A 239495-nucleotide genomic window follows, 5' to 3' on the forward strand; every position below is an offset into this window, starting at 1 on the left:
AACCATTCCTTGACCCCTTGAAACACTGAATTTAATACTCAGGGGTGTTGAAGGTGTTTCCATGAAGAGAGAAATGATCCTCATCATTCCTGGAAGCGTCCAGGAGCACCCTGGGGTGCTGGGACGTGTCCCTGTCCATGAGTGAAATTATTTTTAAGGTCCCTTCCCACCCAAACCATTCCTTGACTTCATTAAATGCTGAATTTAATATTCAAAGGTGCTGAGGGTGTTTCCATGAAGAGAGGAATGATCTTCCCCATCTCTGGAAGTGTCCAGGAGCACCCTGGGGTGCTGGGACATGTCCCTGCCCATGGAGGAGACGAATTTTAAGGTCCCTTCCCACCCAACCATTCCTTGACTCCATGAAACGTTAAATTGAATATTCAGGAGTGCTGAGGGTGTTTCCATGTGCCCAAACCTGGCCCGGGGCTCCCTGAGCTGCTCCTGCAGTGTTTCCTCTCCCTCCTCCTCCCCAGTTTTTCCCGGCTCTCGGGGCTGGGAGCAGCAATGCTGCAATAACTCATCTCCCTCCCTGTTTTTGGGAGGTTTCCCCCTGTCCCAGGGGTTTCTTGGCATTCTCTGAAGGAATCCCAGAACCACAAACGGCTCAAGGCGAGGGGAACGCGGGGGTTTGACCCTCCCTGCCCTGATTCAGGAGCTGCTCTGCTCTGTTGTGAAATTTAAGAGCACCTTAAGTCTCTTTTTCCTGTTGGAGACAAATAAAAGGCACTAAATGCGAGTTGGGGTGGAAGCCAGAGCTGCTGAAGACGCCAAACCAAAACAAACAAAGGCAAACATGAAAGGCTCGTTTGGGGCTCGGGGTCTGTTCTCAGTTGAAGGATTATTGTTGGTTTTTATGGAAAGGTCATCCTGGAGGCTGGAGGCGTTACTTGAGCAAGGTGGAGCTGGTTAAAATTTCAGGGTTGTCTGCCAAAAAAACCTCCCAAAACCCACAAAACCCCACCAAAACCCACCAATAAGAACAGTAATAATAATAATAACAACGACAAGAATGATGATGACAACAACGACAAGAAGAAGAAGAAGAAGCAGAAGAAGCTGTTGTTGTGTGGAGAGGAATGTGGTGGCAGCAGGAAAGTTTGGGGAATAATTCATGTGCTGGAGATGATGCTGCAGGTTGGGGATGCCCCCGTGCTCTGCTGATGCCCTTTTGGGCTCCCTAAAAACAGAGGCCAGACCAAATGAAGGGAATAAAAATCAGTTTATTTATATTTATTGGAGGGCCTTGAGGTACATTTTGGGCAGACAAATTCCCCCAGAAATGGACAATGGGTCATGGGTATTCACACTTTTATAAGTTTGGTCCATTTGAATATTGGGGTTAATTTTTCAATCACAGCTTCAGGTAATGAATTAATTTACCCCAAGTTTGCTGCCCCCAACTCACTTTTATTTAAATTTCTCAGGGCCTGAGGCAGTGAGATGTCCTTGACTCCTAGGCCTGGAGAGGAATTGTTGGGTCAAAATGGGAGAACAGCAGCTCACACTGTGTGTGGCGTTTGGAGTTACACACTAAAAAACTGCAGTCAGGGGAAGGGGGATCTCTTTCCCTTTTAGGGTCTTTAGTGCAAATCCCCCTGGGCCCCATCCCGGCAGGATTACAAATACGTGGAAAATATAAAAGCTCCAATCCAGAGGCATCACTGCCGGTGTTTGGCAGCTCTGCTGTGGCTGGGGACGGGCTGGGAATGCAGTGGGGATGGCTTTGGGGGCAGAAAGGGAGAATTTAAACCCCTCAGCACCTGCAGCAGCCGATCAGCCAGACTCCTCCTGAGCCATCATCCTCCCACTGCCCAAATTTTGGCTCTGGAACCCCATGAAATGCTCTGGGGTGACCTCACCAGGCCTGAGCTCATTCTCCAGGACCGAGGTGTGAATATCCCAATTTGCTGCAGAGCCTCGGCGTGCACAAACCACCAGGGGATTCACATTTTCCCCCTGCAGCCTTTGGGATGTGATTGGGATCAGCTGCAGTTGTGGATGTCTCATTCCCCCTCCAGTGGCTCCTCCAGAGCCCCAAGAACATCGTTCAGGCAGTTGTTGGTGTCCAGGAATTACAGGCACAAAACGGATCAGACCCTTTGAAGCCTGACTGAAAACTTGACTTAAGCCCCCGGAAATAATAAAAGGAAAGTAAAGAACTCAGTAAAGCTGCAGAAAAGGATTAAGAGAAGGGGAAAAGCCAACAGGGACAAGCAATTCCAGCTCTGTGTGATGGGCTGATACAGTGCTGGTGCTATCACTGCAGTCAGGGGCTGCTCCCAGCTCTGCACACAAACCTTTATTTCCCTTTTTATATCTGCAGACATTCTCTTGTATTTTTTTTTTTCTCTATACTGGCAGTATTTAAGAAGAGACTGAAGTTTAAAAGCATTTTTTTTTTGGCCTATTTCCAGGAACTATTTTGTGTGTAATAAAGAGGCTGAAAATGCTCTGCTGCCTCTGAAGTCTTGGTCAAGAGGCTCTCAAAACCAACAGAAATCTGGCTTTGGGTTGGGTCTACAACAAATTTCTTTTGTTTAGTGGAAGAAAACCATTGGAGAGCACCTTGGCTGGTGTTCCCATGTCCCTTTGGAAGAGGGTTTGTCCAGGGCACAAACCTTGGCTGTCCTTGCCCAAATCTGAGCCCTTTCCAAGGGTTATAAATTCCTTCTGCCAGAACCCTCCCTGGTGAGTCTGCTGAGTGTGATCAGCAAACAATTCCGATGAGTGTGGTTCTTGTTAAAACTCCCTCGGAGCAGCAGGACACGCAGAGAAATTAATGCAGAGCAATTTCTCCCTCATTTCTGAGACTCATTGGTGCTAATGCAGACTAATGGCCTTGGTTTTAATTGTTTCTTTGGGCAGGTTGGCTGTTTTCTGTCGGTTTGTGTGGGAAGTGGCCACACGGAGCTGCTCAGAGCTGGGAAAACATCCAGGGGGGCGAAAATGGGGAAAATCCAGCAGTTTTCCCACTGTTAATAGCTCTGTTTTCATAAGCTTGGTTGCCACACAATTCCCAGCTCCTGGGACAAGCCCTGAGCTGTTTGTTCGATGTTTATCTGGTTGTGAGTCAGACAAACCCCCGTGTCACCCCCCAGGGGACAGAACTCCAGCCCAGGACCATCCCAGGAGGGGCAGGGGGGTCCCACTGACCTGAGCAGCATTTCTGGAACTACCACAGCTCGGTGCTGCTGCTGGAATAGGATTCAGCTCCTGCTTTTTCCTTCAAATTCCTGACCTGAACAGACCCCTTGGGTCTCCTGAAGGTGTTTGTTCAGCCCCAGAACAAACGAGGCCGAGCACAAGCCCCCATGGACACATTAACTCTGAAAACAAAACCTCCCCGGGCGCTCCTGGGCACGCTGAGTGTCCTTCAGTTGTGTTTCAGCCCTTTGGATTTATGGGCTCACGTTTCCTGAAGGGCTCAGGGAGGTTTTGTGTGGCTGCAGTAACAGAGAGCCCTGACCACGAGCAGTGATCCAGGCACCAAAGCCGGTCCCAGGTGCCCCATCCCAAAGCCAGCCCCTCACTGCAGGGGTTTGCTCTGCTTTTCAGCACAGAAATAATGAGAGGCGGACAATAAAGATTGATATTTTCCTTCCACAGGTGATTTCTGATGTGGGAATAATTTGTTTCCTTAAAAAAAAAGAGTTGGAGTGGAGAACTTGGGGGATAAAATGGACCACAAGGTGTGAGCAAAACTCCTGGGGACATCCAGGTCCAGCTCCTGCCAAACTCCCCAAGTGCTCCTTCAGTTCTGGGGGGTTCTGTTCTTTCCTCACTGTCTCCAGTGCCCAATTAAACACAGATTGCTGTGCTTGGAGGGCACTGACAAGGAGGGGAAGTGTTTTAAGATGAATTACAGCTCAAGATCTGATAAAAACACAGAATTTCTGTGTGCTGGCCCCTCGCTGTGGCCCTGGCAGGGTTAAGGGCACCTCTCCTCTTGCAGTGGCTCCATTCCCTGCCTGGCAAATCTGCCTTTGCTGAGAACCCCCAGACTAAACCAGAGCCACCAGGAAGAAAAATGGAAAAGGCTTAAAATATAACAGCCCCTGGGATATTTTGGTAAATGGTCATGATGTAAAATTGCACAGGGATGGATCGAGGAAGGGATAGACAGTTATAAAGTTAAAGAAATGATGTCTCTGGCATTAATCCTGTATTAATGACACCTTGTAGATCTTCACTGGCTCCCGTGTGAGGAGCTCAGGCTGACACACGGACATTTATTAATTTATTAATTAGGGCTGGTTTTACACCGGGACAGGCCGGGGATGGGGATGGAGGAGAAGCTCTGGGCCCATCATCAGTCACAGTCAGGGGTGGAGGAGACCAGGCTGAGCATTCCCAGCCTGTGGTGATGCTGAGCAGGAGGAATAAACCCTCCCCAAAGGTGAAAACAGCCATTTTTGGGCCAAGTCAGATTTATTTTGCCCTGAGCTGGAGTCAGTGAGGCTCAGGGTGAGGGAACAAATAAACGCCACAAAGAAAAGCCCAGCCTGGAACCCACACGGGTGTAACCCTGATGGTGAATTAATTACAGCCTGATGAGCTCCATAAATACACCATGCTCTGATCATCTATCTGAAACATCTCATCTGGACTATAATTAGTGGATAAGAGACTTTAATCTTTCCTTTCTTCGTGTTTGTTTGTACCTGTTTACGGGTTTAATTAAAACTAAAGCAGTTTAAAATAAATGATCAGAAAGGAGGAGTGAGGAAGAGGGGGGAGGAAGAGGGAGAGCAGAGAGAGGTGGGGATGGGAGGAAGGCTCTGCCCAAAGCCTGGCTGTGTTTCCCTTGGCTTGGAGGAGCCATCAGGTAAAATTAATTTTTAACAACACAAACTGTGCAGCCTCATCTCTGTATCAGGACTGGGTCCTCTCTGGGTCAACAGGAAAGGTTTAAACTGAGATTTCTGAGCAGAAGAGGCTGGACATGAATCTGAGCTGCTGCACAAGCCAGAAACAAAGACATTTTTGTGATGCAACAGCTGATGTGCTACAAGGTCTGCACCCAGACTGACACAGTGCCCACAGCTGAGCATCTGGGGGAAATTAATAAATGAGAAATAAATGATACTGGGGAAAATGCTGCAGGTGGACCAGACTGTAACCTGCTCCTGGAATTCCTAGGGAATTCCTACAGGTGAGGTTTCCCTGGGATTAAACATTGGAAACCTCTGAGCGCTCCCTTCATTCCTTTGTCCCTGGAGGGTGTGATTTGATAAAACAATTAATTAATGCCCTGCCTGAACGGGACAGCTCTGCAGGGCAGGGGAAGGCTGGAGCAGCAGCTTGAGTTTTAAAATAAACCAGAAAAAAAAAAAAAAGAAATCGTAAAGGAATATCCTTTGAAATAATTAACCAGATTCTGTCCTCCTCTGCACTAACGACTCTGAGCTCAGTTCCCCACTGGCTCCTGATGCCTTCCCTGCCAAACTGGGGCAGTGCTCAGCCAAGTGCCAAACTTCAGGATTAAAATGCAGCAGGAGGAAAGTGAAATATTGGTTTCCCTCCTCACATCCAGCCCCAATCTGCCTTTGAAGAAAGTGAGCTGCATAAAAAATGGATGAAAAGGTTCCTTGGGAAATTGCAGCGTTTGCCTACAGCCGAGGCTGAGGTTTGGGGACAGATTGACAGAAGTTATTTGGGTGCTTGGAGGGCTTGGCCAGTCCCTGTGTGAACCTGGGGGAGCTCCAGGTGCCCACACAGTGAAGGTAAAACAGTGTCTGATGTTCCAGACTTTGCTGTTGCCTCGGAATGAGGCTGGAATTCTGTTTTTCCATGTCACTGAGTGTGCCTGTGCTGCAGGGGCAGATGGAGACTGTGGGCTCCTGCAGGGCTCTGGGTGCCGTGGGGGCTGTGGGGGCTCTGGGGGCTGTGCCCATAGGGCTGTGGGTGCTGTGGGGGCTCTGGGGGGTCTGAGGGCTCTGGGTGCTGTGGGTGCCGTGGGGGCTGTGGGTGCTGTGCCCATAGGGCCGTGGGGGCTGTGGGTGCTGTGGGGGCTGTGGGTGCTCTGGGGGCTGTGGGGGGCTCTGGGCTGGGTGAGCTCCTGCTGCTCCCGGGGGGCTCAGGCTCAGGCACACCCACAGCATTCACATTCCCAGGCACCTTTTTCGGCTCCCAAATCCCTCCTGCCAGGAGCTCTCACCTGCACAGCAGAGGTTTCTCTCTCTGAGCCCAAACCGGAGATTATTTGTGGGTTCTTCTCTCTGTTTCTTTGTAAACACTGGTTGGGCTTTATTCCTGCAGGCTGGTGTCCCCTGGGATTTGGGATTTTCTGCACAAGGATCATCCCAGTTTAAACACAGAGGAGTGGGATGAGAGGGGGAGAGCAGGAGGGTGTAGCCCTGGTTTCATGCCTGAGGTGTTTTGGTTTTCTGAAATTATTTTCCCAGTGAATTTTCTGTAAACAGGAGAAATATTTTTGTAACTGTAATTTTGTTATTCATTCCTTTCCCCAGGAGGGACTTCTTGCTGTCCCTCTGCTCTGCCCAATGGGAGTGAAGAGGTTTGTCTTTGTGTCACCAATCAGATTGGTCCGTGTGAAATGGGATAAAAGGGAGACACATCCCAAAAATAAAGGAGTCATTTTCAGTCTTCTGAAACTTGGAGTCTGTGTCGTTGTGGTGTAAAACAGGGGAGAGGTGGATTTTCCTATACAAAGAGATTTTCCTACTCCCTCAGCCCTGCAGGGCCCTGAGCACCTGTGGCACAGCCAGAGGAGCTGTGCAGAGCCCTTGGTGCCAGGAGAAAACTGGAACTGGGATTTGGGGTGGGATTTGGGGCTGGGTAGGGCTCAGGCAGCTCCACAGCCCCAGCCCCACTCCCAGCCAGCTGCTCTCCTGGATGGCCACTCCAAAATCTCCATCCCCTGCAGTCCCCGGGCTGTGGGCACCAGCAGGAGCTGCCCCAGTTTGCCCAAGGCACTGGGAGGAGCAGAGCAGCTCCTGTGGGTGCTGGGAGTGCTCAGCTCTGCCAGCCCAGCTTCCCTCCCGTGCTGGTGGTGTTTGAACAGCTCTTCTTTCCCAAAAATTTGCCAGCTGGAGCCTCTCTGGCAGGCTGGAGGGTCTGGGATGTGGGACAGCAGGGCTGGGAGCAGCACCCTGCTCCAAACTGGGCTGGGCTGGGCTGGGCTGGGCTGGGCTGGACTGGACTGGACTGGGCTGGGCTGGGCTGGACAGGGCTGGACTGGACTGGACTGGGCTGGGCTGGCAACCAGACCTGGAGCATCCAGAGCCCCCGATGGAACCCTGAGCACACACAGAGCCTTTGCAGGTGGCTTTTTCAAAGGATGGAGCCTCTTCTGTGCTGTGTACTCCTGTAGGGCTCGTGGAGAAATTGTGTCTGTCAGAGAGGGGAACACAGGATCACTCACCCCCTGAGCTTTAAAGGGGATTCAGTTATCTGTCCTCCTCTGACCTCAACATCTGAGGCAGCAGAGAAAGCCTCCATGTGGGAATAAAACTGCATCATCCTTCCTCCTGCAGGCTCCTCTGCCTTGCCCTTTTTATTGTCTGAGATCTTGTTCAAATCCTGCCTCTTTCACATATGATCAGCTTCTGCTTTGCTGGAGTCGGGCAGAAGTGAAAACAAACAGAGCTCTGTTTGTTCCCAGCTGTGTCTGCTGACTCCTGCACACTCCTCTGCCTCTCCCTGCAGAGCTCAGCCCTTCCCTCTGCCCAAGGAGTGCCCAGGTGATGCCGTGGGGCTGCCCCAAAGGGAGAACCCTTCATCCTCATCCTCCTCCTCTGTGGGGCTGGTGTTGAGCAGGGGCACGATGTGGCCACACCTCGGCAGAGGCAGAGTCTGTGCAGGGTTTGGAGGGTTCACATTTCTGTGTGAAACATCACGAAATAATGATATTTTACAAAAATTCAGGGGGAAAAAAGAAAAATCTTGTTTTCTTCTGTCTGTACCTGGAATCCATGGGGCAAAATCTCGGTGTGACCTACAGAATTACAGGTGTAATTACAGGTCATAAACCAGATCAGGAGCTGCTCTGGCCTGGACTGGATTAGATTAATTCCTATTAGTTAATTAATTAATTTGATGTGACAATTTCCTATTAATTAATTAATTAGATGACCGTTCCTATTAATGAGGAATTGTTTGTACCATAATAGTTCCTATTAACAAGGAATTGTTTGCAGCCACGCTCCCCTCACACACCTCCCGAAGTCAGCTGTAAGTTTTTTTGCTTAGTTTTGCATAACTGGAGGAACATCAGCAGTGCTGGGGCAGGCAGGGAGCTCTGCTCCATGCTCAGGCTGCTCGTGAAGTGATTGATCTTGTTCAGGTGTTGGCACCCAGCTCCCCTTCCCTGGCAGCAGCCCTCGCTGTTTTCCAGGCTGTTTTCCACGCTAGAGAGATGGAGCTGAAATGAGTTTTTTCTGAGTTTGGACGTCTCTAAGAACCACACCACCACTGCTGGCTCAGCAGTTTGTTTCAGGCTTGGGTTTAAACCTCTCCTGGCTTGTCTGGGGCCAGAGGAGGGCACTGGGATTGTCATTCCCACCTGGGCAAGGTGCTCATCCTGAGACCCGTGGGAACAGGATTGGAGCAGGAATGGGAGAGGAGTGGGAGCACGAATGGGAGCAGGAATGGGAGAAGAGTGGGAGCAGGAGAGGGAACAGGAATGGGAGAAGAGTGGGAGCAGGAGAGGGAACAGGAATGGGAACAGGAATGGGAGAAGAGTGGGAGCAGAGTGGGAGAGGAATGGGGTTGGCAGGCCCTGGACCTGGGGATTGATGTGGTCAAACCTTCAGCTCTGGGCTGTGCCCCTTTGGGGCTGAGATCCCTGAGGAGAATTGGGCTCCTTGCCGTGGGACCTGCAGGATTCTCCTGGGTTAGAGCAGAATCAGGGCTGCAGAGATTCTACAATTCCAACAACTCCAGTCTTCTGTTTATGACAGATTTAGTGGATAAAAGGTGGCAGGTGACAATCCCCAAGACTTTGGGGTGTGTGTTTCTAACACAAGGATCACAATGCTCTCACCCATCCCTGCCTGGCCCTGCTGACTCCTCATCCAGCTGCTCCATGTCCAGGAGATGGAATCAATGCCTGGATTTCAACGCTGGAGTCATTCCCCACAGAAATCCCCTGCTCAGTCAATTAGCAGGACTGAATTTCATATTACTTAAAATCTATTCTCCTGGAAGGCAGGAGATTCCAGCATCTCCATCTATATTTGCTGGGATTATTGCTCAAAGGTGGCTTAGCTGCTAAGCCACTGCTGCAAAAGCTCCATTAAGTTCTTTCCTTGTTGTACATGGGAGCTGGAAGGATTTCAGGGCAGCAGGTCGGCTGCGGAAACCCGACACCCAATTCTTCCAGCAATTAAACTTTGCAAAGTAAACTCTGTGGATTTCATTAAGGAAATGGAGCCATCAGCACTGGGAATACCGTTTATGAATATTCCCTTGTAATGGCCAAGCGAGCACGCTGACAGGATGAGTTATTAGACATATTTACAAACAGCTGTTAAAAAGCCAACGTGCAGGTCCCAGCTGTATTTTTTCCCCTTTTTTTTATGCAGGGTTTATAGCAGTTATCCTCTGAAAAGCCAGCTTGATTGGCTTTCCTGCGAGGAGAGGTAAGCTTGATTAATTTATTCCTCCTCCCCAGGCCTGCAGCTACGGGGAGGGAGCAGCCTGTCTGTCCGTCTGTCTGTCTGTGCAGCTCAGTCAGGAGTAAACCCAAGGGCAGCCAAGCAGCTCCCAGCCTACACGTGTTTAATTACAGGCACTGTGTTCTTCTGATGCAGGGATCAATAAGTTTGAGTCTTTTCCTCAATCAGGCTGATTTTCCACGGAATTCTTTTATTTTGCTGCGTGAAATGAGAGGTCGTTGGTGGGAGCTGGACACCAGGGTGAGGGTTTGGGTCCTGGTGACTCCAGGGGAGAGGCTTTGGGTCCTGGTGACACGAGAGGACAGACTTTGGGTCCTGGTGACACCAGGAGAAGGGTTTGGACACCAGGGTTTGGGTCCTGGTGACACCGGGGTGAGGGTTTGGGGGCCTGGTGACACCAGGGGACAGACTTTGGGTCCTGGTGACACAAGGGGTGAGGGTTTGGGGGCTGGTGACATGGGGAAGGGTCTGGCAGAGTTCACTGGCTGATCCTCCAGGTTTTTAGGGACAGGTGGCAGAGAAGGATCAAACCCAAGGTGTTGCCCCTCGAGGAGTTGTGAATTCTATTCCTGAACACCTTGGAAGTTACAGGGTCTCTCTGAGCTAAACCCGTGAAATGAATCAAGTCTTTTTTTCAGGGAAGATGTTCAAGTTAATTAAGAAATGGAAGTGTGTGGCCATAAAGAAGTTAGATTTGCTGTAGCACTCATACATAACCCTCCTGTTTTCCAGGGAGACCCAGTGGAAGGACACATTCCCTCTGTGAGGTGCTTAGGTTGATGAGAAACCCATTTGTAAGGAAAATTGACTCTAGGAAGAGTTGAGAGTGAGCGGCTGCTTGTTCTGAAGCCCCTGCCAAGTGATTGATTCAGTCCGGGGCTTCATCAGATCATTGCTTCCAATAATATAATTTCGCTTATTTATTTTATGGAGGATCGATATGATAAATATTGCAGCTCGGTGGGAGTGCCAGGGAGATGATTCCTGGGGTCTCTGCAGCCTCTCCGTGTGCCCCGTGAAGCAGAAAAGCAATTCAGTCACACCAAAGGCTACAGATGAGCCTGGATGTTCCTTCCCTGCAATAAATGCAAATGATTTGAATTCATTTCGCTGCTAAGAGGAGAAGAGAGAGAGAGAGGGGGGGGGGAAAATAAAAATTAAAGCTAAAGATGTTGCAGATCAAGGAATTCAACTTTAAGCAGACGCGGAATTAACATAAAGGAAAACAAAGCAATAAAGAGAGGGGGAAAATAGATTTTGCTAAAATAATCTGGTTTTAATGAATAGGCCGTGATTTATTTCTGAAGTACCTCTCTGTGGTGGTGGTTTTCTCCCTCTGTGTTTTTTTTTTTAGAGCATGTACAATGGCATTCTGGCCCTGCTGCAATCAGTCTGCTTCGAACAGCTTGTAGATATTTGGCTGTGCACTGGCCCATGAGAGCAAATCGTCCTCCCTCACCGTCAAAGACTTTCTTTCCCAGTTCCTTTGTGAGGTGACAAACGGTTCCCCTTCCTTTTGTTCTCCAGCGTCGTTGAGCAAATTCAGCCTCTGTGGCTCTGCTTTGTGATTTTTGTTGGGGTTTGTTCCTGATTTGTGCTCCTTCGTCTGCCGGGGCTGGGGACCCTCCTGCTCCCACCGAGCAGCTCCTGGGGAAGGATCCAGCCCTGGGGATGGAACCAGCCCTGGAGATGATGCATCCCAGCCCTGGGAATGATAGATCCCACCCCGGGGAATGGATCCCAATCCTGGGGGTGATCCCAGCCCTGGGGATGGATCCCAACCCTGGGGGTAGAACCAGCCTTGGAGATGATGGAACCAGCCCTGGGGAAGGATCCCAGCCCTGGGGATGATGGAACCAGCCCTTGGGATGATGGAAGCAGCCCTGGGGATGATGGATCCAGCCCTTGGGATGATGGAACCAGCCCAGGGCTGCAGGAGATCCCAGCTGGGATCTTTCCCCTCGGGGGAATCCTGGCAAAGCCCCTCTGGCAGGAAGGGAAATCCCTCCTGCTCACAGCCAGTGCTGGAACACCTGAACGGGCACCGGGAGCTCTCAGGTTTGGTGTCCAGCAGCAAGAGGAAATAAAAGATAAAATAATCTTCAAATGAGATCCTTGAATTTAGGGATTTAGCCTGCCCAGGCCACTTCTTGTTTAAATTTAGTTTGGGTGAATTCTAGGCTGGGGAGTTGTGCAAAGGAGAGGAGGAGAGGGAAGGGTCTCATCCCCCTGGAAAACCCTCTGGTGCCTCCTCCAGGGCTGTGAGGGCTCCTGGAGCAGCCAAACCCCGGACACGGGCTCTGCTGGCCTGGGAATTGCCTCATCTGACAGAGAAATGGGCTCTGAGGCTTGGGTTTGGACTGACCATGAGTGACTTGGGATGATTCAAGCCCTGCAACCCCACAGGAATTGGAGCCTGAGGATGCTGCAGCACGGAGGAATTCAGATGCTGATCAGATCTGCCAGATTTGGGTTCCCCCTGCCCTTTCTCCTTCTCCCTGAGCTGAACCCCTGGCCCAAGGAACACCAGAAATCATGGAAGAGAAAAATGCCAGCGTTCCTGATTGGAAACAGCCTCCTCCTTTTGTCTGGGCTGGGTATATTTAACTGGTCCAGTTCAGCTGCCAGAACACATTTGCCAAGGAAAACTTCCCCATTTAAACCTTCTACTCATCTAAATCAGGAGACAGGAGCTGGAAGTAGGTGCTGGCAGAGCCATGGAGGGATTGGAGCTGGCAGAAATCATCCCCTGGGTTTCCTTTTTCTGTGCTCCAGTCCTTCCCTGTCAGTGTGAAAAACCCTGAGCTGCTTTTCCTGCACAGCCTGGGGAGCACACGGGGCTGGCTCTGGTGTCTGTCACGGCCTGAGAATGGCACAGGGGCTGGGACAGGAGTTTTGGTCTTTTTTAATTCCTCAGGGTGTGTTTTTGTCTTTCTTAACCCCCCAGGACTCCACCCCAGAGCCCAGGCACCAAGAGCACGCTGCCCCCCGGGCTGGCACCAGGGAGGTGCCACCTCCACCACCCTCAGTGGCTTTTGGGAGGGAAAACAGAGATTTTGGGCCTTCCTTTGTCAGAGGGAAACCTGTTAGAAGCAGAGCAGTTTGCCAAGTCCCAGCAGCTCAGTGGAGACACCTGTGACACCTCTGGAGGCGTCACCAAAGGAAACCCAAGGTTTGACCCTGGTTTTGGTGGGAGCTGCAGTGGAGCTCCCTGGTTTGGGATTTGTCCCCAGCAGGAGCTGGGACCCCACTCTGGGGTGGGCTCATCCTCCTGCCCCACACCTGGGCACTCGGGAGCAGCACCTGAAAGGCCCCTGCAGACCCCACAGAGGGCAGCTGGTGGCATCTGCAGGGCTGGCAGCTCCTTAATGAGGGGAATGCAAATGGGCTCGAGGTGCCAGGGAGAGGAAAAGCAGCTCATGAAAGGGAGCACAGACAAGAACGGGGAAATTATTCACATAGCCCTAAAGTTTACTTCTAAGAGGTCTTTTTTTCTTTTTCTTTTTTTTTTTCTTTTTCAATTTCATATATTTGCCTTGATCATTTGAGAGAAAAGATCCGTCCACAGACAGATCTCCAAAGAGATTATGAATTTTTTTTTCAGCGTTGCTGTTGCTTTAATCCGTGGTCTCTTTAGACAGGGAATGTCTAATTGGTGCACTGGTGAAATCAAATGTTTAAATAGATTGAATGGCAGACTTTTTCCCTCTGTTGTGACATTAATCCCCCAATATTCCTGGGCCCCTTGCTGGGTATTGAGGCAAAGAAAGGAGCCAGAGGAGGTCCCTGTCTGTACATCTGTGAGGTGAAAACTCCCTGGATACTCTCCCCACACATGATCCAATACATCAATTAAAGCCAGGACCTTGCTGCAATCAGCACTCACACACATCATGAAATAAACCTCTCCATATGATCCACGTGAAATATAAATCTCTCCATATGATCCATGTGAAATAAGCCTCTCCACGTGATCCACATGAAATAAATCTCTCCCATATGATCCACATGAAATAAATCATTCCATATGATCCACATGAAATATGAATCTCTCCATATGATCCACATGGCATAAATCTCTCCATGTGATCCACGTGAAATAAACCTCTCTATGTGATCCACATGAAATATAAACCTCTCCATATGATCCATATTTCTGCAGCCCAGGGCAGCCCGAGCAGAGGAGCTGTGGTGGGGTCAGGCAGGGGAGCAGAGCCCCAGGCAGTGCCGGGGCTCCAGCAGAACTCCCTGCAGGGGAGGAACTCAGGTTTCCTCACTCGGATGCTCTGGGCACTGAGAGAGCTGCAAGGAGGTGCTGGAGGAGCAGGTGAGATGGAAATTCAGGGGGAAATGAAAGGGTTGGTGCTCTTGAAGTTTTCTCCTTTTGTTGTTTTTGTCCTTTAACAGCCTCTGTTCTTTGTGATTGTGACAAAACTGATCAGAGTGTTTAAAATGGGCTCGTGTCTGTTCTGCTTTGCTCTGACACTGCCTGAGTTACCTGAGGAGAAGGAGTTTTATAAACTTCTGGGTTTGTGTTTGGCTGTGAACATCCCCCTCCCTCTCCTGCCAGAACTCCTGAGAATCCTGGACAGAGTCTGGAGCAATCAGCAGGCTGCGGGCTCCCCGTTCCTCCATCACTCACAAAACGCTTTGCAGAATTTGCAGCAGCAGATTAACACTGCCAGACCCACAAATCAAAGGATTTCCAGTCCCACCTATTATGCAGGCTGAGGGAAAAAAAAATCTCCATCTCCTCAGACAAGAAGGGAAAAAAAAAAAAAAGAAAAGAAAAAAAAAAATGAAGTTGGGGTTTAAAATCATTTAGGTTTGCATTTCATTCTGTTTGGCATTGTCAGTGATACATGGTGCCTACAGAAGAATTAGAAAGATTATTGTGGAATAGAAGGCAGAGCCACAGCGTGTTTGACAACATGCTCTGTATTTTACCTTCATTAGGACAGGGAGCTTGAAATACTCATTTCTTTATGATGCAGGAACTAAAGATTTCCAATGAAGGCAGAGCGGGGAGCGAGCAGGGGAGATTTATTGCTAAAGAGGCTTCTTAATCACAGCAAGCACCTGAACTAAATTGTGGAGATGCTTCTGCCCCGAGACACCCCTCGGGGAGCTGGGGAAGGGGCAGCCCTGCAGTGGAATTCAGCCAGGCCTGAGGGAATCTGATGCAGAAATTTTGGGAAGCCCCAGTCAGAGCCCTGGTGAAGCCCCCTGGGATGTCCCCCCCATCCAGAGGGGACAGCTGTGTCACCTCTGGCCCTGCTGCATTTGGGATCTTGGTGTGAGTCCTGCCATGGCTTTAGGGTGCCAAAAGCAGCCCCATGAACAGCCTGGGGTGGGGATGGTGGGAGTTGGGACCGTGGGGATCAGCAGCACCTCAGAATAACTGGAGATGATGTGCCCAGGCCTGGAGCTCTGAGCTCTGCACACTGAACAAACCCAGCTGGGGAAATCTTTGCAGGCTGCCCCCAGCCCTGCGGGTTGGGCTGTAGCTGTGTCATTAGTGAGTAATTAATGACAGGGACAAACCAGCGCCGCGGGAACCCACCGGCTGTAACTGCTTCAGCCACTGAAGAGCAGCAAGAGGGAGAGGCAACAGGCACAGCTGGGGCTGGGGACAGCTCAGGAGTCACCCCCGGGCAGGGAATGTCCCCTCCTGGCTGGGGAATGTGTCCCTGAGCCATGGCCCAGCTGGGGAACTGCAAAGGGAGGATCCAACTCCCCGATTTTCCTTTAGCTGGTCACTGTGCACTGCAGAGCAGCACTCGGCCCTCAGGATGGGCTGTGAATTCTCACTGGGACAGGGCAGAGCAGCTCACACTGAGGGCTGTGTGGACACTCCTGTGAATTCTCACTGGGATAGGACAGGGGAGCTCACATTGGAGCTGTGTGGACACTCCTATGAATTCTCACTGGGACAGGGCAGGGCAGCTCACACTGAGGGCTGTGTGAACACTCCTGTGAATTCTCACTGGGACAGGGCAGGGCAGCTCACACTGAGGGCTGTGTGGACACTCCTGTGAATTCTCACTGGGACAGGGCAGGGCAGCTCACACTGAGGGCTGTGTGGACACTCCTGTGAATTCTCACTGGGACAGGGCAGGGCAGCTCACACTGAGGGCTGTGTGGACACTCCTGTGAATTCTCACTGGGATAGGACAGGGGAGTTCACGTTGGAGGCTGTGTGGACACTCCTTCATTAGGGGCCAGTAATTGACTCTGGGGGCTTTAATTCCTCATCCCCTTGATCCCAGCCCTGGGCTGGAGGGGCAGCCTGAGCCTGAGCATCCCTGGGAGGCTCCAGCAAAGCCTGGCCTGGCCTCAGGCACTGCTCCAGCAGCTGGAGAGGCTCTGCTGGGGGCCAGGGCAGCACAGCTGGATGGGGCAGCACAGCTGGATGGGGCAGCACAGCTGGGACAGGGAATGTTTCCAAAATCCATGGATGGACACCCAGTGCCATGGCCTGGTCCTGGGGAAGGCTCAGCTCCCTGCTCTCAGCACCTGTGCTCACTCTGTTGGGAGGCCCTGGGCTCTTTGGGGACACTTTGTGGACACATTGGGGACACTTTGGGGACACTGTGGAACTCAGCTGTGTCTCAGAGGGGCACCAGAGGCCACAGGGGGCTCAGCCTCGCCAGGTGACCTTTCCTTGGCCACTTTGCTTGGCTTGGGGCAGAGATGGGAACCTGCAGGGGGAAACACAAGGATGCAGCAGAATATTTATTTAAAGTTATATATTAGCTATTAATATTTAAAATATTTATTTTAATATTTTAAATATTTATTTATTCATTTATTTAAAAAGAGGTGGGAGTGGTGTGGAGAGCTTTGATCAGGCTGAGGAGCCAAAGGAAGCAGAGGAAAGGTGACCCCTCACTCCTGGCACAGGCCAGCCTGGCCAATGTTTTCATGTTGTGTTTGATTTTTTAACACTGCTAAATGTTACTGATTTTTTTTTTTCCCGGGGTTATTTTTGTGCTCTGCTCTGTATGATCCCCTTTCTTTCAGCTCCTGGCTGTGGGAAGATGATTAAAAATGGCACATTGTCTGCACCTGGAATTCCTGACACAACCCCGGCACAGGCAATTGTGTTTCTGACAGTAACAAGACACTCTGGAACTCGGGATTCGGGGACTTTCTGTTCTCCTGCCCTTGCACTTAATGAAACCAGAGTTTGTTTTAGAGAGAAAAAACCAGAGTTAATTTCAGCTCAGTTCAAACCAGGGGATCCAGAGGCAGAGCCAGAGCTCAGAGTTATGGGAAAATCTGAGGAGAGGAAGGGATAAGGAGCACTCGGAAAAGAAAAATCCTTTTTATTTCCCAAGAAGACATTATGAACAGGAGAGAGAGAGAGAGAAAAAAAAAAAATCCACTTGACAAGGTTCTTCTAAAGAGGAAGAATAGTGTAAAGTGCTGGTTAAATTCCCATTGATCCTTCACTCAGCTCTCCATATACATGTGGGTTTGACTATTTGATACTTCCTTTCACTGTCATAAGTAATAACTGAGGGGAAACAATCATTTCTAAATAACTGCCTATGATTCTTCTATTGTAGTGATTAGCGCGGAATAATTATTATCTGCGCGGTGTTTCTGCCGGGCTGGGGGGCGGCGGGAGCTGTCAGCGCAGCCGGGCGGCGCCTATAGACGGCGCCTATAGATGGTGCTCTTGGCCTCGCGCAGCTCCTCCAGCCCAAACCGCCGCCTGGACGCGCTCCCTGTCCGAAACCCTCACCGAATGGTGGGGGAAAATGCTCTTTTCCCTCCCTGATGTGTTTTTTTCTGGGAAGCGATGACTCGGTTTTATCGCCCTGGGAACGGCAAAGGTGGAGCGAGCGCTGGTTTGGGGTGTTGGCGGCGAGGGGAGTGCCCGAGGCGGTGTCTGCATCCCGTTATCCGGCATTTTCGGGGATGGGGAGCCCTGGCTGAGGGCAGGGTTGAGAGGCCACGGGTCAGGCAGGTTCGTGACCCCCAAGGTGTTTCCCCACCCCAAAGGGGTTATCAAAGATACAGACAAAGAGAAATCGTGATCCACGGGCTGCAAACAGAGCCTGAGCTCTGGCTGGGGCTCGGCTTCCCCAGCTGCTTTGACACACCCTGGCACCTGCAGCCCCTGGGAAAAGGCGTTCCTTGGGCAGAACACGGGGATAAGAAGTGCAGTCCAGGGGTTCGGGGATGGTTTATAGCCCGTCTCCCCTGCCTGCCCAGCCCTGTCGAGCCCCTGGCTTCTCCTCCCAAGCTCTGTGTGCCTGTGCTGTGCCCCTGTGCCAAGGGAGTGGCCACGGCACCCAGGGGACCCTGCGGGCAGGTCCAAGTGCCTGCTCTGCCCCCACATTTGGGAACAGCAGAGGGGGTGTCAGACCTGCACCAGGACCTGCTCTCCTGGCTGATAAATTCCTGTCTCTGCGTGCTGGTACCACGAGGGTGTGGGAATACTGGTGTGCAGGGGTTGTGTGGAGCTCTGTGGACACAGGACTGTGCCTGTGTGTCCAGCTCTGGACATCTGTCACCATCTGTCACCATCTGAATTCGGGGCAGGCGCCTCCTTCTGCCACAGCTCCAGACCTTGATCCCAGCACTGGGGCCTGTCACTTCCCAGGAGAAGGTGAAGGCAGATAACACAGAAGGAGAACTCTGGATACTGCCAGTGGTCCTCAGGGTGGCCTTGGCAGGGCCAGGAGTTGGGTTTGGCTGTTCCTGGGGGCTCCCTCCCAGCCCAGGACACCCTGAGTGCCCCAGCAGCTGGCTCAGCACAGATCTCACTCACATTTACAGCACAGAAAAGCCTCCTCAGCCTGAGCCCTGCAGTGAATGCCCCTGCTCTGTGCCACTCCCCAGGGCTGGCACAGCCCGTGGCTCAGGTGCCCCTGCAGGGGCTGTGCTCCCCAGCCCAGCACGGCTGTAACCATCAGCTGGAAACTGCCTCTGCCTCCAGGAGCACGACTGAGCATCAATAAATGATAACCAGGAGGCAGGATGCAGACACGGGCCTGCAGAGGGGAGAGGAAGGGTTGTTGGCACACCCTGCCCTGCCCTGCCCTGAGGGCCTGCGCCGGGAGGAGCTGCATTAGTGGGATGTGCATTTATCCAGAGATGGGTCTGCAGCGGGATTTGGTTCCGTTTGCGGGAATGAGCAGCACAGGAACTGCACTGGGAACAGAACGGGAGAGGGAAAAGCCTGCTCAGGAGCCAATGCTGCCATCCACTGAGTGCCTCCTGCTGCCTCTGCTGGGCTGAGCAGCTGCAGCTCGGGATCTCCCCAGGCTGCCAAAGTCCTCCTCAGCTCTGGAGCTGCAGTGAGGTCGAGAGGACTCTTTCTGTGGGAGTGGGGATAAAGTGCAGGGAGCTCTGCCCCTGCTCCCCCGAGGGCCCTGCAGGGGCTGCTGGAGAGGATGAGGACGGTGCTGGGGTGGGAGACAACACCCACAAACCAACCTGTGCCTCTCTCCCTGGGGAGGGGCAGCGCAGGGCTGGTTATAACCCCAGGGCACCTGGATCTGCTCAGTGGGGTGCAAAGACCTTCCCTGAGGGAATCCCGTGAGGGGCTCCTGAATCCTCTGCAGGGGGCAAACAGCAAAACCATCAATGGTGGTTTTTTCCACCCAAAGCTGCTCTTGCAGGGTCTGGCTAACGTGCACCAGGCAGGGAAGATGCAGCAAGGCCACTTCTGTGGCCATGGTGACAGCAGTGAGGGTGACACGGGCTGGGCTGGAGGGGAACTGAGAGGGGAGACTGGCTTGGTTTTGTCACTCAGGTTTGTTGGGGAGGGGCCCCAGGATGATGGTTCTGATTTTCTCCTGTGACTGTTCCAATGTGTAATAGAAAAATGGTTAAAAAATTCCCCGTGACAAGATCTGGCAAACAGCAATCCATCACGGTATTGATCCCCTACACCAGTTGCGCTCCTCAGAATCATTCCCAGGCCCCTGCCTGGGTCAGGGTCAGCTGGACCCTGGTGGTGCTCTTGGCTTTCAGGAGCAGAATGTCCTGCTGTGCCACCAGGAGTGGCTTTTCCTCCCTGACTCCAGGTGTTCCCAAACCCTTGTGGGCTCCTGTGGGTGACCAGTGAGGTGTGGGCTGTTGGAAGATGCTCCTCCCTTTGGGCACCCTGCAGCTTCCAGGGGTTTCTCCCCGTGCTCAGGAGGCAGCAGGACAGGCCAGGTCGTGGCTCTGAGGTTGAACCACTCAGCCCCAAGGAGGGTTCTCAGCAGTGGGGGGTCACAGGGCACCCTCCCCGCTGCCCATGGCCACTGTGGTTGGGTCCCGGCAGATTTTGGCAGGAGCTGTTGGGGTCAGTGGCTCCAGGGGCCTTGCAGCACCAGCCCAGCTCCAGCTCTGCCGGAGGTGACCCGGCCTCGGCAGAAAACCAGACCCCCAGCCCCTTCCAGAGATGGGGAAAGGGAGGAATGGAGGGCTCGGGTGTCACTCTCACCGCCAGAACCGGAGCCGGGGGGTGCTCAGGGGGGCCGAGCTGGGGGGGACAGACCCCGACAGCCCCCCCAGGGCGGGACAGCTGCGGGGGCAGCTGCGAGGCTCTCCCGGGGACAGCTGTGCGGGGCCGGGCCGCTCAGCCCCCTGGCCGAGGCTGCCCCGGGGCGCTGCGGGGGCTTTGTACCCCCGGCCCGGCTCCGCCGCGCCCTGCGGGGACAGGGGGGCGCAGGTGAGGTGGGCACGGGGGTGCGCCGGCGGCGCTCGGGCTGCGGAAGGGTTAACGCGGAGCGGGGGCGGCGCGGGGGCGGGCGGGGAGCGGCGCGGGGAGCGCGCCCGGGCGCGGGGCCGGCGCGGAGCGGGGAGCGCGCCCGGGGCTGGCGGCGGGCGGATGCCGGGGCGGGCGCAGCGCAGCCCAGCCGCGCTCGCCGCACTCGGGCAGCGCCTGCGGAGGCGATGAGAGGCCGGCGGGGCTGAGCCGAGCCGAGCCGAGCCGCGCCGGGAGGAGGCGGAGGGGCTGCGGGCAGCGGCGGCCGCCCGGCCCCGGATTTCCATGGTGCCGGGGGCCGGCGGCGTCCCCCCGCCCTGAGCCGGCAGGCGGGCGGCAGCGCAGCGCGGCGGAGCGGAGAGGGCCGGTGAGTGGCCGCGGATGGCGAGGGGCTGCTCCCGCCGGGCTGAGGGGGGTCCCCGGGGTGGAGGGGGGGCTGCGCCGGGCATCTCCCGCCGGAGGATGCGGGAGGAGGCTCGGCAGCGCTGTCGCCGCGCCGCCCGGAGATGCCCGAGCCGGCGGCACCGGGGGCTGCAGAGCCCGGGGTGGTGCCCCCCGAGCCGCGCGGAGATGCCGGGGCTGCGTGGGGAAGGGATGGAGGATCCCCTCCGAGTGGCCGGCTCCAGGGAATCCAGCTCCCGCTGCCTCCCCGGGCTCTCCGCGCTCCCGTTACACACCGCTGTTCCCTCGCTCGCTCTGCGGCCGCTCGGCACCGCTCGGGCACGGGCTGGAGCCAACGCAGCGGGAGAAACTCAGCGCCATAAAAAGTTCCTGTCAGCGAGGAGGCGCTTTTGGGAAATCACCCCCGAACCTTGGGGGAAAAGAGATAAAATCCCCACTGAAACTTTCCTAAATCCCTTTCGGAAGGTGATGAGGGGAGAGATGCCGGATGCACTTGTGCTCCCCGGAGGGAAATCGCGACTCCCGGGGGATGCTCCCGCTTTCCGCGGCCCCGGGGCCGTGGGAGGGGTCGGTGACAGCCGGGGCCGCCCTGTCCGGGCTGTCCCCGCCGCCGGTGACCTCCGTTTAACCCGGCACGGTCCGGCATCCCCGGCTTTGTCTCCGCTCGCGCTACGGCCAATACCCGCTCCTTCCTGGAGGTGAAGTGAGTGATGTTCGATTAATCTGTGTTCTGAGGGGTATCAGAAAGTCAATAGGTTAATTTTAAGCGAGGTGAATAGTAAGCGGCAGAGGGGAGGAAAAGACAAATCCCCTGTGCGGGTGTGAGCGGCGGCTGAGGCTCGAGGTGAGCAGGGAACGTGAAGTTCCCCGAGTGCCATGATGTGAAACCGCAGCTCCTCAAAGGCTGCTCCGGCTCTTTGCTGGGCACTTGATGCTTCACTGGTGGTTCAAGGTGCTTGTCAGAGCTGGGCTGAGCTGGGGCCGTGGTCTGTCCCTCGTGCCCTGGACGGCTTCATTGATAACGGTGACTGAAGAGGAGTGAGATGACCTACTTACAGCTGAGGGACAGATGCCTGGCAAGAATCTGTGCCATCCTCGGAGCAGATGTTTGGCTTTTTACCTTTAACACAGAGGTGTTAGATCCTTTAGAACTCAATGGGGCTTTTTTTTTTTTTTTTTTTTTTTTGGTCTTTATTGCTGTCCTTTTGCCATTTGTTGTCACTCTGAGGACCCTCAAAGCTCCAGTGTGGAGCTCGGGGTGGTGCAGGGGAGCAGATAAGGCGGCTTTGATTTGAGGCGCTCGGTGCGAGCAGAGAGGGACGTGACCCGACGGTGTCACTTGTGAAATGCCTTATCAGGCAAGGCAGCCATCCCTCCCTCCCAACTCTCCCAACCACATCCCCGGCGCTTGTTGCGAGGAGATAAAGCAACCCAATTTACTCCTCATTGTCTTTATGGGGTTGTTTGATGTAATTAATGGTGGAGTTTCCCCCCCACCCGGTTCAGAACAAGTTGGTGGCGGTGGAAGCAGGTAACAGATGCTGCGTAAGATCTGCACATAATCCACCAAAATGATGGGAGCAGCTCTTCCCCTTGTTCTTCGCATTAACCCCGAGCCTCCCCTCTTCCCGGCAGAAGGGAGCTCCAGCTGGATGCCAGAGGGAAGCTGCAGACTCAGGCTGGCTGCGGGAACCTGGAGAAGGAAGAGGTGACTGCTCCTGCCCCCTGCTCTTTAACTCTCCTCGGCAAATTGCATTAGGATGTGACAAATTGGCTGGCAAAGCAGCTAAATGGAGATGACATTTGGAGCGGTGTGCCGGGCAGACCCCGCGGAGTCTCGGGGAAATGTGTGATTTGCAGGCACTTCCCGACATCTCCCATTTAGGTCCCGCCACGAGCCTTTCCAGAACTTACTTCGGGAACTCCTGTTGCAGCTAAATGTGGGAGTCTGGAGCCTGCCTGGGAAAGGTTGCCCGAAAGCTAGGGCAGATGTAGGTGCAGACTGTCTCATGCCGTGGGCAGCTGAGATGAGGAGCTGAACCGGGAGAGAAAGCAGAGCCGAGATTTAGAAATTGCGTGAGTGGTGAGGAGCTGAAGGTGGGAAGCTGGGCTGGCAGCTGGTGCCAACGTGACGATGTGCTGGGGGAGCAGAGGAACCTTTGTTCACTGGGGGATCATCCTGAGGGAGCAGAGGAACCTTTGTTCACTGGGGGATCATCCTGGAGGAGCAGAGGCACCGAGGGATGCTCTCCTGGGGGAGCAGAAGCACCTTTGTTCACTAAGGGATGATCTCCTGGGGGAGCAAGGGGGCTTTGCTCATTGAGGGATGATCTCCTGATGGAGCAGGGGTACCTTTGTTCACTGAGGGATGATCCTGGTGGAGCAGAAGCACCTTTTCTCACTAAAGGATGCTCTCCTAGGGGAGCAGGGGCACTGAGGGATGATCTCCTGATGGAGCAGAAGTACCTTTGTTCACCAAGGGATGCTCTCCTGGGGAAGCAGGGGTACCTTTGCTCACTGAGGGATGATCCTGGTGGAGCAGAAGCACCTTTGCTCACTAAAGGATGCTCTCCTGGTGGAGCAGGGGCACTGAGGGATGATCTCCTGGTGGAGCAGAAGCACCTTTATTCACGGAGGGATGATCCTGGTGGAGCAGTGGTACCTTTATTCACCAAGAGATGATCTCCTGTTGGAGCAGGGATACCTTTGCTCACTAACAATGCTCTCCTGGTGGAGCAGGGGCACCAAGGGATGCTCTCCTGGTGGAGCAGGGTCATCTTTATTCACCGAGGGATGATCCTGGTGGAGCAGGGGCACCTTTGTTCACTGAGGGATGATCCTGGGGGAGCAGGGGCCCCTTTGCTGACCGAGGCCGGTTTGTGGCCCGTGGAGAAGGGGCTGCACCACGTCCCGACAGGAGCACACCTCACACCTGCCCCTCTCCTCCCGCCTGTCCCCGCGCCCCCGCGGCCGCTCCAGCACGGCGGTGATCAAGCCGTTTTAATTGGCCCCTCTGCAGCCGGGGCGATAAATATGTAATGTTGGGGAGTGCCCCGCTGCTCCTCACGGCGCCGGGCTGTCATTCCTGACAGGGCACTGCGTGCTCCCCTCTCTCCTCAGCCCCACGCCCAGGCTCTGCTCCCTCTCACTTCCACCCTGTGAAAACCCCACTCCTCCATCTGCCTCTGGCATCCCTAAAAAATAGAGGGGAAAAAGAAAAAAACAACAAACCCTGGAAAATGATGAACCTGAGCATGCAGTGCTCCTGAGACAGGCCCCTTCACATTTCTAAACACTCTTGATTATTCAGCTAATCTTTATTTCATGGGCCTGTTACAAGAAACACAAACGGGGGAGAAAGTAGAAGGCGGTGACACATTTAAAATACACAAGAAAAGTGCTGGCAGGAATATAATCGTTCTTCTTCCAGCGATATGAAATATTTATGGGCCTAAGTTGTGGCAAGATTCTCTGCCTCCCCTCCCACCTAACTCTGAAATGTTTTTTATTTCCCGGTACAACAGGAACTGGGGGCACTGGTGGTGCTGGCCTGGCTGTCTGCAGGGCAGGGGCACCCAGTGGCCGGGCACAGCGTCCGTCTGTCCGTCCCCGTGGCAGGGAAAGGGAGAGAAGGGAGCTGGCCAAGCCGCCCGGCTCCAACGGGAGCGGAGCTGTTACAGTCTGTTAACCCGAAATAATCCAGCAGCGTCCCTTCGGCGGGCTGTGAAAAGCCCCCTTTGAGGTGCCCGTGTTGTGCTCCCCCAGGGCATCCCGCTATTAATTCATTAGATCTGAGGGGTTTTTTCTCTCGTCCCCCCCTCTTTTCTCTTCCCCACCCCCCCTCCCTGGCAATTCAAACAGTGATGAATAGACAAAAATCCCTCAAGGGAAACATTTTTTCACTTAGTTACAAAGATTTCATGGCTAATTAGAGTAAATGTGGTTTTTAGAGTGTTAATCTCTTAACCAGCTTGGCTGGGAGGCCACCGCCACAACAGCCGAGGGGAGGGCAGGGGGGACCCGGGGGGAAAAGGTGCTCCCGACTCCTCCCGGGGGTTCCATCTGAAAGGAGATGAAGTGTCGGTGGCACCCGGAGCATCCCTGGCCACCTCCTCATCTGGGTGTCCCCTCCTCATCTGGGTGCCACCTCCTCCGCTGGGTGTCACCTCCTCAGCCGGTGTCCCCTCCCCAGCCGGTGTCCCCTCCCCAGCCGGTGTCACTCCCCAGCCGGGTGTCCCCTCCTCAGCCGGTGTCACTCCCCAGCCGGGTGTCCCCTCCTCAGCCGGTGTCCCCTCCTCAGCCGGGTGTCCCCTCCTCAGCCGGTGTCACTCCCCAGCCGGGTGTCCCCTCCCCAGCCGGGTGTCCCCTCCCCAGCCGGTGTCCCCTCCCCAGCCGGGTGTCCCCTCCCCAGCCGGGTGTCCCCTCCCCAGCCGGTGTCACTCCCCTCCCCGGGTAGGGCGAGGGCACAGCGGGGCTGGCGCGGGGCCGGCAGCTCTTTGTGCGCCCGGGGGAGCCGCGCATGGAAATGAAGCGGCGACAAGAAGTGGAATCGAGGGCAGCGCGCTGTCCTTGGGGCTCAGAGCCGCTGTCTGCAGAGAAAATAGATAAATGTATTTACTGCTGGCGGGGACGGGGAGCTGTGGCACAGGGTGGCCCTGCCACCTCCAGCTCACCGAGGGCCCGGTGACACCCCTGGGCCAGGGGGCCTCTCACTGCCGAAGGTGTTTTGCTGATGGGTCACCTCCTTTTGCGGGTTTATCCTCATGTCTGTGCAGTGATTCTCTTTTCTCCGTCTCTCCCCACCTGCGCTCCTCCCCGGCACCCACATTCAGCCTGGTTTTGGTGTTACCTCCCAGGGGAAATGGCAAATGGGGCTGAGGAGCTGCCGAGCCTGCCCAGGGCCCAGCCCGGGCCCCACGGCCAGCGAGGGGCTGGAAATTGGGGGTGGGATGTGGCCTTGAAATTCCTCCTCATCCCACTAGAGGGGATCCTCTGGATCCGGCTGAAAACCCGACACAAACCCGGCAAAGGAGCGAAGCCGCGCCGAGCCGCAGCCTCTGCCTGGTGGCGATGGGGGACGGGGCACAGGGGCTGGGAATCTGCCCGGAGCTCTGCTGGAGGGGACACAGGAGGATTTCGGTGCTGTTCAGACACTCCCGGGTGTCCGGGCTGGCCGTGGCCGGGTGTCCTCGCTCCGTGTCCGTGTCCGTGGCTCCGCAGGGTCCGAGCGGAGCGGCCCGGCCGGGGCGAGGCGGCTCCAGGGGCATTTCCCGAGGCTGATCCAGCAGCATTTCCCGAGGAAGCGCAGCTTTCCCAGCGAGTGTAACAAGTGTCACTGCTGGGTCTGATGTGCTGCGTGCTCCCTGCTGGGCTGCAGCGGGAATCCTCATCCCGCCGTGCGGCTCGGAGGGGCCGGGCACCGGGAAACTGCCGGTGCTGGGAAAGGGGAACCCTCCCCTCCCTATCAGAGAGAGCCCATCTCGTGTTTCTCCCCGTAATCGCAGCTCCTGTTTGGCTGAAATCGACCTGCCAGGGGGAAATGGGGGGAGTGAAAAGCGAGATAAATGTATCCTACTATGAAAATTTAATCCTGCTTTGCCTGGGCTAAAATCGCATTCAGAGCTGGAGATAAAATGCATCAGAGTCACATTATAAAGAAATCCAGATGATCTCTGAAGGCACGGGGAGAGTGAGGCTGGGAGGGCCCTGCTGGGGCTCTGCTGTGCCCGGCTGGAGCCACTGCTGCCCCTCCCTGCCCCTGACTCTGTGCCAGGGGCACACTCAGCTCCGTCTCCCCGCCTGCTGAAGGAGAAGGTTCTTCCGAGAGTTTCCCCTGCAGAGGTTCTGCCACCCAGCTGGTCCTGTGCTCACTCTGCACCGTGCTCAGTGCCACCTGAGTTCCTAAATCTCAGTGAGCAGGGGCGGCCCCACTGTGCCATGGGCTCCTGAAGCCCAGGAGAGGCTCTGCAGAGCTCCTGCCTGTCCAGCCATTCCCAGGTGGAGCCTGGGATGGAGCCCATCCCCAGCCCCGTGTGGGGTTGGAGGGTCCTGTCCCAGCCAGGCCCTGGCTCTGCAGAGCTCCGTGCTGTGACAGCAGCTTCCCAGGCAGGAACGTCCCTCACAGCCCTTTTCCTGCTCCAGCACCGTTTCCCCACTTCATAAAAGTGAAAGGTGACGTCTGAGTAAATATTGCCCTGACCTCTCACCTCTCCTCCTCCTCCTCCCGCTGCTGCTGCTGCTGCCTCCCCAGGGCTGGGCCAGCAGCTCCCACCTGCCCTGGGCTGCATGAGGATCTGCAGTGGGGGTGTCTGGGGAAGTCCTTGGGATGCACAGACACATCTAATCCCATTTTCTTACTGAAGGGCAGTGGATGGAGAGTGGCAGTGCTGGGAGAGGCCATTCCTGGTGTGTCCCAGCACAGGCTGGAGCCAACAGCTCATTTCCCGTGCAGCTCCTGGTGCCACAGCCCAGCCAGGTCCTGGGGGGAGCACAGGCATGTGCTGCTCTATGTGGGAACCCACACCAGGAATAATCTGTGTGAATAATGAGTGGGGGCACAGGTAGGGAGAGCTGAGTGTGGGCCCGGCCTCTGCCCCTCTGTGTGACCTGGAGGGGCTGGCAGGGCTCTCCCAGGGCTGCACCAGAAGCTCCCACCTGCCCTGGGCTCCACACCGGCTTGGGATCAGACCAGCTGTGTGGGGAAGCCCTTGGGGTGCTCAGGCACATCTAATCCCATTTTCTTGCTGAAGGGCAGTGGATGGAGAGGACCGTGCTGGGAGAGGCCGTTCCTGGTGCACAGGCTGGAGCCAACAGCTCATTTCCCCGGCATCTCCTGTGTGGCTCTGACAGCACTGACACCCCAGCGGTTTAACCCCCGCAGTGCCGGGCTCTGGAGCCCCATTTCCCTGTCTGGGGCAGGCACAGGCAAACAGGAAAGCTGCGGGGGCAGCGCCGGCTCCTGACGCGCGCCGGGGAGGAAGCGCGGCCAGAGCGGCAGCTCCAGCACTCCCTGACTCAGCGTGGAAGAAGTTCCTCCTGTCATTTCCAGGCTCGGGCAGCCTGGGAACAGATTCCTGCCAGGGAGATTGATGTGCAGCTCTTCCTGGGGCTGTCACCGGGCGGGAGCCGGCGGCGATCCCTCGTGTGCGCTGCTCCTGCCGGAGGGCACCGGGCGTCCCGCAAGAGGAGGCCACAAACCTGGAGGTGTTTTCCAGGTGTTCCTGAACCTCCCCGTTCACCTGGGAATGAGCTTCCGAAAAGTGAGTGTGTGCTCCGAGCTTTGGAGGGTGATACTCAAAAGGGGCAGCGCTTGAGGCTTTGAGCTGTTTGGATTTGCGTGGCGAGGTCTGGGCTCTCGGGGTTTGCCTTGGCAGGGTTTTCCTGCCAGCCTAAAGTGGCGATTTCCCCCTCGGAACAGGAGGCTGAGATTCTGGGAATTGGCAGCTGGGAAAGCTGTGGTGAATGCGTGTTGGTGGCAGGGTTAAACCCCCAGGTGAGGGCACTGAAATCAGCATTTTCCCACTTTTTGGGGAACATTTACACGGCAGAGCCCCAGGGCTGGGTGCTTGCCCAGGTAGCCAAATTGAGGGGTTCACGTGTGGCCAGCTCGTGTGAAGAGCTTTGTTCCCCACGGCTGGGCAGATTTATTGGTGTCAGAGCAGAGGAACGGGGAGTTGGCTGCGGAACAGGGATGTTACAGTTCAACTCCATAAAACACGCCGGCTGTCTCCTCTACTCTGTCATTTGCCAAGTCCCCAAAAAGTCGCAGTGACAGGAGCAGAGGATGGAGCTCTGCCCTCATGATCATATTTCCTGTCTTTGCTGGCTTATGTCACAGCCTGGAATGTTATTTGAAGAAAAAAAAAAATAGCCTGCGAATTTCCTTTTGATTTTTAATGGAAGTGTGAAGAGGTGGGGAGGAAAAGGGAGCGTGCCTGGAGGTTTCCTAACTGCCTCGATTATTCTTATGGATAAAATATGGCATTTCACAGGTTTGAAATCTGCCCTGAGGTTAAAACATGGAACTGTGGAATGGTTTGGGTTGGAAAGGACCTTAAAGGTCCCTTCCTTGAAGTTGTCCAAGGCCAGGCTGGATGGGGCTTGGAGTAACCTGGGACAGTGGAAGATGTCCCTGCCATGGTAGGGGGTGGAACTGGATGAGATTCCAGGTCCCTTCCAGCCCACAGCATTCTGTAATTCCACGATGAACCCAGAGTAAGCAAACTGAGAGCAAGAGCTCTTCAAAGTCCACCTTGGAATGAGAAACACTTTTGTGTTTGCCTTAAACCTTCCAAAACTCCTGACTTTTGCTGTCTGCCCCTCTGGATTTCCAAATGAGTTTAATGTCACAGGCATCATCCATTGTGAGACTGGAGCTGGGAGGCCCAGATGGAAAAACATCCCCAGGGATGGGCTCGGCTGGGAGATGCTGTGGCTGAAGAAGGAGCACTGCAGGTTCTTTGTGCCCCCAGTTGTGAAGTTTCCTTGCAGTTCTCAAGGAGTTAATTCCAGCAGCAGCGAGGACAAGCCCTCTCTCCTGGAGTGTTTGGCTCCCCTGGCAGCTGAGGAGCCTCCTGGAGCAGGAATTGTGTTCAAAGCCTGCTCAGTGGTGACAGGTCCAGACTGTCTTTAAAGATCTCATAGCAACCGAGGGGCTCGGGCCAAGCTCGCCGAGCTCAGGGCGAGAGAGAGGCAGCAGCCCCTCGCTTGTCCCCGGGGCCATAATGAGGTGCTGCGACAAGAGCTTGTGTAACTCTGCTTTTCAGGGCAGCAATTGTGTGACAGGGACAAGTCCTGGGTGACAGGGACAAGTCGGTCCCGGCGGTTCCACCAGATGAATTCCCCCGGAGCCGAGGTGGCCGCGGCTTGTGCCGGGCTCGGCTCAGCGGTGCCAGAACAAACTCCCGGAGAGAAACAAAGGCTGAGGCTCTTGTGAGGACTTCCAGGGGTGTTGTATAACTTGGTTTAAGACAAAAACAACAACAAAAAAAGATAAGAGTTAGCCCAGCCCGGGGTCACTGGGAGGTTTGGCCTCAGGAGGGACAGGTTGGGTGGAACTGCAGGGACTTTGCAGAGGGGGTTTTCACCTCCGAGTGGGAATTTGGGATGTGTTGGATTTTAACCATTCACTGCCTCGCAGACCTGTACCAATGAGCTCTGTGTCAGTCCATTGAAATGAGATTTAATTGCCTTTTAATAAAGGAATGGTCTCCCCAGGGGTGAGTCCTGCTGGCACAGGGCTTTGGGCAGCTCACGTGCCCCAGCAGAATCTGCTCTCACACCCTCTGAGCTGCAAAGATCTATTGGAAACCAAACAATTTTGGCTTAATTTCCTTCTCCTCCCAAGATTTAAAAAAAAAGCATTATTTTTATCTCAAACTGCAAATTTTAACATGAGGAGAAGCAGAATATTGGCTCATTCATTCATCCCTGTGAATTCCTGCTTCATTCTCTGCAAATTCCCATTATAAACATGACACTTGGGCAGATTATCTGCTTTAGCCATCGTGTTACTGAAGGGGATATCATATTAATTTCCTTGTCTTTGAGTTTGTTCTCATCTATGTGGGATCATTTGCTTAGAAGTCTTGTGATCCTTAATGTAACTGTTGGTCTTTGCTTCTGGCTTCACGAATGACAAAGGGAGCCGCACTCAAGTGCTCCTGGATTTTCCAAAATCACCAGTTTTCCTCAGATTTGGGAGGTTCTTTTTTGGCCAGGCACCTTGACTGGGTTGTGTTGGTGAAAGCTCCACAGGTTTTGGGAGAGAGAGCTTCAATTATTGAGTTTTGGCTTTGCCCCCTGCAATCCTTGAGCTTTGTAGGGATGATTTGGGGACCTGGAGGAGCAGTTTGTGGTTGCAAAGGGGAGATTTATAAAATTGAACCAGCTGAGAGTGGTGCACTGGCTCTCATGAGTCTTTCTGTTGTGTTTTTGGAGGAAACTCTTCTGTGATGTGTCCTTGGGTTTGCCAAAGGAGCCCTGCCACACACTCAGCTGTAGCTTCTCTCCCTGTGGGATCTCTCTGTATTTTATGGAATCCAGGAGATTCTGTGGTCAATTCTTGACCCACCTTGGTGATGTGTCCACTCAGGGGTGATAGGGTGGCTTTGATCCCCGTGCTGCTCCACCCAGAGCAGTGCCCTGGGGATTTGGGGACAGCCTGTGGCCAGGGTGGGACACATCCCTGGGGCAGAGCTGAACCCAAGGGTGCTGTGGGCTCTCGGGGCAGGCAGGCTGGGCTGCATCCCTGTGAAATATGGCCTCACACGTCCTTGAAGGATTTATTGTTTTCCGGGCACGGCTGGAGCCCGTCCCACAGGCTGGATGTGGGAAGGAAGTGACTCAGTTGCTCTCCAGACAAGTGCAGCTTTGAAACCCAGGGAGGCAGGAGGCAGCTGAGAGGCTCCGGCTCGCTCCCGGTGGAATTCCCGGTGTGGCTCTCGCTCCTGGTGGGCTCTGGCTGGGCTGGGCAGGGGCTGAGAGGGAAAAGGTCGGGCTGGGCAGTGGCTACGGAGCCTCAGGACCCTGTGGGGTGAGGATGTCACAGCAGAGCAGGTGACAAGGGAAGGTGGGACCCGCAGGGGCAGGCAGAGGCTGTGCGTGCCGTGCCAAGGCTGGAGCAGCTGGAGCAGCCCATGGCCAATCGATTGCCACGCCAGGGGCACAGCGAGGGACACAGCCTGAGCAGCAGCAGCTTCCAGGGGGTTTTATGGAATATTTTCCACCCCCACAGACAGAACCAGGGTGACCCTTTCTGGGTGAGGAGTGGGGGTGCTGCAGCTCCTCTCCTGTCACCCTCATTGTCCCCACAGGGCCGGTGTTTGTGCCCTGCTCTCAGCTACTCAGAATTCCTGATTTTCCTCAGGCTTTTGGGATATCTCATCCATCAAAGTGTCCAGCCCCTCTTTAGCCTCAGACCTTCTGGCTGATGTCAGATGGGGACGTCAGCAGCTGCTTTCTCCATCTTATTATCAGCTTGGTTGGAGAGAGAGAAGTTTTTAAATGACAGAGATCCTTAGCAAAGAAACGAGAGTTAGTGTTAAAAATAAAGAAAACAAGACAGCTCGTTTCATCTAAACAGAAGGGTTATTAAACAGGCTTGAATTAATCAGAGATCTGCCAGAGCTCTGAAATTGAAAAGCAGGGCAGAGGAGCAGGGAGCACACGAGTGTGAAGGAGCCACTTTCTCAAGCAGACATTGATGTCCCAACGCTCTGGGAAGGGGAGATGATGTTCAGCTGCTGGTGGCACAGAGGGGAGAAGGCTCCAGGCTTTGGGGTCCTTGCCTGGACCTCAGGACATGAGGCTGGGGGCAGGTGGGAGCCCCCAGACCCCGACTGGCAGCTCGTGGTGGGACCCAGACCCTGACTTGGCCAGGCACCATCCCCGTCGGGGTCACTGCTCTGCTGGCTGGAGCAGGCTGGGCAGGGATGGAGCTCTTTTACCCTTCCCAGGGTTCAAGTACCTTGAAACTCCGTCAAAAGCAGAATCAAGCACCCGAGAGATGCCCTTGGAAGGGCAGACAGCCCTGGCAAAGAGGCTTTGGGGGATAAAGGTGTTTCCTTGGTGGTGGCTGCAGCTCCCAGCCCACCCTCCTCAGACAGGCCTGACAGGGGCTGGCTAATGGCCCTTGAAGGGCTCCTCAGTGCTGTGTGACCCCTGCCCTGCATCGTGTATCTGCTTTGCTTTTCCTGATTGTTTAAAGGGCTTCTGCAGTTGTGTTCTGCCCTCCCAAATCCCCTGATCCCACAGTGGCACCTCGATGATAATTCCTGCCGTGTTTGTGGTGGGAATGCTGGGGCTGTGAGGGGCAGCTGGAGGGTGGAGGGGAGCAGGGGGCTGGTGCTGGCCATGGAGTGGGAATGAAGCTGTCCCTGTGAGTGTCCCTGCAGTGCCCACCCTGCTGGGGGCTGAGGAATGAACACCCTGTGCAGTTCCTGCAGTGCCCACCCTGCTGGGAGCTGAGGAATAAACACCTTCTGTGTGTTCCTGCCCTGCCCACCCTGCTGGGGACCATGGAATGAACACCCTGTGCCTGTCCTTGCCCTGCCCACCCTGCTGGGGGCTGTGGCACCGCTGTCCCCGCAGGGATGGGCAGCAGGACGGCCTGGGGGTGCCCAGGCTTGCCTTGGTGCTGATCCCAGGAGATCAGCCCGTTCTGGAGTGGCAGGGACCACCCCCACCACCACCCCCAGTAACCCCCAAACACACCCAGGGGCGCTCACAGGCAGCTCCGTGCTCCCCACACGACACCCAGCGCTGCCCAGCTGGGGGTTCAGCATCCCAGAGCCTGATGTGAAGAAATGCACCATTTCCCGGTTTACTTAGGTAACAGCGCTGTGGCTACTGTGCAAACACCTCCGGCTGCCGGAGGGAGCGGGGGGATAACGAGCCCCGCCCGCTGCGAGGGGCTGGCACAGCCAAAGGAGCTCTGTTGCAGGATTTCTGTTTAATGGAGTGGCTGGGGACCCATTTAATTTGGAGCTGGGGCTCTTCACTTGCCTGTGGTGTGCTTGGAGTGAGGCCAGGAGAAGCTGCTGCTTATTTTTCTCCCGCAGTTCGGTGGCCGCGCTGTGATCCTCCCTCGTGCCGCTCTGTAATATTCTCTTGTAATAAACTGCAGCTGGATGTCACCTGGGGACACGGGGCTGGGCTGAGCACGGGGAGATAAAACTCCCTGCCTTGCCACCGGGACCTTTTGCTTAGCCTTGGGCAAATCATTTCATCGTTTAATCTGCTTGCACCTAAGGTCAGCAGCCATTAAATTCCATTTTGTTGGGAATAAAGTCCATGAATAATCAAACGATGCTCAGGTGGAGAGGTGGATTCAGCTCAGTCCACCAGGACTCAGGTAGGAAACCAGAAAAAGCACTTTCTGAGGCACATAAACCTGACCTAGATTGCCTGGAGGGGTTGTGGATTCTGTTTCTGGGGGTCCTTGAGGACTATTTAGAGGAACACGGCTGGGATGATGGCTATAACAGCTGGGCCGTGCAGCAGGGGGCTGCGTCAGGCACTCACAACTCTCTCTCCAACTCTCTCAACGTTATCCAAAGCCAGTGACCTGTTTACACAGGTCTGGCTGAACCTGAGCCTCCCCGAAACTTGACTGAACCAGCTATGAAACTTCAGAAGTGTTAAATTTCCCCTCGGTGTCAGACTTCAAGGCAGCCTGGAAAGCCAGGGTCTGTTCTGCTCCAGCACGTCAGGTTGTCACCAGCCTCAAACCCGTCCTCGGGGACTGCCTGGGGAATAAAGTCCTCCTTCCCCGGCTCCCCTCTCCCAGCAAGGTAATTTATGAGCTATTTCACAGCAGCGCTCTCCAGGCTCAATCGCTGCCAGCTGCGGTTTCTCAGCGAGCAGGTGTCAAGTGTCAGCGCGGGGAGAGGCGGAGGTGTCTCATTTCTGCCACCGAGGTGTCCGCGCTCCGGGATGGATTTCCCTGCCAGCCCTGGGGGCTGCTGGGTTAAGTGACTCCAGCTGTAAGGCACAGCTGGGTGACAGCCACAGCTGCGGTGCTGCTTTGGCTCTCCCAGGGGATGGGGGGATTGAGAGCACAACTTGTCCAGGCCTGTCCAGCAAATCTGGGACGACGCCAGGGGTGGCATCAGATGTGGCCTGTCCTTGTCCTCCAAACTGCAGCTCCAAATGTGGGGCTTAGGGCAGGGCCCTCGCAGGATTTTTCTGCTTCTCTGGAGCTGTGTGTGCACAGCAGGGAGGTGGAGGGGAGAGCTTTGCACAGTGTGTGCTGTATAAACAAATATCTGGGCTCCGGACAAATTTTGTGCATAATTCCTGCGATGGTGTTTGTTATCAGGGAAATGCCTTTTGGTGGCTGGGTTCTGTTCTTCCCCTCCTCTTCCTTGTCCCAGGCCTGGAGGAAGCAATAATCACAATGCTGTGTTTTGCCCTCTTAACTCTTTCTCAGAAGGCTGCGAGCCTGTGAAATGCCATCCCTGGGAATGAGCAGCCCCGGGGAAAGGGGACACAGCTCCTGGCACGGGTCCTGCCCGTGGCTGCCAGCACAGAGCAGGGACAGGGCGAGCCAGGAAGGTGGATTTTGGTCCAAAACCCAAAGGGTTCAGGTTGTGTTTTGTGTTATTTGTCATCCCCGTGAGGAAACCTCTGGAAAAACCTCGGAGCCGACTCCAGGCTCCTCACTGGTGATTTACAGCTTGTCCTTATTGTTGTTGGAGTCAAAACACTAAACAGAAAAGGCCAAGAAGAGGTGGCAGGAGCCGTCCTCATGGCTCTGTGTTACAGAATTCCAGTTATTCACACCAAGCTGCCAGAACCTTCCCCTGGGGTCAGGCTCTGGGGCGGTGTCTGCCTGGTGGGCACTGCTGGGGTCTGCAGGGAGGAGGGCCAGAGCTCCCAGCTCCAGGACAGCCAGGGAAATCCTCTGCTTGGGCATGGATGTGCTGAGCCTTCTCTTCCCTGACAGCAAGGACGGGGTGGTGTGAGTGGGCAGGGAGGTTTCTGCTGGGCAAGGGGGGAATTGGTGGCCTGGGGCTCCTCTGGCTGTGCTGGCCTGGCCAAAGAGGCACCACAGAGCACTCAGACCTCTGATCCACGCTGGAAACATCCCAGGGCTTGGAAAAGCTTCCATCAGACAGTTTGGTTTGGACTTTTTTGTCTAATTAAACTCAAACTCTATTAATTATTGTAAGGTCTTCCTCCATAGCTGACAAATGTGTCCTGAATGTCACTCCTTCGAGGGGATCAGTCACTGCAGCAGCTCCAGTGTTTGGAAAGTTTTCACAGGGAAATTCCCGAGGTGCTGCGGGAGGGAGGAGGCTCCAGCATCTGTGTTCCCACTTGCTGCCAAAAAATGGCCAAACTCGGGGCTTTTCCCCTCATTCCCGTGGGTTATGGAGCCAATGGAAGGGGAAGGGCTCAGCCTGAGGTCGCTCCAGAGGGTTTGTTCTGCCTTTGGGTTTATCATGTGCAGCCTGTCCTCCTGGTGACCCTTTGGGCACTGCTGGGGGTGTGACAGCCTGGTGACCCTTTGGGCTGGGGGGATGTCACAGCCTGGTGACCCTTTGAGCAGGGCTGGGGTGGTGACACAGCCTGGTGGCCATTTGGGCAGTGCTGGGGGGGTGACACAGCCTGATGGCCCTTTGGGCAGTGCTGGGGGGGTGTGACATTCTGGTGACCCTTTGGGCAGTGTTCGGAGGGGATGTCACAGCCTGGTGACCCTTTGGGCAGTGTTCGGAGGGGATGTCACAGCCTGGTGGCCCTTTGGGCAGTGCTGGAGGGTGTCACAGCCTGGTGACCCTTTGGGCCTTGCTGTGGGTGGTGGTGACAGCCTGATGGCTCTTTGGGCACTGCTCGGGGGGTGTCACAGCCTGGTGATCATTTGGACTGGAGAGGTGTCACAGCCTGGTGGCCCTTTAGGCAGTGCTGGGGGTGTGACAGCCTGGTGACCCTTTGGGCTGGAGAGATGTGACATTCTGGTGGTCCTTTAGGCAGTGCTGGGGGCTGTCCCCTGTCCCTGCTCCCAGCCATGAATCTTCTGGGGCTGCAAAGAGCAAAAAAAGGCAGAACCCACCCCCAGCTTTGAGAGCAGCCCCTGAGCCCCTCCTCCCCAGCTCTGTCATTCACAGGATCTGTTCAGCCCCCACAGAGCCAGCCTGGGATTTATGGCCCAATCTGCTCCCCCCTGCCTGGGGACCCTGGTGGCCTCTGGGCGGGGGGAAACACAGGGACAGAAAAAAGGACAGGGAAAAGCTTGTGGGGCTGGGAGGGTGGAGGTGAGGATCAGGGGATGATGAGGAGTCAGTGCAGGTCCTGGGGTCAGGGAAGGCACTGGGGATGCTTTGCTGTGTCCTGGAGCTGCCAGGGCACATCCAGAGGGGGTGAACATCCCAGGAAACAGGAGCTGAGGGAGCGGAGGGGATGGGTGAGGGCCCAGCAGTGCTGAGTGTAAATCACTGCTCACCAGACCAACCCCAGCCCCAAAGAAAAGCCCCCGTCACCACCAGGCAAACACAGCTGCCTCACTGGTGACATCAGAATTGTGCCTTTGAGCTGTCATTTGCCACAGGAGATTCTCTTGTTTTGGCTTTAATCTTCTTCTTTTTTTTTGTTTTTGTTTTTGTTTTTGTTTTTGTTTGCTTGTTTTGTTTTGTTTTGTTTTGTTTTGGGGGGGGGGTTTCTGGATCTGTTTTTGGTTTTTTTTTTTCCTTGTGTGGTTTTTTTTTTGTTGGGTTTTTTGGTTTTTGTTTTTTTTTTTTTTTGGTCTGCACAAAATGCCACTAATGACAAACTGTGGTGCCCGTGAGTGAGTGACAGCTGAAATGAGAGAAATGACTAATGGTGCCTCCTGAAGCCCTGTCGCATGGAGATTAAATGAGCCCTTTTCTCTTCCCCCCTCAATGAGAATCATGGGCATTTGAATAATAATATTATAGTCTCCATTAGGATGACAGTGGGGGAAAAAATCGGCTCAGACCTGTGATTATTCCTTCAATCTAATAATTATTTAAATACCAGATAACTCCTTTCAGCCTAATTGAGGCCTTTCAGCTGCTTGGGTTTATATTGTGTGCCTGAATTTACTCTTGCTTTCACCTTGCGTTACTAATAGCTGCAGATTGCTTCTGAGGCTGTATTTTAAAACTCTCTTCAGGAAAAAAAGAAAAAAAAAAAAAGAGGGAAAATTAATGATCAAATGGTATTAAGGATCAGAGTTAAAACCATCCATTCTGCTGGTGTTTAACTCCCCAGGTGTTTGGCCTCCTCCACAGTGATGGTTGGAGGTGGGAGGGACCTTAAAGCTCATCCAGTGCCACCCCTGCCGTGGGGAGGGACAATTTCCACCATCCCAGGTTGCTCCAAACCCCATCCAACCTGGGCTTGGGCACTCCAGGGATGTGGCAGCCACAGCTGGCAACCTCTGCCAACATCTCCCCACTGCCTGAGCCAAGAATTCCTCCCCAAAATCCCAGCTGGCCCTCACAGGGCTGTGTGGTGTCTCATTGCTGAGCTCTGCTCAACTCTGCACCCTCACTGGCGCTGTTCTGCACCACAACAACACAGACTCTGGACTTCAGAAGGCTGAAAATTACTCCTTTATTTTTGGGATGTGTCTTTTGTACTATTTTATACATGTCCCTTTTATACTATCTTACACAGACCAATTTGATTGGCGAAACAAAGACAAACTTTTATAATCACATTGGTCAGACCAGAGGGACATCAAGAAGAAGTCCCTCCTAGAAAAAGGAATGAATAACAAAGTTAGAGTTACAAAAACATTCTTCCTGTTTATAGAAAATTCCCTGGGAAAAGAATTTCAGAAAACCAAAACACCTCAGGCACAGAACCAGGGCTACACCTCACCTTGTCCCTGGGGACAGACAGGAGCACCCCGGGGGTGACACGGACCCAGGGATGGCTGGGGAGGGTGGCAGCTCATGGCCATGGTCTGTCGTGTTCAGATGATGTTTGAAAGGCAGATTCTCCTTCCTGCATGATCTCTCTCACCGCTGGCAGTGGCTGTTCATAAATGCTCTGCAAAGCCCTTGCTGTGAGGCTCAGCAGAGAGGCTGGGCACAGCTGATGGCTCTGCTGCACAGCAGCCCCACATTGAGCTGGGTTTGGGCTGGCCTTTTTTCTGAAAAAGATGTAAAACTGCTGTGCTCCCTGTGCAGAGCTGCTGCTCTCCCACACAGCCAGGTGCGTGCAGAGCTCAGTTATTTAAATGTGTTCATTTCTCACCTGCACTGTCCTGGTCTCACCCTGCAATGGAACAACTTTTTAGGAACTGGAAGGTGCTGAGCAGGAAAATGGTGTGTGCAGAGCTTTGCAGCAGGGCCTCCCTGTTCTCTGGGGGATCTCTCCCTTTTGGGACTCCCCTTGAAGCAGAGCCTGTAGAGGACCATGTCCCAGGGCTTGGGGCACTGTGGGTTCCAGGCAAAGCTGCTCTGACACCCCTGAGCCCCGTGGTCAGGTGTCAGTGCCCACCATGTGTCATCAGCATGGAAAGGACCCTCCCAGACCCCAGGGAACCCTTTGATCCGTGCCATTTGGAGAGGTTCTGGGTCAGGGAATGCTGTTGGGGCATTCACTCGGGAATGGCATTGGGATATTCACTCAGGAATGGTCTTGGGATGTTCACTCAGAAATGGTGTTGGGATGTTCACTCGGGAATGGCGTTGGGGTGTTCACTCGGGAAAGGTGTTGGGGTGTTCACTCAGGGATGGCATTGGGGTGTTCACTCGGGAATGGCGTTGGGGTGTTCACTCAGGGATGGCATTGGGGTGTTCACTCGGGAATGGCGTTGGGATATTCATTCAGGAATGGTGCTGGAATGTTCACTCAGGGATGGCGTTGGGGTGTTCACTTGGGAATGGTGTTGGAGTGTTCACTCAGAAATGTGGTGAGAAGAGCTGGGGAGTCTCCTGGTGCTGCTGTGGATGTGGGAAGGCAGCAGGAGCAGCTGTTCTGTGCCACAACTGTCCCCAAAACACCGAGAGGGCGGCAGGGTCCGTGCCCTCCCTGGGACAGACAAACTGCCACAGCCAAAGGTGGGAACACCGAGCCTGGCAGCGAGAGGGGAGCAGCTGGGGAAACATCTCCCTGAGCAGAATGAGAAAGCCATTACCGCTGCCTCTCTCCTGTCGTGTCTCCTGTCAGTGACACGGAGATGGCAGCGCGGGGACAGAGCTCCTTTGTCACCTCTCGGGAGCAGCCGTCTCCGGATCCCGGCGGGAACAAGCCTAAAGAGCGGCGGCTCGCTGACATCGCCAGCTCAGGGCGCCTCGGCAGGGCTGGGAATTGGTTTAAATCAAAATAAAACCAAAGTAGGAGCAGCAGCCCTCAGATGGGGGGTGAGGGAACGGCCTCCTGCCGGGGTGGGGGGATCAGAGCTGCAGGGGCAGGGTTCCATGGGCTGTGTGGATGGGTGCAGAGTGTGGCTCAGCCTCAGCCCAGGGCTGGGGTGACCCCGAGGTGAGGGAGGATGTCTCTGAAGTGGTTCCTCTGCCTGCCCAGTCTGGAGCACATAAGGAGTGCAGAATTTGGGATAAAGGAGAACTTCGTGGTGGTTTTCTGCTTCCTTGCACTCAAGCACCTCTGTGGCCAGGTCGAGCAGGCTGCTCTGGGCTGGTGGTGTCTCCCCTGCTGGCAGGGTCTGGTGGCTGATCTAACCATGCGCTCCCACCATGGTGGCAGCTGATTTTTGTCAGGAAATACCTTGTGAAGGAGTTCCTGCCTAAAAAGCACCTGCTTGAGAGGCACTTCTGGCTCCGGGGAGGTCTGAGGGGAGGTGGCAGCACCTCCAGTGTGTTTGTGCTCAATGAACTTGCCTGCACGAGGCTTCTTCCTCAGGTTCCCAAATTAAACCAGAGAGGGTTTAAAGGTAAAGAACAGCTCTTATTTCTTCTGCTGCTTGCAGCAACACACCCTGCAGGAGACATCCTTTCAGCCAACATTGCAGATGGGTGGTTGGGGCTGTGAGCAGCAGGCTTTGTCTTGGGCTGGAGCTGATTCTCCCCTCCCTGGCTGAGCAGAGCATGGTCTAGACAGCCAAACCCCACCACAAATTAAGATGCAGGGGCTGAAACAAGTGGCAAAGCATCAAGCCTGAACTGTCCTCCAGTAAGTTGTGGACTTGCTTAATTCTCGTTGTGCTCAGAGACACCCTCCCTTTATCTCAAGGACTGTGTAATTAGAAAGCCTCCTTTGAATTTTATCCGCAGGGCACACAGGATCTAATCCTTTGCTCTGGGTGGTTCTTCTCTCCACAGAACCATGTGAGGGACGTTGCCGGGGCTCAGGACGTGCACGGGGGACACGGAGTTTGCCTTTCCCAGGATGGATCAGAGGAGGAGCTGGCCTCGGGCACTGGACTCTGATGGCCGGTCAGTGGCTCTGCTCTGCCTCCTCCTGGCATCGCTCTCCCGGGACGTGTCCAGCAACGCCTCCTTCAACACTTTCCACTCGGAGAACCGGGACTGGACGTTCAACCACCTGACGGTGCACCGGGGCACGGGCGCCGTCTACGTGGGGGCCATCAACAGGGTGTACAAGCTCTCGGGGAACCTGACCATCCTGGTGGCCCACAAAACCGGTCCCGAGGAGGACAACAAGTCCTGCTACCCTCCCCTCATCGTGCAGCCCTGCAGCGAGGTCCTCACGCTCACCAACAACGTCAACAAGCTGCTCATCATCGACTACTCCGAGAACCGGCTGCTGGCGTGCGGCAGCCTCTACCAGGGGGTCTGCAAGCTGCTGCGCCTCGACGACCTCTTCATCCTGGTGGAGCCCTCACACAAGAAGGAGCATTACCTGTCCAGCGTCAACAAGACGGGCACCATGTACGGGGTGATCGTGCGCTCCGAGGGCGAGGACGGGAAGCTCTTCATCGGCACGGCGGTGGATGGGAAGCAGGATTATTTCCCCACCCTGTCCAGCCGGAAGCTGCCCCGGGACCCGGAGTCGTCGGCGATGTTGGATTACGAGCTCCACAGTGACTTTGTCTCGTCCCTCATCAAGATCCCCTCGGACACGCTGGCCCTGGTCTCGCACTTCGACATCTTTTACATCTACGGCTTCGCCAGCGGTAACTTTGTCTATTTCCTGACGGTGCAGCCGGAGACCCCCGAGGGCGTCTCCATCAACTCCGCCAGCGACCTCTTCTACACCTCCCGCATCGTCCGCCTGTGCAAGGACGACCCCAAGTTCCACTCGTACGTGTCGCTGCCCTTCGGCTGCGTCAGGGGGGACACGGAGTACCGCCTGCTGCAGGCTGCCTACCTGTCCAAGCCAGGGGAGGTGCTGGCCAGGGCCCTCAACATCACAGCGCAGGAGGACGTGCTCTTTGCCATCTTCTCCAAGGGGCAGAAGCAGTACCACCACCCCCCTGATGACTCGGCGCTCTGCGCCTTCCCCATCCGCACCATCAACACCCACATCAAGGAGCGCCTGCAGTCCTGCTACCAGGGCGAGGGCAACCTGGAGCTCAACTGGCTGCTGGGGAAGGATGTGCAGTGCACCAAAGCGGTGAGGATGGGCTGGGTGTTGGCTGTGGGAGCCCTCGAGAGCTGGGGTCTGTTGCTGTTACAGACACGAAAGAACCATGCACTCACCGTCAGGTTGAAGTGAGGAAAAGAAGGGGCAGTTTATTATGATTTAGGGTTTAAATAGGATTAGAAATTCGGTCAAGGATTGGTAGATGAGAGGAACACCTCTCTGACCCCAATGGTCAATTCAGAAGTCCATCACCGAGATATATGAAAAACAATCTACATTGTTTTGAGAGACTCCAGTTAAAGAATGTAAACAATCATCAGAAGGCTAAAGAATCAGGGTGACAGGGGTTGGTCCCTGACCCAATGGAACACAAGTGTGCAGAGTAGGATCAGTCCACCTGTGCCTCAGTTTCCCTAAATTCAGAGCACTCTTCCGCTTTAATCCATGCTCTCATCCTACAGTGTGATGGCAATGAGGGGAGGGGTGGTGTTAAGGCACAATGAAGGTGTGCAGCTCTCCGGGAGTCTTTGTCACTCCTGGCCCAGGGCTCTGGAAGCTGCAGGACCCCTGGGGAAGGTGGCTGGAGCTGGCAGGGGGTGGCACGTTGGTGGCCCCCACCCTTGCTGCCAGCACTGCCAGTTCCCTCCACACCACCCCGAGTGTGGGGGGCTGCCCTGGGCTCTGTGTCACTCACAGCTGCCCCAAACCTTGTCTTTCCAGCCAGTCCCCATCGACGACAACTTCTGTGGGCTGGACATCAACCAGCCCCTGGGGGGCTCGGTGCCCGTGGACGGGGTGACGCTCTTCACCTCCAGCCGCGACCGCATGACCTCCGTGGCCTCCTACGTCTACAACGGCTACAGCGTGGTCTTCGTGGGCACCAAGACGGGCAAGGTGAAGAAGGTAAGCCTAGTCCATGGCTGTGGAGAGCTGGGTTTTGGGTTCTGGGTTCTGGGTTTTTGAGCTGGGTTTTGTCTCTCTCAGGATGCTCTGATGCGTCACCGCCGCTGTGTCTCGCGAGTGTTTCCCAGGGAGAAACTGGGAGTGAAGCAGGAATGGAAATGGCAGAGTTTGGGTCACAGGCTGGGGCTGGAGAGGCAGAGTTCAGCTCTCAATGTTGTTAGTGTGGATTGTTTTGGAGTGTGTTTGTTCCAAGTTTTGGGAAAGGCGAAGTTGAAGCTGCTGCAGGATGGTCCTGGAAAAGGATCCAAAGGAGCTCAGATGGAAATCTTGTGATAGTTTTGCTTCCCAGCAGTCCTGCTGCAACTGGTGCAGAAGACTGTGAGTTACAAAGCCTTTGGAGCTGCTGGCGCTGGCAGGATTTTGGTCATGGGGAGATAGGAATAGGTTAATGTGGCTGCTTTTGGAACCAGGCCCCAGGGCAGAGTCCTGCTGCTTCCCTCGGCCCCTTCCCTCCTGCTGGATGATTGATCAGCCCTGGAACATTCCTTGTCCTCTTCACCACAAACACTGAGGAGGGGGTTGGTAGGGCTCAGGTGGGAGTCACAGAGTGTTTTGGGTTGGAAGAGACATGGGCAAGGACACCTTCCACCAGCCCAGGCTGGTCCAAGCCCTGTCCAACCTTCAATGACTTTTGGGCCTTTGAAGTCCAGCTGGGATTTCCCCACTTCAGAATCACAAAATCACAGAATATTCTGAGTTGGAAGGGAACTCTCCGAGGAGTCCTGCATTTAAAATAAGTGTGGAAGTGGCCTTGGGGTGTAAACAGGGGAGTGTGAGAGCCCTTGCTGGCCTTTAGAGCTGGAGCTGCAGCTGGAAGCCAGCTCAGCAGTGGGGCTGATCCAGCTCCAGCAAAAGCAGCTCTGGCAAGCTGAGACCCTTCCAATTAACCTCAGCTCTAAATGACAGCATTAGGTGAGCATGTTAAATGCAGCCCCTGCTCCTTCATGCCGGGGAAAGAGTTAACAAATGTAATCAACAGCAGGCTGTTAATTTTTTGAGTCCTTAAGCAGCAGGGAATTTCTTCCTCATCTATCCAGGAAGATACAAGGACAGGCAGATACTACACTTGAATGTCTGCATCATTTTAATTACATCAGTTCATTAATATTCATTCAGCACTTTACAAGTGCTGAGTAGTAGTAAATTAGGTGCCTCCCTGGTGCCTCTCGAGTGTCAGTGGGGCAATTTTGAACGTGGGGGAGAGAAAGAGCTTGTAAAGCAGAGCCCTTCACTTCCCTGCTTCCCGTGCGGTGGCACAGGGGAGAGCCGGTTTTTTTTAGCTAAATGGAAGGAAGAGGAGCCCTGAGCACATCCCAAACCCTGTGCCAGGCTCGGAGCTGGGGATGCAGCCTGGTGCTGGCTGTGAGCAGGGATTGGGGATGGGGAGGCTCCTCATGCAGAGGCAGCACCAGCCCAGAGCCTGTGCCTGCACACGAGGTGTTTTCGGGCTTGTTCCGAGGATGATGAAGGATTACAGAAGCAGCAGTCCCTCCAGCAGGGTTCAATTCCTGGTGCTAGTCTGCACTGAACACTTTTTTGATGCAAAGTTAATCTATTCGTGCTCCGCTGTCCGGAGGGAGGGCTGTGGAATCCTTCACCTGCAATCCTTCATCTGCTGGATGAAAATTGGCCCATCTCTGAAGCAAATTCATTCCAGACATTCACTGCAGTCGGGTTTTCGTGGCATCTGCCCTTATTTAACAGCAGAGCTGCCTGCAGCTGATGGGCTCCATCCCCCTGTAATTAACTGGAAACAATCACGGCCCGTCCTCCCCTGTGCGGGGCCGGGGATGTTGCTGTTCTCTCTCTCACACAGCTCTGTCTGCACCGTTAGCAGATTTTCCCTCGTTTGACACGTGTGATTCTCTATCCCTGGCCTGAGGGAGCCCAGGTGAGGCGTAGGAAGCAGCTCTGCACGGAGCTGAGGGGCTCTGGCTGCAGAGGAGGCGACACCCGGGGGAAGTTAACAGGTTGTCTCCGATTTCGTGCCTGTTCCAAGGTAACCAGACACGTCTCCGAGCCAGCGAGTGCTCAGGATGCTCAGGACTCTCTCCTTACCTCTCCTTCCCCGTCTGTGAAACGATGGTGGAACTGTTCAGCACCTCTGGAAGTGCCAGGGATTTGTGGAGACACCTTTTCCACCTGATCTCCTCCTCCGTCTCAGATCTACCCACACAATTAATGTCTGAAAGCTTTGTCACACCTATTCCCTCGCCCACAGCTGTTCATTTCCTTTGGAAACAAGCTGCTGGCTCCGTCTGGGCTTTCAGGGAAGGCATTTTTGTGTAGCTGGAGGAAAGTCAGGGAGATGATTCCGAAATCTTTCAAATTCTCACCGTGCTTCCCCAGTGAGGATTCCTTACTGGAAACACTGGCTTCTCTCACTAGTGTCCTTTAGCTCTTCACCCCGCTGCTCCTGCCACATTCCCAGCTCCTGCTGCTTCTGCTCCCCAGGAATTGTCTCCAAGTGGGTGAAAAGCAAAAGCTGCTGATGCTGCGGCCCCTTGGCTCCAGCACAGGTGCGTGGGATGAAATTCTCCCTCCTGCTCTCCTTCCAAAGCACCTCAGCCTCCTGGCTGGGGGAAGGAGGGGAAAGGGTGGTTATGTTGGAGACGTAACCACTCAGCACCGTGGATTCCTCCAATAAAACCATTTTTCCATCAAGCAAAACGAGGAGGGACATTAATGCAACAGTTAACAGCAACTAAGTGCTGGGGGGAGATGTGTCAGCTTGCTTGTTCTGTTTATGGGCTCCATACAATTCTATCAATATTGATGTGTGATGCCTTTGATTTTGACACTAATCATTGCCATGAATTAAATTTGCAGCCATATAATTAGAACTGCTATTAATAGGGCCTCAAGCTAAGCACTGCTGTGCTTAGTTGTCTTTTTCCTGATGGAAAACGGCATCCACGGAACTCAGCTAATGTGGTGTGCCTGGGAGGTGCTGGGGCTGATGTGGAAATTGCACTTGCTGTGCTTAGAGGGGCTCCTCTGGAAGGCAGATTCATGGGAAGGGGCTGAGTGGCTCAGAGGTTTCCCAGGAATTCCACCAGAGTTGCCCTTAAACTTCCCAGTGTTTTGCTGCTCTTGGGATGCACAGCCTCAGTGGGAGAGAGGAGGATTGCAGGGAGGAAAGAGGAACCCTCAGCGTGCAGGGCTGTTATTGTCAGGTTCCCATTCCATCTCCCCTTCCTCCAATCCTCCCCTTCATTCCCCTGCCCGGGCAGAGCTGTGTCAGCCCCGTGTCCCTGTGCACGCCTGGTTCCATCCCATCAGCCCCAGCTCAGTGCCTGCCATGGCAGCAAGGCTCACCACTAAAAATCAATCTTGTATTTCATCCCGAGAGGTCTGTTTCTTATTAGGTCTAATAAATCAGTGAAGTGCCCTTCATTCAGCTTGTCAATGCAGGACATTGTTTGTGATCAAGAATAAATAAATGTCTCTGCTCTGTCTGCCAGTCGCCATTTAGGTATTATTTTTCCATCATGCTGTTTATGCTGGCTGCAGGAAAAATGCAGCTCCTGCAGCCTTGCCTGCCTTCCCACGGGCTGGGAATGCTCCTGGGTGGTAGAGGTGAGGGAAAAGCTGGAACAGTGACGTTGTACCTGGGTTTCACCCAGCACTGAGTTGCTCAGTGGTGATGAAGTTTTAATTTGTGTGCTTGGAGATGTGGAGGTGATGCAGTGCTGCAGGCCCAGGTGTGGCTATTTCAGGTGCCCTGAGGTGAAGGATAAAGTGTGTGAATGAAATCACCCCCAATTCTCCTGGCAAATGGGTGTCACACGTTGTCCTGGCTGTGACACTCTGTCCCCAGGGCAGCTGCACTGGATGTGGCTCGAATCCATCCCGGGCTGTGAGGTCACCCCAAAGAGCTGCTCAGGATCTGTCTGCAGGAGCCCACAGAGAAACACACAGTGCTGGGACTCTGCTCATGATGGGAAACACTCTCCTGTCACCTGCTGAATCCCTGAACTCTGTCCTTGCTCCCCTTTTCCAAGGGACAGCCACGAATGATTGGATGGCGCCACCGGAGGAGCGGAGAACTTTTAAGTGTGTTGTTACGTCTTGGGACGTGAGAGTTTTATTCAGCTTGGCTGATTTAATTTGTTCCATTAGTGGGAATAAAGGAGGTCTTTCACAATGAAATATATATGTCCGGACCCGTCCTTAGATGACTTCATTCCGTGGATGGTTATCTCATCCCGCTGATTTATCCCTCGTTCTGGCCCCCGCACGCTCATCCCGCCACACTTCAGGAAAAACTCGGTTGCATCAGCGTGTGGAGAAGCCAAGAGGACAGCAGGCTGTTATTGAGCAGATGAGAATCATCCATTTGCAGGCGCCTTCCAAAGGATTTGCCTGGTTTTAGCTGTAGGGTGGGAGGTCAGGGGCTCTGGCGGCTCCGTGCTCCATCCATCACCCTCAGAGAGCAGATCCCACATCCCAGCAGAGGTGTGAGAGGGCAGATGGTTCTTGTTTGGCTGAAGAAGCTGTTGAATTGAAAGGTCTGAGGAAAAAAAACCCTGATTTTTGCCCTAGGATGTGAAATAAGAGGGTGTTTAGTGCTGTACTTGCTGCGGTGGTTGGAGGAGCTGGGATTTGTTTTCTCCCTAAACAAGGATTTCCCAGCCTCAGAAAGTAATTCCCCTTTGCTTCCACCTGTGCTGCCAAACCACAGAAACGGGTCCCCAAAATGCCCCATGGTCCCTCACATTTATTATTTTTCATAGCCAGAAGTTGGAATCTTATTAATTGGAATTTGTGCAAGGGAATAGGGAAAGTGTTGGAAGCCAGAGGAGAGCACTGGGCTGTGTTTGGGGCTGGAGATGGGGCAGAGCTGCCAAGTCCCTCCAGACTGTGGGTCTGAGCACCCCTTAAAGGCATGAAATTGGCCTCCCTTCTCCCAGCATCCCTTCCCTGCCTCTCTTATCTGGTGCCTGCCAGAGCAAGTCACATCAGAAAAAAGCCAGAAGTTGGCAGATATTTTTATAGCTGCTGGAGAGAGAAGGGGCAGGTGTTCAGGAAATGCTGGGGATGTGAAATGGAGCCAGGTGAGCTTGGAGGCTGCTTTAATCTCATTTCTTGGCTCAGGAGATGGGGATGACTCTGGGTTTTACTCAGGTTCGGGCACCTTGAAAAATCAACTGGAAATTTTGGAGGGCAGCGACTGCATTTGGTTCAGTTCTAAATCAAGCGGGGTTAGTGGAGGCTGCGAGTGCTGAGCAGCCTTATCCATGGGACCCATCCTGCCTGGAACACATCCTGCCCCTGAAATCATGGAATGGCTTGGAAGGGACCTTCCGAGGCCATTTAGTCCTGCAGTGAGCAGGGACAACTTCACCCAGACCAGGCTGCTCAGTGCCCCATTCAAAAACGGTTTTTATCTTGAAGATATTTCAGAGATAATTCATCCCCACACCTTCTCCCAGAGGTATTATCTCCCTTTTGAGCATCAAGTGAGGCAGAATAACTTCTGTTCTATTCCTCCTCCGTTTCACGACGTTTTCATCAAGTTCAACAATGAGTTTCTATTTGAAATGATCTTGGTGAAAAATATCACAGAATTCCAAACTCTTTTGTGAAGTGCTGTTAGTTTTGCCTGCCTGTCCCTGCTTTCCTTGGAGCGTGAGGCTGGAGGAGCTGCAGTTCTGGATGCTGCTGGGTTTGGAGGCAGGGCAGAGTCAGACTCCTGCCTTTCCACTCGCCAGTCAAGGAGTTCATGCTTTCTTTACTATAAACATATTTTTCTGCAGGCTTTTAAAACCCTCAGAGGTCAAAATAACACAGGTTTTGGTCCATTTGTAGAGATCTTAAATCCCTGGGTGGCAACAAATACTGTGAGAAGCCTTGGCTGTGTTGCTTCTCTAAATGCCTCCTCGAGGCAGAAAAAAACAAATGTGGAAACCACAAATGAGACGGGGGAATGTGCAGGGAGAGTCCTGGGCCCTGCCACGGCCCCTGAGCTGCGGCTGCTGCAAAAAGGTTGGGATTTGGGGACAGTGGGGGTGAGATGCCAGGGAAGAGCCGCGGTTTGAGGTGGGGCCGGCTGGGAGGTTCCCCTGGGTGTGTGTGATGCTGCCCCCAACATCTCTAACATCTCTGCCATCCCCTCCATCCCTGGTGGAGTTCACAGCCCGTGGTTGCCGCGGGTGCCTCTCGCAGCCGGCAGTGAGCAGGGCTGTAAAACCCTGCGGGCTTTGGGGTGGCGGCTCCATCCTCGGAGCATCTGCCCGGTATTTACGGCCGTGCCGGGCGAGGCTCCGCAGCAGCCCCAGCCCATTAGTCCCGTTATGATGCGTGGGCCCCACGCCTCCCCCGGCCTCTTACAGCCTCTTCCCATTCCTGCCGAGCTGCTGGGAGAGGCAGAGCCCTGCCTTTCCTTTGGGGAGTTCCCTGCAGGCAGCCCAGCCTGGAAATCAGAGAGGGAGATGGAGCCCTGCTGCTGTGAGGAGCTCCCGGGGATTCTGCAGCACCCCAGGGGATTTTACACCAGGATTCTCTGGAGCTGTGGAAGAGCTGCGGGGTTTTCCTGGCTGTGACCTGGGCAAAAAAACCCAACCCAAAACCCAACAAAACCGTGAGCCTGAACCTGCTTACACTGCTGGGTGTGAGCCCATTGCCATGGGCTTTGCTCCTGAGCTGAGGGAGAGGCTCCCAGTCACTCCCAGTTCACACTGGGGAGCCTGCTGGGAGCAGGGGATGGTGGTGGAGGAACAGAGGCTTTAGGATTGTGTTCCTTGGACAGGGATGCAGGAGGGGGAGCACAGGCAGCAGCAGGAGAGGCTGCAATAATTAGCAAGAGGCTTTGTCAGCAGTTGTCCCCCCAGCCCTGTCTCGGTGCCCTGCCCCTCTCCTGTTGTTCCTCACTCGGTTACACGGCCCTGCATCAAACAGATCCGTGTACATGACAGTGATGTGCATTTAAAATGAATGTACACATCATACGGCCTCGCTCCTATACAGCACGGGAAGGGTTTTTGGTTTTTGTTTTTTGTGGTTAGCTGCTAAATTATTTATTGTGTGCAGGGCTTTAATCTCATAAACTTGCCTGCAGGCCTTAAGCGAGCCAGCCTGAGCATCCTGGAGAGGGGAGACAGCAGCACTGGGGCTGGGGAGCTGGAGGTGGGAATTGTTTCTCCTGCCTCCTCGCTCCCTCTGCCCCTGGAAGTTCATTAGGAGCAGCAGCACCCATGAGTTGGTCATTGCCACCAACTTAGAGCCTGATTGGCATTTGCCGCTTGGAGAGGATGCTGCTCACAGGCCCCAGGAATGAACAAGAGTCCCTTGAGCTGTTGGGAGTGAAGGACAAGGAGGAAAAGGGTGAGGGAGAGGTGCTGGGGTAAATCAAAGTGCTCCATATCAGCAGCGCTGTAGCTCCAGCCGGGAGATGGAGCAGATTTTAGCTGGCAAATGTGGGGTTTGTCCTCTCCAGCCCTCCCCGAGGCAGAGTTTGGCTCCTAAATGAGGTGTTTGCCCTCTCCAACCCTCCCGAGGCAGAGTTTGGCTCCTAAATGTGAGGTTTGTCCTGGCCAGCCCTCCCCAAGGCAAAGTTTGACTCCTAAATGTGGGGTTTGCCATCTCCAGCCCTCCTGGGGCAGCGTTTGACTCCTAAATGAGGGGTTTGTCCTTTCCAGTCCCCTCGAGAGGGAGAGCAGAGCATCCCCTGCTTTTTCCCACTTTCCCTTTTGGCTCTGATGCTCCTCAAGCTCCTCATTCTCAGAGTTCCTACCATGAGCACAAAAGAGTACCCTGGCCTTGCTTAAACCAGTGAATAACAGCTGGAATGAACCCAGAGTCCCTCTCCAGCCTTCTCCTTTCTTCTGCCTCTCAGAGCAATTGCAGGTCTGGAGTATATTTGGGCTAAATCGTCCTGCAGAGCTCTGAAGCCAAAGGCCAGCAGGCTGTGACCCTCTCTGCTTTTCTTCTTTGTGCAGAGCCTTTCACACCAGCAACTCGGTCTCTTCACTGAGAGAGAAATAAATAATTAGAATATCTGGAAGGCCCAGGTGTAGTGGAAGGGAGAGTGAGGGAGTTTCAAAGGCACAGAGGCTGCTGCCTGCCCCTGTGTTCCCACCAGGAAAAGGGAAAACTGCCCTTGCTGACTGCACAGGCAACTCAGCTCAGGGTCTGTGATCCAAAGTGCAAAGAAAACAAGATAAACACTGACCTTCACCACTGGCAATCAACTGATGGACATGTTTGAATATTGCATATTTTGGAGCAAATCACGTCCCATCGCACGGGGCACATTCTTTATGATTTGCCCTTGGTTTTGGGGGGGTTTGGCTGTGACAGTGTGGGGCTGGGATGAGGCTGATTCCAGCAGCCCCAGAGTGGGGACTGCAGCAGGAACAGGACAAACAGCACCCAACAACACCACGTTTGGGGTGAGAAAGGCAGCTCAGTGTTTGCCTGAGAAAACAAACAAGTTTCATGTTTTTCAAGTGTGCCGTGCCCAGCCTGGCTTGTTCAGAGCCCTGTGATCAGAGACACCAGGCAGCCCAGGTCCAGCAGGAGCTCTGGGATTCCTTGAGGAGCATTAAAAAGCAGCCAGTGCCTTCTGGAAACTGTTGATAAAGCTCTCTTTTTTAGCATCATTTTTTGCTTCTCTAGCACAAATGTACTATTTCTTGTTTGGATGCATTGCTTTCTTCATTCACTTTTATTAGTAGGGACATTTACATGAAAACAGCTTTTTTTCTCCTTTTTTTGCTCTCACAGCACTTTTCCCAATTGCAGCTGCACTCACTGCGTGGAGGGAGATCTCCACTTTTCCTGGGAATGGGGAATGGGGTTGCCAGGCTCAGGGGTGGGCATGGGGAGTGTCCCTCCTCTCCAGGTGGGGCAGCTGCCGTGTCCCTGTGCTCCAGAGGGGATGTTCCAGTGTAGCCCTGGTTTTGTGCCTGAGGTGTATTGGTTTTCTAAAATTCTTTTCCCAGGGAATTTTCTGTAAACAAGATAAGTGTTTTTGTAAACAATATGTTTTCATTTGTACCTATTTTTTCATATTTGAATCTATGTTTTGATTCCTTTCCCCAGGAGGGACTTCTTGCTGTCCCTCTGCTCTGACCAATGGGAGTGAAGAGGTTTGTCTTTGTGTCACCAATCCAATTGGTCTGTGTGAAATAGTATAAAAGGGAGACACATCCCAAAAACAGAGGAGTCATTTTTAGCCTTCTGAAGTCAGTCTGTGTTGTTGTGGGGTAAAACAGCATCATTCCAGCTCATCCCTGGCTCTCTGCTCCCTTTACCCACCCTGTGAGTTCTTTGGGGTGCTGGCTGCATTCCTTCCCTCCTGAGCACAGGAATTATTTGTACCTCTCACTGTGAAACCCTGGAGCAGGCAGGAATGAATCCTCCCAGGGTTTCCCAAAGTACCCAGGCCTGGCTGTGGAGCAGATTGGGAGAGGAGAGCTAATGGATGTGTCTGGCAGATAGAGAGTGCAGTGATAATGTAAATCAAAGGAAAAACCCCAAAGGCTGCTGTTTAGGGCAGAGTGATGACATCAGCACTGTGGGATGATGGATTTATTCACTTTTCCCTGCTTGGGAAGAGGCAACAAGAGCCAAACTCCCTCCCCTGAAGGGGCACCTGGAGAGGAACCTGCAGGACCCTCCCTGCCTTGCTGGGCTCTGCAGATGGAACCTGGGAACTCCAGATGTGTGAAGCACATCTTTAATTTCCTCTCGCTCCATTTCTGCTGGAGCTTTGCTCTGGGCTTGGCATTCCACTGGGTTTTGGTTTTTTGTTTTGTTTTGGGTTTGTTTTTTTTTTTTTGCTGGCATCTTGAGAAGCTTGGGATAAACCCAAACAAAAAAAAGGAAAAATCTTCAGGAGAGAGGAGCTGTAGCTGTGGGGTGGGGGGCACCCTGCTCTGTCCCCACAAGTCCTCCCTGCACTCCCTGGCCCAGCTCAACCCCCCCCACCCCTGGCACGAGGTCTGGAGCTGCTGATTCCTGGAAGCAAACACTTGGAGAGGTGAAATTCCTCCTCTGTGTGCTCCCCTCACCCCTGAGCCTGCTCCACTTCTTCCCCCTGACCCCTGAATTTCAAACCCGACCTTTGGTATCACAGGGGAGGAGGGGAGGCAGAGGGGCAGGGAAAGGGCAGGGGGAGGTGGGGGAGGCAAAGATGTCATCCAAAGGATGCCTGGGATGCTGTGGGATGCTGTGGGATGCTGTGGAAAGTTGTAGGATGTTGTAAAATGTTGTGGGGGGATGTAGGATGTTTCTAGGATGCTCTGAGATGTCGTGGGAGGTGTAGGATGTTGTAGAATGCTGTAGGATGCTGTGGGATGCTGTGGGATGTTGTAGAATGCTGTGGGATGTTGTGGGATGCTGTGGGATGTTGTGGGATGCTGTGGGATGCTGTGGGATGTTGTGGGATGCTGTAGGATGCTGTAGAATGCTGTGGGATGCTGTAGGATGCTGTAGAATGCTGTGGGATGCTGTGGGATGTTGTAGAATGCTGTAGAATGCTGCAGGATGCTGTGGGATGCTGTAGGATGCTGTAGAATGCTGTGGGATGCTGTAGGATGCAGTGGGATGCTGTATGATGTTGTGGGATGCTGTATGATGTTGTGGGATGCTGTGGGATGTTGTGGAATGCTGTGGGATGTTGTGGAATGCTGTGGGATGTTGTGGGATGCTGTGGGATGTTGTGGGATGCTGTAGGATGCTGTAGAATGCTGTGGGATGCTGTAGGATGCTGTAGAATGCTGTGGGATGCTGTAGGATGCTGTGGGATGCTGTAGGATGCTGTGGGATGCTGTATGATGTTGTAGGACTGTCCTCTTGGGATCTTCATCCTCTGAGTCCCTGCTTCAGCCCAGCCCTTCAGCCCAGCCTGTGCCTGGGCTGAGTTCATGCCCTCTGCCCCCTGACCTGCTGCCTGGGGGGGATTTAGGGCCGAGGATAAGAATCCCTGCAGTGTCATGCAGAGACTGAGTGGCTCCATCCATCTCTGTCCCCCCCAGCCCCGGGGAAGGTCCTTTGTGGCTACTGGAGTTCTGCACCTTGTCACGGCCCTGCTGAGTCCTGGGGAGTGCAGGGGGAAATGGCCCCTGGGTAACAGAACCAACGGGATTCCAACAGAAGCTGTTTATTGTTCACATTTCGTGGCAGATATAGATTCTATAGGTCTGCTGTCCATCTGGGGCATCTCTGGGTTGGCTGAGCTGCTTCTCCCTGAGGCAGGCACATCCTTCAGGACATCCAGCTGCTCAATGTCCATCCTCACCTTGTGCTTCCCCTGTCCAGGGTTTACAGTTTTTGCAGACAGTTTCTCAGGCTCTTTTCTTATTTTTAATCCTGTTGTTTTCTCAGTAACCTTGGTGAATTCCTGAGAGCTCTAACAACAGAACTGCAGGTGGTTTGATAATATTACTCATGACCACTTTGGCTGGTGCACCAGAATGGCCTGTGTTAGACTGAGACATTGCTACAGATGTGGAGGCTGGGAGTGCTCAGCTCCCCCTGGCAGGTAGAGGCTCATTCAATGGGCAGTTCCCTCACCCATTCCCCCTCCCTGGCCTGGAGCAGGTGTCGGGGCCCCCCCGGCCCCACAAAGGCTCTGTGTGAATGAGGCTGCAGTAAATGTCTGCAGCTCCCAGATTTATTTCTTCATTAGGGATTTAAATCCACACTGTTGGATAGGATGGTGCTGTGAGGGGAGGCTGCTGACCTTTCCCTTTGTGCAATGAACGTGGGGGCTGCCAAGGGCTGTGCCCAGCCCTGACCCCTCCCAAAAAACACAGAGCCGGCCTGGTTTGGGCAGGGGGAGCAGGAATGGGGTGGGGAGGGGGCTGGGGGTGCTTTGTGGGGGGGGGGTCTGTGGGAGGGAATCCCAGCATAGGGGTGAGCAGGAGTGAGGGGCTGCAGGGCTGGGAGGGGTGCAGGGTGGGCACATCCACACTGGGATGGCCCCAAATCCCCCTGGTTTGGGGCGGGGTTGGGCTGGGCTCACAGTGCCATGGTGATGGCAGACAGCTCCTGGGCCACCCCACCCCACCCCAGTGGGTTTGTCACTGCAGGGTGGGTCCCACAGGCCCCTTCCTCACCTTCCCCTTCCCCTCCAGCCAGGCTGGCCCAGCAGCTGTGTGCAGCACTTTTAGGAGTTGCAGTCAATGCTCTCAGACTGTGCAGTCATGGACCCAGACGGCTCCGGGAAGAGCTGAGGAACTAAAATTAGCAGGAGTGCCCCAGGCAGAGGCCACCTGGGGCTTTGTTTCGTTTCACTCTTAACTTTCATCTCTTTTATTTATAATTTGTGGCTGATTGATTTTTACTCCTTTTTTAAGCTCTTTTTTTTTTCCCCCCTCCTTTGAAAACGAGGAGCTTTGCTGGCTCATGATGTGCAATCCCTGCACTCCCAAGGGTGGCACTGCCTCTCCTGCCCCAGTTCTGCTTCCCCTCCTGAGCAGCAGCAGAGGTGGTGGGCGAGCCCCGGGTCTGCTCCCTTCCTTGGCTGCTGTTTGTGCTCAGCCCTGCTCCACCCCAGCCTGTAGCAGGTCTCACACCTCTGGGAACTGGAGGGTTCACATGATGATCTCACACTGGTTTTTAGAAGCTGTGGCTGCCCCTGGATCCCTGGCAGTGTCCCAGGCCAGGCTGGACAGGGCTGGGAGCAGCCTGGGGCAGTGGGAGGTGTCCCTGCCATGGCAGGGCTGGCACTGGATGAGCTTTAAAGTCCCTTCCAGCCCAAACCATTCCGGGATTCTCTGCCCTGCCCTTCCCGTGACACCTCCGTGCTGTTCCCGGGCTGCCTTTGGGGTTTGCAGTTTGGGTTTTTTCTCCTCAGGCCATTCCCAGCGTCCATCTCCCGGGGAATGCTCCCTCGCAGGGCAGCAGCCTGGATTCCCTGGCTCACTCTGCTCCTGGCTCTGCTCAGCCCAGCTCTGTGCCAGCTCTGGTGGCAGCAATGTGCCCGAGGTTGTCTGGAAAATCAACTCCTTGAGCTCCGGTCAGGGGGGCGAGTCTGGGTGAGCTCCAGCGGGGAGAAACCGGGGAGGATTTCAAAGGCTGAGCAGCCCCTCCCCAGCCCTGCCAAAGCACCTCCAGCCTCTCCATTAAACAGTTTATTCTTCTAATGAGGGTTGTTTTCAGCAGCCTGACCCACCCTGGTTTTCTTTGGTGTGACCTGACCCCTGTCCAGAGAATCCCCTGAATTCTCTTTGCGGCTTCCCGGGGCTTCTCCTGGCCCCGGCTCCCGGTGCCGCGGGTCGGGGATAAATTCACAAACACGTTCGGGGTGATGCTCAGGGCTCGCTCGCCACCAGAGCATCCCGGAGCGTGCCTTGAAATCGGAAACCCGGCGGAGGAGGAGCTGGGGCTGGAGCGGGGACGGTGTCGGTGTCAATCAGCCTCATCCAGAGCTCAGGGTAACGCGGATTTCAGCCCTCGGCCTTGGTCACTGCGGATCAGGGTTTCTTTTCGCCCCTGGGAATGGCTCAGCCAAGGAAATATTCATGTGAAACCGGCGTGTGCCTTAAAAGCCCAGAAAATGCAGCGCCTTCCCCTGAACCATTGTTCTTTCCTGCCGCGTCTCTTGGCTAAATTAAGACTTTCTTAGAAACGCACAGGTTAGAAGTTGAAAAGCTGAAGGTTTCATTCATAATTCACATATCAATGAGGCTCTGCTCCCTCCCGGGGAGAGGTGCCTGCAGTGAATGCAGATCGGGGAGCCCAGCACCTCGGGGCTCCCTTTTCCAGAGGCACAGCAGGATCCTCCCGGGGTGTATCAGGGTGTCTTTTTTGGGGTGCAGCCACAGCCTTTCTATATCCCAGTCAGCCTCTCCATAGAGAAACTGCTGGAGAAGGATTCAGGCAGCAATTCCAGCTCCCACATCCACACAGGTCACAAGGCTGGCTCAGCAGAGGGGCAGAGGGCTCCCAGCCCCAGAGCAATTCCAGCAAGGGTTTATTCCGTGTGCTGAAGGAGAATCCGGAGCCAGAGAGAGGGACCATGTGGTGTTTCTCAGTTATTCAGGGCCTGAGGTGGGACAGGGGGCAGGGCAGGGGGCAAGTGACCACAGGGAAGAGAGAACAGGACACCAGGCCCCAAAGCCAATGGGGAAACAGGGGAGACCATGGGGTGGGTGATGGACTTGCCAAACCCAGAGAGAAGATTGCACAGTGTCTGCAAGGAGCCATGGGGTGAAGCTTTTTGTACACCTGGGAGGGGGATCTTTAATTTTCACTTTTACAGGGCAAGGCACTTGGAAATTCCTTTAATGGCACAAGGGGCTCCACACCGAGGCTGTGCTGGGGAAAGCCAGAGCTCTCCCTCTGGGGTCACTGGGAGCCAGAGCTCTCCCTCTGGGGTCACTGGGAGCCAGAGCTCTCCCTCTGGGGTCACTGGGAGCCAGAGCTCTCCCTCTGGGGTCACTGGGAGCCAGAGCTCTCCCTTTGGGGGTCACTGGGAGCCAGAGCTCCCCCTTTGGGGGTCACTGGGAGCCAGAGCTCTCCCTCTGGGGTCACTGGGAGCCAGAGCTCTCCCTCTGGGGTCACTGGGAGCCAGAGCTCCCCCTTTGGGGGTCACTGGGAGCCAGAGCTCTCCCTCTGGGGTCACTGGGAGCCAGAGCTCCCCCTTTGGGGGTCACTGGGAGCCAGAGCTCTCCCTTTGAGGTCTCTGCTCTGAACCTGACCCGGCTCAGCTCTAGCCAGGAGTTGTTACCATCTGATGGCTGCTCAAATGAGTCACCGGCTCCTGGTCCTGTTCCCAACGAGGATTCATGTCCCAAAAACCTGCTGTCACTTCCCATGGCCTGGGGCAGGTGAGGGCAGCCCCGGCTGGGCCTGGATCAAACCACACCGATCAAACCTGCCCATCACAGCACCCCCGGCTGCTCCAGGGCAGGGAAAGCCTCCCCCTGGGCCCCCCTGGGAGGGTGAGGAGGCTCCAAGGGCTGGGCTGGGCTGTGACAGCACAGCTGGGGATGCTCTGTGCTCTGCTGGTGCCTCCAGGCTGGGACAGCAATGGCTTCAGCCTGGAAAAGGGCAGGTTTAAATGGGATATTGGGATAAATCCTTCCCTGGGAGGGTGGGCAGGCCCTGGCACAGGGTGCCCAGAGCAGCTGTGGCTGCCCCTGGATCCCTGGCAGTGTCCCAGGCCAGGCTGGACGTTGGAGCACCCTGGGACAGTGGAAGGTGTCCCTGGGCATGGAATGAGATGAGGTTTGAGGTCCCTCCAGCACAGGCCGTTCTCTGGCGGGGTGAACAAACCCTGCACACAGCACTGGTGTGTCTGTGCCCCTCTGGCAGCTCCAGCCTGGTGCTCTCCCTGTTTTGAGGAGGAGGAGGAGCTGGGAGCGGGTCCTGCACAGGCAGCAGGGAGGACCTGCCCTCCCCTGCCCGGGCTGCTCCTTCCCATGGCTGCCCTGGCACCCTGCCCTCCCTCCCCTCACCCAGATGGTCTCTGCATCTCCTTGTCAGGCATCCAGGAGGATTTTTCCCCTGTGCTCTTCCCATCCTCTCCAGCAGCCTCCTCCTGGCCTGGCTGCAGCCTCTCAGCCTTAATCCCCTCTTTGTGCCGCGGGGGCACCTCTGCAGCTCTTGGCTGCCACAGGAGCTCCAGCCACGGCTGCTCTGCTGCTTTTTGGGTGAAGATGCCCCCTCATCCTCCCCCTTTTCCTCCAGCCTCCCCCTTCCCCTCGTCTAATACTGACAGTTTTGAGAGGGATTAAAGAGAGAAGTGCAGGAGCCTGGCGATTTGGCTCGAAAGTCGCCCCTTTTGAGAATCTTTTGCCTTTATTATCCAGCAGATAAATCTGCTTTCAGCTGCCTGGCTGTGCTGGGAGTGGGAATAGCAGGGAGCACCCCCCGTGCTAATCCCCCTCCCCAGGTGTGCTGCCACTGCCATCCCAGCCAGGACCACCAGGACCGTGCTGGAGACGGGCTGGGGGCCAGTGCTGTCTGCCTTTGGCTCCCTGGTTGTTATTCTTCAACACAAATTAAATTGGAGATATTAATCTCCAGAAGGAGAGACTTTTGGTTTTTTTTTCCCCTCCTAAACTTTTCCAGGGGATCAGTTGGCAGCAGCCTCTCGGTGGCAGCGGGGCCAGGAGGGCTCTTGGCAGCAGCTCAGCAGAGGGGATTGGATTGCAGGGACACAAATCCCTCCACTCTGGGAGCCTGGCTCCATTCTGCCATGTGGCATCTGGCCCTGGAATGCTGCCTGTCCCCTGCCCCACTGCAGGTGACACTGCTGCCTGTCCCCTGCCCCACTGCAGGTGACACTGGTGCTGTCCCCTGTCCCCTGCCCCACTGCAGGTGACACTGGTGCTGTCCCCTGCCCCACTGCAGGTGACACTGGTGGCACTGTTGGTGGCCCGGCTGCTCCATGCAGGAAATCTCCAAGGATCCTTCAGGTGTCTTTGGGCTGGATTTGGTGCTTTTTTATTTTTAAACTTCTTAAAATTTGTATTAAAAATCTGCTAAGAGATGAACGGATGATGCTGTTGTACACTACAACAACACAGACTTTGACTTCCGAAGGCTGAAAATTACTCTTTGATTTTTGGGATGTGTTTTTAAATTTATTTTTTTACACAGACTGATTTGATTGTTGACAAGAAGACAAACTTCTTTAATTATATTGGTTAAACTAGAGGGACATCAAGAAGAAGTCCCTCCGAGGGAAAAGAATGAAAACAAAGTGCAGTTACAAAAATACTTCTTTTGTTTACAGAAAATTTCATGGAAAAAGACTTCTGGAAAACTAAAACACCTCAGGTACAAACCAGGGCTACAAACAGAGGCAGCTGCTGTCAGTTCTGAGCCCCCTTCAGCTGAGAGCTGCACCTGGGGTGGGCGTGGATGTGTCTCTGAAAGGACCTGGCAGCTTTGAGAGGAAGGTTTGGGCAGGTTTGGGGTGTGGGCACAGGTCGGAGCTTCCCCTCTCTGTGGGATCCCTGTTTGGGGGTGTTTGCTGAGCTGTCTCCTGTGAGTTTTGCCATAAGTGTGGCTGTCAGACCCCAGGCACTGCGACACTGTGGGTTTTCCACTGGAGTTGCATTGATGGCTGATCTTTCCTCCCCAAAATCCCCGAGGGGCTCACCCTCACCTCCTTTCCCCTTCCCATCTCTGCTTGTCCAAAGCTGCTCTAACATTTAAATCTCCCCACAGGACCCCAGCATTACCCCACTCAGGATGTAAAGGTGCTCAGGATGTAAAGAAAGTGATTTACAAAGTGGCCCTGCTGTAAAAGCTGTGCCAGCACTGTGTGCCTTTGCCTTTCCACATCCCTTTCCCCTCCAGCCTGGCTGTCCCCAGCTCTGTGCCCTGGGGCACTGCCAGAGTGGCACTGCCTGGGGGACACTGCCTGGCCTTGATGGTGACACAGCCTGGCCCCACTGGTGACACTGCCTGGCCTCGCCAATGGCACAGCCAAGGTGGCACTGCCAGGGGACACAGCCTGGTCTTGGTGGTGACACTGCCAGGGGGACACTGCATGGCCTCCTTGGTGACACAACCTGGCTTCATGGTGGCCCTGCCTGTCTCCACTGGGTGACACAGCCTGTCCCCAGTGGTGGCCCTGGCTGGCCCTGCAGCCCCAGTGCCAGCTGGGGCAGGGGGATCAGAGCCCAGCCCGGCTGCCCTGGCAGATGCTGGGGTGGCTGAGCTGGTGGCTTGAGTGCTCTGAACCCTCACAGCCATTCCTTCAGATTTTTCCAGAGGTCAGGTTGATAATGAAGGGATTAATTTAATTCCCCCACCCCTCCTGCAGCTGGTGTGGGCCTGCTCATCTGCTGGTGTTTTTATTGGTGTGATTCGGGGCTTGGAGCCCAGGAAATCCTCGGGCTGGGGCTGTCCCCATGGCCTGGGAGCTGTGGGGTGCAGCCCCTGACGCTGCCCCTGGGCTGGACTGGAATAAAGCACCCAATAATGGAAAAACCCAACGATGACTGAAAATGTTTTGACTTTGGTGGAGTGGCCCAATGCAAAAATCACCTTCCACCAGTCCCAGTGCAAGGCTCCAGCCCAACCCCATGACTGGGGGGCTCTGGGGGGTCTGTGGGTGATGCCCCAGGAACAGCACAACTTCTCCTGCAGGTCCATGGGTCTGTCCCTTCCCCAGGGAGGGAGGGAGGGCACGTTCCAGGCTTTGCTGGGGACAGGGACGTGTGTCCTGTGAGGCACAGAAGCACATTAGTATTGCTGGCTGCAGCTCTCCTGCCTCCAGCAGCTCTTGGCGGTGGGTGGCTGCAGTTTGGTGGTTTTTTTTCCCTCAATTCTATCCCAAACCTGTTTCAGATTAAAAACAAACGCTGTTGCATATCAGTTTGTCAGTCACTCTGGGCCTAATCTCCCAAAATAATCTTTTGCCAGCCCTCCTCCTCCCCCAGGATGGGCAATAATTGTTTCAAGACATGTCAGCCTTTGTTTAAAGCGAGGTTTGTGCTTTCCTGAGGCTCACGTTCTTGGGAGGGAAAGGAAAGAGGTGCTGAGCAAGGATTGACTGCAGGGAGAGGTGGGTGGGGAGAGAGGAGAGGGGGATTTGGCAGCCCTGAGGTGCTGGGGACAGTTTTCCTGCTGGAGTGGGACATCAGGGGTGGTGAATCTGGGCAGGCTCAGGGGAGCTCCAAACCCCTGCAGTGCCCTGGGGAGAGGAGAGGGACCTGTTTTCCCTTGCTCCTGTCTGAACAGCAAAATCCATTTCCCATCAGTGCTGGAAAATAATCCTTCCCACTGATTTTCACAAATTTTGTGTCAATATTAGCCCAGGTCAGTTCTCTGCAGGTAGATCTGGGTGTCAGTGCCCAGGAGTGCTCATCACTCCCCTGCCCTTGGCTCCTCTGCTCTGTGACTGTGCAGGGTCCACCCTCAGGGTCTGTGCTCACAGGATCTGTCCCACTCTGCTCTCCTGAGCCCTGGGAGCAGCTGGAAATGCCTTTTGGGAATGAATTTCCCCCAGAAAAACGTGGCTTTTTATGTGAGCACCGCTACGGTGAAGGAGGTTTTTAGAGGAGATCAGATGCCAAAACTTTAAAGGAGTTTTAATCCAACTCTAAGAAGTAAATTTTAGAAAAGCAGAGCTTGCTAGCTTTGCAGCCTCTGTGTTTTCAGGAGGGTTTCTCTCCCAAAGCAGCCTTCCCCAGCTGTGTGAGCTCCCCTGTGTGTCCCTGGCGGTGCAGGCACACGTGGGCCCCACGTGCCAGGCAGATAAATATTGCAAAAGTGCTCTGGGAGGTGCCAGACACCCCAGGGCTGTGCTGTTCTTACCTGGCTGTGCTGCTCCTGCTGGCTTTGCTGACGAGAGGGAGACTGGCAGGGCTGGGAATTGGCCACCATTCCCAGCAGGAATTGGTTTGTGGGCTCTCCCTGGCAGCCCGAGCATCTGGGACACGTCGGTTCACAAATGTGGTAACAGCTTATCAGGGAATTGTGGTTTGGATTACAGCAAAATCCCAGAATGAGCAAATCCCTGCTTAATCTGGAGGGCTCTGCCAGCCTGCCTGGGGTTTCTGAAAGGAAAATGGAGCTGCCAGAAGTTTCTTGTGACCTCTGGGAACTTTCTCCCGGCTCACACCCCGTAAGGATAACAAAGTAAAAATATTTCATTGGTCCCTCTCTCCTTATTTTGGGGCCTCCCTGCACTTGGATTTTCCATTTCTTGCTTCTCCTGCTGGTGCTGCTCAGTGCTGGGGGCTTTGTGCTGCTGGGTAGGGACGAGGTCTGAAACATGAAATTCAGGGGTGGGTTCAGCTCCACATCCAACCCACAGATCTGAGAGTCTGGGGTAAGAACTGGGGCGTCCAGGGGGGTCAGCCAGAGGCAGGAATTTCAGCTCCATTTTAAACGAAGGGCCTGGGAGCGTTGGAGCTCTAATGCTCTGCTGGAATTGCCAACTGGACTGTTAAATAGCTGTGGTTTGGGCTGCGAGGAGCAGGTATTTTTAATGCATGGCCTGGCTGTGCTGGGCTTTAGCTGCTGTTCAGCGGCGCTGGGAGAGAAGCAGAACAAGTTTCACCTCCTGTCCCTCCCCCACGAGGTGTCCCTCAGCCCGGCTGCTCCACGTGGAGCAGGTCAGTGGGATGTGGAACAGGCAGGTTGATGCTGCTGATGATGATGGTGGGAGCAGGGAGGCATCACCGGGTGAGAAGCAGAGACTTCTCTCTGCATTCCCAGCCTTTGGGCATTCCCTGGGAGCCCAGCCCTGCTCTGCTGAGGGCTCTGTGAGCTCACAGAGTGACCACCCCAGCTCTGGTGGCACCGTTTGAACACAAAACCCCACAGGGCACCTTCAGACAGGTCCCAGCACCTTTTAAACCACGGGACCTGCAGGAAGCTGCCAACTGGAATGGTCCAAACAAATTATTTCCTTTGCCCAGCCTCTGCTGAAGCTCTTTGTGGGCCTGAGCTAAGGTGGAATATCCTCAAAGAGGAGCAGGCAGACACTCCCATCCCACCCTACCCCACCCCATCCCATCCCATCCCATCCCATCCCATCCCACCTTCCCAGGTTGTGCTGGCTGCTCTCCTCTGCATTATTCAGAGCCGTGGTGGAGGATGTGATTTGCATTCCTTACGGCACCGTGGGATCTCTGAATCCCCTTTGGGGGGAAGATTACACGAGATTGCAGCGAGGCTGGCAGGGAAATTGCTCCAAATTGCACCAATCACGGCAGGGACGTGGCTGTGCACACACAGAGCGGCCCCGGGGAAAGGAGTGGGAGAGGGAGGGACAGAGAAGGGGCTGGGTGACCCAGGGACACGCCAGGTGATGGTGTTTGACTCTGTTTTACACCACAACAACACAGATTCCGAGATTCAGAAGGCTGAAAATGACTCCTTTATTTTTGGGATGTGTCTCCCTTTTATACTATTTCACACAGACCAATTGGATTGGTGACACAAAGACAAACCTCTTCACTCCCATTGGTCAGAGCAGAGGGACATCAAGAAGTCCCTCCTAGGAAAAAGAATGAATAACAAAGTTCCAGTTACAAAAACATTTCTCCTGTTTACAGAAAATTCACTGGGAAAAGAATTTCAGAAAACCAAAACACCTCAGGCACGGAACCAGAGTTACAGATGTTCATCCTGATTTGAGCAGGAGGTGGTGGAAGGGGAGGCCAGGCAGCACCTTTTCCTGGGAGAAGGAGTGGGAGAGGAAGGTGGAGCAGGCACAGGTGGGATTTGGCTCTGGAAATCTTGAAGGGAAATCTGTGGGATCAGTCAGGGCTGTGCTGTGAGCAGCCTCCCCTCACATCCCAGTCAGCAGGAGCAAACAGGAGCTGCACGGGGCCCAGGACACACATGTTGGGGTTTAATTCTATCCCAGCAGCCAGGCCTGCTCCAGCCACTCCCGGGGGTGACACCAGGGGCAACACAGTTAATTTAAAAACACTTTGATAGATTTATTAAACAGAGGCTGGATCCTCTCTGTGCCAGCAGTGTGGGAAGCTGCAGGTGTGTTCCCATCCCTGCATCCATGGGGACCTTGTGCCACCACCGTGTCCCTGTGTTGTCCTCCTGCCCAGAGCCCCCTGGGGCTGTCCCTGCACCCCCAGCTCTTTGCTGGGGCTGTCCCTGCACCCTCAGTGCTCCACAACCTCTTGGAAGAGACATCAGGGCCTGGACAGTCCCACTTTCCTTTTAAAATGCAGTTTTACTGGAGCAGAAAGAGCACCTGTGCCAGCTCCTCTTTCTCACCTCCTTTTGCCTCTTTCTGCTCAAGCTTTTTGCTGGGATATCAGCAGGGACCTGGGCATTATTTATTGATTGTGCAGTAATACAGAGCAAATCCCTCCACCACTGTGCTGCTGTTCCCTGCCCACAGCCCCCAGGAGCAGGCACTGGGAGGGAAATGAGGGTGAGGTAAACCTTATCTCCATTTTACAGCCAGACAGGAGGACACAGGGATGTGCCCGAGGCTGCACAAAGATTCTGGAGCTGGGTTAGGAGGTCAGAGCCCCCAGCTCCTCTCCTGTTGCAGGGGAAAGGCTGCCATGGTCCCCTCCCCAGCCCTGTGTCCTTGACTCGTGGCCAAAGGTCTTTAAGTGAACCCACCCCAAAGCCAAACCTGCAGCCAAACCTCTGTCACAGCAGCAGCTTCTCCCAGCCTGGGCTGGCCTGGGGCCAGAGCTCCTGGGCAAAGCCTTTGTGTCCTTTGTGTCCCGGAGCAGAGCCCTGTGCAGCCCCCTGTGCTCCTCTGGCACCGCAGCTGCTGCTGCAGGGACAACTCTGCAGATTCCCACACCCTGCTGCCTTCTCCAGAAACTTTCCTGGCCGTCTCCACTGCGGGAATCCAGATGGGTGTTTTACATCCTTCACACAATCTGCTCGGCGTGGAAGGGCTGGCAAACCTCTGCTCACATCAGGCAGGGCTGGGAAGCTTTGGGGGGTTTGGGTGACTGCTGGATGCTGCAGGGAGCTTTACCCTGAAGCTGCAGGCCAAGCTGTGAGTCAGGCCTGGTGTCACATAACAGCAGTGAGTGGTTTCAGAGCTCTGGTAACACAAACCCAGTGCAGCTGTTTTAATCTTGGGGCAGGATCAACATCTGGGCTCCCCGTCCCTGCAAGTGCTCAGGGCCAGGCTGGATGGGGCTCCGGGTAACCTGGGGCAGGGAAATGGTCCCCCAGCATGGCAGAGGGTTTGGGATGAGATGATCTTTAGGGTCCCCTCCAACCCAAACCATTCTGGGGTTGTGTGACGTGGCAAAGATGACTTTGGTGTAAGTGGAGGCTGCATTATCTGCCTTTTAAACAGACACTGGACGTGGAGAAGCTTTTGTGTGAATGGGAACTGCCCAGCCTGTGCTGGAGGCGCTGACCCCAGCTCTGCCCCCCAGATCTCTCCTCTAAAGGAGGAAAGGCAGATGAAGAGCCCCCGAGCAAGAGCCGGAGCTGAAATGCCGCGGTAACCACGGAGCCCTTGGATGCAGCCCTTGGATCAATTGTGAAGGCTTTGCCCCCTCGCTGTGTAAAACATCCAGAGCAAATGTAGAGTGACAGGAAAGGGGTCAGTGGTCTGGGTCACCACTGAGGTGCTGGAGGAGATAATCAGAGCCTTTTCCTTCCAGTTCAGCGGCTGCCAAAAACACCGGAGCCGCCTCACAAAAGTGCGGGGCGCAGCCAAGCGTGAGCACTGAGCGCGGGCGGCACGGGAGGAGCCGCTGTCCCCACCCCGCGGGCCCCCAGGAGCTCAGCCCCGCTCACTCCGCTCTGCCCCGCGGGGTGAGGGCGAGCCGGGCTCTGCCAGCCGGGCCGTGAAACGCCAGCGCTGCCCCGCCTCACCTGGGAGGTGACAAACCCCTCCTGGGATGCCTTTGGCAAGTGTTTTGTGGTCCCTCGAAGCAGCCAGGCTGGATTAGCAGTGCTGTTAATAGAACTTGAGAGCATCTCTGCTCCATTAGGGGGCCGGGCAAAGCCATAAAACGAGGCGATTTTAAAAGGCCAGACCCCACTAACCCTGTTCCAAGGGGGTTCTCTCCAAAGCTCTCCCAAGGAGCTTTGCAGTTTGCTGCTGTTCAGTTCAAATCTTCCTCCCTAAACAAGGCTTTGGTGCTGATTGCATCTCCAAAAAGGGTTCCCTGGCAGGGATATTTTGACAGAAATTGTGATAAAATATAACACAGCAGATACTGTCCCCCCCCCCCCCCCTGCAATTTGTAAGGAAATTTGGAACCTGAGGGGATTGATTCTGTATCATGTTACAGCACATAAGTATAGATCCTGCTTGCTGTTTCTTTGCACACATAATGAGCAAAGCTTCGAACAAATTTGCTTGTATCTGAAAAAAATTCCTGTGGCTGGGTTTGAGCTAATCGAGTTCTCGTCTCCAGCATCTTCCCCTCACTTTGTCCCCAGATGATCTCACAGTTATCCCGACTTTCTCAAAAGCACAAAATAAAACACTTTCTGTGAGAGCTGCAATTGCTTTTGACAACTCAATGTCTCTTTGGAATTTGGGAAACCACAAAAAAAACCCAAAAAACAAACCCTTCCCAGGCTCCTCAGTTCTGCTCCAGATCCCTTCCCCATCTCTTCCCTGTCATTTACACCCCGTGGAGTGGGTGGGAGTGGTGGGAGTGAAATGCTGGTTTGGGAGCTTGGAGGGAGGTGGGGTTTGGAGGCACGCAGGCAATTCAGCAGTGATGATCAATGGGATTTGGGCATTTTTGGGGATCTGTCTTTGCTGCTCGCCGGGCGTTTGTGCAAATGATCAACAGCTTGAGACAGAGATTTGTTCCCCTCTCCCTCTCCCTGTCAGCTTTTATTTGCCTTCTGTTGCCCTCCCGCACAATCCATAAGCCCTCCTCTTTTGCATGATTGTCTCAATTTGCATTTCCAGCAGATCCACTGACATTTGGCTGGACTCTGGGTGAAACACTCCTTGAAATTAGCCCGCACGTTGAGTTTGTTCTGGGGAGATAAGAAGGGAAGTGGCAGGGGGGCCTGGGGGGGGAATTACGCATGTGAAACTGCACTGGGAAAGGAGCACCAACAGTCAGACTCCAGGCCAGCAATGTTTCTCTGGGATTTGTTGGGGAAGCAGAATTTGTCACCGTGGGCAATGGACTCGTCTCCCTCACCCCACTGGCTCCCAATCCCAGCACAAGCCCCTCCGAGGAAGCCAAAGGATAAATTGTCTGCTCGCCTGCTCTGGAGCTGCTCTGTAGTGCTGGCACTGTGAGACTGAGGAGGAATTTTAATTTCATGCTGTGTAAGAAGAGTGCATGCAACAGTAGCAGCCGTATGGATTTTCATATGAATGGAGTACAGTATCCACGGCAGGGCAGCACTGTTGCCCCGCAGGTTTGCATTCTTCTCCTCCCTTTGCTGCTTTCACATTCCCCTCGCTGTCCACCCATCCTCACACTTGCTGAAATGGAAAGTATGTCCCTGCCAGATGGGTGCACAAAGTGACGAGCCTGTTCCTCGGTTAGATGGCAATTGGCTTCAGAGACCTTTTGTTGCTTTAATTTCTGTGCAATCCAAGTGCGGGTCTGTTTTGCTTGAGAGGGAACATTTTTTAGCCTGGTGCCTCTCTTGCTCAGCTTTGCGGGTGTCTAAGCACGGGCACTCTGCAGACAGTGGAGCCCATTAATGCTGCTCTGCCTCGAGATCTCTCTAAAATAACAGGACTTAAATCACTTGCTTGGAGGGGGAAGGCAGGTCCTGGGAATGATTGATCCCCAGGGATGGGTGGTGTGGGGCTTTTCTCCTTCCTGATGATCTCTCTAGTCCTCACCCAAGAGCTGAAATCCCCTCAGCAGCAAAGGATTTGGTTTGTAGAACGTGTCACGCTTTGTTCTGGGGGAGGTTTTGTTCTATTTGATTTTAAAAATTTTGCGTGTATTTGTTAGGGAAGGAGCCCGTAGTGATTTTTTTTTTTTCTTGAGGCTGCTGATCTAATACATTCTGCACAGCCATAAAATATGCTTTAGATAAACTTCTCCTCCTAACATCTGTGGGGAGCACGGCTCTGCTCGTTTCCATGCTAAACTGGTCGTTAATGCGCCGGCACATCCCGGCACGTCTGTCAAACCCAATCAGTTTTGCCAGGTAGGGCAGGTGGATAAATCTGTCTGCCTGCTCACGCTGCTCTTTCTGATATCCCTGCACGGCAGGAAAAGGCATGAATGGGGGAAATCCTTTTCCTGGCTGCTGGGGAGTATCGTTATGATTTGGGATGGCTCAAATAACAATCTGTAGAACTCTGGTTCTTTGGTTCTTATTGCAAAGATTTATTGAAAGACAGACTTTTAATACAGTGTCGGTACAATCAATGTGATTGGTCATTTAGAGCAATGCTTCTTGACCATTTTCTAACAAGTTAGAAAAACACCAGGTGTCAGGAGGAGGGTATCTACAAAGATTATTTTGGGTTCCTCCTTATGATTTCTCAGGCCAGATTGAGAGAACACTAAGTTCCCACAGGCTTTGAGCCACTGCCTGGAGCCTAAAATCCATATTTTGACCACTGTCAGTTCCCACAGGGGAGATGTGGGCATGCAATAGGAGACGAGTGGAGAAATTGTGGGATTGTCAGTGCAGAGTGAGCCTGGACTCTGAGCTGGGGAAACGTGGCTGGGGAAGGGGTTTGCAGCAATGCAAGTGATTTTCTGTCCCATCCCTGTCTGTCCCTTTGCCAGCAGCTGGCAGCAGGCTGAGCTGGAGCCCAGCAGTGCCGGATCTGGCTCTGTGCATTCCCTGCCAGCCGGGGGGAGAGACAGAGAAACCCAGTGGAGTGTCCAGATGGACCTTGGCTGGCCATCCCTCCCAGCCCTGGGCTGGGCACAGCCTCCTCTCCTCTGCCACAGGGAGGGAGGGGGTGTGCTGGATATTGGGAAAAATTTCTTCACTGGAAGAGTGGTCAGACATTGGAACAGCTCCCCAGGGGAGCGGGGGGGTGTTGCTAGATGGACACGAAAGAACCATACTCACCTGTCATGTTGAGAAGTCAAAAGAGAAAGTTTATTATGATCTGGGGTTTATATAAGATTTGGAATTTGTTCAGAGATTGGATGATGGGAGTAACACCTCTCTGACCCCAGTGATTAACTTAGAAGTCCATCAATTTGTCCTTCCCCCTGGAAAGGAATGCATATTTACAAAATATCAGTCTTTGGTTTTGTTACAAGTGTGAGAAAGCTGCAGTAGAAATGTGAAACAATCAGAAGGCTGAAAAATCGGGGCAACAGTGGGGTCACCCTGCCTGGGAGTGTTCACAAAAGGAGTAGAGGTGGCACTGTGCTGTGGCTTGGTGGGTGTGGTGGCACTGGTTGAAGGCTGAGCTTGATGATCTTGGGGGTCTTTTGCAGCCTGAGTGATTCTGTGTTCCACAGGAGAGGGGGGACAGCATGGCCCCGGCCCCAGACCAACCCTGGGGACAGATGTGTCCCAGCAGGGATGTGACACACAGGCAGTTGGGGTTAATGGTTCCCTCCATGGCTCGGATTGATACAGCTGGCAAACACATTAAAGAGTCCATATAGACCCATAATTAATAAAATACAGATTTTCATCCGAAATCCTTGCCTGAAATAGCTCCCTAATGGAGGGAGGGGTGGCTGTGGGGGGACAGCGTGAGTGTCTCCTGCCTGGGCACGTCCCTTCAGCCAGGGGACCACGGACTGAGCTCCACCAGTGCCCCCAGCACCCTCCAGACACCCAGTGAGCAGGAGCAGCCCAGCAGAGCCCTGGCAGAGCAGGGGACACCACCAGCTCTGAGCCCTAAGGAACAAGTGCCCATCTGGATAATTCCAGGAAAATCCCAGCAGCCTGCAGGATCAGACAATTCCCACCAAACCCATCTGAGGATGGTGAACTCACAGTCAGGTTCAACCCAATAATTCCATGGGCTGCTCCTGCTGAGTGTGGTGGGTTCCTCTGAGGGCTGGAGGTTCTCCCCCAGGGTAATTCCAGGAGAAGGGAGAGGTTTCCCCGGGGCACCTCTGAGAGATCCTCTCATGCCCTGGGAAGGGCCAGGTTTGCTGCCTCCCCTCAGCCCGGCTCAGAGAGGCTGTTAAGAAGCAGTTTCAAGTGCAGGCTAAGAGGGAAGCTAAAGTGACCGATAAAGTCTCTCTTCAGCACTCGTGGAGCCTTTGGGATCCTCTCATAAATCAAAGGCTGCAGGTAGACTCAGGTGCTGGAGCACAGAAGCACAAACAGCATTAATGAGGCCCAGGAACATCATCCCCGCGGCGGCAGAAGCAAAGGGGAGGGTGTTTCATCTCGCACAGCCTGTGACTCTAATGATGGTGCAAGTCCTTCAGAAAGAAAAAAAAGGGACAGTCTGGGGAAAAAGGACCTTCTGGGCTGGCTCCTTCCCAAAGATCCAGGAGCTGCTCATGTTGCCTGCCTGCTAATTGGAGTTGGCTGTAACTGATTTAGAAAGCGACGGCCTTAGGGAGCTGAGATTGTTGTTTGTGTTTGTCTGGGATTAAATACAGATGGAATTAAAACGAAGAGAGGGAAAAAAAAAAAAAACAACAACACGACAAACCCTCAGTTGGAGGAGGAAGCTTTGATGGAATAAATTCCTGCTGCTGGAAGGGAGCAGGAGCTGCTGTGGCTGCCGGGTCGGGCTCTCGGTGCCATTCCCATGGAGGCACCGGGGGAACAATGAAAGGATTGAGAGCCAGAAATAGAAAGCAAAAAGATGAGTGGACCCTGATGAAAGGAGCTGTATTAATAATGAAAACTGGAGGGTTTGAAGCTGCTTTGGAACAAACTTTCAAGGCACAGAACCTCTGGGGAGCGGGGCTTTGGTGGCTGCTGCAGCCCTTTGGTGAAGGCACAAACCACTCCAGATGCTCAGGGCAGGACCCAGCTCCCAGCCAGGCTCTGGAAGCACAAACTGCACCAAGAGACAGGGAAATACCTGCTGGGTTGGGCTGGCCAGGCCAGAGGCCTCCAGCACCAGGAAAATTGGAGTCTCGTAGTTTGAGGTCACGGCAAGATTTCTTCACAGCTGAGTGCAAACCATGACACAACCAATAAATCACGGCAGTGACAAAGCACGAGGGCTGGAATCATTAGCAGATTGCACTCTGTGGATGTGTGGATGTGCAGGGGGCTGTGCTGGCTCTGGAGCAATGGCAAGAGAAAGGCAGGAAGGAGCTCAGCTCCTCTGACATTGAACAGTGGCCTCGTGCACAGAGGCTGCTGGGGCTGCCAGACTCCCTCACTGGGAAAGTCTGTCCTGGAAGGGAACTTTCCATATCAGTTCTGAGCCTTGGCTCGGTTTATAGCTCTTGTTTTAAAAGCTTTAGGAACATTTGATACCTGGTCTGTTTTGAGTGAGAGCAACTCAAACAAGTCCCCTTGTGAGAACTTCTGGGGGCAGGGGGTGGAAAACGGGAGCCTCGGGCCCTGGTGGTGTCCCTCAGGTCACTCCAGAGCTGTCTGGAGGTGCCTGTGAGCAGCTCCCTCCCCTCCCAACACCTCCCTCTGCCCCTTTCAGCACCCCTGACACCTCTCCATGCCTGGCTGCAAATCTCCTGCCAGTGCTCATTAATGTGACTCCCGAGATTCCTGGGCCTGCCTGGAGACACTTCCACCATCCCCTGGGAAACAGGGGCTGAGAGCACCCCCAGCTCACTGGGCTGGGGCTCTGCTGGAGCTTTGGCACCTGAGAGCAGCAGCAGACGCCTCTGGGATGCTGCTGCACATCCCTGTGGGTGCCTCACACCCAGCTCCCAGCCTGACCAGTCTGGGAATTGTGCTCTGATGGATGTGAAATGGGCAAAAGAAGAAAAAAAAAAAGAAAAAGAGGGGGAAAAATAAAAAAGAGGAAAAAAAAAAAAAAGAGAGAGGAAAAAAAAAGAAAAAAAAGAAAAAGTAAAAAAAAAAAGGGGGGAGGAAAAAAAAAAAAAGGAGAAAAAAAAAAAATAGGAAAAAAGGCATCCAGCCTCTATGGAGCTGCCTGCAGCTCCTTTCATCACCTCACAGCTCCCCAAGGAGCCCTGGGATGCCTGGCTTTGGGCAGGCAGGGGAGATGGAGAGAGGAATTTGTGCTGGGTTTAAGGCAAAGACAGAGCAGCCAGCACAGGCTCACGTGTTGGGGCACTCGATCCTGGGGGTGTGGGCAGGAGGAATGTCCCCAAAGCTGCCTGGAAGCTGCAACAATTCCTGGGAGACAGCAAAATCCCATCAACTGACAGCCTCAGGGTGCAAATGGGACCTCCTGTCTGGAATGCAGCAGCCAGAGTGTCCCTGTCCCTGCCCAGAGAGGGAAGGGGAGAGCCTGGGGGGCTGGAAATGCAATTTGTGCCTGCAGCTTCCTGAGCCAGAGCCAGGAGGAGGGAGAGTGGAATCCCAACCTTGCCCTGGGGATCAGGGTCCCCAGAGCTGTGGGCTGGGCTCTGAGCAGCTCCTCTGCCGGGCACTGAGGGGCAGGGCTGGATTTTGGCTGGGAGTGCTGTATCCATGCAAAGGAAAGGATGGCAGAGCCCCAAAGTGTGCCAGATCCCTGCTGCTGATGCTGAAATCCATCTTGATGTGCTGCCATGCAGGCAGGAGGCTCTGGCCCAGCCTGGTGCTCCCCCAGTGCTGCCCATGGAGCACAGCCCGTGTCCACAGGCAGGAGCACGAGCAGCTGGGCCCGCTCTCCTCAGGGGCTCCTCTTTAAAAGCAGCTTTGAATTGATAATTTTTCACTCATTTATTTGCCTAAAGAATTCTCCCTGGCTTTGCCATAAAGGAGCAGCCTGCTCTGCTGGCTGCTGGCCTGTCCTGGGGCAGAGGGATGGGGAAGGGACAAAGAGCGGACAGAGGGCTGGGGAGGGGACAAAGAGGGGACAGAGGGCTGGGGAGGGACAGGGGGATGAGGAGGGGACAGGGGGATGAGGAAGGACAGAGGGATGGGGAGGGGACAGGGGGATGAGGAAGGACAGAGGGATGAGGAGGGGACAGAGGGATGGGTAGGGGACAGGGGGATGAGGAGGGGACAGGGGGATGAGGAGGGGACAGGGGGATGAGGAAGGACAGAGGGATGAGGAAGGACAGAGGGATGAATAGGGACAGGGGGATGGGGAGGGGACAGGGGAATGAGGAAGGACAGAGGGATCAGGAGGGACAGAGGGATGAATAGGGACAGGGGGATGGGGAGGGGACACAGGAGCAGGGCTGGGACCAGAGCCTGGAGCCCAAAGGGGGCACAGCCTGTGCCAGAACTGGGTAAGAGCTCCACAAACACCCAGGGCTCCCCTGACCTGCCCCAGCAGGGAATCCAGGGTTCTGTGGGATTCAGCCTGCGAGGCCAGGGCTGTGGGATGGTGCTGAGTTGCTCCTCACAAGGAGGGGGTGGTTCTGGGGCTCTGCAGCCTCCCAGGCACAAAACTCAGCCTCTACAGCAGCAGCAACCAAATCTGGCAAAACAGAGACCAAAACCTTTCTCTAAAAGCAGAAAAACCCTTTGTGACACTGCCTAGGACGAGGAATAAAACCCTCCTTGAAACACTCCAACAAATGCTCCTGCAATAATATCGCTTTCAGAGCTGTGTTTCGGCAGGCTGGTGTTAAGTCTGAGGATGAAGGTGTGACTGTGGAGAGCTGGAGGTGTCTGTAGTTTGTCACAGGTGAATTTTAGAAAGGAAACAGAAATATTTGACCGTGGTTCAGCAGCTCAGCTCCCCATTGCTGGGGATGGATGAAATGGTTAAGTGGAGGTGTTTTCTCTCTGTGCTTTCTTGGTTTCTCTGCCTCCCCGTTGGCACACACATCCACGTTCTCTGTTCCTCTCCCATCTGCTTCCCCTGCCCAAAATTCAAACATTTCACTCTTAAAATTTTGCCTTCATGTATATGAATGAAAGAGAAAAATATCTCTGCAAACCACGAGGGCTCTGTGCCTGGGATAAATTCTGATCTGCACCACAAAACTCTTTGTAGGTGTGGTCCCCTCCAGCTCTGCCGGGTTGTGGTGATGGTGCTGAGCATCCCTCCCGAGGAGACAGCTCCTCCATCAGGGTCTCTCTCAGTTGTGTCACCCTGATTTTTCAGTCTTCTGATTATTTCACATTTCTACTGGAGCTTCCTCATGCTTGTAACAGAAACAAAGACTGCTATTTGTAAATATGCATTCCTTTTCAGGGGGAAAGACAAATTCATGAACTTCTAAGTTGACCACTGGGGTCAAAAAAGCGTTACTCTCATCCCCCAGTCAATTCCAAACTCTATTTAAACCCCAAATCATAATAAACTTCCTCTTTCTCTTCTCACTTCTCAACTTGACAAGTGAGTGCAGTTCTTTCGTGTCCTCTAACACCAGCTGTGGCTCTCAGATGCTGAATTTCGGCAAAATCTCGGTGTGACCGGGTGTGGTGGGGGAACCACTCCACATCAGCACAGAGAGGGGGCTCTGGGTGAGCTGCCGGCCTGGTTTGGTGCCCAGCCCCTCGGGGATGTCACTGGAGCTCGGTGGAACAGCCCTTTGGGGGGAGATGAGGCCCCTGGCAGCGATGAGAGCACTTAGGGCTGTTTGGGGAAGAGCCCGTGGGGATGCACGGGGGGAGCTGTCCCAGTGTTGAGTTACCGAGCCACACACGCAGTGTTTGCCTAACCAGCCAGGCCTGAATTGCTGTTCAAACACTGCCTTGCTGCCTGACGTTGGCAATCAGGGAGCTAATTACACTGGATTAGGGTTTTTCTCTTAATTACATGAAAAATTTAGCGCGGCTGATGTTCCCGAGGCTGCGGGGGATTAAGGCGGAAGCCGCCTGTTTATCTACAGGTCAATTATGGAACCGGGAGCAGGAATGTGCTGGGGCTCTGTCCCTCCCAGCTCTGCACCAGCCTGAACCCCTCTCCTGCTGCTGCTTTTGGGTACCAGGAGGGATGAGCTGTGCTGGGGGGACCACAGCAGGGCCTGGGGCAGAGCTCTGTCCTGTGTGGGGGGTTTGGGGGGTTTGACAGCTCTGGGGGGCTCTGCTCCTCCTCCTCCTCCTCCTTCTCCTCCTCCTCAGGAGTGTTGCTCTGATTTTTCAGCCTTCTGATGTTTTCATTCTTGGACTGGAGAGTTCTCACGCATTGTAACAAAAACAAAGAGTGATGTTTGGTAAATACATTCCTTTCCAGGGGGAAGGACAAATTGATAGATTACTGGTTTGACCACTGGGGTCAGAGAGGTGTTCCTCTCATCCCCCAATCCTTGACCAAATCCCAAAAACTATAGAAGTTGAGATTCCCAAAATTAAGTTCCTTTTTCCTTTTCATCTCACGCCCTGATGGGTGAGTGTGCTTATTTTCGTGTCCTCTTGTGGCACAGGAGCTCCAGGCAGAACCTTTCAGCCCCAGGCCGGGCTCAGGCTGTGTCCTGCTGGACCGGGGCGTTCAGACTGTGTGTCCCAAACCCATTTCCAGCTCCACTCCTGCAGCCACAGCCCCTTTCCCCCTCCCTCCTCGCAGTCTGGGGGTGTCTGACACCTCTGGTGGGCTCTGTCTGGGTCACCCTGTCCCTGTGCCAGTGTCACCCGTGGCCACCAACACAGAGCTGTGGCATCAGTGAGGTGTCCCTGTGATTGTCACCAAGGACAGCACACACAGCACGGCCTTGGGAATGTCCCCTCTCCTTTTTGTGATGTGTTTTCCCTGTGAATGGGGTGAAGAGAGAAGTTCTGCGTCCTCTGCCAGGCCAGGACAGGGCTGTGGCTGCTCTGCAGGGAATTTCACAGCGCTTCAAGGGTTAAACCAAGTCCTGAGCCCTGACTGGTTGAGTCACAGAGCCCCAACCCTTGCAACCTCCTTTCCCAGCTGAATTTAAAATTAAACTCTGGATTTGGGATTTGAGGCCCAGCAAGCTGATCCTGCCCAACGCAGGGCAGGGCAGTGTGTGCTGGCAGAGTGTGAGCACCCAGCCCTCCCAGGGCAGGGACAGGGACAGGGACAGAGGGACAGGGACAGACGTGTCTCTGAGCCCAGCCCAGCAGACCCTGCTGCCTCCCAGGCCGTGCTGAGCAGCGTTCCATGTGTTGCATGCACAGATTATTCGGAGCCAGTTCATCTGCTTATCTGCTGATTAATTCTCAGATGCTGGAAAGGGAATGTGCCAAAGGCTTAGGGAGTTACAGTGCGGAGATGGAAGAGATTTTGCTTTTTATTTTTATTTTTATCCTTGATCTGCCCCAGAATAGCACTGGGGAAGCAGCTCAGAGGGGCAGGAGGAGCTTTCCTCACACACCAGGAGCCTGAGCTGCCTCAAACCTCTGCCTGATGGAGATTGGGGCATGAATGAGCAGAGAGGGAGAGACTCAGCCCCACGGATTTACACTGTAGAGCCTCCCATCAGGAGCCTTTAATGCTTCCAGGCCAGGGAATGCACCAGCAAATGTCCCTGGGCCCCAGCCAGCCCTGTTGGTCCTGCCTGGTGCCTTCCTGCAGGAGAAGCATTTGCTGCAGCTCCTGCGTGCCCAGAGATGATGCAGCAGCCCCAGACAGAGCCTGTCCTGCTCTGGGGGACACAGCCCAGCCAGGCTGGGGCAGGGCAGGGCTGGGGGGACCCTGGGGTGGTTCCAGCCTGCTGGGGCTCTCTGTCCTCACACGACCCCACCCAGCCCCACGGCAGTGGCAGGGACAGACTCAGTCCTTTGGCAGATTCTGCCCCAACCAAAAAATGTTCATTCCCACCTGCAGCTCTGAGTCCTGCTGGGGAGGAGTGACCTGGGGACAGCAGTGACCTGGGGACAGCAGTGACCTGAGGTGATAGCAGTGACCTGGGGGGACAACAGTGACATGAGGGTGCAGTGACTGGGGGACAGCAGTGACTTGGGGAACAGTGACCTGGGGACAGCAGTGATTGGGGGACAGCAGTGATCTGGGAGGACAGCAGTGACATGGGGGACAACAGTGACTTGGGGAACAGTGACCTGGGGGGACAGCAGTGACCTGGAGGAACACCAGTGGCCTGAGGGAGCAGCAGCAGAGACGTGGGACAGCCTCATTTCCCGGGCTCTGAGCTCAGCTCTGTGATTTTCTCCCATCCTCTGCCTCAGCAGGGTTAGAGCTGATCAGTAACACACGACTGGCTCTGCCTGCACAAGTGAAACCAAAAATATGCACGGCCCCCTTGTTCACCTGCCCGACCTAGAGGGGAGCTGAACCACCAGGCAGGATTTATCCACTGGTTCATAAACCCCAAAGAAAATAAAATTTAGATTCTCTTATTTCCTTCTGGGTTCTGGCCTTGGGCAGCTCGGAGCTTGGCTCGTGTTCCAGCATTCCCGGGAGGTGCTGGGCAGGAAATCGAAGCCATTTGAAACATATTACTTACATGATGTTTTCAGAAAGGAAAGAGAATAATATTTCCTGAGGAATTCTGTGGCTCCCACCTGATCAGCTGGAAGCCCTGGCTTTGGAGAAACAGGGAGTTTTGTGTGGCAATTTTTGACAGTCATTTAGTTTTTCCCTCCTTGGGGAGAATCGCGACTTGCTGGAGCTCGTTAAGAGCAAACTCCACATTAGACAATCTTGTCTAAGTGGCTTTTGATGCCATTTTACACGGCCACTCAAGGTCAACAAAGCAAACTGAGCAAGACCAATCCCTTCAGCTGTGAAATGCAGCTCTGGAGGAGGATGTTGGTGGGGAGGGTGAGCCTGACACGGAGCTGTGCAGGATCATTCAGCTGGAAGGGCACAGGTGAGGTGTGGACAGATAACACAGATAACAGCAGGGCTGTTCTGGGGGCTTCGGGCAAGAGCTGCAAATGGTTTGTGACAAGCAGAGACCTGGTACCTCCCTCACCCTGAATAGCACCAGAATGACACCAGAATGACACCAAAATAACCCCAGAATAACACCAGGATGACACCAGAATAACACACCAGAATAACCCCTGAATGACACCAGAATAACCCCAGAATAATGCACCAGAATAACACCAGAATGACACCAGGATAACCCCAGAATGACACCAGAATAACCCCAGAATGACACCAGCTCTAGCCTTGCTCCTATGTTTGCTGTCCATCACCCAGGCTCAGCACTCAGCCCTGTTTTCCTTCACTTGGGCTGTTTTTCACTCCCCAAACGCTGCTCACACTTCCCTCCATCCCTGATCATGCCCTGCAGGCAGAGTTGTGGATTTCTCTCCCTTTGGGCTCCTGCTCACACCGAGCCCAGCTGTGGGTCAGGGCAAAGGGGAGAACGAGGGCAGAGAGTGGGGAAAGGAGGGAATGGTGCAGAGTTTGTGGCACCCAGGGGGCTGGGGGACAGCCTGGGCTGTGCTCCCCCAGCTAACCCTGCACTGCATCCCTGCTCAGCGCTGCCAGGGCCATGGAGAACAGGCTGCTTTAGGGATAAAATCCCCTCTGTGCCTCTCCTGGAGCTGTCCCACTCTTTCCTCACTTGTGCTTTCATTTGCTGGAAGGGCAGGTGTCACCTGATGGACACGAAGGAAGGACACTCACACTTTCCAGTTGTGAGACGAGAAAGAAGAAGGTTTATTTTGGGTTTGGGGTTTAAATAGGGTTTGGACTTTGACCAGTGATTGGGGGACGAGGTTGACACCTCTCTGACCCCACTGGCCAAGCCAGAAGTCGATCAATTTGTCCTTCCCACAAGAAGGAATGTGTTATTTACAAAACATCATTCTTTGTTTTTATTACAAGCGTGAGCAAGCTCTAGTAGAAAATGCAAAACATCAGAAGGCTGAAAAAATGAGGGCAACAGGGCAGGAGCTGGGCTGGAGCTGCAGAGGGCAGGGGGAGGATGGCAGAGGATGAGGAGCAGCCTGCAGAGCCCGTGGCACAGCAACATCCACCTTGTTCCTGCCTCTGCGAGGCCAAAGCCTCGTCCCTTTGATGGTTTCCCTGCAGGATGTAAAGCCTGGAGCAGAGCAGGGCTGTCAGCAGTGATTCCCAGTGATTCCCAGTGCCCAGAGAGGCACCGAGACACCTCCTCAAAAATCAAACAGGAGGATGAAGGGAGAAGGGGATTGTTGAACAGAGGGAAAGGATGTCCCTGCTCACTGGGGACAGATTAGACAGGACAGGGTTTGTGCCCTGAGTTCTCCTCCTTCTGGGCAGAAAACCCTCTGAGTGTTCTCACCTTTGCAGGGTTGTGTTTGATGCTGCTGGAAGGTGCAAGGCCCTGAACCCCCAGCAATTGTCTCTTCAACAAGTGCTCCCAAAGCAAGCAGCCCTGCTCCTTCTCAGCATTCCCTGAGCCTTGGAGCCCCCCAGATTAACAGTCTTTACCTCCTGCTTCTGTTCTGAGCCCTCTCCTGCACTGCATTTCCTCAGTACTGCAGAAGAAAACCTTTTGGGCACCTCATACATCATTTCCTACATCTCACTGCTGTTTTTTAGCTGATTTAGGGCTGGTCTGTGCCTTGCAGGGGTTGGTTCCAGCACCAGGGTGTGCAGAGCCTTCCTGGGGCACAGCATGGGAAGGAGCTGTGGATGGGAGGGAGAGCTGGGCCTCCAGGAAAAGACAATGCTGCTGATTTAAAGCACCATCCAAAGCAATCCGAGCTCGCCAGCCCAAATTTCATTTTAATGAATCCATCCCCGGAAGAATACTACTTAATTAATTAGCAGCTCATTTGCATGAGGTGGCATGTTATTAAAGTTCTGCTGCTGCAAGTGGGGCTGTGACAAGGTGTGAGCTGACAGCTTTTCAAATAAAAAGTCTTTTCAAGGAGTGATCTCCCGAACTGGCAGCTTTGTTCTAAACGAGCCTCTCATGCAGCAATAAATTAAAGACATGGGGCTGCTGATTAGGCTCTGCATGGTGCCTGTGCCATCCTCTGCCTCATCCTGCACCACCAGCGCTGCATAAGGGCGGAGGGAGCAGGCTGGGAGAAGGAAATAAAGGCCTGCAGAAGGAAAAGACCTCTCCAGTCGCAATTTCTCTTAAGGGCTTGTGCTGTCAGGATGTCTGAGCTGCGGCTTCACCCCAGCAACTGGCTCCTTTCCCCTCCAGAACCCTGCAGGAAGGCAGCAAGGGATCCTTCTCCTGATCTCTGTCCTCGAGGGAATGGGAAGAGCTGTGCTCATGGAAGAAAAGTTCATGGAATCCCTTCTTCTGGCAGCTCCAACACTGTGGGTGCACCCCAGAGCTGCTCCTTGTCCTTGGGGGGGCAGCTGGGTGTCCTCAGGCAGGACACAGTGAACATGAGCTCACAGAGTTCTTTGGGCTGGAGGGACCTTAAAGCTCATCTTGTTCCATGGGCAGGGACATCTCCCACTGTCCCAGGCTGCTCCAAGCTCTGTCCAGCCTGGCCTTGGGATGGAACATCCAGAATTTATTTGGTGCAACAGCCTGTTGAGTGTGGTTTGAGCTTCAACAGAGTTAAACTGTTCTGGTTTTTAATTTGTTTTGTGTTTCCAAACCTTCCCTGGAGGCGAGCTCACTCTCAGAAACGCTCAGATGGAGTGTTCAGGTCTGTGTTTTAGCCCAGGCAGGTTGCAGCCACTTGTCACCGGCAGGAAAGCTTCCCTGGAGGAGCAGCCACCCACCCGTGGTGCTGGAGACGGGAGGTGCGAGTTAATTTGGGTTTGTTTGTTGGTTTGTTTGTTTGTTTGCTGCGTCACCAGCAGTGTGTGGGTGCTGCAGACACAGCCCCGCTCCCCCTGGAGCTGCTGCCAGCCTGGGGGGCTCTGGGTGCCCCCCAAAGAGCCCAGCACCTCCTCTGCCTCCTGCCTCCTCTGGGGAGCTGCAGCTGCCCGGGCTGAGCCTTTGAAGGCTGAGCCAACATCTCCCAAACAGAAAGGATGGGAAGCACGAGTGGGTGTGAAATAAATACCCAGAGACGTTCCTGACAGCAGGATTGGATTCACTGAGCTCTGAGATCCACCAGGAATGTGGGGCAGGGGGGATGAGCAGGGGCTGGAGCCAGTTCTGCTCCCCTCTGCCCATCCCTGTCCCAAGGAACCAGCCCAGGCATCCCAAGGCTGCTCAGCCAGCAGGGGCTGCAGGGAGGGAGGAATTGTCTGAGCTGAGGGCAGTTTAATGTAGCCCTGGTTCCATGCCTGAGGTGTTTTGGTTTCCTGAAATTCTTTTCCCAAAGAATTTTCTGTAAACAGGAGAAATGTTTTTGTAACTGTACCTTTGTTATTCATTCCTTTCCCCAGGAGGGACTTCTCCTTGATGTCCCTCTGCTCTGACCAATGGGAGTGAAGAGGTTTGTCTTTGTGTCACCAATCCAATTGGTCTGTGTGAAATAGTATAAAAGGGAGACACATCTCAAAAATAAAGGAGTCATTTTCAGCCTTCTGAAGTCAGTCTGTGTCACTGTGGTGTAAAACAGTGTCAGTTTAACCCATTGGGAAAGGCAGGCTCTGAGTGAGGGGAGACCTGTGGGACCCTCCTGGAGGGCAGGGGGAGCTGGGGCAGTGTTGGGATGGTATTTGGGATATCCCAAAGATGACACTTTGGGATGATCCCACCAAAGTGCCAGAGACCAGAAATCCAGACTTGGTGATGACTTTCTCCCCGGGGTTTTGTGAGGGCAGCCCCAGCAGTGATTAGTGAGAGTATTTAATGTTTAGTTGGACAGTGTAATTCGGGACAGGATGGATTTTCTCCTCCCTCAGGGAGCAGAGTTGGTCTCCAGGAGGTTCTCCTGACTGTGAGTCCCTGCAGGGAACCCATCCATCCAGGCTTGGGGGCAAAGACAAAGGTGGTGCCCACTGTGACAGATCCATCCCGGCCTAATTTGGGAGAAATGCATAAAGAAAATGTGACAGGAGAAAAGAGACTGGGAGATGAGGGAGCCTGCAGGTAATGAAGTTAATTGGATATGCTGATTTGAATTGAATGTGCATGTAAGGTTTGTCATTAACTTTCTCACGGCCACATCTATGATTTAAAGGAGATATTTAATGGGATTACCATTTCACTGGAATTCCAATGGGGAGACTTCCCTTGCAGTCCCATTCCTGGAGTTTCTGCCTGCAGGAGGGGCGTGCAGGGAAAAATTTTCTGTGGCTGGGCTTCTCCCACGGGTGGGGCCATGGTGAGGGGTCCTGCTGGGGGCTGACACACCTGCATTAACAAATTCTGACCCCAGATGTGGGGTGGGCTGGCTGAACGATCCCCAGAACCTCCCCACTCCTCTGGGTTTAGCAATGACCTGGAAATGGGTCCAAGGCAGGTGTCAGCAGCGAGTCTGGGAATATTTACTCCCACAATTTCACAGAGGGCCTGAGGGGCTCTTGGAAACTTTTGAGGTAATAATTTGCAGTTCCAGCTCTGGATTCTCCTCTCCTGGAGGTGTCAGAGGATGCAGGACCAGGAGTATCACGCAGGCCCAGATTTTCACTTTGTGGCCATCACAAAAATGAGCAAGTTCAGGCAGTGCTGCTGCTCCTGGCCCTGGGAATCCTCTCAGGAGCCTCCATTGCCTCCCTGGCTCTTTCCACATGGAAACCTGTTGCTGTAGGACACGAAAGAAAGACTCCAAGTATTTCAGAAGGCAAAGAGCATAGAAAAAGAAGGCTTCATTTTTTTAATTTTTACTACTTTTTATAAGGTGTTCCGATACAAACTTAACATAATTGATGAATAGGAACAACACTTCTCTAATCCTATTGGTTAAGTAGAGAAACAATAAAACACCACCTAAAAAAATTGTTTTAAAAAAAGATAGTTGTTCACCAAGATGGTTTTGGGAAAAAAAAAATCTTGAAAAACTTTTCCTTAATAAAAATTAGCATCTGCTAGCAGGCTAAAAGTCTCTCAGACTCAACATCAAGCCCACAGAAGCCCAAAGTGCTTTGGGCCCATCAGACTCCTGCAGATGTGGGGAGAAGCTGCAGCTCTGGAGAGTTAATGGTTGGCCTTGCTGCAGGATCCAGGGTGAGGAACCAGCCCCCTCATGGACTTACTCAGCTGTTTTCTCTGGCATCAGGAGCTCCATCCTGAGTCAGCCTGGTGGAAACACCCCTAATGAAAACAGACAGGTAATTTAATCATGGAAAGTTCCTACAAAGGGATTCGATGTCTCCTAATGGGAGCCTGCTGGGAGGGGACGCAGAGAGATCCCAGCCCTGGCTGGGCACAACACCTGGGGGGAACTTTCCTGCCAGAGGTGTGCTGGAGCCTCATGTCAGATTAGATCCCTGAGTGGCTCATCCCGGTGGCACAATGTGGAATTTCGCTAATCTCTGCCCGTAAAGCCCAGCTTAGCCTGCAGCTCATTGTGGGGGTATTAGAGAGCTCAGTGAGAGCCCGGCCCTGCAGCACCCAGCACCTCCTGCTCCTCCACGAGGGGCTGCCCGCGGCCCTGCCAGCTAGGGATGAGTTTGGATTTGCAGATTATGTCGTTAGGCACTTCTCAGGAGGGATTTGTAAACACCCAGCGGGAGGGAAGGGCTGGACGTGGCCCAGGCAGCTCCTGGGGTTCATGTGGCAGCCTGTGGTGTCCCCTCCTGGGCTCTGCTGTCCCTCTGACCCCGGGTTCCAGCTCGCTGAGGTGCCTCTCCCCACCCCTGTGCACCCCCCTGCTCCCCTCTGTGCCCCTCTGCTGAACCCTGCCCGTGCCCATCCCCTGAGAGGAAACAGGAGTGAGGGGACAGGACCAGACAGGACCAGACTGGACCAGCCCCATCCCACCGCTCCCCTCTCCCCCACTGCTGTGCCAGGACAAGCCCTGGATTTGGGATGAGCCCTGGATCTCAGATGAACCTGGGATTTGGGATGAGCCCTGAATTCAGAATGAATCCTGGATTTGGGATGAGCCCTGGATTTGGGATGAGTCCTGGGATGAGCCCTGAATCTGGGATGAGCCCTGGATTCGGGATGAGACCTGGATTCAGATTGAGTCCTGTATTTGGTTCAGGGTTCAGGATGAACCCTGGATTTGGGATGAGCTGGATGTGCAGGGTTGTTCCCAGGTTGTCCCAGGATGCTCCAGGGACAGCTCAGGCATTGTCTGGCCCCGGGAGGACACCCATACGTGAGGCAGAGGAATCATTTTCCTCTCCAAACGTCAACAAGCAGCTTCCTGCTGTGTGAGATGATCCCTCTCCTCTTCCTGGTCCACAGGAATCATCGCTCTTCTCTGACATCATCATTTGTTGCCATGGAAACCGAGCCCTGAGCAAGAGATGCAGTGGAGCATCCTGGTGTCAGTGGGTGCCCCTCAGCCCTGGGCTCTGGGCAGGGGGCTCTGGGGGGTTCTGGGGGGTTCTGGGGGCTCTGGGGGTTCCACACCCACCCAGGGAGGGTCAGGGGGCTCTGCTGTCCCCTTGCCCTGTGCCCTGAGCCACTCCCCGACTCCTGGAGAGCCCTGGGGCTGTTCTGGGGGCGGGGGGGGGCAGGAGGGTGCAGGCAGCCCCAGCCCCCCTGGCCATGTCCCCACGCTCCCATTCCCGGCACAGCTCCACGGCTGGAGGAGCCATCGGGCACTGGGCCCCATCTGCAACCCCGAGAGCTGCAATTCCCAGTTGGGATTGGGCTGCACCAGCCTTGTCCAGTGGTATCTCTCTTTATTAGCCCTGTCTGACCTCATTACTAGAAAGAAGCTCAATTTAACGAGCTGCCGGTGCCCTGAGGGAACTCTGGAAAACAGTTGTTTTTCACAAAGGCTGCTGATCCTTCATGTCCGGCGCTTCCATTCCAGTCTGCCCATTAATCAGACGTTTTCATGGTGCTGGATCCCTGACAGCCCCACGCTCCTGCCTTTGCTCCTCAGGAGATCTTTGTCCCTCTGTCCCCTGCTGCAGGCCGGTGGCTCCGTGGGTGACTCAGCTGGCAGCACCCACTGGGCTCACACTGCTGCGAATCTGCCTCTAATTCTCGGTATTTCAGGGGAACTGTGATGATCCTAATTCTCACAGGTGGAATTAAAGCAGGATTTGACCTTCTGCCTTTTTAGGGGGGATTTTGCTTTCTGAAAATTCAGGGTTTGGGCTGGCAGCTTAATCCTGCCAGAGGCTCCTGTGGGTGTTCAACAGACCCCTCACAACCCCACCTGGAGTTCTTTTATAGCACTGAAGGCTCAGGAGGAAAGGGAGAATGAAACTCCAGCAAATGAACGTGTCTGTGTGTACCCAACGTGTCTGTGCGTGGCTGGAGGCTCCGGGGCTCCATCCCAGGGGAGGATTTATCCGGAGGAGGGGCAGGGGAGCGTCTCTGCCCTTTGGGGTGTGGAGATCTCCTGGTGTTTCCAGCTGGGGTGGCTCATTCCTCGGCTAAATCATGGGATGCTTAGCAACCTGCTCTCTTACCTGCTGGGGACACGCACCAGAGAAAAGAGCCCTTTGTGTGCTCCACTCTGCCTCCTCCCGAGGTTTGGGCTCCGGGTTTTCCTGCCTTTGGCTCCATGACCGGCCGGGTAGGGAATGATGGGGCCGCACAAAGCGCTGGGGCAGCACAAAGGGCTGGGGTGAGGCCGGAGCACACACACGGAATCCCCGGGACAGGAGCTTCTCCCAGGGGCTCTTCCCTCTCCTGGATGGGCAGCAGGAGCATCCCGGCAATACCCGGCACATCCCAGCACATTCCGGGCACAGCCCGCCACATCCCCGGCACATCCCGGCAATTCCTGGCACATTCCTGGCACATCCCAGCACATCCCGGCACATCCCAGCACATCCCTGCCACATCCCAGCACATTCCCAGCAATTCCCGGCACACTCCCGGCACATCCCAGCACGTTCCTGGCAATTCCCGGCACATCCCTGGTACATCCCAGCGCATCCCAGCACATTCCCGGCTATTCCCGGCAATTCCCGGCTCCCCGGCCCGCAGCGCTGTCGCTGACAGCCCTTGGCTCTCCCCGCCCCGCACACGCCGCGTTTCCATCCAGGGCTCTCCAAATATGCAAATCCTGGTGGGAAAGACAATGTAAAGAGTTTGTTTATCCTCCTCCCTTCCCCTCGCGCAGCCCCCGAGGCCATCAATTATTAACTTTGGGAAGCGAAGGCGTTTCCTCAACAGCAGCGGCTGCTGGCAGGGCTGGGCTGTGTCACAGCCCGCGCGGGTTTTCCTGCGGGAGCACGGAGTTGTTTGGGAGGGATGGAGGGATGCTCGGAGCCCGAAGGGAACGGACCGTGTGGTGCTGTGTGTGTGTGTCAGAGCTCTGCTCGCTCAGCACAACGGGCTGGGCTGGCTTTGCCTGGCTGAATCCTGCGGGCAGGAAAGTGACAGCAGCATCTCAGCACTGGGGAGGGCACACCCCGGGTGCTGTGTCCAGCTCTGGGATCTCAGTTTAGGATGGACATTGAGTGCTGTGTCCAGTTTAGGGTGGACATTGAGTGCTGTGTCCAGTTTAGGGTGGACATTGAGTGCTGTGTCCAGCTCTGGCCCCTCAGTTTAGGAAGGACATTGAGACACTTGAGCACGTCCAGAGGAGGCCAGAGGCTGGTGAGGGGCTGGGAACACAAACCCTGTGAGGAACGACTGAGGGAGCTGGGGGTGTTTATCCTGGAGAAAAGGAGACTCAGGGGTGACCTCATCACTCTCTACAACTCCCTGAAGGGTGGCTGTGCTCAGGTGGGGTTGGTCTCTTTCTCCAGCAGCACTGACAGAACCAGAGGACACAGCCTCAGGCTGAGCCAAGGGAAATACAGGCTGGATATCTGGAAAAAGTTTTTTACAGAAAGGGTGATAAAGTGCTGGAATAGTCTCCCTGGGGAGATGGTGCAGTCACCATCCCTGGGTGTGGCACTCAGGGCCAGGGTTTAGTTGAGGTGTTGGGGCTGGGTTGGACTCGATGATCTTGAAGGTCTCTTCCAACCTACACATTCTGTGATTCTGTGATTCTGTGATCTCCAGGTTTTCAGCAGGGATGATGCTCCAGGAGGATTCTGTGGCAGGAAGAGGTGATGGAGATTGTCCAAGTGTCATTCTATAGGTGTCTAGAGAATTAAAAAAAAACACCTCTGCAGTATCTTGGCTTTGCTGTTGGCTGTAGAGTTTTGTGGTCTCCTTTCAGGCTTATTTTAGAGAGAATCTTAAAAGTTTACGATTTTCCTTCCCCCTGGATGGTCAATCATAGCTCATGGCGGTCTCTGTGCTCACTTTGCAACCACAAAACTCTCTCTTTTTTTCTCCTGGACTGGCAAAATCACAGGAACAGCAAAAGTTCTGGAGACAAAACCTTTGCTCCAGCCCCTCTTGCCACACACTGTCTCCAGCTCAGAGCTGAGATTTTTGAATTAATTCCTTTTCCCACCTTGCCCTCCTCCTCCCCTGGCCCCACCACCCCGGGAATGAGGGTGGAATTTGGCTGCTGTGGGCCCCCTCTGAGGCGTTGTTTTCTCCCTGCAGATCCGGGCGGACGGCCCTCCCCAGGGCGGGATCCAGTACGAGGTGGTGCCGGTGTTCAAGGACGGGAGCCCAGTGCTGCGGGACATGGCCTTCTCCATCGACCACAAGTACCTGTACGTGATGGCAGAGCGCCAGGTGAGTGTCCGCTCCATTCCCTCGGGAATGGTCAGCCCTGCAGTGCTGGGGGCAGGAGTTGGGAGCACCAGGAGGAGCTCGGGGTTTTCTGCCCCTGAGCAGAGATTGGCGTCAGTGCTTGAGGGAGAGTTGTACGTGTTTGCTTCTGGAAGTGATGGGAACTGAGCTGGTTTGGGGCTTTGAGCTGTTCCTGCCTCAGTCCTGAGCTACAGGGACTCCAGGGCTGCTGCTGGTGCAGGCTGAGGGTCTGCAAGGCTTTGTCTGGGGGGAGCCTTGAGCACAGAATCCCAGATCCCCTGAGGCTGGAGAATCCCTCCAGGACCATCGATTCCATCACTGAAAATCCCTCCAGGACCATCGATTCCATCCCATGCCCAATCCCCACCTCGTCCCCAGAGCCCCGAGTGCTACGTCCATCCTTCCCTGGGCACCTGCAGGGATGGGCAGCCCAAACCTCCCTGGGCAGCCCCTGCCGAGGCCTGGCCGCCCTTTCTGTGCACAAATTCCTCCTGAAACGGCTGAACTGATGGTGCCTTTATTTCTCTCTGTATTTCTTTGTTTGTTTAGTCATTTACCAGCAGGTTTGAAGGGGTTGCCAGCGAGTGCTGCTGCTGCACAGAGGGGGGACCAAGCCCCATTAAACCTCTGCCAGCTCTGCTCCTGCCCCGGGGTGCTGCCCACCCCCCAAAAAAAGCACAACCCAAGTGATTATGATGGGAATTGATGGCTGGCAGCCCACGGGAGGCAGAATGATGGCAATAATCTGGGCCCTTCTGTTCTTGTCTGAGGCACAGAACCCCACGGAGCCCCCAGCACTGAGATTTCCGGGCTCTCTGGCTCTGCTGAGCGTTTTCCTGCCTGTTCCTCACCACTGAGGGATTCAGGTTCACGGGGCTGGTGTCCTGTGGGTGCTGGGGATGGGAGAGGGGCTGCACCTGGAGGGTCTGGGTGCTGTTAAATTGTTCTGTGTGGGGTCACCCACAGCTTTCCACCTGTCCTCCCTCCCAGCTGCTCTGAGATGCTGCAGGGAGGTGTTGGTGTGGTCAGGGACGTTCTGATGGAGGCAGAGAGCAGCTCTCCCTGCACTGGGAGCTCCCAGCTCCTCCCAGAGCCAGCAGAAATGTTTTTTTCTGACCTACAGCAAGAAAAAAAATAAAAAAGAAATAAAAAGGGAAATCCTTTCCTTGGTTATAAAGTCATTTAAAAAGCAGGGAAGAAATGTTTTAGAAGAGGGCAAAGCCTTCTCCCTGCTAAAAGGCTGCAGTGAGTGAATCCCTGAGGCTGAGGAAGGCATTTTGTGCTTGTTAGAGCCACTCGGGGATAGACACTTGCATGAGCAGCCACAGATTTCAGATCCCATCGCAGCTTGGGCTGGGATTAGATGGCAATAATGAGGATCCGTGCAAAACTTTGAAATTGAATTATTTTATTCAGATGTTAATGCTTGGTCACTTTGTGCAGGAGCTGCCCGTGCTCCCACCAGGCAGGAAACGACCCAGTGTGGATCTCAAACAGTTGAGGAACTGTTTTCATTAGGAGCAAAGTCCAGGGGGAATGCCTCTAACTCATCTTTTATGAGGCAAGAGTGTCTTAATATTCATCAAAGCGCTAATTTGCTTAATTGTGAAACAAAAAGATGTGAAGAGAATTAGCAAATAATAGAATATTCCTGGAACATTAATTCCATTTTCAGCTCTGCCTTGGGGAGCCTCCAGGAGCTGGGGGCTGTTGCCTCTCCCTCCTTGCAGGATTTGCCACAGGATTTGCCTTTTGCCCTTGCAGCAACGTGTGCTCTGGGTCCCAAAATCCCACATGTGGATCTTGTCAGCTCCTGTGACCCCAGTGCCCCCATCCTGGCGATGTGATAGTTCAGCAAAGTGCAGCCAAGAATTTATTTTTTTCCCTGGGTTCTCTATGAAGGAGGCTGATGATTGAAAAGGGGTCAGCACCAGGAGGAGGAGGAGGAGAGAGGTCCAGCAGCTCTGTGGTGCTGAGGCTGGAAATGGTGGGAGGTGTCCTCAGAAGGACTGAGAATATACAGCAAAAAAAAAATATATATATACCAAAAAAAAAGGCCTCTGAAGGCTGGAAATTGAGAACAAACCGAAATTCTGCCACAGCAAAATGCCACAGACAGCAGCTGTTGCTAGCAGGGATGTGCTGCATGTTCACGTGGGGGAGGATTGTCCAGAGCAGGAGATTTGAATATCTGCTGAGACAGAAACAGGCCAGTGCCTGTGTCAAAACAGCTCCCCAGAAATGGGCTGGGGTTCTGTGGGGTTGGGCTGAGGACGGTGCTGCCCAGCAGAGCTGGTGGCACCTCCTGAGCTGCTCTGGGCTTGGGGACAGCGCTGGGATGGGATTGGGGTGCAGCTCTGGGGCTGTGCTGAGGGAACAGGGCTGTGGGGATAATTCCCACCAAGGCTGGAGCTGCTGGGCACAGAGCCCACCTCCCTTCTGTGCAGGCAGCAGCCAGGACCAGCTCTGTGCTGAGCTGCAGGGAAAAGAGACTCTCCCTGCTCAGATCTGGAGCTGTGGTTGTAGGCACAGCCCTTCCCTGCTCCCCTGGCTCCTGTCCCAGCCCTGTCTGTGCTTTGCTCCAGTTTTTTTCCCTCTCTTTTTTTTTTTTTTTTTTTTTTTTTTTTTTTTTTGAGCTCTCCCTGAGCCTTTCATGTCTGGCTGCCAACTCCTTCCAAAGCAGAATATTTGACATTTGATTTCACTCCCACAAAGCACAGAAGCAACAGTTGCACAGCCCAATCTGGGGGAGAGAGGAATAAAGAAACTTTGCTTCCAGGCGCTCCGAGCCCTTGAACCACTCACTTTAAGGGTGGTTGTTAGGAGCTCCTTCAGGTTCCCTTCCACAGCACCTCGTTTGAAACACTCAGAGGGGAAAAGAGAAGTGGTTCTGACCCTATTTAAGGCAGGAATTCATTTCTCAGTGTTGGTGGAGCAAAGCAAGCCCATTTCTGCACACAGGCTGAGCAAGGCTCGGGGAGAGCTGGATGGGGATGGGGATTATGGAGATTATGGAGATGACAGAGATGGAGTTTATGGAGAGAGGAAGTTTATGGAGCTGGAGTTTATGGAGATGGAGACGATGGATATGGAGATGGAGCTGGAGTTTATGGAGAAGGAGTTTATGGAGATGGAGATGATGGATATGGAGATGGAGTTTATGGCAATGATGGAGATGGAGATGGAGTTGATGGAGTTGATGCAGAAGGAGATGGGTGGCATTGCAGGACCTCTATGGGGTTCCAGGGTGGGAATAGCAGTGGGTCTGGAAGGTGCTGGCAGAGTTACTCTCCCCAAAATCCCAAGTTTTGCATCCTGTCCCCAAATCTGCCATGGGTTCTCTGGTGGGTCAGTGTTGGGGGATCAGCACGGCCACAGTGAAGGGACCACGGCTCTTCTCAGCCACTGCCCAGCGTGAGCTGGGTCATTTCTCACAGACAAAATCAATTAACAGTTTCTATCAGGAAAAAAAAAAAAAAAAAACCAAAACCCCACAAAAATTAAAACATTTTAGTGGAATTGGTCACGTTGCTGCTTCACTGCCCACGAGTGAGCTGTGGGAGTGCACCCACAGCAAACAGCAGGGGAAGGGTTAATGGCAATGCACAACAAATGTGGGGCCACCACAGGCCCCTGATTGAAAAGTTCCCACTTTGTCTCTGAGCCTGTCACAGAGCCCACAGCACCGAGCCCTGCACTGCAGAAAATCTGCTCTGCTTTCCTCCCCCCAGAGGGAAGGGCTGAGGCAGGGGCAGCGCTGATGATGCTGAGGAGAAGTGGCTCTGCAATCCAGTCCTGGAGCATTCACTGTCGGGGTGTCAGCTGGGATTGTTCCAAAGCCTGAAAGCTTCAATTCCATCAGTCCTGCAGGATCTGAGAGATTTGATGGCCCCGGGGCTGCAGGAGCCCTCTGTGCTCCCCAGGACAGGGCTGGGCTGGCTGGGGGGAACCAAGGCACAGCTCAGCCCGGCCCGGCCCAGCCCAGCCCGGCCCAGCTCAGCCCGGCCCAGCCCAGCTCGGCCCAGCCCAGCCCAGCACAACCCAGCCCAGCCCAGCCCGGCCCAGTGCAGCCCATCCCATCCCATCCCATCCCATCCCATCCCATCCCATCCCATCCCATCCCATCCCATCCCATCCCATCCCATCCCATCCCATCCCATCCATCCCATCCCATCCCATCCATCCCATCCCATCCCAGCCCAGCCCAGCCCGGCCCAGCCCAGCCCAGCCCAGGGTGGGCACACTGCAGCCCGAACATTATATAAGCATCAGCAAAACCAGGGCCAAAGATTTTCACAGCTCTCGACAGATGAACGAATTTGGCTATTTTTAAGCCAGAGGAGTGAGAGGAGCTCAATCAAACCCGGGGCAGGGAACTGCCGGCTCCAAAAGATTTCACCACCTAATCAAGGGCTGCAAACGTGGAATTTCAATCAGCAGGATGGAAATGCTCGCAGGAAATGCTGGCTGGGAGGAATATCCTTGTGTCAGTGGTGAGGAAAACATCCCAGGAGGGCCCTTCCCACCCTGGCACCAGGAGCTCCTGGCAGGTGAACTGAGGGGCACAGGAGCTGAGCAGGTTCTCTGCCCTCATTCCCTCTTCCCTGCCTGAAAACAACTGAGATATATATATTTCTTTCCCTTCCTTTTTCCCTCCCACTCTTTTCCCAGCTCACGACCCCTCCATTATTTGTAAAAGCCCCAGGTGAGGTGCTGAGGGGAAAAACAGCACCTCCCTCACCAGGCACCTGCCCCTGCCCAGGGTGCTGAAAATGCAAAATTCACCTTCCAGAAACATCCTCCACAATTCCTGCACCTTTCATTGGCCTGGGAGTGCTGCTGCTCGCAGCCCAGCCGGGGTCACCCCGTGGTTCATTCAGCCATCAATGGCTGGGGGAAATGATTTCCCTCTGATTTTATGGGAATGTAACACAGCAGCCTCCGGTGCTGCCTTGGGCAGGCTGAGCTGGAACAGAGACTGGGCAGAGCAAAGAGACTAAAGTAGAGATTTATTTAAAGGCCTTTAGGATACACCTTGGGCAGGACAAGAGCCTGGCCAGGGCTACACCCAAGGTGGACCTAAAATTGGCACAAAATGGACACAAAATGGACAAACAGTCACAAGGTCTTGCGTTTTTATAAGTTTTGGTCCATTTGCATCTTGGGGTTTAATTGTCCAATTCCAGCTCCAGGTGATGAGGTCCCATCCTTCTTGTTCCCCCCTTCAGCCACCCTTGTTTGTGCTTTTGGGCTGAAAGTTGTCCTTGGTGTGCAGCAGGAAAAGGGTTTGTTTTGTGTCCCTGCTCTGTGCAGAGCTGAGTGACACTGACTGTGAGCTCAGGGCTGCACCCCTGGGCAGCACAGAACCTGAAATACATGAAAGCCAACACTGAAGGCATCACCTGCTCTGGCTGGGAACCTCAGCATTCCCCAGGCAGAGATAAGAGCCCAGAATCACCCAGTGAACACCAGGTAACCCAGCAGAGCTCTGAGGGATCCTCTGCTGCTCCAGGGAGTGCTGGATGTGCCTGTCATGGAAGAGCCTTGGCTTTGGAGAGCACAGTTTTGTGTTCTTTGGTAGAATCAGAGAACCACAGACTGGTTTGGGATGGGAAGGACCCCAAAACTCATCTCATTCCACCCCAGGCTGCTCCAAGCCCCATCCAACCTGGCTTTGAACCCTCCAGGGATGGGGCAGCCACAGCTGCTCCTTTTTTATTCCCAGACCTGTTACTTTTCCACCGACTGAATCCCCCCCCCTCCCTCTGCACATCCATCACTGTGGCTTTAGGTAAAGAAATTGTCTTTTAGTCTGCTCTGGGAGCAGTGAAATATTTGCTTTGCAAGTGCCCCTGTGCCAGGAGCTGCAGCTCTCCGGGGATAATTTGTTGTGTATTCCCCTGTCCTGTGACCCCGGGAGGTTTCAGTCCTGTGAAAAGAGCTTTGCTTTGGGCTGAACTTTCTGGATGCTGAGGGAGGGAGAAGCAGACTGGAGCTGCCCAGATGATTTAGAAGAGGCTGGGATTGGAGTGAGGGCTGAGAGAAACAGGGGAGCCCATCAGTCCTGGAGCAGCAGAGCTGTAAATACTGATGGTGTCCTGAAAAGAACTGAGAAAACATGATAAAAAATGCAAGAGATGTGGATAAAAGGGTCTGGAGTCATCAAGAGGGAAAAAAAATGAACTGATTAAATTTTTAACTACATTATCTGCTAGTTGAACAGCCAGTTAGCTGGACATAATCTCAGCCAGCTCTGAACACTGGCACAGGGAAAAGGGCTCGGCTGAATCCCACCAGAGGTGTCCAAAATCCTGCCTCCCGTGGGCTCCTCCACCTGCTCATCCTGTGCCCATCGGCCGGGGCAGAGGGAGCTCGGGATGGGGACGGGATGCCCTGGAGGAAGGGCAGTGCCCGTGGGGCGTTTGCACAGCTCCTCTCCCACCCCATCTGCTCCTCCTCCCCAAATTTCCTGACTCCACTCCTCCCCTTTCCCCTTCCCTCCCCGCAGTCAATTAGGAATAATTAAGAAATCCCGCTAAAAAACTTGTCTGATCTCATTAACAATACCTCCCTGACGAGGAGGATGTGTTAATTAACATCAATTTGACCAAAAAAACCCAAACTCACAGCCCGGCCAGGTGGGCCAACCTGGCGGCCTCTCTGCCCTCCTGCTGCCGGCACATTTGTCAGCCCTGCAGAGCCCTGGCCCTGCTGGGGCTCCCGTGCTGGTGGCCAGGCTGCTCCCAGAGCCTCCCCACGGCCTGCCAGCTCTGTCCAGACACAAAATAAATGTGGGCAGCTCAGGGCAGGAGCCTTTGAGGTAAAGGAATCCTTGAGGGATGAACTTTCCGGGGAAAAGAAATGGTCCGGGGAAAAAAAACGGTGTGAGCTCGGGGTCAGTGGGTTTGTTTTTCCTGGATGAGTTATATCCCAGACATTGCTCGTGTGGTTGTTCCTTTCAAGTGCTGGCTGCCTTTGCCTGCAGTTTGTTTGTTTTGCTTTGGTTTTTTTGCTTTGTATTAGGGCTGTTTCTTCCCCTGCCAGTCGCAGCCACAGGGTTCCCATGTGTTTGCTTCGGCGTTCGCTTCCCTTTCCAAGTCCCCCTCTGCACAGAGCCATTGTTCCATTTCCAGGCCAGCCACCACAGCCCTGAGGTATTTCTAGAATTTCCCTTACGTGCACATTCCCAGGGACAGAGCCTCAGCTCCCCGGTGCTCTGGGGTTTAGGAAGGGACCTGTGATATCTTCAGGAGCTGGGGACAGGTCTGGTGTCCCTCCAGATTTGATGCCACCACTCCTCCATCCTGAAAGAGCTGAACTCATGGATCACAATTTTTTTGGGTTGGAAAGGACCTTAAAGCTCATCCACTTCCACCCCTTGCCATGGACAGCGATACCTTCCACCATCCCAGGCTGTCCAGAGCCTCATCCAGCTCTGTGGGTGATGCTGGGTTTGGAATGCTGCCGGATTTCCAGTCTGGATGGACAGACAGACAGACGCAGGTCTTCCTCACCAACAGTAAAAGGAGAGAGCTGCGTTCCCAGGAGGGAAAAGGGCTTCAAGGAGAGATTTGAAATCTCACACTCAGTGCTCACCTCTGAAATTTAAAAGCAAATTTGGATTCCTCTTCCCTTCTGTCCCCGTTCCTGATCTCCTGGAGTAGTTTGTCTCCCCAGCAGAGGAGTCTGGCGGGTGCTGAGGCGGCGAGGACGGGAATTGCTCACGTCGGGCTCCAGCAGAAAGGAAACATAACTCACAATATGCTGAAGGGAGCTCTGAAATGGCACAAATTATTCTATTTTATACTTTAATTAGTTTGAATTAGCAACGGGAATAGATGCATAAAATGATCCAGTGAAGGGTGAAATGGAAAAAGGGCTGCGGTGTGGAGTATCACTTTATTATTGTGGGCTTTGTGCAGACAACGTGCAGGAGCTTGTCCTGCTGGATCTTTTCCCTGTGAGGAAACTGCCTCATCCCTGGAGGTGCTGCCCCATCCCTGGAAGTCTCCCAGGCCAGGCTGGACAGGGTTTGGAGCACCCTGGGACAGTGGAAGGGGTTTAAGATCATTTCCCACCCAAACCATTCCTGGGTCTGTGACTCCGCCACGTCCAAGCTCTGTCCTGCAGAGCTGCCCTTGGGTCAGGCTTGGCCTGCTCTCCTCCAGAGCCTGGGACAATGTGGCACTTTTCTGGTGGCTGTGGGAGCAGCTGGGAGCGCCCCCAGCACTGACCCCTCCAGGCTTCCAGTTCCTGCTTGGCCTGAAGCTGAGGCTCAAAGGGGCAGAAGGATTTAAGAGAGTTCAAATCCACCCTGACTCTTAAATCCTGAGCATCTTTTGCCTTTTTCTCCTTTTCCCCGAAAGTTCTGAAAAATTCCCCCAGGTGAGGTGGAACTTGACTCAAGCTTCTGCAGGTTCCAGATAGCTTGGAAAGGATGGATGTGCCCCAGGGAAAGTGGCTGGAATGGTCTTGCAAGCTGGGACTAAATATAAAATTAAGGCTGGTTGTAAGGCAGAAAAAAATCCAAATTTTTGTGAGGTTTGCTCTTGCTCTCCCTCCTCCTCCTCTGGACAAATATTTCCCATTATAACTTTGCTGTGGCAAAAAAAGTTGGTATTTTTCAGAGTATGGATGTGGAGGGAGGTACATGGATTTCTCTGGGATGTTCCTGGAGGGCACATTCAGCATCTTAAATAGAAACCCTGAGGACTAAACCTGGTGCAGCTCCTGCCTTTCTGAACAAGAAACTCCCCAGCCTCGGGTGTCCCTCCACCCCCAGGGTCCCTCCAGCCCCATCCCTGGGCTGTTCCAGGGAGCCACTGCAGAACTGTGACATTTCTGGCTGATGCTGGGGAGGGGAAGGAGCTCCATCAATAATCCTGTATTTATTTGAGCAGCGAGCAGGAATGTGCCTGGCAGACTAAACACTGCCTGCCCCCCCTGCACCGGGGGCTGCCCCAGCCCTGCCCAGGCCCTGCTCGGGACTGGCCCTGCCCACAGTGCTGGGGGCCAGACAGAGAGGGGGAGCAGCAAATCCCGGCCTGCACATTTCTGTGTGGGTGTTAAAGAAATTATTTTTCTTGTAATCAAGCTTGGAGCGTGCTGCTCGCACAGGGGGATTGTTGTTTTCCCTCTTTACTCTCCCTCTGCCTTTTCTAGTGTTCCTCTGCAGCAAACCCCCCACCCAGCCTGTGAACATTTTTCTCTCCACTCCCAGATTTATCCTCTCTACGAGATGGAGCAGCAACATCACTTTTTAGATCAGGATTGAAGCGTAGAGATGCTGCCTGAGCTGTCCTGATTCACACAGGAAACCTGGGAAAGCCCAACCCCCTCAGTCCCACAGCCAAGGGCCATCCCTGCTGTCCAGGTCTGTGCTCCGACGAGGAGAGTGAGGGAACAGAGGGCACTGGGGGTGGTTTGCAGGGCCAGATTGTCCATAAAGACCCCATCAACCTGGCCATCACCTTCCCAACTGCAACAATTCCTGTGGACACCCAGGAGTGAACATTTAGAATGGAGAAACGTCCATGAAAATTTGATTCCCATCCCCAACATCCCCTTGGAAGCTGCAGTGACCACCCCAGTGCCTGTCCCCGAGGGGGAGGCTCCTGGCAGGGCACACAGGTGTGCTGGGCACCAGGGCTGGGTGCTGGGCAGCTCTGGGAGCTCCTTCCCTCCCTGCAGAGCAGCTGGAAGTGGCCGTAGCCAGGGGCGTTTTTGCAGCCTTGGCTGATCCGTCCTGGCAGCCCTGCAGGTGCACAGGAGTTTTCGTGTGAGCTGCTGCTGCTGCCAGGCGACACCTGGGGATATTTATAGACTCTGGGCTCTTCTTCTCCCCACCCTGGGAACTTCCTCGCTTTCCTCCAAACCTCCTTGAACTCTGGAAGGGCCAAACTTGTGGGTTTGATGGCAAAAATAAGCCAAGCTCAAGGCAAATTTTGCTGTTCCTGCCTTGGAGCTCCAATCTCACAGAGCATCCCCATGGCTCTGCCCCTTCCCCAGCACAGAGCAGCATCCCTCATTCCAGCTGCAAAATTTGGGGCTTAAAACTGCACCCAGGGCTCACCCAGCAGGTTTGCTCCTCTCAGGAGGCAGGAAAGGCTGTGTTTGGGAGGGGGATTGTCCCTGCAGTCGCTGCCTGCAGCCCAGAGGCTGCTCAGCTGCACAGGGGTTGGCACAGGTGCTCTGGACAGTGCTGGAAGCTGCACGGGAACTCTGCTTTATCTGGCCTTCAGATGGAGCAAAATCCTGCTCCAAATGTGCCTTGCTGAGGTCAGGGTGGCTGTGGAGGTCAGGGAGGAGGAGGAGGAAGATTTCAGAGAGCTGTTTCTCACATTGCAGTGAGTCTGGGATGGGTTTGGGGGTGTTTTAAGCCACAAGCACCCTGCTGAGGTGGTGCCACCAGCAGCAGTGACACATTGCCTCCTCCCCTCCTCCCTGGCTCCACTTCAGAGCGTGTCTCTCCAGTTCCTCTTGCAGCACATATTTATCTGCTCCCTGCCCTTCTGGCTGTTTGATCTGTGCTCGTGTTCCCTTTCAAACAGAGGCTGAGAGCAGAGCAGGAGCTGTGTGGGGGCTGCAGGACCTGCAGCTGGAGTGTCGAGGTGCCAATTATTTTAATTCAAATCATTGAATTAAAAGACCCTCTAGGAATCCCATTCCAGCAGTAGAGGACCAGGGAGGTTTGAATAGGGAAGGGGATAAAAAGGAGCCCCAGGCACTGAGGGTCTCTCAGCTGCTGAGGTGGGTGGAGGTGCTGGAGAAGTTGGGGCTGGCGGAGGGAGGAATGAGATGAGCTTTAAGGTCCCTTCCATACCAAACCATTCCAGGATTCCCTGACTATAACACTCTCAGAGGCAGGGATGTGCCTTTTGCTTTGTTGGTGACGACCCTTATTGACCCTGCTCGGTGCCGTGGCTTCCAGAGCCACATCAAAACCAAAGTGGCCAAAATCCCCAGGGATTTTGGCAGGATTTGGGCAGGGATTGGTTGGTTGGGCAGTCTCTGGAGCTGAGGGAGCTGTGGGGAGCAATTCCTCCCCAGTCTGCTGGATAAGGACAGCACTCAGCACTGGGGATCAGGCACCATGTTCCCTTTGCCTCCTGCAGTTGTTTTGGGCTTTTCCCCATCCCTTTAAGTGTCAGTGCCTTGGGTGCTATTAATACCTCACTAAGAACTGGATTTAAGTATTTTTATTTGTATTTTCTTTGTGGAGGAGCCAGGGGAAGGAGGGGGTTTAACAAACATCTCCTCCCTGTGTGGCTGGGCCTCGGTGTGAGCGAGCAGACAGCGCTGCCCACAAAAACAATTTGCTCAAAACCCATCCAAAAAAGAGCTGACCACACTTTTATTTGGAGAAGCTGTGCCAGAAACAGCATTCCCGTGCCTGCAGAGAGGAGAGGGCAGGCTCCAGTTAGTCAAAAACAAGCTGGATTTTTCCATTTTAGGTCTTTGCCGTGGTCCAGGCTGGTGGCCCGGGATCCAGCCCGGCCCTGGCACCTCGTCCAAGCAGGAGGCTGGAGGAAGTGTTGGATTTGTAGGAGAAATCTCCCTGAGAGGCAGCAGCAGGGGATTGGGGGCTGGGTTTAGGCTTTTTTGGGGGCATCCAGAACAGCCAGATCCCACCCAAAAAGGTTTGAGCCTTCAAACCCATGAAGAAGGAAGAATGTGAAAAAGAAAGACCCAGACAATGCCCCAACTCCTCCATATTGCTTCACATGTATCACTATATACTAAACCCCCAAATTCTCAGTCTCCGGAATTCCAGCAGCAGGGTTTGGTGTGGGTTTTGTGCTCCCTGTGGCAGCAGTGTCACAGCACTGAGGGATGAGGGACAGGAGGCTCCCCCTGAGCTCCCCTGTTATTGTCTCTGGGTGCAGAGCAGGACGTGTAGGCTCCAGGCTAGGGCTGTGTAAATCTCGTTAGAAAGCCATTCCCAGCTAATGAAACCCTGGGAGAGAGGGATTTGGCTTCCCAGCCCTCAGCCTTGCAGCAGAGGCTGGAATAAATCCATCTCTAGTTGTGTGTGGGCTGCTCTGCCCTCTCCCCCAGCACAGGGGAGTGTTGGACTGGGGGAGCAGCCCCAGGGCAGCCTTTGGTGCATCTGCACCTCAATCATTTCAGGTGAGAATTATCTTATCTTAAAAAAAAAAAAATTAAAAAGCCAAAACCAAAATAAAAACTGCCACACAAAGAAACCTCACCTGGCCTTTAATCCTCGTGCAGGAAGGGAGAGCAGCCATGTAAATTATTCTGCCTCCCCCTGCAGCCCGCTGGGCTCTGGGTATTAATTCCAGGGGCCAGAGCTGTTAAGGAAAGATGTTGAAAGGAGGGATCTGAGGGAAATGCTCCTCATCTGGGGCTGTTTGTGCAGGCTGGGGATGTGCCTGCCACAGCCACGGATCCCACTCGGGGTCATGTTTGTTTGGCTGCGCCTTTATTGCTCCAAGTGTGAATTTAGCAGCTCCTACCAGGTGAAATACGATTGTCTTTGTGCTCTACGGCCAGTTCTGAGCGCAGCTGCTGCAATATTTGGGTTTATTAACACAGAGACAAAGCAGAGACACAGCCCCGGGCTCCAGCTGCTGGATTTGTGCCCAGATTTGTCCCTTCTCTGCAGGTTTGGGGTGATTTGGACACCCGGGGCTGGCTGCCATCCCCATCCCTGCAGAGATCCATGATCCCTCCTGTCCCAGCCCATCCTTGTCCTGGGCCATCTTTCCCCTACAGGCACTGAGGCAGGAATTGCTCTGCTCTCTGCTTTTTCTTCATTTATCTGTTTTTTCCTTGCCCATCTTTCCTGTCTCACCTCTATTTATCTATATATATCCATATATCTATCTCCCTCTATATTTATCCAACAACTGAGATGCAAATCCAGCAATGCAGATGTGTCCAGGCCCAGCTGGGACAGCACAGGCTGCTGGAAATATTCCCACAATTTTGCCTTCCCTTTCCCCCTGCCTGTCCCAAAGAACACAGGGGTATCCTGTGTGTGTAACAAAGCCTCTGAAGGGTTGAACAATATTTCTTTTCTGCCTCTAACTAATCTTTTTTAATGCTTGACAGCCTCATGTTCTGTAATTGAATGCATTTTATTTAGAAAATAACATTTAGTGCCACTTTGGATTTCCAATTATTCTTCAATCGGACTTTGAGGGCCTGATGTCTTTGTCACTTGGATGTGTGCAGGGGATGGCAACATCAGAGCAGACAACAGTGAATTATTTCCACTACTGATTGCTGGGCTTGGGAGCAAAATATGCAGGGACATATTTAGTCTCAGCATAAATGTATGAAAATGAGTTAAAGCGTTGCACCAGCAGCAGCAGCTCTGTGCTGTGGTGGGGAAGAGCCAGCCTGGCTCACCCTGCAACAACCAGGGAATCCTTGGGAGGAAGAGAAGGGAGAAAAGCCTCAGAGGAATGGGAGCTGCAGTGACCCCAGCTGGATCTGTCTGTGGGGCTTTGAGGGCTCTGACACCTCCTGTGCAGGAGGAAAAGCCTCCCCAGTAAATCCATCACAAACCCCCAAATAACTGCTTTGCCAAAGGAGGGGCTGCCTGCTCCTCCTTGTGGGTGCCCGGAGAGTTCACAAGGGTGTGATCTGGGGCTGTCAGGGGGGTTTAGGTTGGATATTTAGGGAAAGGTTCTTCCCCCAGAGGGTGTTGGGCACTGCCCAGGCTCCCCAGGGAATGGGCACGGCCCCAAGGCTGCCAGAGCTCCAGGAATGTTTGGACAGTGCTCCCAGGGGTTCCCAGGGTGGGATTTTGGAGTGTCTGTTTGGGTTTGGAATTGGTCCTTGAGGGTCCCTTCAGCTCAGGGTTATTCCAGGATTCTCTGATCCTTTTCCTGCCTGTCCAAAGTGCTGATGAGGCTCCCCTTGCACTGCCTGCAGTGCCCAGTGGAATTCCACAGCCTGGGAATGGAGAGAGAGCAGCAGGATGCCCCTGTTGGTCTAAATCTGCTCTTGGAGCCTAAACCATCCCTTCAGGGCTCCTCTTGAGCCCTGAGACAAGTCTGGCACCTTATCATGGGGTGAGATGCCCAAGGTCACCATGGGCAGGGCCAGCCCAGCTCTGTCTTCCCCATGAGAAAGGCAAAATGCCTTCTCAGAGCAGTAAACTGGGAGAACCCAATGAGCTTTCCAGTCTCCAGTGCAAACAATGTGTTAAACTTCAGCCCAAACTGCTTTGGTGTGCACGGGTGGTGGGGCGGATCTCCTTGGAATGATCAGATCTTGTGTTCTGACAGCTCTTTGTGTGTTGACAGTTTTTTGTGCTCCCTGGGTTTGTTGTGGCCCTGCAGCTCAGCCGTGTTGTCTCCTGAGATGTTTCCCGTGGTCCTCACTGGGGTGTCCCTGTGTGGTGACAGACCCCGTGTCCCACACCCGCCATGGGACACTGGGCTCCTTCTGTGGGGAAAAGGGCTCGGAGCTCATTTTCCTTCAGAGCTCCAGAGTTTGGGACATGCTTAGGAGGGCTCCTTCCTCCTGCTGGCAGCCAGGTTCCTAAATTATTTTTGACAGCAGCATGTAATGATATACAAATGGGAAAGTGATGGAGTAGCAGAAAATTGACTGGCAAGGACAGCGTGATGGAGTTGGAGAGCAATCCCTGCTAAAAAGCCATGGAGAGCTGAGGGTTCTTGGAGCAAACACCAAGCAGGGCCCTCGCCAGGCTGTGGAAGCAGCAATGACACCACTCTGGGACCTTTAAAGCTACTCAGGGCACTCAAATGCTTTGGATTTTCAAGGCTCTATAAAATTACACGAACCGGCCATGCCTGGGATGTTCCTCCCAGGTTTCTGCCGTGCTTGAACAATGTGAAGGACCCTGAATGGTTCAGAAATGGGGAATTGAGGGCTGCTGGTGTTCCTGCCCCTTGTGCAACAGACCTTTTTGGCTGTGGAGAAGATTTGAGCAGGGTCTGGGATGGTTGTGCTGAATCTCCCCAGCATTGCCACAGAGCTCACTTGGAAAGGCAGCATCCCACAGGATGAGGGCTCTGAGGGATGAACCATGCAGCTCTGCCAGCCAGGGTTCATGGAAAGGACCTACAAGGATCATCCAGTCCAAATCCTGCACAGACACCCCAAAATCCCACCCTGGGCATCCCAAACCCTCCTGGAGCTCTGGCAGCCTCGGGGCCGTGCCCATTCCCTGGGGAGCCCGGGCAGTGCCCAGCACAGCTCACCCACTCTGGGATGTGGGATGCCGAGCTGGAAAAGCAGCCAAAAGAGGGAAATGGGCACTGAAGGAGCCAGAGGGGCTGGATGGCACCAGTGGGTGCCCATCCCCTCCTCTGGGCAGAGCTGCTGCTCAGTGTCCCCATCAGTCACACCCCGCGAGGCGCGGGGCACAGCCGAGGCCGCGCCATTGAAGCGATGCCTGCGTGTGCCAAGAAAACAAACAGAAAGGGCCAGTCAAAGCTTTTCAGTGTCACTGACACCCTCGGACGTGCCAGAGCTGGGAACAAAGGCGGCTTTGAGGCGCAGCACAGCCTGGGAGGCTGCTGGGAGCGGGCAGATGCGGGGCTGTGCCCACCCTGCCGCGCCGCCGCCACTCGGACACGTGGGGCCCTTGCGAGGTGGGTGGGCAGGGGAGGAAAGGGGGGGGGGAAATGATGCTGTAAGTTTTAGTTTTCATGTTTTTCAGACTCTTTTCACAGAATCTGAAAAGGTGTGTAGTACTGAGCCTCATATTAAGTGTTAGTCAGCTCTTTTCACAGGGTAGGTAGACAAAACAAATCCTTTTCCAGCTTGAGACTAAGGAAAACAGGAACAAGTTTCAGGCCCAAAAAAGCATAGACAGTGGAGGGCTGAGGGGAGAGAGCAAGGAGGATGGAACTTCATAACCTGAAGCTGTAATTGGACAATTAAACTTCAATATGTGAATGGGCCAAAACTCAGAAAATTGTGAGACCTTGTAACTGGCCATCCATTTTTGTGATGATTTTGTGCCCATTTTATGACCATTTTGGGTCCACCTTGGGTGTAGCCCTGGCCAGGCTCTTGTCCTGCCCAAGGTGTATCCTAGAGGCCTTTCAGTAAATCTCTACTTTGTTCTCTTAGCTCTGTCCAGTCTCTGTTCCAGCTCAGCCTCCCCAAGGCATCAGCAGGACGCAGCCAGGGCTTGCTCCTCAGCAAGGAGGGCAAACAAAACGTGACCTCCACGTCCCCCTGTGTGCAGGGCTGGCAGGTGACCAGGCACTCAGGGGGTTCTGTAGGGACAGCAGAACATTCCTGCTCCCTGCCAGGCACGAGGCAAAGGCAGCTCCAGCCCTGCCTCAGAGGTAACAGGAGATGGTGGCTCTGGGACACAGAGTGCTGCCAGGGGTTTGGGGCACACCTTGCCCTGTGTGACCTCCAGAAGTGCCAGGCTGGGCCCTTCAGCCCATCAGGGGAAGGGCAGCCTGAGGATGGACACGGGGCACTGCTCTGGCCACTGCCACCCCTGTGCTGTGCCCCTCTGTGCCCATAAACTGGGGATAATGTTTCCTTGCTGCTGGCAGCAGCTGTGCTCCCCTGAGCTGTGTACACACACGGTGCCTGTCCTGGCGGGGCTGCAGCTCCTCTTTAATCTCCAGAAAATCTCCAGGCACACCAGAAACTCTGGGAATGCACCACAGAACAGGGACAGCATGTGTTGGGGACAGGCAGGTGTCACCCGGGACTGTGGCTTGGGCTGCTTTGCTCCAGCAAAGAGGAAAGCAAGGGTTAAGCTCAGGGCCCCTCTGGAGAGAGGGAAATAACCCCAGGGACCCCGGGGTCCCTCGCTGTGCTCCAGCTGCCTCCCGTGCATGTGCTGCTCATTTTTCATACTGAAAACACAGCTGCCGCCAGCAGCTCCGTCCCAGCCCTGTTCCTGCCAGTTTTATGAGCAAAGAATGAAGAGGGGGAGCACATAAAGCACCGAGGTTCATTTGCCAATTGTCAGGCAGCCGGGGCAGCAGGGACACAGCCACCGCGGGCTATTTCATTAGCAGAGCTCTGTGTTCAGCCCCCACAAAGCTGCTCTCCTTTTCGGAGGAAGGGCCCTGCTGCTGCTCGTGTTTTTAGCGAGGTTTTGGCTCTGGTTAGCTGGGTGGGGTGGGAGGAGCTGCTCCCCTGGGATCTCTCCCGGGGTGAAGGCTCAGATCGATGCCATCAGCACAGGCTGGGGGCTGGCAGGGCCCGAGGCTGCCCCTCTTCCTTCAGCTGGGTAATTAATGAGGGGCTCTGGGAGAGGGGGAAGAGAGGTCACACGTGGAGTGGGACAATTAACCCCGTCCCTTGCCAGCCACCCTGCGGAGAAATGCCCTTGGAGCAGCTGCTCCAGCGCTGGCTTCCAGCAGGAAGGCAGCTGAAGCCAGGGAAGAGCCTCTTCCAGGGAGACTCGCCCCAGTGGGAGGTTTGCAGCTGAAAAACATCGTGCCAGGGACTGAGTTTGGTCCAGGAGTGATGGTTTCATGTCTGTCACGTGGCAGAAAGAGCCACCCTTGTGGGCCCCAGATGCTGTTTTACACCACAATGATACAGACGCCAAACTTCAGAAGGCTGAAATGACTCCTTTATTTTTGGGATGTGTCTCCCTTTTATACTATTTCACACAGACCAATTGGATTGGTGAAACAAAGCCAAACCTCTTCACTCCCATTGGTCAGAGCAGAGGGACAGCAAGGAGAAGTCCCTCCTAGGAAAAGGAATGAATAACAAAGTTACAGTTACAAAAACATCTCTCTTGTTTGCAGAAAATTTCCTGGGAAAAAAAATTTCAGGAAACCAAAACACCTCAGGCACAGAACCAGGGCTACAGGCCCCTGCCAGAGGCAGAGGACAGAGCAGGTCGTGGATCCACCAGCTCCTCTCCTGGTTTTTGCCATTCCCAATGGACAGATCCCTGCCAGTCTGTTTGATGCCATCCACTTTCAGCCTCCTGGAGCAATGGTTCCTCCTTGTTCCATCCTCACCGGGAGCTCAGGGCTGCCAGTTCCCGCAGGAGCTGGTTAATTTTGTCCTCTCCAATCCCCTCCAAGCCCAGAGCTTTTCCTGGAGCTGGTCTGTAGGTAGGCTCAGCAGCAGTCTGCAGGATCCCCCTCGCAGTCTGTTGGGTCTGTTGCTGTACTGACGCCAGTGATATTTATGGAAATGTATGCAGAAGTTCCTCGGGCTCTGATGGAACAGAAATAGTTTCATGGCATTATTTGCCCAAAAAGCCCCCGTTCTGAGGGCTGGATCCGGACAGTGAGAAGCCGATGTCAAAGCGACTGTTTACAGCAGGAGCTGATGTGGCTTGCAGGGACAAGTGCCTGGGCAGTGCAGCCCTGGGAGCATCAATGCAGCAGGGCCGGGGGTTGTGTGCAGGCTCTGAGCCTGGATCAGCCCTGCCTCCCGTCAGAGCAGCTCCACAGCCCCAGAGCTGCTCTTTGATTGCACATCTCCCATCCAGCCACACGGCAGCCCAAGGAAAAGCAGGTAAAGATCAAAGCCGAACCCTTTACCCGGCCTTGTCTGGCTACGGAAAACCATCGCAGCTCTTGTTTCCCAGCTCGGGAGGCCCGTGGTCGGTGCTCCGCTTTCCCAGGGGCAGCTCCAAGCCGCAGCAGCGGGGCTGGCCCCGGGAGCCGGGAGGGCTCCGAGCCATCACTTGTGGTGCCACCGCAAATGAAGTCATGTCCCCGGGGCCCGGGGTGTTGTGGGGAGGGTTTGGTGGGGGAAAACCGCCGTGACCCAGCGAAACCCCGATGGTGTGTTTAAAGTAAAGCCCAGGCTGGAGCTGTTTCCTCGCCCCCGGCCCCGGGCTGGGATCGCTCACCCTGCGGTCAGGGCTGCTCACCGCACTCCTTAGGAGAGGAATGCTGAGGGGCTGTTGTGTAAACCCACGGCTGTCTGAACAGGCTCCGTTTGCAGTGTAAATCTGCTGCAGGGAATGATTTAACCTTCGGCTATTTTCTTCTTCTTCTTCTTTTTTATTTTATTATTTCATTAAGTAAGATTTATACAGGTAGAGTATTGGAAAGGTCATCCATCCCCCCGAGCTGTGGGAAGAGCTCTGAGCATTCCTCCCTCTCCACTGGGTTGTTTTCCCCTGGTTTCAGGCTGGGAATGCACCGAGCCTGGGATTTGTTGCCTTCCTGGGAAGTGAATTTATCCCTGCCTGGCACCCAGAGCCCCCTCAGCCCTCCTGCTCTCCATTCCCACACTCAGTGCATCCTCCAGCATTTCACCCAGAGCACCCTGGAGCTGCTGTGTGCCCTTTCCCCAAGGGATTGCATCCCCACTGGGGGGAGCAGGGAGTTATTCCCCTCCTCTCCCTCAGGAAATACAAAATGTTGGATCTGCAGCAGGGACATGGGCTCTGGCTCAGGATCTCGGGATGCTTCACTGCTCCTGTGCCCCTGAAATGAGATATTTTATGTCTTTCTTGTTTACTGATATTATGATGAGGCTGAGTGAGGGGGTTTTTTGCAGATATTTAAGATCCTGTAGCAGCAAAACATGGGTGGTTTGGCAGCACAGCCCGGGTGCCTCCAGGGCTCTGTCCATGCCACAGCCCTGAGTGTCCCCAGCCACCCAGGACACTCCAGCCGGGCTTGGAGCTCCACAGGCTGAGGCAGCAGAGCTGGGAAAGGAGCTTTTGCAGCTTTTCTAGCAGCAACCTGTTCTCCAGGGCTTTTGTGAACCCTGAGAACAGATGGCTGGGCTGGAGGCTGAGATGCAAGGACAAGGGACTCGTGTTGACATTACCTTTACCAGAGTGCCTTTCATCATTAGCATGTAAATGCCAGCAAACACCCAGGAATTATCCATCTATGATCTCTTCATCAGAAGAGGCCTCTGATCAGGTTAATCTCACTTTCCCAGCGTGGAAAGGAGGATGCTGAGCAGCTGTACCCACCAGCGAGGGGAAGTGCAGAGAATTTCTGAGAGGGAAGGATGCTGCGAGCATCAGGTTTGAAGTGGCTCGTCAGTGATTGCTTTGCCTCTTTGCACGGCGCTGCCAGGGCTGAAACAGCAGCGCTGAGGGTGGGGATGGAGCCTGATGGGGCTGAGCCTGCGGGGCAGGAGCCCTGGAACACCTCGGGTGGGTGCTGAGCACAGCCCAGCTCTTCTGTGGGCAGGAGGGAGGGGAGGGAAGCTCCCAGCTCAGTGAATTTTCCATCCTCTTCGTGATCTCCTCTCCCTCTTGAGAAGCAGAAGCCAAAGCAAGCATGGGGGGAGGGTGGAGGAAATGTGTTTTAACAGTAAATACGGCCTTGTTATTTATCAATGCAGAGTAATTGAAGTAATTTCATGTCGGTTTTAAATGCAGCGCCCAGGGATCTAATCTATCTGTCTAATATTAATGGGGAATATTTGCTTGCCTCATTCATTCATTACTGTTTTCATTAAGACTCTAGTCCCATTTAGGAGTCTGTTTGTCATTTTAAACTCTTCTGTTTTATCTTAGCCTGCCACAATCCTTTTTAACAACTTAAGTGAATCCGTGAGTTGCAGGCTGGCAGCTTGGGGGAAGGGGCTCTGCTGTCTGGCGGAGCTTCTCCTGGGGAGACAGGAGAAACAGACGGCTGGAGGCACAGGCAGCAGCCTCGGAGCCTTCCTGGGATCCACACCCTGCAGATTCAGGGGTTTCATAGACCAGGGGGTCTGTGCTTCCCAGCAGGGACATCCCTGCCCGGACACGCTGCAGTGAGTCCAGCTTTGGGGGATCCAGCGTTCCCAAGCCAGTCCAGGGAGCTGCAGGGAGCAGGGGTGCTGTTGGTAAATGCTCAGGGTGTTCCCAGCTGGGTGCTCTGGTTCCTCACAAGGTGTGTCCCCCTCGAATATCGTTAAGGTTCAGGAGGGCTCATGTAACCACACGTAGAACTCTGATTTCTTCAGAGGGCTCAGAGCAAAGTTTATGGGAAGAGATTCTTTTATCCAGTGTTTGGGTACAATGAATAGGGTTGGTCCTTTAGGGCACCACCTTTTTGTGAACATCTCCACCAGTAAACAAGGTGGAAAACCACCAGGTGGAGGAGATCTACAAGATTGTTTGGGGTTCCTTCTTATGATTTCTCAGGGCAGACTGGGAGAGTTCTGTATTTGGCCTTCCCACAGATTTCAAATTTCTGCCTGGAGTCCAAGAATCCATGTTCTGACCACTGTCAGTTCCCACACTCTAAGGCATCCCCACCCTCAGGGTATCACAGAATCCTGGAATGGTTTGTCTTGGAAGGGAGCTTAAAATCCATCCAGTGCCACCCCTGCCACAGCAGGGACACCTCCCACTGTCCCAGGGTGCTCCAAACCCTGTCCAGCCTGGCCTTGGACATTACCAGGGATCCAGGGGCAGCCACAGCTGCTCTGGACACCCTGTGCCACGGCCTGCCCACCCTCCCAGAATGGCATCTCCTGCCACTGCCCAATGCCAGGGGCTCTGTCCCTGTCCCTGCTCTCCTCCTGGCCAAGCCCCCACACCCTGGAGCTGGGAGGAGCCCAGGGAGCAGCACCTGCAGGGCTGGGAGACAGCAGGGATGGGGGACAGCAGGGATGGGGGGACAGCAGAAATGGGGGACAGCAGGAATGGAGGACAGCAGGACAGGGGGACAGCAGGGATGGGGGACAGCAGGGATGGGGGACAGCAGGAAGGGGGGGACAGCAGGAAGGGGGGACAGCAGGGATGGGGGACAGCAGGGATGGGGGACAGCAGGGATGGGCATCCCTGAGCTGGAGGCATCCAAGCCTTAATGAGAGTCCTGGGGAAGGGGAGCATTGTGCTGTTAATGACTCTCTGGCAAAAAGCTCCAACTAAAACAATAATTTTAATAAGCACAGCCCAATTGTGAGCACTCCTTGAACACCTAATTACATCAGTTACCGCTCCAAAATTATTCCGAATCCTATTTTTGCTGTTTTCTCGCCAAACGGAGAGGGGACAAAGCACACAATTTATAATTATTCACCTTAATTAATTTTCTGAGCTTCTGATAAAACTTTTAGATGACTGCAGGGAGCACATCAGGAGTGGTGTGGTGGCCAGGCAAAGCACAGAACTCAGGGGCCATGAACTGAGGCGAGATGAAAGTTTGCTGTGTTGGATTGATCCCCACCTGAGCCCAGAAATTCTGGAAGGCTGCCCCCCTTTTATCCTGATTAATTAGCTCCCCTGAGGCCTGGGCTAATCAAAGGGCAGTGCTCATCAGCTGGTGGCCGTGGTGGCTTTGCCCAGCGGTGTCAGAAGACGGTGCCAACCCTCAGGAAGCCACTTGTGATGGCAGCAGTGATGTCCCCTGGCAGGAGCACAGGGATGAGCCCTTGGCTGCTCCAGGAACATCATCCCCCCAGAGCGAGCCCAGAGGGGGCTCCCACAGGAGCAGGGAGGCTGTGCCATCCTGAGCTGGTGAGGATCCTGCCTGGATCACCATCCTGACCTCCAGGAACTCATTTGACCCTTTTTGTGCACTCAAGAACAAAACCACAGCTTCCCTGAGATCTGGTGGTTTTCCAGGGATCCAGGAACGTGGATCCACCTCAGCAGAGTCCTGGGGGAAGACCTTTAGCACCCCATTCCTCATTACTGGCATGTGTACACCCTCACCACCCCTTTCTCTTGTCAGGGAGAGATTCTGTGGGTCAGTTCTGCCAGAAGCTGAGTGGTTTAGGGTTCTCCCAAAAGAGAAGGATCTGCTGAGGGTCCTGTCCTCCCCAGCTGCCATCCCTGTGTGGGGACACCGAGCTGTCACCAGCACCCCAGGGGCAGGAACAGCTCAGAGGAGCCAGGAGGGAATGAACAAGTGGCTGCACCTCATGATTGAATCTATGGATTTTGCTGCATTTGCCATTCCAGAAGCTCCTGCAAATCCCTCAGCCAGGTCTGTGTTCCAGATTTTATTTCAGTGCTGAAGATGAAAGAATTGCCTCCTGATTTGGAGTGCGCACGAGGTGTTTCCAGCTCAGGAGGCAGCGGGCACACGGAGATGGAGGCAGCCGTGCATCCCTGGCCCCACAATTCCCAGATGCAGATGGTCCATGAGGCAGGAGGCAGAGCTGGGGCTGCCAAGGCACTTTGGAGCCGTGGCTGTCACACAGAGCTGGCGCTGCTGTGCCAGTCTGAGCAGGGGGTGGATGCCAAGGTGGGATCCCAAACGTGGCTGAGCCTCCACCCACACCCAGAGCGGAGGGAGGGCGAGGGATGGGACACTCTGTGCCAGGCAGGGGACACTGTCCCTGTGCCACCTCCTGCACAGGCCCACCCTGCAGCCCTGGAGTGTCACTGTCACCTGCCGAGGGCAGAGCAGGAGCTGCCAGAGTGAACAGACCGAGCATCCTGTGAGCCCTCACGTGCTGGAGAGATGAAAACCCATTTCCCCTCCTGCAGGTTTGAACGGGCCTGTGCTGCTCCTGGGAGCGGGGCTGGGATCTCTGCCTGGCACTTTGTTATTCCAACAAACCCCGCTCAGATGTTCCATATTGATGTGATGATTAACTCGAGCCGTGGTAAACCACAGGAAGGCGTTTGTCTGCAGGAGCCCCTGTGCCAGAACATGAGGCTGCGCCGAGCCCTGCCGGGATGCTGGGCCGGATGGATGGAGGAAACTCTGGCTTGAGGACAATTCTCCTGCTTCAGCAAGCCTCACTTCGGGATATTTGCTATTTTCTCAGCCTTTCTTGCTTCCCAGAGGAGGCTGTCCTTGCTTTCATCACCTCCCTCAGGAGCCTGGCACGGTGCACGGAGGGGCTGAGGGAGCCAAGGAGATGGGAATGTTTGCAGAAGATCTGATCCCTCCCTCGGAGAGCGATCCAGTCCCCCGTGCTCCAACACAGCTTGTCCTCCTCAGATGTTAATGAGGTTCTTATAGCAGCAAAGCCAAACCCACTGCAAAGGTTGCCTGGATCAGAGTTGAAGGGGCTCTCTCCGCGTGCATCTGCAGCGCCGTAATTAAATAATCCCCTCGTAGCCATGGCAACGTTGTCTCCATGTCCTCTCCCACTCGCTGCTTCTCTGCCAGAACTTCCAGGCGTTGATTTGGTTCTGAGAGCCCTCCCTCCTGTGCTGGGGGCGTGGGGGAGCAGAGCTGCTCCTGCAGGAGCGGCTGGACCTGGCAGAACTGCCCCTCACCTGCCCCTCACCTGCTCTGTGGCACAGGGATGGATGCTGGGGCCATCCCCACCTTTGGGAGCTCCACAGCATCCTGAGGATGCTCCCCAGTTATTATGGTTAAACCTCCCTTTTCCCTCTCCTCTGTGTCCTGGCTCTGCCCCATGGATGCATTTCTTGCACCCCTCTCACTCCTGGTCCTTCCACACTTGTTGGCATCGCTCTGGGTGAGCGTGAGATCTCCACAAGGCAGGAACAGCAGATTCCAGGTAGGAATTTCCACAGCCCGAGGCAGAATCCACCCTTGTGCCTTGCTGGGCAAAGCCAGAGCGTTCCCATCCCTGCACTCCGGGGTTTTTCTCGGCAAAGGTACCCAGCAGGATGTTCCACCCGGAGCTCTGCACGGAGCCACAGGAGGAGGAGCAGGGGAAGGGGAGTCTGTCAAACTTTTTACAGCCCCCCGGGAAAGTCTGGATTTATTTTCCCTGTCACCCTGACACATTAATGACTGAGCTGAGGCGTCCTCCTCGCTCCTTCCCACACTTTTTCACGTCTCCTGCCCCAGCACAAAGCAGAGTTTTCTCATGGATAAAGGAAAGAATCAAACCTCATTGGAAAGTTCATCAACTTTGGGCTCCTGCTCAGTGAGTGATAGATGGCTTTAATTACACTGAACTAGTTGGCATCTCTACTCCACTCCCCAAAGTCATTAAAAATAGATTTTCTGTTTGAACTCCAGCCCCCCGAGGGGTGTGTGGGCAGCCTGCCGTGGCTGTGAGATGCTCCAGGGGCTGTCTCCAGCCAGGGGAGGTCACAGGCCTGGGCTGGTAGCACGCAAAGGCTCTGGAAACTTTGCTTTGGCTGTTCATTTTATTTATTTATTTGGAACTGGTTTCTTGTGCTTATTTGCTGGCAGAGTTGGAATTGGTGTGTGTTGGAGAGTCTCGATTGATTTTTTTTTTTTTTAAATTTATTTTATTTTGCTGCTGTTATGGGTCAGAGTAGTCAGGGACAGTAATAATGAGGCTTTGTCACTTAATGGTTGAGCAGCAGGTTCATTTTGGCACAGGGGAGTGGGAGGAGAGGTCACAGCGGGGCTGGGGGGAGCAGGGCAGCGAGGAGATCCCCCAGCAGTGCTGGATTCTTGGCTGTTGTCCTTCACACAGATGCTCCTCCAGAGACATTGTTCAAAACCTCTGTGTGGTTTTTAAAGAATTATCATGTGCAGAAGCCGCAGCTTCTGAGCAGAAAAAGGAACGGGAGCGCTCAACATCAAATCATCTCTAATGAACTCTTATTCACATAATTCCAACCCTCCGTTATTTATAGAGCGCAGCGAGAGCATCCAGCTCCTGACAAACATGAAACAAGCCCTGAGCTGCATTTAAATCACGGGGACAGATCCTGCCAAGCCTCCCTTTGTGGGGACGAGCAGGGGGATCTGCAGGGCTGGGGGATTTGGGGCTGTCCTGACCTCCAGGTTGGCCAGAGGGTGATTTTAGGGGAAACCCAGCGACTTCCCTGGGTGCCTCCTGTGCTGGCTGGTGTCTCCCACAGGGAATGCTGAGAGCTGTGGGATGATTGTTTGGTTTGAAAAACACGTGTTGGCTCCTGGCCCTGAACCAGGAGCAGCGTGGTGGCCGCAGCACTGGTGTGCACTGGGCAGGGCTGGGTGGTCACTGGGGCGGGGCAGTGTCCTGCAGGATGGTCCTGGCCAGGGCTGTTCCTGTCACCAGGCTCCTGGCCTTGCTCCCACCCCATCTGGAAAGTGCTTTTTGCTCCTTAGAAGGGAGAGGCAAAGCAGCAAAGAACACATCACCTGTGGCCATCGAGGTGCAGACCCTGCCAGGGCACCCCGGTAATCAAACCCCAGCCCTTCATTTCCACCCCTGACCCTGAATTTCTCTTCTCCATTTCTGAAGCTCTTTCCATCCAGCACGGGCTGAGGGCATTCCCAGCTCTGCCCCTCACACCCCTCATCTCCAGGATCCCCAACCCAGCCTTCCACCCACCCGCGGGCTCCACCTCGGCCAGAAAACACCAACCCCGCCCTTCCCCGGGCCATTTCTGTTTCGGGAAAAGCTGTTGAGTGGGGCTGAGGAAACAAGAAGAATAGCAGCCCTATTGGTGCCGTCCTCAGAGAGGAACTGGGTTCTCACTGTGTCAACAGCACTTGGCCTGACAGTGGCCGTTGTTCGGGCAGACACTGCTCCTTTCAGAGCGGCTGCTGGGAGCCGGGTGCTGTTTTGACGGACAGAGCCAGAGCCATCCAACAGTTGTTTGAATTCCCAGCCAGTTGCAGGCATCGCTCCCGGGGGCCTGAGCGCTGCAGGGAGGCTGGGAGAGGATTATCTGCGGTGTTTGGTGGGAGAAGTGGGAATAGAATTGGAGAATCTCGGGATGGCGAGGGCTGGAAGGGAGCTGAAGGATCATCTGGACACATTTCTCTGTCCCAGGTTGTTCCAAGGTCTGTCCAGCCTGGCTTTGAACATCTCCAGGGATAGGGAGTCCACAATCTCATGAGCAACCTGTTCCAGTGCCTCCCAGCCTTACAGGAAGAAATTTCTTCCATATTTTCTAGAGGGACACTACAGGAGCTCCAGATGGGGGATGCAAACCCACCCTGCAGCAAAGGATGGGCTGGAAAGGTTAAAGTGGGTAAAAAGGTTAAAAATTATAAAAAACGTCTTCTCTGGAGCCAAGCAGTGACCTGTGGTTAAAGCCTGGTGTCGTTTTGAAGCCTTTGGGGGTTTCAGTGCAGGTAAATAGGTCAGGGCTGTGCTGCACCTCAGCATCAGGTGGGACCTTCCTCGTGTGCTGTGAGTGGGAGAGGGGTTTGGGGCAGTGTTTGGGGTTGTTCCCACCTGTGCTCCCCTCTGTAAGGGGACATCCCTGCCTGGAAGGGACAGGAGCCCCCAGCGGGTCGTGGGGCTGCTGGAAGGGCTCAGAGTGGCCGAAGCAGTGGAACACCCACCCAGACTAAACAAGCTGACAAAACCCCAGTGATGAATTCCCTGCAGCAGCTCCCCCGGGGGAAGGGTGAGGCAGCAAGGCATAAATCAGGGAGGAAGGAGAGGGCTCCGGGAGGAGGAGAGGGCTCAGCTGCAGCCCCAGGGGAGGCTCTGGCCAGGGGGGCTCCGGGGAGCCGGCGCCGCCGTGGGAGCCGGGCTGGGGCTCTGCTGCCCAGGGCTCACCCCAGGGACAGGCTGAGCTCATGTCTCAGTCTCCAGCAATTCCTATTCTCGGACGTTGGAACAAATTCATTTCAGGCCGTGGATTTGCTGTTGTGCTCAGTGACTCTGAGGGGCGAAGCGGGACCTGGGGCTGCTGGGGGAGAGCAGATCTGAGGGTGTGGTTCTGCAGGTCCACAGCACTGAGGGTGTGTGGTTTTCTCCAGGTCCACAGCACTGAGGGTGTGTGGGTCTCTCACAGGTCCACAGCACTGAGGGTGTGTGGTTTTCTCACAGGTACAGCAGCACTGACACTGTGTGGTTCTGCTGATGTGGGAAGTGACAGTGGTCAGAAAACAGGCTCCAGGCGATGGCTTGAAACCTGTGAGAAAGCTGGGCACCCAATCATCTCATTCTGGCCTGGAAAATCATAAGGAGGAACCCAAAACAATCCCTGTACACAGATCTCCTCCTCCTGACACCTGGTGTTTTCCCACCTTGTTTACTGGTGGAGATGTTCACAAAAAGGTGGTGCCCTAAAGGACCAACCCTATTCATTGTACCCAAACACTGGATAAAAGAATCTGTCTTTCAATGAACTTTGCTATAATGCCCTGTGAAGAAATCAGAGTTCTATGTGTTATTACATGAGCTGCCTTGAATCATTCCAATACAGCAGCACTGAGAGTGTTGTTCTCTCACAGGTCCAGCAGCACTGAGGGTGTGTTTTCCTGTAGGTACAGCAGCACTGAGGGTGTGTGGGTCTCTCACAGGTCCGCAGCACTGAGGGTGTGTGGTTCTCCAGGTCCACAGCACTGAGGGTGTGTTTTCCTGCAGACCCAGCAGCACTGATGAGGGTGTGTGTTTCCCTTGCAGGTGTCCCGGGTGCCCGTGGAGTCCTGTGAGCAGTACACCACCTGCCAGGAGTGCCTGAGCTCGGGGGACCCCCACTGCGGCTGGTGCTCCCTCCACCACATGTAAGTCCAGCCTTGGCCGTTTCCCGGTGATAAAAGCAGCTTTCAAAGCCTCCAAGTGCCTCCCACGCAGAAAAAAACCCAACAAATTAGGCTGAAGTTCCTTAAATCCATTTTTCTCTCCTTTGGACATTCCCTGCATTGCAGCTCGGATGCCATTGGAGATCCCTGAGCTGCCGGGGAGAGGTGAAGGGAAATCACGTCCTGCTTCAGGGTGGGCAGGGTGGTGTGGGCACGATGGAAAACCTGAATTTAAGCTGCTGGGAGTGGAGGCCTGCTGGTTTGCACACCCCTCCCGGTGTTCTGCACCCTCCTGCTTTTTCCCCAGGCTGCAAATCCCAAATAACGTGGAATTTTTAAAGGCAACAGTGATCCTGTGAGTGGGGCTTTGCTCCCAGCGAGGTTTCAGCAGCACAGCAGAGCACAGAGCCCTTTTAAAAGCCCCAGGAAAGGAGATTTAAATCCTGCCAGGGGAGGTCAGGGGGTCCCAGCTCCAGCCCTTCCCAGGGGGATCCGGCAGCAGGGCTGGGGGCTGGGAGCCCCCCTGGCATCGCCAGGCACAAAGCCCTGAGGGTGCTTTTCTCCAGGGGAGCTCCAGGAAATTCTCTCTGCATTCAGGAGGTGTCCGTGCCCTTCCTCTCTGTGCCCTGCCATAAAGACGAGCACTTCCTAAGGCGGAAGGGAGACCACCAGCTCGGGGGAGGAGGGGACAGCGGGCCTGGAGGAGGCTGGAGCAGGGGAAAGGAATTCAGCAATCCCTGAGGCCCCGTGCCAGCTCACTGAGCGGCCCCTTAATGCACGGGGAGCGTGGAGCTGGGGGAGGCACAGTCAGGACCCGCTTGGCCACTTGCCTGAGCAGCAGGTGCCGGGGGAGCTGCGGGCTCCTCCACAAACCCGGCCTGGATTCGGGGCTCTGGGGGGCACAGCAGCTCCCCACGGCGGGTTTGGGTTGTGGCCAAACTCGGGGAGGTGCCGGAGAAGCAGCTCAGCCCCTTGAGCATCCCACAGGCTCCTCTCAGGGAGCGCCAGCAGAGCTTTGAGCATCCCACAGCAGCACCCCAGGGTGCAGGGGAGAATGGGCCACTGAGTAACAGAACCAACATGATTCCAACAGAAGCTGTTTATTATTATTATTCACATTCATTATTATTCACATTTCTTATCATTCACATTTATTATTATTAATTATTATTATTCACATTACATGGCAGATACAGATTCAAGGTCTGCTGTCCACGTGGGCACATGACACTGTTTTACACCACAACGACACAGACTCGGAGATTCAGAAGGCTGAAAATGACTTTTTTATTTTTGGGATGTGTCTCCCTTTTATACTATTTTACACAGACCAATTCAATTGGTGAAACAAAGGCAAACTTCTTCACTCACATTGGTCAGAGCAGAGGGACATCAAGAAGAAGTCCCTCCTAGGAAAAGGAATGAATAACATAATACAGTTACAAAAACATTTCTCCTGTTTACAGAAAATTCTCTAAGAAAATAATTTCAAAAAACCAAAACATCTCAGGCACGGAACCAGGGCTACAGCCATCTCTGGGTTGGCCAAGATGCTTCTCCCTGAGGCAGGCACATCCTCCAGGACATCCAACTGCTCAATGTCCATCTTCACCTTGTGCTCCCCCTGTCCAGGATTTACATTTTTTGCAGAAAGTTTCTCAGGCTCTTTTCTTATTTCTGATCCTGTTGTTTTCTCAGTAACTTTGATGAATTCCTGAGAGCTCTAACAACAGAACTGCAGGTGGTCTGATAATATTACTCATGACCACTTTGGCTGGTGCACCAGAATGGCCTGTGTTAGACTGAGACATTGCTACACCCAACACCAGGGCACTCCAGGCATCCTTTGGGGTTTTTTAGCTTTTTTTCCTTTCCAAGAGAGTCTGTCCAGCCCTACAGCTGAGCAACCCTTTGTGGAGTCATGTCCCAAAGTCTTGAGTGTCACAGCTCCTTTGTCAGAAGGGAATGATTTCCATCCTGGGCTGTGCCCTCAGCCCTGTGTGCCCTCCCCGGGGCTGGGGCAGTGGGTGGGCAGAGGGGTGGGCAGAGGGTGGGCAGTGGGGTGGGCAGTGGGGTGGGCAGTGGGGTGGGGAGCAGTGTGGGCAGAGGGTGGGCAGTGGGGTGGGGAGCAGTGTGGGCAGAGGGTGGGCAGTGGGGTGGGGAGCAGTGTGGGCAGAGGGTGGGCAGTGGGGTGGGGAGCAGTGTGGGCAGAGGGTGGGCAGTGGGGTGGGGAGCAGTGTGGGCAGAGGGTGGGCAGGGGAAGCTGCAGCAGGAGCTGTGCTGGGGTTGTTTGGTTGGTGCTGCTCCTGCTGCAGCTCCTCTGCAAGGATCAGCGAGCACTCCCCTCATGCTAATGAGCCGAATCTTCACAAGCCACCTAGGGAGCAGGTAAAGGTTGTTATCTTCATTTTGCAGAGACAAAACCCTCGGTGACAAGAGGAGAGGAAAGTGTCACTTCCTCTGCCCTTTTGGCCGTGACATTTCGGCATCAACCTATTCCCAACAAGGGCTCCTCCCCTGGTGGGAGTTCTCAACTCTCCCATCAAGCATCTGCCACTTTGGAGCAGTGATCGGTTTTTAGCTTCATTTTTTAAGCTGTAAATAATTGGGTTGATCTTGCTGTTCCTCGAAGCCTCTGTCATCTTTGTTGGGAGGCCCACGGTGCCGGAGTGTTTGTTTTTAATTTGCCATCTCTCCCATTCTCACACGTTCCTGCTGCTCCCTGGAAGGTGCTGGGTCAGGGGATGACGCTCACACTGTGGTCAGGGATGGCTGAGAGGGTGAGGGGTGGAGGAGGAGGTGATTCCTTCACCCTCTGCACGCACAGAGGGATCCTTTGCTCTTTTGGGAGCCATCAGAGCCCTCCTGGAGATTGTTACAGGATCTCTCCAGCCCAGTGGGATCTGAAACCTGCAAGACTTCCCCGTGCTGCTCCCTGCGAGTGTGTTATTGTCTCCGGGCCCATTTATCTCTGTTGGGGCTGTTGCCATAAATAGGATGATAAAAAAGAGCCATTCCAGCCAGTCAATGAGATAAAGGCTCCAGTCAAGAGCTCACTTTAGGGCTATCTTAGACATTCACTTAAACCTCGATATTTCTTCCCTTGGCACCATTCATATTTAGCTCCTTTGTGCTCCAAAGGAAAAGGCACAAAAGGGAGAGGGTGAGGAGAGCAGCCCCAGCGTTTGTTGGGGATCACGGGGGTGGTTTGGAAAGGGAAAGTGAAAACTTCACTCACCTTCATCTAAAGCAAACGGCCTCACTCCCACTGCTCCATAGAATCCCACAATGCTTGGGTTCAAAGGGACCTGAGAGGAGAGTTTGTCATCTGCACCCACAGAGGGGGGTTGGAAGGAAAAGGATTTTCCCAAAACGACACAAACCAGGAAATCCTGGAGGGACTCAGCGCCTCAGTCTGGTTTGGAGCACTGATGGTCCTCCCTTGGTTCCCAGTGGGTGCTCCGCTGGAAAGAGCTGGATTCCTCCCTGCTCCAGGGACACCTGCAGCAGAAAACAGGGATGAGGAGCACAGGGAATGCCAGGAGCAGTCCCAGAAACCTTGGCAGGCTCGGAGCCTTGACTCCTGCTGCTGGGAATGGGAAGGAGCTGGGAGCTGGAGGCAGGAGCAGCAGCCAAGCACTGCTGGCAGCAGCTGGAAGCTCCCATTGCTGCCTGTGTCTCACCCCCAGCTCCAGGAGGAGATGATTAGTGAGCTGTGTGGTTTTAATTAGGACAGAGGCATCGTCCTGTCCCTGCCTGTTACTGCTCTCTGTTCAGTTTGTGTGCAGATGATGAGTCCCTGGCTCACCCCACAGCCCCAGCACCACCAGCACACGGGATTGGCAGCTCTGGGTTGTGTCCCAGTGCAGGAATTCCTCATGGGACACTCGGGCTTTGTGCTTTTGCTGATCACAGAATATTTTCCAGCACCCTTTGTGCCCAACACCTGCACTCCGTGTGGGACATCACCAGGCCCTGCCGTGGAACACCTCCCCGGGGGTTTGGGCTGTGCTCTGTGCCCTGGGGGGTCTTTTCTGTGCTCTGAGCGCTCCTGTGTGGCAGGTGCTCCCCGCGGGACCGCTGTGAGAGGGCAGAGGAGCCGTTCCGCTTCGCCGGCAGCATCACCCAGTGCCTGAGCGTGGCCGTGCAGCCCAGCAGCATCTCCGTGTCCGAGCACAGCCTCCCGGTGAGCGGGGACGGGGACGGGGCACCTCCTGCAGGGAGCACTCCGCGCTCCAGCCTTTCCCCTTCCCTCTGGCACAAATGTTTTCTCATGAAGTCACGCTCGCAGAGGGGCAGGGGAGCCAAGGGGTCACCCGAGCCGGGGGAGAAACAAATTCCCCTTCCCCGGGTGCCTCGGCTCACATTTCTCCGGTTTTTGGAGCTGAAAGGAAAGGCTTTGTTTCCCAAAAAGCTCCTCTGTGAGCCGTGCTCGGGCCTGGCTCTCCGAAGCTTCCCAGCTGTTGCTGCCAGAGCCCCCCCCAGCCCCGCTGGCAGCTGGTGCTGCCACACCCCGTGTGAAAATGGAGTGGGGACAGGGGACTCAGCCCTACAGGCACTGGTTTGCCACGGGGACACCCCCCAGGCGTGATGGGGACACCCCCCAGCTATGATGGGGACACCCCCCAGCTGTGATGGGGACACTGGGGACTTGCTCCTCCAGGCCAGGGCAGGGTGGTCTCCCCTGCAGTGCAGTGGGGAGGGAGGTGGTTGGAGCTCAGGGCTTTGGGGACAGTCACTGCTGCATCCCCCCTTTGCACTGAGGGTGGCAAAGCTTCTGTAGAGCAGCCAGGCAACAAAAATCTGCCATTGCCACCACTCCTGACCTACAGCAGTGCCCCAAGGCTCGGCAAGGTGGGTTTGTGTGCATAAAGAACACCCTTGCCTTCCTTTTTCCTCCTCCCTACCCCACAAAAGGGCAGCTGGCCACCAGCTGTGGGCAAGTGGGTGATTTAAGGGGCTGGTTTTGAAAGGGAAAACAGCCAGGCCTGGGAATTTGAGGGAGATTTTGGCGGCTCTGCCTCTGTCCTGAGCTCACAGCTCTGTCCTGCTGCCCTGTGTCCCTGCTGCAGCTCAGCCTGTGGGTGAAGGATGCTCCAGACCTGAGTGCCGGTGTCAGCTGCCTCTTTGGGAACCTGAGCGAGGTGGAGGGGCAGGTTTCGGGCAGCCGGGTGGTTTGTGTGTCACCACCAGCCAAAGACGTCCCTGCCATCCCCGTGGATCAGGGTAAGTGACAGCTGCTGGGCAGTGACACTGTCACACAGTGCAGGGCAGCTCTGGGAGCATCAGCCGAGCACAGCAGAGCCCCTGGGGCTGCTCCCAGAGAAATTCATGCTGCTGTCAAAGCCTGTTGAACCCGGGGAGCTTCATCCCTGGGAAATGCATCCCACACAGGGCAGGATGGGCTGGCAGCAGGCAGCAGTGAGTGCCCGCCCTGTCCTCGCTCCCTCCCTGTGCTGCCAGACAGCTCCCAGGGCACGGCAGGAGCCGTCTGTCCCCTCCAGGCTGGCCCACGGGTGGCCAGGAGCTCTCAGCCCTGCCAGACTGGGTGGATGTGGCAAGCAGGAATCTCCTCCAGGCCTGGCTCAGCACCCACGAGTAGGTGGCTGCAGTTTCTCTGTTTTAGTGCTGATCTTTGGGTCGGCTCCTCATTAATGTCACCGCCGTCATATTTTCTCTTCCCGTAACCGGAGCGCCACTGGCCTGGAGCTCATTTTCCCCTTGGCATCCTTCCAGGTGGCCTCGGTGCCTCCCTGCTGATGTCTCTGTGATTCTGAGGCATTTTATGGAGCCTGAGCCTTGGGGAACACTTCGGGATCCTGTGTTAGCAGGGCCAGGATTGGCTTCCCCACGGCAGCCCCAAAAGAACAATCTGCTCTTAATTAACCCCGAGCTCAGGCTGCTGAAGAGCTCCACTGGTGCTTCACTTGTTTCCAGCAGCGGCTCCTACTTGAGGAGATAATTCTGGGAGATGATGCCCAGAGAAGCTGTGGAGCCCTGGAAGTGTTCAAGGATGGGATTCGGAGCAGCCTGGGATGGTGGAAGGTGTCCCAGCCCATGGCAGGGGGTGCCACGGGGTCTTTGAGGATCCCTTCCAACCCAAAGCCTTCCATGACTCCCCCATCCTATTCCTGGGCTGTCTCCGAGAGCAGCCTCACTTTTTATCCTGGAGAGTGAACCAGGGAACAGGGTGAGGTTCCAAACCCATCCCAGGGCAGGTTTACCCCACGTCTCTGATGCAGTTTGCCAGCAGGGCTGGTTTTCAGAGGCATTGCTGTTTTTTCAGAGGCATTGCTGATTTTTCAGAGGCATTGCTGAGGTTTTTTGGAGGCATCGCTGGTTTTTCAGAGGCATCACTGGTTTTTGGAGACATTGCTGGTTTTGTGGAAGCATTGCTGGTTTTTCAGAGGCATTGCTGTTTTTTTGGAGTCGTTGTTGGTTTTTTGGAGGCATTCTGGTTTTCCAGAGGCATTTCTGGACACAGGCACCCCGGGGTGCCCCAGGGCAGGCTGTGGGCGGGGGTCCTGGGGGTGGGGGCTCCCCCAGCAGTGAGGGGCTCAGCAGTTCACCCCGGCTGTGCTGCTGCTCCCCCGGGCCCGCGGGCAGCAGTGACGGGCTCTGCTCTGTGTCCCCAGACTGGTTCGGGGTCCTGCTCCAGCTGAAGTCCCGGGAGACGGGCCGGACCTTCGTCAGCACCGAGTTCAAGTTCTACAACTGCAGCGCGCACCAGCTGTGAGTGCTCCTTCCCTGCCCCCAGGCAGAGCCAAAAAACGGCCCAAAAAATTTGGGGGGAGGGGGCGCTGGGAGCGGCCAGGGGGGTTGGCACTGTCCCCGGGGCTCAGCACGGTGGGGGACAAGGACACTGCCCGGCTCTCCTCGGGACTGGGGCCGTGCGGGGCTCCGGAGCCTCGGCAGGAGAGAGGAGAGAGCCGGGAACAACCTCAACCTGCGGGTGCCCCCAAGCTGCGCGATCCCGGTACTGAGAGCCGGAATCCAGCCGGGAAAGGGAAGGGAAGGGAAGGGAAGGGAAGGGAAGGGAAGGGAAGGGAAGGGAAGGGAAGGGAAGGGAAGGGAAGGGAAGGGAAGGGAAGGGAAGGGAAGGGAAGGGAAGGGAAGGGAAGGGAAGGGAAGGGAAGGGAAGGGAAGGGAAGGGAAGGGGGATGTGGGCAGGGAAAGGTGGGATGCAGGAAGGGAAGGTGGGCTGCAGCCCAGGCATGTGGGAGGCCCTGAGGAGGCTCAGTGGAGGGGCTGACTTTTGCTGAGGGTGATGGGATCACATCCCCCCGGGCACTGGAAGGCAGCAGCAGCTGCCCAGCCTTACAAACACATTCACAGACCTGCAGCGTTTATGGATCTCTGTCTGGAAACAAAACAAGCTCCGGCACTGTGGGCAGGACCTGCCAGCAGCTGGATGGGGGTGGCAGGGCTGGGACATCTCCTGGGGCAGGGACAACTGCTGGAGTCACCCAGGGCCAGCACAAGGTCACTCCCAACCTTTCTGTGCTGGGTTTGAAGCCTCGAGCTCCAGGGCTTTTCCTGCTGCCCTTGGGAGAGGCTTTGTGTGTTTGTGTGCCCATGGGCTTGGCTGGGCTCTGGTTTTTCTAGGCAGGCATTCATTTTTAATTTCAATTTTGTTGTGAGCCTCAGCACAGAGCAGAGGTACTGGCATGACCCGGAATCCTTCAGTCCCCCTGTGCTGCCTGTGGGATCCAGATCCATGATCCCAATGATTCCTGCCCTGCTGCCCCTCAGGCACAGCTGTGTCCTCAGGTCCTTGTCCCTGGGTCAGGCTGTGCAGCACCAGCAGCATTCACACTGCCCCCAGCCTCCTCTGCATTGCCCTGGTTTGGAATCTGCATGAGGAATGGCATTCCAGGGAGCCCTGTTCTCACAGAGGTGCTGAGGTTGGGATCAGGAGAGGCAGCACATCCTCCCTGGGCTGTCACCTGGCCAGGTGGGGATCAGGAGAGGCAGCACATCCTCCCTGGGCTGTCACCTGGCCAGGTGGGGATCAGGAGAGGCAGCACATCCCCCCTGGGCTGTCACCTAGCCAGGCTGGGATCAGGAGAGGCAGCACATCCCCCCTGGGCTGTCACCTGGCCGTGCCTTCCCCCGTTTGTGTCTGGAGATAAAGTGCTCACGGGGTGGTAAATCCTGCAGCACTTACATCACCCCAGACACGTTATCAGGGGTTCAGGGAGGGCACAGCCAGCCTGGCAGGAGAGAATCAGAGCCTGCAGGAAGGAGGCAGAATCCAGAACTCAGCCAGCAGAGAGGAGAGATCTGTAGATCAGGAGAGCCCTTTGGGGGAGTGGCATCTGATAAACCCCTGGGAGGTGACACAGAGGGACACCAGGGGTTTGGGGACAGGCAGGAAGGTCCTGGGAACCCTCCTGTGGTTCAGTGGCCCCTTGGGCTGGGGTGGCTCAGAGCTCAGGGCCAAGGATTCTGTGTCCCCAGGGAGCTGCAGGTGGGACAGGAAACCTTCCCTCCCAAGTGACTTTTAGTAAGGACCCGATGAGGTGGAGAAGGAAGCAAAGGAGACTTGAGTGGTCCTTGAGAGGGCTGGACTGGGGTGGAAGAGCCAAGGTGGTGACCTGGTGTAGGTCTGGGAGCTCTGGATCCCTTGTCCTGCTGCCAGGGCTGGGGAGAGCTGGAAACAGCAGCAGGAAACCACAGAAACCACGGAACAGGGAGAAGTGCCAAACCAAACCACACCAAACCACACCAAACCACAGGCCTGGGGTGGCCAGGGAGATCCTCCTCCCCCAGAGGGGAAACTGGGAGCTCCACCAGCCCCTGCTGGGGATGCTGGAGGCCAGGCCAGGCCAGGTGAGGTGCTACAGACCCAAACGGGGACAGAAATGGGTCAGACAAAGGAGTAATTAAACAGGCTCGCTGGTGTTCTCCCCCAGATTTGCCTGTGCATGATTAGAATAAGCTCCCCGGGCTATTAAGGTCAGCAGGAATGCATCAGAAGGAGAAGACAATTGAGTTATTAGAGCTGGTTCTGGTGGCAGTAGCTCACAGTGCCCTGGCCCCTGTGCCCAGCTGGCACAGAGAGAGCCCTGCAGAGCTGCTCTCCTCCTCCTCCTCCAGAGCTTCATGCCTGAGGCCACGCTGCCACTTCCCTGGTGACATTTGTCTGCCTGCCCTGGCCTTGCTCCAGCACATTCCCGGGCATTTCCCTCTCTGGGCAGCTCCAGTGCCTGCAGCCATGGGCTGTGGGATGGCACTGAACCCATGGGCACAGCTGATCCTTGTGCCACCAAGAGCTGCCACGTGGCACCAGGGGTGGCCTCCGAGGTGGAGGAGGTGGCAACTGCCAGGATTAGCAGCTGTCACAGCTCTGTGGCAGCAGCGAGTGGGGAACAAAACCCACCCAGGCACTCTGCTGGCAGCTGGGTCCCCTGGGGCTGAAAAGGGTCTGTGTTCTTTCAAAAACATTTCATAAGCAGTTATTTTTTTTTCCCCCAACATGAATCAAAAGCACTTGCTGCACCCTCTGCACTCCAAGGCCAGGCAGGAGTGTTGCTGTTGACTTGAAGCATTCCTGACTTGTAGAACAACTGATCCCATTTTTGCCAGGCTTGCCTTCTTTCCTAGGAACTAAAACCCCAGCCTGGTGCCTGTGCAATGCCCTGCTCTGTTTTACACCAATCCAACCGTGTGCAATAAATCCCAGCTCACGTTTTACTGTGGAGTAAATTCTGAGGCTGCCCCAAGTCTGCCTTGTGAGCGAGTGTGTTTCCCCAAACCTGTTCCTTGTTTTTTGCTATACCGAAACCACCCCCCCAAAGAAATGATTTTCCCAGGAAAGCCTGGATTTCTGGCAAGGTCTGGGGGTGACTGCCAAGGTGCAGAGCCCTGTGCTATCCCCTCCTTTCCTCTCCCCAGCAGCCTGTCCTGTGTGAACAGCACCTTCCACCTGTGTTTTGAGTGTGTGTGTTTCCCCAAACCCGTTCCTTGTTTTTTGCTATATCAAAACCACTCCCCCAAAAAGAAATTATTTCCCCAGGAAAGCTTAGATTTCTGGCAAGGCCTGGAGGTGACTGCAGCCCTGCCAAGGTGCTGAGCCCTGTGCTAACCCCTCCTTTCCTTTCCTTTCCCTGCAGGTGCCTGTCCTGTGTGAACAGCGCCTTCCGCTGCCACTGGTGCAAGTACCGGAACCTCTGCACCCACGACCCCACCACCTGCTCCTTCCAGGAGGGACGGATCAACGTCTCCGAGGTACCACGCTGGGATTTTTCCCTCTAGCCTTTGCTTTTCTGTGCCACAAGCAGCAGAACTCATGTTTGTGGGAGGATTGTTGGCTTCCCGTGAGTCTCTTTGGTGTCGAGAAGTGCAGATGCAGCTTTTAAAAGTGTTGGTGTCACTAAAGGGCTGCTCTGACCTCAGCCAGAGCTGATCCCTCCCCTGCTGTGTGGGAATGCCCAGGTTCATTAATTACAATAATTACTGTGGTTCTTTCCCCCAGGGGTCCCAGAGACTCCTCAAACTCGGCACTTTTCAGCATCTCTGCTGTTGTCTGAGGGCCAGCAGCAGGTCTGGCTGGGGCTGGTCAGTGCCTGGCGTTGGCAGGGCTGGGATTTATGGCAGGAGCTGATGGAGGAGGGAATTACCAAAGTGCACAGCCCCAGATTTTGGAAAGGGGAGTTGGTTCAGGTTCCAGCGCCGGGGCCCGGAGCCGTCTCTCTTAGCAGTTCATAAAAGGTGTGGGGCTCCAATCCAAAAATGCTTTTAACACTTGGAAAGGCACAGCCCATGAGTGGCTCTGCCAGCTCTCCTGTGTGTCCCAGGGCAGAGAAATCCATGGAGGAAAAGGGTTTTTTAGCACAAATTCCTGATTGAACATTGCCAGGAACCCTTGGTTTGGGTTTTCTGCAATCCTTGTCCTCTCTGTTTCATCTTCACGAGGTTCTGCTGCTGGCAGGGTCCTGGTCTTTGCCCTCCCTGTCCCTACAAATAGCTTTGTAGCACCTGAAATGAGTGCAGGTCCTAAAGCTGCGAGGGAAAAGTGGTTTAAAAGGTTCTCTGGAAATCCTGGGAGTGCTGGAAAGTGGGAAAGGCAGCGGTGAGGAGATCTACAAACATGAGGAGAAGAAAGGAGAGGAAGGTGTGCCAGTTTCCAGACAAATCCTTGTCAGTGAGTGATGGAGATTGAGAAAAGCAGAAGAGCTCAGCTCAGTCAGTGGTGTGAACACTGAGTTGTCAAAAAGAAGTGACTGAAGGTTTAAGTCAAGTTGCTGCTAAACCAGGAGCAAACTCTACTCTTGTGTCTCCCTGGCTAAAATGCTGCCAGGAGAGTCAGAGGTGGAGGGGAGAGGAATTTATGAGCTGCATGTGTAAGGACCTGGGATGGGCACCATGTCTGGCATGGGGACAGATGCTCAAGGAGAAGTATCTCCACCCCAGGAACAAACCAAAACCTTTCTCCATCCAGCTCAAAGTCAAGAAATTTCTTTTCACCACATCAAGAGACAGCAAAACCCTTTGCTTCTCCTCTTGAGTGAAGGGGGTGGGATTCCTCCCTCACACTCAAAGCATCCCTGTCCTCCCAGGCTGCACAATTGGAGTTCTCCTCCTCTGGGTCTCCAGCCCCAGGATCTCAGAAGTGTCTGACAAGTGTCTGCTAAAGTAGGACAACCCCATTATCTCTGTTTTCCTCCTGGGAGCACCCAGGACTTGCCTGAGATCACACAGAGGGAGAGAGGAGGAGTTGGAATCTGTGGAAGTTCCTGCTGGGATCACAGGGCTGTCGTGTCTCCGAAGAACCTCCTCTGTCGTCCTCCTCTTGCAGAGGTTGTTTCTCAGCAGGGATGTTTTGGGATATCTCACACCTTGCTGGTGATTAGTTGTGATAAGGGATGATGATAACCACACAAGTGCTCTGCTGTCCATCATTTCTTCCCCAGACCTCTGAGCACAGGCAAAACCACCCCAAACAAATGTGTCTGCTTATTTAAGAGCGATGAATTTCCTCTTCACACACAGCGTGGTGATAATGCCTTCGCTATGGGCTCTTCACCAACACAGAAATAAGTAAATGCCTCATGAAGGGTTTCCTCTCCTCAACCAATTCAGATCACAATGTTCTCATTGTGTCACGGCCTGATGTATTAGGAAATTGTTTGTGCTTAGCCTGGCTGCCTCCCCAGCACAGGCAGTGGTGTTTGGAGCAGTGATCTCCGTGCCTGTGCCCTACTTTCAGTCCCCTGTGCCTCTCCTTACGTAAGGTTTACACACGTGTTCACACGGGCCTGCAAATTTTGCTCGCGTCTTTATATTTAATTCAAGGGAAAAATATCTTGAATATTCCCTTTTACTCCTGGCCCATCAGAGTCGGCGTCCCAGAGGGATTGGATGTGTAACGAGCTCCCTTTGATGCTCCCAGGAGTTGTCTGTCTGGAGGAGGAAGAAGAGCTCAAAGCCTCAGCCACTTTGCCAGGAGATGGGGGAGAGAAATTCCCTCTCCATGAGCTCCTGCTCCTTGCGAGCTTCTTCCCCCACTGACCCAGCTCAGTGCTGCCTTTTTGCTGTTTTCCATGGAAATACAGCCCAGAGAACTTTTCTCATCCCTCCACCTGCCCTGCCAGCAGGAATTGTGTGCTCAGCTCCAAGGGCAGAGCTCAGGGACAGATGTGGGGGTGCAGAGGGAGCCCCAAAGGTGCTTTAGGAAAAATGAAAATGTTTAACACGTGGTTTGGGGTGACTGGTCAGTGAACACAGAGCCTTTCACAGCCTTTGAAGGACAGAGCTGTTCCTGAAATCCTCCCTCTCATGGGAATTCCTGAGACGGGGAACCCAACTCCTCTGAGGTCTCCATTTCCAGGAGCCAATTCTTTAGGAGTCAATAAATAGAGAAGCAATTGTTTTCCCATCCTTTTCCTGATCAGAGTTTCACTGTCAGCAGAAGGTGCCTGCTCAGGCCTTGCTCCCACTAAATCAAGATTTCTCCAAGAGATTCTCGTGGCTGTGGAGCACAGATTGTCCCACTTCACAGAACTCCAGATCGAGCCAATGGCACAATTTTATTGCTGGTTTGGTTTGTGTGTGTGTGTGAGGTTTTATGATCTCTCTCTCTAAATGTCTGAAACATCCAGATGAGGAGGGCTGTGGACACATAAACATCCTCACACCCCATCCCAGAGGAGAGCTAGAACCAAATAAATCCTCTTAGCTCCCCAGGATGTGGAGTCCATCCCTCTTTGATGTCCAGCGAGTGCTGATAATGCTGTTCCCACAGGAGGGACGCTGATCTGGGGACAGAGAGCTTCAGATTCAGGATTTCAGTGCCCTTGTGTCCTTTGAATTCCCGCTGATTTCATGGCAATGCCCTTCCCCTGGCTGTGCCCTTGGGTGCTGAGTGCTGCTTGATGTGCCTCGAAGGAAACAACCCCAAAATCAGCCCATCCTCATGCCTGTCCTGACACCCCAGGAGAGCTGAGGTGTTCATCAGCTCTTTCTCTGACCAGTGCAATATCCCAAATCTGCACGAGCTTTTCAATAAGACTTTGAAGTGAGTTTTTCCTTATCTAATGGTAATACTGAACTAATATTAACATAACAATGTCATCTCCTGGCAGTATTTTGCCACCTGACCTGCTGCCTTATGAGCAAAGGAAGGCTCACAAAACTGTAGGAATTTCAAGGCGTGAGGGATTAAAAACTGTACTTCTTCAAAGTCAGCATTGGCTGCTATGAATGTCTGGCTGAATGACATTGAACAGGATGTAGAAGATGCATCTCAGACCAATGCTGCCTTTCAATCTCAAAAGCCACTGATCCAGTTATTCTCTGTTACTCCCCAAATAGTCATTCTTAAGACACAGCAGTGACCTTTCTTGTTGTGCCTTCCTGACACCACTCCTGCCACCTTTCCTTGGTCAGATCAGGAGCCTACCAGCTCTGGTGTCAGCCACACCTCTCTACAACAGGGATCCATTTTCTCCCAGGCCAGGAATTCTCCTGAGCTCCCGTCGTGATTCTGGAAGTGAATCTCTTCCTGCCAGGCACTGGTCTCATCCCTGAAGGGGGAGGCCACTCAGAGCCACATCTCAGGCCACCAAAGGCAGCCGATGGCTCTGCTGGCTCACACCTGGCTTTGGGGAGATGCCTTTGCCTGAAAGATGAACAAAAAGCCTGGTTTTATCAAAATTCCCTCAGCTCTGAGCTGTGGCAATGCTTTTTTCATCCGTGGTGAGGATGTTTGGTGTTTGGAGGGAAGGAGCCAGGCAGGGAAGAGCTGAGGGGAGCAGAGGGAGATGTTCCTGCCCCTAACCCATCCCTGTGCCAGGGAACTGCTGCTGCCCTCACCTCTGGCACACAAAGGGAAGGGAGGGAAAGATTTTTCCCTGTTTACAGGAGGGAAAGACTCCCTCTGTGGCTGTAAATATCCCCCCCTGCCTCCCCAGATGAATGGAGAGGACCCAGGTTACAGCACATGTCCACAGCTCAGGGCTCATGGTGTGGGGAAGGAATTCACCAGGCTCAGCTCCAGCTGCCTTTCTTTCGTGTCTGGTTTCTAAGGAACAGGGTCTGCTCTCCTTTCCAGTGGCATAAATGAAGGATAATGTGTTTCCATGAGTGACAGGGACTGTAATTTATATCATTGGGAACACAACTGTGAACCAGGGGTTTACATTCACGTGCCAGATCGGGTTATGTTTATAACTTTAAAATAACGTGCGGCGAGTTAACGTTTGTGGAGAGTTTGTGGGGGGTTTTTGAAGATGAAAAGTACAAAAAAACCCAGTCTATTTTCTGCCATTTGGGCTAAATCCCGTAGTCAGAAGAATTGCCTGCCATTTCTAGGCAATTTTTTTTTCCAAATAAGAGCATGGAGGTTTGACCTACTAAAACTGCTCGGTTAAACACAAATAATAACCATGGGTGCTCTGTTCTGCTCCAGAGACAGCTGCAGAACGCGGGTCTTTAAGGTATTTATAGACCTTGGAGTCTTTGAGGCTAAAAAAGTGTTGGAGAAGCATAAAATGTCTTTGTAAATTGTGTGTGCTGATACTTCACAGGCGGAATATTCCCCGAGAGTCTGTGCCACTCAGGCATCGGAGCCTTGTCTTCCTCCAGCAGATCTGATCCGTGTTTATTCTGGCGCAGGGAAGTCAAGGGGGATAATGAGAGGATTCCGCGTGTTTGTTTAGCGAGAGGAGGCAATAATGGCCTTTCTAACTCGCTGCAGGATTTACCTCTCATGAATTAAAAAACAAAGTAAACTGATTATGGAGCAAGTTGTGTGTTCCACCGCCTTTATTTGGGCGCTTTTTTTTTTTTTTTTTTTTCTGGGGGTTTCTCCGCTATTCTTGGGGAGGAAAGGCAGGATGGGGTACCCAGGCTGAGCACAGGAGGGGACTTTGGCTACAGCAGCAGGGCTGGAGCTGCCAACCCCTTCCCAGTGCTCTGGGAAATTCCTGTAAAGGGGATCAGCATCCACAGAGGTGCTGCTCCAGCTAAAGATAAACTCCTAACAAAATAATTATCTGAACTCTGGCTTTTCCACCAGGGAGAGGTGGCGGAGGGACAAACGGCCCTGGCAGGGTGTTCCTCCTGCAGCAGCACCCCCAGGAGAGCCAAAACCCCCACACAGGGTCTGTGAGTGCAGGGATTTGGGATGAAGGGATGTGGGAGTGCAGGGATTTGAGTGTGCAGACATTTGGTGGTGAAGGAACATGAGTTTGCAAGGATTTAGGGGTGCAGGGATGTGGGTATTCCAGGATTTGAGGTGCAGGGACGTGGGTTTTCAGGGATTTGGAGTGAAGGGATGTGGCTGTGCAGGGATTTGGGGTGCAGGGATATAGGTTTTCAGGGATTTGGGGTGCAGGGGCCTGGGTCTTCAAGGATTTGGGGTGCAGGGACATGGGTTTGCAAGGATTTGGGACGCAGGCATGTGGCTGTGCAGGGATTTGGGGTGAAGGGACAAGGGGTTTCAGGGATTTAGGGTGCAAGGACATGCATTTGCAGGGATTTGGGGTGCAGGGACAAGGGGTTTCAGGGATTTAGGGTGCAAGGACGTGCATTTGCAGGGATTTGGGGTGCAGGGACAAGGGGTTTCAGGGATTTGGGGTGCAGGGATGTGGCTGTGCAGGGCTGTGGGTGCACATCATTGCAGCAGCAATTTAAAAAAAAACAAATTGGATAGAGAGAAGCCCTGAAAGCTGAGCACTGAGGCTGGAAATGGCTCCCAGGGGCTCCACAGGACGTGCAGGGTCTGAGCTGTGACCCAAACCCTCCCCAGCCCCGGCAGCTCCACTCGCTCAGCTGAGACATTCAGCAGTGACTGCCCGCAGCAGTGTGGCTCCCCACGAGCATCCTGGGTTTTCCTGAGCCTGGCATCTTCCTGGGGATGTCTCCATCCCAAAACGTGGATCCCTTATTAGTGTGATCACTGCAGCTGTCAGCCAGCACTGAGCCTCTGCTCGGGCTGCGCCTGCCTTTCCTTCCCCACAATCCCAATGTGACATTTTCCTTCCACTGCAACCAAAGGAAAAAAAAAAAAATCTATTTTGTCCCATTCGTCTCTAATGATGGCAGAACAAATTTTGCTGCCAGCATTTTCAGCACCAGAGAGCAGATCTGGGGCTGGGAGTGCTCTCCCTGCCTTTCCTTAGCAGTCGCCTCACGGATGGAGCTGGCCAGGAAGGATAATGGTCCATAACATATTCATTATTTTCAGCACCGTGCACTGAAGTTCTCCCACTGGTGATGCAGGTGGAGATTTTTTGTTTGTTTCTTTTCAGTCCTAATGGGGTAAAGGACTCTGCGACTCCAGGTTGCTTTTCCCCCCAATCCATGGGTGCTCCACAGGGCTGGGCACCTCTCAGGAGCGGAGCCACTTCCCTGCTCCTGGTGTTCAGTGGGACTTGGAGATGAAATGCAAAACCTTAACTGCAGGCAGGTGTTGAGTGGAAGGTGGCACAGGAGAGAAATGTGCAGAGTCAGCTTGGAAGAGCTGCATGGGAAATGCTGTGGATCCAGGGAGTTTGCTGGGGGTGAGCTGGGGGTGGATCCACAGCCCCAGGGTCAGTGGGAAGCAGGGAATGCCATTCCCCTCCAGCCTGTGAACCCACTGCACTGCAGCTGGTGGAGTCTGAAATCACTCCTGGCTGTTAATCCGTGAAAGTCCCTGTTAGAAATAAAATAAAATATATATACGGAAAAGTGCCACTAAAAAGGTTTATGAGGCTGCAGTTTAAGTTAGTGGCTCCTCCAGACCGGGAGAGCATCTGTTTCTCATTTACAGCTGGCTTGAGCCAGTGGTGAAACAACTTCCCATGGGCCTGGCTGGGAGCTGGAGGGGGAGGCTGCCTTGGGGAGGGGGATTTTCCCCCTGGCCACGCTGTCCTAGTGGGATCCTGGGCAGGCCGGCAGTCCTGGCATCACCATCAGCATCGTTTCCTTTCATCCCCAGGCTGGGCCAAAGGGCTCGGGATGCCAGTCTGGGACTTGGCAGAGGGAAGGGAGACGTGTTTGTTCTAAATTCCTGCTTTAGTCAGGGATTAATCACTCAGTGTCAGGTGCTTACAGGTACTTAGGTACCTTGTTCCATTAGATCAAAGCAAATTAGAGCTGAGCAGAATGTAAATACAGCTGATGGTCAGAGCCTTTGTCTCAGCATGGTGCAGTTCCTGGTGTAGAAATGGAAGAAAAATTGTATTTCCCAGTGTGCTGTGCAGAGATAATGTTTGGGATGTTGAGCTCTCACGGGAGGGATGTCACACAGTTACCAGGAGCTGATAAGTCATTTTTTTGTGGTCTGTCTCAGGGTTTCATTCAGACATTTAGTTTGTGCTCGGGTGAACTGGAGATCTGTCCTGCTGTGCAGTGGTGTTTCACAGAGTCACAGATGGTTTGGGTTGGAAAAGATCTTAAAAATCACCTCATTCCTCCTCCTGCTGCAGGCAAGGGACACCTTCCACTACCCCAGATTGCTCCAAGCTGGCCTTGGACACTTCCAGGGATGAATTTTAAGGTCCCTTCCCACCCAAACCATTCTGGGGTTTGGAGATAGAAGGGGCAGTTCAGGTTGGCTGCTTTGCCCACCCAGGCAACTCCCCAGCCCAGGAAAACACTGCCAGCCCCAGCACAGGAGCTGGTGAGTGATTCAGGAAGGCAGAGCTGGTGGAGCTGGAGAGGAGGGAGAGCAGACAGAGCAGAACTTAATGTCACCTCAGAAATTAATGGCACCTCGGCCTAATTTTACTGAGATAAAGCAGAGCAGAACAGTGCCTGGTGCTGAGAGGGAAGCACATCCTGAGCTGATCCATCTCCCTCCCCAGCACAGGGGTCTGAGGGGTGAAATGGGATTAGGAGAAGCCCCTGTGGCTGGGAGCAGCCCGTCCCCTCCCAGGGCAGGGGCTGGAGCAGCTGATAAGGGGCTCAGCTCCTCAGAGGGTACAGCAGGAGCTGCTGGCTCCCAGATAAAACCCGTGGGAAGCTCAGAGCAGGGAGGACACCTTGGATTGATCCCCAAAGAGGGTGTGGTGTCCTCCTTGAGCAGCTGCAGGGAGGAGAGCAGAGCCAGCCCTGGGGCACAGGGGGCTCTGTGTCCCTGCACTGGGCAGTGGCAGGTCCTGGGCACTGGGGACGGGCTGGGACATCAGCCCAGACCTGGCCACACCTGCAGCTCCTCTGAGCCCTTTTTGGCCTTACCTAGAAACAGAGGCCAGATCAAGTTAAGAGAATAAAAATCAGTTTATTTATGTTTATTGAAGGGTCTTCAGGTACATTTTGGGCAGACAAAGCCCCCCAGGGGCTGCACCCAAAAATGGATGATGGGTCGCAGGTTTTCACACTTTTATAAGTTTGATCCATTTGCATATTGGGGGTTAATTTTTCAATTACGGCTTCAGGTAATGAAGTCATTTACCCCAAGTTTGCTCTCCCCCAACTCACTTTTGTTTAAATTTCTCAGGGCCTGAGGCAGTGAGGTGTCCTTGATTGCCAGGCCTGGAGAGGAATTGTTGTGTCAAAATGAGAGAACAGCAGCTCACACTGTGTGTGGAGTTTGGAGTTACACACGAAAGAACTGCAGGATTACGAATAGATGGAAAATATAAAAGATAAAATCCTCCCCATAATAAAAATATAAATATATAAAAGATAAAAGCCACCACACCCCACCCATAACCTCCCACCTTCTCTCCTCCCCTCCCAGGACTGTCCCCAGCTGTTCCCCACGGAGGAGATCCTGATCCCGGTGGGAGAGGTGAAGCCCATCACGCTCAAGGCCCGGAACCTGCCGCAGCCCCAGTCGGGCCAGCGGGGCTACGAGTGTGTGCTGAGCATCCAGGGCATCATCCACAGGGTGCCCGCCCTGCGCTTCAACAGCTCCAGCGTGCAGTGCCAGAACAGCTCGGTGAGAGCCGCGGGGACGGGCTGGGGGGTGCAAACAGCCCCGGGGAGGGTGGAAAATCCCCAATCCTCAGCCCCAGGTGGGAGAATTCCCCACAGGGGTTTGGGGAGGTGGTGCCTCCTCTGGAGCGCTGCGGTGGGGGGTCAGAGGAGGAGGAGGAGGGAATTCAGGAGGTGTTAAGGCGGGTTAATTCACACGCGGGGAGATAAGGAGAATCACAGAGCCCTTATCGGGGAGCTGTCAAATCCCAGGTCACGGTGCCGGCATGAACAGAGCAGCGCTGGAGAGCAGGGAGGGAGAAAGTGCCAGGGGAGAGGGAAATCACCGGCAGGAAAAGGGGAATCGCGGACAAGGAGAGGGGAATCACTGTGAGGGACAGGGGAATCACCAGTGGGGAGAGGGGAATTACAGACAAGGAGAGGGGGAATCACGGACAGGGAGAGGGGAATCACCGCCAGGAAAAGGGGCCTCACTGGCAGGAAAAAGGGGAATCACCGGTGGAGAAGGGAATCACTGTTCTGGAGAGGGGAATCACCCGTGGGAAAAGGAAACTCACGGACAGGGAGAGGGGAATCACCTTAGGGACAGGAGAATCACCCGGGTGATGCTGCCCCAGGAGCAGGACAGGATAATCCCCTCCCCAGGACAGGGCTCAGCCTCACTGCGGCCCCCAGGGCACCCCAAAGTCACCCTGGTGGGCACCAAAACACCAATGGCAAATGCAAACACCCCCACCCCAGCCCACAGGCCAAATCTGGGCGTCCTGTGTCCCTTCACAGAGACCAGGGACAATTGTGTCCCCTCCTCTCCTCACCACTGGGAAAGGGCTCTGGGCAAACAGGGCACAGCCAGTTTGTTTTAGGGCAGCAAAACAGGGTCCACTCGAATATTCAGTGCAGATGGTCTTAAATTGTTAATGAAGTTTTGAATTTTTAAAAGTTTTGCTGGGTATTTATACATCACCGGCCGTCTTTGGGCCTTGCAGCTTGGTGGATAATAAATGTATTAATAGTATATAGTACTTTTCCTATCCAGAGTGATTTATAAGCATTAAAAAACAACTTTTATTGCTGTTGGGCTGGTAGGAAGTGGTAGGGGGAGGATGTGAGGGGCACTCTGGACTCACAGCTTCTTGTTCCACACCAGCTCAGTAAAACCTGGGCAAAATGAACCAGTACAGTCAAACGTGAGTTAAAACTGCACAGCTCCTGCCCAGGGACAGGCAGAGCACTCTGCCCTGCTTTAATCACCATTCCCTCATCCCAGAGAGGCTCACTCACCTTTTAAAGCCTTTTTAGCAGCTCTTGGTTGACCTAAAGAGTGAAGCCTGGGCAGTGCTGGGTGTGCTAATGGGAATTTCAGCCTTCACTGGGAATTCAGCCTCACTCAGCCATAGCCCCCAGGATGTCCATAGGAAGGGGAATAATTCAAGCCAGTGCTGTCCTAGAGCAGGCTGAGACAGTGGCTGGAGCTCTGCACCATCTATCTTTGCTCAGCTGTTTCCTGTTCCACCTGCAGTGGGATTTTGGAGCTCCCAGTCACAAAGTGGGCAAGCAGCAGCCTGAAGGCAGCAGTCCCATCTGGTTAACTGCGGGGGCTGTGTTGGGAAACCAGAGACTGAGTGACAAGACCAACTACTGCAAGTGGATTAATTAATCTGTTACCTCTCACAAGGACTAGATCTGATTTAATTATCTCTTCCTGGTGAGGAGAAGGGACTCAAACCCTGGAGATGAAGTGTAAAAATGTGGCGTCTCAGGCACCAGCAGATGTTTTTAAGCAGAGACTAAAGAAGGTTCTTCTCAAGAAACCCTCTTTGTCTGTGAGTGTTGTCTCCCCAAGGGTTTCACTCTGGCTCTTACCCTGCAGTACCTCTATGATGGGATGGACATCAGCAACTTGGCCGTGGACTTTGCTGTGGTTTGGAACGGGAACTTCGTCATTGACAACCCAGAGAATCTGAAAGGTAAAATGTGTTTGAACTGGCTTCAGGTCAGGGGTGGTGGGGGCTGAGAGGGGCAGAGACACTGCCACCCCTGAGGGTCACCCTGAGGAGGAGAGCAGCTCCCTGCAGTGTTGGTGCTGCTCTCTCAGCCTTGGGTTTGGAATCCACCTGTGCAGGGGCACCTGCGGCTTGGGGAGACAAAGCTGAGCTCGTGCTGTGGTGGGCAAGTCCAGGGGTGGATGTATCCTGGGAGAACCTCTCAATCCCGGCTGTGTCCTGAGGGAATACCCCAATCCCAGACATACCCCAAAGGGAATCTCTCAATATGAGCTACAGCCCAAGAGAATCCCCCAAACCCATCTGTACCCCAGGGGAATCCCCCAGTCCCAACTGTACCCCAAGGGAATTCCCCAATCCCAGCTGCACCCTAAGGGAATTCCCCAATTCCATCTGTACCCCAAGGGAATCCCTCAATCCCAGCTTTGCACCAAGGGAATACCACAATCCCAGCTGTACCCCAAGGTTATCTCCCTAATCCCAGCTGTATCCTGAGGGAATCCCTCAAACCCAACTGCAGCCCAAGAGAATCCCCCAGTCCCAGCTGTACCCCAGGGGAATCCCCCAATCCCAGGTGTATCCTGTGGGAATCCCCCACTCCCACCTGCACCCCAAACTCCCCTGATCTCTCCCTGATCTCCCTGATCTCTCTCCTCTCCCCGCAGTTCACCTGTACAAGTGTGCGGCGCAGCGGGAGAGCTGCGGGCTGTGCCTCAAGGCCGACCCCAAGTTCGAGTGCGGCTGGTGCAGCGCCGAGGGCCGGTGCTCCCTGCGGCCCCACTGCGGCTCCCCGGGCCCCGCACAGCCCTGGCTCCACTGGGCCGGACACAACGTCAAGTGCTCCAACCCGCGCATCACCGAGGTGAGCCCGCGCCCCCTGAGTCTGTGTCTGACCTGGAATGCTGAAATCTTCCCAGAGGGGTCTTGATAGAGACAGCCTTGCAGGGGTCTGGGTGCTCTGTTAGCCTTGGGGCAGCCTCAGCAAGGCACAACCAGGGGCTGCAAATGATCTCTTAGCAGTGATTTCAGCTCTCAGCAGTGATCCAGCTCTTAGCAGTGATCCAGCTCTTAGCAGTGATTTCTGCTTTTAGTAGTGATCCAGCTCTCAGCAGTGGTTTCTGTTCTCAGCAGTGATTTCTGTTCTCAGCAGTGATTTCAGCTCTGAGCAGTGATTTCTGCTCTCAGCACTGATTCGGTTCTTAACAGTGATTTCTGTTCTCAGCAGTGATTTCAGCTCTCAGGAGTGATTTCTCCTCTCAGCAGTGATTTCTGGTCTCAGCAGTGATTTCTGCTTTTAGCAGTGATTTCTGTTCTCAGCAGTGATTTCTGTTCTCAGCAGTGATTTCTGCTCTCAGCAGTGATTTCAGCTCCCAGCAGTGATTTCAGCTCTGCCTTGCGAGGTTCTCCCAGGCCAGCTCAGGGACAGAGAGACAGGAGTGCCATGTGGCAGTTCCACAGGGTAGCCTTTATTGTCCAGCACCCTGCAAAGGAGTAGCCAGGGATGAGAGCTCCTTGTCAAACAGGGTAAACTCTGGACAACGCCCTAAATCCTCCATATTGCCCATATATATTACTATATACTAAAACCTTAAGGCTAAATTTTTCACCCTGTGAGATCACCCAATGCTATCCAAAATAAACCCACAACCCCAGTGCCATCACTCAATTTCAGAAGCCTGTTCCACGGCCTCAGGTCAAATGTGGTGTTTGCTTGAGGGTCAATGCCCTTTAGCACAGAAAGGCTGAACTGATCAGCCTCCAAAATTCCAACACAGCCCTTTCCTGGGACACCACTGGCACCTGGGCAGGTGTGCAGGCACTGCCCCAGGGGCAGCTGGCACTCGCCAGCCATCCACCCACGCCGAGGTGACCGCCACAGACTGCTGTGGGAATGCTAATTAAACCAGGGAGATAATTAGTCTGGGGTTGGCGCTGCTGGTATTTCTGTTCAGCCCACTGAGGGATGTAAAATGTGTCCCAGGAGGGTTTTCACTGGTGAAGCTGCACTTGCTCTGTTAACGCTGCTATGAGGAGTGACACTCCTATCAGGTGGGAATGAAGGAAGGTTTGGGTTTTCAGTTAATTAAATCCCCCAAAAAACCCTCTCCCTTGCCCTGGGTGTGTATCCACACTGCAGAACATGTAACACAGTAGGATCAGAGTTCTCTGTTACACCAGTGCTGGCGGCAGGGCTGCTCAGCACCCAAAATCTGCCAGCTGAATCAGAACCCAAGTGAGTGTGGAAGTCTCAAATTAAATTAAATTAGTTCTACACTGGTTTAACTAAACTGGCTCAGATCCCGTGGGAAGGAGGCATCAACCTCCTTTTTTGGGGGGGAGAGGAGGAAGCACAGCACAGGAGGAAGCTGGACTGGGGCTGGGTGGGGCTGACAGGAGAATGGTGTTGCTGAGGAGGGTCCATCCATCCTCAGGGACGTTTTGGTATTTCTGCCTCAGGCCTTCTGCCCAGCAGTGTTACACCTTTGCTGTGCAGGTGTTTATCTTGTGCAGGTGTTTATCTTGTGCAGGTGTTTATCTTGTGCAGGTGTTTATCTTGTGCAGTGTTTATCTTGTGCAGGTGTTTATCTTATGCAGGTTCTTCTCTGATGCAGGTTCTTCTCTTGTGCAGATGTTTCTCTTGTTCAGGTGTTTCTGTGATGCAGGTGTTTCTCCTGTGCAGTGTTTTGTACAGGGCAGAGTGGAGCTGCTGAGAGATGGTTGTCCAGGGCTGGGAAGGCATTAAAAGGGGTTGGAAGCCTGTCCTTTCCCTGCTCTCTTTGTTTTCCAAGTCCCAGTTTTCCTACAAGAGATAAAATGATCCTTAAAGGCTTCCCTGGACATTCCCCTTGCCCTGCCACTGGGCAGAACCCAAACTTTTCCTGCCCCAGTTCTGTTCTGCTGCACAGGGTTATGCTACAAGAAGCAAAACAGCCTCTACTGAGATTTCCTTCCCCATAAACCATGCAGAAAAGTTGTCAAGTCCAAGAAATCTTGGAATTATTTCTCTGCCCCTCGTTGATCTGGGCAGAGAAGGGGAGAAATGCTGTGCTCCAGCCACCAAGTGACTTGCATGTGAGCAGTGCCAGGCTGGCTCTGGCAGCTGGCTGCAGGCAGGGCACTGCCACCAAGTGTTTTATCACTGTCCAACTTGAAAGCAATACTTTTGGGCTCCGTCCAAGGAGAAAAGAGCAGAGCTCTGCTGTTTCAGATTTCTTGACTCCGTCCCCAGGTCTGTGTCTCAGACTGTGGAGGAGACTGTGAGACCTTCCCAGTTTCCCTGCTGTTGGGTCCTTTCCCAATGTCTGAGTTGTCTCAGGGGTTTGGGTACCATTCTGCAATGCCCAGTGCTGCAGAGCTGAACAGCTGGGGGACACCCTGCCCTGCTGGGACTGACCTGGCCCTGGCAGGTCCAGAGCTGGCACTGGTGACACATCCCCCATCCCCTGAGCACCAGCAGTGACAGGACAGGGGAGCAGGGTTTGCTCTCATGCTGGAGCTCACATGGCAGCCTGGATTACCCAGACTAAAAGAGCCTTTAGTATGGGCTGGTTTCCACTTCTCCTGCTTCATCTGGCCAGGTTCACTCTTTGTGACAAGCCTGAGGTCAAGGGCCTGGCTGCCAGGCGCCGGTGCATTCGGGGGAGGCATAAATAGGAAGGGATTGTTTGTTAATAGTTCCAAAAGTAAATGAGCAGTGGGGTATTTGCAGTCCTCTCACTGAGTGAGAGTCCCAGCCCTCCCCAGTAATGTCCCCTCAGCAGCTTAAAACTTCCACCCGGGCTGTGGCCTTAGCAATAAATAAATAAAAATCAGTTTTCCAGGGAACAAGCGGCGCTCTGATCTCCTATTCATTTATTTGCAGGCCTCATTAATATAACATCAGCGCAACAAACAGCTGAAGGGGGGGCAGTGTCAGCCTGAATAATGGAGTTGCTCTGCTGAGATAACAATTAGGTTCTGAATGTGCCATCAGCTGAGGCAGAGACAAGGAGGGATCATGCCGGGATGACAATGCTCATGTGCCGCTTCCCCGCTGGGCTCATCAGCTGGGATCCAGGGCTTAGAGCAGCAGCGAAAAGAAGCACAAAGAGGATGGAGGTGGATGGGGTTTGGGGAGGGGGCTGTGCCGTTGGTTGGGGGCACCCGAACAGATGCCGGGGGGTTGCTGTGCAGGGAGAGCCCCGGCCCCAGCCCTCCCCGGCTCCTCGCTGACTCTTCTGCAGGCAAAATGTTGCTTCACATCAGAAATGCTGAGAGATTCGAGCAGCAAGACGTGACAGTGAGAACATTTATCCCTCATTGTTGGAGCCCTGTCTTCTGCAGGCTTGGTGGGGGAAGAGTTTTAGCACTGGGCTGAGGCTCCTGGATCCCTGGGATCCTTGGATCCCAACCTTTGGGGACTCCTCGGGTCCCAACCTTGGAGATTCCAGCCTTGGGGACTTCTTGGATTCCAGCCCTGGGGATTCCTTCAATTCCAGCCTTGTGGACCCTTGGATTCCAGTGCTGGGAATCCCTTGGAATCCAACCTTGGACTCCAGCCTTGGGGATCCCAATCTCAGGGATCCCTTGGATTCCAGCCTTGGGAGTCCCTACCTTTGTTTCAGGTGAAAAGCAGCAATAAGAGAATTGCTCTGAGGTATCTGCAACCCTTCCCTGATGAAGGACAGGGTGTGAGGGTGACTGAGCTCCTGCCAACCCCCCTCATCCCTGTACCCAACCCATTTTAGGAATAACACAGCCCTGCAGACCTGATCAGTCCTTTCCAGCATTATTACAGGGGCTGGGATTTGTCTCCTGCAGTGGGGAGAGGTGACCTGCTCAGGATAATTCTGCCTCCCACACCCCACTCAGATCTCAGTGACTTTCAAGCTGCTTTGGTTTAGCAAACAGCCTGAAAAACCTTCCGGCAGAGGTGCAGATTCCTAAACAGCAAATGTCCAATTCCTGGCAATGCCCTGGCTCTTTCTCAGCTGCCCTTTGCAGGTCCTTTTCATCCTCCACAGAGCTCTAAGTGAAAAGCCAGTCTAGTGAAGTGATTTTCTTGAAATTGGGGACTATTTCTTGCTAATCCTGTCTGTCTCAGATCAGAAGTCTGGACTGGCAGCCCTGCAGCCTGGGCAGCTCTCAGCACAGCCCAGCTGGGATTAAGTCAGACCACGGGCTGGCTGTGCTGGAGGTGCCTCATCCTCACCCAACAAGGAGCCCAGGGATGCTCTCGGAGGGTCCCCAGCTCTGGGTGCACGGGGACCTTTAAGACTTATCTTCTTTCTGCGATTTTGACTGAATCTCTCCAGCTGTAATTAATTGAATGCATCTGTTCTAACCCTGGGGCTGCTTTATGGCACAGTTACTTCAAAACTGTTCAATTAGTGGCCACTAAAATCTAGGTCGAGTGGAGCTCCATATTGGGGATTTTCCAGGTCAGGACATTTTTAAAATACAGCATCAGCTCAGCTTTGTTCGGGGAGGCCGCCTGGCCCCGCTGCTTCTGCTCAGGTCAGGAAATGGCAAGTGGTGACTTCTTTATTTTTTTTTGAACACTGATGAGACAACGAGTGGAGTAAGTGCTCCAGTAAATGCATTTTAACATCATCCAGAGCTGCAAAGGACAGTTGTAACTGTCAGGCAAGTTCAGGTGATTTCCCAAGCAGTGATGTAAACACCACCAGGCCTCCAGGACTCGGTGTAACACAATCCAGCTTGGTTCTGTAGTGGGTTTACGGGCACGTCGAGCTTCCCGGAGCTAAATGATACAAGACAGGCCGTGGTGTGAGTTACAGGGAACAGCAGCACAACAGGCAGTGCGTGGTGAATAAATTAAAAACCTCCATCAGGCGGTGGAGGGGAGAGGGAGGTGGGAATTAAGGGATGTGGAGGAAGGAGGGGGTGGCTTGGTGGCTCTGGCGGGTGCATGGAGTTGGAGTAACCTCAGCATGTGTGGCCAAAAACGGGACAGAATGCCCAGGAAGGGATGGAGATGGAGCAGGAAGCCCAGGGAAGGGATGGAGATGGAACAGGAAGCCCAGGGAAGGGATGGAGATGGAACAGGCAGGCCAGGAAAGGATGGAGATGGAGCAGACAGCCCAGGGAAGTGCTGGAGTCACCCTGGCAGTGCTCAAAAACCAAGAGGATGTGGCCATGGGTTTAGTGGGGATGGTGGGATTCCATCTTGAAGATCTTTTTGGAGATGCTTTGGGGAACTGGGAGCCACAGAAGTGGTGGGGACAGGGGTGTCCCACGAGGGCTGCTGTGGGACAGGTCACTGGGATGTGGTGTCCTGGTGTTCAGCCTCCTTCCTCACTCCTGAGAAGGTGGAAAAAGCCAACCATCCATCTGGGAACAGCCAGGAAAATGTTCTGAAGAGCTCAAGTTTGGTTTTTTTGCCAAAGACAAGGGTGGAACAAAGAAGCGTAAACAAGATTTATCCATTAAATTAATTAAATTGCATTATTATGGATTGTGTTTATTTATTAATAACAGCTACAGCACGGGAAAGATTAGAAACTCACCCAAGAGCAACAACAGAGTGGTGGCAGATTCAGGATGAGTGTCTGAGCGTCCTGGGTCCAAATTTTGTGACCATGCATTATTGAAATTTATACTCCTAATTGAAGAGGAGATTGTCCTTAATGCAAGTCCGGGGAAGCAGGGATGATTATGGCTGAGGCAGGCTATAAACAGGCAGCTTGAAAGCACACACCTCACCCTTTAACATTTTTAAGTAATTTGAGGTGCCAAGTCACTAATAAAATGTGACATTAATATTCAGAGAACAGCCAAGGCAGAAGGTAAAGTTCTCCCAAGCACCAGGCTGCTTCTGGAAGGTGACTTACCCTGTTCTGGGTGGAGAAGATGGGAGCCAGGTTTATCCTTCTGCAAGGATTTCTGGGGAATGGCTCTGCCCACTCTTCTTGGCCAGCTCAGGGACCTTGGAGTCCTCTCTTGGAGCACGGCACAGATGGATTTCAGCATCCTTGGGTCCTCCAGGACGTCCAGAAGAGCCATGGGGGGATGGCCCTGGCTGGTTGGGCAGCAGGAGCAGGAGGAGGCTGCAGCACTCCCGTGGATGCTGAATGTGAGAAATCAGGCAGCAGCACAGTGTCTGTGGGGAAACTAAGTCACAGATTTTTCATTCTGGCCTGAGATATTGTGCCCTGAGAAATTGGAAGGAGGAATTTGAACAGTCCTTGGAGAAAGTGAAGCAATCTTTGCAGGTGCTGTTTGTCTCCCTGTTGTTTACTTGCAAGAAATGATTGAGGAGTGCTGTTCCTGACTGTCCAATGATGGTAGTGTACTGGTTTGCTGTCCAATGAAGTTTTATTCCATCAGAACTATCTACAAAAGAAGATTTCAAAGAGTAAAGATCGCTCTTACTTGCTAATTACCCTGAGAGCCTGGGTGTTGTTTTTACCACCATTCCTAACCAGAGTGACACACTCCCAGCAGAAATGTTTCCAGAGCAGGTGTGGGGCTGGAGAACGGGCGTGGTGGGGCTGTCAGCTCACCTTCCCTGTGCTCTGTCTCCCTGCAGATCCTGACGGTGTCGGGGCCCCCGGAAGGAGGGACCAGGGTGACCATCCGTGGTGTGAACTTGGGCCTGGACTTCTCGGAGATCGCGCAGGGCGTGCAGGTGGCCGGGGTGCAGTGCACGCCCCTGCCCGAGCACTACGTCGTGGCCGAGCAGTGAGTGTCCCCTCACCCGTCCCCACCACACCTCCCTGGGGCTGGGCACCCCACTGAGCTCCTCCCTGACCTCCAGCACACGCTCAGGAGGCCAAAAACTCCCCCAGAGCTCGGGCACCTGCAGGAAAGGCTGGAGGTGGGCATGGGGTGAGATTCCTGCACATTCCTGCACATTCCTGCACATTCCCACACGCTGGACTCTCTCTGCAGGGGTTAAACCAGCCCTTTAAGCTTTCATTAAATGTTCTGTTTCCCTCCACGCCGCGGGTTCCTGCTTGGCTAAGCACCTTTGCTGATGAGCAGCACCTTGCTGCTGCTGCTGCTGCTGCAGCCGAGCTCCCGGCGCTCCCCATCCCATTTGGAATTCCGCCGGCGCCGCCGGCTGCACGCAGCCATTTGTTAGGCGGGCGAGGCGCTGACAGCCCCGTAATCCGAGTGGGGCCTCCACTGGAGTCAATTCATTTGTTTCACTAAGAAAAATGTCAGCCCCAAAATTAGAAAATGAGGCGTTGTAACAGAGGACGGGCGAATGAACCCCACAGGGTGTGACACCCGCTGCTCCCCTGCCCCACCGGGCTGTGCTGGAGGAGCCCAGGTGATGAGAGGGTGTTTGGGATGGTGAGAGAGTGTGTGGGGTGATGAGAAGGTGTTTGGGGTGATGAGGGGGTGTTTGGGGTGCTGAGAGGGTATTTGGGGTGATGAGAAGGTGTTTGGGGTGCTGGGAGGGTATTTGGGGTGATGAGAAGGTGTTTGGGGTGCTGAGAGGGTATTTGGGGTGATGAGAAGGTGATTGGGGTGCTGGGAGGGTATTTGGGGTGATGAGAAGGTGATTGGGGTGCTGGGAGGGTATTTGGGGTGATGAGAAGGTGTTTGGGGTGCTGAGAGGATGTTTGAGGTGTTTGAGGTGCTGAGAGGGTGTCTGGGGACATTTGTGCTGGGTGGAACAGGAGAAATGGGTGATGTCCTCCCTTGGGTTGTGTCATCTCCCGCTGGGGGCCAGGCTGGTGTCCTGTGTCCTGTGGGTGTGGAGATGGCCACGATCCCATGGGTGGTCCTGGCAGCACAGACCTGCCCCAGCTCGGGGAGCAGCTGAAAGGAGTTTTCCTCTGCTGGGAAATGCCTTTGGTGGCTCCCACTCAGACCCAGCAGTGCAAGGACCTGCCACCAACAGCCCGTGGTGGCGTCACTTGAGTTTTGTCCATTCCTTGTGTTGGTTTCCCCATCCCCAAGGCAGAAGGGGCATTGCTGACCCCTCTGGAGCAGTGCAGAGGGCCAGGGAATCTGGGATGTGGGATGAAGGGTGCCTGGGGCTGCTGCAGGGATGGCACCAATACCCCGTCCCTGCGAGCCGTTGGGGCTGTTCTGCTGAGCAGCACTTTGTTATATTTTATTTTTCAAATAAAGGATGGGAGATTATGAAATTATCCCCCTTTGATGGTATGAAACCCTGATTTTATAATCATGACTCTAATTACGGCTCTTGAGCTTTCAAAGTTTGTTAACATCATTAAAACATTTACCCTGGGCAGATAACAGTGAGCGTTAGCATGAGAGCTGCCTTTTAAAGATGAATACAGATAAAAGGACCCTCTTAAGGGTTCTGTGGGCAGACTGAATTCCAAGGCTGTAATGACTCTGCCATATGCTCCAGCCCCGCAATCTATCAGCCAGCAATTAGGTTAATGTTGGTGAAAGGGCCACTTAGCCCAGCAATCAGCACCCCACGGCTCTGCCGGATGCATCGCTTTGTAACAAGGTACCCGCTGGGCTTTGGCTCCGAGCAGGGCTCGCACCAGGTGTGGACCCGGTCACTTGTGCCCTGTCCCACACCCAGCACCAGGTGTATATCCAGTCACCTGTGCCCTGTCCCCCAGGTGTATATCCGGTCACCTGTGCCCTGTCCCCCAGGTGTACACCCGGTCACCTGTGCCCTGTCCCACACCCGGCCCCAGGTGTATACCCGGTCACCTGTGCCCTGTCCCCCAGGTGTACACCCGGTCACCTGTGCCCTGTCCCACACCCAGCACCAGGTGTATATCCAGTCACCTGTGCCCTGTCCCCCAGGTGTATACCCGGTCACCTGTGCCCTGTCCCACACCCGGCACCAGGTGTGTACCCGGTCACCTGTGCCCTGTCCCCCAGGTGTATACCCGGTCACCTGTGCCCTGTCCCACACCCGGCACCAGGTGTGTACCCGGTCACCTGTGCCCTGTCCCCCAGGTGTGTACCCGGTCACCTGTGCCCTGTCCCCCAGGTGTACACCTGGTCACTTGTGCCCTGTCCCACACCCGGCACTAGGTGTATACCCGGTCACTTGTGCCCTGTCCCACACCCGGCACTAGGTGTACACCCGGTCACTTGTGCCCTGTCCCACACCCGGCACCAGGTGTACACCCGGTCACTTGTGCCCTGTCCCACACCCGGCACCAGGTGTGTACCCGGTCACCTGTGCCCTGTCCCCCAGGTGTGTACCCGGTCACCTGTGCCCTGTCCCCCAGGTGTACACCCGATCACTTGTGCCCTGTCCCCCAGGTGTATACCCGGTCACTTGTGCCCTGTCCCACACCTGGCCCTGCCTGGGCTGGGCCGCAGCTGTGCTTTGCTGCAGAGTTGAGGATTTGGTGTTTCCCTGTGGCAGAGAGAATCTCCCCTCCCTTCTCCTGCCCGTGGGGTGACAGGAATCACTTCCCAGGCACTGTTTGCCGCGGCCCCAAGCTCAGAGTCCGCAGGAGGAGAGATGAGGGACAGGTGAAGGAATAACAGGCACAGGGAATGTCTGGTTGAAAGGCAGAGCGAGGAAGGCTCGGAGCAGAGCCGCTCCAATCCGCGCTCTCCAAAGGCAGCGTCTCTCCAGCAGCCCCGTTTGATGAGGACGGGCACGTTCCGGCTCTCCAGCAGCTTGTGTGCTTTTCACCGGGACCTCCTGGCATCACCTGGGCACAGCCAGCCGCAGCTTCTTTTTTCCTTCAGTCTGTGGTTTTATTTTATTTTTTATTTGCAGTGAATTTAACACTGCTGAAGGCGGCTGCCTCCCCAAACTGGGGCCTTTTATGTCTTTGTGTGTGATAGGCAGAGGAGTGAGGTTCTCCTTCAGCCTCAGCGGGCAGAGGCTGCTCTGGCTCTTCTCTGGTCCCACTCCCAGGGTCAGATCCCCATGGGTGGAGCTGCATCTCCTGCCTCAGGCAGGTTACTCCTACCTTCAGCTTTTCCATCTCTGAGGCAAATTACTCACCCTCAGGTCTCCAATAATCCTGAGGCGAGTCGTTCCCACTCTCAGATTTCCAGGCTGGGGCCGGTTCCTCCCACCCTCAGCTTCCCCGTGCCTGCAGGGATGCTCTTGAATTTATCTTCCCAGCCCTGCTGTGGGAGCCAGCAGCATCCAGGCCCATCTGGAGAGCCCTGCCAGCTGATGCCCCTCTGAAAACCTCCCCCAAACCTGCTGGCATGACTGGCATCCGCTTGATCCCATCCCCAGCTGGTGTCACACATCCCCCATGCCCTGGGATTTGGGGGTTATTTTATCCACAGTGATCAGTTTTTAACTCCAGCAGCTCTCCCTGGCCCTGTAGCTCTCCCAGCCTCAGGATTTGGGGTTTATTTTATTCACAGTGATCAGTTGGCTCTGCAGCTTTGCCCTGGGGTTTTGAGGTTATTTTATCCACAGTGATCAGTTGTGGTTCGCCCCAGCAGCTCTCCCTGGCCCTGCAGCTTTGCCCTGGGATTTTGAGGTTATTTATCCACAGTGATGAGTTTTTAACCCCAGCAGCTCTCCCTGGCCCTGCAGCTCTCCCAGCCTCAGGATGTGCCCACAGGGCTGAGCTGGCCCACACCAGGAGCAGGGGGACGAGCTCCTGTGGCCATCACAAGTGTGTTTGTGGCAGCCAGCCCTGTCCCCCCAGCAGAAGCTGCTCTCCAGGGCTGTCTCTATCATCCCTCAGCAGGTTTCTCCAGTTTTGATTAACTGGGAGTCTGCAGTGTGAGCTGTTCCCTTAATGAACTCATCTGTTACTCTGAGGACTTCGCACTCACTTTGCTACTGGCTAATATATTGCCATTAGTGCTCTGCTTTGCTCTGGAGTTTACAGCTTGTAATAATTATGTCTAATTTTGATTTTTTTTCCTTTAAATTACTACACGGGGTAAAAATAGACTCAGTAATTAACTTCTTCCAAAGAGGCAGATATCAAAGTTAAAGAGGAGGGGCAGACAGGGGGGGAGAGAAAGGAGAAATAAAGGCAGCAGTGTGGAGCTGTGCAGGGCACTGCTGGCACCTCCTGCCAAAGCTTCCCTGCGGCATTTCTGCTTCCAGGATCGTCTGTGAAATGGGGCAGGCGCTTCCAGGGATCAGCTCCGGCCCAGTGCTCCTGTGCATCGGAGAGTGCAAGCCCGAGTTCACGGCCAAGTCAGCGCAGCAGTACATGTTTGTGGTGAGTGTCCTGCTGGGGCAGCCCGTGTGTCCCCAGGGCTGAGCCTGAGCCTGCCACAGGGAGGGGTTCAGCTCCACAAGGCAATCCTGGAATTGCTTTTTGGTTTTTTTTTCCTGGGGCTTTCCCCCTGATGTTGTGCGATATTTGGTGGCCCAGTCAACAAGCCCAGCTTGCAGGATGGAGAGCTGACCCTGTGAATAAACCAGGGCTCCCACAGCGTTTGGGTGGAGCTTCACACCCCCAAAATAATGATTATGGAATGATAGACTGGGTTGGGTTGGAAGGGACCCTCAAAGAGCCATTCCCACCCCTCTCCTGGGCAGGGACACCTTCCACTCTCCCAGGTTGCTCCAGCCTGGCCTGGGACACTCAGAGGAGTCCTCTGCTGTCACAGGCACCCACAGCAGCTCCCTGGCTGCAGCAGCAGCACTGAGCTCATCCTTTCCCTCCTGCAGACTCCAGCTGTGAGTTTCCTGAGCCCCAGCCGTGGCCCCGAGTCGGGAGGGACCCTGGTGACCATCTCTGGCCACTACCTCGGGGCTGGCAGCCGTGTGTCCGTGCTCCTGGGAAACCAGACCTGCGAATTCCACGAGTAAGAGACCAGCACGGGCTCCTGCAGCACCTCCTGCTCCCGTCCCAGCATGGGTCTGCTGGAGCTGAACCTGCAAAAATGCATCTGGGAGCCCCTACGGCTCCAATTCCTTCTTTTATTGCATGAAACCTTCTCTCCTCTTTTATTGTGATGGAGGGTTGCATGGCAAGGGAGGGATTCATCGGTGTCAGTGCTGCTCATGATTTCATTTTAATGCTGTTCCAGTGGTAACTGCTCTGCACAGTGAAACACCACTATGATGGAAATATGCTTATATTGGTCATCAGTACCTGCCCCCAGCCTGGCTGCTCTGAAGAAAATGGAACATTTATAAGAAATATCTCCTCTCTCTTTTATTGCAGCCACTGTTGCAGGTGCTTGACCTCCAAAAAATGGTGTGGGATCCTCAGGGCAGAGCAAGACAAAGGTCTGCTCACACCTCCTGCTGAGGAACTCGCACAGCCATCAATCTCTGATGGGATTTCGATGGCAAATTTGCTTTTTGCCTAGCAGTGTAAACACAGAGTTGACATTTGCAGGGTTTAATGGGTTTTCCTGGGGCTTAGTTAAAGAAGAGGCCTGTGGTTTACATCTGTGTGCTCCAGTACACGGCCCTGCCCACCCTGCTGGCAGCGGGCACAGCCTGGCTGCCAACCTGGTATCCAAAGGGATTCTGCCTCCCAGAGCCTCACTCAGGCTGCCCAGGAGGAGCTGAGGGAGTTTCTGGGAAGGCAAAGATCCCTGGAGGCGAATTGCTCATCCAAAAGCCCCAGAGGTTGTTGGATATGGGAGCTGGGGGAGCACTTTGGGCAGTGCTTGTTCTGGATCCATCCTGGGATGGTGCTCAGGGCATTCCAGGACCTTCCAGTGCAGCTCGGTCCCGCAGGTGTTGAGCAGAGTAACCAACCCATCAATATTCCCTCCCACATCCAAACCAAAGACGCCAAATTCTCTCCCAGGTGGAGACAGGGAACAGTTACCACCAGCAGAAGTGTAGGATCAGCCCTGGAACATCATCCCTTAAATACCTGATTCTGTTCAGGCAACCTGCAGCTGCTGACCTGCAAAACCTGGAGGAGCTTTGGGTTCCCTGGGTGCTGTGATTACAGCAGGGAGCAGAAACTTCAGCAAGGGGAGAGCAGTGGCTGAGCAGCCCCATCCCTCACGTGGGGCCACGCTGTGCACTCGCTTTGCCTCGGACTGTTCCGAGGCAATGAACTCCAATTGTACTCCGGGGTGTGGGGGAGCCTGATGAGATGAAGCAGCTCCTAATGAGATTCCCTCTAATTACAGCTTCCCCCATTCTCCCCTCTCTGATCGGAGGAGTGGGTAGATTCACCATGACGACATAATAATAGCACAGAAAGCTAATTAGCTGATGAGAGGGAGCCGGGAGCTGCTCTGCCAGCAGCCCTGCGTCACTCCCAGCCCGTGGCAGAGCTGGGCAGGCACGGTGGGGTCTGGGGTGGGCAGCAGAGCAGAGCAGGGAGGGAGCAGCAGGGCAGGAAACCCACCAGGCTGCAGAGAGTCCCTACAAGACTCAGGACAGGGGCTGGAGAATCCCACTCCTCACACAAGGAAACCTTTGTGGCTAAACTGAACCAAGGTGGATGTGATAAAACCGAGTGAGCATAGGAAAAGGGAAAGGAGCAGGGTGTACAAGTTATTGCATCAACAGAAATGGCCCAGTACAATTGGTTTGAGATGTTTCAGGGGGTTTTCTGTCCCCTCAGCTGTGAGGGGTGGAAGTGCCAAGGTGTGAGCTGGGGACATTGTGGTACCTGCTGTTCCACACCCTCCTAAATGCCCATGGCCCTTAGAGAGGGCAGGGGGTGTGTAAGGATCCCAAAAAGGGAGCACACATTGTCCCCCTGCCAGGCACAGACTCAGAGCTGGGCTGGAAGTGAAGCTGCACTTGAGCCTCAGCCACTCAGACACCTCCACAAGCCCCTGAGGATGGTGAGGATGGTGAAGGTTGCCCAGTCAGGAGTGCCAGGTTTTGATTTCAGTACCAGACTGGCAGTGAGGCACTGCAGACCTGCCTGCCCTCTCCCCTGGGAGAACCCAAAACTAAAGGAGCCACAGAAAGAACACTGACTTTCCAGCGAGCTGGGGGCAGGTTTGGGCAGGAAGGACAACCACAGCTGGCTGTGCAGGAACACTGGCCTGCCAGGGATGTCCAAGGAGCCGAGTGGTTCCTCCCAGCTCTGCTCTGGATGCTCAGATCTCATTCCCCTTCTCCATCCCTCCACCCACCGGCGCCTTTGTGCTCTGACAGTGCCTCACTGCCTCGACCTTCTCTGGGGCCCTGGTGGCAGCAGATGGTCCTGTTGTGTCCAGGCAGGCGGCGCCGAGCCGAGGTCACCCCGCTCTGCTGGGGACACAAAGCCCAAGGCAGCGGCGCCGTCGCCCTTCCCAGGCAGGGGCTGCACATTGTGCTGCTCACAGGAGCCTCGTGTGTGCACCGGGGTGGGGAGGGGAAGAATTTGGCTTTTCACTGAGCTGCTGCATCCCGTTGAAAAGGCAGCCATCTGTTTTCACACGCCCAGCAGAAGGCAGCGGGTTCAGGGGGATGCGGGAGCTGCAGCTTGGCACAAAGGGGGATTTCAGGGAGGCCGCGCTGCTCTCACGGTGGGCACAGCTCGGTGCAGAGCTCCCTGCCCTTCCTTCCATGCCAAGGCCTCCTCAGGAGCTCCCCAGGTACCAGTCTGGGGCTGGCTGAAGGCTCAGCCCTTTCCTGAGCTGCCCCAGGAGGGGACAAGGGCTATTTCCTGCCCCTGCACCACCATCCCATTAACACTCCCTGTTTCCCTCCTGTGCAGGCGATCCATGAATGAGATCGTTTGTGTGTCAGCGCCCTCAGCCCACGGCCTGGGGGCTGTTCAGGTCTCTGTCAGCGTGGACAGGGCTCAGCTGGAGAGGACTTTGCTGTTCGAGTACATCGATGACCCCAAGGTGCAGCACATCGAGCCCGAGTGGAGCATCGCCAGGTAACAGCTCCTCCTTGGCCCTGCCCTGCTCTGGGGCTCCAGCACACACCGAGGCCAAAACATGGGCTCTTTGGAAATGCACATCCCTGAGTGGTCAGGGCTGGGCATTTCTGGAGTTTGCATTTAACCACAGCTCAGGCCTGGGGTCAGCAGAGTGGTTGTGTTCAGCCAGGCAGCGACAGCAGACCCTGCACTGAGAGTTTGGGGGCACAGCCAAAGGCCAGGTCACCCCCTCTGCTGCAGAAGGGCACAACTGCTCATAAAAGGCTCCTTCTTGAGCTCCTGGAACGCAACAAAACCAGCAGCCACCAGGAAAGGAAAAAGCTGATATTAATCAAATCACAGTGTGAGGAACAGGGTGGCTGCTGCTGTCACATCACAGGGACAAACCCTGGGTTGTGCTCATCCTCTCAAGCCTAACCCCACAGGCACTGTGTCTCTGGAGCCCAGGCTCTGAGCCCAGCCCAGCCCACTGATCAGGCCTCTCTGGCTTTCCCACAGCGGACACACGCCCCTGACTGTCACTGGCACCAACCTGGACGTGATCCAGGAGCCCCGGATCCGCGTCAAGTACAACGGGAAGGAGTTTGTCAACGTGAGTAGGGGCTGGGAGCATCACCCTGCAGCCCCCTGGGTGGGGGTACTGCTGCCAGGGCTGCCTGCCTGGGCAGATTTGCTGTGGCAAAAGCTGCTCTGGGGGTGTTTCCTCCCCCAAATTTGGAACACTGGGAAGAGGGAATTTGGCACACAAAAATGTGAAATTACCTCCTTCCCCTATCTGTATCCTTTCAGTCTGTGAGTGAGAAGCTGAGATGAACCCCCAGCTAAATGGGGACTAAGGGAGTTTCTTGTGTGTGCTCCAAGTAAGAGCTGTACCTCCAGGACTTCAGAAATTATTCTGATCAACCAAAAGTGAAATATGTTGTTTCTATGCAGTGACTGAGTCTGTATTATCTTGGAAAGGGCAAATCACTTAGCGGTCTTTTCCTATTCCTTTTCTCCCCCTCAAGACCTTTTTCATCTGAGCTCTTTTTAAAAAGACATCTAATTTTGTTGCTAGCACTTGTGGTTATAGTGCTACAAAAATAATCCTGAAGACACAAAATTGAGCGAAATTAAATCTTTCACTCGTGGAGGGAGGCCAAATGGTTGGGCTCTTGCTGCTTTACAAGGCAAAGGCCCCATAAATCAGTGATTTCCCCGCTTGGAGGGCTGGAGGAGCTGTGGGTGTCCTCAGCCCAGCAGGAGGTGACCTTCATGTTCCCTCTGCCCACCAGTGCCACGTGATCCGTCCCCTTCCCTGGCTGGCATTTGGGAATGGCCTCGAATCACCCCGTTGCAGCAGGGATCAGGTATTCCCCATGGGTCTGTTTCAGAGTGAGAGAGGAGGAAAGTGGAAAGAAATGGAGGGAAAATAAATTAAAAGAAGAACGAGCTGCTGCATGAGCCTTTAGCTCCACCAAAACACGGCTCATTTTGGGCTCATCCTCCACCTCTACCCCAGTGCCTTGGTGCTGGCTGGAGGAGAAGCAAATCACCCCAAACCACGGGATCAGTGAGGCTGGAAAAGACTCCTGATATCACGGAGCACCAAGCCTGGATTGAATATTCCCAGCTGAGCATGAATCCACCGCACTCCCCAGCCACCAGAGCAGCACAGCCCAGCTCAGGGCAGAGCTCTGTGTCTCTGACAGCCCCTCCTTCCCCCAGGTGTGCAAGGTGGTGAACGCCACAGCCCTGGCCTGCCTGGCCCCGCCGCTGAGCCCCGAGTACCGGCCGGGGCTGGACGCCGTGGAGCGGCCGGACGAGTTCGGCTTCATCTTCAACAACGTCCAGTCCCTGCTGGTCTACAACGACACCAAGTTCATCTACTACCCCAACCCCACGTTCGAAATGCTGAGCTCCAGTGGGGTGCTGGAGCAGAAGCCGGGCTCTCCCATCATCCTGAAGGTAAGTGATGCCTTGGGAAGGCTGACCTGGAACAGACACTGGACAGAGCTGGAGAATAAAGTAGGGATTTATTGAAAGGCCTCCAGGATCCACCCTGGGCAGGACAGGAGCCCAACCAAGGCTGCACCCCGGGGGGACCAAGAATAGGCACAGAAAAATGGCCTCCCAGACACAAGATCTTACACTTTTATAAGTTTTGGTCCATTTGCATATTGGGGTTCAATTGTCCAATTACAGCTTCAGGTTGTGAGGTCTCATCCCTCTTGTTCCTCCCTTCAGCCACCCTTGTTTGTGCTTTTGGGCCTGAAAGTTGTCAGCAAAAAAAGGTTTTGGTTCTGAGCAGAAAAATGATTTGTTTTGTCCCCCTACTCTGGGAAGAGAGCTAACACTGAATGTGAGGCTCAGAACTCCATCCCTAGGCAGCACAGAATCTGCAATATAAAAACTAAAGCTTAAGGCATCATAACGAAAGGCTCGCTCAGCCTGTGGGAGGTCACAAAACCCGGGAGAGAGGGAGGGGAGGGAGGGAGTTTATCCCTAATAACCCCAAAGCACAGCCCCGTTGTTTGCACGAGCTGGGAGCTGCAGGAATGTGCTGTATCTTTGCCGGTGTTGTGTCCCCGTGTCCCCAGGGCAGGAACCTGTGCCCGCCCGCCCCCGGAGGAGCCAAACTCAACTACACGGTGCTGGTCGGGGAGACGCCCTGCGCCGTCACCGTGTCCGAGACGCAGCTGCTGTGCGAGCCCCCCACCCTCACCGGGCAGCACAAAGTGATGGTGAGGGGCCACCTGTCCTGTCAGAGTCCCCTTCCCCTCTGCTCTCCTCCCTTCTCCTCCTTCTCCATCTCCCTGACTCACTTGGATGCACAATCCCCAGGAGGATTTTTGATTTTATGGGTGTCTAATTGGAAGTTTAAAATATTGATGTGGGTTGGCACGGAGAGGCTTTGTCCTTCCCTGTGAGTCACTCCCTTCTAGAAGGAAAAATGCCCCTCAGAGCCTTCTAGAAGGAACAAATCTTCCTGGCAGTGCCTTTGGCACTGGGTGCCATCCTTCCTCTGGATGAAGTTGAGACCATTCCCAGTGTTCTCCCTCCTGGAGGGATTTAATCAGCCACGGAGACAGATCTGACCTGCCAAGTGCATGGAAAGGTTTTGCCTTTTCCCGAAGCAGGAGCCAGGAACATCTGAGCACTGGAGAGGTTGGATCAACACCCTCATCCAGGAGAGCAGTCAGTGCCTCCCTCTGCTCTGGGTCTGGGCATCCATCGCTGCTTCCTCTGCTCCTCTTCAAACCCCAGCTGCCCAATGGCCTGAGCAGAGCCCAGATGAGATTGTAATTGTGATTTATTTCCCTTGAAGTTCAGCATCCAAAGCATATTCACATTATCACAGTGTGACTCCCAGAAGCACAACCTGGCTGAGAGCTGCTCACATCTGTGGCCAGGGCACATCCAAGAAAAGCCTGTCCTGGTGTTCAGGGCAGCCTGCACAGCTCTCACACGGGGCTCTCTGCCCCCTCCCCTGCTCTGTCCCTGCAGTCACTCTGCTTCCTTGTCACTGATGATCATCAGGGCCTTGTTAACGCCCGTGGTTTACGAAAAGGAGTTGAAAGCTTATAAAATGAAAAGTCAAATGGAGCCATCAGATAATAGGAGCAAAGCCCAGATAGCGAAGGGCTGGCACATTTATCATCATCACTTGAAGCCTCCCTGTGCTCACACAGGCAGCCCCCTCTGTGTTTGGAGGCAGTTGGGGTTTTCTGTCCCTAAGCAGAGATGGCTCAGGGTCTGCACAGCCCCCGGGGCAGGTGGGACGTGGCTTTGGCTCCCCGAGATGCTGCTCACCTGTGCTGTGCCCTGCAGGTGTGTAGCAATGTCTCTGTCTAACACAGGTCAAAACCAGCCAAACTAGTTGTAAGTAATATTATCAAACCACCTGCAGTTTTGTTGTTAGAGCTCTCAAAAATTCATCAAAGTTACTAAAAAAAACCCAACAAAAACCCCCCCAAAAAACCCCCAAAAACCAAAAACAATACAAAAAAACCCTAAAAAAACCTGCAAAAAATGTAAACAGTAAATAAAAAAGGCACAATGTAAAAATAAACACTCAACCAATTAAATGCCCTAAAAAAATGTGTGCCTGCCTCATAAAAAAGCAGCTTAGCCAACCCAAAAAATGCGTGCCCGCGTAGACAGCAAAAAATCTAAAATCTATATCTAACATATAATATATACATGTTAGATGCAGATATTTATATATACAATATTATATATATTATATATATAAAAATATATATCTATCTAACATATATATAATATAATATATATTATATATTTATGTGTAATCTATATCTAATATATAATATATATTATCAAATATAAATATTATATATTATAATATATAATTATATATTATAATATATATTATATATTATATATATAAAATCTATATCTAACATATAATATAAACAACAAACAACTTCTATAAAAATCACATTGACACAGTTACTCAATAACCCATTTTGTTAGCGTAGGAAAGAACACACAATCACAAAATTGCGTGTGGTGCTTTATTCAGAGCTCTGGAAGCCGGGGGTCCAGACGACCCAAATCTCAGCTTCGTCGAACATTCAAAATGGATACAATTTTATACCTTTCTTGTTACATAAGGATTCGTGTTAATCATTAAACCCCATTGTTCCATTGATTCTACCCCAAGTAACAATGGTCTTCGTGATTCTTGCTCAAGATTCTGGTTTGAGAAAATAATCATATTTAGTTACCAAACTAATATCACAATCGACAATGCCACCATGTATCATACTGATGATTATACAGGTACACATCCTGCTGACCTAAGTTTATTCTTAAGGCCTATGTGCTCTATCCCGAATCACCAGCATCTCCCCCTTTCTCCCCCCAGCACCTGAGCAAAGTTATACTTGATTTGGTTAAAACAATATCGTGGAATAGCATCCTGGTTACAGTAAAGCCTGTTCTCGGGCCCTTGCCCCTTCAGAAATCAGTTTAACCCTATGCTATCAATGTCCCCCCTGCACAGGTGCGTGTCGGGGGCGTCACCTTCTCCCCCGGCTCCGTGAGCATCGTGTCCGACAGCCTGCTGACCCTGCCCGCCATCGTCAGCATCGCGGCCGGCGGCTCCCTGCTGCTCATCATCGTCATCATCGTCCTCATCGCCTACAAGCGCAAGTCCCGCGAGAACGACCTCACCCTCAAGAGGCTGCAGATGCAGATGGACAATCTGGAGTCCCGCGTGGCCCTGGAGTGCAAGGAGGGTCAGTGCTGCCCGGGGCTGGGGGGTCTCTGGGGGCTGCAGCTCCAGGGGTGGGCTCACAGTTCTCCTAGGGGTTTTCAGCCAGGAGATTGGTGAGTGCTCCGTGCGGTTTTCTGGGTGCTCCTTGGGAGTTTTGGCTTTCCTGTGAGGTTTTGTGGGTGCTCCTTGGGGTTTTGTGAGAACTCCTTGGGTTTTGTGGGTGCCCCTTGGTGTTTTTGGATTTCCTGTGGGGTTTTTCAGTGCTCCTTGGGGTTTTGTGGGAGCTCCTTGGGACATTGTGGGTGCTTCTTGGCTTTTTGTGGGTGCTCCTTGGGTTTTTTGCTTTACTGTGGGGTATTGTGGGTGCCTCTTAGGATTTGTGGGTTTCCCTTGGGGTTTTGTGGGTGCCTCTTGGCGTTTTTGGCTTTCCTGTGGGGTTTTGTGGGAGCTCCTTGGGGTCTGTGGGTGCTCCTTTCAGTTTTTGGTTTCCCCATGGAGTCTTGTGGGTGCTTCTTGGGGTTCTGTTGGTGCCCCTTGAGGTTCTGTGGGTTTCCCGTGGGGTTTTGTGGGTTTCCTGGGGTGTCCTCACGCCTGCCCCACGCCGGGAGTGGCGGCAGCAGTGTGTGACAGCAGACATGGCTCTGATGTGCAGGGGATGGGATCAGAGCTGGATCCTGCTGAGGCTCCATGCCTGGCTCATACAGCAGGGCCAGCACTGGTGCCTGCTCAAGGTCCCCTTGTCCCATGGCTTTTGAGTGAGGGGCTTCCCAAAAGGCACAGAGAGGGGGCACAGAGGGGGCTCAGACCCCAGGTGACAGCGTGGACCCCAAACAGGAGGCAGGAGGGATGGAAAGCTGGGCCAGTCCCTCTCCAGCCTAAGCCCAGAGCAGGAAGAGGAGGGTTGGGAGGGAGGCAGAAGCTCTTCAAGGCTTTGCCACTGTGAAATTTTGGGTATTATTTGGAGTATCCAGAGCTGCTGCCTGTGAGTTTCCACATGAACAAATCCTGTCCCTTGCTAGGAGGCAGCTGAGCCCCCCTCAGTGGAGGTGGATTTTTGGGGGGTGCTGCTGTTGTTTCCTACATCCTCCCACCTGGGAAGGGGCTTAATCGATCAAAGTAAAATAAATGGCTGCACATTTCATAGTGGAGAGAGAGAGTTGCATTGCATTTGTTCAGCTCATTTCAAGGGTAGCCTTGAAAGCACAGGGCAGAAATTGAGATATATTCAGGAGAAACCACAGATTCAGCTTGGCACAGCCCAGCTGGGTACAGAGGTTTCCCTGAGCCAGCATGTCACACTTTGGAGAGGGAACACGAGGAGACACATGCAGCTGTATAACACCGTGTTAGGAGAGGAGAATAAATCCCTTCCTGACCCCTGCAGCAGCTCAGATTTGATCTGCATCAGATTTGATTATCTTGGCAATTGTTGATAGAGGAGGAAAACAAGAAAAAAGGAGAACAGGGGAGGCACCGAGTTATGAAAACAGATCCTTGTTTCTCTGTGCAGCCTTTAAAGGTGTTGTAGGTGTGTGTGCACAGGTGTGAACTGCATACAAATCACCACAGCTTTGTTCTCAGTCTCTGCTCTGAGCAGCGCCTGCTCTCCCACCCTCGGCTGCTGAGAGGAGTCTCCAAGGGTGTCTGAGCTCCTCGGAATCCTCTCCTGAGCTGCCCACGGGGCAGCCAGCCCTGCCCAAAACCTTTTCCCAAAGCCTCTCGAGGCTGAGCTCTCCATGCCCTGTCCTCTCTTCCCCTGAACAGCCTTTGCAGAGCTGCAGACGGACATCAACGAGCTGACCAGCGACCTGGACCGCTCGGGGATCCCCTACCTGGACTACCGCACCTACGCCATGCGGGTGCTGTTCCCGGGCATCGAGGACCACCCCGTCCTGCGGGAGCTGGAGGTAACCAGGGGACCCCCAGCCCTCAGGGAAGCTCTGCAGCACCTTTGTGGCTCCACACCAATCGTTATTGGATGCCCCGGGGTCAGTGGGCTGAGCCCTGGGTTCGTTTTATCTCCAAGCCTGGAGTTTGATCTCCTCCTGCATCGCCTTTGGGATTCCTTTTGGTTTCTCCTCCCTGCAGTTGGTTTATTTTTGTTTTATGGGGGTTTATATCACTCTAAAGCAGCGGCAGAGCAGGGCAGAGCAGTTGTGGTGTGTTTTAAAGTCCTCCTGAGTCACCTGGTGGGGCAGGGGATGGATGAGGGCCCGGTGCATCGTGCCCGGAGCATCCTCTGCCCGGAGCTCCTGCTGCTGTTCCCTCGCGTGTCCACAGGAGGGCAAGGAGAATGCCCAGCCATTCCAGCTTCTGAGCAAGCGCTTCCATCTCCCTGCTTTTCCCACCAGGATGTGTAAAAATATATAAAATCTTTCCCTGGGAGTGCAGAGGAATTGGGAGCGTTCCTGGGTCCATCAGTGCACCCGGCAGACGGGCCCTGCTCACCCGGGAGAGGGCCAAAAACAGGATAGGGCCCCATAAACATCATCTCACAGCTGGGATGGAGCTGCCACCCTCCGTGTGGGATGCCCAGAGGCTCAGCTCAGCTTTTCAGAGACTGGGATTGCCCCAGTAAATCCTGAAATCCTGTTTCGTCTACACAGACCAGGGTTGGATGCAGGAGGGAGGAGTCCTGGATGCTCTAGGGCTGGATTCCTTTTCCAGGCAGGCACTTCCCAGCATTAAAGCATTAATTTGGGTCCCCTCCCTCGGCCACCAGCACCAAGCAGTGTCTGTGTTGTTGCTCAGACAGAAGCAGCCTCTCCCAGCCCATTCCTGCTCCGAATTTTCCAGCTCCATGCATTATGTTTGCTGTTGGAGTTGCCAAAGAAGCTGATGCTCCAACAAACAAATATGAATGCTTTTTCTTTTTTTTTTTTTTTTTACTAATGAAAAACAGAATTGCAGAAGTGATAAATGTGTTGCCAATTACACAGTTGCTTAATTATGTAACGTTAGTAAAACCAATACATAACTCTCCAAAATGTTTGGTAAAGAGTTGCTTGGTGCAGTTCATCATTTTCACTTGTAATGAATTACTTGAATCCGCAACTGGCTGAAAGCCTCAATTAATTTTTTACACTTGGCCCATAATAAAGCAATAGTCTAAATTAGTATTTAATTTACTTACAAGAGTGTCACTTTTTTGTGCAGCACAAGCAGAACTGGGTGTCATTTCTGGGGCCATTAGGCTCAACGCTGCTGCTTTATGGCGTGCACAGAGTGCAGCTCCCAGCCAGGATTCGGGGGAGCTGTGCAGAGGGAGGTTCCTCAGGATGGACCAGAAACCACAGCCAGGGATGCTGAGACCCTGAGGGATGGGTGCAGCCAGGGTTAAACCATCCTGTGCACACCTCTGATGCCCCCAAAATGAGAAGGACATGGAACAAGTTCAGGAGAGGTCAGGAAGTTGTTCAGGGGACTGGAATAGGCTGGGAGAGTTGGAAATGTTCAGTCTGGAGAAGAGAAAGTTGTGTGGAGACCTCCCAGCACCTTCCAGGGTTTGAAAGGGTGACAAGAGAGCTGGAGTTGGACTGTTCTTCAGGAACTGCAGGGACAGGACAAGGGCGAATGGATTCAGACTGGCAGAGGGCAGGTTTAGATGGGATATTGGAAAGAAATTATTCCCTGTGAGTGTGGGGAGGCATTGGCACAGGCTGCCCCTGGATCCCTGGAAGTGTCCCAGGCCTGGCTGAAGCACCCTGGGACAGTGGGAGTTGTCCCTGCCTAGGGACAGGGGGTGGGATGAGATGATTTTTAATGTCCCTTCCCACTCAAACCATTCCCTGCTCCTGTGACTGACCCAGTGCTGGAGGGGTGACCCCAGGGTGGTGCAGTGCTGCCCTCCCCTCCCTTGTCCCCACTGTGCCGTGCCTGAGGGCCATGTGTTGCTCTGATTTTTCAGCTTTCTGATTATTTTCATTCTTGGACTGGAGAGTTCTCACGCATTGTAACAAAAACAAAGAGTGATGTTTGGTAAATACATTCCTTTCCAGAGGGAAGGACAAATTGATAGATTACTAGTTTGACCCCTGGGGTCAGAGAGGTGTTCCTCTCATCCCCCAATCCTTGACCAAATCCCAAAAACTATATAAATTGAGATTCCCAAAATAAAGCCCCTTTTCCTTTTCATCTCACACCCTGTCGGGTGAGTGTGGTTCCTCTCATGTCCTCTTGCCACAGCCGTGCTCTCCTCCTGCAGGTCCAGGGGAACGGGCAGCAGAGCGTGGAGAAGGCCCTGAAGCTCTTTGCCCAGCTGATCAACAACAAGGTGTTCCTGCTGACCTTCATCCGCACGCTGGAGCTGCAGCGCAGCTTCTCCATGCGGGACCGCGGCAATGTGGCCTCGCTGATCATGACGGGGCTGCAGGGCAAGCTGGAGTATGCCACCGACGTCCTCAAACAGCTGCTCTCCGACCTCATCGAGAAGAACCTGGAGAACAAGAACCATCCCAAGCTGCTCCTGCGCAGGTGAGGCCGGGGAGGGGTCCCAGGCCACACTGGTGGGGCTTGCAGGAGGAATTTCTCTGTGGGAAGGGCTGGGAGGGGCTGCTCAGGGAGGTGGTGCAGTGTCTGGATGACAAGGTGGGGATTGATCTCAGGTTGGACTCAGTGCTCTCAGAGGTGTTTTCCAAGGTGATTCATAGCAGGGTTCTGTGAGCTGGGGGCTTGGCAGGTGCTGGTGTTGGGAAGGGAATTGCTGCTCTCCATGGAGGATTCCCATCCATTTCCTCACCTCTCTCCAGGATGGGGAGTTAGCCCTACTCTGGGACTTCACAGATGGCTGGAAAGGGTCTCAAACCAGATCCTCTGGCTCTGCCTGGCTGGAGAGCAGCATTTGTGTGCCACAGCTGTGTCAGGAGCTCCAGGATGGATTGAGCAACTCACCCAAGGCAGAGCTGGGAAGCAGCAGCAAGAAAATAGGGAAAACCTGTGCATTAATGTGGGGCACATCAGCAGGCACAAGGAAAAGGCTCCCCCTGTTCCCCACATCCTTGGGGATCCTGCAGAGCCTTGGCCAGTGCTGCCCCTCGGATGTGCTGGGGCTCGGCTGGCATCACGCTGGAGAGGGGGGAGGATTTCACAGCTCCAGGAAAATTTCAGGGGTCCCTGCAGCCACAATGAATATACTTGACAGGAAATTGCTTTAAATCTGGCTGTGTTTGCGGAGGCAATAACTCATCTCGGCAAAGGAAGCCGCCTTAATTTCCCCCGTGGTTTGACGAGTCGCTGGGAAGGCGTCTCGTGCCTCAGCCATCAATAACGACTTTTCCTGGAGCTCCAAAAAGCACAGGGATGGTGATAAGGGCTGTGCCCCATCCTCCCTGCACAGCCAGCAAGGAGTCAGGGCCGTGGGCTGTGTGTCCTTTGGGCTGTGTGTCCTTTGGGCTGTGTGTCCTTTGTGCTCTCTGTCCTTTGGGCTCTCTGTCCTTTAGGCTCTCTGTCCTTTGGGCTCTCTGTCCTTTGGTCTGTGTGTCCTTTGGGCTGTGTGTCCTTTGGGCTCTCTGTCCTTTGGTCTGTGTGTCCTTTGGGCTGTGTGTCCTTTGGGCTCTCTGTCCTTTGGTCTGTGCGTCCTTTGGGCTCTCTGTTCTTTGGTCTGTGTGTCCTTTGGGCTCTCTGTCCTTTGGTCTGTGTGTCCTTTGGGCTGTGTGTCCTTTGGGCTCTCTGTCCTTTGGTCTGTGTGTCCTTTGGGCTCTCTGTTCTTTGGGCTCTCTGTCCTTTGGTCTGTGTGTCCTTTGGGCTCTCTGTCCTTTGGGCTCTCTGTCCTTTAGGCTCTCTGTCCTTTGGGCTCTCTGTCCTTTGGGCTGTGTGTCCTTTGGTCTGTGTGTCCTTTGGGCTCTCTGTTCTTTGGGCTGTGTGTCCTTTGGGCTGTGCGTCCTTTGGGCTCTCTGTCCTTTAGGCTCTCTGTCCTGCACCAGGATTTACCCATTGCACAGGGAACCTGGATCTTCCCCGGGATGGAGCATCTACCACCAATCTGGGCAATTTGGGCCAGTGTTTCACCACCCTTACAAAAAACCCTGCTTTATATCTAGTCTGAATCTACCCCTTTTTTAGTTGAAAAGCTTTATTCTTTGCCCTGATACTCCAGATCCTATTAAACCTTGGGCTGAAGACCTGTCCCAACCTTTGCCCGGCTGTTCCAGCCCAGCCTGGAACTCCTTGCTCTGACTTAATAAGGAGTGATCAGCCATGAAGTGAAACACTATTTTAAAAAATGTTTTGAGCTCTCTGGTGGCAGCAGTTGATAACTGACACTCAGTTCTTTCCCTCTTTCTTCCTTGCTTTCCCCTCTCTCTTTCTTCCCGGCTGCCCCTCGCGGGAGACAGCAAGAAAGTTGACATTAAATCAAACAGCTGCTCTGGTTGCTGGCAACAGCAGTTTGGAGACCTACATAGAGCAGGGAGAATTAATAAAACACATATTTATTTTTTTTTAGGTTCTCTCAGCTCGTTTTTTGTTTAGGTTTGTTTTCTTGCCGGTGCCTCAGGAAGCCAAGGCTGCTCCTTTGGAAAATCATCTCTGGATCATGCTGTGCCCTCCTTCTGTGGTCAGCATGAGAAGGGTTTGCTCAGAGTCTAGGGATTCTCTTCTGCCCTGGTAATCTCCAGGAGTTCATTTTTTAATTTTGGAGCAGATCTTTAACAGCTTCCACAGGCCAGCGATGGCACAGAGCAGTGCTGGTAAGGGCAGCTCAAAACCTGCCAGCAGATTTTGGGGCTCAGCATTTTTTGGGGCTCAGCAGAGCCCTCCAAGTGTAGGAGAAAGGCCAGGCCCTGGGCTGTGAGGCAGCTAATTGGGGGACTCGCTGATTCTTCATTTAATATTCTATTAACGAAGTAGTTTATTAAATTAATATTCCCTGTGAAGTCCTGAATTTATTATTTTCTGGGTTTTTCACCCCTTCTGTGGCTTGTGTCACTGCCTCTCCATTTTCTAGGGCTGTTTTGGAAGGGTGCTGGTGCTTCTCCTCTCTAATTTGGTGCCTGAAATATTTCAAACAGGAGGAGGATGTGTGTGTCAATTTGTAGGATGAATTTTTAGGCAGTTAATCAATTCAGGCTTAAATTCTTCAGGGATCTGCAGACATTTTCACGAATTCCTGGCAGATGTTGCCATCCTAGGAGATGATGGATGACGTGACCCCAGGTCTGTTGGCCGACTGGTGTCACTTTTTGTTTGCTGAAATCTCTGGCTCCTGTTTATTCTTGATCTGCTCAGCTTTGGAATCAAGTCCTGTGCTTCTCTGGTGTGTGCTTGTAATTCCAAGCACTCGGAATGCTGTGGGGATCCATAGCAAGAAATTTAAAGGGAAAAATGGGGGAAATGGGTCTGGAGTGAGATGTGACCCTCTCCAGGCTGGGGAGGAGGTGACCTGGCCCATGGTGAGGGCAGAGGGATCAGTCCCCAGGGAATGCAGGGAACTGCATTCATCCCTCTTTGCTTGCTGGAATTTGGAGCAGATCCTGGTGTGGATGAGGGGAAGGCTGGTGGGGCTGAGCCATGGCCACAGCTGGCCAGGGACACAGTCACAGGTGACCAGAGGCATGGTCACAGCTGGCCAGAGGGACATGGTCACAGGTAGACAGGGTGACACAGTCACAGGTGGCCAGGGGCATGGTCACAGGTGGCCAGAGGGACAGGGTCACAGGTGGCTAGAGGGAGATGGTCACAGGTGGCCAGGGACAGGGTCACAGGTGACAAGGGACACGGTCACAGGTGACCAGGGACACAGTCACAGGTGGCCAGGGACACGGTCACAGGTGACCAGGGACAGGGTCATGGGTGGCCAGGGACACGGTCACAGGCTGCAGCTCAGCAGCTCTTCCCTGCTCGGGGCTGGGGCTCCAACATGAGACACCCCGCGGCCGCCAGAGCCATCCCAGCCCAGGAAAAGGGGCTGTGGAGCTTTAAGGAAAGCCTCAGGGTCCTGCAGAGGCAGCGTTAAAAACTATCATTAGGAGCCATTGTATTTAAATTAGAGATAATCCCGGGCACAATGCGGGGAGAGGACACTGGGTGGGACCGGGGAGAAAGCTGCAATTTCGCTGCCATTGTCACTCGGCTGTCCCTGATTGCCAGGAGCCGCAGTAAATCCCAGTGATTTACTGAGCCAGGCTGTAATTTGCGCCACGTGCGAGGAGCTGAGTGTCACCAGGCTCGCTGTCGGCAGCCCCGGCAGGGCTGGGACGGGCGGGCAGCTGGGCGGGGGCTGGCGGCGCGACAGGGACAGCGCTGGGCTCGTCCCGCTGCCCCGGGGGCAGGTGCGGTTTGGGGGCTCCGTGTGTGATGTTTGTGCCCTCCTGCCTCCCCCAGGACCGAGTCTGTGGCCGAGAAGATGCTGACGAACTGGTTCGCCTTCCTGCTGCACAGGTTCCTCAAGGTAGGGAGAGGAGCAGCGGGTCTGTCCCTGCTGTCCCACCCTCCGGCCACCCCGGGGTGACGCTGGGGGTGAAACTCTTCCATCGGGCTCCCAAAGATGGAGCAGCAGGGAAGGAGAGATGGGAATTTGCTCCGGGCTCAGAGCCTTCCACAAGCCTCAGGTCTCCCGGAGTAATTCCCATTTAAAGGAGGCTCCGTTACACTTCTTTGGTACTTGAGGGAAGTTCTCACATCTCCACGCCTTGGGCTGCCATAGTTTTTAACTTAATTTGTGGCATTGGAAGCCCCACTGAATTTGCTCCAGGGGGGCGAACGGTGAGATGGAGATCTCGAATTCCATTTTTTTTTACAGCCATGGACTGAGGAGGGATTTACCCTGCCAAAGACAACACAGCCAGTGGAGCTCAGGGGTTTGGCTGTGCTCTCCAGGAGCTGCTGGGGGCCAGCCCTGGGCTGCACATGGGCTGAGCATGGAGTCAGTGGGACTGAGCCTGTGCTGGGAGGAATCCTGCACCAAAGGGGGCTGGAGGAGAGGCTCCTTCACCCTGGCTGAGCTCTTGTCACCCTGATTTTTCAGCTTTCTGATTGTTTTCATTTCTACTGGAGCTTTCTCAGGCTTTTGACAAAAACCAAGACTGATATTTTGTAAACAACACATTCCTTTCCAAGGGGGAAGGACAAATTGATGGACTTTTGAGCTGACCACTGAGGTCAGAGGGGTGTTCCTCTCATCCCCCAATCCTTGACCAAATCCCAAAAACTATATAAGCTGAGATTCCCAAATAAACTTCCCTTTTCCTTTTCATCTCACATCCTGACGGGTGAGTGTGGTTCTTTTCACGACAAGCTCTGGTGTTCTCCTCTCGTGCAGGAATGTGCTGGAGAGCCCCTGTTCATGCTCTACTGTGCCATCAAGCAGCAGATGGAGAAGGGCCCCATCGATGCCATCACGGGGGAGGCACGGTACTCCCTGAGCGAGGACAAGCTCATCCGGCAGCAGATCGAGTACAAGACCCTGGTGAGTGGCAGATCCTGACCCTAACCCTGCTGGCCCTCAGCTCTGCTGGCCCTCAGAGCTGGCCTGAGGTGTGAGCATTGCTGGACAATGAGGACCCGTGTCCCAGGCAGGTGTGTCCCTACTTTGCAGGTTTGAGAAGGAATGTTTTATCTCCGTGTGCTCTGGGCATTGCCCTCCTCCTGCAGCTCAGAAAATGGACACCCAGGGCTCGTCTCTCAGCAATAACTGAGAATATATCATATATAGATATAAATCTAAATATATAATATATAATATATATACACATATAAATATATAGGTATGTATAAATATGATAGATGCAACGTCAATGATGCATTTAGGGCTGCAGTGGGGTTTTTTTATGGGAAGAGGCGGTTGTGACACGTGGTTACACTTCCCCTTTAGAGCGTGGTGTGGTCCTTCCCTTGCAGATCCTGAACTGTGTGAACCCAGACAACGAGAACAGCCCAGAGATCCCTGTGAAGGTGCTCAACTGCGACACCATCACCCAAGTCAAGGAGAAGATCCTGGATGCCGTGTACAAAAACGTGCCCTATTCCCAAAGACCGAGAGCTGTTGACATGGATTTGGGTAGGAGCTGCCCTGCCTGGTGTGGGGGGTGATCAGGGGGGCTGGATTTGGGTAGGAGCTGCCCTGCCCGGTGTGAGGGGGGATGATCAGAGGGGCTGGGGGGGTCCCTGGTGGGGTTTGGCCCCTCTGAGTGTGGCTCTCTCTGTCCCCAGAGTGGCGGCAGGGCCGGATCGCCCGCGTGGTGCTGCAGGATGAAGACATCACCACCAAGATCGAGGGGGACTGGAAGCGCCTCAACACCCTGGTGCACTATCAGGTGAGGGAGCAGCCCCACTGACAGCTCCCAGGAAGCTGCCAGCGGGGAAAAGAACTGCAGGAACCTCGTTCCTGAGTGCCTCGTCTGCCCAGACAGACAGGGAGGTCACGTCTGTGTGATAAACCAGAAGGGTTCCATGTGCTTTAGCATTAGGGGGGAAAGCAACCTTGACACGGAGCTCAGAGGAAGCAGCAGAGTTGAAAATTGGCTAAATGAAAGCTGCCAGCCGTGGGAGAAAGGCAAAGGGAGCAGTGCAGGGGCTGAGTTGATGCTGCTGAGCATGAGGGACCTGAGAAGGGGCAGCATGGGGGGCTCAGGACTTTGTCTGGGGGTCTGGGACAGCCTGGAGTGCAGCAGGGGAGGCATAAAATTACAGGAAGGTGGAGCCAGGCAGTGAAGATGCTCAGGGTGAGGAGGCCTAGGAAGATCTTTCCATCTTTAGCTTTGAATAGGGCAGAGTCTGTTGTAAAGGGTTCCTTACAGTGTGAAAGGTGGGAAGAGAGAGAGTTGAGGAAGGTTTGGTTGGAGGGAATCGAAGCAGAAGGTGGGAAGAGAGGTGAGGAGGGGGCTGAGCAAGGTTTGGTTGCAGGGAATCAAAGACTTTCCCTCCCAGGCTGTCTGCAGCACAGGATAACTGCATTAATTGGGACCCGTAACCTACTCCTGTCCATCACCACCTCCCCAGAAGTGTTCAGTATTTAATCTGGCATCTCTCCCTGTTTATCCAGCATCTCCAGTCCATCAGCCTGACTCACGCTGGGGGACTTGAATGGGAGCCAGTATTGACAGGAGCCCTGCAATCAGGGAGCCAGGCAGGAGAGTGCCATCAATATGCACCGTGCATGTTAAAAAGCACCTCCAGGGTCAACTTTTCTGAGCAGCCCCCAGGATTTAAACACAGATTACCGTAAAATGTCAGAGGAGTTGCGCAGATTAATTCCATTGTTCCTAAAAATCTGTTTTACCTGACAGTTGCAAGGGATTAACCAACACGCAGCGAAAGCAGCGAGACTTTATTATGCCTTGATCTTTAAAAGTCATCATGAGGAAGTCACAAGTGAAAGCTGTGCTTGTCTGATGTGTGCTGGATGCTGGGGGAGGGAGCACTTTCATTCCACTGCCTGTGGGAGAACCTGAGCCAAAAGCTTCCCCTTCAAATAAACAAACTCCTCGCAGCACTCGAGATGCTGCAGCTCTCGCTGCCATTTGAGTGTCAGGTTTGCTCTGGAAGAAAGGAGAAGTTGGCAGCCAAACATCCAGCCAGGTAGTGACAGAGCCTGGCTGCTCTGGCCCGAGCTCTGCTCAGCCCCACGGAGCTGTCTCAGTCATTAAAGAGAAGCCAAATCCTTTTCTCCTGTCAAGGCAAGGCTTTTGCCAAAAAACATCAGCAATGTATGTATTTTTATAATGATTTTTTAAATTTTTCTTATCAGTTTGGGATTTTTTCTGTTGGAGTAAAAGTTTTTATTAGGCGTCAAAAAATACAAATGTTTCAGGACTACACAGTGAAACAAATACCTGTGTAAAGGCCCAGCTTTAGGGGGGTATAAAGTCACTGGAGTTCCAAGTGCTGCTGTCTCACTGTTTAACGGGAGTGTGACACATGAACCGGGTGTGGTTCAAGCCATTAAAATAAATGTGGATTTCCGGAGGAGTAGTTGAGGCGATTTCTAGGAGAGAAATGAAAGCTGCTTTGCAAAGCTCTGCCCATCTTTTATTCAGAGTTGTTTTGTCTTTATCCCGCTCTGAAGGCAGGGAGGTCCCTGGGTTTGCAGGTGCTGCTGGGAGATGCTCAGCCCAGGTCCCCACCCCGCAGCTCCAGGTGTGTCCCTCGCACAGGTGTTGGCACCTGGGGGGCTGCAGGAGGGTCAGAACCCCCCTGGTCCTCAATTCCCTGCTCCTGATTCCTGGGATTTATTCCCCACAGCCCCATTCCTGCAGCTCCAGGGCTCCAAACCACCCTCCCCCTCCTCACCGTGCCCAGAGGTTGGTTATTTAATCCCAGGGGTTTCCCAGCTCCACACCTGGATGCTGGATTTTGACACCAGCAAAAAAATGCTTTAAATGCTTTTGTTTTCTGCATTAGAATCACAAAAATACAATAACTGATCAAATGCATTTTTCGTGGGAAGCCTTCACATACAAACCCCAAATTGGAATTAAAGAGCAATATTCACCTTTCAAATAGTTTTGAACCACTTCATGAAATTATAGAGAGAGCTGTGCACCTCCTGCTTATTTCTTCATTTATAAAAATAGATGTGTAGCTTAAATAAGTGTAATTCTTTGTTAAATTCTCTGGAGCTGTTATACATGGCAAGGAATTGCATTACATTTGTGTCGGATCCTTTTGGTTTCACAGCTATTAAACTCCACGGGAGGGTCTTACCCCGTGTGGTTTCACTCAGGAAACATGAAACACTGAATTTAATATCGAATGATTTACAGTGGCTCACGCAGGGTTAACTCAGAGGCAGCAGAGCATGAGTACCTGTCAGCCCCTGCAAGTCTGGAGAGGCCAGGAGACCAGGAAACTGCTCTAAAGGAAAAATTCGAAGGAGAAAGGGAAGGTTTGGGTGGAAAACGAGGCTTGGGAGGCGAGGGCAGCGGAGCTGGAATCGTCACCACGCTCTCGCTGCCACACGCAGACACAGCTCCGTGGCCTGGCCTCCCTCCTCCCCCTCCCCAGGTTTTATTTTCTCCTGCCTTTAAGGTGTTTTGTGTTTCCAGCTTATAGAATAATCAGAATATTTATAAAGCCGTAAAGCAGGCAGGCAGCTCGGAGCGCGTCCCGCGGGGGCTGTGGGAGCGTGGCAGCGCCAACGCCTGCTCCACCTGAGGCTGCTCTGCAGCTGCTGGCCTGAGCTGACAGCAGCCATTCCACCCAAAATTTAGAAGGTGAGAGGCCCCTTTTGTGTGTGTGTGTGTGTGTGTAATTTTTAGTGCCTCTCTCCCAGTTAAGCACAGCCCTGGTGGAAATGGATCTGGCCCGGGAGCACCCTGGGCTCCTCGGGTTTCTCCCTGCTGAAATGGAGCTGAAGTGGCAGCTAAGAACAGCCTAAGAAAATAATATCAGCGCTGATCACTTCTTCCACTGACTTAATAAATTGGATGAAGTGAGGCAGGAGCAGCAAAGGAAATAATGGAGGTGTTTGGAGTGTTTTGCTTAGAAAAAATCTCACTTTTTTGTGCTGCGAAACGCAAGTAATTATTATTTCCACTATCACCAGCAAGAATAATGACTCGGGTTTCCATAAAACCTTTCATCTGGATGGAGCCCAAAGCCTTGGAGGCAGCACAGGTCACCTTGGTGCTGCAGATAATGTACAAACCCCTGGAGCTGCTGGGGGAGTAGAAACCCTCCATTCATAGGGTCAGTGCTGAGTCCATCACCAGACTCCTGACAGATAATGCAGGATTTAGCCCCAAAAAGCAACTCCTGCAGCAGGAAGAGTTTGGGTTTGTTGTTTTTTTTTGTGCTGAGCCTCTAAAAAGTATCTGCTGGGCCCCGGCAAGATGTGGTGACTCTGTTCCCTCACTGTGCTGCACCACAGGTCACAAGTTCAAAATTAAAAGCCACTCAGGCCCATTCCCTGGAAACCTGCAGATCCTTAATTAAGGGGAATAAGTTAGAAAACTTCCAGTGACTAGCAGATTTATAGGGAGGATAAAATTAAACATGGCCACTAAAATCTGCTGTAACAAAACCTTGTTAGTGCTAATGTTCATTTATAGTTTGACTTCCCAGTGTTTAATTCCTTCTCTGGAGCAGTAAAGGGATAACAATTAAATACCCTGAAAGATGGCTTTATGACTTGCTCTGCTGTAAATCAAACTTTTAAAGTTCGTAAAAATTGCTAAAATAAAAAATGGTTTAATAGGAATGTTTTATGGCCCATAACGTTATTACAGCCCTTTTATTCCCTCTGCATTGTTACTTTAATTGGATCACAACAATTCTTGAGATTCTCATTTTTATTGGGTTAGGCATAATCTTAAATCAGAACGACCAAAAGCATCTTCACCACGTCTTTTGATTTATCCCTCATTTCCTTCAGGCTCTTGCTGCAGCCTGACCCAGCACAGGGCCCAGCCAGGCTGGGGGTGTGTCCTGGATTCCTCTTCCCAGGATCTGCTGGATCACAGAGTGGACAGGGAATGCCCCTGACTGTTGTTGTAGGACAAGGAAGAAAGATGAGAGACTCTAAATATTTCAGAAGGCAAAGAGCATAGAAAAAAGGCCTTATTGTCTAATTTTTACTACTTTTTATAACGTGTTTTGACACAGACTTAACATGATTGGTGAATAGGAACAACACTGTAGCCCTGGTTCCGTGCCTGAGGTGTTTTGGTTTTCTGAAATTCTTTTCCCAGGGAATTTTCTGTAAACAGGAGAAATGTTTTTGTAACTGTAACCTTGTTACTCATTCCTTTCCCCAGGAGGGACTTCTTGATGTCCCTCAGCTCTGACCAATGGGAGTGAAGAGGTTTGTCTTTGTGTCACCAATCCAATTGGTCTGTGTGAAATAGTATAAAAGGGAGACAGATCCCAAAAATAAAGGAGTCATTTTCAGCTTTCTGAAGCTCGGAGTCTGTGTCGTTGTGGTGTAAAGCAGTGTCAAAACACCTCTCTGATCCCATTGGTTAAACCAGAGAAACAGCAAAACACCACCTGGACAAAGATTGTTTTGGGAAAGGAGAGTTGTTTGCCAAGATTGTTTTGAGAAGAAGCTTTTTTGAGAAATTTTTCCTTGGGAAAAAGTCAGCAGCTGCCAGCAGGCTAAAATCTCTCAGATCCAGAAATATCAAGCCCACACCCTGAGCTCCTCCTGCTTTGCCTCCCCAGGTGTCAGACCGCTCCGTGGTGGCTCTGGTTCCCAAGCAAACCTCCTCCTACAACATCCCTGCCTCTGCCAGCATCTCCCGGACATCCATCAGCAGATACGGTAAGAAATGGGATGGGAAGGGATTGCTCATGGACTAACACTGGGATTTAAGTGGGGAAAAAGCAGCAGCTTCCCCCAAAGAACCACCCAAAACCAATGCAAATCCAAACAAAAGAACTTCCTTGGCTGCTGGTTTGGGTTGCAAAGGCTTTTCCAGCTGTGAGAACAACAAAAGGACCAGGAAAAGTGAGAGGAGGGGAAAGGAAATCCCAAGCACAGGAGCAGCCTTTGGGAATGTGGGGCTTGGGAAAGTCCCAGGGGCTCAGAGGGGATGGAGATGCAGGAGAGGATCTTTGAGCCCCGTGGCCCTGAGCAGGGCTACACTACAGATAAACCTCATTCCTCCCCCTGTTTCCTCCCCAAGTGCAGGATCCTGAGCTTGGAGCTAATGGGTCACAAATGGGGAAGGGCAATCTTAGCACAGAGTGCAGGGATGTGCACACCTGGGAATTCCTCATTTGCATAATAGAAGGGCTCAGCACATTCCAGAGGGTCCCTGAAGATGCTGCAGCCTGAGAAAATGAGCCTGCGAGGTGCCAGGTGCATGCTTGGAACACTAAATCCACAATAATTGTAATAATAGACTTCCATAAAAGGCAGCAGTGGCAAAATCTCTCGAGTGCTGATCTTTCATTATCGTTCATTTCACAGAGTGTTTTACCAGCAAAAAGTCTCCTGACAAACCCATCTCCTCCTCTTGTTTATAGCTCCCAAAATAATGTTGGTTTTTAGCTGGAGCAAGTATTCTGAGGAGTCAAAGCCAGGGGAGTCTTGAGGTAAAAAGCAGGAGAAAAGGCATTTCTCCCTTCAAGGTGTGGGCCCACAAAAGTCCAACACATCCCACAGCCCAGGTGATGGAAAAACCAAGGCTGGGTCTCACAACCTGAGCCCTCAGTGCTCATTGATCTCTGTCAGCTGGAAAAGCTTTTGCAAAGCACCAATGTGAGCGATCATTGCTCATGTTAAGATTAATATTTCTAATTGTGCCGGCAGAATTTAAATTAGATACTTATTTACTTCCCCTGTTATATATCAGTACAGGGATCTGTTTAAAAATAGAATTACTGCATGCTTCCTGAGCTGTCCCCCTGTCTGTCTCCTTAATTATATCAGTTGGAGCACTCATTTATCTAAGCCTTAATCAGGGATGAAAATCCAGCTACTTTGGTAATGACTTGAGTATTTCCCTCAGCTGATTTACGATCGATCCCCGCACTCCTGATGAGGAGGGTGAGCAGTGAATTGAAGGCTAAACTTGAGAAAATGCACGGAATTCTCAGAGAACAAAGAAATGCAGCAGGAGGAAAAATCCAGCAAGGCACACTGAGGTTCCTCAGTCTTGTGTCTTGTCCTGGAGACGCTGGGGACCCAGGGAGGGACATTCTCTGGGGAGTGAAATATATACATAAATCTGCCACATCCCCCCATGGTTTCTGAGCAATTAAGGGGAAGTTGTCTGGTGCCCTTTGAGCTCCCTATTCCCTGCAGGAACAGCAGGAGGCCAGACCTGCTCAGCCCAGGGATGGCACAGGGTGCAGGACCAGCCTCAGGCTCTGCTGATGATGCTCAGCTTGAGTCCTCACTGCTCTCCTGAAAGCCTCAAGGACAAGCTCAGCAGTTTCTCCTGCCCTTTGTGCTGGCTGTGCTGGGCAGCTCCTCATTATTTACAAAACCCTAAAATCAGGGCTCTGCTTCTGCACGAGTCAGTGCCTGGGGTTAATGTGTGTGAGCTGCGACTCAGGGAGGAATTTTGTGTGGATCTCTATGAGTTCACATCAGGAAAAGATGTGAATGGGGCAGGAAAGGCAAAATATGGGTGGGAAAAAAAAAAAAAAAGCTCAGTTCTGAGGGATTTTGTTGAATGGAGACCAGCAGAGATTTTTGGCGAACACCAAATTTTGACGGTGCAGAAGGAGAACGTGTGAGGAGGAAAACCACGGCAGTTTTCCATTTCACTTCCTCACAAAAAAAAAAAAAAAAAAAAAAAAAAAAAAAAAAATTGGGTATTACCAGACATGGTGAGGGCGCTGAGGGAGGTGCAGAAAGGGGTTTGCTGTGAGCCTGAGCAGCCTCTCTCCCCTGGCTCAGACTCCACGTTCCGCTACACCGGGAGCCCCGACAGCCTGCGCTCGCGCGCGCCCATGATCACCCCCGACCTGGAGAGCGGCGTCAAGGTCTGGCACCTGGTCAAGAACCACGACCACGGAGACCAGAAGGAAGGAGACAGGGGCAGCAAGATGGTGTCTGAGATCTACCTGACCAGGCTCCTGGCTACAAAGGTAACTGAGATGAATTTGCTCGAGGGATTCACGGTGAGGCTCGTCCTGGGCAGCCCCTGGTGATGCTCAGCTCCCAGGCTGGATGTCCCTGCTGGGTTTTCCTGGGACTGGGAGACTCCTGGAACAGCAACAGAAGCACACCTCAGATTTCCTCACACTCAAGGCAATTGCTTGACCAGACACGGTTTTCCTGCCTTTCCCCACGTGCTCATCAGTGTGGATGACACAGCTGTGCTTTGGAAAACAAAACAAAAAAATGGTTTCAGGTTAGAAATAAAGACTAAATGAGTGAGTCCCCTGGGACCCTCCAGCAGCGGTCAAAAAGACCCCAAACTTGGTTATTCCTGTGGGATCTATGATGGCATTTTTTGGGGGGCTGGTAACATCTGGTGTCCCTTCCTGCCACTGCTTCTTGGCCAGGGAGTCTCCCTCTCCTCACCCCCTGGATTGCTGCTGCTGTCACCAAAACTGCAGGAAAAACAGAAACTTTCCAAGAGCATCTTTTCAGTGTTAGGGAATTAGGAATTACTTTATTCTGGCCAGGGTGTGCAATAGAAATTATTTCATCCACACGTGCCTGGGTTGTGCAGTGAAAATAGTTCCATCACACATGGGTTTTTACCCCATTTTTCATATAATTATACATAAAACCTGAAGAAATTCACATTCACTGCTTCTAAATCACACAATTTGTAATATTTGATCGATTGATTATTGATCCTTTTGATGCTAATTTGGTCCTCATGCTCTGATTCTCTTATTGATGATTTCACAGACCAGGTGTCTCTGATCACACCAGGAGTGATGTTTATTAATGTCCATTTATCCCCTCTGTATCTTCTGCCTCTGGGAATCTCCTTTTCATTGACTGAAGCCAGTAAGGCCTCACCCAGAAATTCTCAAAACCTCGGAGGGTCCTTTTCAAGAGAAAATTCCAATTCCCCTGTTGCTAGACGGACACAAAAAGAACCACACTCACACCGTCAGGGTGTCACAGAAGAAAGAGGGAAGTTTATTTGGGATTTTGACTTATATAGTTTTTGGAGTTTGATCAGGGATTGGGGAATGAGGTTGATACATGTTTGACCCCACTGGTCAAACTAGAAGTCCATCGATTTGTCCTTCCCCCAGGAAGGAATGCAGTTTTCAAAACACCTCTTTGTTTATGTTACAACGCATGAGAACTCCAGTACAGAAAACATAAAACATCAGAAGGCTGAAAAAAATCAGGGCAACATTCTCTCTACCCCCAGCAGAGGCGAGCAAACCCCTGAATAAAATCATATTTAAAAAAAAAAAAAAAAAAAAAAGTTAGAAGTTTGTCTGATTTTCCATCTCGCCCTCAGGGCACGCTGCAGAAGTTCGTGGACGACCTGTTTGAGACGCTGTTCAGCACGGTGCACCGCGGCAGCGCCCTGCCCCTCGCCATCAAGTACATGTTTGACTTCCTGGACGAGCAGGCGGACAAGCACGGCATCCACGACACCGACGTCAGGCACACCTGGAAGAGCAACTGGTAACCGGGGTGTCCTGGGTTGGAAACACCTGGGGTCTGCCAGGGGAAAGCTGGAGCTTCCCTTGGAATGGAGGATGTAACCCCCTCTCCCTACAAATTATTGTAATTTTGAAATTAAGGGGCTTTTCAGGCAAAGATTTGGTAATAGGAATAGTAGTTCTTTACTAAGAATATTAGAAATACAAATGTTGTAGTGCAAAAAAACCAAGCAAACAAAAAAGCCCTAGAAACACTGACGGAGTCAGAACACGACCTGACACCCTGTTGGTCGGGGTGTTGGTGTCGGTCCAGCCCAGCCCTCCTGCAGTGACAGATGTGGCTCTGTTGGAGCAGAGATGATCCTATAGAAGCATCCAGTGGTGGTGAGATGGGAGGAGAGAGCTCAGCCAGTGGCTGCACCTTTCCAATCACTTTGGGAAGCACCTGGAGAATTTGGACATCAGCAGGAGGTGGCACAGGGAGAAGGAGCCAGCTCTGCATGCCTCAGGCATGAGCTGCAGCCAGGTCCAGCCTCTCCAAACAGTGGGAGCTCTCACATCTCTGCCTCTGCTGCTATTTTGGGATTAAAACTTCTGTGGGTTGGAAATTTACCTCTGCAAGAAAGGAAAAAAAAAAAAAAAAAAAGCACAACAAATGCTCATTCTCTAAAGACCTTGTATTTTCCCCTGAGACCCTCGCGGTTTAAAAGGCCTCTAATCATCATGGCTGCAAAAGCTGGTTCCCTGCTAAGGCAGTGGGAAGCTCAAAACAATTCATTTAAGGCTTTAGAAGAAGGAGTTATTTGGATAAAAACTGCAGAATCACAAGAAATTACGAGAAAAAAGAAAGCAATGACCACCAGAGTTTGGTCTGCCAGAGCCATCCGGCCCCACCAAGGCCTGGACCTTCCTTCTCCCCATCTCAGCTGAGCTGCAGCATTTCCAGAAAGGGAATTTCGGTGGGGAGAAGGCTGCCCCTGGAGCAGGTCAAAGCAAATGGAAGTTTGGATGAGGGAGCTGGGGTGGCTGGGGCTGGGCTGCTCTCCTGCAGCACTGCAAGAGTTAAGGCTGCAGCCTTCATCGGGAGACAGAGAGAGCTGCGACTTGAAAGGTAATAGAAAGCAGCAGCTGCTTTTTTGATCCTGCTACACAGCCGAAGAAAAAAAGGAATAATAATTCCCTTTTGATTGCAAAGGCCCCGGGATTTGGGGACAAAGGCTGTGATTGCCGCTGGCGGGTGTGGCCGGGCAGCGCTGATTAGTGCCCGGGCTGCCCCGGCTCACCTGCACACAGCCCTGCTCTCATCAGCTCCTCCTCATGGGCTCCTCCTGCAGATGCTCCCCCAGTGCCCCCAGACTGCCCAGCTCTGCCCTGCCCCTCACCTCCTCCACTCTCCGTGTGGGATCCAAGCCCGGAGTGGCTCCCTGGCGTGGCAGGACCCATCAACAGCCTTCTGGGCAGCACTGGCCCAACTGGTGATGATGGCCTTGGCCCAGCTCCTGTTTAAATTATTCTCTTGTTCTTCCCCCCGTTGGTGTTCTGCCTGGGAGCACCATCCTCAGGAAATGCCCTTTCCTTGCCTTTGTCTTCTCATTCCATTTTGTTTCTCCCTTTCCTGCCCAGCCTTCCCCTGCGCTTCTGGGTGAACGTGATCAAGAACCCGCAGTTTGTGTTCGACATCCACAAGGGCAGCATCACGGACGCCTGTCTCTCCGTGGTGGCCCAGACCTTCATGGATTCCTGCTCCACCTCCGAGCACCGCCTGGGCAAGGACTCCCCCTCCAACAAGCTGCTGTACGCCAAGGACATCCCCAGCTACAAGAGCTGGGTGGAGAGGTGAGGGCAGCACCTGGGAGTGTTGTCACCAGAGGATACAGAAAAACTACACTCACACTGTCCAGTTGTGCGAGCAGAAAGAAGGAAATTTATTTTGGGATTAGGGTTTAAATAGCGTTTGGAACTTGATCAGTAATTAGGCTATGAGGTTGACACCTCTCTGACCCCACTGTCAGGTTAGAAGTCTACCAATTGGTCCTTCCTCCAGGAAAAAATGCACAGTTTTTCAAAACATCACTCTTTGTTTATGTTACATGCGTGAGAAATCAAGTCCAGAAACGCAAAACATCAGAAGGCTGAAACAATCAGGGCGGCAGGAGTGTGGGTGCAGGGGGCTCTGGTGCTGCCTGAAACCCTGTGGAGCTCAGAACAGAACATCCTGAGTGGAAGGGAAGCACAAGGGCCATCAGTGAGTGATGCTGCAGGGAGTTCTCAGCCCCAACAATCACTGCTGCTCTTGTTTTCAGCTCATTGCAGCCCAGAACCCTGTTTTGCTGAATGTAAACACAAAGCAAAAAGATGTTCTTATCCCTGCAGAGCTTAGCTTAAATCCCAGGGTATAGCCCTAGTTCCATGCCTGAGGTGTTTTGGTTTTCTGAAATTCTTTTCCCAGGGAATTTTCTTAAACAGGAGAAATGTTTTTTGTAATTGTTATTAATTCCTTTTCCTAGGAGGGACTTCTTCTTGATGTCCCTCAGTCTGACCAATGTGATTGAAGAGGTTTGCCTTTCTTTCACCAATCAAATTGGTCTGTGTAAAATAGTATAAAAGGAAAACACATCCCAAAAATAAATAGCCATTTTCAGCCTTCTGAATCTCAGAGTCTGTGTCACTGTAGTGTAGTAGTGTTCACCAGGGGAACAAGGACATTTGGAGCATTCCTGTTTCTCATTTTCCCCCTGACCCCTGTTTCTGCAGGTATTACGCGGACATCGCCAAGCTCCCGGCCATCAGCGACCAGGACATGAACGCCTACCTCGCCGAGCAGTCGCGCCTGCACGCCGTGGAGTTCAACATGCTCAGTGCTCTCAACGAGATCTACTCCTACGTCAGCAAGTACAGCGAGGAGGTGGGTGTGGGCAGCAGTGTCCCCCAGGCAGTGGTGTCCCCTGGAGTGGTGATATCTCCTAGGCAGCAATGTCCCTTAGGCCATGGTGTCCACCAGGCCATGCTGTCCCCTGGAGTGATGGCATTCCCTGGGCAATGGTGTCCTTTGGGCAATGGTGTCCCCTGGGTAATGGCGTTCCCTGGGCCATGGTGTCCCCTGGAGTGGTGGTGTATTCTGCACCATGATGATGTCCCCTGGACAGTGGTGTCACCTGGACAATGGTGTCCTCTTTGCCATGGTGCTGTCCCCTGGGCAATGGTGCTCCCTGGGCCACGGTGTCCTCTGGGCAATGGTGTTCCCTGGACATTGGTGTTCCCTGGGCAATGGTGGTGTCCCCCAGGCCATGGTGTCCCCTGGGGTGATAAGGCCCCAGGGCAGGTGTGTGGGAGGGCAGATGCAGTGCTGGGTTGTGTAGGGATCCCTCTGCTGCCTCCCACAGCCCCCTGCCCTCCGTCCCCTGGGTGCAGCCCGCCCGTAGCTGGCACCGCTCCTGCCCCGCTGTTCACTTCATGCACAGAGGGGTTTGGGTTTGGCCCAGACTTTGGTTTGGTGCTTGTAGCTTCCTCCCCAGGAGGACTGAGAGCTAAAATATTGTTTGGGAGCACCTGGATACCTCAGCTCTGGCATGCACCCAGTGAAGTGGAAAATATTCATGACCCATCAAAGCTCCCCAGAAACCTTGGTGTCCTTTGGGAATAGTGTGGTCCAAATCCCTGTTGCAGTGGCACAGGCTCCTGTTTGCAAAGGCTTCCTGGCAGCCTGAGCTCCTTTAATGAATGCATCACTTGAAACCAAGTTCTCGCCATCTGTTCCACCCCTTCATTTCGCTGCGAGAAGAACCGATTTTGTAATTATGTCCGTGAAACGGAAGGGTTTTGTCATTGAACTGCGTGTAGCCATTTGTGATACAACGCCACGGCTATTTTCCCATTAGGGTTGAGAAATCTCATCACTTTCGTGCTAAACGAGACAAGAAGTGTGGAGTCCAAGGCACCAGAGCAGGTTTTGCTGGGTGGGTATCGAGGGGTCCAACAAACCAACGAGAGCCAAGCTGCTTTGCTATTTATTGGGATTTCACACCTCCCCACTTGGAGCTGCTCACATCTCGCTGCCCACCCACCTCTCCCACCCCCTCTCTCACACTGATTCCTCTCTCTGATTCATTTTTTCCCCCCTTTTCCTGTTTTCTCCCGCAGCTGATCGGGGCTCTGGAGCAGGATGAGCAGGCTCGGAGGCAGCGCTTGGCTTACAAAGTAGAGCAACTCATTGGGGCCATGTCCTTCGAGAGCTGAAGAAAGGTCACAAAGGACAGCAAAGGGCAGAGGATCACACAGACTCTTGGGAGTTTGGAGGGAGAACAAGCAAGGAAGGCACTGGACACACCCCTCAAGGCTCTTCTGGAGAGAGCAGAGCCTGGCCCAAGGAGTGGCTGTGTTCAAAAATCATACAGGATCCGGTTTGAAAGGGCAGGAAGGGAAGAGGAGGAAACATCTCAATCAAAGTCCAAGCAAGGTGGATCATTTTCTCAAGCGTACACAGAAAGAAGGAACCTGGAAAGTCTGGATGTCTCCACGACTGCTGCTTTGCATGAAAATCGTTTAATGTATATTAGAAAATAAAACTTTATTTAAAGGTTGTTTTTTTTTAAAAAAAAAAAAAAAAGAAAAGAAAGAAAAAGGAAAAAAAAAAATCAGTAGAGCAGAAACCACAGAGGCCATAGAGATAATCCTGGCAAGAAGGATCAGCTCTGAATCCTGTCCCCAAGAGCCTTCCAAGGACATGGCTCAGGCATTCTGCAAACGGACTCTCACGCCAGTTGGAACGTCTGGAAAACCCAAATGTCTTCATTTTGGATTCTTACAACAAACACGAGCACAACTTTGCACCACACCTTTTCACACGAGCGAAAAGGCAGTTTTGCCCAAAAATAGTCCAGTGGCTGAGTAACTTAGAGGCACTAGAAGGAACTTTACCTGAATCGCAAAACCACCAGATCATCCAACCTGTATTGAAATCCAGCTTTATCCATGTATTTATATACTGTCAATATATATATATATATTTTAAATCCCATTTACTGTCAAATGGGGAAAGATCTGAATTTCGTTGCTTTTCCCTTTTCCACCTCCCATCCCACCTCACTGGCTGCCGGTGATCCAGGAGTGTCCAGCGATGTCCAGGATGGCCATGGTGACCCAGCAGTGTCCAGCAGTGTCCAGTATGGCCGTGGTGATCCAGGAATGTCCAGCATGGTCATGGTGATCCAGCAGTGTCCAGTATGGCTGTGGCAATCCAGCAGTGTCCAGCAGTATCCAGCAGCATCCAGGATGGCCATGGTTATCCAGCAGTGTCCAGCAGTGTCCAGCAGTGTCCAGGATGGCTGTGGTGATCCAGCAGTGTCCAGGATGGCCATGGTGGTCCAGCAGTGTCCAGCAGTGTCCAGGATGGCCATGGTGACCCTGCAGTGTCCAGGATGGCCATGGTTATCCAGCAGTGTCCAGCAGTGTCCAGGATGGCTGTGGTGATCCAGTGATCCATTCAGTGTCCACTGCTGGTTCCTGCAGGTGCCACATGAGCCAAGGCAGAGCTGGGCCGACACCTCCAGGGTCGGTTTTGGGGGTCTCCCACCTCTGATTTCTCGCAGCAAACCCCCCAACCCTGATGTTTACGGTGACAATACTTGAAAAGCCTGGACGTTGGGAGAGTAGATTTTTGTTGCTGTTCAGCTGGATGTGCAGAGCCCTTCAGCACAGGCTCCTTTGGGTGCCTCCGTCAGTGTTTGCCGCCTCACCCAGGGCCAGGACTTGCATTTCCACTGGGAAAGGGAGAGAAATCTCCACTCCAGGCAAGAGCAAACCTTAACCAGCACCCTGGGCCAGCCAGCTCTGCTGTCGTGTCTGTGTCGGCGTCTCGTTGTTCTCTTCAGTTCCTTGCTGGCCCCCACGGCACACGCTCCTGTGGCCAGGGACAGGCAAATGTTTGTGAGTGTTACTTCTTTCAAAGACACCAAAGCTTATGTGTGTCCCTTTGTAGAGTGCCAGGAGGGGAAGGAATGCTGTAAATATTTCTCTCTGTAGTAAATATTGATACGTGTGCAGGCTGCAGTGGGGAGGGCAGGGAGAGGAGGCCTGATGGAAATACAAGTGTTGGCTGCAGGAGCTTGGCAGTGGCAGCAAAATAATTCCTGGTGTCTGCCCAGGCAGAGTCACACCAGACCGGGACCGTCGTTCGCAGCCAGTGTGTGTTGAAGGAAAATCCACTTCCATCTCCATCCCCCTCCTCCACCATTCCTGCCTGGAGGAGCCCAGCAGGGCTTCCAGAGAGCTGCTGCCTTTCTGTGTCCTGCAGCCCAGCACCAGGGGAGGGGAGAAGCTCCTAGAGAAATACTCAGGAAACTTGGTTTAATTACCATTCAGTAAAAGCCATGCCAAGTCCACTTTCTTTTGGTAATCCACTTCTGTGAGTCTCTCTGAGAAGCAGAAAATACTGATGATGATAATAATTAACCTCGTGCAATAAGTTCTTGACATTTACAGCAGCCTGAGCACTGGATTTGCTGAGACAGGGGGAGAGGGGCAGAAACAGAGACTGAAAGGCAGAGCAGTGCTTGTACTGCCTGCTATCCAAGAGTTCCCTTCCCAGGGATCCTGCTCCTGCACAGTGAATCTCATTTCTAAGGCAAAAAATGTGCAAAAGTCCTACTAAAAGTCAGGAATGTCACTGGGGCAGTCCCCAGCCTGGCCTGCTCTTTGCTGCAGGTACCACAGGACATGGCAGAGGGTCAGGCTTTGAAATCCTGCAGTTTTTTGCTGGTTCTGTTCTTGCCGTTCACAGTGATCCCTCACACAGCTTAGGTGAGGGATTTCCAGATCTGCTCTAGCTGTGGTTGTTGGTTTGGGTTCACCCGGTTCTCATGGTACTCCAAAGCCCAAAGGGAGCACTCCAAAAAGTTCCTGAACAATTTCTAAACACTTCCAAATATCAGTGTGGGGAGTTGTCTCTGCAGGACTCACAAAACACGAGTCCAGCCCAAAGCAAAGGCCTGGCTGTGCATCACCTGGGCCTGGTGAAGGTGTTCCTGCCCGACAGCCCTCGTGGTGCTCCTCTCTGCAGCTCTTTGAGAGGCGTTTGTGTAGCCTTTCTAATCCTTCTCTCCTCATCCTGCTCTCTCCCCTCTGGCCAGGAGCAGCCCCAAGCCAAGGTTCTGTCATTCCCCACTCCCCTGTGTTTTCTCAGCAGAAGTGGAGGTCCCTGAGCACCCCCTGGATTCTCTGGGAGAACATTTAAGGAGACAACTGAATTGATCTGTGCTGTGGGACGATTTGAGCAGAGAGAAAAAAGGGGAAGCAGCAGGAGCACTTTGCAAACCAGTATGCTCCTCTATTTCTGACTGAATTCCGAAGGAAACAGCAAAAACACCTCTTCCATCACCTGGAAAAGCTTTAGGAGGATGGCAAAGAGAACAACACAGTCTTGGCTGGAGGGGCGGCCTAGAAATACATTGCCAAGTACCTCCTCGTGGTGGTTGACATTAATTATGGATCTTTACAGGCATTTATATGGATTGAAGCAACATATCCCCCTGGGGCAGAGCGCTGGGAATCTCTTGCCCTGTTTGCATCCAACATTTCCATTCCTCCTGTGGGGAAGAGGAAGCTTCAGATCTCCAAATGGCATTTTCTTTGCACTCGCAGCAAACCGGACTCGAGGTTTGGTCAGGAGGGGGCACTTGCCTTAGATGAGACGATTTCACGTCCCTCTCATTGCCCCTTTCCTCCTGCTCGGTGTCTGGAGCCTCCAGTTCGCTCCGTTTCAGGTATTCCGACATCAAAGCGGGAGACGTCACTTTCCGGGATCTCTCTGCCTGGTGTCACCGCTTGAATAATTCCGTTTAATCTTCTGCTCATGAGCTATCAAAGCACCCACTCCGAGGGGGAGCGAGGTGCTAATCAAACGCTTCTCCACCTTGAAAGCCTTTATTAAAACCCCGCATAAGAGAGTGGAGCTCGCAGGCAAGGCTGGCCCCGCTGAGGAGCTGCAGCCGGAGCTCAGAGGGTGGACAGCGAGTGCTCCACGCTTCGCCATAAAGGATGGATTTAAAGGGAGGCAGGAGGGATCAGAGCGCTGGAAACCCTGTGAAATCCAGCGTGGATATCCATGGAAACCCTGGATATTCCGGAGTGAGGACCCGCCGTGGGGACCAGCGCTGAGAAACAAAAGCTGCTGCCACGGCCTGGCTGCATCCCAGCAGCATTCCAGGGTGGGATTTCGGGTTTGTCCCTGAAGGATGAGCGTGGCCACAGCGGTGCCTCCCTGCAGGGCTCGAGCTGTGACACGTCGGGGACGAGGTGCCAACAGAGACCTTCATCACAGCAGTGCCTTCCACACTCTGTCTTAAAATCCTGGTGGCCCATCCCCGTGTCAGTGTTCCCTCCTACCTCCCACTGGACTCCACAAAACGTGTCCCGGTGCAGGAAACAGGTTGGGTGGGCAGGTGGAGGGCAAAGGCAAGAGGGTTTAAGGCTCTGGGGTGGCATTCTGCACACTGCTGGCCCTGAGCTCCTTGTGGGGGTTTTAGTGTTTCAGTCTGTGGGAAAAGGGTCAGAGCATCCCCTCCTCCAGCAGGCACAGCCTCCAAACACGGTCTCGTTCCCAGGAGTCCCCAGGAGGCATCAGGGATGAGGAAGGCCAGGTTGGCACAGGGCAGAGCAGCTCCCAGCACGGTCCCTGTGCTGCTCCAGAGCCTCCAGCCCTTCCCTGGCAGCAGCCCAGCCACGTTCTCCTGTCACTGGCTGTTCTCCATCCAGTTTCCTGCGCTGTCAGAGCTCACCTGTCACAGGGACTCAGCTCTCCAAACTAAATGAAACTAAAACAGACTGACTTGAATAAGCTGGGCCATCAGGGAGAGCTCACGTGTGACTGTGCCCTGGAGAGAAGAGAAAAATGTTCCGAGGAGGGTAAATAACTGACATCAAAGATGCATTAAAATGCCACAGAGCTGAAGCCATCCTATTCCAGAACCACATTTGTACCAGGAATTGTGAGGCAATAGTGCAGGGAGCTGTGACACTGTACAGAGCTGTGTGCGAGGAAGAGCTCAGAGCAGTCCTGTCCTTGGTGAAAACACCCAGCCCGGACCCAAAACCACAGACCAGTGGGTCAGAGGCTGAGGGCAGAACACTGGGGACAGCTCTGAGGCCACCTGCACAGGCAGGATGTTTTGGTTCCATTGATGAGACATTCAGTGGGGAAACAATCAGAGTAAGAGATGCCCGTGTGCACTGAGAAAACGCCACTGAGGATCCACTGGGCTGAGCAACCCCAAATGTGTCATTTCCATGCAGTTTGGTCAGTTTAGTTTTCCAGAGGAAGAGGATGGGAGCCTTTGGTCCAGTTTTGGCTGTCTGGAAGGTTTTGTGCAAAGCCCCTTCCCCCAGAAAACCCCCAGATCCAGGTGCCCATCCTGTCCCGGGCAGGCCATGGAACAACAGCCAGAGCCCCAGCTGTGGGTGCTGCCTGCTGCCTTCCTGGCTCCTGGGAGAGAACCGGGGCTCTGTGTGTGTGCCCTGCACCCCAGGGTGCTCCTCTGGCTGCTGCGGTCAGAGATGGGGAGGTGGAAGGGTGGGGCAGTGCGGGATGGCAGAGCCTGCCCTGCTCCCTGCTGGAAAAGCCACCCCAGTCCCTGCAGGATGTCCGTGGTGCTGAGGTGGCACCCAGAGGTGTGGTGGCCGTGCTGTGAGCATGGCAGTGTCTCTGTGCTTGTTCTTTCAGATCCCCCTTTGTCCCCGTGTTTCCCATCCCTCTCCTTCCTGAATATAACCCTGAAAAGACGGACCTTTCTGCTGAGGAACACGCTCCAAAGGGCCCTCAGGGCCCGTCCAATTGCACGGACAATATCCCAAATATCCCAAATTCCCTGGGCCTCAAGAGGCTGCCAAATCAAACATGAGATCTCCTGTATGGCCTTTCCTTTGGGATTTTTAATACCTCTCTTTTGAGTAAGCTTGGAAGTTTATGCAGCAGCTTCTCCATCCCGAGGGCTGGGCACACGAAGGTGCGAGGGGAGGTGTGGGGAGGGAAACCAGCTGATTTTGCCATGTTATTTCATGGCTTCAGAAGATGCAGTAAAAACCCTTCTCTTAGAGCCGAGTCTTGGTGTTGATGGAACCCTGGGGGCCGTTGGGAGAGGCAGCAAAGGGAAGGGAATGAACAGGTACTAAAACTTCTGCAGTCCCCCCAAAAAACAGAATGTAGAGGTATCAGCCATGGAACAGATTCTGATTTCTTCTTCCCCTTCTCCTCACAGACCAACCCCAGCAGTTTTAGGGGATTTGTGTGTTGGCAGGAACAAGGAATTGATTTGTATCTGTGCCCATCCCACCGTATCGTTCTCTGGCTCCTCCCCTCCCCGTTATACTTGACACACTGGAGTTCTGTATTATATTTTTTTTAAGATGATTGTCTGGTTTTTTTTGTTGTTTTTACAAGTGTTGTGGAAAAAACAAAAACAAAACAAATGTAAGAAAGTTTAAGTATTTAAAAATGTTCCAAGGAAATAAAAGGGGGTTTTGTTATTATTCTAATATATTATTGTGTACCTATTGTAAATATGAAACACTCCTATTTTGCAAGCCAAGGACTCACTTTGTACTGTTGTTATATATAAATAAAGTTTACTGGTTAAAAAAGCCCTCCTGAGTGGGTCCTTTTTTTGCAGTATGTGCTTGTGTGGCATTTACTGCGTGAGGAATATTTATTTACTGAATCCCAGCAGCAAGAAATGGGTGAGTAGAAATCCCAGACTGGTTTGGGTTTGAAGGAACCTTAAAGCTCATCCACATGGGCAGGGACACCTCCCACCATCCCAGGTTGCTCCAGCCCTGTCCAACCTGGCCTTGGACACTTCCAGGGATGGGATATGAGGAAATAAACCCTGAATGGTGAAACTGGGGTGCAGTTGGGATGGGGGGCCCCAGTATTTGCAGGCAGGAGCAGCGTTAGGGCCTGCATGAAATTCCACTTATTTCCACTCTGGCTGGAGCAGGAGCAGCAAACCCTGTGTGTAAATAAAAGACCTGGGTGAGCTCTTCATGTTTTCCCCTCTCTGAAATGCTCAGTCCTTGAGGTGAAACACTTTTGCTTCCATTTCATAAATTCAAGCCAACATCTCAGCGAACGCTGAGAGGCATCTGCTGAGTAGCAGGAATCAGCAAGTGACTTCTCCAGCAGCTGTCTGTCAACTTTAATGACCAATATGGTCGCAATTACAGCAATGAACTTTCTCTAACAGCCCAAAATTACTCTGGATGATGATAACTGACAGAAAAAATGGAGACCCTTAAGGAAGCATTAAAGAAGAAACATGTGGATACAGAACAAGAGGTCTCGCTGCTTTTTCTGGAGGATCTCAAGGGGGTTTCTTTTTCTTCTTTTTTTTTTTTTTTTTTTCAAATTAGGTATAAAAAGGATAAATCTGAGCCAGAAGGGGAAGGCCTGGCACACTGTGGGTCACAGTAGGGAGCTCAGGATGTGGTTTTTATGGACATTTGAGTCTGAATTCCCTGGTTTTAGTGTGGGGCTAATGGGGAGATGCTCCCGTTTGAAGGGAATGCAAATCCATCATGTCAGAGCAGCACTCTGCTCCTCAGGCAGGTCATTCCGGCTTATTTCCCTCAAACTGAGACCAAAGCCTGACACAGACCTCAGGGGGGGCAGTTTGGCCACATCCTGCTGTCTCCCAGCTGAACCCTGCAGATTTTAACCTCCCCAGATGGATCCCATGGGCTCTGCTGCTGGAAGCCCTGGAACCAACCCAGTGCTGTGACCACCCAACATGGAGAGGAGTTTTCACATCATTTGTGAGTTAGGGAATAAAAGAGGAGACTCGTTCTTCACCTGTGCCTTGGGTAAGTCTAAATTTAAAGAATTAAATAGGAACTAGGGTTCCTATTAAGGGCTGGGGGGTTGGATTTTGTGTTTTACCTGCAGAGATGCTGATCCTGTGCTGGCTTACCCATGGCCACTGTAGGACAGGCCCTGGAGGCAGGAGAGCAGCTGCCAGGAAAATCTCCACTCCCTGTGCACCCTTTGGGAGGTTATTGACTCCTTCAGCTCAGCAAAGGAGAAAGAAATTCCGACATGAATCGACAGCATCGACCGTGGGGTCATTTGTATTCATCTGCACCTTGTTAATAGATGTAATAAGGATACTCAATTAAAAATTACACTTTATCTGGCGTGCACTTCACAGGCCTTTATTGGCACTGACAAGGTCAAGTGATGCTTAATAAAGGTTATATAAAATGCAGATGGCTTGGATCCCTTCATCAGCCCCCACATCCAGTGCAGAGCAGGGAAGAGCCACCGACACAGTACAGAAAGAGTCAGGAGAAGAGCAGGTTTGGATTTTGGGAAGTTTAGGGGTCCCAGCACTGAAAACAGCAGCAGAATATCCTGGAGTTTCCCCTCATCCCCCACCTTGTCCCTGCCACCCCCCACATCCCCTTGGCCAGCTTTTATTTCACCTCCTGCACGCGTGGGATGGTCCTGTTGGTTAATCACTGTCACTCTGCAGATTGTGCAGCAGATTTTGGACGTCCTGGTGCTGGCTTTTCCAGCCTGGTTATCAGGGCGAGCTAATGGAGGTGACACTTCCAATTATCAAATACAGTCGTGGCATTAATTTTGATCTGTTTAAATTTCAGCATCTTTTCCCCTCTACGAGTGCTTGGCTGGAGGGTGACATAGAATTGTATGGAATCAGACAGTGATCTCAGACTGGCAATAACAGCCACAAAAATCTCCTGCTTTTTATTTATGCAGGCTCTGGTTATTATTTAAGTGGCCAACTCATTTGTAATGGAAATTTAATTCCGTGTTACTGGGCACTTTGCTGCTTAAAATGGAGCAGATCACTAAAACCCACATTAAATCCTCTCCTCTCAACTCCAGACTCTTTCCAGGGGACATTTGGGACCTCTCACCTCCTGGGGCTATAAAAATTATAATTTAATTAAAATTTAAAAGTAATAATAATAAAACATAAAACACATTTCCTTCAGGTGCCAGGTCAACCTGGAACCTGCAAAATATTGATGTTGTCCCAGTCTGACATCAACGTGATGAAAACTCGTTAATTAATTTAGAGATCATCCCGAAGAGAAATCTTGTCTGTGCTCCAGTATATTGACAGGTCTGTGCAGGCAAGTGGATATAAAATAATGTGAAAGTATAAAACCACAATATAAAGTAGATGTACAGCATAATCCAACATGAACACGTCTGTATCTATTTGGATCAAGACTACACCCCGAGGTTCATGTTAAACTAAAAATTACAAATATTGATGCCAAAACAAAGGGGTTGTTTTTGCTCCCGAATAATACTTAGGAAAATGGGAACCACTCAGGCTTTATTGTCACTTCCTAATTAACTCCAGTGAAAGAATTTAATTACAAATGTTCAATGCTGCCCCAGGCCAACATGTGCAGGAAAAGGGAAGGAGGATGGTCAGGCTTAAACAACTCAGGTAAAAATGAACTCCGTGGTAATATTTGATAATTAAGAATGTCTCTATCAGCTTGTCTGGCTATTAATGAATTGGGCTGTTCTTTTCACATTTGATTACTGGAGTTTTATGATGCCTGCTCGCCTTTATTGCTCCTGGGAATGGGCTTGTCTGTGGGCTGAGCACAGGAATAATGGTAGAGAATGAGTTGGCTTGGAACTGATCTTAAAATTCATCCAGTGTCACCCCTGCCACGGGCAGGGACACCTTCCACTGCCCCAGGGTGCTCCAAGCCTGGCTTTGGGCACTGCCAGGGATCCAGGGGCAGCCACAGCTTCCCTGGGCACCCTGTGCCAGGGTGTTGGGAGAACCTCAGCACTGCAGAAACACCAGGAATTAATCCATTCCTTCATCCTGCTGGGTGCAGGGCTGGACACACGGACCCCTCATGTTCAGGTGGTGGGACATGGCCAGGGGTCCCTGGGGTGCTGGCCAGGGCTGCTGGAGCTGGCTCTGGACACACGGACACCTCGTGCTGAGGTGACACTGGTTGTCCAGGAGCCACCAGGACATGGCCAGGGCTGCCAGGGCTGGCTCTGGACACAGGGACCCTTGTGTTTAGATGAGAGTGGCTGTCCAGGAGCCACCAGGACACGGGCAGGGTTGCCAGAGCTGGCTCTGGACACACAGAGCCCTGGTGCTGAGGTGACAGTGGCTGTCCAGGAGCCACCAGGACATGGGCAGAGCTGGCTCCGGACACACAGAGCCCTGGTGTGAGGTGACAGTGGCTGTCCAGGAGCCACCAGGACATGGGCAGAGCTGGCTCCGGACACACAGAGCCCTGGTGTGAGGTGACAGTGGCTGTCCAGGAGCCACCAGGACACGGGCAGAGCTGGCTCTGGACACACAGAGCCCTGGTGTGAGGTGACAGTGGCTGTCCAGGAGCCACCAGGACACGGGCAGAGCTGGCCCTGGACACACAGAGCCCTGGTGTGAGGTGACAGTGGCTGTCCAGGAGCCACCAGGACATGGGCAGCGCTGGCCCTGGACACACAGAGCCCTGGTGTGAGGCGCTGGTGGGTGGCACAGCTGCCGGGGCTGCCGGGGCCGCTGTCTCACACGGCTGGAATTGTCATTCCGCTCCAGCCGCCGCCTGCCTGCAGAGGAGAAAGCGTTCTCTCTTTTGTTCGCACTCAATTAGGCTGAGCTTTGAGGAGAAGATGGGAATGCTTAAAAGTTCCTCTTTTTTGCCGCGTTCAGCCTTCACAAAGGGAAGCGCGGGGATGCTCTCGGGGGAGAGGCGCTGCTGCACGCGTTTCTCAGGATTCTTTTGAGGTTCATTTGATTTTTGCAGCGGGAACCTGCGCCGTCTCTGAGCTCCCCACAAAGGCATCGCCTGGGGCTGTACAGGGGTTTATAGCCGGGGTCACGGACCTCATGCATATTTTATACGCGCTCAAATCGCATTTTAGCCTTTGACAAGGCCGGGTCAGCTGCCAGCCCCTTTCCTGGGAGGGCCAGGGCTCAGGGCAAAGTGACACGGAACAAACGCACCGAACAAACAGATCAAGGAGCAGAAATGCTCCAATCCACCCCGGGAGGGAACGCAAAGGATTGCCCTGTGCGCGGCCTGGCCTGTTTGCCTGCACAGGTGGGAGCAGGAGGACGGCTGGATGTTTCCAGAAGGATTGGGAGCGAGGATGGCAGAAGTGGCTGAAGAATGGAATTCACCTCATCCACTGCAGGTGAATAAAAGAGATGAGTGTTTCTAGGAGGCCAATCACCCTCTGGAGATGCTGTAATTCCCTGTTCTCCCCTGGGAGCAGGAGCTGCTGGAGCTCGGTGTGTCTGGCAGGGCGAGGGCGCAGGAAACGCTCCGCTGTGGTCTCTCGCTGTGCTAATTGCAGGTCTCGAACAAACACCTCATTTACACTCACACACTAATGAATTGGCCGCCTTTTGACGGGGAGCTGGGCAGTGGGGGGCTCTGCGGGGAAACTCCCAAGGCTGAATTCCCTCCCTCCATGGGAGAGGGGAGAATTCCATCCCTCCCTCCATCCACGGAGGAGCTGCTGGTGGGGAGCCAAAGCCCCAGCGACACCAGCCTGAGGATTAGCGGCCTGGTAATGGATATGGGGAGAGCAATAATCTGTGCAGTGATTAATATGGAGATGATTTTTGGATTAATAAGGATGCAGCAGAGCTGTCTGCTCAGGAGAGATGTTTGCACTCCGCAGTTTGAGCGCAGTGACCGTTACCTTAATGCCGTGATTAAATCCACATTTAAGACACCTCATTAAATTAGAGTGTAAGAGCGAATTCTTGTAACCCACAGCGGGAAATACATTCAGGCCTGGTGGGTGAAGAATGCCAGGAGATCCCTGGAGCATCTCTGGGAATATTTAACAGCTGCCAGCCCCAGCTGCGCCCTGCCCTGCTCCCAGGTGTGTGTCTATCACCGCCTTCACCTCAGCTTTGGAGCTGCTCCCTCCAGCAGGATCCTGACCGTGGTCACACTGCCACGGCCACCCCTGGGCAGCTGTGGCACCTTCAGTGAGCTCGGTCCGGCTGCAGGATGAGTCTCGAGCAGAAAAATCCGCTGCAAACCGCAGCTGTGGCGCTCCTGCCGCGCTCTGAAGTGCACCGAGCTTTCCCACCTCTGCCGAGCCCTGGAAAAAAGGGGTTCTCACTTCAAAAAGGGGTTAAACGTGCGGGCGGGTCCCTGACCTGTCTGCAAAGCGCTGACCTGAAGGGAAGGAGACTTTCAAGTGCTCTGTGACCTCCCCCGCAGCTCAAAGCTCAGCTCAGTCCCCCTCAATTGCCTTTCACTGCTCCGGGGATGAAAGCGGCCTTTGGCAGAGGGATTTGAGAGCCGAGGCACCGCAAATCCTCTCCTTCCAGCACAGGCAAACGCTGCCAGCACTGGAGGGGCCCTGGGGGCCGGGCCAGCCCTGCCCAGGCGTGTGCCCAGCCCGTGTGCCCCGCGCGTGTTTGTAAAACAATCTCACCGATTTTCCGCTTGCTTTGGCACATCCCAGCTGCTCTCAGCTCTCAGCTCCCGAGCACATTTGCCCAGGTTTCCACACGGGAGGGTTTTCCAGCCCCTCCAGGGTTTCCAGCTCCTCCTGGCCGTGCATTTCAGGGACAAACCCTCTGAAACCGGCGGGGACAGGGGCCGGGCTGTGGGATAACACACACTCCACCCCACAGCGCAGCCCGGGACTGTTGTGGCTGCCCTGTGGAGGAGCATTTCAGGAGGGTTTGCTCTTCGCTGATTTTCGCTTTAACTCACTGGCTTTGCATTAGTCGAGCCCGGGCCGGGGCGCTCGAGGATTAATTGCTGCTCGCCGCCGAGCGAGGCTCATTAAGAGCAGCTTTGGGGTCCAGTGGCCGCTCGCAGGGGCTGTGATGAGCAGGACCGGAGCTCCCGGACTGCAGCTCCTCTCCCCCGGCATCTGTTACCACAACCCCAGAACCAGCAGCACACAAAGGAGCTTTATCAGAACAAACGGCCGCCGCCTCGCAGGGAGGGAAGGACGGGGATTTCTCAGGGAGAACCGGCCTGCAAAGGGTTAATTACGAGTTTTTGGGGAGCCCTTCCAGCCCGCACATCCCCACGGCGAACAGGGCAGGGATTCCATCAGCAGCAGCACCTCGGGCTGTGGGGAGCAGGGGGGGCTGGCGGGGGGCTCCCCCCGGGGCTGGGACACAGCAATTAGTCCCCTGCGGTGATTAACGCGGCGCAATTTGTGCTCGCGCTGTTAATGACAGGGGCGATTTCTGCAGGCGGTTGGTGATAGAGGGGGAGCTCTCCCGGTGCCGGTGCCCAGGGCACAGTTCCGTGCCGGGGGGCGATGCCCGGCCCGTGCCCCCACCACGGGACAGCGGCCCTGGCACTGCCCCCGGGCCCTGCCGGGGCCGGGAGGAGGCGCGAGGGCTGCGAGGGACGCTCGGGATGCAGGCGATGCTCGGGATGCAGGCGATGCTCGGGATGCAGGCGATGCTCGGGATGCAGGCGATGCTCGGGATGCAGGGGATGCTCGGGATGCTCTCCTCCGCTCCGGCTGCCATCTGGTGGCTTCCCAGGGTTTTGTTTTTCCCTGGATGAGCTCCCGGAGCAGCTCCCGTGGACTCTGGGAGCTCGGGTAGGAGAGAAGCGCTGGGCAGGCTTTGGAGGGATCTCAGGGATTTGCACTGGGTGGGGACCGACGCCGGATTTATTTCAGGTTTATATCAGTTTGTTTTATTACAGCACTTTGTGGTATTGTTTGGCTCAGCTTTCCCCTGTTTATGCCCCGAGTGTGCTCCCCAGCCCGGGCACGCAGACACTGATGTCAGCCCTGTCTCCCCAGCCCGGGAGATGCCGGTGATGAACTCGAGGACGAGGGGTTTGGAATAATGATCTGCGATGTCCTGTCCTCCCAGCCCAGCTGGCAGCTCACATCCTCCTTTGTAGAAGAGCAAATGGTAAAAAAAAACCCCAACAACATCAACAAAATCCTGCTCTGTGTGTAGATGCAAAGGATTGTAAATGGACTGGCTCTAAAACCTGAAAGCCCGTCCTCAAAATGTCACCAGCTGGGACAGGGCTCTGTATTTTTCTGCTTCTGAGTTTTAAGGGTTTTGCCTCTTTTGGAAGAGAAAGAATTGAGAACTCGTGAACTCAGTGGGATGGTTCTCACCCCAAAACCCTTTAGGGGCTGTGGATCAGCCCTTTGAGTTGCCCTGATGCTCTGCAGTGCAGGAGCTGGGCTGTGAGGGCCAGCAAGGACCGAATTCTGGAGATGTGACCCCACTCCAGGTGGGATGGGAGCCCCCCAGAGCTGAGCCATGACCCTGCAAGGGCCAGCAAGGGCTGGATTTTGGAGATGTGACCCCACTCCAGATGGGATAGGAACCCATCAGAGCATGGGAACAGAGCCACGACCCTGCAAGGGCTGAATTTTGGAGATGTGACCCCACTCCAGATGGGATGGGAGCTCCTCAGAGCTGAGCCATGACCCTGCAAGGGCTGAATTTTGGAGATGTGACCCTGCTCCAGATGGGATGGGAACCCCTGAGAGCACAGCCACGACCCTGCAAGGACCAGCTGCTGCTGTGACAGGAATAAACCCGTGAAATAAATGGGACAAAATGCGTTTTAGCAACTCCACGGGCTGCTCCGAGTGTGCTGCTCTCAGGTGAGCGATGGGAGCCTCCCTCCGAGCCTGAAACCCCTCGAATTCCCTGGAGGGAGGATTCCTGATGAGAGCAGAAGGATCCTGCTCCCATCTGGCTCCTTCACAGAGGCTCAGGAAGGCACAGACAGAATAAATGTGACCCTCTTGAAGGCGGCTGATGATGCAAAGGTCAAAAGAAATGACTGACGAGGAGAAAAGTACATGCTAATATTTCTCCAAGAGGAGAAAGAATTGCATATAATGGGTGTAATATTCAGAAAGAGAGAGAGAGAGAGAGCACAGCCTGGTGACTGATGCCAGCGTTTTAAAGGCACTTAAGCCTTAAATTTCCCCTTGATGAAAGTTCTGTCACGTCACTCTGGCGCTGACACGGGTTATGGGAGAAGAGTCACCAAAACAGAGCCAGAGGAGAGGAGTGCCAGGGAAAACAGAGCTGCCACAGCTCCCTCTGCTCCTGGGGAAGGATCCTCCTGAAAAGTGTGCTCAGCACTGCTCCGGCCACTCAGACTGAGCCTGAGCAGCTTTTGGGAGTCCTTTTTCCTACCAGGAAGAACCCCCAAATTCCTCTCTCTGCTGCAGCAGCTGGTTTTGATCATTACCAAGAGCATCACACCCTCAGCTTGGACACGGCCAAGGGTGGGACCGGTAAATCCCGAGCTTTTGTCCAAGCTCAGTGTTTGTGTCAGACTGTTGTGAAATGAGGGGCTGGGGCTGTGAGAAATTCAGGGGTTCAGGCAGAGGATGCAGCACCCGCCCCAGCACCTCAGCTCTGAGCAGGGAGAAATTCCTGCTCCAAAAACCTTTCTGATTTATTGGTCTCTGAACTGGGCACACAAAAAATCCCAGTCGGGGTAGTAATCCAAGTGATAAACTTTCTGCTTCTCTATCACAAAAAATAATTGTTCTGCCTGAGCATCATTATCCCGACATTTTTCCATTCCCGTGTCACTTACTGAAAATAAAGGTTCATTTCTCCCATTATAATGAGCTACACTTTCAATAATTCACAGGCGGGTTTTTTTACTGGGCTTTATTTTTTAATCTTCATCACAAGGCTGTAAAATTTGTGCCACTTTTCCCAGTGCTCCTGAAGGATCAGCAGGAGGAGAGGGGAAGTGCCGGTTTGCTGCAGTTCATTTAGTGGGATTTTCCTCTACTCCTTTGGAACTATTATTACTATTACTATTACTATTATTACTATTACTGTTACTATTATTATTTCCACTACTGAGGGAAGACTAGGGTTCAGGGAAGACTTGGAATGAAATTTGGGCCCCAAATTTACCCTCTAGGCTGTTGTTTTACAGACAATATTTTCTACTCCTGATTACTTTGATACCTGCAGAAGCCTCTGAAATCCTTGCAAAACCATTCCAGGCTAAAAAAATGTGGGGTTTTTTTTCTCCCCTCTCTTTGTATTGTTTCTTACCAGGTTTGATGTATGATACCTTCATATATGCTCTGTGTATACATATTTAATTTTCCATACAGAAAGTTCTGCCTGTCTTCAGGAACAGGATGTGGAGCTGGAAGCATCATGAATTATGGTGCTATTTCTGAACGCTTTCTTCATCTATATGAAATGATTATTTGACAGAAGGGCCGTTCGATATTGCTGGAATAATTATTCTGCTTGTTTAGTACATCAGTTTGAGCTGTTATCATGGATTCTTCAAAATGCTGGATAATTACATAAATAATTAGGAAACAGCCTATCAGTGCATTTTAGGGCAAAGCAGACTTTTATACACACTGGACTAAAACTTGGGGAAAGAGGAGGGGATCCCTGGCACCATGGGATAGGTGGTTTTCCATAAATTCCCCCTGTTTGTTGGCTCTTCCTCATCCTCCTGGTGCCCTCATGGCCCTGCACATCCCTAAAATCATGGGATGGGATGGTTATTTCCACAATGTGCTAAAATGGGGGGGTTTTGACCAGAATGGTGTCGTGTGTCTGGCCCAAGACAAGAATTGGGGATCCCATGGCCGGCAAAGCCACTCCTGGCCCTTCCCTCTCCCTCTGCTGCTGCCCGGCAGGAATGCAGCACCTCCATTGATCCTTAACCTCCTGGGGGTTTATTAACACTTATTAATTAGCACACGAGGCAGAGGGGAGGTTTGTCAGCACCTTCACTTGCCATTCCCAAACCCATCCCCTCCTTTTGCACTGGAAAGGGATTTTTTTTTCCCCCTCTCTTTTTAAGAAAGGAACCAGGGATGGGTGTGAAGGGTGGTGTGGCCAAACTGGAGAAGACGGAATTTCTTAATTTGAGAAGGATGGGGGAAGGATGGACCTGTGTCACCTGTGTCACCTCTGGCAGCCCCAGGATGGGCAGGAGAGGCTCTGCTGGGTGCTGGAGCTGCAGCCCTGGCTGCCTCAGCTCAGCCCTTTGAACATTTAACAAGAATAAATCAGAGCTTTGAACGAGGCTCCTCGAACATTGCGGGGAGGATTTGAGCGAAGCTCTGCCTTTTGATTGAATTTTCCTGCCTTTGTTTAAACTCCTCTGCGGTGAGGGGAGGCAGCAGCACCCCCTCAGCTGTGAGACCCCAGCAGCCCTGGCCCCCTCCCCGTTTTTGGGGGGGACATCTGGTGCTGTCGGCTGAGCAGTTCCATCACGGCTCCCCTCCGCTGTCACCAGGAGACGCGGCGGAACAAAAACAAAAGACGTGACAAATTTGTCCTTTTCTCTTTCATAATTAACCAAAATATCTCGTTGTGTAGCAAAGCGTGGCTCCTAATTAACAGACAGGCGAGAGGCTATTTTTAAAATCCAGACCCCCAGTAATTATATTTGCAGCAGAGAATGATATTTCAGTCAAACGCGACAGACAGTGAGCCAAGCTCCCATGTGAGGCAATTAATATTTCACACCTGCCAAGCAAATCAGTGGCAGGGAGGGGAGGGGAATGGCATTGATGCTGCACTGGGGGGCCCTGCCTGCTCATGGAACACCAAAAACCCTTCACTTGGCTGTGGGGTGGCCACTGAGGCAGCGCTGGCTGCTGTTGGGACAAAGAGAGTTGGCCAAAATGGCCAGTGGGAAATGGAACAGGGAGAGGATCCATGGGAAGGCTGCTGGAAAGGGGAGACGAATAACCAGAAACTGAAATAATCGGCCCTGCCTTTCCCAGCACAAAGTTATTTTTCTTCTCCTGGCTGCTCTCCTCGCCCGGGGCTCTGCTCCACCAGCTCCTCAGGGCTGGGGCTGCCCCTCTCCCGGGAGCTGTCCACACCAGCGAGTTCCTTTTCCCTGTTATGGAGACAAAAGCCTGTATTTTCCTTCCCACTGTTTGTGCGGCTCAGGATTAATCTGGCCGTTAATGGATAATCTGTCAGCCCTTGGATGCTCTGGAAGTTGGGAGGAGGTTCACGGGCGTGTGATGCCATCTGCTTTTATCGGGAGGGTTTGGAAACCTGACGTTCGATTTGTTCTGCGGGATTTGACGGAGGATTATTCTCCAGATTCCAAAATAATTAAGGGAATCAAAAAAGCAGAAAGGAAGGTGGCAGGGAGGAGGAGGCAGAGGGAGGAGAGGCAGCTCTCGACCTGTGCTCTGGGTAGGACAGGCTGACAAACCCTGCCCGGGGAGCTTTGCTGTCCTTTGTTCCTGTACTTGGCCATAAAATTCCACAGGCAGTGACGGAGGGAGCAGGGCGATCCTGGGGAGCACCAGAGCCACAATTTTCCCTCATTCCTGGGTGAATTTAAAGCTTTTTGTGTTTAACGAAGGAGCTGCTCAGGGGAAGGGTTGTGTGGTCCAGGGCTGGCTCTCAAACACTCCGTGCGAGGTGCCCCGGGCACTGCAGCTCTGGAAATTTCCCTTCCAAATTACGGAGGAATCTCGGCCAGGCAGGAGCCTCCATTGACCTCCTGCCACTTTCCTAATGAGAAAAGATGATGGTTGAACTCCAGGGGGAGGAAAAGCAAACAAACCTCCTCTCCTCCATCTAAACAAACCTGCAAACCTGTAACAATTAATCTGAAAGCGGCCGGGAGAGGTCCCAGCACGGGGTTTGCATTTCCAAGGCTCTCTCTGAAGTATTCCTGGTAAGTGAGGGAGCTGAGCCTGCCCACATCGATCCTGTGGCCTTTGCCACCCCAGAGCTTTCTCTAAGTGATGCGGCGTCACCTCCCATCACCAGCCCCTCCCTGAGATCACAGATGGGGCTGGGGGGAGCTGTGTCCCACAGGATCAAAGGGAAAATCCTTTCAGGTGGAAAAAAACAGTCAGTTCAGAGCATTCCTCATTCCAAAGTCCAGTGTGAATTCCCTCAGTCCTCCCATGGCCAAAGCCACAGTGACCCTGCTATGGCCACCAAGGTGCCACCCTGAGCATGGAGGGGACAGAGGGGCCGTGCCTGGAAAGTTCTTCCTGGCCCTGAAACCCTTCCAGCTGCTCTGGGAGCACCCAGAGTCATTAACTCTGTTCCTGCAGGAGGTTCTGCACCTTGGTCACTTCCAATGCTTTTTTTATTATCTCATAAGTGTATCTTTTCACCACAGGACTGAGAAGAAAAGTTTGGGCTGGTGCCCACGATTTCATGGAATCACAGAATTACAGAATGGCCTGGGTGGGGAGGGACATTAAAACTCATCCCATCCCACCCCTGCCATGGACAGGGACACTCTCCACCATCCCAGGTTGCTCCAAACCCCATCCAGCCAGGCCTTGCACACTGCCAGGGATGGGGCAGCCTGTGCCAGGGCCTCCTCATCCTCACAGGGAAGGATTTATTCCCAATATCCCACCCAAACCCACCCTCAGTGCTTCTCCCCCAGCCAGACTCTCTCAGCAGCACCGTGTGAGACACACCATGAGTGGTGGGGTAAAACAGCTCTGCGGTTTTAAATGTTCATTCTGTGGGATGTTCCCAGTGAACGGGGCTGTCCTGTGAGTCCCACCCGCTCTGAGCTGCCCCTTCCCAGGAGGTTTCCCTGGATCCCATCTCCTTCCATATGCGCTTTGATTCCCGGTGATCCCGGCAGCTTTTTGTTCTATTATTCACCGTCGGTCTGTGTTGTCTGCGCTTATTACGAGCCATCAGAAGGTACCTGGGAGTCTGCAGCCTTCCCAGCCACTCCTATTGTACAAACACATCAATAAATAAGTGGTGTCTGAATTTAGCTGTGAGCTCGTAACTGCTGCCAGAGCCCTGTCATTTTTTCAGGTCAGCTGGCACTGCAGTTAAAATAGTTTTGCTGTTGCATCCTTCTCTTCAGGAGGCGACCAAAGAAGTGGCTCTTAGATTCCTATTTCCTTTTTTTTATTTATCCCTCTAAGAACAAGGACACGACTTCAAACTGCAGACAAAAGGAGGTTTGGGATTCGGGCCCCGGCGGTTTCCAGAGCAGTGGGTCAGGAGCAGCAGGAGTCGGTAATGACCGAGGATGCTCCCAGCCCTGCATTTGAACAAATCCTCCTTTGAAAAACGCAAAGCCTCGTCCCTCTGGGACCTCATTTCCCAGGTAGAAAACAGCAGCACTTTATTATCGGCAATTGGCAGGGTGGAGACAAGAGCCCCGTTAGTTCCCCCCGGTGCTGCTGGAGCTGCTTTTCATCGCTGCCCCTGATGGGTTTCACTTCTCCTCTGATGCTCCAGGAGCACCCGGCACTAAGCTGCTCTTTACTCAGAGCCATTCCTTCATTTCCTGATCACAGTTTTGGTTTCTCTCTCAGAAACACCACCAAAGTTGGGTGGAGGGTTTTTTAAGGCTGTGCTTCCTTTGCATGAATTACAGCTGGAGGGGGGATCTCCCTGGAAACAAAAGGAATGAGATTTTTTTTTTCCCCCTAATTCCCCAGGTAGAGGAGATGCTCATCAGGAGCCAGCCAGGCTTCTGGCAAGTCTAAACTTGGGATCAACAAGGAGGCCCATCAGATGGTTCTATTTGAAGTATCTTTGTAAAGATAATAAATTAAACACATAAAAGTAGCCAATAGGAGACTTTTTTTCACCAAAAGGCTGGTGAAGAATTGAAAGAGGTGACCCAGAGTGGAGTCCCTGTCTCTGGAGGGATTTAAAAGATGTGTGGACATGGCACTTGGGGCTGTGGGATTGGCAGTGCTGGGGAATGTGGCACTGAAAGCTCTTTTCCAGCCCAAACGATTCCACAATCCCATAACTGCATTGAGAACGAGCAGCATTGCAAAGAGTGTTTCTTTGGAATTAAATTTTACATTAAACATTTCATCCACTGTCTGAGTCCAAGGCATCTCTTTGGTCGCCCTGGAAAGTCAGGGACCTTGGCAGAGATGTCTGAGACCAAAGCAAGAGGGTTTGAGACCTGTACAGGAGGGTCTGGGGTCTGTACAGGGCGGGTGGAGCCCCTGGCACAGAGCCCAGAAAGACACTGGCTTTGATTTCAGTCCATGGGAAAGGCTCCCAACACTGAGAGAAGAATTGCAAGTCACAAGGGTGTGAAAGGCAGTAGTGTAGTTTATCACAGAGTGGAAAATTCTGTAGGTTTGGGTTCTTAGACTGGAGGTGAATAGGGACAAGATGGAGAATTTTGGGTTCTTCTTCATCTCCATCTCCTGCTGTGACATGGCACAAAGTAGTTCAAAGAGATTGGGTCAGAGTAGAGATGACCTGTTCAGTACAGGTGATAGGTATTGGCATGGAAATGTAAATAATAGACATGTAATAATTGGTACAAGAGGCAATGACATCCCATGGGAGGAGGAGTCGCCTGTGGCCCACAATGCTGCACAGACCTTGGCTGGGCACAGAGAAAACTGCAAGATAAGAAATAATAAACACAGCAAGAAACCTTGAGAAATAAAAACTTGAAGACTCTGCTTTGTTCTTGCATCTGGCTCAGGGCCGTTCACAGGGCAAAAGACTCTCAACCACCTGAATCTCGGGAGACAAAAACCCCGAGGATCCACCTCACCTGGGGCATCCACAGGATGGACTTGGTGCAGTGCTGGCCATGGGTGCAGAGCCCCAGCCATGAATCCAGCTCACAGCCTCCAGTGACGTCCATAAACTGGGGAAATAAATTGCAATTAGCAGGCTGCAGATCTGGATGGCAGAGCCAATCTTCTCCCTTTTTTTCACCAAAAGATTGGGTGAGAATTGGAAGAGGTGACCCAGACTGGAGATCCTGACTCTGGAGGGATTTAAAAGATGCGTGGACATGGCACTTGGGGCTGTGGGATTGGCAGTGCTGGGGAATGTGGGACTCAAAGCTCCCAACCCAAACCATTCCACAGTCCCATAACTGCACTGAGAACAAGCAGCATTGCAAAGAGTGTTTCTTTGGAATTAAATTTCACAATAAACATCTCATCCACCTCACTTGGGGCATCCACAGGATGGACTTGGTGCAGTGCTGGCCATGGGTGCAGAGCCCCAGCCATGAATCCAGCTCTCCTGCTCCTGTGACAACCATAAACCAGGGAAATAAATTGCAATTAGCAGGCTGCAGATCTGGATGGAGGAGCCAATCTTCGCCCTGAATTACCAGACTTATGCTTTAATGATTTTTTATCGGTGTTTCATGGTGCTGCTGTTTATTATAGTTAAACGTTTTGGAGGGGGCAGCAATGGGAAGCAATCAATGAAATCAGGTTAATGAGAATCCAGCACTGTGAGGGGCTCTGATGGATGGGGACAGGAATGTGACTGGTCCAGCTCTGCCCTCTCCTCTCTGTCCTCTCACATTCCTCCAGCTCCCTCCTGGTCATGGTATATTCAACTCATTTTGGTACATTCAAACTAATGGGGAAATTTCCAGAAAAATAAAAATAAAAATCAGATTTTGAGGGTGTGTTGGTACCTCAACATACTGAGAGAAGCTGCCTAAAATCACACTTTGTGCATCTGATGGCACACAGGGATACAGCTGCACCTTGCAGAGATGGGTAATTCACTTATTTACCCTTCCCAAGGGATTATCATAAAATTCAAGGGTGTTTTGGGTTGGAAAGAACCTTAAAAATCCTCCAGTTCCACTCCCGCCATGGGCAGGGACATCTTCCATCCTCTCAGGTTGCTCCAAGCTCTCTCCAACCTGGCCTTGGACACTTCCAGGGACAGGATAGCAATTAAAACACTGGGTTTAGAATTAAAACTCACGTGTATATATATGGCTTATATATATATATATTCTCTATTTTTTTTTTAACTTGAGCAAATTCTTGCCTCTTCATAACCCTTCCAACCGCATTTAACTGTGCTCTGCCATTTATCACCCTCTTGCACAGCTACAACTCACCCACTTACACAGAGCAGAATCGTTTCTCCGAGAGAAACGGCTGAAAAAAGCCCTTCAGAATCTCAGACTTCTGCTCTTCAGATCATATATTTTATTCCGAAAAGCTCTTGGAAATCTGAAAAAAAAAAAAAAAAAAAAAAAAAAAAAGAGAGAGAGAAAAAGACAGATGCATGGCTGCTGCAAGTCTAACACGCCGTTAATAAAAGTAGTCTATTAAAACAAATTGCTCAGTATGATCATTCTGCTAAAATCAATATCTTCAAATAATAAAGCAAATCTGAAGTGCACACACGGCTCCAGTCAGGCAAACCATCTGCTGGAGAGATTGCTGAGGAGTTTTATGCCCGAAACTTTTACTCTGAGACTGTTAGTTCAAACCTAATCAAGGCGCTGCTCATTTACTGCCTCCTGTGCGCTCAGCGCTCTGCGGGCCCTTCCCAGGTCTTTAATCCCGCTTTAAGGGGCGGGCTGCCATGTAAATCAGAGGCACTTAAGCGTTTTTTTTCCATCAAACTCTTCCCCAGAGGAAAATTCTCCTGCTGCAATACCGGAGGTGGAACGAGCCGGGAGGAATCGCCTCGAAAAAACAAGGCGAGAAGGGGCAAAGCCGCGAGGAAGGGATGATTTCCCAGCAGGAACAGGAATTTGGGTGTGAAAAAAAAAAAAAGGAATTCTGGCACAGGATGGGCACGGAGCTGCTGGAGTGACCTGGAAACTGTTGGTGGCACATGGAGGAGCCGAGGCAGGAAACCAGTGAGGCTGCCCCAGCAGCAGGGCTAAATAAAGCCCTTTGTTGTCCTGGAGAGGAATCCCTCCTGGATTTGAGACGGGAAGAAGGAGGTCCGTGGAGATGATATCTCCCCATCAGCACGGCAAAAGCGGCACCAGAGGAACGAGAAAATCCAACAACAGCCCTGAAACTCATCCAAAACCCCCCTCAAATTGTGGTTTTGGAGCTCTGAGGGGAATGGCTCCCACTGGAGTCCTGGGAATGCCTGGAGGAGAGAAAAAAGGATTCAGGGAGACCTTTTAGCACCTCCCAGTCTCCAGGGCACTCCCAGGGGTCTTCAGGACACTCCAGTGCAGAAATTGAGGCAAAAACCTCTCCAGACCTGCCTTTCCACAAAGGATGCCCTGGCAGGAGTTTCTGAAGGAAGCATTTCCTGCCCTGAGAGTTACAATATAATTAATTACACCAGGTTGCAAATCCCACTGTGGTGAAACAAAAGGATGACAAGTTTTTAAGGAAATCACAATAAGGATTATGCTATCAGGGCAGCTCTTTGTCCTTTTTATAGGTGAATCCCATGAGTCCATCCCTCAGGAATTGAATCCCACCAGTCCATCCCTTAGGAACTGCCTGTTCAGAGCAGAGTTTGTGTTCTCCTGCAGGGACAGGAGCTGCCCTTGCTCAGCCCTGGGCAGGATTTGGGGCTGCCCCAAAGCAGGTGTGATCCCAACAGTGTTTTTCTAGGAGAAACAACCCAAACTTCACTAAATCCCATTTTATCTGCAGCTCCGTGCTCTGGCCTGGCTGTCCACCATTCCCAAAAGCTGGATCTTCTCCTGCACCATCTCCTCCTCCATCAGCAGATTTTGGGGGCTGAGGATGCAGGAGAGGAGCTGCTCTGTCTGGGATTGGGGCGGTCTGGTTGCTCAGGCTGAGGTTGGGATGCAGAACTCATGTCTTTTGAGGTTTCCTCTGCTCCAAGTGCCTCCACGTGCCTCTGGAAATGCTGTGGAGAGTTACTGCCCGCTCCAGTTAAAGTGGGAAAAGTTATTAAAATGCTTTGAAACTTGTGAATGGTGTAAGGCTGATTTATTTGATGTGATTTTGCACAGAAATAGCCCCCAAACGCTGCACATCCTCTGGGTCAGCAGAGCTGCTGCCTTGGGAGGACGGTGGGAATGGGATTATTTCATCTGTCCAAAATAGTAACTTTTAAAGAGGTGAGGAAATGACTGCACCGAAACCATTGTGTGCCATCTGCCTGCTAAAACACTTATAGAAAACATGTTTCCTGGCATATAGCTTCGCAGCCATATGTCTATTGCATCATTCACAATTAAATTAAATCACCCTTAAATGCTTGGACAAAATCCCAGCCCGTGTGAGCGAGCCTTCATCGCCGCGCTGGATGAAATCTGGACACTCGATCCCTAAAAGTTGGGTTGGAGTTGGCTCAGGCGTGGTTAACCTGATACAGCTGATGCTGAGTGCTGCGAGATAATTCGAGGGCATGTTCCTTATTGTGGGCTTGCAATTCCTGCCTATAAAAATGTGTTGGGGCTCTGAGGGAGAGGAAATAATTCTGCGGGATTCACTCACGACACACCCGAGTCGCTTTGAATGGGTTTGAAGGGAGAGTTGTGTCCATGAGAAAAGGTGGGATGGGCAGAAATAACTGCAGGGCCTGGGCACAGCTGGATGTTTGGGGTGTTTGGGATCTGCTGGGAGGTGTGTGCACAGAAATATCCAACAACAAAGCCTGGCCTACTCCTTGCTAGGCTGGGTCAGATTTTTGTCAATTTTGGGGGAAGCACAGCAATTCCTGTGCCACAGGAACGACCTGAGTGGCTCAAAAACCTGAGTGGTTGGATGGATGGCAGCATCCCTAGATCTGTCCACAGAAATCCTCTGTGGACAGTGCAGTCAGTTAAAGAATAATCTTAATAAGTCACTCATTCTGTGGGTTTGTGGCTCTCCCTCTGAGGAAATGTTGGATTTCCCTGTGCTTCACTCAAAAGGAGTTCTGTGGGATGCTCTGACATGGGGAGTGCACAAACAGGAATGAAATCCCACATCTCTGACACGGGGAATGTTGTTCCAACCCAAACCAGCTTCCACTGGAAACCAAACCCGCGAGCTTCCCGTGCCAGACCCGGTCATGGCCTATTTTTAGTCCAGCTCTCTATTTCTGGTCTGGTTTTGAAAGGTGAAACAAATCCAGCAGCCAAACCTGGATGATCCCATTGGTTTCTTTCATCCAGGAGCAGCCTGAGCTGAGGAAAATGTCCCTGTCCACAGCAGGGGTGGAATGGGATGGTCTTTAATGTCCTTTTCTACCCAAAATACTCTATGGATCCATCACTCTGATTTTTAGTTCCATTATTCAGCCCAAATTCTCGCTTTCATAGACAAAAACATATCTGTTATTTAAATGAGACTCTTGTCTCGCTCTGCCTTTCACATTTCATCTCTGAATTCATTTTCTGGGCTGATATGCAATGTAAAACCTGGTTACACACTGAGTCAGGCGCTTCCCAATGTGTGTGTGTGTGTGTTTGAGGGAGGAAGAAAAGGGAAAAAAGGGAAAATTCTTAGTGGGAGCTGTTGGAGTCTGCAGGGCTGTGCCCACACTCAGGTTTTAAACCACATGTTACCAGGACATTTTGGCCTTTGATAGAGCTGTGTGTCTCTGTCAGTCAGTAACAGATTACTGAACATAATAGAAATCTTTATATAGACGTTGGAGGCCTTTGCTGAGCTACAGATGTTTCCTTCCAAGAAACATTTTCCTGCCACAGAACCACAGAAGGCTTTGAGCTGGAAGGGACATTCAAACATCATCTCATCCAACTCCTGTGCTATGCTAAAAGCAATAGCTACTGGAATTTTGTCCTACAATAAATGTGGAAATACTATTTGAGGGTTTCTTTGTAGGTAACACCATCCTGTCCTTTTTTATTTTTGTGGTTTTTAATCCTTTTCTGGCTGTAGCCAGATGATGGCCATTCTTGCCCAGGGCCGGGGCTTGGGATGAGTTTTTATGTCCCTTAAATCCCAAAGCAGTTTCTGTGACTCTGTGACTGTAGAAGTGTTACAGGAGCATCCACAAAAAGACAATACATTGAGTAAGAGCTTCCTCATCCTTCTTTCCACAGCGTTTTTTCCCCCCTGTCCACCTCATTTTTTGATTTCCTGTTCCCAATGACTCCTTTAGTCATCTCATCATACAGCTGTAAAAAAAAAATAAAAATGGCATTTATACTGAACTGCAATTGAGTTTCCCAGTTTCCCAAGTGTTCATCTGAATTTTTTTTTTTTTTTTTTTTTTTTTTTTTTTTTTTTTTTTAGTGCCCAAAGGCCAAAAATTTGACTCCCAGACTGGTTTGGGTTTGGGAAGGGATATTGAGGATCCTCTTATTCCACCCCATGCCATGGGCAGGGACACCTTCCACTATCCCAGCTTGCTCCAAATCCCATCCAGCCTGGCCTGGGACACTCCAGGGACGGACATCCCCCCGTGAGGCCACAGAGCATCCCTCACCCTGCCCTTCCTGAGCTGGTCCCATGTGTGTCTGCAGTGCAGGCCCTGAGGAACCAGAGAGCCAAAATTCCCACTTGGTGAGGCTCAGCCTGGTAATAAACTGCAGTCAGAGCTCTGTGCTGCTCCCAGGGCTCCCACAAAACATCCCTAATGAGCTCGGGGAGGTTATTGCTCTCCCACCCTGCTCCTGCTCCAGCCTTAATGCCAAAGTTTTCTGCCTGTGGGTTTTTCCCTGCCCCAGACCTTCTCTAACCCATCTCCTGCGTGCTCCCTGTTTGACTGGAGTCAATTCAGTGGAGCTAATGGAGTTACTTCTCTCCAGGTCAGCGCTGATTCCACATCCTTGCCTTCCTTGCTTAATTTGCTGAGAATATTTCTGATTCCGCAGCCCGTTTTCAGCACTCCTCTGTTTTCCAGGGCGCTGGGGTTTGGACCTGGGGCTCCCCCCATCCCCGCAGGCTCAGGGCTGTGCTTGCTCTGCCCCGGGGTGAGCTCAGTACCTGCAGCCCGCTGGGCCAGGCTGTGCCCTGCCTTCCCTCGGACGGGAAAGCAGCAGCTCTCAGGAAAGAGTTAATCCCGGCCAGCCTTTGGGATCCTTTGCTGGGGAGAGGGCCGATCTTTTGTTTGTTTTGAAGCCGCTGGCAGGAAAGTGGGGAGGAGAAAATTACCTAAGTGATAGTGAGGTTGCCACGAACTATATAAAAACTGGGAAATCAAAGCGGAGAAACTCCACCTCGCCTGTCCCGCGCCACAGGCACAACCCCTGAAGGAGAAACCCACCCCACAAGTGAGTGATCTCAAAGGCTTGAACTCCAACCAAGCCGCATGAGCTCAGAGCTGCTGCAGGGCTGAGGAGCCCCGGCGCTGTCCCGGCCGGATCCCGCTGCACCGGGAACAGGGAACGCCGAGTTTTGGGAACTCCCCCAGCCATGGAGTGGAGACAGCTCCTCTGCATCGCCGTCTGCCTGCTGGAGCTGGATGGTGAGTACCGACACCCCAAACCGCCCCGGGTCACGGCAGGCACCGGGGCAGCTCCTCGGGGTGGGGGAAGATGCTTCTCCAGGAGTTTGGGATTCGGTGCCACCCAAAAACCCCGCGGTGACATTTCACAGAGCGGCAAAAACATCCCCGTGTGATGGGGGGAAAAAACCTCACTGCTGCTCTGGAAAGGACAGGAATGGGGATCTGAGCTCCCCACAAAATCCTGGCTAGCACCAGGGGTGGGAATGCAGCAGGCGAGGAGTGCAGCCACAGTTCAAGTTGTCTCTCAGCCTGCGCCGGTGTAAATGAGCCACGCTTTTGTTTTGTGGTTGGAACTAAACATTTGCTGAAAATCAAATGAATCTCCATAAATATTAAAATCTCCTATTGCAGCTCTTCAAATATTCATCACATGAAGCAATGAGTAACAGCACCGAGATCTTTTCTCTAGGTGCTACATTTTAAAGGGTTGTGTTTTAGGGAAATATTATCATTTTTGTCCCAAACCCAACAGCCATGAGGTAATAAAAAAAAGGATTAAAAAAGTGAAGCAGCACTCTGTGTGTTGCCTGGTGTGCTGGGACAGGAGCCAGGAGCCCGCGGGTGTCTCCTCAAATGTAATTTTTTCTTCCTCACACGAATGTGAGTGATGAGAATCCATTGCAGGAATTCTCTGGGTTTTGTTCTCCTGTTTCAGAGCTCCTTTCATGTTCCCCTGGCTGCCCAGGTAAACGGCTCACCTGAGCTGCTGGCTGACCCTCCAGTCTGTGTTAATTTTACAGGAATTGAAGAAAAACTCAATTTTATTTGAGAGAAATGACATTCAGGACTGTGAGGCTGGGCTGAACCGGGTGTGAGACAAAGGTGTGAGGCAAACCTTGAGCCTCAAACCTCGAGTTCCTTGTACAAAACAAACCTTGAGTTCCTTGTACAAAACAAAAGTGATGGGGAAGTGATAAAAAACTGGGATTTTGGAAGGACAAAGCCACTGGGCAGCAGCTTTAATGCTAAAAATGTTCTTGCACAGCCCATGGCCATCATCCCTGCAGGATATTCCTGCCTGGGAAGTGCAGGAGGCTGATTTCTCCTCGGTGTAGCTGCTGGAAAAAAAAAAAAAAGAAAAAAAAAAAAGAAAAAGAAAAAGAAAAAAAAAAAAAAAAAAAAAAAAAAAAAAAAAAAAAAAAGAGGCAGCTCATCCTTGGGGCTCTGCTTGTTCCTCAGCTCCGTGGGGAACCCCAGAGAACCCATCCAAGGCTCCAGTTGTGCAACTCCCGTGGAAATCCCAACTCTGTGGGTTTGGGCTCCAGTTGCTCCTGGCAGAGCTGCCGAGGGTGGGAGCACCAGGCCCCTCCTGCTCCCAGGACACCTCCAGCTCAAGCCACATGTTTTATAGGAAAAAACCTCTCGTGGCTCCCTGGGACAGGAGTCCTACAAATGTTGTGTTTGATGTGGTGTGGGGAGGATGGAGTTTGTGTTCTGTGAGCCAGGGGCAGCCTGGTCCAACCCCACAGGAGCAAATCCCCTGGGAAACCCGACCCCAAGGGCAGCAAACCCCCTGGGAATGCTCCTTCCTGGTTCTTTGGGTTCTTGTTGAGTTTGCGAGAGCACAGCAGAGGTTTGCAGCCGGCCCCGGTGTGCAGAGCGGGCTGCAGTTCCCAGACCCTCCCAAGCTCCTGGGAGGACGCTGTGAGCAGCCTGTGTTGGGAAACTGGGCACGGATAAAGCACATGGAGAGGTGTCCTGTGCCTGTCTCACAGTGAACTTGGGAAAGGGAGCATGGATTGTATTTGTACCTAATAAAAAGCTCTTTATTTCTTTTACTTAACCTTTCATCTTCCTTTTTTAATATGTATTTTTCATTCATCTCTGCCAAGCTTGGTTTTTAGAAGAACTGTTTTTCCTGCCACTTTCACACGTTCTTTCTTTCCTCCTCTCCTTTTGCAACACTTGTGTAAGTTCTAAATATCAGGAAAGGAAAAAAAGAGACTTTAAAACTTCCAGCTGCTCGAGTTTAACATCCTTTAGAGGCTGCTGCTGCTCCAGCCAGGAGAAATGTCAGCCCCGGGAAGGTGCTGAGCTCCCGGGCTGCCCGAGAGGCCCCAGCCCCAAGGAAAGCCTGGGAGCAGCAGCTGGGCTTTGGTGTGGCAGCTCGGGGGGCTCCCCCAGCCCCCGGCCCCACACCCACATCCTGTCCGGGCCAAGGAAAAGGGGGAGGGAAGGGATTTTTATCAGATATTTCCAGAGGGAAGAGGGCTCCACCCGCTTGAATTCCTGCCACATGGCTGAGAGCTGTGGAGCTGGAAAGGCGTGAGTAATGCCGGCTGGAGTCCTTGGAGGGGCTGCTGTGGGGAGCCGGGGCTGGCTCCGGCCCCGGGGCTCTGCATCCTGCAGCTCCAGAACTCTCCAGCATCCCACAGCTCCAGCCCCAGGGCTCTGCATCCCACAGCTCCAGAACTCTCCTCATCCCACAGCTCCAGAACTCTCCTGCATCCCACAGCTCCAGCCCCAGGGCTCTGCATCCCACAGCTCCAGAACTCTCCTCATCCCACAGCTCCAGAACTCTCCTGCATCCCACAGCTCCAGAACTCTCCTGCATCCCACAGCTCCAGCCCCGGGGCTTTGTATCCCACAACTCCAGTCCTGGGGCTCTGCGTCCCACAGCTCCAGAGCTCCTCTCCTGCATCCTGTGGTCATTTTACCCTCCTCTCTTGCATCCCAGGGTCTCTTTACCCTCCTGTCCTGCATCCCAGAGCTCCAGAGCTCTCCTGCATTCCATGACCCTTTTACCCTCCTCTCCTGCATCCCAGAGCTCCAGAACTCCTCTCCTGCATCCCCTGGTCCCTTTACCCTCCTCTCCTCCATCCTGTGGTTCTGCACCCTCCTGTTCTGCATCCCCTGGTTTCTCACCCTCCTCTGCAGCCCTGGGACCAGCAGTGTCCTGGTGCCAGCTCGGGGCATCCCTGGAGCCCCTGGAACCCTCAGGGAGCTCGGGAATAAACTCTGCCAAGGACAGAGCTGGAGGAGCCCCCCTGGGCCAGGGTTTGTGTGCCGGGTGCCCAATGAGCCCAAGGCTGAGCCAGAGATTAACCAAGAGATCTAAGCCAGGATCAGCTCAGGAGGGGCAGGTCCTGCCCGGAGATTCCCAGTGGGATTCACCTCCCCCAGTTGTGTTTGCTGTGGGTGCAGGATTGGGACCCAGTGGTGGAAACTTTCCTTCTCTTTCCTGAACCTTTGCCACTGCAGAGCTGTTTTGTGGCCCTGGCTGAGTGCTCAGGGATGAGTCTTGGAGCAAGTTGAACATTTCTATTGTTGCCTTTTCTTTATTCAATCGAAGATCCTCCCTAAGCCCCATTATTAAAATATCTTTAAGAAATAATTTACTTTTTAAAACCTGGGTGGGTGAACACAATGGGTGCTGTGAAGTGCAATTTTCTTTCCCATCCCTGCATGGTTTTGCTCTTGCAAGTGCTTGCATTGCCAGGTGAAGATTTCTCCCAGGTTAATAAATAGCTTGGCTTAAACTCTAAACCCTCAATCCTAACAAATTGACAAAGTTTAATGAAGCCATTAAAAATGTATGGTGCAATAAATAACCCTCTTTAGCTGAGCACCATGTGGATTATCCAGCCCACATCTGGATCGTTATTTATCTTATGAGCCCAAAGATTTTATTAAAAAAACCCTCATTTGTGTTTTGTGGCAAAGCTCCTGCACATGCTCCAAGAAAGGCAAGAAAAAGAAATCCAGAGTGACAGCTCCTCTCCCAAATTACACTGAGCAATGGCCAGGCTTCCACTGCAATTCTCAGTGCTGAAAAGGCTTTGATTGGAAATTCCTCAGGTGCTTTGCAAACATCTGGAAGAGTTCAGAGGTGCTGGGGTGGCTGTGGCACTGGGGGAGGTCAGGCCCAGGCTCTGCATTGTTCTGGTGATGCAAAATTTCCTGCTCGTGGCCAGGAAAACACGGAGCTGTGCGTGGAGCCTGGCCCTGGCTCCTTGTTCTGTGCCTCCTGCTTTTGATTTGTTAAAAGTCATCAGGAAAACTCGCTGATTTAACCAGCTGGAAATGAATTGTCTTGGAGAAGACAGAACTTCTCCCCCTGAAATAAAAGCTGTGCCAGAACCTGAATTCCAGCTCCAGACACCTGCACTGAGCCCTCAGCAGGGCCCCCCCAGAGCAGCTGCGGGGTGGGATGGGATGGATGAGGATGGATGGGATGAATCAGGATAGGATGGAATGGGATGGGATGGATGAGGATGGATAGGATGGGTCAGGATGGATCATGATGGGATGGATGGGATGGATCAGGATGGGATGGATAGGATGGATCAGGATGGGCAGCACCAGTGTGGGCAGCCCCACAGGACCTGTCTGGGCCTCACATTTCCCCTCTGGCCCAGGCTCCCACAGGAGGAGCAGCTCTGCCCCTGCCCCCATGGCCAAACCCTGGTGACCTGGGGCTGTGCCCTGACAAACCCTGCAGGCTCTGCCCTGGGGCTATGCCCTGACAAACCCTGCAGGCTCTGCCCTGGGGCTATGCCCTGACAAACCCTGCAGGCTCCGACCTGGGGCTGTGCCCTGACAAACCCTGCAGGCTCCGACCTGGGGCTGTGCTCTCACAAACCCTGCAGGCTCTGCCCTGGGGCTGTGCTCTCACAAACCCTGCAGGCTCTGCCCTGGGGCTGTGCTCTCACAAACCCTGCAGGCTCTGTGCAGCTGGGCCAGCCAAGCCCTGTGTGGTGACAGAGCAGCTCCTGCCAGGCCATCCCCATCCCAATCCCCCAGCTCCCAGTGCCCAGTGCTCTTTCCCTGGCAGCGAATCCTGCTCGGGACCTGCCAGAGCTGCTCCATCTCTCAGGGTGGTTTGGGAGGATGAAGTAACTTTTCTTGGAGCTGGGACTCCCCTGGGCAGAGCTACAAATGAAACAACACATTGTGTATGATTTTCTCTTTAGTGCCTGGATAAGAATCTTAAACACCAAGAGCCCTGGGGTAGAGACTGGAGCTGCTTGTTAAAAGTGGGAATGGATCTTGGGGAGAGAGAAGGTTGGAGGAATGGGGAGAAATGCATTTTCACTGACTCACACAGCTCATTCCAGAAGGAAAAGCTGGAAGTGTCATCTCTGTAACGCAGCAGGAAGCAATATATAAACTTTAAGTTAGAACAGCAAACCACTCTCCAAACATTCTGCTTTACCTCCAAAGATGTTTTCGCTCATGAGTCAGGGCTGATCCCCAGCCAGTGGGAATGTTTCTATTTACTTTGAGATCGTGCCTGCAACTGTAAATCCAACTTATCTATCCTGAGGCACACAAGTGATCTCTTCCAAGGCTTGATTCTTTCCTCCCAGGATTATAAACCCAAACTACTCTGAAATCCAGCTTTGTGCAGAGCTTTGTGCACCCACCAGTGAGCTGAGGCCGGGGTGGGCTGAGGGTGGGAACAAGCCTGTCCTTGTCCTCCTGCAGGAGCCCTGCAAGGGGCTGGTGCCCACCTGGATGAAAAGTTTCACCCCTGAGCCTCTTCCAGATGTGCCCCAAATCTTTCTGCCGGTTTGGGGCAAGAAAAAGCGAATTTGGGAGAGCAGCTAAACCTTTCCTGCTTTCCCCCAGGGGCTCAGGGCTGAGCTGGGGCTTCAGCAGCCTCTAAGAGCTTCTTCTCCCCTCAGGCTGCACTGCTGAGACCACGACAGATCCCACCACCCTGACAGACACAACTGTGACAGCAGGGGACACCAGCCCTGGGACAGCCAGCACTGCCACCACAGACACAGGACACCCTGGCACTGCCAAACCAGCCTCTGGTAACCTCTCCCTTTGTTCCCTCTGTAATTCCTGGTAGCTTCTGTGTTAATAATTAGATTTATTAAGTATTATGATCTAATATTAGATTTATTAACAGGCCCCCACTGTTAAGGCATAGCTCATGCTCTCAAAAAAAAAAAAAAAAAAAAAAAAAAAAAAAGGTTGGGTATGGTCAAAGGCTTTAATTGCATCCAAAAAAATCCCACCTGGGGACACCCAACCCAGGCAGCTCAGCCCCATCCTGGTCAGAACAAAGAGCTCAGTAATGTTTATCTCAGCACACGTCTTGGGAGAGACCCTTTGGGAGGAGAGGACAAGGGGGAACGGCTTTAAGCTGGAGGAGGGGAAATTTCAATTAAATACTGGGGAGGAATTCTTCCCTGGGAGGGTGGGCAGGCCCTGGCACAGGGTGCCCAGAGCAGCTGGGGCTGCCCCTGGATCCCTGGCAGTGCCCAAGGCCAGGCTGGACATTGGGGCTTGGAGCACCCTGGGACAGTGGAAGGTGTCCCTGGCCATGGCAGGGGTGGAACTGGATGAGTTTTAAGCTCCCTTCAACCCAAACCAGTGTGTGATTCCCTGACGGGAGGCCCAGCTCAGGCTCTGAAGGGCTCTGAAGGGATGAGGGCACTCAGGGAGCCTTTCCCTGGGGTTTGGGGTCAGGGCCAGGGAGGGGTTGGGGTCGATGCTGGGGGGTGGGTGGTGGCACCTTGGCCGTGGTGATGAGCCCATTGTACCCTGGCCATGGGCTGTGTGTGACAATCAGGCAACAGAACCAGGGCTGGTGAGGGTTCCTGGAGAGCCAGTGACTGCTGGTGCTGCTGCTGCTGTGACAAATCAGTATTGTCAATGTTGTCAGTATTGTCCTTCAGCCACCGCGCGGAGCTCACGGGGTTTGGGGTTTCTCTGTGACCTCCTCTCTGCATTCCCTCCAAGCTGAAGCCACAGCCGGCTCCATGGCCACCAGCTCGGTGTCACCAGAGTCCCTGGGGCAGCTGACGAGCAGCCCCCAGCCCAGCCCGGCCTCCACATCACAGCCAGGCTCCTCCTCAGTGCCTCAGGGGAGCCCAGGGATCCCCACAACCCAGAGCCCCTCAGCACAGCCCCGGGACAGCACCAACACCTCGGGCTCCACGACGGGCAGGACCAACTCTACGGCCACCCCTGAGCATCCCACTGTGTCATCGGCCACCACAGCCCCGCACACAGCCGGGGACAGCCCCGAGGTGAGCGTGGGGCTGCCTGGGGGGGCTGGGCTGTCCCCGAGGGGGGCACTGCCACCACCGCTGTGTGCTCTGTCCCTTGCAGAGTCCCCTCCCTGCCTTCGGCTGCCACAGTGCCAGAGATGAGGCTGACACCGGAGCCGTCTGCCTGCAGCTCAATGAGTACCACACCTGCGTGAGTGCCCCGCGTGTCCCCGAGGGGGACAATGGAGCAGGGGGGCTGTGGGGGTCCTGCAGCATTGGGGTCACCCTGCACCTCCGGGGGGCTGTAGGGGTCACCCAGAACTGGGGTCCCTGGGGTCCTGCAGCCCTGGGGTCACCCAGCACCCCCGGGGGGCCCTTTGGGGTGGGGAGGTCCCATCAGTGACCCTTGGGGCAGAGAGTTGGGCTGGTGCAGCAGGGGAAGGTCCCGGGAGGATCCCAAAGGGGTGGATCCCAAAGGGATCACAGCGGTTCCAGGGGAAATGCGACCCCCCAGCTGCACAAATCCTCCTTTTTCCTTTGAGCTCTGGGGTCAGCTCAGCTTCTAAAGCATCTCTCAGTGTGTCCAGCGGGAAGTTGCCTTTGTTCTTCTTCTTCCTCTTCCCTGTTGGGAACAAAGGTGCCCTTTTTTGTTTTGCCAAGTGCCCTAGGAAAGAAAACAGGGCATTGGAAGGAGCTGCTCCGTGGCCCCAGCAACTCCTGAGGGAATCCCAGGCTCTCTGTGACTGTCCTTGGCCTTGTGCACCAAAAATGAGGAATTTTTAACAGCAAAGGGGGGTCTGCTGTGGGTGGGAGGAAGAAACCTTCCCCACTGCAGGCACAGCCTGCCCCAGAGGGTGGATGGGGCTGGATCTTGTGAGACAACAATGCCCTGGCTGTGAAACACATCTGAAATACACAATTTCAGTTTTGTCACTGAGCCACGCCGCTGCCACTAAGGATGAGTGAGTCTGACTTGGCTTTCCTCTGCAGATGAGCGATTAAATGGCATTTAGGCTCGTTCCTGTTTACAGGGGCCGCGCTGGAGCGGAATCCGCAGGGAAAGTCCTGCGGGAGCCCGATCTCAGATGCCATCTAGCGGGCTCTGAGCCGGGCCGGGCACGGGGATGGTGCACGGATGGATGTGGGTACGGGTACAACACATCCAGAACATCCCAGAGACCCAGAGCTCACACTCCCCGAACCCTCCCTCGGTGTGAACATCCCAAATTCCCAGCGGGGCTTTCTGGAGGCCCCCAGCCCGCAGCAGAGCCCTCCCCTCGGCCAGCCCGGGGTGGGAGCAGGGGCTCAGGCTGGAGCTGGGAGCACGATAAGAACAGTCCTGGGGGTCAGCAGGCAGGAGCAGAGCAGTCCTGGAGGGCAGAGGCAGGAGCAGCGTGTCCCTCTCTCCCGCTGGCCTTTCCTGAGGCAAATGAGCAATCAGCTGGCACCGGCGCCGCTAATTGCAAAGGGAAACTCTGACACTCCGATGAGTTCTTTCCACAGCACAGAAAGGAAAATACACACTTGGGTCTCTTGTTCCATCTCGGCCTTCCTCCCCCCGAGCCAAGCTCGACAGAGACAGCTGAAAATGATTTGTTTGTTGTTCTCCCGTGGAGGAGTTCCTGCATTTCTGGGCACTCGGAGGATGGAGGGCCCTGGGGCAGCCCCGGGCAGAGGGAGGAGGGCACTGAGCCCAGGACAACGGGGGTTCTCCTCTTCCACAGCCCCAGCGCTGGGATTCAGCCCAGGGCAGGGCTCCTGGAGCTGCCTCTGTCTGTCTCTGGGGTGGGCACAGCCACTGTCCCCAGTCCGGAGGGTGTCAGGGAGGCTGAGAGGGGTTTTAGCAAGGCTGGGCTCTGTCTTTGAGCCTGGCTGTGGCTCCTGTCCCCGAGGAGAAAGCCCATCCTGTCTGGTCCACAAACTGGCCCACAAAGGCTGCAGCTCCTCGTTCCTCTTCCTCTTCCACCCCGGCGTCAGCTCAGCTCTAAAATGTGAGAAATTTGTGGGTTTTTTACCTAGCCTTTGATCAGCAACCTAGCAAAAACATTGAAGACATTTCCTAAACAGGAAGGCTCAATGCTTCTTTGTTATTTCCCTCCTTTCCCAGCCCCTGCCTGGGACTCTGAAACAATAGGGCTCTTCAGTTGTTCCAGCCCAAAAACTGGGGAGACTTGCCATGCGATTCAGAGCCTAAATTTAGCTTTGTTTAAATGCCATTTTCAAGAGTTGCTAATAATATCTCCATTTAATTTCTCCTCATTAGGGTAAGACAGGAGAAATGAGCACCTCCAAGGTGTTTGGGCTCTGGGCTGCAGTGGGAGGGGAGAGTCTGACACCCAGCTCAGCTCTGCAGGGCACAGAGGAGCCCCCAAAATTTGAATGGGAAACCACAACAACCTCCACCAGCAGGGAATTGCTCAGTTTCCTTGGTTTAACACCTGTTATTTCTGAAAATTTCACAGGAAGACTTTTCGAAGAAGAGGGGGCTGGATTTGTGGCGAGCAATATGTGAAAATGGAACCCACAGCGTGGCCTCCCCCTGCGAGATCAAACTCACCCCATCCAGCCTGGACAGGGACTGTTTGCTCCTCATCCTCAGAGGAGAGAAAGGTCAGTGCAAGTCATTCTTTGCCTGTGACCCACAGATATACACAGAGATATACACATAGATATACACATAGATATACACATATAGATATACACATATAGATATACACATATAGATATACACATATAGATATACATATATAGATATACATATAGATATATAATGCTATGGGCAGAGGGGCTGGGATTCCTCATGGGGAAGGAGAAGATCCCAGGAGGAGAAACCTCTCTGCAATTCTGTGTTGCACCCTCACACCCAGGTGGATGTTTCCAAATAAAGGTTTCAGTTTCACCTCAAGGCTTTTAAGGAAGAAAAACCAGAATCTTCCATGCCCTTCTTACCATGGTTGGTTCAGTGCCAAGACAAAGGCACCTGTTGGTCTCTGTAGCTGTTCTTTCTATTGGGCACAAGCCAAATAACCCTCCTAAAACATTAAGTTCTTAAGAAGGAGCCCAGAGGTGCTCAGGGGTTTTTTGGGGTGCCTTAGCCAGGTGTGAGGGGCTTTCCTGCCCCTGAGCACAGCTTCTGTTTTGGTTTTATATCGTTTGTTATTTTCTCTTTGATTAAAACCTTTTGCTTTTCAAAGCACTCCTGATCAGCCACCCCACAATTATTTTAAAGCCATTTCTGGGAGATTGCAGGTCAGCCCTCAGGGCTTGGTACATCACCACGCAGCCTGTATCCATTCTGCTCTTTCTTCTGGGCTCCAGCTGCACCCCTGGAGCCGTGGTTGCCTCCAGGGGCAACCTTGGCTCCTCTGTGCACAGCCAGGCCCTTTGGTGTGCCCTGAGTGCAGAGTGTGTGATCCATGTGTGGAATGGATGAGCACAATGTGTGTGATGTGTGTGATGTGTGTGATGTATCCTGTGTGTGTGATGTCCTCTCCTGTTTTCCACTTTGCAGATCCTGACAAACTCCTGAACACGCTCCAGAAGTCTCACTGGGAAAAGGTAAATCCCTTCAGCAAACTCACCTGCAAAAAAATGCTTGGCCAGGGGGCTGGAGGGGTGCGAGCTTTAGATGGTCAGATGAGGCTGAGGGAGATGCTGAGACTGACCTGCCCCCAGTTTGGAGGTGTCTGAGGAGTGCAGAGATCCCTGAGAGTGTCCAGGGCCAGGTTGGATGGGCTTGGATCACCCTGGGACAGTGGAAGGTGTCCCTGCCATGGCAGGGGTGGCACTGGATGATTTTTAAGGTCCCTTCCAACCCAAACCAGCCTGGGATTCTGTGGTTGGAGCCGAGCCCCAGCGAGGCTGTGATGCAGAACAGGAGAACCAGAACAAGCCATGGGGGCAGAAATGCTTGGACTGGCTCTGGGAAATGCTGCAGCATTGTCTCAGCAAGGGTTATAACAATAACTCTCAGGATGCAATTGGCTTCTTCAAAGGACCAGGCTGACATCAGTGAATTCCTCCTTCCCCCGAGGCTGCTGTTGGCCCGGGGGGCTGAGCCCCAGGTGTCTCTCAGGGTATAAATGTCAGAGCTGCAGCCCTCAGAGAGATCCCAGCTGGGTGCTCTGATCCCCGGGGTGTGCTCCAGAGGACAAAATCCCCTGTGCCACAGGAGGCTCCAGGCTGGGAATGAGCCTGTGAGGACGTGAGGGCTCCCAGGGCTGGGGCAGCAAAGCCCAGCTCTGATTACGTGCAGTTTCCCAAGGAGGTGAGGAGCAGCATTGTTTGAAGCCTGTGCAGCAGATGCAAACGTTTCCTGTTTGTCCCACTCCCAACTCCCTTTGGTGTTTTTATTTTTTTATTTTTTTTTTTTTTTTTATTTTTATTTTCCTCCAGTTTGGAATAGAATCCCTCAAAAAGGAGAATGCGAGGAGCCACCAGCAGGGCTCTTCCCAGAAGACCCTGATTGCCCTGGTGACCTCTGGGCTGCTGCTGGCGTTCCTGGGGCTGGCTGGATATTTCCTGATGAAGCGGCGCAGCTGGAGCCCGGCGGGGGAGAGGCTGGTCAGTGCTTACAGGTGGCAGAGCCGCAGGTAGAGAGGAGCCCGGCAGCACAGGGGGGTCCAGGGGGGGAGGACAGGGACATCCCCACCCCCTGTGGCTCTGTGCTCACCCCTGGGTGTGTCCCCAGGTCAGCCTGGGCAGGGCAAGGGGCGCTGAGAGGGGACCTCTCTGCTCTTCCAAAATCAGCTCCCGCAGCAGCACCGCCCCTTCCCCGAGGTCTAACACTTATTTTTGCTCAGCAGTAAGAACTCATCCAGCAAGACCCCTCCAGAGCCACTGAAACCTCATGAGTTTGTCATTAAAAGTGACGCCCTTTAATTGCCATTCCTTGTGTGAGCCCTGTGTCTGTACCTGTGCTGTAATAAAGGCAATTTCTCCCCATCGGCCATGGCAATAAAACATATCAAGAAAGAAAAAGGCAGAAATTTCCTATTTCCATTCTCCCCTTTTCCAGGCAGGCTGACCCTCCCCACCAGTGACTTTTGGGGATGTGACCCTGTGTAAAGTGAGGCCAGGCCACGATTACCCCATCACTGCTGTGTCCTGGGAGGCCAACAGGGCATTTCCTGGCCAGGAGGGATGTCCCCAGGACACAGAGCTGGGACACTGCCCCGTGTCCCTGATGCTGGCAGTGTGTGCCATGGAAACCCCTGGCAGTGCCAATCCCAATCCCAGGTGAGGCGAGTCCAGCCCACCCAGGGAAATGAGGCTGAGTGAGCTCCAGCCAGGACAATGCTGGATGCTGCTGAGGGAATTCCAGCTGGGAATTCCCACCTGGGCTCACCAATGCCAGTTCCAGGGCTGCACAACACCTGGGGAATTCTTGTGAGGGGGTGGAGGCAGCTCTGGGAGGGCCTGGATCCTCCAGAGGCACCTGCTCCTCACAGCCCTGCTGAGGTGAAATTCTGCACCTCTGCCACACCTGGCAGTGGACTCTGCACTTCAAAGGGAGGGCAAGGAAAGAAAAAGAGACAATTTCCATCATTTCCATTTGATGAATTCCTCCTTGGCCCAAGTGGCCAGCAGAGCTTCTGTCCCAAGGCAAGGTGGGCTCCAAAACCTCATTAGGGGAGAACAACACAACCTGACATCTTCTCTTGCAGGTGCCGGAGGAAAAGCTGCAGTTCCTGGAGAAACTGCAGTTCCTGGGTGGTTTTTCTTGCTCCACGTTGGTTCAGGCCCTCTGCTCCACTTCTTGTCAGCGAGAGCAGTGCCCTGCCCTGTGGCTGTGTGTCCCTCCTGCCTGGGGACCGTGGGCAGCCCCTGCCCTCGGCCCAGCACCTTTTCCCCACCCTGACTGTGTCCCTTGTGTCCCCCCAGGCTGAAGACCCCTATTACACGGAGAGCGGCAGCCAGGGGAACACCATGCTGATGACGCCCTCGCAGGAGCCCGCGGAGCTGCAGGAGAAGCCAAACCTCCCCAACCTCAACGGGGGCACCCAGGAGAACGGGACGGGCCAGGCGGGCTCCAAGAACGGCCACTCGGGCCGGCAGCACAGCCCGGCCGACACCGAGATGTGACCGCGGCCGGAGCCGCCACGGCAGCGCAGGGACAGGCAGGGCAGGGCCGGGGTCTCTGCGCACGGACAGGGAACTGCAGACCTTCCGTATCGTTCTTCTTGTCTCCGTGAAGAACTTCAAAAGCACATCGAGGGGCAGAGCTGCCAAAGAGCAGCTTCTCTGCCTCCTCCTCCTCCTCCTCCTCTCACTGACCACACAGGACAATTTTCTGCAGCTGTTCTCTGCTTTTGTTGTTAGAGGAACATCAGGACGAACACAAGTGCCCTTAGCCCTCGGCAGCTTTTAAGCAGAGGCAGAGTTGGACTCCAGGCAGCCCAGAGTTCTGGGAGCAATATGTTAGGCTGACTAAAGTAGTTAAATTGGGATTGCAGTGACAAAAGCCTCTCAGGTTTCAGATAGTTTTTTTGGTTAACAGAGTTGTTTATAATCTCATCTTTATGTTTAAGTGCAGGATTTCTTCCTTTTCTGGGACCATCAGGTATTTAACCCCTTCCTGTGCTTTAGGCCTCCCTCTACTATTTCCTACTCCAGCAGAATTTGCTGAAGTTCTGTAAAACTTCCCACGTGGAATTGAAGGCTGAAATGTCAACTCCTTTCTCTTTGACTCCTACCAGGACTGTGTCCTGAAGTGGTTTTTTTGAGGAAAAAATCCTTTCCCAGCCTCATCCTGCCCGGGGCTGGGGGTTGTGACGGGCAGAGCCAGCGATTTATCCCTTGAGTGAGATGGAGAACACTGGGCAGGGCTGTGGGGCTCTCTGGGGGCTGGGACCCTCTCCCTGCTGACACCTGGGGCAGGAATTTGGGCAGGAGAGGTGCCAGAGGGGGGAGAGGGAGACAAAACCCCAGCTCTGCAATGAGGAGTTCCCCTCTCTGCACCAGCAGCAGGGCCATGGACAAAGAGCAGCGGCTCACTTTGGGAAACACCAAACCCCAGGAGCAGGAGCAGGTCTGAGCCCTCTCTGTGCTGATCCTGCCCCTGAGGAAAACGCTGCTGGAGCCACATGGAGCTCCTGGCAGCTCAGAGGGAGCCGGAGACACAGGGCAGGTTTGTTCCCCACCCCAAGCAGATTTTTCGGGAGCCAAAGCCCTGATTGTGCCAGCCCCGTGCTGCTGGTGCCAGGCCAGGAGAGGTGATGGTTCAACACGAGCACCAGCAGCGACCTCCACACCCAAAAATAAGCCCAAAACCGGCCCTTGAAGCTGATCTCCCTCTCACGAGTGAATTCATCCCAACCTCCTCTCAGTGCTGAACACCTGAGGGAAAGGGTTTGGGTTTTTTTCTGGTACAGTGCTCAAAGCAATGACAGCAGCATCCATCACCACCTGGGGCTGCTCGTTGTGGGTGCAAGAGTCGCTCGAACACAATTAAAATATTCCAGGCTGTTTGCTTTGGTGTGAATTACTTCTCCCAGATCTCATTGTAAATAATCCCAGTTGAAAAAAAAAATGAAAAAAAAAAATTAAGTACTAAAAAAATGTCTTTCTCCGTTGTGTCCTTGGAAGAGCAGCGTGTTTATCCCTGTGGGGTGCGTGGCTCTGGCTGCTGCCAGCAGGATGGGAGGACAACGCCTCACGGAGAGGGTTTTTTCCCCAGCAGAAATCCCATGACTAAAGGCTCTGTCTGGCTCTGAGCACATTCTTCTCCCAAAAAACGTCTGCAGGATGAGTGACGTGCAGCAGACTGTTAACACCGCGTTAGGTTGATGGGGTTTTATTGATGTTTGGGACATTCAATTCCTGGGAAAAGGAATGAGGCTCCGGAGTGATGCCACCAGGGGAGGGGCAGAGGGACAGCAGCAGGAATTTCCTCATGGAAAGGGCGGCCGGGCCTTGGAAGGGACTGCCCAGGGAGGTTTGGAGTCCCCACCCCTGGAGGTGTCACCTGGGGGTGGCACTGAGGGCTCAGGGTGGGGATCGGGCACAGTTTGGACTCGGTGACCCCAGAGGGATTTTCCAGCGTCAGCGATCCTGGGATTCTGTGAGGGCTCCATCACTCTGCAATAACCCACAGCATTTCCTGCCCCAAAAATCTGCAGGGGGACACAGGGAAACCCGTCAGTGCCTGAGGCTGTTTTACACCACAACAACACAGACTCTGAACTTCAGAAGGCTGAAAATGACTCCTTTATTTTTGGGATGTGTCTCCCTTTTATCCCATTTCACACAGATCAATTTGATTGGTGAAACAAAGACAAACCTCTTCACTCCCATTGGTCAGAGCAGAGGGACAGCAAGGAGAAATCCCTCCGGGGGAAAGAGTGAAAACGAAGTTACAGTTACAAAAACATGTATTTTGTTTACAGAAAATTTCTTGGGAAAAGAATTTTAGCAAACTAAAACATTTTTAGGTTGGAAACCAGGGCTACAAGTGCTGCCCTTGTGGAGATGCTCGAGCTGCACTGACGGCAGGAACTTGGGGAACAGGGACCTCTCCTGATTCCCTCCCCTCTCTGGGATGTCTGACCCTTCCTATCCCCGGTTCCCTGGCACCAGGAGCTCCTCAGGGGACACTGGCTCCTGTTTTGCCGGGTTTGGGGCAGCCTGACCTCCGGCAGCCCGGCTGGGAGGGACAGAGGCAGGAAAAGCCGATGACTTTCCCAGAGAAAGCTCTCCCGGAGCTGATTAGCCCAGGACAGGGAGCCGGGCCCGGCTTTTCTGGCAGTTGTTTATCTAATCGGGAGCTGCGGATCTCATCAGACTCAGGTGCACTTTTCACAGCTCAGGGAATGTCCTGCAGCCAGACAAGGACAATGAAGTTACAGTCAAATGCTCTGGCAAAACAAAAGGCTCCTCCGAAGGCTCCGGATCGAGGGAAATGCGGAGCGGGGCCGGTGCTGAGCCAGCGGAAAAGGCTGGAAAAGGTTGGAAAAGGCTGGAAAAGGCTGGAAAAAGCTGCACTTCCAGCTCAGGAAGTTTTTTGCCCGTGTGTAAACAGCCCTGGCCTGGCCAAAAAGGTTTTTATTATTATTCCTTCCTTATCAGCCCCCTTGCATTCCTTCCTTGCCCCCTCCTCTCGGTGTCCCCTGCAGCCTCACAGCTGCTTTTTTGGGGCCATTTTGGGGGGTCTGAATCCATTTCAGCTTCCAACAGCAGCCTGAGTTCCCATAAACGTGGTTCAAGGTTGGTGCAAGTGCTCCTGCCTGGTTCAGGAGCTCCCACACGACCTTTATCTGCTGGGGAGCCTCATTTTGAAAGGGACCCTTTAGAGGGAAATAATCGGCATGAAAAAGATCCTCTGGGGAACAACGGGAGGGGATACAAGGTGCTAATTCTAAATACAAATGCAAAAATAAAAAAAAATAATAATAAAAAAGAATAGAAATATAGAAAAATAGAAATAGAAATGAATAGAAATAGAAAAATAGAAAAATAGAAATAGAAATAGAAATAGAAATAGAAATAGAAATAGAAATAGATCTGCCACACTGAATGTCTGTGTCCATTTCCCAGCCTGCCACCCACCCAAGCCGCCCTCAAATCTTTCTGGCAGCTGAAATCAAAGATTTTTCCCAGAAGTGAAGGAACACCTTCCTACCTGAACTGCCTCAAAATTCTGCTGTGAGCTGAAGGTGCCTCACTCTGCGCTTTGCTGCCGCCAAATCTATGAAAACAAACAAGTTTCGGCTCATTTTTACGAACGGTGTCCCTCTGTTGGATGTTCCATCCTTTCCCAATAAATCGAGCACACCCCTCCCGGTGAGAACAACCCGCCCTGCGCTGCCCCAAACCCTCCACGGCCGAACAGCCCGTCCTGGGATGGGGAAAGCGGCTCTTTTCCCTGTTTTGTGTCATTGATTTCCCGAGCGGGGGGAGAGCCCCGAGCCCCCCGCGGGTCGGGCCGGCGGAGGGGGCGCATTCGCACTCCAGTGCTGCCCCCTGCTGGCCGCGCCCCGCCACAGCGCCCGGCGGGCTCCAGGGGGCACCCGGGACCCGGGCAGGGCTGTCCCGGCTGAACCTGCTCCCAAAACCTGTCCTGCCCCGGCCCAGAGCCCGCCGTGCTGCAATCCAGCCCCGGGGAGAGGGAAAATATTGATTTATGGGAGAATAAAGTGAACGGCGGGATTTGGAGCCCGTAGTCCAGGGATGGGGAACGTCCACAGTGGCATTTCTGACTGATTTCACATCGGTTTCTCTCTCGGTGTCGGATCCTGCAAATCCCCTCTGGGAGTTCTCCCATTTCTGCTCCTCCATCCCCAGCGAGGCCGAGCAGGATTTTTGGTCTGGAATTCAGGGAATTCAGGGGCACAGGAGGGCTCTGGTGGCTGATGGAGAAGAAGCTGGAGAAGCAGCAGTGGGGCAGGACACCCCTGAGATCCCGGTGGGAACAGCCGTGCCCTGGGCCAGTCCCTGGGAGCAGCAGCTCCGAGCCAGCCTGAACCTCAGCCACCATCACAGCCCACAGAGGCGTTTCCCAGAGCTGGAAAAGGATGATGATCGAGCTCATTTTGCTTTTTTTCCTCCTTTTCCAACCATGGGGGTGGACCTGGCAGCGCTGGATTAGTGGTTAAACTTGATCTTAGAGTTCTTTTCCAGCCTTAAAACTTCCAGGATTCTGCCTTTGCTTTCCAGGTAAAAGAACAGCGTCTGTGATGGGCTTTTTCATCCCCTCCACCAAAAAGAAAATAAATCATATTTACAGCTCTTTGCATTACAGGCACTTCCCATGTGTTTGGAGCCTTTAATCTCGGCCTTCAGATCCATTTAATTTGCTGCTGGTTTGATTGGTAGGAAGGGACGTAAATGAGATTATCCATCCCTGGAGATGGGCTGTGGAAGGCAAACGCTGAGGGATTGGGCTCTGAAAACATTTTAATGTGCTGCAAACCCCGAGAAGGGGCAGAGCTCAGGGAGAGCCGGGACTGAGCTCCCAGAGGGTCCAGCTGTGGGAACAGGAGCTCGGGGTGGTGGCAGAGCTGTCCCCGAGCTCCCAAACTCCTTCTCACTCCTGAGGGAGCCACAGGGGCAGGAGGAAACACCTTCAGAGAGTACCAAGAGCATCCAAAGCGCTGTGAGGCCGGAAATTCTCCTTTTTTAACTTAATAAAGACAAGGGTGGGTGAGCCTGGGGGATGTTTGCGGGCCGGTGTGGAGCCAGATGCAGAAACTCCGCGGAGTTAAGATCTTCTCATTGAAAATCCTTTGTGTTTTTCTCCTGGAGAAGGAAAACTTCAGCATTTCTGAATGGCTTTTCTGTTCATTTTCTAATGGCAGTTTCTGGTGCTGGGGAATGATGGGTTCCACTTCTGGTTCCACTGCTCCGACTGCAGAAAAACAAAAGTCTGAAAAGTCCTGTCCCATTTTGTCCTTTTGTCACAGATGCCCCAAGGGCTCCTATGTAGGAAATTTGTTCTCAAGTTACTTATTTTTTATTCCTATAAACGAAGCGATACATCACCCTTCTGACTCTTGGTTATTTATTTGCTATTTCTGGTTCTTTTGATATTTTTTCCCCCCTTTTTTTTTTTTTTTTTATTTTTTTTTTTATTTTTTTTTTTATTTTTTTTTTTAATCTTCATGTTTGCATCTTCCTTCTTTCCTTATCTCCTGCCTGCCCCAGAGGCTTATTGCTGCTTTGGCAACATGCTAACGTGTTTAGGAATGATAAGACGTCTAATTAATAGTTTAATTAGCAGTACAAGGTCTTAATAGCTTATTAAAGGAAACACATTCAGAAATTTCTTTTTCCTCTCCTCGCGCCGGTACAATATAATTTACCAGCCAATGATAAAACAGTTTGAAACGTTCAGATTTTAGAGAGGAGAGTGGGGCTGGGTTGGTGATTTCACGGGGGATTTTGCACCGCTAATGCCATTATTTTGTTGTTGTTGCTGTTTAAAATCAATTGAAGAGATTAACAAAGGCGATGGGGAAGGAGCGGGGGGCGCAGGCAGGAGCCCGGGAGGGGAATTGCCCGCTGTAAACAAGTCCCGGGGAAAGCAAAGCCGCTCTTTAACAGGCTCCGGCTGAAATGTCAGGTCGCAGCCTCGGCCGCCTCCTCCCGCTCCTTTCCCACTAAATCACTTTAAAACCTCTATTTCAAACCGAGGCATCTTTGGCTGACGGACCCCAGCGGAGCCTGGCCCAGCTCTGAACCCCGCGGCTGCCTCTGGTTCTGGGCAGGGAGAGTCGCCGCGGCGAGAAATCCCAGCTGGGAGCGAGCCCGGGGAACAAACAACCCGAGCGCGCCGCCGCAGCAGCTCCTCGGCTTCCCCGTGTTTTTCCTCTGACCCGCACAAAGATTTCTTTCTAAATTTGTCGCGGCGCTCATGGGCAGCTCAGGGAGGCCGGGCAGGGCCGGGCCCATCGCAGAGGGCAGGGGAGCGCGGGGAGAGGGGCGGCACATCCCCCTCCCCAAAACCCCCCGCTGCCCCCCGAGCCCCGCGACCCCCACAGGAATCCCAAAAGGCCGCTCTGATGGCACCGCCCCAGCTCCTGGAGGGTTCCGGGAGGTTTTGCCGGGTCCCCGGAGGCCCCAGCGCTGGCACCGCTGGGGAATTTCCACTGCGCTGCGGAATCTGCGCGGGGCGCGGGGGAAGCGCGTTTGGGGAAGGTCACTGAGAGTCCCTCCGCCTCCCGGAGCTCCGGGGTCCCCCTGGTTATACCTGCGCGTCCTGCCCGCCTGTGCTGGGTGGGAGCGGTGGGGTTGTGCCCGAGGAGCCCCCGAGGGGCCACGGGCGGGTCCTGCTGCTGCTTTGTGCTGCGCCCTCCGCAGGGATGAAACCCAGCCCGGGGAGCCCGAGCCGTGTTTGGAATCACGCAGGGAAATTATGCAGTTCCAAGGATGGCATAATTGGGAGAACGCTTGACTAGCGCAATTTCCCTGTGTGCCTGTCAGCAAATCACTCAACGCGCGCTGCGCCAGGTTCCCCGGCCGTTAAATGGGGAACGATTATCCCAGCACTTCCCAAGAGCGAGCGGGGATAATCCCCACTGATGACTGGGGGGTCCTGCAGGGTGGTCCCGGAGATGTGCAGCGCACACGGAGGGGCTGCAGCCCTGCGAGGAACAGCAGCGCTTTAACCCCACCGTCAGACATTTATTTCTCCTCATGCTTTTTTTTTTTTTTTTTTTTTTTTTTTTTTTTAGTAGCTGAGGAAAATCCCGGAATAGATTGGCGTCTGTTCGTGCCGGATTCTCAAAGGCCGCGCTGTCATCCCCCGGGACGGGACACCCCAGCTCCGATGGCGAGGAAGATGAAGATGCCGCGGGGGGAAAGGCGGCTCGGAGGGGTCTGGAGCGGGCCCCTCACTCCTCCCCCGCTCCCCCCGGGCCTTTTCCCGGGATCTCGCGGCCTCCTGGGAACTGTAGTCGCCCCGGGGTGACCTCGGCGCCGCCGCCTCTGCGAGGGGTCCCGAGGGGCCGGGGGGGCTCCGCCGCGGTGCCCCGGGCCGGGGATGCTGCGCCAGGCGGGTCCCGCGGGCCGGGGCCGGGCACAGCCCGAGCGCAGCCCGCGCACATCCCGCGCACGTCGCGCTCGATCCCCGCGCACATCCCGCGCACGTCGCGCTGGATCTCCGGGCTCATCCCGCGCACGTCGCGCCGCATCCCCGCGCACATCCCGCGCACGTCCCGCTGCATCCCCGCGCACATGGCGCGCACGTCGCGCTGGATCTCCGCGCTCGTCCCGCCGCATCCCCGCGCGCACCGCGCCGCGTCCCCGCGCCCATCCCGCGGCGTGCCCGCTGCATCCCTGCCCGCGCCGCGCTGCATCCCCGCGCACGGCCCGCGCACATCCCACTGCACCCTGCGCACATCCTGCGCACATCCCCACCCACATCCCCGCGCTCACATCGCGCTGCATCCCCGCGCACATCCTGCGCACATCCTGCTGCATCTCTGCGCACATCCCCGCGCACATCCTACTGCATCCCCGCTGCATCCCCGCGCACATCCCCGCGCACATCCCCGCGCATATCCCCGCGTACATCCCCGCTGCATCCCCGCGCACATCCTACTGCATCCCCGCTGCATCCCCGGGCACATCCCCGTGTACATCCCGCTGCATCCCGCCGTGCTCATTCCCTCCTCATCTCCCGCCTCCCCCGCGCACATCCCCTGCTCACCCCCAGGTGTGTGTCCCCCGCCACCCTTAGACTGGACATCCACGTCAGAGTGTCCCCTGTCACCCCTGAACCCGGACATCCAGGTGTGTGTGTCCCCTGTCACCCCTGAACCCGGACATCCAGGTGTGTGTGTCCTCTGTCCCCTGAACCCGGACATCCAGGTCCCCTGCCACCCCTGGGGCCCCCATGGAGATGAAATCCCCCTGTGCCCCCCACCAGCGGGTTGTCCGTGCCCAGCCCTCATGTCCAGCTTTGGCCACCGTGGTGACACCAAGGGGACAGCCCAGAGTCCCCCCAGCTGTCCCCAGCCCGGGTGGGTTCCTGGGGAGCAGATCCCAGCAGGATAAAAATCCTGCATGAGGCGGTTCAGCCTCAGTCAGTTCCCACAGCTCAGTTTGGGGCTGGGGTCCCTCCTCCGCGTCCCCCTGTCCCTCCCCGGGGCCGGGACCCCCCCGGGCAGCCCCGAGGGGAGGGACCTGCCTGGGGCCCGGCACGGCCACCCCCTCCCCAGAGTGATGGGGGTGATTTAAAATCATGATAGTGCTGATAATGCTGAGGATTGTTTTAATAATTTCATTAGGAATAATAATAAATAGGAATAATAATAAATGGGTATAATAATAAATAGGAATAATAATAAATAGGAATTATAATAATCAGGAATAATAATAAATGGGAATAATGATAAATGGAAATAATGATAAATGGGAATAATGACAAATAGGAATACTAGAAATAATAGTAACAATAATGATAATTATGATAGTGGTGATAATACTAATTATCATAATGCTAATAATGGTGATGATTATAATATCAAAATTATGTTACATTCAAATGAAAGGAATAATAATAATAATAATAATAATAATAATAATAATAATGTTACATTTAAATAAAAGGATCCACGTGGATAAAATCTTGGGCAACTCTGCCCAGGCTCCCTCCTTCCCAGTGGATAAATGGGAATGGCAGCCCCAAGCGAAATGGGGATGGAATTTAAGGGTTCTCTCACCTCTTCCTATTCCAGCCCAAGGCCACGGGGGTGGAAGGAGCTGCTTTACAGCTCCATATTTTCCCTGCTTTTCTACTCAGGGATAATTGCTGCACACAGCATTGGAACTTCCAGCCCTTGGGCTGTTATGTACTTGCTCCTTTTTTTTTTTTTCCTCCCAGAATACACGAGGCAGGTTCTGCTTGTGGACTGTTTTAATAGCAAGGTGGCTGAGACAAAGTTTACTCAATAAACTTTCTTTTCCCCTTGAGCAGCTTTAGCTTAGATAAACGGGCTTTAAAGTCCCGGTCTAGCGTGGGACTAGGACTGTTTACCATTCATCATTGTTAGTTAATTGCTGTTTGCTTAAATATTTAGTTTGGATTAAGTCCTTTTATGCCCCTTTTCTGAAAAAATAATAAATAAAGGTGTGTTTAGCTATGTGGTAAAAGGCTTTTTAGAAGGCTTTTAAAAGACACTGCAGGGGGGGAGCTCCATAAATTTATTTTTTTTTAATTTTGCACTTAAATTTTCTTATTTTTATTCTGCCATGTTGTTATATTTGTAATTAGCCAGCTGAAGCAGCAAGGACATTTCACTGTTTTCTGTTGGAGGCTGCAGACAGTTTTATTCCTCATTTCAAAGAGAAAAACCCATCGAATCCTGGAATATCCTGAGCTGGAAAGGAACCACAGGACCATCAGGTCCCACCTGCACGGGACAGCCCCAAAAACATTTTCAGTGTGGGTTAAACCACCAAACCCAGCTGGGGCCTGCAGGGGGACAGTGCTCCATGTGAAAAGGCATGGGGAAAGGCGGATTTGGGAAAGGCAGATTTGGGGAAAGGCAGATTTGGGAAAGGCAGAATTTGGGAAAGGCAGATTTGGGAAGGGCAGATTTGGGAAGGGCAGATTTGGGGAAAGGCAGATTTGGGAAAGGCAGATTTGGGAAGGGCAGATTCGGGAAGGGCAGATTTGGGAAGGGCAGATTTGGGGAAAGGCAGATTTGGGAAAGGCAGATTTGGGAAGGACAGATTCGGGAAGGGCAGATTTGGGAAGGGCACCAAGGAGGGGTCACAGCCCCGGGAGGTTTGATGAGCAGCAGGTGAGGGGCTCAGTGCCGGGGCTCAGCCCCAAAGCAGCTCCTGGCTCCAGGTCCCTGCACAGGGGAATGAGCAGGAGAACACGGTGGGGACAGGCTGGGGGAAGCCTGGCAGAGAGCAGCACATCAGTGCCCACCAGAAATGCCTTTTTTTGGTTCAAACCCCCGTGTTCCCCAGCAGCAGTGACACAGCTGTTACCTAAACATGGGTTTAATTTGGGAACTTTAGCATTTCATGGGTTTGGGTTTCCTCTGCTGGTTCTCACAAGGGCAAGGCTGACAAAGAGCTCCTCACCCCCACTATCAGTCACTGAAGACACGTCCTGTGCTGTGTTCATGGTCCACTTAATGAATATATTTAATGAATATTTGGTTTAGGATGGTTCTGTGCCTCAGCACGGCTCTGTCAGGCTGGGACAGGAGTTTGTAAGGTGCCATCACTCCTGGTGGCTGCTCTGAGCTCTGCCCTGCCCAGGGAGGACAGGGAACACCAAGGGCTGTTGCTTTTTTTCTGCATCCTGCACAGTGAAGGCACCACAGGCGTCTCCTGGGAGGAGACAGAAGCTCTGCCTGTCCCCTCCTGCCAAGGGCAGGGCTGGTTCCTCACCTGAGGTCCTGCCCCTCAGCCTCGACTGGTCTGTTCCAAAGCCAGCAGAGAATTCAGGAGCAGGAAGCAAATTGCATTAAAAGTGCCTGGAAGGAAGGAGTTTCCATGGAGATGGGGAGCTGGGTGGGTTTATTCCAGGTTATCAGGAGGCAGCAGGTCCTTTCCAGATGATCCTGTGTGCTCTCCATCCCACGACTTCTGCCTTTCCTTCCCTCTGAGTGTGTTGGCTTTGGTGGTTCCCTCACTGCCATCCTCTCCAGTCATGGAATGACTCCAGCTCCAGCTTGGGAATATCCCTGGAGCACTCTGAGCATCCTCTCCAATGCCACTGGGATGGATTTCCTTGTCTGGTGACTGTGACAAGGATTTGGGTTGGAAGAAACCTTAAAACTCATCTCATTCCCTCCCCTGCCATGGCCAGGGACACCTCGCACTATCTCAGGTTGTTCCAAGCCTCATCCAGCCTGGCCTTGGACACTTCCAGGGATTTACAGAAGTGAATTTTTGGGTTTTTGTGCTGCAAGAATAACCTTGGTATTCTGGGAAAAAAAATACTTGCCTTTAAACTGCAATGGAGCATTTCCCTTGTGTCCCCAATATTTCCTTCCCTGGGTCTCCAGGGCAGTGGCCCCCCCACAGCATTCCCAGCCAGCTGCTGCTTCCCTAAAACACTGGGAGAGGGAACAATGGAGAATTTGCAGCCTTTAAATGTGATTTAATGGTGCAGTGCTCACGCTGGGCTGTGAAATGGGCAGGAACTCTGTTGGGAACGGCCTGAAGCTCGTCCCTGCTGTGTTTACCTGGCCTCCCACAGGTGCTCTGTGACCGTGGCCCGTCACGGTGCCTGCCCAGCACAGCCTGTCACGGAACCAGGATGGTGCAAACGCAGGAACCAGCCCTGCCCTGCCCTGCCGGGGCTGCACAAACCCATCCTGCCAGCAGCTGCCTTTGCCCCACAGGGAGCACCCAGGGAAGAGCCCCCGGGCAGAGCAGGGGGCTCGAATCCTTCCCAATCCTGCAGCCAACTCTCCCTGTGCTGCTGAGGGACACCACACCCAGCACTCAGTGTGAGGTTTGGGTTTGGGGTTTTTTAGCCCATCCCTTTGAACCTACAAATTCTGATTTTAATCAGATAATTTTTTTCCTCCAGTCACTGCACATCAGGAGCTCCTTCCTCTGCTCCTCACTCTTTTCTCATGGATGTGCTGGGATGTGCTGGGATGTGCTGGGATGGGCTGGGATGTGCTGGGATGAGTTGGGATGGGCTGGGATGTTCTGGGATGTGCTGGGATGGGCTGGGATGTGCTGGGATGAGTTGGGATGGGCTGGGATGTTCTGGGATGAGCTGGGATGGGCTGGGATGTGCTGGGATGGGCTGGGATGAGTTGGGATGGGCTGGGATGTGCTGGGATGGGCTGGGATGAGTTGGGATGGGCTGGGATGTGCTGGGATGTGCTGGGATGGGCTGGGGATGAGCTGGAATGTGATGGGATGAGCTGGGATGGGCTGAGATGTGCAGGGATGTTCTGGGATGTCCCAGGATGTGCTGCTGGAGGATCCCAGGGCTGGATCAGGGTGTCACTCCCAGGGGTGACAGGCACCTCTGCAGAGATAACCAGGTTGCCATGGTTACAGCTGGGAAACTGGGCTATGGGTTACCTGGGGCCAGTGGCACACGGAGCTCAGCATCCCGTGGCATTTGGGGACACTCGAGGTGGTGTGAGTGGGGCTGGGGGACACCAGAACCCCCTGAGCCCCCAAACTAGAGCTGGAAAGTTCCCCAAAGTTCCCAGACAGGGAGCAGTGGGCAGCAGCCCCAGGGATGGCACCAGCTCAGGGCACAGCAGCCTCCTGTGACACCTGGCAGAGGGAGCCAGACCCAGCCCTGGCACCTTTTGTCACTTCTGGGTGGTATTTGGACTCCCCAAATTCGGGCACCCCAAACGTGGGCACCCCAAATTTTTAAAGCTTCAACCTGAGCCAGTGGAGGACATCCCAGCCCATGGAACAAGATGAGATTTAAAGTCCCTTCAAACCCAAACCACTCCATGATGATTTATTCTTATTTTCTTGGGGGATTTTTTTATAATTTATTCTTATTTTCTTGGGTTTTTTTGTGGAAGGATCAATATTTGATGCTGTCTTAGAGGCTTAAACCCCGTCCTTGCCATTCCTCAGGTGCTGGCCCTTCCTGCAGGATGAACGGGAATATTCAGCTTTCTTTTCCCCCTTTAGAGGAGTTAAACAGCCTGGGAAGGAGCTGGTTTATGTGGGGTATTTTAAGAGGAAAATAATTGGCAGGAACATGAGCAAAGCTGAAAGTATTTTCATCTGTTTTGGTTTGTAATGTTTAATGTTTTGTTTTCTGCTTTACGAGTTATACAAAGGAATCGCTCAAAACAAAGTTCTCCCATTCTGGTAAGGGGAAAAAAAAAATCTGTGGTGGGACTAATGAGATTAATGAGAATTGGCTAAGCAAGAAAAAATCCAAAATATCTTGAAAAATGACAGTAACCATTTTTTCTTAGGAAAAAAAAATAGAAAAGTTCATTCTCTAATTGAGCTTTGTTTGCAAAATAATTCCAGGCTGGGAAGAGTAATCAACTCATGCATAAAAATACTGCTTTAGCATTAATTTTCATTTTATTAATGGTGGCTCATATTTTAGGAGTTACTGATGGTTTTCAAATTATTTTTTTACTATAGAAGTACAAAACACCCATCCTAAATTTGTGGGCCCTTGTTTTATGAAAGGCTATGGAGAGAACTGATCAAGAAAATACATTTTTTTTAAAAAATAAACCTTGGCAGTTTGAGGCCAAAACAGCTGCGAAAGGATCCTCTTCTTGCCCCCTCTTTTTTTCTCTCCCAAGTATTTTAAAAGATAACAGCTCAGAACTCTGCATTTTTAGAGGCCTCCAGAAGGCTCAGCCCAGACCCAGAGGCCAGCGTGGCTCGGCGCTGCACAAGCAAATTATTTAGGCCAGTTTATCCCCGGCCAAAGCAATTTACAATCCTGGTTTCCAGGCTGAGACAAGAGGCAGGGAGAGAGCTCTGGCTGTGCTGCCAGCACCAATCCCAGCAGGAGCAGCAGGAACAGCAGAACGCCCCGGTCAGCGCCAGCCAGCCAGCCTGATGAATATGATAATCCCAAATATGATAATTTTCGCTAATAAAAAAGCACTTCAGGATTTTTTTTTTTATTATTTGTTCAGAGGAGAACAAATCATGGCAGGGAGGTTCTGGCTGCGGGCGTTCCCCTGGCTCGGGGTGTGTGTCTGGCAGCTCCCGAGCGCCCGTGGGTGCTCAGGCGGGTGGGAGCGGGGCTGGGGCGGCTCGGATGAATCACGGCACATTTCCCAATCCCTGCCGAGCCTGGAGAAGCGGCAGCTCCAGGCAGACACACACACACACACACACACAGAGACACAGGGGGGCAGGGGATGTGCCCTCCCATCCACAGGCCCCAAGCTCTGTGCTCACCTTGAGCTGGTCCCCGGGAGCAGCAGGGACAGGGACAGGGACAGGGATGCTCCTGACATCCACAGGGCTCCTGTTGGCCCAGAGATGCTGAACGAGCTGCTCAGGAATGCCCAAACAGATTTATTTTTTTATTTTTTTCCCCCCACTGTTTGTTCTTTTCCCAACTGGAAAATGTTGCTTTGTTACATTACAAGGTTGGCGGAGCTTTTTATGGGAGGTTTTTGCGTGCCCGGGGTGCAGCTCCGGGGAGATGGGAGGTGACAGCAGGAGGGACCGCCAGGGCTGTGGGACAGCCAGAAACTCTGCTCTGGCATCAGCAGGTTTACATTTCTTTTGGGAATCAAACAGGGAATTTCTGTCAGCTCAGGGGAAGGCCCAGCAGCCCACAGGTACCAACTGCTCTGCACTCAGTCTTCCTCATTAAAAAAAAAATAAAAAATAAAAATAATAATAATAATAATAATAATAATAATTAAAAAAAAAAAAAGCCAAATCTTGCATCTGCACTTCAGTGCAAAGGGCAAAGGGCAAAGGGCAAATGAACCCTAAAAATGTAAATTGGAATATTACCTGCTCAGTTCTAAGCAGAAATACTGTTGCTCCAAAGCCTTATCCCCACTCAGCTCTGCCTGCCAGCCGGGGACACGATCCTGCCTCTCTCAGGGCTGAGCCCTGGCATTCACCCGGACTTTGATTTTTAAATAAAACATCCCATCAGGGCTCAGTTGCACATTTAAATTAAGTCCATGCTATTCCCCCTGTACTTGCAAGAGTTGTTCCTCAGGTAAATCCAAGATATTAAAGTTTGATTTCTGCCACAGAAACTAAAAGAAACACAGAGCATTCACTCTTGGTTTCTGATTGAACAAAACTAAGTTGTTATAGCTGAAAGGATTAATTTTCTGGCTAAATATTTAAACTGGTAATTAATATCCATCCCTTTGGTGGGTGGGAAAAGAGTTGTTTGCCAGCGTTTCCTCAACTGGATGGGACAAATAAACTTAGCAGAGTTTGGAAAACAGAGGCTTAAATCTGTTTATTTCACACTAAACATTTTGCAACGCTGCTGGATGAGGAGCAGCCAGCTCGGAGCGTTGTCCGGGAGGAAATCAAACACGCAGGCGGGATTTCTGGCGCTGCCCCTCTCCGGGGGTTTACCAGGGGACAGCCCCGGGAGGAGGTGCCCAGGGCTCAATCTTTACCCGGAGAGGCCGCGGCCCCGCCCGGCAGAGGTTGTTTGGCTCAGGGGCAGAGCAGATTTGCAGCGGGGAGCGGAGCTAAGCCGCGCTGGGCAGCTGGAGCGGCGGGCGGGGACACTGCTGTCACCGCCACCGCCACCGCCACCGTCACTGTCACTGCCACTGTCATCGTCACTGTCCCCTCCGAGTCCCCGGGATATGCGAGGACGGGCCCCGAGAGCCCCCGGCCCCGCTCGGGCACCGAGCCCCTCTCCTCTCCCCCCACCGCCCCTGCGCCCACGGGGAGCGGGGCCGGGGCAGAGCGGGAGTGTGCCTGTAATTGGGATTAATCTATTTTTAGCAGGCTGTCTGCTGCCCTGTCCACGCTCCAGCTGAGATGTTTAATTCTGTCCAGCTCGACTCTTTCTGCAGTGGCACCCAGGCCTGATTTTTCTTTTCTTACAAACCTTGAATTATTTTTTTTTAATTGTTATTCATTGTTTTGTTTAAAAAAAAAATCACCTTCCCCCCCCCAAGTACAATAACTGGAAAATCCAGAACTAAAGTAATACAAAGGTTTCTGAAAAAAAAAAAAAAAAAAAAAAAAAAAAAGTTATACAACGTTTACTATCATTATTATTCATTTTACTATGGAGTTTGGAAACCTCGTCATAGATCAGGAATGTGTTGTACCCTGCGCTGCACAAACAGCACAGAAGGAAAATTGCCTCTTCCAGGCTTTATTGGATAAAAACACGCAGCGATACCAAAAGCATTTTTTGTTAACCAGCAGCAGGACAAGACGTTAAAACCATCTCGGGGCTCCTCACCATCCACTGACCCCGCGATTAAATACCTGCCGCGGGAGCTTTAACCTTTCATGAGGTATTTGCAAAGGGAACTTCGAGATTAGCACTTGGGAAAACACCCTGGAACACACTTGGACCGACATCAAGAGCGTCCCGCGGCCCCGCTGCCCGCCCGGGGAATGTTTTCCCTTTCCCGGACCCTCCAGCCCCGCTGCCCGCCCGGGGAATGTTTTCCCCTTTCCCGAACCCTCCAGCCCCGCTGCCCGCCCGGGGAATGTTCTCCCCTTTCCCGGACCCTCCAGCCCCGCTGCCCGCCCGGGGAATGTTTTCCCCTTTCCCGGACCCTCCAGCCCCGCTGCCCGCCCGGGGAATGTTCTCCCCTTTCCCGGACCCTCCAGCCCCGCTGCCCGCCCGGGGAATGTTTTCCCCTTTCCCGGACCGTCCAGGCCCGTTCCGGAGCGGGACCCGCTGCCCGGGAGCGGCACCTTTAGTGGAGTGCGGGCAGCCAGAGGGGCTCTTTGGGGTTTTCCCCCTGGCCTCGGCACTGGGAAGATGCTCCGCAGGGAAAAGGCGGCCCCGGTGCCCCGCAAAGGGCTGGCTGTGCCCGGGGCACGGGCAGGGCGGGTTCGCAGGGCAGGTTTGCAGTAACAAGGTCTGGATCCTGCCCCCCGCAGCTGTGCCCCCGCCCCGGGCCGGGCTGACTCACGGAGCTGCGGGTGCGGAGCGCGGCTATTTCCGCGCTCCCCCTGCGATCCGCGCTCCTCCGCCCGCGCTGTCAGGCACCTCAGCACCCCCGCCGCCTCTATTCTTAGCAGCTAATAGCTGAAATAATTCCTTTTGTCTCCCGCGCTCTCGGCTCCTGGGATCGCCCCCACAGGCGCTGGCGGCGCGGGGAGAGCGGCCGGGGGTCCCGGGGGTCCGGGGGGCCCGGGCAGGGTCCCTGTGCCCAGGACTGTGGTGCGGGCTCAGCATCCCAAACACCCCCAGCCCGACTCCAGCACGGGCCACCGAGCGGGGTTTTGAAGCAGCTGGGATGTTCATGCGGTGGCACCTTCTTAGAAAAGGATTCTGGCTCTTCTG

At 53.4% G+C, this 239495-nt stretch overlaps 2 protein-coding genes across 5 annotated transcripts; both read left to right on the plus strand.

Moving 5' to 3' along the window:
• Positions 1 to 31126: 31126 nt before the first annotated feature.
• PLXNA2 (plexin A2) lies at positions 31127 to 187615 on the plus strand. Its single transcript, XM_083878417.1, has 32 exons — positions 31127 to 31187; positions 40509 to 41763; positions 42454 to 42636; positions 87363 to 87497; positions 115626 to 115726; positions 119807 to 119930; positions 120817 to 120970; positions 122380 to 122476; positions 125860 to 125974; positions 134916 to 135116; positions 136983 to 137079; positions 137781 to 137977; positions 144647 to 144798; positions 149108 to 149225; positions 149681 to 149817; positions 152640 to 152807; positions 153309 to 153402; positions 154518 to 154757; positions 155390 to 155533; positions 157819 to 158053; positions 159796 to 159938; positions 162236 to 162504; positions 166351 to 166417; positions 167288 to 167434; positions 167866 to 168025; positions 168178 to 168281; positions 173128 to 173227; positions 175316 to 175506; positions 176853 to 177022; positions 178624 to 178836; positions 179755 to 179905; positions 181141 to 187615. Exons 2-32 carry the CDS (start codon positions 40576 to 40578, stop codon positions 181234 to 181236), a joined length of 5691 nt encoding a protein of 1896 aa, XP_083734543.1. The 5' UTR covers positions 31127 to 31187; positions 40509 to 40575; the 3' UTR covers positions 181237 to 187615.
• Positions 187616 to 208775: 21160 nt separating this feature from the next.
• Positions 208776 to 222181, plus strand: CD34 (CD34 molecule; the record flags this gene model as incomplete). 4 transcript variants are annotated; one of them, XM_083878504.1, is made up of 8 exons in its annotated part: positions 208776 to 209108; positions 214778 to 214912; positions 215847 to 216136; positions 216219 to 216308; positions 218560 to 218707; positions 219609 to 219655; positions 220493 to 220660; positions 221981 to 222181. In XM_083878504.1, the coding sequence occupies exons 1-8, from the start codon at positions 209057 to 209059 to the stop codon at positions 222179 to 222181; spliced, it is 1131 nt and encodes a 376-aa protein (XP_083734630.1). In that variant the 5' UTR covers positions 208776 to 209056. The 4 variants fall into 4 exon arrangements, with proteins under 4 accessions (XP_083734630.1, XP_083734631.1, XP_083734632.1 ...); XM_083878505.1 differs by lacking the exon at positions 221981 to 222181 and adding an exon at positions 220903 to 221183 and having other exon boundaries at positions 220493 to 220689; XM_083878506.1 differs by lacking the exon at positions 221981 to 222181 and adding an exon at positions 220900 to 221000.
• Positions 222182 to 239495: the final 17314 nt, after the last annotated feature.

This window comes from Zosterops lateralis (assembly GCF_965231275.1).
Source record: "Zosterops lateralis genome assembly, chromosome: 26".
NCBI lineage: Eukaryota > Metazoa > Chordata > Aves > Passeriformes > Zosteropidae > Zosterops > Zosterops lateralis.

Bases quoted from the DNA above. Each gene is read 5' to 3' on its own strand.
- PLXNA2 (XM_083878417.1), top strand. From the start codon at position 40,576: ATGGATCAGAGGAGGAGCTGGCCTCGGGCACTGGACTCTGATGGCCGG. The intron at 87,498-115,625 runs GTGAGTGTCCGC...TTTCCCTTGCAG, and splicing joins ACGTGATGGCAGAGCGCCAG to GTGTCCCGGGTGCCCGTGGA. The intron at 135,117-136,982 runs GTGAGAGCCGCG...CTTACCCTGCAG, and splicing joins TGCAGTGCCAGAACAGCTCG to TACCTCTATGATGGGATGGA.